General features: G+C 46.8%; 4 protein-coding genes, 1 long non-coding RNA gene and 2 other non-coding genes across 16 annotated transcripts; 5 read left to right on the top strand and 2 right to left on the bottom strand.

The window, feature by feature from the left end:
• Positions 1-551: 551 nt before the first annotated feature.
• On the top strand, positions 552-13,711 carry LOC121290229 (phosphoglycerate mutase 2-like). Its single transcript, XM_041210536.1, has 3 exons — positions 552-1,101; positions 8,494-8,674; positions 13,379-13,711. Exons 1-3 carry the CDS (start codon positions 688-690, stop codon positions 13,546-13,548), a joined length of 765 nt encoding a protein of 254 aa, XP_041066470.1. The 5' UTR covers positions 552-687; the 3' UTR covers positions 13,549-13,711.
• Positions 13,712-19,981: 6,270 nt separating this feature from the next.
• Positions 19,982-51,079, bottom strand: stard7 (StAR-related lipid transfer (START) domain containing 7). 3 transcript variants are annotated; one of them, XM_041210252.1, is made up of 9 exons: positions 51,015-51,079; positions 33,188-33,689; positions 27,092-27,270; positions 26,270-26,319; positions 25,273-25,383; positions 23,889-23,971; positions 23,406-23,505; positions 22,668-22,752; positions 19,982-20,766 (listed from the first exon to the last, which is right to left on the bottom strand). In XM_041210252.1, exons 2-9 carry the CDS (start codon positions 33,655-33,657, stop codon positions 20,591-20,593), a joined length of 1,254 nt encoding a protein of 417 aa, XP_041066186.1. In that variant the 5' UTR covers positions 33,658-33,689; positions 51,015-51,079; the 3' UTR covers positions 19,982-20,590. The 3 variants fall into 3 exon arrangements, with proteins under 3 accessions (XP_041066186.1, XP_041066187.1, XP_041066185.1); XM_041210253.1 differs by lacking the exon at positions 51,015-51,079 and adding an exon at positions 34,227-34,245; XM_041210251.1 differs by lacking the exon at positions 51,015-51,079 and adding an exon at positions 33,788-34,000.
• Positions 41,803-48,044, top strand: LOC121290090. 3 transcript variants are annotated; one of them, XR_005945699.1, is made up of 4 exons: positions 41,803-41,889; positions 42,707-42,904; positions 44,604-44,684; positions 47,892-48,044. It is a non-coding gene; the product is annotated as an uncharacterized LOC121290090 (long non-coding RNA). The 3 variants fall into 3 exon arrangements; XR_005945701.1 differs by having other exon boundaries at positions 41,841-41,894; XR_005945700.1 differs by lacking the exon at positions 41,803-41,889 and adding an exon at positions 41,935-42,149.
• LOC121290276 lies at positions 43,034-43,168 on the top strand. The gene has a single exon (XR_005945751.1). It is a non-coding gene; the product is annotated as a small nucleolar RNA SNORA77 (small nucleolar RNA).
• LOC121290277 lies at positions 45,857-45,995 on the top strand. Its single transcript, XR_005945752.1, has one exon. It is a non-coding gene; the product is annotated as a small nucleolar RNA SNORA77 (small nucleolar RNA).
• Positions 51,080-72,911: 21,832 nt separating the features above from the next.
• On the top strand, positions 72,912-173,341 carry LOC121289803 (2-oxoglutarate dehydrogenase, mitochondrial). Of its 6 annotated transcripts, none has more exons than XM_041209635.1 (24): positions 72,912-73,038; positions 88,632-88,883; positions 110,217-110,405; positions 114,541-114,643; positions 124,040-124,084; positions 128,999-129,114; positions 131,134-131,288; positions 132,042-132,188; positions 136,243-136,333; positions 136,533-136,712; positions 138,842-138,970; positions 140,571-140,750; positions 141,803-141,955; positions 144,158-144,260; positions 149,517-149,645; positions 151,667-151,817; positions 156,718-156,845; positions 158,501-158,679; positions 159,864-159,935; positions 160,062-160,187; positions 161,939-162,011; positions 168,532-168,695; positions 169,351-169,505; positions 172,771-173,341. In XM_041209635.1, the coding sequence occupies exons 2-24, from the start codon at positions 88,662-88,664 to the stop codon at positions 172,892-172,894; spliced, it is 3,114 nt and encodes a 1,037-aa protein (XP_041065569.1). In that variant the 5' UTR covers positions 72,912-73,038; positions 88,632-88,661; the 3' UTR covers positions 172,895-173,341. The 6 variants fall into 6 exon arrangements, with proteins under 6 accessions (XP_041065569.1, XP_041065570.1, XP_041065572.1 ...); XM_041209636.1 differs by lacking the exon at positions 114,541-114,643 and adding an exon at positions 114,313-114,412; XM_041209638.1 differs by lacking the exon at positions 124,040-124,084.
• A 4,351-nt stretch (positions 173,342-177,692) lies between these two features.
• LOC121290140 (poly(ADP-ribose) glycohydrolase-like) lies at positions 177,693-213,975 on the bottom strand. The gene is made up of 16 exons (XM_041210362.1): positions 213,927-213,975; positions 210,901-211,192; positions 209,350-209,478; positions 208,560-208,640; positions 203,818-203,892; positions 203,222-203,311; positions 201,696-201,856; positions 200,664-200,743; positions 198,829-198,889; positions 191,040-191,115; positions 188,394-188,541; positions 187,581-187,659; positions 184,817-184,925; positions 182,719-182,830; positions 180,853-180,981; positions 177,693-180,134 (listed from the first exon to the last, which is right to left on the bottom strand). Exons 2-16 carry the CDS (start codon positions 211,102-211,104, stop codon positions 180,019-180,021), a joined length of 1,650 nt encoding a protein of 549 aa, XP_041066296.1. The 5' UTR covers positions 211,105-211,192; positions 213,927-213,975; the 3' UTR covers positions 177,693-180,018.
• Positions 213,976-260,669: the final 46,694 nt, after the last annotated feature.

The following is a 260,669-nucleotide window of genomic DNA, read 5'->3' as shown; positions in this document are numbered from 1 at the left end:
CCCCACAGTCCCTCCCCCTCTCTCCCCAGCCGCTCCCCCTCTCTCTCCCCAGCCCCTCCCCCTCTCTCGCCCCCACAGCCCCTCCCCTCTCTCACCCCAGCCCCTCCCCCTCCCCTCCCCCTCTCTCGCCCCCACAGTCCCTCCCCCTCTCTCCCCAGCCCCTCCTCCCCCTCTCTCTCCCCAGCCCGTCCCCCACTCGTCCCCCAGCCCCTCCCCCTCTCTCGCCCCCAGCCCCTCCCCCCCCCTCCCCCTCCCCCAGCCCCTCCCCCTCTCTCGCCCCCAGCCCCTCCCCCCCTCCCCCTCCCCCCAGCCCCTCCCCCTCTCTCGCCCCTATTCCCCATTCTCGTCCCCCAGCCCCTCCCCCTCTCTCGTCCCCGGCCCCTCCCCCTCCCTCGCCCCCGGCCCCTCCTTCTCTCGCTCGCCGCCGGCCCCTCCCCCGGCCTCTCCAGCCTCCCCCAGCCCCTCCCTCCCCCTCTCTCTCTCTCTCTCTCACTCACCCCCCCGGCCCCTCCCCCCTGCGGCCCCACCCCCCAGCCCCGCCCCGCCCCCCCCTCCCTCTCCCGCTATTTAAGCCTGTCCCGCTCGCGACTTCTGTCTGATGCGGGGTAGCCGGGCCTAGTCGAGTTTCCATAGTAACCGCCTCCTCGGCCTGGAGTGAGTGAGTGAGTGAGCGCAGCGCAGCGCAGCATGGCCTGTTACAAGCTGGTGATCGTGCGGCACGGCGAGAGCTCCTGGAACCAGGAGAACCGCTTCTGCGGCTGGTTCGACGCCGACCTGAGCGAGAAGGGGGAGGGGGAGGCCAAGCGGGGGGCCCACGCTCTCCGGGAGGCCGGCTACCTCTTCGACGTCTGCTACACCTCGGTGCTGAAGAGGGCCATCCGCACCCTCTGGATCATCCTGGAGGGCATCGACCAGATGTGGCTGCCCGTCACCCGCACCTGGCGCCTCAACGAGCGCCACTACGGCGGCCTGACCGGCCTCAACAAGGCGGAGACAGCGGCCAAGCACGGGGAGGAGCAGGTTAAAATCTGGCGCAGATCCTTCGATATTCCGCCGCCGCCCATGGATGAAAAGCACCCTTATTACTGCTCCATCAGCAAGGTGAGGGGGTAATCATGCCCTTATTACTGCTCCATCCGCAAGGGGAGGGTAATAATACCCTTATTACTGCTCCATCGGCAAGGGGAGGGTAATAATACCCTTATTACTGCTCCATCCGCAAGGGGAGGGTAATAATACCCTTATTACTGCTCCATCGGCAAGGGGAGGGTAATAATACCCTTATTACTGCTCCATCGGCAAGGGGAGGGTAATAATACCCTTATTACTGCTCCATCGGCAAGGGGAGGGTAATAATACCCTTATTACTGCTCCATCGTCAAGGGGAGGGTAATAATACCCTTATTACTGCTCCATCGGCAAGGGGAGGGGGTAATAATGCCCTTATTACTGCTCCATCGGCAAGGGGAGGGTAATCATACCCTTATTACTGCTCCATCGGCAAGGGGAGGGGGTAATCATGCCCTTATTACTGCTCCATCGTCAAGGGGAGGGTAATAATACCCTTATTACTGCTCCATCGGCAAGGGGAGGGGGTAATAATGCCCTTATTACTGCTCCATCGGCAAGGGGAGGGTAATCATACCCTTATTACTGCTCCATCGGCAAGGGGAGGGGGTAATCATGCCCTTATTACTGCTCCATCGGCAAGGGGAGGGGGTAATAATACCCTTATTACTGCTCCATCCGCAAGGGGAGGGTAATAATACCCTTATTACTGCTCCATCGGCAAGGGGAGGGGTAATCATACCCTTATTACTGCTCCATCAGCAAGGTGAGGGGGTAATCATGCCCTTATTACTGCTCCATCAGCAAGGTGAGGGGGTAATCATGCCCTTATTACTGCTCCATCGGCAAGGGGAGGGGGTAATAATACCCTTATTACTGCTCCATCCGCAAGGGGAGGGGGGTAATCATGCCCTTATTACTGCTCCATCCGCAAGGGGAGGGGGTAATCATGCCCTTATTACTGCACCATCGGCAAGGGGAGGGGGTAATCATACCCTTATTACTGCTCCATCCGCAAGGGGAGGGGGTAATCATACCCTTATTACTGCTCCATCCGCAAGGGGAGGGGGTAATCATACCCTTATTACTGCTCCATCGGCAAGGGGAGGGGGTAATAATACCCTTATTACTGCTCCATCGGCAAGGGGAGGGGGTAATAATACCCTTATTACCGCTCCATCGGCAAGGGGAGGGGGTAATAATGCCCTTATTACTGCTCCATCGGCAAGGGGAGGGGGTAATAATACCCTTATTACTGCTCCATCGGCAAGGGGAGGGGGTAATAATACCTTATTACTGCTCCATCGGCAAGGGGAGGGGGTAATCATACCCTTATTACTGCTCCATCGGCAAGGGGAGGGGGTAATAATACCCTTATTACTGCTCCATCGGCAAGGGGAGGGGGTAATAATACCTTATTACTGCTCCATCGGCAAGGGGAGGGGGTAATAATACCCTTATTACTGCTCCATCGGCAAGGGGAGGGGGTAATAATACCTTATTACTGCTCCATCGGCAAGGGGAGGGGGTAATCATACCCTTATTACTGCTCCATCGGCAAGGGGAGGGGGTAATCATACCCTTATTACTGCTCCATCGGCAAGGGGAGGGGGTAATCATACCCTTATTACTGCTCCATCCGCAAGGGGAGGGGGTAATCATACCCTTATTACTGCTCCATCCGCAAGGGGAGGGGGTAATCATACCCTTATTACTGCTCCATCGGCAAGGGGAGGGGGTAATAATGCCCTTATTACTGCTCCATCGGCAAGGGGAGGGGGTAATAATACCCTTATTACTGCACCATCGGCAAGGGGAGGGTAATAATACCCTTATTACTGCTCCATCGGCAAGGGGAGGGGGTAATAATACCTTATTACTGCACCATCGGCAAGGGGAGGGGGTAATAATACCCTTATTACTGCTCCATCGGCAAGGGGAGGGGGTAATAATACCCTTATTACTGCACCATCGGCAAGGGGAGGGTAATAATACCCTTATTACTGCTCCATCGGCAAGGGGAGGGTAATAATACCCTTATTACTGCTCCATCGGCAAGGGGAGGGGGTAATAATACCCTTATTACTGCTCCATCGGCAAGGGGAGGGGGTAATAATACCCTTATTACTGCTCCATCGGCAAGGGGAGGGGGTAATAATACCCTTATTACTGCTCCATCGGCAAGGGGAGGGGGTAATCATGCCCTTATTACTGCTCCATCGGCAAGGGGAGGGGGTAATAATACCCTTATTACTGCTCCATCGGCAAGGGGAGGGGGTAATCATACCCTTATTACTGCTCCATCGGCAAGGGGAGGGGGTAATAATACCCTTATTACTGCTCCATCGGCAAGGGGAGGGGGTAATCATGCCCTTATTACTGCTCCATCGGCAAGGGGAGGGGGTAATCATACCCTTATTACTGCTCCATCCGCAAGGGGAGGGGGTAATCATACCCTTATTACTGCTCCATCCGCAAGGGGAGGGGGTAATCATACCCTTATTACTGCTCCATCCGCAAGGGGAGGGTAATAATACCCTTATTACTGCTCCATCGGCAAGGGGAGGGTAATAATACCCTTATTACTGCTCCATCCGCAAGGTGAGGGGGTAATCATGCCCTTATTACTGCTCCATCGTCAAGGGGAGGGGGTAATCATGCCCTTATTACTGCTCCATCGGCAAGGGGAGGGTAATCATACCCTTATTACTGCTCCATCGGCAAGGGGAGGGGGTAATCATACCCTTATTACTGCTCCATCCGCAAGGGGAGGGGGTAATCATGCCCTTATTACTGCTCCATCCGCAAGGGGAGGGGGTAATCATACCCTTATTACTGCTCCATCGGCAAGGGGAGGGGGTAATCATACCCTTATTACTGCTCCATCCGCAAGGGGAGGGGGTAATCATGCCCTTATTACTGCTCCATCGGCAAGGGGAGGGGGTAATCATACCCTTATTACTGCTCCATCCGCAAGGGGAGGGGGTAATCATACCCTTATTACTGCTCCATCGGCAAGGGGAGGGGGTAATCATACCCTTATTACTGCTCCATCCGCAAGGGGAGGGGGTAATCATGCCCTTATTACTGCTCCATCGGCAAGGGGAGGGGGTAATAATACCCTTATTACTGCTCCATCGGCAAGGGGAGGGGGTAATAATACCCTTATTATTGCTCCATCGGCAAGGGGAGGGGGTAATAATACCCTTATTACTGCTCCATCGGCAAGGTGAGGGGGGTAATCATACCCTTATTACTGCTCCATCGGCAAGGGGAGGGGGTAATAATACCCTTATTACTGCTCCATCGGCAAGGGGAGGGGGTAATCATGCCCTTATTACTGCTCCATCCGCAAGGGGAGGGGGTAATCATACCCTTATTACTGCTCCATCGGCAAGGTGAGGGGGTAATCATGCCCTTATTACTGCTCCATCCGCAAGGGGAGGGGGTAATCATACCCTTATTACTGCTCCATCGGCAAGGGGAGGGGGTAATCATGCCCTTATTACTGCTCCATCAGCAAGGTGAGGGGGTAATCATGCCCTTATTACTGCTCCATCAGCAAGGTGAGGGGGTAATCATGCCCTTATTACTGCTCCATCAGCAAGGTGAGGGGGTAATCATGCCCTTATTACTGCTCCATCGGCAAGGGGAGGGGGTAATCATGCCCTTATTACTGCTCCATCGGCAAGGGGAGGGGGTAATAATACCCTTATTACTGCTCCATCGGCAAGGGGAGGGGGTAATCATGCCCTTATTACTGCTCCATCCGCAAGGGGAGGGGGTAATCATGCCCTTATTACTGCTCCATCAGCAAGGGGAGGGGGTAATCATGCCCTTATTACTGCTCCATCGGCAAGGGGAGGGGGTAATAATGCCCTTATTACTGCTCCATCAGCAAGGGGAGGGGTAATCATGCCCTTATTACTGCTCCATCGGCAAGGGGAGGGGGTAATAATGCCCTTATTACTGCTCCATCGGCAAGGGGAGGGGGTAATCATGCCCTTATTACTGCTCCATCGGCAAGGGGAGGGGGTAATCATGCCCTTATTACTGCTCCATCGGCAAGGGGAGGGGGTAATCATACCCTTATTACTGCTCCATCCGCAAGGGGAGGGGGTAATCATACCCTTATTACTGCTCCATCGGCAAGGGGAGGGGGTAATCATACCCTTATTACTGCTCCATCGGCAAGGGGAGGGGGTAATAATGCCCTTATTACTGCTCCATCGGCAAGGGGAGGGGGTAATAATACCCTTATTACTGCACCATCGGCAAGGGGAGGGTAATAATACCCTTATTACTGCTCCATCGGCAAGGGGAGGGGGTAATAATACCTTATTACTGCACCATCGGCAAGGGGAGGGGGTAATAATACCTTATTACTGCACCATCGGCAAGGGGAGGGGGTAATAATACCCTTATTACTGCTCCATCGGCAAGGGGAGGGGGTAATAATACCCTTATTACTGCACCATCGGCAAGGGGAGGGGGTAATAATACCCTTATTACTGCTCCATCAGCAAGGGGAGGGTAATAATACCCTTATTACTGCTCCATCGGCAAGGGGAGGGGGTAATAATACCCTTATTACTGCTCCATCAGCAAGGTGAGGGGGTAATCATACCCTTATTACTGCTCCATCGGCAAGGGGAGGGGGTAATCATACCCTTATTACTGCTCCATCGGCAAGGGGAGGGGGTAATCATACCCTTATTACTGCTCCATCGGCAAGGGGAGGGGGTAATAATGCCCTTATTACTGCTCCATCGGCAAGGGGAGGGGGTAATAATACCCTTATTACTGCACCATCGGCAAGGGGAGGGTAATAATACCCTTATTACTGCTCCATCGGCAAGGGGAGGGGGTAATAATACCTTATTACTGCACCATCGGCAAGGGGAGGGGGTAATAATACCCTTATTACTGCTCCATCGGCAAGGGGAGGGGGTAATAATACCCTTATTACTGCACCATCGGCAAGGGGAGGGTAATAATACCCTTATTACTGCTCCATCAGCAAGGGGAGGGTAATAATACCCTTATTACTGCTCCATCGGCAAGGGGAGGGGGTAATAATACCCTTATTACTGCTCCATCGGCAAGGGGAGGGGGTAATAATACCCTTATTACTGCTCCATCGGCAAGGGGAGGGGGTAATAATACCCTTATTACTGCTCCATCGGCAAGGGGAGGGGGTAATCATGCCCTTATTACTGCTCCATCGGCAAGGGGAGGGGATAATAATACCCTTATTACTGCTCCATCGGCAAGGGGAGGGGGTAATCATACCCTTATTACTGCTCCATCGGCAAGGGGAGGGGGTAATCATACCCTTATTACTGCTCCATCGGCAAGGGGAGGGGGTAATCATGCCCTTATTACTGCTCCATCGGCAAGGGGAGGGGGTAATCATGCCCTTATTACTGCTCCATCGGCAAGGGGAGGGGGTAATAATACCCTTATTACTGCTCCATCGGCAAGGGGAGGGGGTAATCATACCCTTATTACTGCTCCATCGGCAAGGGGAGGGGGTAATAATACCCTTATTACTGCTCCATCGGCAAGGGGAGGGGGTAATCATGCCCTTATTACCGCTCCATCGGCAAGGGGAGGGGGTAATAATACCCTTATTACCGCTCCATCGGCAAGGGGAGGGGGTAATCATGCCCTTATTACCGCTCCATCGGCAAGGGGAGGGGGTAATAATACCCTTATTACTGCTCCATCGGCAAGGGGAGGGGGTAATCATACCCTTATTACTGCTCCATCGGCAAGGGGAGGGGGTAATAATACCCTTATTACTGCTCCATCGGCAAGGGGAGGGGGTAATAATACCCTTATTACTGCTCCATCATCAAGGGGAGGGGGTAATAATACCCTTATTACTGCTCCATCGGCAAGGGGAGGGGGTAATAATACCCTTATTACTGCTCCATCGGCAAGGGGAGGGGGTAATAATACCCTTATTACTGCTCCATCGGCAAGGGGAGGGGGTAATAATACCCTTATTACTGCTCCATCGGCAAGGGGAGGGGGTAATAATACCCTTATTACTGCACCATCATCAAGGGGAGGGGGTAATAATACCTTATTACTGCACCATCAGCAAGGTGAGGAGTACAGTAATGGGGTAAGGAGGCTGGGTGGGAATAAATGAGTGGAGAGTGGAACAGACGAGAGGTAAGGGTGGGAAGGCTGGAGGGTGTGAATGACAGGGTGGAGATGAGCGAAATCATGGGGATGGGGGTAGCCTGTGAGGGGCACCTGTGGGTACAATCTGCTGATTTCCATCTGGTGCGATGCTGAGGGGAAAGGGAGTATCTGAACTGGGGGCATCTGCTGAGGTAAATCCACTGAGGTGTAGAGAGGGCATCTGTTATGGTATCATTAGGACTATGGGGTACAGGCTCTCATGTTCCTGGTTGTGTTGGTTCTGCAGGCTTGTACTGGATCCTTAAGGCAAAACACAGTAGTTAAATCCTGTTCCTGATGCTGCTTCACTACAAGTGCTTCCATGTTTTGCTGTTTTCTATCTGGCCTGTTCTTTCTCTCTATCCCGCCTTTGTGGGGAGACGTGCAATTCCTCACGATGCTCTACCCATTCACACTCAGCCATTCACACTGTAGCTGTCATGGAAACTTTAGTGCACCGCATCCTCCTTTAATTAGTCATTCTTAGAACTTCACCCTCCTCCTCTTTCCTCCTCCTCTACCCTCCCCTCACCACTATTGCTAATTGCTGGATCACTAGATGTGTAACTCTCCTCACTGAAACTAGTTACAGCCCAAGTACCTCTTGTAGAATTAACCGTTTGCTTACATGAGATTCCTGCTGGAAAGTTGGCATCGTTTTCAAAATTAACAATCTTGCTCAGACTTTGTGGAAATGTCTCATTTTCATGTGAGCTGCTGCTGGAGAAACCCACTAAATTTTTCTCCCAGAAAAGCACCCATTGAACAATCTTGTGGGGGAGGGAAGAAACTGTAAGCATTTGTTGACACTACTGCCGACTACCTGAAATCCTGTTGGTTTTTTTTTTAAACCTTAAGATGTGATTTTTTTTTTTAAAAGGGGGTTCTTTAGAATGCCATGGTTTCATTTGAAGAGCATTCCTCCCTGAAAGTGTTTTTATAAAAATTCAAACTCTACCACGGAGAGCCAGTGCAGATACGATGAGCTGAATGGCCTCCTTTGGTGATTCTGTGTATTTCTGGAACATTGGTACAGAAATACGAGATGCTTCCAAAGCTGTTGTGATTAGATGCTGTATTTTTTAAATTCTTGCAGTATGAGCACCTTGTAGCTCTGAGCTGTGGTAGGATTTGATGGCAGATACTGTTGTGCATAAAGATTAAAGTAATTAGCTTTGCATTAAAGTGAATTGAGAATTTATTTATTTATTTATTTTGTTTGCATTGCAGGCACGGCGCTACGAGGCCTTAACATCTACTGAGCTGCCAACCTGCGAGAGCCTGAAGGACACCATTGCGCGAGCCTTGCCTTTCTGGAATGACGTGATTGTGCCACAGATTAAGGCTGGCAAGCGTGTGCTGATTGCGGCCCATGGCAACAGTTTGAGGGGCATCGTCAAGCACCTTGAGGGTAAGCTGCTAGCTGCTTGGCTGAGGTGTGGCTTCTTCGTGGGCATCAGCAACACCTTCCTGTATGTTATTCTGCCGAAAGTTGGCAGTAGGCTGTTTGACTAGGGTAGGCCTCGCAGGTGTTTCACTCGCTGGACATGCATTGCAGGAGCCATGGTATTTTGCACTGGGCTGCTGGTGCCGAACTCTGTTTAACTTTGTGCCGATCAGCACTGGCCTATATCTGGTGCTCTGTACCATGTCAGGCAATGCACTTCATTTGCTAAGCTATGGTCAGGGGGGCTCCGAGGGAATTAAACCTGAAAACAAGATGAGCTTTGTGTTATTTTGTACCATGCCTTGTGCCTAGACCACCTCCTGCAGGCATCTTGTTTTAAGAGTTGTCAGGCAGTTGCCTGTTATTAATATGGGTTAAGTGATAATTCCAGAATTTGTTTGGGTGGGTGGGGGGAGGCAGGGAGATGTTCGCACCAGTAGAGAATCCTGAACAAAAACAGAATTATCTGGAAAAACTCAGCAGGTCTGGCAGCATCGGCGGAGAAGAAAAGAGTTGACATTTCGAGTCCTCATGACCCTTCGACAGAACTTGAGTTAGAGTCCAAGAAAGAGCTGAAATATAAGCTGGTTTAAGGTGTGTGTGTGGGGGGCGGAGAGATAGAGAGACAGAGGTGGAGGGGGTTGGTGTGGTTGTAGGGACAAACAAGCAGTGATAGAAGCAGATCAAAAGATGTCAACGACAATAAGAATCTACAAGTTCTGTCGAAGGGTCATGAGGACTCGAAACGTCAACTCTTTTCTTCTCCGCCGATGCTGCCAGACCTGCTGAGTTTTTCCAGGTAATTCTGTTTTTGATAAGAATCCTGAACCAGTTATGACAAATCTATGGGCAGTGCCCATCAGGGAGGAAATCTGCTGTCCTCCTACCTAGTCTTCCTGCACTAGACATAGCCCTGATCTTTCAAGGCCACCTGCTGCACCCGCCCCCCCCCCCCCCCCGCCCTCCCACAACAATCTGCACTTGTGCCACATGTGTGAATGCCAGTCACACAGTGCTGTAATCCTTTAAAAGTCATTTAAGGGGTGAGGCATATTAAGTAACTGGCTTCTCTCTGGAAGGTGTGGATTACACCTGACATTTGAGTTAAGGGTGGCTTCATTCCCAGCCCAGGGTCAAAGCTGTAGCCTGCTAAAGATCAACCAGCAGTGATGCTGCAGTTTGTCTGTGTGTGTGTGGATTTCCACTTTTCTTTTAAAGTAGCAAAGTCCGTATTATATGGTGATGGGGCTGACTTCAGTCAGGCCCTCTTCCTGTGTGCTTGCACAAGCAATAGACATCAGTGTATAGTTCTGATTTTGCTTTTAAACACTGCAGTGACACAGTAAATCCTCTTTTCCCCCCTCAGCCTATCCTTATTAAAACTGGCCCTATTCAATTAAAAAAAAAGTTAGAAGCTCCGGTGTAGTGGCAGGATTTGCTCACTTGGTGGTGTAAATTATTGGTCCAAATAGCTGCCCTTTACACCCTGCACAGCCAGGCTCTGCTGTCACCACACTGGACTGGCTAGAGTGACCCGGAGACATGTGCTCCTGGTAATCCAGTGATAACACTGCCCAGTATGGTCCTGAGCTAAACAAATTTAGTTGGGAGGGTAGACTGGAGCTGTGCTAGTTGTGGATATGATCTGATCACGTGGTTGGGATGTGTTGAACCAGTAATACAGACTCCCATTTTTTTTTAATTTTCACGGTATGTGGGTGTCGCTGGCTAGGTAAGCACTTATTGCCCATTGCTAATTGCCCTTGAAGGTGGTGGTGAGCTACCACCTCCCCTAGTAATGCCATTGCCCCTGTTCCAGAGGTAACTGAGTTTAGTGGAAGGGATATTAAACTGCAGTGCAGTCACTGAAAGCTAACATGCATGTGCAATTAGGAAAGCAAATGGGCATATTGACCTTTATCACAAGAGCATTTGAGTACAGGAGTGAAGAAGTCTTGCCGCAGTTGTATATAGCCTTGGATGAGGCCGTACCTGGAGTATTGCATATAGTTTTGGTCTCCTTATCTAAGGAAGGATATACTTGCCATAGAGGGAGGACAACAAACTGATCCCTGCAATGGTGGGATTTGCCTGTGAGGAGACTGGGCCTGCTATCTGTAGAGTTTAGAATGACAGGTGACCTCATTGAATAATCAAAAATTCTTACATGGCTTGACAGGGTAGACGCAGGAAGGATGTATCCCCTGGCTGGGGAGTGGTGGGGGCTTGAGAACCAGGGAACACAGTCTCAGAATAAGAGGTCGGCCATTTAGGACAGATGAGGAGGAATTTCTTCACTCAGAGGCTGGTGAACCTTTGGAATTCTCTACCCCAGAGGGCTGTGGAGGCTCAGTCACTGAGTAGTTCAAGACAGAAATCGATGGATTTCTAGATATTAAAGACATAAAGGGATATGGGGAAAGTGCAGGAAGATGTTGAAGTAGAAGATCAGCCATAATCTAGTTGAATGGTGGAGTGGACTCGAAGGACTGAATGGCCTACTGCTGTGTTCCTACTGGGTGTTCTACAGTACAATATCAAGAATAGCCATGTTCCTAACTCATTTGCTGACTAGACACCAGGAGTTGCACTTCTGACAGCTAATCAGAACTGTCCAGTGCTGCTCGATTTTTTAAAAAGTCTTCCAACACTTCAAGAGACCTTTTGAAATCCTGTTTGGACAAAAGGTCACAGACATGAAACATTAACTCTCTTCCTTTCTATACAGGAATTGCTTGACCTGCCAAGTCTCTCCAGCATTTTCTGCTTTATATTTCAAAAGTAACTTTGGTTGGAGATCTGTTGGGTGCAGCACTGTTTGAAATGGGCCATCTCATTAGAGGTTGCAGGGACTGGGGTGAAATTTGGGAGCCTTGTGCCTGATATATGCATGTCAGTAAGACTAACAAGACAGATGTTTGTGAAAGTTTAATTTTTGTGATTTAAGCAGGCAGAAATAAAACTCAAGCTACAATAACCCCTTATGGATAGGGCATAAAGAAGGTAAGTGAGCACTCAGGGACACCTAGAGATATTAAAGACCAGGTAGAGTATGGAGGGTTTGGGGGGTGGGGAAGAGATTTAAAAAAAGTGTATTCAATTTTTCCATGAATTTCCTTTTCTGTTCCCTCTATAACCATGCTGCACTGTCAACTTTGTAAAATCAGAGTTATCCTACTTGTGATGTTGGAATCCTCAGCTGGATCCACATTGCTGATTCTGTGACCTTGGGGAGGTTGATCACTGAGCTTGCCCTCTCCTAAAAGCAGTTTAAACAGAAAACTCGCTTGTGCTATGGAAAGGTCACTCATCTGCCCCATCATGAAGTTTGTGGGTCATGTTACTATTTATGACAGTGCAGCCATTTGAATGCTCCTCTCACTGGTACAGATTCTGATGCTATAAATACTGCAGCAAACCCAGTTTGTAACGTGAGTGAGCAGAGACGCACTCCATAAAGGTCACAGGCATTCCAAGCAGCCCTTGTCACACTAACTCACAACTTGACCTGTGCAGAGTGCTCTAGCTGGTCTGGCAACTCTGCAATCTTCAGAGAATTTAATCCCTTCAGATTTCCAAATGAATGATTTTGAGAAATGATTTAGACAACATTGGACAATTCTAATATAAACTGGAGTTAGAAATTTGCATATAAAGCACTTAATTCACAGGTTCTGCACAACACTGAAGATGAGTCTTTGCTGCTTGCACCATTCACAGTACTATACAAGGTCTAATGCACTGTGCTGTATTCTGTCTGACTTTTCTACTCTAAGCCATTAGCACATATTAAAAGCTTTGCCACTTGGGTGGATGGTGTGTTTGTGTTGGGGATGCAACTGTTGGCCTTAACTCTGGGTTATAAGGCTAATATCAGCCAGTATTTCCCACTCCAAATCATTAACCACCCACATGTTGGGTAGGGACAGGGTCAGGTTTCGGTTGTGATGTCAGATAACTTAAGTAACTTCAAAAGTGAAAATGGCTACTTGGACTAGATATCCTCCCTGGGAAGGAGGTGGGCAGAATGAAGTCAGGCAGGCAGTACATTGATGCTGTCTACTAATATCCATGCTTCTGTCATCTCTAGACTTAATTATTCCTTTCCTGGTTTCCTATCCTCTTGACTCTTTAACTATCATTGTCATTTGCTCACTAATGTGCACTGGCTCCCTGTCCAAACACATTTAAATTCCCTCTTAATAAACCCTCCCTATCTGTGGAGCCTCATTCTTCCATTCTCTCCCCCCCGCCCATATCAACTAGCTCCAGTCTTTGCTGTCTTGTCCCCTCTTTTTGTATCTGACCATCGGTGGCAGAGCAAGCCTTCTATCAGCTTTGCTTTGCCCTCTGGAGTTCTTCATTAAATCCTCTTTTTCTTAATCCCCTTTTTGTTAACCTTGCATTAATCAGCCTCTAGTCTGCAGCCTTTTGTGTTAATCAAAGATGTTCTCTAAATCAAAGTTCTGTGGAATAGAAAAATGTGTTACAATTATGGCACTCAACATATAGCTTTTCCTCAGCTATGTCACTACCATTACCCCTAGAGAAGTCTAGCCAATGGAGAGTCTCTCTTATCTGATTCTGTATGAGTGAAGTGTTATCACTTAGTCAGGGATGCTCCCTTTCAAATTGTGGCAATGTCTTAAATTTTATCTCTTGTTTCAGGCATGTCTGATGCTGCGATCATGGACCTCAACCTGCCGACTGGTATTCCCATCGTTTACGAGTTGGACGCACACCTGAAGCCCACTGGCCCCATGAAGTTCCTGGGAGATGAGGCGACTGTAAAAGCAGCCATGGAGGCTGTAGCAGCACAAGGCAAAGTCAAGAAGTGAAGCAGAGACAATGTACCGCAAGCCTTTGGGTGAAGTTAGTGCCTGTAAACTACCATACATCAAGTCTACAAACACTGCTGTTCAACCATTTTTTAAAATGTTTCTGTATGCAGTTATTTATCATGAAGAAATTTTAAATTAAACATGATTGGATCTGCTTTTATCTCTTTATCACCAGTCACTTCTTCTAAACTGTTGGATTCAAAAATACCAAACTGCACCTGAATCATTCTCAGTGGTTGTATTTCTGAACAATTTTCAATCTAAAATACACCTATCTATCTTTAATACCTGTAGGAGTTTTGCCTAGTGTCCCTTCCAACTTGTTGGCCATAAGGATCAATGTATTTGGCTTCAAAATGACATTTGTACTGGAAGTCGTGATGCCTAACGAATGGAGAGCCACACTGATGCTATATGGGATCTCTCTCAAAGCTTGAGGTTCAGCTCTGTTGTTAGCTTTCTTTGGGAATCAGTGAGAGCCAGAGGGCACAGAGTTAAGGTGACTGGAGGGGGGAAATTTCTTACAGAAAAAGTGAGTAATATTTGAAATCCACTACCTGATAGGAAAAATTCAGTGATGGTTTTCAAAAGAGAAATTGGAGAAATGCAAGGTTACCGGGTGTGGGGGGGGGGGGGGGGGGGTGGTATAGCACTTCAAAGAGCTGGTACAGACTCACTGGGCTGAATGGTCTTCTGTACTGTACCTCTAAACCTGGTCCAGTGGATCTATGTTGAGTGATGCTGACGGTATTCTCCAGTTTCTGTACTACATTAAAACCTATGATATATTTCAGACTAAAACAGCACCTATAATACTTAATGTAGGAATAGATTTTGTCTTTACTGTCTGGTAATCTAGTGGATCTCCACCCAAACTGATTCCAGTTCTTTCCTCCCATCTGTCATCTAGGCAACTGCTGATAATCTCCATTTTTCCTTCCATAGAACTGTAGAAATAAATGCTACTTAAATGTTACTTGCCACTTAGCAGCCAAGCCTGAATTTTGTCTAGGTCTTGCTGCATTTGGGCATGAACTGCTTCAGTGTCCAAGCAGTTGCAAATAGTCCTGAACATTGTGAAATCATCAGCAAACATCCCCACTTCTGACCTTATGGATGGAGGGAAGGTCACAAGATGGTTGGGCTGTGTACATTGTCCTTAGGAACTCCTGTAGTGATGTCTTGGGACTGAGATGATTGGCTTCCAACAGCCACAACCATCTTCCTTTGTAAGCTTCCTTATACCTAGTAACATCCTGGTAATCCTCATCTATGATCTCTCAAAGGTCTTTGCATCTTTCCTGAAGAGGTCCACAATACTCCAGTGAGATCTAACCAGTAAATTATAAAGTTCTAGCTTGGTCACTGTGCTTTTATATTCTATTCCTCTATTTACAAGTCCAAGTAACCCATATTCATTGTTTCCAGGACAGTCACTGACATCTCCTCTGGTGATCTTCACTCCATGGCCTCCCACCTCATATCACAGAATCACACAGTGCAGAAGAGGCCCTTCGGCCCAAGGAGTCTGCACTGACACATAAACACCCGACCTACCCACCTAATCCCATTTACCAGCACTTGGCACATAGCCTTGAATGTTATGAGGTGCCAAGTGCTCATCCAGGTACTTTTTAAAGGATGTGAGGGAACCTGCCTCCACCACCCTCCCAGGCAGTGCATTCCAGACCCTCACCACCCTCTGGGTAAAACAGTTTCTCCTCACATCCCCTTAAACCTCCTGCCCCTCACCTTGAACTTATGCCCCCTTGTGACTGACCCTTCAACTAAGGGGAACAGCTGCTCCCTGTCCATGCCCCTCATAATCTTGTACACCTCGATCAGGTCGTCCCTCAGTCTTCTCTGCTCCAATGAAAACAACTCAAGTCTATCCAACCTCTCTTCATAACTTAAATGTTTCATCCCAGGCAACATCCTGGTGAATCTCCTCTACATCCCCTCCAGTACAATCACATCCTTCCTATAATGTGGCGACCAGAACTGCACACAGTACTCCAGCTGTGGCCTCACCAAGGTTCTATATAACTCCAACATGACCTCCCTACTTTTGTAACCTATGCCTCGATTGATAAAGGCAAGTGTCCCATATGCCTTTTTCACCACCCCACTGACATGCCCCTCCGCCTTCAGAGATCTATGGACACACACGCCAAGGTCCCTTTGTTCCTCAGATTGTCCTAATGCCATGCCGTTCATTGAATACTTCCTTGTCAAATTACTCCTTCCAAAGTGTATCACCTCACTTTTCAGGGTTAAATTCCATCTGCCACTTATCTGCTCATTTGATCATCCCGTCTATATCTTCCTATAGCCCAAGACACTCAAACTCACTGTTAACCACCTCACAGTCCCTCAACATATTACAGCTCGCTTCTACCTCCCTCCCAAGATTCAGAAACAGGACTGCCCTGGTCGACCTATGGTTTCAGCCTGCTCCTGTCCCAATGAACTTATTTCTTCCTACCTTGACTCTAGTTTTTCTCCTACTGTCCAGTCTGTTCCTACATGCGAGAGTCTTCTGATGTCCTCTGTTGCTTTAAAAGGTTTCTATTTCCTGGCCCTAACCGTCTCCCCTTCACTACAGGCATCCAATCTCTCTACACCTCCATCCCCCACCTGATAATTTTAGGGCTCTCCGCTTCTTCTTCGATTAGAGGCTGATCCAGTATCCAACCACCTCCTCGGGCTGGCTGAACTTGCTCTCTCATTGAGCAAGCCTTCCTTTTATTCATCTCACTTCCTCCAAATAAAAGGTTTTGTGGCTACCTGCCTGGCTCCTAGCTATGCCTGTCTTTTTGTAGGAGACCTTGAACATTTTTTTTGTTCCAGTCCTTCTCAGGGCCCCTCCCTCAACACGATTTATGATTGGTCTCACCTGGAATTGGAAGAGCAGCAACTTTGCTTCTAATACCCACCCTTCTCCTAATTTCACATGGTCCACCTCTGACTCTTCACTTCCCTGATTTCTGTTTTTGGCAATTAACGTTTATTGTAAGCTCCCCGACTCCCATAGCTACCTCGACACTTCCTCACACCCCGCTTCCTATAAGGATTCCAAGTGGTTTCCTAACAGTAATGTCACTTTGAAAGCACTTAATGGCTGTAAAGTGCTCAGGGATGCTCTGAGGCAGTGAATGATGCTAGTGCCAGCTTTCTCTTTTACATGGAAATTCTCTCCCGCACACGGCAGGAGTAAGAAATCAAACAGCATCCTGATGGCGAGTACGTCTTGGATGGAATTTGAAAATAAGTGGATTTAGCCCTTATCCTGTACTAGACTGGTACCAATGTAGATTGAGGTGGCCCGGCAGGGGGAGGGGTAGTTTGATCTGTGCCATCAACTGTTATAGTCAGCCTCATTCCACACTTCAATGTGAACCATCAGGAAACGTGCAATCACGCTGCTGCTTTAATAACCCACACTTTTGCTGCCATTTTGATAGTGAGCGGAGCGAACAGGGAAACTGTTGCACAGAGAGGCAACGGGTGGGAAAGGAACCTTCAAAGGAAAAAGCAGAAGCAGCGAACAGATAGGAACTAATCAAAACACAACTGGACATAAACCAGGCCTGAAACACAGGGGGGAAAAAAAATGAGGTTTAATAAAAATTAATGGAAAAAAAAACATGAACGAAGGTGTTACAGAGCAAATCACCATTTTGTGGAAGAAATGCATTCTCTTTTACTCAAACTGTAAAAGAGAGAGAGAGAAAGAGAGAGAGAGAGAGAATCTCACACACACACGCACAAGTTAAAACAAGTCAGGTTACAAAATGCAACACCACAAACCTACAGAAAATGCAAGTCATTTTAACCAATACAAAATAGAGTAGCTACCAGTCTTCCAGTTGACAGGTAGAGTTGCAGGTAGCACCAGGATATTCTGGGGAGGCAGATGGCCCATCAGTGCTTGCCCTAGCCGGAGTCTAACACCTCTGCTCTCACACGCATGGCAGTGATACAGAGCATGGTGGAAGGTACAAGTGATCTCAGCTGCTATTTGCCATTATTCTGTATGCCCTCTCCTGCCTAGGAAAGCACTTATTCGCTTGGCATATAATTTCAGTGTTTGACACAATTTCATAAAACAGAGAACTGGGGCTGTGCACAATAGAATTTTGTACTGTAGTCAGCCAGGTTCATTAGCCAACGTACCCTCAATCCACTTACTCAAAGAAAATAAGAACATGTGACTTGGGAGCAGTCCATTTGGCCCTTTGAGTCTGCTCCGCCATTCAATAAGACCACAGCTGATCTGGTCGTGGTCCCAACCCCACTTTTCTGTCTGCCTCCCATAACCCTTGACTCCTTTGCCTATCGAAGATCTATCTAACTCAGCCTTGAGGTTAGTTCAGGTCTGTAGTACACCAAGAGACTTTCCAAAGGGCCAGGTACCCACCAACAGGCAGAACAGAATGGATACCATCAATCGCTTGGTAGTACAGAGCTTGAACATTGCTGAAGAGAGAGACATATGCTGCTCAAGCTTATCTTTTTGCACTCATCAGGACAAACGCAAGAATGCCAAATTCCAAATAATCACAACAATTTATACCACAGGAGAAAAGGGTGCTGAAAAGGGACAGCACTTGCTACACAATCCAGAGTGCGCCAATAGCTACACTAACAACCAATTTAAATTAAATCTGTCGAGCTCACAACGTGGCTCATTTAAGCTTGCTGTAGGCAACATACATTCATATGTAGGCCCCTGCCCTCTGTAAACAAAAGGAACACGTTCAAGCCTTACGCCTTTTTAAAATTACTCGGGAGCTTGGTGAGCCTAGGATTTCCCATTGCTTTCTCCATGGCAATACCTCAGCCAAGCAGAGTTGACTTGCCAACCAGTCGGCACCCTTTTTTCCCTCCTGCAGTAGAAATTGTCGCGAGCGTTTGAAATTTGGCATCCTTGCAGTTGTCCTGGTGAGTGCAAGACGAAAAGCTTCGGCAACACGCCTCTCTTTTTGGGATGGATGCTCGTTAAGTTGAGCGAAAAGGGTGTAGAAAAGTGGAGGGGACTGATCAGGGGTCGTCAGCAGAAACAGAACAATTAAAAGACCAACATGAAGGGAGAGCATATCTTAAAAGGAAAATTACTTTTAGTTTTTACTGAAAGACCAAAGGGTGGCAGATTCACAAGCCAGGTGCAGTTCAGCATCACATATGACAACTAATTTTAATCCACTGATTGGCACGTAGTACAAATGACCCTGGGCAAAGAGCTGGCAGTGACCGTCCCAGCATCCTGAACTCTCAGACTACTGCAGGAATGACAGAGTGGACGATGGTAATTGGGTGTTAATGCTCGACAGAGGGAAGGACCGCAAGAGAATAAATGTTGCTCGTGATGCCAGCAATTCTCCCAAGCATCACTATCCACTCTGGGAAAGAAGCAACTGAAGCTGCCTGGCAAAATACATTGGTGGAGTGACGACTGCCCACAATGCTCGTGCGTTGGCAGAGAGGAGGTCGCCCCAGGGTTGAACAGCTCCCTGCTGAGCAGCGGCCCTGCACTGGCCCATTCCGTGATGCCTTCCGTGGTCGAATAGTCCAGGCGCTTATGCAAATAGCTCGCCTAGGGGGCCTACCAGAGCTCTCAGGAACTGCACGCCAAGCCATTTCCAGTCTGAGGAGAGAAAAGTAACGAACATGGAAGGACTGATTGCTGTGATAACTGGTCCTGCACAGACTCAAACGGTCAGCACAATATTACCAGCACCTTGCACAAGAGCCTTTAAGTCAAGTCAATGCGTCTGTGCCTGCCCCACAGCGGCAAGAATTGCTTCCTATGTTGCACCAGTGACCATGTTTCAAGGAATAACCCCCATGGCTGTGAGGCTAACTGGGGTCCCTGAAAGGCGCTGCAGGAATGCAGGCTCCTCCAGTTTGAACTTCCTGCATTACCCAATGCGAGACTGCCATCTCCTGGTGGGAAATCAGCATTGCTGCTGAACTTCACAGATGCACAGGACTGACCAGCTTTGAGAGTTACAATTAAAAGGACAAAAGGTGAGGGGGGGGGGGGGGGGGGGGGGGGGGGGGGGGAGGTGGAGAGAGAGATGGGAGTGCTGGTCACAGCTTGACTGAATTGTGGGGGGAGGGGTCATACATTAACCCCCCCACCTTTCACCCTAGTTTGGCTCCCTGCCATCACAGAGAAAAAACATTTTCCCATTCTCCTCTGAGGGCACTCGACAGTGATGAAGAGTAGGAACCCCGGTCGGGGGGTGGGGAGAGAGAACACAGGACTCGTGAAATACAAGGAGTTCACAGACAGCTCCAACGAGGCAGTGAGATGTGTGTGATGGACCAGAGGAGGCAAAGTTTCTCAGGAGAAAGAGAGAGCACGCACTTCAGGCTTTGCAGGTATAACCTCGGGCGACACCAAGCCTTACTGAGGGAGGAATCATTACAAAATAATATACTTTTTTTATTTGAAAATACTTCAAGCAACCACTGAACCTCCTGCAAAATAAAAAAAACAACAATTCACTTTTGGACAGACGAGTGGGGCTGCGAGTACTGTAACAAAACCAGTGTAAGTCAGGAATCGTGGAATTTTACACAAGTGAACCGACAATGATACATTGACAAGGAAATGCTTTTCTCTGCCCACCAACAGCTTCCCAAATGGCTCTAAACGGTTAAGGAAATTCAAGTTTCTGATCCAACATTGCAGATAGACAGGAGGTGAGCAAACCTCTACACTTGAACTTTTAATTTCAAATGCAGTGCTGGTTAAGCGAGTGTGTGTGTGTGTGTGTGTGTGTGTGTGTGTGTGCGCGTGTTTTTGTGTTCTTAATACTTTCAAGTTTTGCAGGTAGCGCGACTCTCTTTGTACCACATCTTGGTGAATCTCGAAGCCCTCCGCTTGTTCGGCGCCCACAAGGACCTTTTCAATGCAAAAGTTCTCTCGAAAAGCAGCTCAACATGGAGGTTGCTCCCTGCTCTCGCTTCCTGCAACTGACCCCTGGGTACACTGCACCACACGGCTGTCTCTGCAGTCAGAATTGGCAGTCTATGCGTAGTCCATCTGCTGCGAGCTGCAGCTATTCTCTTTGCGCTCAGGGTTCTGCAGTGGCTTGGTTTCGATGTTCTCGGAGACTCGGGCACTGATGTAATCTTTAACCTTGATTTCCATGTTCCTCGCTCGGACAGCTGCCGTGTGCAACTTTTCCAGAAAGTCGGGCATGCCTGCAAGAAAAATCGACAGCGGGATTAAAGCGCCAGCCACTGCTCAGTGGGTAGCGTGCTTGCCTCCGAGTCAGAAAGTTGTGGGTTCAAACCCCACTTCAGAGATTTGAGCACGTAATCCAGGCTGACAACCTGGTAACGTACTGAAGGAGGAGCACTGCACTGTCAGAGGTGCCGTTACTCGATGAGACTTTAAGTCTGCGCTCTCAAGTGGACATAGATGGTACTATTTGAAGAGGAGCAGGCGAGACCTCCCCGATATCCTGGCTAATAATTATTCCTCAGCCAACATCACACAAACAGATTATCCAGTCATTATCACACTGCTGTTTGTGGGACCTTGCTCTGTGCAAGCTGGCTGCTGCATTCTAACAGTGAAGGAATTTCAAAAGTACTTTATTGGCTGGAAAGCATTTTGCAATGTCCTGTGGTCATAGAGGTATAATGGCACCTGAGGCTATTCAGCCCATCGGGTCCATGCCTGCTGATCCAGTCAGTCCCATTCTCCAGCTTTACCCCTGTAGCCCTGTAAGAACACATCTATCAAATCTCTCCTCAACTTCCTTTGCTCCAAGGAGAATAACTCCAAACCCCAGCTTCTGCTCCGGGAAGGCACAATATAAATACAAATCTGTCTTCAGCGAGATTGGTGAAATACCAGTGGCAGAGCGCTGCAGCAGTGCCTGCCTTCTACAAGAGGCAGTGATATTTAAAAGGTGCTCTGCTCCCTTGGTTATCATTTCCCAATGGCCAGAAGGTGCTGTATTGAGGGCACAGTTTTGAGAATTCTGTGATCAAGGTGGTGTTTGTGCTACAGAATAGAAGACTTTATCATTTCACTGTCAACATCAAACACTCCCAGGTCATGTGCGGCACTGTCAGCTCTTTCACAAAGCTATAAGGAAATAAGAGTAGACCATTCGGCCCATCGAGCTGCTCTACCATTCAGTATGATCATGTCTGATCTTGGGCTTCAACTCCACTTTCCTGCCTACTCCCCCGATTCCCTGAGACACCAAAAATCTACTGATCTCGGTCTTGAATGGACTCAACGACTGAGCGTCCACAACCCTCTGGGGTAGAGAATTCCAAAGATTCACAACCCCTTGAGTGAAGAAATTTTTCCTCATCCCGGTCTAAGTTACCTGTTCCCTTATCCTGACTCTACAGCCTAGAAGACTCTCCAGCAGCTGAGGAGTGGGGTGGAACAGCTTCTCAGCATCTCCCCCTCTCACGGAACTTTTCACATTTCAATGAGGTCACCTCTCATTCTTCCAAACTGCAGGAAATATAGGACATTCTGCTCAATTTCTCCTCATAGGGCAATGCGTCTGCCCCCAGGAACCAGTGTAATGAACCTTGACGGCACCTGGCCTAAGGTGAGCATGTCCTTCCTGAGCTGTGGAGGCCTGAGCTGTGCACCGCACTCCAGGGCAAAGGCCGGCAGCAAGACCTCCTTCTCTTATACCGCAACCCTGCTGCAATAAAGGACTGTGGCAATAACTGGACGCTGCGCCTGCGCGCTAGCTTAAATCCCGCTGAACACCAACATTTAGTCGCTCCTCGCTATTTCATTTCTCATTTGCACGTTCACTTTACTTCCAGCCTTAACCCCAAAAGAGCAACCCCCTTCTAAACCAGCGCGATAATTTTCCAGTTCCCACGCCGACCACGCTGTTTCCTCACTGTGGGCTATTGGCAACATGTGGCGACCAGACCCCCCCCCCCGCCCCCCGCCCCTCCAAGCAGGACCGCAGTCGGACGACGGCGCACGCTTGCTTCTCGGGTTTGCAGGGCCACAAGCCTCAGGCTCTGCGTGGTTCCTGCGGCACTCGCCGCAGCCCCCACCGCCGGTCGCTCAGGGAATGGCTGCCTGCGCCCGGACTAACAGTCAAGCTTACCGCTAGACACCATCCAACTGACACAGTAACGAGGGAAAACGGTCTGCGGGTCATCACTGTACGTGAGAAGGTAGTCAAAGCCATTCTGAAAGTCAAAAATTGAGGACTCAGTCATACCTCTGCCAAACACAGGCACAAAGTTACAAATGGCTAAACACGCAAAACTTTGAAAACTTCTTTAATCTTTCAGTGATCAGTCCCATTGGCCTCCAGGATGGGCTCCTGCTGGGGAACCTCCCTCTTGCAGCACCAGAGGCTGTGCAGGCAGCGAGTGCCTGACTACTATTCCTGGCCTGGTGAGCGGAGAGAGGAATCCACGTTGCTGAGCCCGATCCCATCTGTGACCCACGTCCGTGCCCCTTTCTTGAAGCGTGGCCCTCAGCCACAGCAGGCTTGGCTGATTTCCTCCCACTTGGGAGGAGATCAGAAAGCACCACGGTGGGAGAGATCATGTCACCACGTGGGTCTGCTTAGTGCACCGTCATGATTCAGCCACTGGGAAAAGGCGAGGCTGCAACCTCACGGGAAGGATGTATCAGGGGGAGGAGAGGCCGTCACTCGGGGGATACATCAGGACAGACCCACACACAGTTTCCAATCGCACTTGTCCAAATTACAAACCTTGCTGAGTCACTGTCAGGTTGGAGAGTGAAGGTCACGCTGTGTCTACAATGCTGGTGGAAATTCTGGGCTATTGTACCTACACACGGACACAGGCGCCCGCGGACACAATCTTACCTCGTCAAACGATCGATGCGGCTTGATCACCATCTGGGACTGATAAGACGACACCCGCACGTAGCTAGAGCTTTCCGGGACATCCGGATGCTCCACAGCCCTGAACAGAAAGAATGAGATCTCAGGATAAGCTGCATCTGCTGTCGTAAGTTACCTCACAGCAGGAGACCGTGCCCCCGCCCCCCCTCCCCCACCAGCCCAGCTAAATTCAGCACAGGTCAGGATCGCCACAATCTCAGAGGCAAGCAGCAGGGGTCACTCACGCAGAAAGTCACCCTTCCGTTTATATAAAAAAAAACACACCGTACAATTTGCAAGGAAAATCCAATTAACCCTGCAATCCCTTTTCTGCAGACTTGAGTAAGATGGCCAAGCCGGATTCATTTTAACCATTAGATCAGCAAGCAAACACCTGAAAAACAAGGGGCAACCCTTCAAAGGGGGAAGAGAGCAAAGCAGGAGTGAAAACCCTCAAAGTCTCACCTTGACACCAACACCATCAGATTGTTCTTCTGGTCCACGTGATAACGGCGGATATACAGGTAGTCCCGCGAGTAAAAGGGATACTAGAAACGGAAAGGAATGGAGGTTAATTAAAACGCTCACCCCATCGCTGCCACTTCAGGTCATTTTTAACCCCTTTCTTTCCATTACACCCAGCTTCAGAGTTCAAAAATACCAGAGCAACATTGCCTTGCCTTTCTGCTCAATGTGAGCTGAACACCAGCAGGGACTGACTTTTTAAGGTGAGGCTTGTCACATAATCCTAGACTGAGAAACGTGACAGACACCCAGTTTCAGGGGAATACAGAGGGTTTTACACAGATTCATCTTCCCTTCCTGATAAAATCCTCTGACTTATTGTGAAGTGGCACCTATCAAGATCCTGGGGGTTACCACTGACCAGAAACTGAACTGGACTAGCCATATAAATACTGTGGTATACTGACTACAGGTCAGAGACTGGGAATCCTGCAGGAAGTAACTCACCTCCTGACTCCCCAAGGCCTGTCCACCACCTACAAGGCACAAGTCAGGAGTGTGATGGAATACTCCCCACGCTTGAATAAGTGCAGATCCCATAACACTCAAGAAGCTTGACACCATCCAGGACAAACCAGGTTACTTGACTGGCACCCCATCCAGCACCTTAATCATTCACTCCCTCCACCACTGATGCACAGTAGCAGCAGTGTGTGTACCATCTACAAGATGCACCGCAGCAACTCACCAAGGGTCCTTCGATAGCACATCCCAAACCCACGACCTCTACCATCTAGAAGGACAAGGGCAGCAGACACATGGGAACACCACCACCTGGAAGTTCCCCTCCAAGCCACTCACCATCCTGACTTGGAAATATATCGGCCGTTCCTTCACTGTTGCTGGGTCAAAATCCTGGAACTGCCTCCCTAACAGCACTGTGGGTGTACCTACACCACATGGACTGCAGCGGCTCAAGAAGGCAGCTCACCACCACCTTCTCAAGGGGCAATTAGGGATGGGCAATAAATACTGGCCTAGCCAGGGATGCTTACACCCTGTGAAAGAGTATGTATGTACATGTCATTTTGAGGGGACAACCAACCAAACTCAGAAGTTTTGGTGTGACTTTAAAAGCTGATCCATTCGATGTTACAGGTGGCTTTAGCCAGACTCCAGGTTTGAGCGAAGCTGTCTGGCCATCTTGATCAAGAGCAACTGGGCTGCAAGAAGCTATGCTTCCAGCATTGTTGGAAATCCCTGCTTGCTCTCTGGGCTGGGATGCACCGTGCCATCCAGCGTTGGATGGATCAAAAGCAGAAGGAACACGCGGGCGCACGCACACACATGCGGGCAAACGAAAACCAACCACGGTCAAGCTTACCGGGAAATGTGTGACCCAGTGGACAATCTCTGATCCTGACAATTCATCCCGCTCGATTACATCCAGCTTGATAACCAGTTCATCCCATTTCTTCCTGTACTCCGTGTCGAGCTGTGCAGAGAGACTCTGTTAGATGGCACAGCACAGGGAGGATTCTATCCCACATTTATTGTAAAGAGGGGGGGGGGGCGCGCCTCCCTTGTATTGGGGTAACAGATAAGACCTGCTCAAGACCCCACTGCAATGAGGTTTCGGAAGTGCTCACAGGCACAGCCGACGAATGAAATGTGGGCCTGAATCTCTGCTCAGGGTTGAATGGGAGCCAGAGACGGAGTACTATCGAGGCGACCTTGAGCAGCCAGGGAGATTGGGATTGGAGTCGAGGCACGGAGATTCCAATGGGAGCCAAGAGGAGGGCTTCGGTGTTAAACGGCAAGAAATCCCCATATGTGATGCCTGACAGCCGTGGCCGAGGTACAGCCAAATATCAGGAGCAGAAAGAAAGCTGGCCTGGCCCTTATGGCAAGGAGCCATGACAGCAACAATGAGCCAGCCAACAGCGGAGGGGACTGCAGCAGACAGGGAAGGGAAGCTGAACACGTGCAGACACGTAGGTAGGACGTTGCTGGAGGGAAGAGGAGGGCTAACACCAATTTCCCTGGGGCGTGGACTTATTCAAATCACGAAAAGCAGCCGAAACGGCGAGAGCAGCACCTCTGGAGTGGACTATAAAGTCCATTCCCCATCTCTGCCAGTCTGGTAGAAAAAGGATAGGGATTGGGTGGGGTGGAGTGGGTTGCGGGCGAAAGGGCGGGGTACAGAAAATGTACCTTCCCTTTCAAAGCCATTCATTGTGCATGTAGTGCTTTGAGGCATAACTGAGTGATGTGGTATGGTGCTATATAAAGATAGAGGGATGGAACCATCTCTTCACTCGTAAGCAGGGTTATCAGGTGTCTGAGCTAGGCACTGTTTCCATCTAATTTCAAAGGTGTACCTGCACGTTGAAGAACTGCCGAGGGGTAACGTCTGTGTACGTTCCAAATACTGTGGAGGCGAAAAGGAACGAGACAGGAAGACATGTCAGTGAAACACCAGGTGATGAAGCATTGCAGAGATTTTGACCCCAGTGTTCTACATCTCCCTCCACCCCTCCCTAACAGCTCACTCAACACATTCCAACCTGGGGCCTTTCAGGAAATAGGGGGAGCTGTAGGCCATTCAGCCCCTCGAGTCCTGCTCCACCATTCAACTAGATCATGACTGATTCTCTACCTCAATGTCATCCTCCCACGGTATCCCTCAACGTCTTTAATCTCTAGATGTCTGTCGACCTCTATCTTGAACATGCTCAATGACTGAGCCTCCACAGCCCTCTGGGGTAGAGAATTCCAAAGATTCGTCACCATCTGACTGAAGAAATTCCTCCTTACCTCAGTCTTAAACGGCCTGCACCTTATTCCGAGACCATGCTCCCTGGTCCTAGACCTCTCCATCCAGGCCAGGGGAAACATCCTTCCTGCATCTACCCTGTCGAGCCCTGTAAGAATTCTCTAAGTTTCAACAAGATCGCCTCTCGTTCTTCTAAACTCTAGAAGAGGATACAGGCCCAGTCTCCTCAATCTCTCCTCATAGGGCAATCCCTCAATGCCTTGGGTCAGTGTGGTGCACTCCCTCTATGGCAAGCATATCCTCCCTTAGGTAAAGAGACCAAAACTGTGCACAATACTGCACACAGCTCGGCCAATGCCATAATAAGTCACTCCCAGCTTGCCACCCAGGTCTGCTACACGGAGAAGGCTGGGGTTGCGGGTCTTACCTCGGTACTGGTAGAGATGACTCCCCGTAATGGGTCTGCGCCACAGCCGGAAGCTGGGCCTGTCAATCACCAGCTCCCACACGCTGTCCTGCTTACGGTGCCTCTCGCACTCCGCCTGCTCCCGGCTCTGGTGCTTCTCGGCCGCCAGGACCTCCAGGCTTTTGAAATCGCTCAGGCACCTGTGTCGGGCGGCAAAACGTTGGTCCGGTCAGCAAAGGGAGCAACAAATTGGCCCTGGCTTCCCCCTGCCATCTCATCTGCCACCTGCGCTCCCCGAACGCTTGCTTCCCCGAAGGAAGCCAGCGATGGGCAAGGAACGGCCACACAAACTCTCTGAACGGCCAAGCTGTCCAGGATTTTCTCCAGTGCCGCCACCCCCCCCCCCCCACCGCCCCCCCCCCAACCCCCCACCTCATTCCCCTGAAGGCGTTGGGGCACAGCTCCGCACGGGATGTTAGGCCCTGTAGAGTCACACGAACAGATTTAACCCTGTGCAGCAGCTGGCTCAGTATCACCCACTGCCACTGGCCACCCAATTTACATTGGACTTTTTCCTCCTGGTTTGGCATGAGATTTTATATTTGTAGCTCTTTTTTTTTAAGAAAGCCTTCGAGTGGTCATGACAAGTCTCAGCTTGGCTTCAACCAGGGGTTGCTAGAAAGGGGAATTCCAGGATGATTTTACTACTGTGCCCCCGCCCCCCCCCCGGCCTTCAGTGAGATGCACAAAGGTAAACTGTGGTATGAAGACTGAGGGCAACATAGGCAGGGATAGGATCCCACTTGCTTCTCACATACTTGATACACTTGCCCTTTCCTGATGGCACTGATTTGTATCAGGATATGGGGTGGAGGGGGGAGGAGTGGGGGGGGGGGTTTAGTGGTGACAGCCTTCCTCAGGCAACTCCTGGAGGCCAATGTTGCTGCAGAGCCAGCATTGGCAGCTATTGGACTGCAGCAGGCATTGCAGCAGGCCGGTCCTCCCTCTTCGTCTGAAGCCAATCGTTTACTCCATTCTGTCCTTGGGGTGTTTACAGCCTCATTAGTGGGGACTAGCTTGACTATGTCAGGACTCAGCCCTGCAACAAACAGCAAAAGCATTCATATAGCACCCTTAATGTAGCAAATCATCCCAAGGCGCATCACAGGAGCGTTAGCAAACAGGATTTGACTCCGAGTCAAGGAAGGGAATATTAGTTTGTGAAGATGCTTGGTGAAGAGGTAGGTTTTAAGGAGCATCTTAAAAGGAGGAGAGAGGGAGGGAGGGAGGGAATTCCAGAACAGGCTGAATGCAGTCCGCCAATGGTAGAGTGATTAAAACTGGGGATGCTCAAGAGGCCAGAATTGGAGGAGCTCAGATATCTCAGAGGGGCTGCAGGAGGTGTTAAAGGATGGATGAGAAATAAAAAAGAGAAAATGCTGGAAAATTCAGCTCTGAAGAGTCATACAGGACTCAAAACATTACCTCTGTTTCTCTCTCCACAGATGCTGCCAGACCTACCTGAATTGTTCCAATACTTTCTGCTTTGATTTCAGACTTCCAGCATCCGCAGTATTGTGCTTTTATATTAGGGAGGGATGGGGTCACCCTGGCTCTGTCACTCCTCTCAGAGGCGCTTTGCGTTTCTCTCAAAGGAAAATGCCCATCGCATCCAAAATGAGGAACCCTGAGCAGTGCTGACGTTAACGCTTTGTTGGCTGAATCCCCTTGCAGCTTCCAAACCAATGGTCAAAAGAAAAGGAAAGGGTTCTGACATTTCTTACCCTCTTCACCATGAACTAGCAACTCCCGCTTACCTGAGCAAAACCGAATGCAAGCTGCCCCCTGGAAGGCTGCCAAGCCCTCTTCTCACCCACTGGCCATACCTGTGACCTTTCCACGCTGGCGTCACTGAATAAGTGGCCACAAGCAGGACCCCTCCAAGCTGATTTTTCCCAACGCTGGCCATTGGAAAACAGAGACCAATTGTAGTGCCCCAGCTGCTGAGATCAACTGAGTAAGGACTAGGAAATAAAACTGCGACTTACACATGGTGCATGCAGATCAGCACCACAACACACGGTAGATGTTCCGGGCTAGCGCTGGGGGGGTGCCTCTCAGTTATTGATCAGGCTAAGATTACCTAAAGGAGTTTATTTATAAGGAGTAAATTTACACAGAAGCAAATAAAGTGATCACCTACACCATATTTCTTTGGCAACACTTGAACTATCTCCCGACATCTCTGAGCAGCTTTTTAAATTGAGCCTCAGAGAAAATGGAGGTAAAGGTCCTCAGGACTGGCATCGGACAAGAATAGGGAACTAACAATCAGGAAAAACCAGCACTGGCACAATTCAATGACGCACCACTTCAAAGGAATATTTCCCCAAACTAAGCAGGCAGTTGAAGCATTGATGAATCCTACCATTCAAGCGAATTGAGTGCAACTCTCAACTTTTCAGCTGGTTTTGTTAGTTTTTCATATTAAACACATTAGCAGTATTGTACATTTGCAAGCTTGCATACATTAACAGCTCAGAAAACGAAGGGTTTTGAAGCCACTAATTTACTGAACACAGAAAAAAACATTACTCTGGGGAAACGGAATGGTCCAAACAGTCTCCAGAGGAACACTGATATCTCGAGACAGTGTTTCTCCCCATTGAGGAGAACACAGTAAACTGATCACACCATTTTGATCCAGCTTTATAGGAAAAGGCAACAGAGATTTTTCACAGTGCAAAGTGTAATGGAGATCCGCGCTCAAATAATGAACTAGTTGCCTGTAAAGTGGACAGCTGCCCTAACATGGAACTACAAAGCAGTCTGTACTGCTGACCAGCCGCAAGAGGTCTGAGTGCAGAGCGGAGCCACGGTAGAAACAGCAGAGAAACAGGAGGGAAAATAAACTGAGCTTCCAAACCAACGGTCAAAAGAAAGGAAATGGTTCTGACATTTCTTACCCTCTTCACCACGAACTAGCGACTTCCACTTGCCTGAACGAAAGGCAAACTTCAATTACCCCCATCATCTTCAGCATTATTCCCCGCCACTCAGCCCCGCCCCCCCCCACCTCCAGTCACCCCCCTCACCTCCACTCAGCCCCCCTCATCTCCACTCGCCCCCCCTCACCTCCAGTCACTCCCCGCCACTCACCCCCCTCACCTCCACTCAGCCCCCCTCACCTCCACTCGCTCCCCGCCACTCACCCCTCCTCACCGCCACTCAGCCCCCCTCACCTCCAGTCGCTCCCCCCTCACCTCCAGTCACTCCCCGCCACTTGCCCCCCTCACCTCCACTCCCCCCCTCACTTCCACTCGCCCCCCCTCACCTCCACTCAGCCCCCCCCTCACCTCCACTCAGCCCCCCTCACCTCCACTCAGCCCCCCTCACCTCCACTCAGCCCCCCCTCACCTCCACTCAGCCCCCCCTCACCTCCACTCAGCCCCCCTCACCTCCACTCAGCCCCCCCTCACCTCCACTCAGCCCCCCTCACCTCCACTCAGCCCCCCCTCACCTCCACTCAGCCCCCCCTCATCTCCACTCAGCCCCCCTCACCTCCACTCAGCCCCTCACCTCCACTCAGCCCCCCCTCACTTCCACTCAGCCCCCCTCACCTCCACTCAGCCCCCCTCACCTCCACTCAGCCCCCCTCACCTCCACTCAGCCCCCCTCACCTCCACTCAGCCCCCCTCACCTCCACTCAGCCCCCTCACCTCCACTCAGCCCCCCCTAACCTCCACTCAGTCCCCCCTCACCTCCACTCAGCCCCCCTCACCTCCACTCAGCCCCCCTCACCTCCACTCAGCCCCCCTCACCTCCACTCGCCCCCTCCCCCTCCTCACCTCCACTCAGCCCCCCTCACCTCCACTCAGCCCCCCTCACCTCCACTCGCCCCCTCCCCCTCCTCACCTCCACTCAGCCCCCCTCACCTCCACTCGCCCCCTCCCCCTCCTCACCTCCAGTCGCTCCCTGCTGCCTTGTCCCTTTCACCTTCAATAAAATCTGAATCATTTCACTTGTTTTATCAACTATTAGCACACACCAATGCTAATATTATGTTTCTATTTTAAGACTGTTCAATAAGGTCACTTTATAACGAGTCTACAGCACAGAGGCAGGCCATTCGGCCCAGATGGTCTTCTAGTGTTTTTGCACCACAGGAGCCTCCACCAAACCCCCTTTCATCTAACTCAGAATATCCTTCCTTTCCTTTCTACCTCATGTGTTTAACCAGCTTCCCTTTAAACACATCTAGACTATTCACCTCAAGCATCCGCTGTGGGAGTGAGTTTCACATTCTCCTCGCTCTCTGGGTAACGAACTTCCTCCCGAATTCCGCTGGATTTATTAGCAACTACTTTATACTCACGGCCACAGGTTTCGACATTGGCTCCATTCTCCCCACACTGTCCCCTATCGAACTGCTTCATAATTTTACAAGTAGTTCAACGCTCAGCCTTTCCTTTTTAATGTCAAGAAATACCCAGGTTGCTCCATGCTTTCTAGAAGCAAGGGAGGCACGTGCCTACCCAGCTGGCTCCAAGCGCGGGGTGGCATCTACACTGACACAACGACAGCACTGCGCCCCCAATCAGAATATAAAACCGACGGGGAAAGTGAAACGACTGAAAAATCTGAAATTAAAAGCTGGCCTCCGTAATGGTGACCATGAAACTATCAATTGTTATGAAAACCCATCTGGTTCACCAATGTCCTTTAGGGAAGGGAAATCTGCCATCCTTTACCCAGTCTGGCCTACATGTGACTCCAGACCCACAGCAATGTGGCTGACTCTTAACTGCCCTCTGAAATGGCCAAGCAAGCCACTCAGTTCAAGGGCAATTAGGGGTGAGCAACAAATGCTGGCCTTGCCAGTGACACCCACATACTGTGAAAGCATAATTTTTAAAGAAAATTCCACTAACCTTTTTGATTATTTTCTGTACCTGCTCGTGACATTTTAATGATTTACGTACTTGGACGACGACCCCCCCCCCCCCCACAACCCCCCACCACCCCCCCACACCCCCCCCCACACACACCCCCACCCCCCACCATCTCTTTGGATCTCCACTGTTTCTGACTCTTCACCATTGAGAAAGCATCCTGTTCTATCCATTATAGATCCAAAATGGATGACCTCACATTTGCCTACATTAAAACCCATTTGTCACAGTTTTGCTCATTCGCTTAATCTACCAATATCTCTTTGTAATTTTCTGCATCTAACTACACTGCTTAGTGCTGCCTATCTTTGTGACATTAGCTAATTTGGAGGTGTGGCTTTCTACCCCATCATCTAAGTTGTTAATAGATATGATGAATAGTTGCAGCTTCTGGTGGGATACCACTAGTCACATCCTTGCCAGTTAAGAGTACCTTTCCATATCCCTACTCTCTGTCTCCGACCACTCAGCCGATTTCCTAACCAGGTCGATGATTTGCCTTCGATTCCACAGGCTTCAGCTTTAGCCAGCAGTCTCTTATGAAGGGCTTTATCAACTGCCTTCTGGAAGTCCATATAAATAACATCAACAGATTGTCCACTACTTCAGTCATCTCTTCAATCAGGTTCCTGAGGCATTTCCCGTCCTTTACAAATCTGTGCTCATTCTCTCTGGTCAACTGAAAATGTTCAAGGTTTTCAGTCACTCTACCCTTAACTAAAAACTCTGGTCGTATCCCCAGCACCAGTTAGGCAAACTGGACTATAATTCCCTGGTTTCCTGCTTTCACCTGTCTTAAACTAAGTGAACCAGTCAATCGAATGAACATGGGATGCTTGCTGACATTCCACAAAGACAAATGCCCAACTTAGGTCACAGGGACTGCTTTGTGGCTGTGAGTGTTAACCAGCTCTATCACCCAAGGATGTCTTCCTTCCACTTTCACCCACAGGCACCTACCTGAGTGCTGCAACCTCCCATGGAGGGGTGAATGGGGTATTAAGAGAGAAACATACACGCGTTGATCTGTAACCAATGATCAACAGAGCTGTTGCCACCACAGGCGCACTGATGAATTCAGCTAAGTATTTGCAGGCATTTTTCTGGCTACTTCAGAGTTTTGCAGCTTTCCTGCCATTACTACGTCAACACAGAGGACACTTACCGCTGCAGCTCCTCGTCCTGAATCCTCTCGTTGTCCCACATGAAGACAGCGGCGAAAGCTGCCACCAGCTTGCCGGAGCCTGAGTGCCGGCTCTGGAATTTCCGCCACAGGTTGGTGAAGAGGCTTCGGCGGGAGTGCTCCGAGTACAGGTTATTGTACAGCTGCCAGATCTGCTGGGCCCTCCTCAGCCTCTGTCCGGTCACGTAGCTGCACTGGCTCGCCAGGATCGACACCATCTTCCTCCTGGCCGCGCCACCACCGGCTGCGCCGAACCCTTCCCGCAGCAAGCCCAGTGCCCACCGCAGGGCACCGCCCACCTGCCTCCTCCACGCGTCCAGCTGACGGGCCTCACGCCAACTCAGAGCCTGGCTCGACGAGCAGGCGGGCTGCAGCCACTGAGAGTAACGCCCTCCAAGCGGCTTGCACCGAGCTGGACTGAGGATCATGGCTGGTCTCCTCACGGACAACATGGTGCACAGCAGGGGCAACGGTCAGGGCTCAGCTGAAACAAGAACAGAGGAAAACATCCAAAATTAAGGTGCTGGAAAGGAAATGGTGCCCTTAAGGTGCAGCTAAAGCTTCCACACGATTCGCAGTTACTTTTTTTTACAACTATTTCGCTCCTTTTGGCGTTACAAGGTGATCATTCCTCTTGTAAAGTGCTCCCAGGGGTTGTTTGTTTTTTTTTTTGTGCACGGAAGGAGCTGCTCTGTGCCCTGACCCCAGTGCCAGGTTGTCCGAGGGGCCCAGCTACAAGGCAGCAGCCTGCGGGCCTGTCAATCACCCTCCCCGGCCCCAGGCCACGTGAGGCGGCGCACCCTAACCTGCTCGCAACCGCTTCCCTGATTGGACCAACGCCCCAACTCCGCCTCTACCGGTTGGCTGACCGCGCTGTCAGTGGCCAGGGCCCGCCTCCCCTCCAAACAGGCTGCGGTGCGCCGCAAAGCAGGACCTCCACCTCCGCGCCCCCCCCCTCCCCCCCCTCTACCGGACGGAATGCTTTTACTATGCGCCTTTCACAATTCATGCAACGTAATACTTTTTGGCGGGGATGGGAGCAAAGCGATTGATGCTCTATTTGTCTATCGAATTATTCATCACACAAAAAAGCACAATAAATAAAGGCACGAGCTGGGCATCAATCAACGGCCCAGGGATCGGAATTACTTGCACCAAGAATTTGAGGAACGATGCTGTGAGCATGCGCGGACCAGGAAGCACAGGGGCACTGTGAGCATGCGCACAGCAGGAGGCACAGGGGCACTGAGCATGCGCAGACCAGAAGGCACAGGGGCACTATGAGCATGCGCACAGCAGGAGGCCCAGGAGCACTGTGAGCATGCGCATACCAGAAGGCACAGGGGCACTGGGAGCATGCGCAGACCAGGAAGCACAGGGGCATCGTGAGCATCCGCACATCCGGAAGCACAGGGGCGCTGTGAGCATGCGCAGACCAGGAAGCACAGGGGGATCGTGAGCATCCGCACATCCGGAAGCACAGGGGCGCTGGGAGCATGCGCAGACCAGGAAGCACAGGGGCATCGTGAGCATCCGCACATCCGGAAGCACAGGGGCGCTGTGAGCATGCGCAGACCAGGAAGCACAGGGGCATCGTGAGCATCCGCACATCCGGAAGCACAGGGGCGCTGTGAGCATGCGCAGACCAGGAAGCACAGTGGCATCGTGAGCATCCGCACACCAGGAAGCACAAGAGCGCTGTGAGCATGCGCGACGCATACCAGGCCAAAAAAAAAATTGGCCCCAAAGGCAGTGGGAGGGGAGGTCAGTTTGTCAGTCTAAGAACAAAAAACTGCAGCTGCTGGAAATCCAAAACAAAAACAGAAATATCTGCAAAAACTCATCAGGTCTGGCAGCATCGGCGGAGAAGAGCAAAGTTGACGTTTCAAGTCCTCATGACCCTTTAACAGAACTAAGTAGAAATAGGAAAGGGGTGAAATATGAGCTGGTTTAAGGGGGGAGGGGGGAGGTGGGGGTGAAAGTTTGTCAGTCTCCTTTACCCCCGGGCACAAGCTTTACAGCAGCACAAAATCTGCAGTACGATTATCAACTCTGATTGGATCTTTTCCTACATGAGCTCCCATCTCCATCAGTCCCACACATAAAACAGGCCTTTCCCAGAACTGGGAACATGAGTTAAAGAAAGACTGGTTTACACAGCATCTTAACTCTTTCGTCATCACCTCAAAGCACCTCACAGCCAATGGAGTACTTTTTGAAGTGTAATGTCGGAAATGCCAATTCATGCATGGCAAGCAAGCTCCCACAAATAGCAATGTCATAATGACCAGACAACATTATTTGAGTGAGACAAAAACAGAAAATGCTGGAAAAACTCAGCAGATCTGACGGCAGGTCTGTGGAGGCAGCAACAGAGTTGACATTTTGTGTCTGCCTGACTCTTCTCAAGAGCTATTTGAGTGATGTTGATTGAGCAATAAATATTGGCAACAACATTGAGGAGAATCCCCTGCTCTTCTTCAAAATAGGATCATTTATGTCCACCCAAGAGGGCAGGCGTGGTCTCGGTTTAACATCTCATTAGAAACAAGGCGCCTTTGACAGTGCAGCATTCACTCGGTACTGCTAGTGTCAGCCTTGAATTTTATTCAAGTCCTGGAGTGGAACTTAAACCTGTTTGGACTTTCTGACTGGACATCGTGAATTATATTCCACGTGGATTCCAGATTTACACGCAATACTCTAGCTGTGGCCTAACCAGCGTTTTATACAGTTCCAGCATAAACTTCCTGCTCTCATATTCTAGCCTCAGCTAATAAGAGCAAGTATCCCATATGCCTTCTTAACAACCTTATCCACCCATCCTGCTACCTTAAGGGGCCAGTGGACATGCATACCAAGGTCCCTCTGATCCAGGGACTTCCCAGGGACCTACCACTCATTGTGTATTCCCGTGCCTTGTTTGTCCTGCCCAAGTGCATCACCTCACACTCATCAAGATTAAATTCCATTTGCCACTGATCAGCCCATCTGACCAGCCTGTCTATATCCTCCTCACTATTTACCACCCCATCAATTTTCGTATCATCCACGAACTTACTGATCAACCCTCCTACATTCAAGTCTAAATCATTTATATATACTACAAACCGCAAGGGACCCAACACTGATCCCTGTGGAACCTCACTGGACACAGGCACCCAGTCACTAAAACACCCCTGGACCATCACCCTCTGCTTCCTGCCACTCAGCCAATTCTGGATCCAATTTGCCAAATTGCCTTGGATCCCATGGGCTCTTACCTTCATTATCAGTCTCCCATGTGGGACCTTATCAAAAGCCTTGCTGAAGTCCAAGTAGACTACATCAAATGCATTGCCCTCATCTACACACCTGGTCACCTCCTTGAAAAATTCAATCAAATTGATCAGTCAAGACCTCCCCCTAACAAAACCATGCTGACTGTCCTTGATTAATCCCTGTCTCTCCAAGTGTAGATTAATTCTGTCCCTCAGAATTGCTTCCAATAGTTTCCCCACCACTGAGGTTAGACTGACTGGCCTGTAGTTCCCTGGTTTATCCCTTCCTCCCTTCTTGAATAACGGTACCACATTGGCTGTCCTCCAGTCCTCTGGCACCTCTCCTGTGGCCAGAGAAGTATTGAAAATTATTGCCAGCGCCCCTGCTATCTCCGGCCTTGCCTCACAACAGCCTGGGATACAATTCATCCGGGCCTGGAGATTTATTTACTTTTAAGCCTGCCAAACCACTGAGAACCTCCTCCCTTTCTATGTTAATTTCTTTAATTATATCGCTGTCTTTCTGCCTGATTTCCATAGCCACGTCTTCCCTCTCACTTGTGAACACTGACACAAAGTATTCACTTAGAATCCTACCTAAATCTTCCGGCTCCACATACAAATTACCACTATGGTCCTTAATGGGCCCTACTCTTTCCCTAGTTATCCTCTTACTCTTAATGCACTTGTAAAAGAACTTTGGATTTTCCTTTATTTTACCTGTTTTTTCATGCCCCCTTTTTGCTCTCCTAATTTCCTTTTTAAGTTCCCCCCTACACATTCTATATTCCTCTAGGGCTTCCACTGTTTTGAGCCCTTGATATCTGCCATAAGCCTCCCTTTTTTTCTTTATCCAATCCTGTATATCCCTCGACATCCAGGGTTCCCAGGATTTGTTGGTCCCACCCTTTGTCTTTACTGGAATATGTTGGCCCTGTACTCTCTCTATTTCCTTCTTGAATGAGTCCCACTGCTCTGATGCAGATTTACCTAAAAGTAACTGCTCTCAGTTCTCTTTGGTCAAATCATATCTGTTCTTATTAAAATCCGCCTTACCCCAATTTAGAACTCTGATTTCTGGCCCATCCTTGTCATTTTCCATAACAACCTTGAATCTAACTGAGTTATGATCACTATCTGCAAAATGCTCCCCCACTGATACCTCTCCCACTTGCCCAGCTTCATTCCCTAAAATTAAATCCAGGACCACCCTCTCTCTTGTAGGACCTTCTACTTACTGGCTTAAAAAGCACTTCTGGATGCATTTTAAAAATTCCGCTCCATCTAAACTTATCACACTATGACTAACCCAGTTAGTGTTGGGGAAGTTGAAATCCCCCAATATTACTACCCTATTATTTTTACACTTCTCTGAAATTTGCCTACATATCTCCTCTTCTATTTCTTTCTAACTGTTTGGGGGCCTGTAGTACACTCCCAGCAATGTGATTGCTCCTTTTTTGTTTTTCAGTTCTACCCATATGGCTTCATATGAGGAGCCTTCTAAGATGTCATCCTTCCTTAGTGCCGTAATTGATTCCTTGATCAATATTGTGGTACCCCTTCTCTTTTACCTCCTTCCCTGTCTCGCCCGAAGACCCTATATCCTGGAATATTGAGCTGCCAATCCTGCCTCCCTCTCAACCATGTCTCTGTGACAGCAATGACATCATACTACCATGTATTAATTTGTGCCCTCAACTCATCTGCCTTATTCGTCAGACTCCTTGCCTTAAAATATATACCATCCAACCTTGCCAAACTCCCTTGTGCCTTAACTGGCCTATAATTTCTATGCCTTCCAGACTCACTTGCTCTCTCTTCTAATTTTGGCTGTGCATCTCCCCCTGCTGAACCTCCTCTCAGGATCCCATGCCCCTGCCAAGTTAGCTTAAACCCTCCTCAGTAGCACTAGCAAAACTCCCCGCAAGGATGTTGGTCCCATTCCGGTTCAGGTGCAACCCGTCTGCCTTGTGGAGGTCCCACCGCCCCCAGAAACAGTCCCAATGTCCCAGAAATCTAAAGCCCTCCCTCCTGCGTCATCTCTCCAGCCACACATTCATCTGGACTGACCTCCTATTTCTATACTCACTAGCACGTGGCACCGGAAGTAATCCAGAGGTTACTACCTTTGAGGTGCTGTTTTTTAATCTGTTTCCTAGCTTCCTGAATTCTGCTTGCAGGACCTCATCCCTTTTTCTACCTAGTCGTTGGTACCAATATGTACCACATCTCTGTATGTTTACCCTCCCCCTTTAGAATGCCCTGCAGCCGTTCAGTCACATCCTTGACCCCGGCATCAGGGAGGCAACATACCACCCTGGAGTCACATCAATGGCCGCAGAAAGGCCTGTCTGTTCCTCTTACTATCGAGTCTCTTACCACTATTCCCCTCTTTTACCTCCCCCCACCCCCAGTACAGCTGAGCCACTCACAGTGCCATGAGCGTGGCTGCACTCCCCAGAGGAATCACCACTCTCACCATTTTCTAACACAGAAAAACGGTTCTCGATGCACCCTGGGGATTTCCTGACTCCATGCTTGACACCTTTCTTCTGACTGATGGTCACCCATTCCCTCTCTGTCTGCACTTCTGTAAGCTGTGGGGTGATCACATCTAAAAACGTGCTATCCACGAAACTCTCAGCCTCACGGAGGCACCTCGGCGCCTCCAGCTGCCGCTCAAGCTCCGAAACCCGGAGCTCAAGTAGCTGCAGCTGGTGGTACCACCTGCACAAGTGGTCGGTTAGAGCGCAAGGAGCGTCAAGGACTTCCCACATGTTGCAGGCGGCACATACCACGGGACTGAGCTGCCCTGCCTCTAGTTGAAAAAAAACCCTTGAAGTTAAATACAGTAAAAAGTTAAATTATTTATGTACTTTAAATAAAAACTAAAATCCTTACCTTTCCTTAGCTTAATCTATTTTAAACTGGAGAAAAGACTGGAGAAAAATACTTACTCACTGCTCACCAATCAGTTCTCACCTTTGTGCTGATGTCACTTTTTGAAGCTTCCTCGCACTTGCGCTGGTTCTGATCTCTCTGCCGCTCTCTCGCGCTGTCTTGTGATGTCACTCTTGTTATTTTCAATAAGAACTGACTGCAGGACACAGTTCCCAGGTTATCGGCGGTAGATGGGAATGTGGAAATCGAAACACAAGATGATCAGCCATGATCTTATTGAATGGCGGAGCAGGCTCGAGGGGCTGAATGGCCTACTCCTGTTCCTTATGTTCTTATAAGTATGGAAAGATAATTGCAGTTATCTGGAACTACAATCATTTAGACAAATGAGTATTCAGTGATTCAACATTGGTATGAAAATTACAGCACTGTGCTGATGCAAATTTTCCCATTATTTTCCCAAGTGCATTGATTGAGGAATAAAATAATGAATGAAATAGCTTAAAATTCACTGTAATCCATGTGGGTTGTTAAGAGTGGCAGTGCAAGATGGGAAACAGGGTGACAGGGAGTGATACAGCCCTGCCACCCCTCAACATAAAAGCTTGACCATTCTGCAACTTCCACCAATGCACGGAGTGAAAGAAAGGCTTTAAAGGAAGGGGAAGATCATATGCTAAAGCCAAGAGGTACCGAAACTAAAATGGAGATGGATATGCAAGTAAGGCACTGGATGGAGGGGGTGCAAGGTAAGAAAAGGCAACGCAAGGAACAGGCAATGATTGAGGAGGGAATGAGGGGGATAATCCCAGAGGAAGAGAAGTGTGGGAAAGCAACAATATAGACGTACAAAGATAGTGGGATAACATGGGAGTGGAATGATCTCCATGAATTAGGGTAGCTTAGGAACACAAGGAAAATAGTTCCAGTACTGAGTGTGCTAGCTAATGCTCCAGCTCTGCAATACGCTGCAGGTATCTGCAGTATGCTCCGATTCAAACTCACAATTCAGCACATGACAGGTTCCTTATCTCAGCTACATTGTCACAGGGACAGCGATCAAGTGTTTCCTCACAGGGAGGGAGGAGCTAGTGTGCAATGCTTTTGCACTGTTTACTGGGTTACACAGGTGTTGGTATGGCAGAACCACCTCATCCACCCCATGGAGTAAACAGAAGGTCTGAAAGAAAAGGAAGAACCAAGGACAAACGCAATTATAACAGATGTTCACAGAAATGGTGACTCTCGTCTCCCTGTAGGCAATAGGGCGAGGGTGGTAAGAGACCTTACCCCCGACGGGGAGGTTTTGGGTCATGGGGGGGAGGGAAAGGGTAACGGACACTGTCCGGGGGGAGGGTGGTGAGGGATACCACTCCAACGCATTTAGGATAAGGTTGCCAACTGTAATTAAATGTGTTCCTGGAGTTTTCATCACTTGACTTGCCCCCAGGCTCCAGCCATTAGTCAGCCAATACATCCATCCTTGTGACGCACTGTCTTCCTACGCTAACACTCATCACCCCATTGGATGATGCTCAACTGTCGGCCAAACAGCCCCTTTTCTCCCACTTTCAATATTTTTATATCTGGTAAAGAGAAATGTTCAAAGAAAACGGCTAAAAAAAAAGCCTATCTTTTTTAATGTCCCTGTGATTGTACTCCAGAATTAAACATAAGTGTCCTGGAGATTGATCTTCAATTCCTGGAGACGCCAGGCCAATCCTGGAGGGTTGACAACCCTTGTTTGAGGGGGATTGGAGATGGTGGATAAGGGAAACTCAAATAGGAAGTAAAATAGAAAAGTTCTGTCGAAGGGTCACGAGGACTCGAAACGTCAACTCTTTTCTTCTCCGCCGATGCTGCCAGACCCGCTGAGTTTTTCCAGATAATTCTGTTTTTGTTTTTGAGTAAAATAGAAAAAGGCTGAGAATACTCAGCAAGTCTGGCGGCACCTGTAAAGTTAAAAACAAAAAAAACTGCGGATGCTGGAAATCCAAAACAAAAACAGAATTACGTGGAAAAACTCAGCAGGTCTGGCAGCATCGGCGGAGAAGAAAAGAGTTGACGTTTCGAGTCCTCATGACCCTTCGACAGAACTTGAGTCTTTGATTTTGTTTTTGTTTAGCACCTGTAAAGTAACAGAACTAACTAACTTTTCAGGCTGAATATGAGTCATATTGGACTGGCAACATTAACTTCTCTCTCCACAGAGGCTGCCAGACCTGCTGAGTTTTCCCAGCACTGTCTGTTCTTTATTTAAGACCCTCAGTGGATTTTGCCTTCATTTCAGCTCTCCAATAGGCCCCAACGCAGCAAACTACAATTCCCGAGCTGCATCGCGGGAGGCGGGCGATTGACACACCCGACAGCCAATGGGCCAACGCTTCCCCCCCCTGCCCCCCCCCCCACCCCACCCATCCGCCAATGGGAATCCAGGAGGCGGGGCCACCGCCTGCTGAGGGAAAATGGCGGCGCAGAGGGAGAGTGAAGGAGAGACAAAGGCTGGGGCTCACTGTGCCTGTAAGGTGGTACTTTCTACTCTTTTGACAGCATATTTGAAAAAAAAAAAAAAAATGGGAGGAGACAAGTATGATCAGAGTAAAATATCCAGCAAAAAGCGCCTCATTTTCCTTTAATCATTAGAAAAATCAAAGGAAACTAATCTAGTTAACTAAAACTGAAATGATATGATGCTATTTTCTGGGCTGGAAAGTACCTATGGGTCCAAATTCACTCTGAACATGCGGGGCAACTAGTCCAGAGTGACAGCTGGCAATAAGGTGATTGGCAGGACTTTTCTCTCTCTCTGACAATGTGCTAGGCTGATCTGGAATGCACTGTCTGAAAGATTTGGGTGGGTGGGTGGGTGGGTGGGTGGGTGGGGTGGGGGGGGGGGGTTAGGGGTGGTGGGTGGGGGAGAGATACAGAGTCAGTAGCAGCTTTGAGGAGAAAATCGGTCCAATCCACACAGGAGAAAGGATTGCGGGAGGCTTACGCTCAAAAGAGCAACCAGATCGCTTGCACCTTGGAAGAGCCTGGATGGGCTGAATGGACTCCTGCGCTGTACGATTTGATGGATAGAGCTGTCCTTGTAAAATGGGAGCTGCACTCTGCTCATCTCTGAGCCATCTTGAGGTGCCCCCCCCCCCCCATTATAATGCTGGGTAATAACCCACCCTTTCACCGCACGCTTCAATAAAGTACACTTCGGACAACAGATCAGTGATCTGAAAGTGCTCCTTTTACAAATGCTGCCTGACCTGCTGAGTGCTTTCAGATTTCCAGTTTCTGCAATATTTTGCATTTCTTTCAATTAAATTCTAACTTTTGCTTTCAGAAGGCAACAGCTTTGCATTTATGTAGCACTTTTAATGGAGGGAAGGAAGTCTGATGCAAGACACAGATGCAGTAATATAGTGGTGGAACAGGTTGGAGTCTTGAACCAGATGGAATAGGATTTGCTGCAAACCAGCTGTCCAGAGGACTGAGTGAAGACCTGAATCCCATAGTTCGGGACACCACCCAAAACAATGAGGTAAATCCAGTTGCAACAACTTGGTGATGCCCATCTTCGGTTTCAGTAGCTTCGGGGTGTCGGAACGAAGGAGAAAATGACGGCAGTAAACATATTTCTGATAATTCAGGCAGGACTGCAGATCTATTTGCAGGCTCACTCTGGGTCAGACCCTTTCCCTGGACTGGCACCTTTTAAAGTCTGCTAAAGGAAAACTCCAGAGTACCTGTGCATTCTCTGTGTCCCATCGAGAGGCGCAAGAGTCACAAGTTCTCTGGAACAGTTATGGGAATATTCTCACAATAAAGGAAGATTCTGACTTTCCGGGCTAGAAGAGGAAACAGATTATTCTGTTGAATACCAATCATTCTGGGTCCACCTGTGTTGTTCTCTCATCTCAACTAGACTCTCTAGCCTTGAGGGGAAATAGCCACTACATCCTTTCCTGATCACTAGAGAGTGTGGGGGGTTGGTTGCTGAAAAAAAGAGACATGCTGTCGAAGCTTTCTGTCTCATTCATTAGGACAAGTGCAAAAATGCCAAATTTCAGAGGGAGCAATAATTTACATTGCATGAGAAAAGGGTGCTGATTGATTGGCAAGTCATCTCTGATTAGTCAAGGCACTGCCATGGAGAATGCACCAGGGAACTATTGTCCCCCCCATGCTTTTGTAATTCAAAAAAGGTGCAATGCCTGGACATGTTCCTTTTGCCTGCAGAGGACAGGTCCCTGTGCATGAATATATGTAGCTTCTAGCAAGCGTAAGTAAGCCATGTTGCAAGCTCAACTAGTAAACTTAAACTGGTTGATAATGTAATTCTTAGCACACTTAGCAAGTACTGTCCAATCACAGAATCACATGTAACATTCGTGTCGGGGTTGTTGGAGGAGGACAGCATTGACATTGGCTTCAAGACTAGATGGTCAAACAGCCTGTTGGCATCAGTAGGTATGGACCAGTGGAGCCCATACTGGAGCTGGTCCTTGGCATTATTACTGCTCCCTCAAAGTCATGCTCATTTGGTGTGGGGGAGAGAGAAGATCCTCGTTCTTGGATACTTCATAATTTTAATGTGCGTGGTGAACAATAGTAAAATCGGAACAATATTCATTTAGTATAGAACTTGAACATCACTGAAAAGAGAGACATATTGCTGAAGATTTTCCTCTGGCACTCACCAGGACAATATCAAGAATGCCAAGTTTCAAGTGATCAAGACAATTTATACTGCAGGAGAAAAGGGTGCTGACTGTTCGGCAGCTTGACGGTAAACAAAAAGTCCACTGTGAGATGTGATTCCATGATTCGGCAGCACTTGCTGAACAATTCTGAGTGCGCTAATAGCTACACTAACAACTATTTTAAGAAAATCAGTTGGCTCATTTATGCTTGCTAGAAACAATATGCAGAAATGAAGTGACCCGTTCTCTGCAAATAAAAGAAACATCTTCAAGCCTTGTGCCATTTTTGCATTACTAGGAAGCTAGGGGAGCCTATAGTTCCCCATTACTTCCTCCATGACAATGCCTCAGCCAATCAGAGTTGACTTGTCAACCAGTCAGCCTTTTCTCCTGCAGTATAAATTGTTGAGATTGTTTGAAATTTGGAATTCTTGTGTTTGTCCTGATGAGTGCAAGATGAAAAGCTTTGGCCAAATATCTCTCTCTTCAGCAGTATTCAATATTAATTAAGTTGTCCTTGTCTCCCTTTTCCTTCAGGACAGGATTCCCGTGCCCTATCATAATCTAATGGCCTCAGCCAGCAGATGCAATCGTATTGTGCTCTATTAATCACAACAGGTTAGTATGCAGGTACAGCAGGTAATTAGGAAAGCTAATAGAATGTTATCGTTTATTGTGAGGGAACTGATTACAAAAGTAGGGAGGTTATGCTTCAGTTGCACAGAGCATTGATGAGACCACACCTGGACTATTGTGTACAACTGGGTCAGGATCCTGGACTCCCTCCCTAACAGCACTGTGGGTGTACCTACACCACATGGACTGCAGCGGTTCAAGAAGGCAGCTCACCACCACCTTCTCAAGGGGCAATTAGGGATGGGCAATAAATGCTGGACTAACCAGCGAAGCCTACATCCCGTAAATGAATTTTAAAAGGTAGTGGTCTCCTTATTTAAGGAAAGATGTAAGTGCGTTAGAAGCAGTTCAGAGAAGATTTGCTAGACTAATACCAATAATTGGCGGGTTGTCTTAAGAGGAAAGGCTGGATGGGCTAGGCTTGTATCCACTGGAGTTTAGAAGAGTAAGAGGCAACTTAATTGAAACCTTTGAGATCCTGAGGGGTCTTGACAGGGTGGATGTGGAGAGGATGTTTCCTCTTGTGGGAGAATCCAGGGATCATTGTTTAAAAATAAGGGGTCACTCATTTAAGACAGATGAGGAGAATTTGTTTCTCTGAGGGTTGAGTGTCTGGAACTCACTTCCTCAAAAGGTAGTGGATTCAGAGTCTTTGAATATTTTTAAGGTAGTGCTGGATAGATCCTTGATTAACAAGGGGATGAAAGGTTATCGGGGGGTAGGCAGGAATGTGGGGTTGAGGTTACATTCAGAGCAGCCATGACTTTATTGGATGGCAGAGGAAGCTCGAGAGGCAGAGTGGCCTGCTCCTGCTGCTAATTCGTATGCTCATTGTGATGCTCTTCATGGTCTCATGGGCTCATGTGATAACTTGTCTAGGTTCCAACAGGAGGACTCACCATAGAGGTAGGCATCCCCGCCATCAAGAGAAAATGAGATGGAAAAAAAGTGCAAATCAACCATTTATTTCACGTAGCGCAAAAAATTCTAACTTACGTCATGTCAACTGGGAACTGGAAGGAACATGTACATGGAGCGTGCGTCTTGTAACTAGACACAGATTTAATCAGAATATGAATTCCGATGCTGTGAACGACTTGGTTTTGAGTGTGGGGTTTCCTCTTGTACTTCAACTCTTTCCCCTATCGAGGTGTGCAGGCTCACTCTGTGTCAGCTTCAGCTTTTCCCAACCTGGCACCTTTTCCGCCTGTCACAGTAATTTCCCTGCCAACGAGTTCAGCAGCCTCCTTCTGCACAGGGGTCATGCCAGCCGTTGTGCTTGGGAATACAGTGATTGTTGAAAATGGACTGCTGCTCAGTGGTTACAGTGAAAACTGTTAAAGGTGAGCTCTTGTTTTGCATATTCTGCAAAAGTTTGCCTAACGTTTCTTAAACGTCCCCTGTGGCAAAGGGTGTTGACGAACATACCACGGGGGCAAAAATCAAGTTTAAATTCATGGTCTCCTTAATTTGCAGATATTTAAACAAATAGATCTTGGTGTGCCTTTTTAGGGCTTTTCAATAATGAAGTAGTAACCGAGAATCGTCCTCATCAAACCTCAGGCTGTCGATTCAAACAAGATAAACCTGGGCTTCGAGAGATGCAGAGTCAGAGCTCAGCAGAGCCCCTGGCTGCAGACACTAGACATGTAGTTAAAAGCCCCAATCGGTGCAAACACAGCCTCTCAGACTAAAAGCTCTTAGCTTCACTCTGTGCTCTGCTCTCAAATCTCAAGCCTCAGGGCAGGAATTGTGGTGCAATGATGGGCCTTGGCAGCCTGGGGCAAAGGAGGCGGGGAGAAAATCAGCTGACCTTTCTGCTCCTTAATACAGAAACGGGAGCAGCCATTGGCAGAGGGCACAATTGGATGTCCCCAAGCCTTACATGAAGCGTGGCCACTGGGAGGAGACTAGCTTTCATGGACTGTTCCCCAGCATGAGGCAAAGTCTTTGCAAGAAAGGGGGAAGGAAATTAGGAATTAAAACAGAAAGTGCTGGAAAAACTCAGCAAGTCTGGCAGCATCTGTGGAGAGAGAAACAGTTAACATTTCCAGTCTGTGTGATTCTTCTTCAGAGCTAAAGAGAAGTAGAACATAAGAACTAAGAGCAGGAGTAGGCAATTCAGCCCCTCGAGCCTGCCCCACCATTCATTACGATCATGGCTGATCTTATTTTGGCCTCAACTCCGATTTCCCACCCTCTCTCCATAACCTTTCAACTCATTACTAATTAAAAATCTGTCTATCTCCTCCTTAAATTTATTCAGCGTCCCGGCATTCACTGCACTCTGAGGTAGTGAATTCCACAGATTCACGACCCTTTTGAGAAAAGTAATTCCTCCTCATCCTTAGCCTAAAACTATGGCCTCTCGTTCTAGAATGCCCCACAAGGCATTGAACAACAGATTAAGCAAGTTTCATGCTGCTCCTATGCAGTGGCTACTCGAGTGGTATTTTCCACTGACATCTGCTGCTATCAATCCAAAAAGACTTTCTGCCTACCACGCAGCTGAGCAACATGATGTATGAATTTCAATGCCGGTGCAATGTCAGGTACATAGGCTGTATGTCCCAACAATTGGCTGATCAAATCAAACAGCATGTCCCTTCAGTTACTTCTAATAGGCGGAGTACAAACCATTCAACCAGCTGGCACTTGCAAAACCCAAAACAAATCGTCCATTGTTGGATGTGATTCCATGATTGAGCAGCACTTGCTGAATAATCCCGAGTGCGCTAATAGCTACACTAACAACCGATTTAGGATAATCAGTCGAGCTCGTAATGTGGCTCATTTACACCTGCTAGAAGCGACATACATTCAAAGGCAGGGACCCATTCCCAACAAACAAATGGAATATGCACAAGTCTGGCCCCTTTTCTGAACTACTTGGGGAGCTTGTAGTTTCTTGTTGCTTTCCGCATGGCAACACCTCGGCCAATCAAAGTTCACTTGCCAACCAATCAGCACCCTTTTTTCCTGTGGTATAAATTGTTGTGATCGTTTGAAATTTGGCATTCTTGCGTTTGTCCTGATGAGTGGAAGATGAAAAGCTTCGGCAACACGTCTCTTTTCAGCAATGTGCAAGTTCTGTACTAGCAAGCGACAGTAGCTATTAGATTGTCAGATGAAAGTCTTATCTGGCATTTGTCTGCAGAAATTCATGTTTCCACTTTCCCCTTTTGACAGGCATGTAGAATCTCAGAAGAGAAGTTGCTGCTGAGCTGTCACAGTGTTTACATTCTGAACAAAGCCAACTATGGTGGCAGTGTCAAGCTGAACAAACTGGAAAAGGTTAATTTGGTTCTCGCTGCTGTGTTCAATAAATGCCAGAGAAACTGACTCCTGGGTATCATTACTACCTTTGAAAATGGCTGGTTTAAGCAAGGTAGAGAGAGAGAGAGAGAAAATCCAATCTCAGACACTGATCAAAGCAAATCAGTGAAACATCACACTCAAAGCTCATTTTATATGTACAAAGTACGGGGGTAGTGGGGAATTACCCCCCCCCCACCATTCGGATCATTACATCTTTTAGCCTTTGCATTTGAATCTTTCTGCTAAATCTTGGTGAAAAATGCACAAAGATCTGGAACCACACTGTTGTTCTGGTTTAGCTGTCAGCTATGCTGTGAACTGTCAACAGGTGGCACCAGCAACCAGCAAGGCAGGGGTTGGCGCTGTAGTGAGTATACCACCTCAACTTTTCCATATAAAAAGGAACCTCGGCAAAGGGCAGGACAACACTGAGGCTGACAAGAGAGTAAAGACTAAGTAAATGGGCAACTATTCTCCTCTGGCCAGGGTAGGGGGGCAGCAGCTGATTGTGGACAGGTTACCTGGCTACTTGGAAGCAATGTCTTGACTTGCCATCCTCTGTGAGGAGACACCCAGGTCCTGCTTAGAGCTGAGCTCTGGAACTTGGTGGTATAAAGAAATAGAAGTCATCACTTCATTGCTGAGCATTAATGCCCACCCCCCCCCATGTCCCCAGCACCTTGGTAAACATCGAAACCTGAGTTCCTTACCCTGTAATCAATGCACCGATATGTTGTTGCTGACTTCCAACTACGAAAGATGACACACAGCAAACAATCCATTTAGGTTGGGGGGGGGGGGGGAGTCTTCATGATCATGAAGGCCAACCTCTGGGAGACAGGTTCTGCCACAAGTGCCGCACGTGAAGCTGCCAATTGATGTTGTAGGTTGGTGCTTTTGACGTTGCTGCCTCTTGCCAAGCTGCTGTGTGCGCTGGCCGTGTTGCCATTTCCCTCTTTTGCCAGATAGTGCCCCCCAGGTACAATAGTTGATGCTCAGGCTTGCTAGCACCCTTGAAGTGGAGCCTTGGGCGCCCCACGAGTCGTGGCTCTAGCTACCTCACCACACGAGTATGCGGCCATCTTCCATCCTGCAGTCCATGCCCGATTCACAAAAGCCGCCTGTGTTTGGTTAGTGCCAACACATTTGGGAGATTTGCCTGTCGGAGGACAGCTGCATGCCTGATTTTGTCCTGCCAGGATATACCCTTAATGCACCGCAGAAAACAAAGATAGACGTTGTTGAGCTTCTTTTCCTAGTAGCTGTAAACCGCCCATGTTTCAGAGTCCTACAACAAGGCGCTGAGAACATAGGCCTTATAAAGCTTCATGATACATCCTGGCATACTTAGTCTGTGTGCGCGCGCCCGCACAACCTCTTCAGGCTTGGGAGCTGCCTGATCTGTACGTGGTCTGTAAATGGGCACAGTCTGCCAAGGCGGGAGAGACAGTCGAAGCTTATACTGGGCGAGCGATGTGCAGGGATCCCTAGTTAATGTGTCCGTTATGCATTCAGCTTCTCGTGAACTATGGTTAATGGATTATTTTTTGAATTGGTTTCAGTACACAATGGTTGGAACACTGGATTTGTATGTAATCAGGACTTGTGCACCCTTCTGATTTGGAGAGATGCTGCATTACTCAACAATGTTAACATGCTGGTCAAACTTCAGCTTGCTAGCCTGCTGCTGATTAATGCAGTGGACCTTGTCTTGATAGTTGCTCAAATTCAGAATTCAGCAAAATCAAGTTTGCACAGGGGCTCAGATGATTAAACCAATTGCCTGTTTCAGACCTGTACAGATAAGGAGCTCCTTGGTCCCTAAGCTGTTTATCTCAGCTGGCCCGTGGGAGCGACATTGCAATTAACCATGCAGTCCTGACTATAGAGGAGGAAAATCAGCTGATCTGCCTACTCCTGATCTCTTGTGCAGCCACTGCTGGAAGTTACTTTTGTACTTTGGGCTGAAGAGTAAATCAGGCCTGGGTGAGGCACCTCCACGTTGCCCCCTATTTAATGACCTGGCTGTATGCTCAGATACAATAACTTACATTGTGCCTTTAACATAACGAAATGTACCAAGGTGCTTCACAGGAGCATTATAAAACAAAACATGACACCAAGCCACATTAGGAGATATTAGGTCAGACGACCAAAAGTTTGGTCCAGGAGGTAGGTTTTAAGGAGTGTTTTAAAGGTGGAAAGTGAGCTAGAGAGGGGGGGAGGTGTAGGGAGGGAATTCCAGAGCTCCCAGCCCAGGCAGCTGAAGGTATGGCCGCCAATGGTGGAGGGATTAAAATCGGGGGATGCTCAAGAGGCCAGAATTAGAGCAGTGCAGATATCACAGAGGGTTTGCGGGGGTGGGGGTGGGGGGGGGGGGGCGTTGACGGGATTACAGAGATAGGGTGGGGACGAGACCTTGGAGGGACCTGAAAATGAAGATGAAAATTTTAAAATTACAGCGTTGCTTGACCAGAAGCTAGTATAGGTCAGCGAGCACAGGGGTTGATAGGGGAACGGGACTTGGTGTGAGTTAAGACATGAGCAGCAGAGTTTTGGATGAGCTGAAGTTTATGGAGGGTAGAATTTGGGAGACCAGCCAAGAATGTGCTGGGGTAGTCAAGTCTAGAGATAACAAAGGCAGGAATGAGGGTTTCAGCAGCCGGTGAGCTGAGACAGGTGAGGTCAATGCTACGGAGGTGGAAATAGGCGGTCTTAGTTATGGTGCGAACACGAGGTTGGAAACTCAACTAGGGGTCAAACAAGACACCACAGTTGTGCACAGACTGGCTTAATCTCAAGACTGTTGCCGGAGAGAGAGGGATGGAGTCGGATGCTAGGGAAATGAGATTGGAATGGGGATCGGAAGCATTGGCTTCGGTCTTCCCGGTATTTAAGTGGGGAGAAAGATGAAAAGAAGCCATTTGGTCTGAATAATGCTGGCACCGTCAGTAAGAGGGAGGGAACACATATCGGTGGGGCATGGACACTCACCTCCATACACCCTCTCACAGCCCCAAAGGCTTCAGCGTTCCTCTGACAGAAATTTGTTATCTGTTCCACTGGAGCCAGGGGCACCTGAAAAGAAGAGGGGTTAAAAAAAAAAATGAATACTCTGCACAGAATTATACACAGCTTGTACTTTTCGGAATGATATCTCGAGGATTGGTTAGAAAACCGGCAACGTGTAGTTGTGCTGTCTTTGATCAGATCTGTCTGGAATATTGCCCCAGCTCTGGAGCGGACTAGCTCCTGTCATGGCAAGTGGAGCAGCTAGCAGGCACTGCCCGGAGTTTCGACGGAGATGGCTCTGCTCTGGAATAGTTTTACAACCACAAACATGAGCTTTGGAAAATGTGACGCGTTCATTGAGGAAGTCAGCCATAACTGCCTAAGCCGTTTGAAAAACAACTAACTGCAAAAGGCAATTTCAGCTCCTGATTTTTTTTTTAAATTCCAGGAGACAAAATCCAATGCGACACACTAAGAGCAGAGTGTTCAAAGTAAAATAAGGATTCTTTCATTTGACCCATACACCTTCATCTGATTTCTATTTTTTCCAATGCACAAAATGGGAGAGTTTACATCAAAGGAGAGTCAGAATTTTTGACATATTTCCCAGCTTCTGTCAGACTTTGAGGTTTTTTTTGTAAGATATACTTTATTCATAAAATACAGAGACTTTGACGTGGTCTTGTAGAAAAGCCAATCCCACATCTGAGACACAAACTCTCTTTCCCTCTGCTCCCCCACCCCCTCCAGTCAATTCCTACGATTGTCACATTAACCCTTCTTGACCTGTGAGGGCGGCATGATCAGTATTATAGATTCTCAGTAAATGCTAACTCAGCTCCATAATCGCTGACCAGAAGTACGTTTGTAGGGCAATGCTGGTTTCTCCCTGCTCCTCAGGCAGCCCCATGGCCAACAAAATGGCCACCCAACAGCTCAGACAAGGACGGGAGAGAGCTGATTGGATGGAAGATTTTGCTCGGATCTCAACTCCAGACTTGATCACGATGTTACCCTTCAAAGCGACAGGGAAACACGTCCTTGAAACTTCCCACCAGCAGCAAAATAAGAAAAGCACACTCAGAGGCAAGGGAAAGTTCCCATCTCTTAAAACTGCATTTCGAGAAATGAATATGACAGGGTTTTGAAAGGTCTGCATGATGAGATAGGGCAGTGAAATCATTCCTTGGTGTCTAATGAGTCCAATCTTGCAACATTCACTGGATCGACATCAATTTACATTTATGTAGTGCCTTTAATGTAATGGAATGTCCCAAGGAGCATAATAAACAGAATATGACACCAAGCCATTGAAGGGGATTTTAGTTCAGATGACCAAAAGCTAGGTCAAAGAGGTAGATTTTAAGGAGCGCCTTAAAGGAGATAAGAGAGGTAGAGAGGTTTAAGGAGGGTATTCCAGAGTTGGGGTACTAGGCAAATGAAGGTGCAGCCACCAATGGCAGAGCGATTAAAATCAGGGATGTTAAGGGGGCCAGGATTAGAGGAACGCAGATATCTGAGGGTTGTGGGGCTGGAGGAGATTACAGCGATAGGGAGGGGGTGAGGCCAAGGAAGGATATGCAAACCCAAGTCAAAGCCACAAAGCTTCTGGCTGATGCCCTATTCCATCCGACTATGGTGAACTGTGGGCTGGGAGTCCGCTTGCCAAAAAGGAAGACAGGGTTAAATCATCCAGGTTAGTTTGTTTCAGCAAGTGAAGCCAAAATAATTCCAAAGTCCTTCAGACAGCGAAGCAAGCCAAAAATACTACTTGACCTTGCACGAGGGAATAAAATGCTGAGTGTAATCTTTATGGGAAATGAGGGCAGAGGGCATAAGATAATTCAACGTGAGTCAGGTGCCTTTTTAAAGTCATATTCTGTCCTTTTGTTCATGGAATACCTTAGTGCATTATCTAGAATTAAGTAGCAAAATGCACAGCATTTTAGAAGCAGAGAAAATGTGGTATGGAGCACAAGGGTTTTGCTGCTATGATATCTGAGGCAGCTGAACATTCAAGGGCTTGAGAGGAAAGGGAGGCTGAACATTGGTTGGTAGTTTGCAAGGACGGTGGGGGTCAAGGGTTTTCCTTTGTGCAGGGCGTATCTGAAGGTGATGGGAAAGGCACCTGAGGACAGGGAACCCTTAAATACCAGCTAAGGGTACCACTGAGGGCCAGGAAGTTAGGTGGTCAGCAGTTTAGTGGGAATAGTACAGAACTTCAGTATTGCTGAACAAAGAGACATGTTGAAGCTTTTTGTCTTGCACTCATCAGGTAAGAAACCAATATAAAGGGAAAACAACAATTTATACTATACGTGAAGAGTGTGTTGACTGGTTGGCATCATGGCAGTTAACTGTCAGTCACCATGACTGGTGCATTCTCCATGACAATGCCTCTACCAACAGAGTCCATTTGCCAACCAAACAGCACTCTCTTCACATGCAGTATAAATTGTTGTTTTCTCCTTATATTGGTATTCTTGCAAAATGTCCTGATGAGTGCAAGACGAAAAGATTCGACATGTCTCTTTTTTCGGCAATGCTCAAGTTTAGCGGGAATGGGATCATGGAAGCAAGAGGAGCTTGGGAGAAGGCATAATGGGACACAGGAGAGAAACGAAAGAACAATGTGAGCTCAGTGGTGGGCTAGGGCAGGGAGGGACGAGGCAGAGGCAGCTTAGTGAATAATTTGAATCTTAGTGATAAAGAAGTCCATGAGCTCCTCGCACTTCTTGATGGAGGGTGCAGGAGACAGAGAAAAGGGATTTAGGAAGACAGTTTGCAGTAGAGAAAAGCCGGGGCTTATCACTGCATTCCAGGATAATCCTGGGATAGTGGGCAATTTTAGCAGACAGGAGAAGCACCCAATATAGTATTCTATGGATGGTTAAACTAGTTGTTCACCACACCTGGTGTTAAAGTTTTGGGCGTAAGGGAGTGGAGAGGAGAGTCAAACCAGGGAGAGTGGCCAAGGTGAGCGAGTTTAACTGCTTCATTGAGGATTGGGGTGTCAAAGGTGGAGATGAGGATGTGGTTGAGCAGGTTCGTCGCTGCAGAAATGTTGTGAAAGGAGGGCCAGGTCAGGTTTGTAAGTGAATTCGGGAAGCTTTTCCTCCAGGGATGAGCACTGAAGGAGGTCGCATTGGGAGCCGCAAGGTGGATGGGGGTGGAGAGTGACACCAGAAAGTGATGGAAGGCGACCTTCTCTGTGATTGACAAGATGGCAGTGGTGAGACCATGTGAGATGACAAGGTCAAGGGGGTGGCTGTGAATATGGGTGAGGGAGTTTACATGGACGGAGAGATTTAGGGAGGGGATAAGAGAGCAGTGAACGCAGAGGAGAGAGAAGATGATGGAGTTGAGATGGAGGTTGAAATCACCAAAGATGAGAAGTCACTCAGTGGGAAGCTATGGGAGGAAAAGCAGTGAAAATATCCCAGTGAGAACATTTTTATGGTACTTGGGTGGACTGTAGAGGACAAGGATTGTAAATGAGAGGTGAGGGGGTGGAAACAGATGAGATGCTCAGAGGAGGAGAAAGTACCAGAGGAGTAGGGTACAAGCTAAGATGTGGTTTGATGATAACAGGCAGACCAGCACTGTGACAGTCTGGGTGGGGACAAGTGGTGAGAGGTATAGTCAAACTAAGAGGCTTCATTTAGAGGAGAGATGTCATCTCCATTTAGACAGGTTTCCACTAAGGCCACAATGTTGATGCAACAACCCACAATCAGGCCATGGGTGGTCAAGGCCTTGTTTGTAAGTGAACGGACATTCTGGAGGGAGGTGTAGAGAGAGGCAGCAGAGTCCACAGGGTCAGCACTGGGAAGGAGGTTGGCAAGACCAGTCCCCAGTGGGTATGCTGGGCAGGAAGGTTGGCGAAAGAGTAGAATGGGGGCAGTTGCTTGTAAGGAGGCAGCAACGAGTGTCTTGACTGGCCCTTCAGAGGATGCCAGGAGGGGCAAGAGAGGGAAGCTGTAGGCTTATTAAGAGGGAGTCAGGCTGGAAGGGCAGCAGGATAAGTAGGAAGATCGAGGAGTAATTCTGGAGGGCTGAGTTCCCGAGAAGGGAGAAGTGAAAGGAGGAGCATCGATAACAAGCGGTCTAGGAGGGACAAAGAGAAATGAAGTCAAATAGAGGTATTAAAAAAAGTGCAAATAGAAGTGATGGGCTCAGGCATGGAGCAGCAGCCAAAATACACACACATGAGAATGGATACGTGGGCCTGGTTACAGAGCAATGAATAGGATAATATATCCTAGTTGTAAATAGACAATGGGGGGATACCAAAGTTATAGTCAGAGGTTCTGAGGTGGGATAAAGTTGATGGGGGCAGGGTGGAGTCGGCACAGAGCATCGACAAACTGCTGCCCAAGATCGGAGGCAAACGCAGCTGGTGAATGGAGTTCAGAAACCATTGGAAGAATGAAATATCACGAGCTGTACGGATGGAGGTAATTCCAAGGGAATGAAAACCCTAGGAAGTATGCAGAATAGGTTGCAGGGCAGAGGGAGAAAGAAAGAGAAAAAAAAACGGCACGCTGACGATGTAGGAGATCTCTGTAAGGTCCAGAAGCAACACAGAGAGTGAACCCCTAAGCTAGGAACCAGACTGCAGGCGAAGGTGAAAAAGCAGTGGGTTAATCACAGACTCAGCGGGGATCAGCAACTGTGGAGGAAGGACTGAAGAACATAAGAACGAGGAGCAGGAGTAGGCAATTCAGCCCCTCGAGCCTGCCCCGCCATTCAACACAATCATGGCTGATCTCATTTCGGCCTCAACTCCAATTTCTCACCCTTTCCCCATAACCTTCCAACCTGTTACTGATTAAAAATCTGTCTATCTCCTCCTTAAATTTATTCAGGGTCCCAGCATCCACTGCACTCTGAGGTAGTGAATTCCACAGATTCACGACCCTTTGAGAAAAGTAATTCCTCCTCATCTCTGATTTAAATCTACCACCCCTTAGCCTAAAACTATGGCCTCTCATTCTAGAATGTCCCACAAGGGGAAACATCCACTCTACATCTACTTTGTCTATCCCCTTTAGCATCTTATATGCCTCAATTAGATCTCCTCTCATCCTTCTAAACTCTAGCGAATATAGGCCTAAACTGCACAATCTCTCCTCATAAGACAAGCCCCGCTTCTCTGGAATCAATCTAGTGAACCTCCTCTGAACCACCTCCAATGCAACTACATCCTTCATCAAGTAAGGGGACCAAAACTGTGCACAGCACTGAAGCCGAACGAAGATTACAACGCAAGCAGCAGATCGCAGCCAGAGCAGCTAAGTCTTCAGGAATGTAGGAGCCACATTTAAGGGGCGCTGAGGTAGTCGGGGAATAGGACGTGGCAGTTTAAACTAGTGGTTAGCTTGTAGTTAGAGCTTTGGTAAAATGCACCCACAATTAGAGACAGGGGATCTTAATGGAAAAGAGGGGACTGGGAAAAAAACGACAAAAGATGGCCAAGGATAGGGCTGCACAGTAAGAAGCTCCCTCGAGAGTGTAAGATCTACATTTTACAGGTTCACTAGTTTGTGTGCATTATGGACTTTGATAAAAATGTGTATCAAAGTTCATCAGATACTCTGCGGTGTACACAAGCAGCTGAGACGGAGAAAATAACTTGTATTTTTGCATCAGGGTCTCTCACGTTTTTCAAAAGCAACATGGAAAATGGACAATTTACCTTGGCACAAGATGGAGTCCAGAGGTGTCGGGGAGGGTGGTCAGGTGACCTTCCCCTTTGTCTGCAAGTATACATAAAACTGGCCAAGGCTGGAAGTAGCCTGCCTATCTGGTCAGGGCATTAAAATGTAAACAATCTTTTCGACATTCCTTTGTGGAGACAATGGCCAAGATTCAAACCCCATTGTGTCAACGCTGATGTCGTCAGGAATCTTTTGTGTGGACAATGAGAACACCGCTACTACGGTTACGTGACAGAAACCAGCTGTGATAAGAAATACCTTACTAACTCACACCTTGAGCCTCAGCCCTGAGTCGTCTGGGAGACAGAGACCACAGAGCGAGGGTATCCTTCCAGCAAAGGAAAGGAGATAAAAACAAAAACAAAAAAACTGCGGATGCTGGAAATCCAAAACAAAAACAGAATTACCTGGAAAAACTCAGCAGGTCTGGCAGCATCGGCGGAGAAGAAAAGAGTTGACGTTTCGAGTCCTCATGACCCTTCGACAGAACTAACTTTCGACGGAAAGGACCCTACCTAACATCTCTTTACATCCCCTTTTTTCTACTGAATTACAGAACCAAGCCAGAAACCTATTGTTGCCAGGAGTAAGCCACTGGGAATTCATCACCAGAAAGCTCCAACCTCCACTGTGTAATGGAGACAACACCTCACACGATATTCTTTTTGAAAAAGAAAATCCTCATATCTACTTTGTAAAATTTTAAAACTGGACAACAACCCTTTAAAGTGACTGAAGCTATGTCTGGCTGTGATCCTCGAACAAAAAGAGCTATTTGGCAGCATCGCAGCACCTTATCTCTGACAGATGCTAATGACCCCTGTGAGCTGCAGAGACCAAATTCAAAGGGAATTATACAAAGGCCATCTACATTTCATAAGCCAGGCCTGGCCAGTGGAGTCTACCAGTCTGCTAGGACAAACAGCACTGCAACCTTCCTTTCAAATTCTTAACGGTTGATACATTAACAATCCCAAAAACCCAGACAAAAGAATATAAACCCTTTGTCAAAGCCAAAGTGGAGAGGTGGGAGCCATGTGAGATGACCGCACCCCCTCAATCCCCCACCAAGGAGGACTGGAAAATTGCTAATGTAACCCCACGTTTAAGAAGGGAATGAGGCAAAAGACGGGAACTACAGGCCGATTAGCCTGATCTCGGTCGCTGGTAAGATCTTAGAGTCCATTATTAAGGATGAGATTTCAGAATACTTGGAAGTGCATGTTAAAATAGGGCAAAGTCAACCTGGTTTTATCAAGAGGAGGTCATGCCTGACAAATCTGTTAGACTTCTTTGAGGAGGTAATGAGCAGGTTAGACAAAGGAGAGCAAATGGATGTTATCTACTTGGACTTCCAGAAGGCCTTTGACAAGGTGCCGCACAGGAGGCTGCTCAGTAAGATAAGAGCCCATGGTGTTAGAGGCAAGGTACTAGCATGGATAGAAGATTGGCTATCTGGCAGGAAGCAGAGAGTGGGGATAAGGGGGTCCTTCTTAGGATGGCGGCCAGTGACTAGTGGAGTTCCGCAGGGGTCAGTGTTGGGACCACAACTTTTCACTTTATACATTAATGATCTAGATGAAGGATTGAGGGCATTCTGGCTAAGTTTGCAGATGATACAAAGATAAGTGGAGGGACAGGTAGTATTGAGGAGGCAGGGAGGCTGCAAAAGGATTTGGACAGGTTAGGAGAATGGGCAAAGAAGTGGCAGATGGAATACAACGTGAGGTCATGCACTTTGGTAGGAAGAATAGAGGCATAGACTATTTACTAAATGGGGAGAGAATTCAGAAATCTGGAGTGCAAAGGGAATTGGGAGTCCCAGTCCAGGATTCTCTTAAGGTTAACTTGCAGGTTGAGTCGGTAGTTAGGAAGACAAATGCAATGTTGGCATTTATTTCGAGAGGACTAGAATATAAAAGCAGGGATGTGCTGCTGAGGCTTTATAAAGCTCTGGTCAGACCACATTTAGAATATTGGGAGCAATTTTGGGCCCCGTATCTCATGAAGGATGTGCTGGCCCTGGAGAGGGTCCAGAGGAGGTTCACGAGAATGATCCCAGGAATGAAAGGCTTAACATATGAGGAACGTTTGAGGACTCTGGGTCTATACTTGATGGAGTTTAGAAGGATGAGGGGGGATCTAATTGAAACTTACAGAATACTGAAAGGCCTGGATAGAGTGGACGTGGGGAAGATGTTTCCATTAGTAGGAGAGACTAGGACCCAAGGGCACAGCCTCAGAGTAAAGGGAAGACCTTTTAGAACACAGATGAGGAGAAACTTCTTTAGCCAGAGAGTGGTGAATCTATGGAATTCATTGCCACAGAAGGCTGTGGAGGTCAGGTCATTGAGTGTATTTAAGACCGAGATAGATAGGTTCTTGATTGGTAAGGGGATCAAAGGTTATAGGGAGAAGGCGGGAGAATGGGGGTTGAGAAACTTATCAGCCATGATTGAATGGTGGAGCAGGCTTGATGGGCCGAATAGCCTAATTTCTGCTCCTATGTCTTATGGTCTTATGAACCCCCCCACCCCCAACCCCGCCACCAGCTGGGAAAACCAGTTATACTATCTTGCTGTACTGTAAATCAATCTGCCATCTTGCATCTACCAAGCAGTAGAACAGAAAAGGGGCTCTGTCCAGGTTTGAATACCTAGCCCATCTACACTGTTTCTATTGGAACTTCTGAACTTCTATACCCTCGCCTACCAGACTAATTCATTTCTGCATAGCTATCCCATCGTGGAAGTCAACTCGACTTGAAAAGTGAATCATCCAGCATCAATTCAGCCTGCTGAACTCTGTGAAGGAATTCGCCATTGGACTTTTGATTCTGGACTCACATGAAACAATAATTCTTTGCTCTGTCGTCTTTGTCCTTTAAATCCTCCTTTCTTTATCCCTCATTTATTGTTCGAATGCACGGGAGGCTACGTAGCGACACCCTCTACTGACTTTTGAGTGTGTGCAACTAAAATAACCCCCTGAGTTCACACTATCTTGAGTTTGCTGTGGGGTTATTAATAGAACTTGAATCACACGAAAACTGAGAGGCTGGGAAATATATCACCGCTTATAAAGCAGGAAATCAAAATCAAAAGCCTTTTTGTTTACAGAGGGGTGATGAAAGGAGAAATCAGTGCAGTTTAAATTAACCCCCTCACCTATCCTTAACAACTACCTTCAGTGAACTAAGAGAGAATCCTGAGGCCTGCAATATTTCTAGCTACAATCTCCAAAATTAAGAGTAAAAGTGACTTTTTATACTCTTCAGAAAATCTAAGTGCATGTTACCTCAATTGTTATCACCTTTTCTTGTGTGTGTGTGTGTGTGTGTGTGTGTGTGTGTGTGTGTGTGTGTCTCTTGTGTGAATGTGAGCGGGTGCTGTTGCAATTACATTTCGGGTGTTGCGAAAATAAAGTTATTCTTTCTTTTAATTTAATCTTATTAAAAAGCCTGTCTTGTGTCTGTTCTTGTTCGGTTAGTTCAGAGGTGGGAAAACTAAGAAGGAACCATCCTACCATCTCTCCCTTGTTCATAATAAACTTGACACTCAGCCACATAAGGATATGTTGAGACAGATGACCCAAAAGCTTGGTCAAAGCTTGGTTTTAAGGAGTGTCTTAAAGGAGAGTGAGAGAGGTGGACAGATTTAAGGAGGGAAATCCAGAGCTTGGGGTCCAGGCAGCTGAAAGCATGGCCGCCGACAGAAGAGCTATTAAAAATAGGGATGTGCAAGAGGCCAGAATTGGCTGAGCACAGAGATCTCTGAGGGTCAGAGCGCTGAAGAAGATTACAGAGACAGGAACAATTTGAAAACAAGGATGAGAATTTCAAAATCAAGACACTCGCTGAACAATCCTGAGTGCGCTAATAGCTACACTAACAAACAATTAAAGATAATCAATTGTGCTCGTAACATGGCTCATTTATGCTTGCTAGAAGTGACATACATTCGGATGCAGGGGCCAGTTCTCTGCAAACAAAAGGAATATGTTCAAGCCTTGCCCCTTTTTTGAATTACCTAGAAGCTTGGGGAGCCTAGAGTTGCCCGCAGTTTTCCCCATGACAACACCACGGCCAATAAGAGCTGATTTGCCAACCAATCAGCACCCTTTTCTCCTGTAATCTGAATTGTTGTGATTGTTTGAAATTTGGCATTCTTGCATTTGTCCTGATGAGTGCAAGATGAAAAGCTTTGGTAACTTGCCTCTCTTTTCGGCAAGATTTAAGTTCTATATGACCATGTGACTTCCTATTTGATATTTGTAATGTCTCACGTAAGAACAGCTAGACATCGCAGCGTGGTTTAAAATTGGTTTACACTGTCATGCAAAACAGCTGTGACACCAGCATCGCCTCTTATACAAAGGAAGTGTACTTCACAGTAGAACATATGATGCCAAATCATTCCGAGGAAACAGAAGCAACACTTGCGATGTAAATATTAACACACTGATGCACACTGCAGTGGATCAGTTCAGGCATCCAGGTTCTTGCCTGCGCAGAATGACCGACAGAGATAATGACTCATCAGCGTATTCTCTGATGAGCCCTTTGGGTTTTTGTTCTCCGTCATTTCTGTAAACAAATCACTTCATTGAGCATTCATTTCTCAGCGCTTTTTTTAAAAAAATCTTTCGTCTTCAAGGAGTTCATTAAAATCTTTTCTAATTTGTGGTCAGATGCAAGGTGACTTTGCCAGTAAATTAATTGTTTACAGCCCAATGCAATTTGACTCCTTCCATGCTCGCTATCCCCACTGGAGTACTGACTGAGTTGCACTCAACCGCAAAGTGAAAGATTTGCCACACAATAACATTTTACGGGTTTCCACCCAGGGTTTGCTAATGGGGTCTTGCTCCTCAGCTCTAACTGTGAATGAGAAACTTGTCTTAAGCCACCATCTTGCTCACATTTTCACAGCGACAATAGTTATCACAATTGTGGTTTCTGCAGCGTCCAAGCACAGGTATAGTATTTTCCCACAAGCCAAATTCAGCCAAGTAGCTTTCGCATTCTTTTTGCTGTTTTGGCTGGGACTCAGTGGGTAGCATCTTTGCCTCTGAGTCACAAGGTTCCAGGTTCAAGTCCCACACCAGGGCTTGAGCACAAAATTCAAGGCTCACACTCCTGTGCAGTACTGAGGGAGTGTTGCACTGTCTTTCGGATGGGACACCAAACCAAGACCCCACGTTGGCAAATATTTATCCCCCAATCAACATCACAAAAATGGATTATCTTCTCATGATCACCACTCCCTCCACCACCAACACACCATGGCAGCAGTGTGTACAATTTACAAATTGCACTACAGCATATCACCAAGGCTCCTTTGACAGCACTGCCCACAACCGCTACCATCTAGAAGGACAAAGGGCAGCAGACTTATGGGAACACCACCACCTGGAAGTTCCCCTCCAAGCCACACTCCATCTTAGCTTGGAAATATATCACCGCTTCTTCACTGTTGCTGGGTCAAACTCCTGGAACTCCCTGCCTAACAGCACTGTGGATGTACCTACATCACATGAATGCAGTGATTCAAGAAGGCAGCTCACTACCACATTCTCAAGGGCAATTAGGAATGGGCAATTAATGCTGCCCTAGTCAGCAATGCCAGTGAATGAATTTTAAAAATCATATTGCTGTTTGTGAGAGCTTGCTGTGCACAAACTGGCTGCTGTAGTTCTTACATTACAACAATAACTACATAAAAAAGGTACTTCATTGGCTGTAAAATGCTTTGAGATGTTCAGTGACTGTGAAAGATACTAGATGGATGCAAGTCTTTTATTTTGTTTGTCAGTATTAAAGCGGAGAATTGGGAACACTGACTTATCTTCTCAATAAATAAATGCTACATCACCTGAAGATACCAAAAAGAATGGTAAAATAAACTGATTGATATTCAAATATTAAAGATTAACGGAGGTGAACAGGTCTGACCCTAAATCCGAAAGTCTTTCACACCATACCGCCCCCTGCACACCATCCAATCACACACAAGGTAAAAGGCAACCCCTCTCATTACTCCTTATCATTGGATGCTAAAACCAAACAAAGAGTGAGTCCAGAGGTCAGGGAGAGTATTGCTCCCAAATTCTCTGAGAAGTGGTTCACCAGAATCAGATGAGTGGGCACATAGCCCAATGTTTGGTACTGGAACTACATTTTCTTGCTGCTGGGCATTGTATGTCGATTAGTAAATGACAGAAAGAAAAAGGCAAGATGATCTATTAAGCCCGTCCCCCACAATGTCTCTTGGAACATCATGGTTAGGCACACCCTCACATCACACACCCATCACCACCCCCCCCCCCCAACCCCACACGTTCACTGTTTCTCTCTCCATAGATGCTGCTGAGCATTGCCCGCATTTTCTGATTTTATTTCACCTCTTAAGTCTACCCTGCTCCACAGGAAACGGGAGGTTCATGCGTCTGATTCCTGGGATGAAGGTGTTATCTTATGGGGAAAGGCTGGACAGGTTGCGCCTGTATCCATTGGAGTTTAGAAGATTGAGAGGTGATCTTATTGAAACATTGAAGATCCTGAGAGGACTTGACAGGGTGGATGCTGAGAGAATGTTTCCCCTTGTGAGAGAGACAAGAACACAGGGACGCAATTTCAAAATAAGGGGTCTCTCATTTAAGACAGATATGAAGAGAATTTTTTTCTCTTGGGGGTCGTTAGTCCATGGAACTCTCATCTCCAGAGAGCAATGGAGGCTGGGTCATTGAATATTTTTAAGATAGATTCTTGATTGACAAGGGAATCAAATGATATAAGGGGTACAGAGGAAAGTACAGTCGAGGCCACTATCGGATCAGCCATAGCGTCATGAAGTCATCGAGTCTGCGAAGGTCAAACAAGTACCTAACTATTCTAATCCCATTTTCCAGCACTAGGCCCATAGTCTTGTGTGCCATGGCATCGCAAGTGCACATCCAAATACTTCTTAAATGTTATGAGGGTTTCTGCTTCTACCACACTTTCAGGCAGTGAGTTCCAGATTCCCAAAACCCTCTGGGTGAAAAAATTCTTCCTCACATCCCCTCTAAACCTCCTGCCCCTTACCTTAAATCTATGCCCCCTGGTTATTGATCCCTCCACCAAGGGGAAAAGTTCCTTCCTGTCTACCCTATCTATGCCCCTCATAATTTTATACACCTCAATCATGTCCTCCTCCAATCTCCTCTGCTCCAAGGAAAATAACCTCAGTCTATCCAATCTCTCCTCATAACTAAAATTCTCCAGCCCAGGCAACATCCTGGTAAATCTCCTCAGCACTCTCTCTAGTACAATCACATCTTTCCTGTAATGTAGATTCCAGAACTGCACACAATACTCTAGCTGTGGCATAACCAGCGTTTTATACAGTTCCAGCATAACCTTCCTGCTCTTATATTCTATGCCTAGGCTAATAAAGGCAAGTATCCCACATGCCTTCTTAACCAAGTTATCTACCTGTCCCGCTACCTTAAGGGACTGGTAGACATGCATGCCAAGGTCCCTCTGATCCTCGGTACTTCTCAGGGTCCTATCATTTATCATGTATCCCGTGCCTTGTTTGGTCTGCCCAAGTGCATCACCTCCCACTTATCTGGATTAAATTCCATTTTGCCACTGATCAGCCCATTTAACCAGCCCGTTTATATCCCCCTTTAATTTAAGGCTATCCTCCTCACTGTTCACCATCCCACCAATTTTCATATCATCTGTGAACTTACTGATCAACTCTCCTACATTCAATTCTAAATCGTTTATATATACCACAAACAGCAAGGGACCCAACACTGATCCCTGTTGAACCCCACTGGACACAGGTACCCAGTCACTAAAATAACCCTCGACCATTACCCTCTGCTTCCTGCCACTCAGCCAATTCTGGATCCAATTTACCAAATTGCCTTGGATCCCATGGGCTCTTACCTTCATTATCAGTCTCCTATGCGGGACCTTATCAAAATCCTTGCTGAAGTCCAAGTAGACTACATCAAATGCATTGCCCTCATCTACACACCTGGTCACCTCCTCGAAAAATTCAATCAAATTGGTCAGACATGACCTCCCCTGAACAAAACCATGCTGACTGTCCTTGATTAATCCCTGTCTCTCCAAGTGTAGATTAATTCTGTCCCTCAGAATTGCTTCCAATAGTTTCCCCACCATTGAGGTTAGACTGACTGGCCTGTAGTATCCCTTCCTCCCTTCTTGAATAACGGTACCACATTGGCTGTCCTCCAGTCCTCTGGCACCTCTCCTGTGGCCAGAGAGGTATTGAAAATTATTGCCAGCGCCCCTGCTATCTCATCCCTCACCTCACTCAACAGCCTGGGATACATTTCATCCGGGCCTGGAGATTTATTTACTTTTAAGCCTGCCAAACCACTTAGAACCTCCTCCCTTTCTATGCTAATTTCTTTAATTATATCACAGTCCTTCTGCCTGATTTCCGTACCCACATCGTCCCTCTCACTTGTGAACACTGACACAAAGTATTCACTTAGAACCCTACCTAAATCTTCCGGCTCCACACACTAATTACCACTATGGTCCTTAATGGGACCTACTCTTACCCTAGTTATCCTCTTACTCTTAATGTACTTGTAAAATAACTTTGGATTTTCCTTTATTTTCCCTGCCAATGTTTTCTCATGCCCCCTTTTTGCTCTCCTAATTTCCTTTTTAAGTTGCTCCCCACACATTCTACATTCCTCTAGGGCTTCTGCTGTTTTGAGTCCTTGGTATCTGCCATAAGCCTCTCTTCTTCTCTTTATCCAATCCTGTATATCCCTCAACATCAAGGGTTCCCAGGATTTGTTGGTCCCACCCTTTCTCTTAACTGGAATATGTTGGCCCTGTACTCTCCCTATTTCCTTCTTGAATGAGTCCCACTGCTCTGATGCAGATTTACCTAAAAGTAACTGCTCCCAATCCACTCTGGCCAAATCATATCTGATCTTATTAAAATCGGCCTTCCCCAATTTAGAACTCTGATTTCTAGCCCATCCTTGTCCTTTTCTATAACAATCTTGAATCTAACGGAGTTATGATAACAATCTACAAAATGCTCCCCCAATGATACCTCTACCGCTTGCCCAGCTTCATTCCCTAAAATTAAGTCCAGGACCGTCCCCTCTCTTGTAGGACCTTCTAGGTACTGGCTTAAAAAGCTCTCCAGGATGCATTTTAAGAATTCTGCTTCCTCTAAACCTATCACACTATGACTAACCCAGTTAATGTTGGGGAAGTTGAAATCCCCCACTAATACTAACCTTTTTTTTACACTTTTCTGAAATTTGCCTACATATCTGCTCTTCTATTTCTCTTTGACTGTTTGGGGGCCTATAGTACACTCCCAGCAATGTGATTGCTCCTTTTTTGTTTTTCAGTTCTACCCATATGGCTTCACTTGAGTAGCCTTCTAAGATGTCATCCCTCCTTACTGCTGTAATTGATTCCTTGATCAATATTGCGATACCCCCTCCTCTTTTACCTCCTTCTCTATCTCGCCTGAAGACCCTATATCCTGGAATATTGAGCTGCCAATCCTGCCTCTCTCTCAACCATGTTTCTGTGACAGCAATGACATCATATTACCATGTTTTAATTTGTGCCCTCAACTCATCTGCCTCATTCGTCAGACTCCTTGCCTTAAAATAAATACCATCCAACCTTGCCAAACTCCCTTGTGCCCTAACTGGCCTATAATTTCTATGTCTTCCAGACTCACTTGCTCTCTCTTCTAATTTTGGCTGTGCATCTCCTCCTGCTGAACCTCTTCTCAGGATCCCATCCCCCTGCCAAGTTAGTTTGAACCCTTCCCAACAGCACTAGCAAACCTCCCCGCAAGGATGTTGGTCCCATTCCAGTTCAGGTGCAATCAGTCTGCCTTATACAGGTCCAACCGTCCCCAGAAACGGTCCCAATGTTCCAGAAATCTAAAGTCCTTCCTCCTGCACCATCTCTCCAGCCATGCATTCATCTGGACTGACCTTCTATTTCTATACTCACTAGCACGTGGCACCAGAAGTAATCCAGAGGTTACTACCTTTGAGGTGCTGTTTTTTAATCTGTTTCCTAGCTCCCTAAATTTTAATTACTGGACCACATCTCTCTTTCTACCTATGTCATTCATACCAATATGTACCAGGATCTTTGCCTGTTTACCCTCCCCCTTTAGAATGTCCTGCAGCCGTTCAGTGACATCCTTGACCCCGGCACCAGGGAGGCAACATACCATCCTGGAATCACGTCTCCGGTCGCAGAAACGCCTGTCTGTTCCCCTTTACTATCAAGTGTCCTATCACTATTGCTCTTCCCCTCTTTTTCCTCCCTCGCTGTACAGCTGAGCCACTCACAGTGACATGAGTGTGGCTGCACTCCCCAGGGAGCCATCATTCTCACCGTTTTCCAACATAGAAAAACGGTTCTCGAGCGAGATACACCCTGGTGATTTCCTGACGACCTGCCTGACACCTTTCTTCTGACAGATGGTCATCCGTTCCCTCTCTGTCTGCACTTCTGTAAGCCATGGAGTGACATTTAAAAATGTGCTATCCACAAAACTCTCAGCAGCGTGGATGCGCCTCGGTGCCTCCAGCTGCTGTTCAAGCTGCAAAACTCAAAGCTCGAGTAGCTGCGGCTGGTGACACTTCCTGCACATGTGGTCAGTCAGAGCGCAAGGAGTGTATAGGACTTCCCACGTTACAGCTGGGACATAACAAGGGACTGAGCTGCCCTGCCATGCCTCTAGTTAATGCCTCTTATCAAATGGCACACTGCTCGAGGGGTCAAATGGCCTACTCCTGCTCCTAATTTGTATGTATGTACCCAGCTTTTACGCCTTTCTAAGTGACTCAAGATTCTTTAAGCTAGCAATCATTCTTGCAGCTCACCGCTGAACCTTTTCTGAGACCAATGACATGTCAATAAGACATGAAAGAAGTCAAAAGATCTGTACATCAAACTTTATTCTTTGTTTTGCTATTCTAAAATGGACTTTTGCTGAACCAAAATATGGCTGCGCTATAGGTTACATGACTCAAGGCTGGCCATCTGTTCTGGAAATCTACAACAGCAGTTACAAGGACAGAAGAGTTCCACTCTCATCCCTGTGGAATCTCAAACCCTGTTGTACGAACACATTAAAAAGACGAAACCAGAGGGTTCACAGACCTCGAAACTCATTATTCCTGCAGAGATGCTAATAGCCCCATCTCACACCTGGGATTGTCAAGGTCCATTTCAAAGAGGAACCACTGAAGCATAATAGACCTCATTCGCATATTCACAAGCTTACCTCTAACAAGACAATAGTTATCCAGAACAGAACAGGGACATTAATATGGATAACAACTCTTTCAGAGGCCAATGGCTGGGACATTTTAAGCCATAAAACAAAAGCCAGACCCAGACACCAGATAAACACACCTTAATGAAATCATTGTGGAGGAAGTTCAAATGACTTGAATGATCATTTTGAAATCTCTTTATATAATGGAGAACCCAGAATTAGGCCAGTCTGCTGATTTGCCTCCAATGTGAAAAGAACAACAAGATAAAAGCAAAACACTGCGGATGCTAGAACAAAATCTAGAACAAAAATCTAGAACAAAAACAAAAATACCTGGAAAAACCCAGCAGGTCTGACAGCATCTGCGACAAGGGATACAGTTGACGTTTCGAGTCCGTATGACCCTTCATCAGAAGTTTCTCCAGGTATTTTTGTGATAACAACAGTTTGGCTCCTGGTTGACCAAGTTGCCGGCAACAAATCTCAGCTCCTCAAAGCCTGTTCATCTGGAAGCCACTGACCACTGCCTGCCGAGCAGAACAAGTCTCTAAATATCAATCTCATCCTGCTGCATTACCCTCCACTTTAAAGGAATTTTGTACTGCTGTCCTCAGCCAGGAAGCCACTGGAATTGGAACCTCTCCATGAAGCCACCCCATCTGGATTTTGACTTTCTGGACTCTGGAAATCACGTGAACGGATATTCATTTCTGTGGTTCTCTTACTATGGTTATCCATAGTTGTAAAACCCTCTTTTCCATCCCCCTTACTGTACATGTGCGTGTGCATGTGTGAGATTGCGAACGCCTCCCCGCTTCCGGGGTTTGAATGTGAGAACAAACTAACCTTCTGAGTTAATCATAAAGAGTTTGCTATGAGCTACTTATAAAATTGAACAACACAAACTGAGGATTTGAGAAACACGCCACTGCCCATTTTAAAAGAATTAAAAATACCTCCGCTTACAAACAGATGGTGAGACGATAAAAGAGTTCAGTTTTGTCTCTCTCTCATTCTCATAATACCACTATAAGAAGAATATGACAAACAGGAGTAGGAGGCCATTTGGCCCCTCAAGCCTTCCTGCCATTCATTACTGATGTTCAATTCTATCTTCCTACCCTACAGACAAATCAAGGATACAAAAATCTCTTGACCTCAGTCTTGAATATGCTCATCAACCAACCGTCTGCATTGACTTAGCATCTGGGGTGAAGAATTCCAAAGATTCCCAACCCTCTCTGAGCGAAGAAATTCTCATTCCAGTCCTAAATGGCCAACCTCTTATCCTAAGACTGTCTAGGGTCCCCTAGCTCTAGACTCTCCAGCCAGAGGAAACATCCTCCCTGCATTTACCCTGCAAAGACCTCTAAGAATTTTATTTGTTTCAATGAGATCAACTCTCATTATTCTAAACTCCAGGCAATGTGGGGCTATTCCCTTTTTTTATTAATTTATTCATTCAGGGGATGTGGGCGTTGCTGGCTAGGCCAGCATTTGTTGCCCATCCCCAATTGCCCTTGAGAAGGTGGCAGTGAGCTACCCTCTTGAACCGCCGCAGTCTCTGTGGTCTAGGTACACCCACAGTGCTGTTAGGGAGGAAGTTCTAGGATTTTGTCCATGTGGTGTAGGTACACCCACAGTGCTGTTAGGGAGGGAGTTCTAGAATTTTGACCCAGCGACAGTGAAGGAATGACGATATATTTCCAAGTCAGAATGGTGAGTGGTTTAGAGGGGAACTTGCAGGCTGTGTTGTTCCCATGTGTCTGCTGCCGCTGTCCTTCCAGGTGGTAGAGGACATGAGTTTGGACGGTGGTGTTGAAGGAGCCCTGCTTGTCCACTCAATGTCTCCTCATAGTACAGTGCACCCAGGAATTCAGTGAATTACAACAGCCACCAACAACCTGTCCAATGACACAATGGTTTCCTTCGCTTTGTACTGAATGGATTGAGTTAATTAAACCAATAGCTTTGACTCTGCATTGGTCCTGCACCTCAGTATTACGTGCTCAATTGTACCCAGATCCGTTTCTCTCTCAAACACTTCCAGTATTGTTCCTTTTAATGACAAGTATATTCTGAGTTGAACCTACCTATGTGCATGACACTGCATTTATCTAGTCTGAGTGCCTCTGTCTGACCCACAGCTAGGGCAAGGAGGCAAGTCCTGAATCCACCCCAGCCGAAACGAGGATCGAACCCATGCAGTTGTCACCAATTTGATCCACAGCATCGGAGCCAAACAGCGCCCAACCCTTCCCCAAAGATGTCGAAGTTGCCATTGAAACACACACTTTTCCATGCATGTTGCAGTCTGGAGCTGTGGATAGTGATGGTAGAGGCTCCAGAGTTCTTTCCATCACATGGCTGACCAGGAATCTCTCCCACTCTTACCGCCTCCCATTGGAGTGTGTTGACAGGTTGATACTCAACCTGTTTGGCTATGTTATCAATGCACCTTCCTTGGTCATCAAGTCCTGGGGTGGGTCTTGAATCCTGAGCATCGGGCTCAGAGGTAGGGACACTACCCACTGTGCCACAAGACCACCACCCCTTTTTATAGTAGGGGTGCAGACAGTATAAGGGTGGTTATCCCAGCTCTTTTGTGAGTCACCCCGGGCTCAGGTAGAGGTCCCATGCTTAGTCATAGTGGAAATAGCAAACTTCGGCGGTGACGGCTGAAGATCTTGAATCTCGAGACACAATTTACAGGTGGAGGAGGATCCTTCAGAAAGAGGGCTTGTGTTTCCTCTTAAGCACACATGAGGAAGGCAATGGGAAAACACCTCATGTTTTCTTTTCCTTTGTCAAATTTCTGAACGAAGTTGAAAATGGGAAGCTTTTAAGAGCAGCTGAAGAGAAAAGTGCAAGACCACAAGGCGGGAGCAATGAGTAGAGAATCTGCCACCGGGCAGATCACGACTACTGTACGTTCTCCTCTACAGTTTTAATCCTTGGATACATTTCAGTGTCATCCCAACTGTCCAACTTACAAGAACAGTAGGGTGAATATGAGTGAGCCCAACACTGATCCCTGGGGAACAGCACTAGTTAGCTGCCTCCAGGCCGACCCACAGCTATTGACTGCAACTTTTACCTGTGGAATGGGAGCCTAGTCCAGTGTCTGCCATTCCCAGTGATGCCACAAGATTGAAACTTGAGGTAACCTGATTTAAAGATGGTCTGAAAACCCATGCCCACTGGAGTACGCTCATCCAGTAACGTTGTGACTTACAAAAAAAGCAACAAACTGAAGTTAGCCTGGAAGATACAACCTTTCTTTTCTGGAAGCTATATTGAGTATCTACAGCTCAATGGTTTCTTTCTCAGTGCTCATAAAACTTTAGGATATGACGTTAAACCGAGGCTCCATCTGCCTGCTTAAGTGGATATTAAAGGCCCCATTACAGTATTTCAAAAAAAAAAGAGCAGGGGGTGTGCTGGCCAACATTTAGCCCTCAACCAACATCATAAAAACAGATTTTCTGCCCATTATCACATTGCTGTTTGTGGGAGCTTGCTGTGTGCAAATTGGCTGCTGTGTTTCCTACATTACAACAGTGACCACATTTCAAAAAGTACTGCATGGGCTGTAAAGCGCTTTGAGGCTTCCGGTGGTCATGAAAAGTGCTATATAAATTAAAGCTCATCTTTCAATTAAGTCTTGAAAATAGTCATAAGCTTAGTTCTGTGGAGAACAGTCTTGCCATTGAGGGAGAGCACGGTGCCCTCATATCCCAGGAGTTATGCCTACATTACTAAATTGACTTTGTATCCTTGGGATGAGAGGATTGACCTGTGAGGAGACTGAGTAAATTGTGTTTATATTCTCTGGAGTTTAGAAGAATGATACGTGATCTCACTCAAACCTACAAGATAATGAAGGGCTTGATAGTGTAGACACAGAGAGATTGTTTCCCTTGGTCGGGGAATCTAGAACACAGGGGCACAGTCTCGGGATAAGGGGCTGGTCATTTAGAACTGAGTTGAGGAGAAATTTCTGCACTCAGAGGGTTGTGAATGTTTGGAATTCTCTACCCCAGAGGGTTGTGGATGCTCCATTGTTGACTATATTTTAGGCTGAGAAGGACAGATATCTGATCAATCGGGGAATCAAGGGATATGGGGGGGGGGGGGGGCGCGGGAAAGTGGAGTTGAAGCAGATGATCAGCCGGGATTGTATTGAATGGCGGACTCGAGGAGTTGAATGGTCTACTCCTGCTCCTATTTCTTGTTTTATTCTTGAGCGGGTTATGGCCAGGGCAGCATTTAGTACCCATCCTCAACTGCCCTTGAGAGGGTGGTGGTGAACTGCTGTAAGTGCTGTGTTGTTGTGTCCTCCAGGGTAAGGCTGAGAGGGCTCTGTGTTCAGAGGCGCCACCCTACAGATGAGACGCTTGTCCGTTTTTTACTAACTGAAGGTGTCACCCTATCGGAAGAAAGGCAGAAGTCCAAACTCCAGGATGTTGCTGCGGCGAAACGCCTCCCATGTCCATTCCACCACTGCACTCATTGTGAACTCAGGGCACCCAGGAGAGAGGCTGGCTGTCCAAAAAAAATGTTTATCCTCAGGATGTGTCCATTACCGCCACTTGCAAGGGAAAGCCGACCCCTGTAGTCAGACAAACAGCAGGAATACTTACCCAGGCAGCTCTCTCCATCGTCCAGTCAGTAAAAAAACCCCATTCTCCTGGCTGCCTTCCCTTATCACCTGGCTCCACGTGGTGTCCCAGTGTGACGTCACGGCGCGGGAGGCGGGAGGCGCGGGGTGATGACGCGACGCAGGGCGGGGCGCCGGTGACGCCACGACGCAGGAGGCCGGGAGGGGCGTGGCTAGGGGCTCAAACCCCCGCCTGCGCGCTCTGGTTTCCATGTCATTGGTCGCCAGCGCCGGCTGCGGGGAGGAATCAAAAGCCGTCGGCAGGGCGGGCGACTTCACGGTGTTTTCGATCCACAGAGGCGAGGGAGACATTGGATTAGGTAAGGGTGCAGGTTACCCGCGAAAAAAATGGGCTCTCGAATTTTAAAATTCCCCTTCAGCCCGCTTCCCGTCAGGGGAGAGGAGGGAGAGAGGGTGGGCAACAGAAGCGGCGGTCAGTGGGGCCGGTGGCTAGCCGGATACGCGTCACCTGAGCGGCACGGGGGCGGGCCAATCACGAGCGGCTGTGGCCCGCCCGCGAGGCTGAGAGGCAGGGCGGCGGACCAATCGGAGCGCTGGCTGCCCGCCGTTCGCCTGGAGTGGCAAGGGCGCTGGCCAGTCGTCGGTGGCGGCGGTGGCGGCGGGGGCGGGGTTTCCGCTAGGGCGGGGAGCGCCGGGGCTCTGGCGGAGCCGAAGGCGGCTTCGGGGAAGATGCCGCAAGGTCACCCGGGGGGGGGGTTGGGGTTGGGTTGGGTTGCGTGGTGGTGGCCCCGCTCCTGACCGGACGGCTTCCCGCTCCCAGGCCACTCCGGGGAGGCCGAGCTCCTCACTGCCGCTTCCCCATCCAGGCTATCAGCCTGTGGAGCTCTCCATCCCCCTCCTGTCCTCCCTGACCCGGGTTAAAGCCTCTGTTCCCCTGACAGGGTGGGTGGGGGGAGGGGGGAAGGGGAGGGGGAGGGGGAGGGGGGCTCAGTCCCCACTCTCCCCCTCTGGCAGAGCTGAAGGAGGTGGGGCAGCTTCCCCCTCCCCCTCCCCCTCCTCCCCCTCCTCAATTCCTCCTCTGAGAACATGGCCCAAGGTCTGGGCGCCCTGTTGACCCTCAGAGCCCAGCTTCACCTTGACAAAGGAGCCGGGAGCGTGTGCAAGAGGTCAGCAATTCCCCTGGCAAGCCCTCACCACTTCATCAGACTTCCCAGTTCCCTCCAAATATATTTCTCTCTTCATAAGATGCATAAAAAGCAACACAACGCCAAGTTTGCACCAATTTCGTGTGGTGTGAAGCGCGAAAGAGTTGCTCTCGTGGGAAGTGGGCGTCGCTGGCAAGGCCAGCATTTGTTTTCATCCCTAACTGCCCTTGAACTGAGTGACTTGCTGGGGCCATTTCAGAGGGCAGTTAAGAGTCAACCACATGGCTGTGGGTATGGAGTCACATTGTAGGCCAGACCGGGTATGGTTTCCTTCTGTAAAGGACATTAGCGAACCAGGTAGATTTTTTTTTTTTACAACCAACGATGCTAGCTGTCATGGTCACCATTAACGAGACTCGATTTAGGTTCAAATTTATTAACTGAATTAAAATTCCACCAGCTGTTGTGGTGGGATTTGAACCCATGTCCCCAGAGCATTAGCTTGGACCTCTGGATTACCAGCTCAGTGACATTACCACTACAGCACCATCTCCCCCATGTGGTATTCTGAGGTGTGTCTCTATTCTTACAATTACAAGTCACGTTTGCAATATACCTTTCTTGCCAAACATAGTCTGAGAGTTTTTGCACACGTTCCAGCCCCAAGCTTCAGTGCATTCCTCAGTAGTCCTGGACCTTGGAATGTGCCGGTCTGCACACTCACTTGCGGGCAACTCTTTACACTGGAAGGCCAGCAGATTTCAGGCAGAGCAAAGAGTGTCTTTCACCGAGCTGATGGTCGTCCAGGAGCACTTAATGTTTATCTCAGTGTGCCCCCCCTGGGACCAGCCCATAGAGTCCTGTGTTACGGAGCTGCTTGGGGTGAGCCTTGACAAAAACCACTGCATCTCTTTCCAGACCTACTTTGCAAAAGCACATTCCAGGAGGAGGTGGGCGACAGTCTCTTCCCCACCACAGCTCACGAGGTCAAAGTGTAGTGGTGCTGAGGCTCCTTGTGTGCAGGAAAGGATTTGATAGGGAGGGTCCTTCTCACTTCCAGTCAAGCTATGCCTTGGCACCAGGTTGAAAGTTCTGGTGATGAGGCATTCTGCCAGATGCCTTTGGCAGTCTGCTCAGGGAGCCATCCGACATCTCTTTACCCCAAAGGGCCTCGAGGATGTTATGTGCAGACCTGAGGGACTTTTTCTGCACCTACCTTATTTTATAAGACATCAGGAGAGGGTGGGATGGAAAACATGATTTCAAGGTGTTTTAAGGTACCTTGCATGCGCAGAATCAATGATCCAATTGACATGATATGTTTAGCAAACAGCAGAATTTGATTTTTGCCCCACCTTTGAGGCCTACTCAGTGCCCCTGCCTATCCCTCTTCTGCATGTGAACTTGACAGATTCTTAAAAACCAGTGGCAGTCGTTTTTGTCCTGAGGACGAGTTATCTGTGCAGGGAGCACGGTTTCTTACACAAAGTCATAACGAGGGGGCACTTTGTTCCTTGTACCCAGTGTGAGAACAGTTCTGCTGAGCGTGTCCTTGGTTGTGGACAGGAATAAAAGTTCCCAATTTGACCTAATGTTATGAAAAGGCCTTGCTGTCACAGGCTGCATTAATGAAAGTGGAGAGGAAGTGATATACCTGCATTAACTGCAGCAGGTCTTTAATGGCCCTCCTCATGTAAAAGGAGGTGACTTTTACAAAAGGGGTGGGGGGATAGAGGGGGCAGTGGGGAGGAGGCTGAGACACAGTAGGTCAGGCATTTGTAGCCAGCAAGAGGAATTGGCATCCAAAATGTTTTTTTTTTTTTTGAAGAGAATTGCAGAAAGCACCTTTTTTTAAACCCTTGAACGGTCAACCTCTAGTGACAGATGGAAGGGACAGGTTGAACGGTCTGTAACCTGGAGCCAGCTGGATGGAGGTGTGTGCTGGGAGGCCTTGCTGGCTGTTTCTCCCATGGTGAGGGAGTTGAACATGATGTTGAAATGAATTTATTGTGGAGCAGGGAGACAGCGATGCTGGAAGTGGAGTGGGTGGTGGCAGGGGTAAGTTGCTGAATGCTGGAATAGCAGCTGAACCTTGGTGACAGAGTTCACCTTAGAAATCACTGAGAGGGATTGATTCTCAACATAACAGAATAGGAAATCAGTAGGATAGGATGGGGGAAATCTTCTGAATGCAGTCATTGAGATGCATACGATGCGGGATAGAAACCTGGCCGGTGATTGTGGTGTAAAGGGGTTGTGTCCGTAACCCGCGGATTCCAGAAAGTGCAGCCGCCCAAGGGCTGAAAATCTTTAGGCACAAGTTTACTATAAAAGGTAACTGTAGGCCACGTTGTAATGTGAGATGCAAGCCTGCCTGCAATTCTTGTGACTGTGCAGGTAGGAGCTATACACAGGTGCAGGGGTGTGCTTTCACTCTCATCTTGTTTGAAGGTAATTGGGGGTGGTATGGAGTCCAACAGCAGTTTGGGAGATCCACCTACATAAAAAGCAGGTGTACGCTGTTAGAATCACAATCAGATCTTCTACACTAGTGAATGATACCATCAATTAAGGTATTATTTATCTGCTGTTAGGTGTTGGTATCAGTGTAAAAGTATCTACTAGGCAGGGAGACAAGTTCCCAAGCTTTTGGGCATGTTGGAGAAACTTTAATCCAGACCCCATATTCGACTGAAGCTGGTCGGGTTTAAACTTGTATTTGTTAAACTACACCGATGATTAAACTTTGAAAAGTAACCATGGTTTAGAAATATTTGCTTGGTCTACTGATCCATAATTAGCTGTCAAGCCTGTACTGTGTGTGTGCGTGTCCAAATACATTGACCATTGCTCAATGCATTCACTAGTCATCTAGGCTAATCCTGTTCATCATATGTTGCTGATTGCGTATCCAGGCAGAGATCATTAATTTTGAGCCTTGCGTTACAGCCACTTTATGGCAATTTGATCTTGTGATAACCTGTCTCCATAATGGTGCCTCTGGGAGCAGCTGAAAAGCTGATCAAAGAATGGTACTGTTAGTTGGTGATTGCTATCTTTGGTTTTCAGAAGGTTGAACTAAGTATTGCACGTGAAGGGCTAAACGTTGGACTGTGGCGTTCAACACTAGACTTTACTTTGGCCCACAAATGCAAAGGTTAGTTCAAAGTGTTAATTCGATTGGATTCCTGGTAGGCTGAAACGAGGAGTAAACTTAAGACATTGAATGTCAAAGGGGGAATGGTTAGATTCAATGGCATTACCATTGCTGAAACCCCCACTATCAACATCCTGGGGGGTTGCCATTGACCAGAAACTGACTTGGACTAGCCATATAAATATTGTGGCTGCAAGAGCAGGTCAGAGTCCAGGGATCCTGCGGTGAGTAAGTCACCTGACTCCCCAAAGCTTGTCCACCATCTACAAGACATAAGTCAGGAGTGTGATGGAAAATTTTCCACTTGCTGGATGAGTGCAGCTCCCACAATACTCTAGAAACTTGACATCATTCAAAATAAAGCAGTCCGCTTGATTGGCACCCCATTCACAAACATTCACTCCCTCCACTGATGCACAGTAACAGCAGTGTGTGCCATCGACAAGATGCACTGCAGGAACTCACCAAGGCTCCTTCGATAGCACCTTTCAAACCCACGACTGCTACCACTCAGAAGGACAAGGGCAGCAGACACATGGGAACGTCACCACCTGCAAGTTGATCTCTAAGCCACTCGCCACCCTGACTTGGAAATATATTGCCCTTCGTTCACTGTCAAAAGTTACAGATTCTCAGAATTGTTACGGTGTCACTTTATGGCAAAAGAAGGGCAACTAGCCCATCGTGTCTGCACCGGCTCTCTGAGCATTTTAACTTAATGCCAATCTCCTGCCTTTTCCCTGTAATCCTGCACATTGTTTCTATTTGAATAATCAAGCAATGACCTCTTGAATGCCTCAATCGAACCTGCCTCCACCACACTTCCAGGCAGTGCATTCCAAACCCTAACTACTCATTATGTGAAAAAGTTTTTTCTCACCTCGCATTTGCTTCTTTTGCAAAACACTTTAAAACTGTGTCCCCGGTTCTCGATCTGTTTATGAGCAGGAACAGTTTCTCCCTATTTACTCTGTCCAGACCCCTCATGGTTTTGAAAACTTTTATCAAGTCTCCTCTTAGCCTTCTCATTTCCAAGGAAAACAGTCCCAACTTCTCCAATCTTTCCTCATAACTGAAGTGTCTCATCCCTGGAACTATTCTCGTAAATCTCTTCTGCACTCTTGCTAATGCATTCACATCCTTCCTATAGTGTGGTGTCCAGAACTGTACACAATACTCCAGCTGAGGTCTAACCAGTTTCTTCTATAAGTTCATCATAACCTCCCTGCTCTTGTACTCTATGCCCCTATTAATGAAGTCTAGAATACTGTATGCTTTAGAAAGAGCTCTCTCTACCTGTCCTGACACCTTTAATGACTTATGTATATATACATCCAGGTCTCTCTGCTCCTGCACACCCTTTAAAATAGTATCCTTTATTTTATACTGTCGCTGCATGTTCTTTGTACCAAAGTGCATCACCTCACACTTCTCTGCATTGAACTTCATCTGCCACCTATCTGCCCACTCCACCAGTGTATCAATGTCCATTTAGTGTGGCACTGTATCGAATGCCTTTTGGAAGTCCATATACACTACAACAACCACCTCGGTTAACTCTTCAAAAAAATCCTGGAACACTCTTCCTAACAGCACTGTAGGTGTACCTATACCACATGGACTACAGCAGTTCAAGAAGGCAGCTCACCACCACCTTCTCAAGGGCAACTAGGGATGGGCAGCAAATGCTGGTCTGGTCCACGACACCCACATTCTGTGAAAGAATAAATAAAAAGAAAATTTGACGTTATCGACCAAGGAGATCAGCCAATGTAATTGAAACAGATTATAACCCTTTTGACAAGTTTGGCCTGTTCTAAGTTGTTGTGAAGGTATTCCCTGAAAGAAGCATTTGAGAATTGATTTTTTTTTTCTCTCTCTCGCCTGCAGCCCGGCAGCTCTGCACAGCCTCCTGAATGTAAGGCAAGGCACTGAGTACTTTTTGTCCCCTGGCTGAAACAATAGGACATCCTGTTGTCTGACATTCCAGCACAACACTGGCTATTGCCTTTCACAGTGAGCCGCTGGGGAGGCCTCTGTCCATAGGTTCTTTGAGTGGTATCACTGTAACTAGTGTCCATGTCTGTGCATGAGCCAACAGGCGACATGAAGTGCATTCCTAACTCAGCTGGGACAGGGCAGTGCAGAAAATCAATGAAGATCTTTGGAGCCTGATAACGTGAGGCCTGGTGGCAGTGATGTCAAGGCAGGGGAGGTATTACTTGCTGATAATCTGCAAGCCTGTACGGGGAAGTTCGTCCTAGCCAAGAATAATGTGAGCTATGTTGACCTTAGTTTGCATTGTTGGCACAGAAAGCTGCTTAGAACAAGGGTAATCTGATACTCGTAACGAACACCATGCAGTAAAATCAGCAATGCACATCAAACAATTGGATCTGCCTCCTGGCCGTAAGTTGCAACTGCTCCTGGCAGGAGCTTAAAAGCGCCGCGCCGAAGATTTTTTTCGGAATCTGACCATGCGCATCCCAGTAATTGTGGGGCGCTTTGAGAGCGGCTGGAGTGGTTTCACGCGTGCTGCAGTCCATTGCGTGCGCAGGATGCTCCCAGTCACGCTGCTAATCAGGGGGCTCTGGTGGAAACTGGAATGAGCCAGGGTGCAGGATCTGTAGCCCATGAAGGAGTGTAGATTGGAATAAGCAGATGTCCAGTGAGCTGCCTTTTGTTAAGTTTCTGCCTGTTCCCCTGACTGAATCATTAAAGTTCAGTGATGTGTTAAATTGTGGCCAAGAAACAGAAAATACTGCAAATACATGAGCCAGAACACACCGGTGGAGCTAGGTTTCACTGAGCTCAGGTGTGAACTCTGTTTCTTGCTCCACAGCTGCTGCCGGACCTCCTGAATATTTCCCGCATGTTCTGCTTTTCTCTCAGATTTTCAGTATTTTGCTTTTGCATTTAATTATAGTCTTTTTCTTTGAGTGGATGGAGAGTAATTCATGATTTTTTTTTTTGTTGGGGTTTTCCTATTCTGAGAGTAGAGCACTTATGGTGTCTTGTATCTGTTTCAGTGAATCCCAGATCAAGTATAATATAACCATGTGTCCAGCAAAGCTCCCCCTTTAACTTCTGGCTTCAGCAAAAAATCCCTCTGTGGCACATTCCCAGTCTCCTCTTGGCCTCTGTGTGCACTCAAAATTGCAGAATTGTTACAGCACAGAAAGAGGCCGCTCAGCCCGTCGTGCCTGCGCTGGCTGTCCCGAATGAGCAATTCGCCTTGTGCTGCTCTCCCATCTTCTCCCCACAACCCTGAGCATTCTTCCCTTTCTGATGATTTGATCCCCTATTGAATGCCTCAAATTTGTGCAGATTGTTGGTATTGAGAGCTTATAGGCAGAGGAAGTATTACTTGCTGATACTTGCAGCCTGTATGGGGAGTTGGATCAGTAAACCTATTTATGTTGTGTAATTCACCCAAAGGGAGAATAATTGAAACTCTGTCTGGTCAAACTTCTCCACTCAAGTTTTCCCAGAAATCAACTGGTTTTCAGGATGTGTTCCACCACAACCTGTAACCTCATGGCCCAGCATATGTCTTACTCTACCATTGCTGTCAAACGAGGAGATTGATCCTGGTTTAATGAGGGGTGTAGGAGAGGATGCCAGGAGCAGTGCCAGGCATACCTAAAAATGAGGTGACCTCCTAAAAGAGTCATAGGTATGAATGCCACTGTTATCTTTTAATTGCCTGGGAAGTATGAAGATCTCAGACTCAGACAGTTCAAACTTAATGGTTCTGCAGCATTTGCTCTGCAATCAGACTGCAAAAGTATCATTCAAAATGTCTTGGGACCATGTGATGGTGAAGCAACATCACAGCACTACAGGCATGCTAAACAATGGAAGCAGCAGGCTATAGACAGAGCTAAGCGATTCTGCAGACAACAGATCAGGTCAAAGCTCTGCAATCCTGTCGCGTCCAGCCATGAGTGGTGGTGAACAATTAAACAACCAACTGGAGGGGACGGCTCCACAAATATGTCCCGTCTCAGTGAGGGTGGAGCACAGCATTCTTGCAAAAGTCAAGGCTGAAGAGTTTGCAACCACCTTCAGTTAGAAGTTCCTGGTGAATGATCCCCCTTAGCCTCCTGAGGTCCCCAGCATCACAGATGCCAGTTTTCAAACAATTTGATTCATTCCATGTGATATCAAGAAACAGCTGGAGGCACTGGGTACTGCAAAACCTATGGGCCCCAGTTGTAGTACTGAAGACTTGTGCTCCAGAGAAGGTGGGAGAGTGGCACTTGGTGAATTGCTTGGTCAGGAGAGCCAGTGCAGGGTTGACAGGCTGATGGCCTCCTTCTGTGCTGTAACAATTCTCTGATTTTGAGAGCCCTCAGGCATGAGCATAGTGGGAATGTGCCACTGAAGGAGAGATTGTTTACAGAGGATGCAGCCATGTCCCCTTGCTCCCAGTGGGTTAAAGGAGGAAATTTGCTGGACACAGCTGCACTCCTAGCAGAGCTGTCCTAGTACAGCTACAATACTGGCATCTACCTGGCAATATGGGAAATTGCCTGGGTATGTTCTGTCCACAAAAAGCAAGACAAATCCAAGCTGACCAATTACCGGCCATCAGGCTACTCTCAAAGGGTTATGAAACAAAGGGTGGTTGATAAGTACTAAAAACAGGCACTCACTCCACAGTAAACTGCTCAGCAGTGCTCCGTTTTGGTTCTGCCAGCACCCCTCAATTGCTGACCTCATTCCAGCCTTGGCCCAAACCTGGAAAGAAGAGCTGAATTCCAGACACGATGTGACATCAAGGCAGCATTTGACTGATTGTGGCATCAAGGAGCCCTAGCAAAACTGAAGTTACTGGGGATCTTTGGGGGAGGGGGAAAACGCTACTGGCTGGAATCGTATCTAGCACAAAAGGAAGATGGTTGTGGCTGTTGGAGGTCAATCATCTCAGCTCCAGGACATCAGTCCAGGAGTTCCTCAGGGTTGTGTCCTAGGCCCAACCATCTTCAGCTGCTTCCTCAATGACCTTCCTTCCATCATAAGGTCAGAAGTGGGGTTGGTTTGCTGGTGAATGAACAGTGTTCAGCACCATTCACGACACCTCAGACTCCTCTGTGCCCACATGCAGCAAAACCTGGATAACATTCAAGCTCAAGCTGGTAAGTATCAACTAACATTAATGCTACCTGGTGCCGGGCTATAACCATTTCCAACAAGAGAGAATCTAACCATCTCCCTTTGATATTCAATTGCATTACCAGCACTGAATCCCCCACTATCAACATCCTGGGGTTACCATTGACCAGCACTGAACTGTAACAGCCATGTCAATACTGTGGCTACAAGAGCAGGTCAGAATCCTGCAGCGAGTAACTCACCACCTGACTCCCCAAAGCCTGTCCACCATCTATAAGGCACAAGTCAGGAGTGTGATGGAATACTCTCCACTTGTGTGGATGAGTGCAACTCCCACAATACTCAAGAAGCTTGACACCATCCAGGACAAAGCCTGCTTGTTTGGCACCCTATCCATCACCTTCAACATTCAAACCCTCTACCACCTGCAAGGTCTACTGCAGAAAGTCACTAAACCTTCAACTGCATTTCTCAAACCCATGACCTCTCTCAGTAAGGGCAGCAGACGCATGGGAACACCACCATCTGCAAGTTCCCCTCCAAGCCACTCATGTCCTGACTTGGAAATGTTTCACCGTTCCTTCACTGTTGCTGGGTCAAAATTCTGGAACTCCCTCCCGAACAGCACTGTGGGTGTACCTACACCACATGGACTGCAGCGGTTCAAGGCGGTGGCTCACCACCACCTTCAAGGACCACTAAGGATGGGCAATAAATGCTGGCCTTGCCAGTGACACCCACACCCTGGGAGAATTAAAAAATATTGTGCTTTCTGTATTGCACAGTGGAACAAGCTTAACGTGCAGCAAGGAACACTTTTTATATGTGAGGAATACCTTTTAAGAGCAAGTTTTTTTTTGGATCACTGCCTTTTATAATGCAATTATCTTTATCACGCAGAGCAGTGAATTATGCATGGTGGCTCCATTGAAATTGATTCCTTCTGGACTCGATCCAGTTTAGCTTCTGAGACTTGTCTCGCTAGACATTCTGTGGAGTTAAAGCCTTGGCTGCCCGTGGGGCAGAAACAGTCTGGGTCAGTGAGTGCAGCAGCTGCACGAGCTGTTTTCTGTAAATTGAACTTTGACCTCATTTTCTCCATTTTCGATCGCATTGATCAGCGAACTGAGAGTGGGTAACTTGAACTATTGTAGCAGGGGCATCTCTTACAGTATCTGGCTACTGGCACACCCATCTATTGTTAGTCCAAGAGTATGAGGTGTTGCACCACTAAGAGGGCACATTCAAACTCATCAATTCTTCACTGGTTGCAGAATGTCATGTTTATCTGTAACCTGCCAGTAATCAGCACGATGTGTACAGTATGTACAAATCAAGTCAGCTGGTCTATCTGTTTAAGTAAATCATTATATGTAACTAGGATCAAGAAGGAGAGGGTGCAGCTTTAAAATAATTGGCAAAAGAAGCAAGAGCGATATGAGGAAAGACTCTTTCACGCAGCGAGTGGCTACGGTCTGGAATGCACTGCCTGAGAGTGTGGTAGAGGCAGGTTCGATCAAAGCATTCAAAAGGGAATTAGATTGTTATCTGAGAAGGAAGAAAGTGCAGGGTTACAGGGAGAAGGCAGGAGAATGGCACGAGACAAATTGCTCATTCGGAGAGCTGGTGCAGACACGATAGGCTGAATGGCCTCCTGCACTGTAATAATTCTGTGACAAAAACAGAATTACCTGGAAAACTCAGGTCTGGCAGCATCGGCGGAGAAGAAAAGAGTTGACGTTTCGAGTCCTCATGACCCTTCGACAGAACTTGAGTTCGAGTCCAAGAAAGAGTTGAAATATAAGCTGGTTTAAGGTGTGCGTGCGTGCGGTGGGGGGGGCAGAGAGAGAAGCGGAGGGGGTTGGTGTGGTTGTAGGGACAAACAAGCAGTGATAGAAGCAGATCATCAAAAGAACACATAGGTGTTAAAGTTGGTGATATCATCTAAACGAATGTGCTAATTAAGAATGGATGGTAGGGCACTCAAGGTATAGCTCTAGTGGGGGTTGGGAGAGCATAAAAGATTTTAAAATATTTAAAAATAATGGAAATAGGTGGGAAAAGAAAAATCTATATAATTTATTGGAAAAAAAAAAGGAAGGGGAAAACAGAAAGGGGGTGGGGATGGGGGAGGGAGCTCACGACCTAAAGTTGTTGAACTCAATATTCAGTCCAGAAGGCTGTAAAGTCCCTAGTCGGAAGATGAGGTGTTGTTCCTCCAGTTTGCGTTGGGCTTCACTGGAACAATGCAGCAAGCCAAGGACAGACATGTGGGTAAGAGAGCAGGGTGGAGTGTTAAAATGGCAAGCGACAGGGAGGTTTGGGTCATTCTTGCAGACAGACCGCAGGTGTTCTGCAAAGCAGTCGCCCAGTTTACGTTTGGCCTCTCCAGTGTAGAGGAGACCACATTGGGAGCAACGAATGCAGTAGACTAAGTTGGGGGAAATGCAAGTGAAATGCTGCTTCACTTGAAAGGAGTGTTTGGGCCCTTGGACGGTGAGGAGAGAGGAAGTGAAGGGGCAGGTGTTGCATCTTTTGCGTGGGCATGGGGTGGTGCCGTAGGAGGGGGTTGAGGAGTAGGGGGTGATGGAGGAGTGGACCAGGGTGTCCCGGAGGGAGCGATCCCTATGGAATGCCGATAGGGGGGGTGAAGGGAAGATGTGTTTGGTGGTGGCATCATGCTGGAGTTGGCGGAGGATGATCCTTTGAATGCGGAGGCTGGTGGGGTGATAAGTGAGGACAAGGGAGACCCTATCATGTTTCTGGGAGGGAGGAGAAGGCGTGAGGGCGGATGCGTGGGAGATGGGCCGGACACGGTTGAGAGCCCTTTCAACCACAGTGGGTGGAAAACCTCGGTTAAGGAAGAAGGAGGACATGTCAGAGGAACTGCTTTTGAAGGTAGCATCATCAGAACAGATGCGACGGAGGCAAAGGAACTGAAAGAATGGGATGGAGTCCTTACAGGAAGCGGGGTGTGAGGAGCTGTAGTCGAGGTAGCTGTGGGAGTCGGTAGGCTTGTAATGGATATTGGTGGACAGTCTATCACCAGAGATTGAGACAGAGAGGTCAAGGAAGGGAAGTGTCAGAGATGGACCACGTGAAAATGATAAAGGGGTGGAGATTGGAAGCAAAATTAATAAATTTTTCCAAGTCCCGACGAGAGCATGAAGCGGCACCGAAGTAATCATCGATGTACCGGAGAAAGCGTTGTGGAAGGGGGCCGGAGTAGGACTGGAACAAGGAATGTTCCACGTACCCCATAAAGAGACAGGCATAGCTGGGGCCCATGCGGGTACCCATAGCCACACCTTTTATTTGGAGGAAGTGAGAGGAGTTGAAGGAGAAATTGTTCAGCGTGAGAACAAGTTCAGCCAGACGGAGGAGAGTAGTGGTGGATGGGGATTGTTCGGGCCTCTGTTCGAGGAAGAAGCTAAGGGCCCTCAGACCATCCTGGTGGGGGATGGAGGTGTAGAGGGATTGGACGTCCATGGTGAAGAGGAAGCGGTTGGGGCCAGGGAACTGGAAATTGTTGATGTGACGTAAGGTGTCAGAGGAATCATGGATGTAGGTGGGAAGGGACTGGACAAGGGGAGAGAGAAGGGAGTCAAGATAACGAGAAATGAGTTCTGTGGGGCAGGAGCAAGCTGAGACGATCGGTCTACCGGGGCAGTTTTGTTTGTGGATTTTGGGTAGGAGATAGAAGCGGGCCGTCAGAGGTTGGGCGACTATCAGGTTGGAAGCTGTGGGAGGAAGATCCCCAGAGGAGATGATTCTGTGAACCTGTTGTGGCTGAGCTGACTGCTGTGACTTACTGAAGAGGATAATCAGTCCTTAAAAAGCATCACCATTGTAGGTCGTGCCCACGATATCTGTGATGTGATATGGACTGATGCACCCTGTGCTGTGTATCGAGGAGGATAGACCAGGAGTGCTCACTGGCATTCTTGCACACTTTCAAACATTTGACTGAGGATCATTCACACGCGCGTATTTCTGATATAAACACACAGATGTAACTTTCAGAAGTGCCTTTAAATTTCATGGCGTCGATAACTCGGTGCAATAGCTTTTTTGTCATGATGCCATCAAAATTTAAACTGTTGACGTTGGATTTGCATCTTGCTTATTTTGCTACCTTAGAAAACTGCACAAGTTCCTTTTTTTTAAAAAAAAAAAGAATGTGGGTGACAGTCCAGCAACGTGACTTCCCTCGCGTGATCTGACCACACTTTTTTCATTTTTTCTAAAGTGAGTTAACACTTACAAACTGAAAGCTTCCTGTGACCAGGAGTTCCACTGGGATAACAGCTTTTTGATTTGCAACATTCACTCAAGGTATTCACGGATTTTTTAACAGTGTTAATTTGAATCCCACGTCAACTTGTGAATTGGCTTCCGTTTCCATATATGCTCACAATGTGAATGTTGGAGCTTTGAGTTCTGAGAAACCATTAAACAAGAACATTATCACCTGTTCCACAAGATGAGCTTCACTGGCTAGGCCAGCATTTGTTGCCCCTTGAGAAGGTGGGTGGAGAGTTGCCTTCTTGAACCGCTGCAGTCGATGTGGTGTTAGGGAGGGAGTTCCAGGATTTTGACAGCATGACGTTGAAGAAACATATGTAGCATATGGCACAGTGTCTGACAGCACTGCATTAAGACCTAGTGTCTTCATAAAGTGCTGTGGCTACAAGAGCTGGTCAGAGGCTGGGAATTCTGCAGCAAGTAACTCACCTCTTGACTCCCCAAAGCCTGTCTACCATCCGCAAGTCAAGAGTGTGATGGAATATTCAGCTCCCACAACACACAAGAAGATCGACAGCATCCAGGACAAAGCAGCCCACTTGATTGGCACTCCCTCCACCAGAGATGCACAGTAGCAGCAGTGTGCACCATCTACAAGATGCACTGCAGCAACTCACCAAGGCTCCTTCAACAGCACCTTCCAAGCCCATGCCCTCTACCACCTAGAAGGACAAGGGCAGCAGATGGGAACACCACCACCTGCATATTCCCCTCCAAACTACTCATCATTCTGACTTGGAAATATATCGCCGTTCCTTCACTGTCACTGGGTCAAAATCCTGGAACTCCCTTCCTCACAGCACCGTGGGTGTACCGACACCACATGGTCTGCAGTGGTTCAAGAAGGTAGCTCACCACCACCTTCCCAAGGGCAATTAGGGATGGGCAATAAATGTTGGCCCAGCCAGCAACGCCCACATCCTGTGAAAGAATTACAAAAAAGATTGCTTTTTCAGCCGGTTCCTCCTCTTACTTTTTGGTAGCGGGTGGGTCAGTTCCTGACTCATTTGAAAGGTGGAATATCTCATCGACCTGCCTTTGATCTCTGTTGTCATGGGGTGAATCTGATTGCTCTGGAGCAACCCCAAGTACAGTTAAAGTTTTTCTCACTTGCAGGCTTCCGCCAGAATAATAAGTGCTGCCCTATGTTTCGTTCATTGGCTGTGTGACAGGCCAAGATATTAACTTGCGCAAGGCCCAACAAACTAATATAAAAAGCACCGTGACTACAATTTTGATATTGATTGCTGTGTAGTGTGGCAGTCAAACAGCCATGTGTACTTGTGTTCCCCTACAAACACTATGCTAAGGCAAGGCCCTGTGTTGGGGAGGGAGGCGTCAGTTGAACTTACCCAGTCGGCTGATTTGTAACCCAAATTGCAGTTGGTTGGCAAGTTCTGAGAGCTTCTTCCAGCATTGGCTGTCACTGAGCGATTTGGAATACCCACTTGCTGCACTCGTTTAGCAAGGTAAGGACGAACATTTGTGTGGCTGCAGTCCAGCAAGCTGTTTCTGCTGAAGGGGAAACCGCACCTATTGGCTCACTAGACTAATGGTCTCGACTGTAAATGGTTCATTGTTGTAGAGTCTGTGTCGTCATAATTGTTACTAAGCGAAACTGCGTCAACAGTTTGGGGAACGTTCTATAGGCTTTATTATTAACCAAGTTTATAGTGTTTTTGGTCCCTCCCCACCACACCTCTCCACTCTGCTGACTCATACAGCTGCCTACTGTACTTTGCCCGAGTTCTTGATGACAGGTTTGAATGTGGACACTGGCCAGCGAGCTGAACTTGATCCATCCTCGGTTAATACCCACACGCGCTCATTGCGGCGGGAGTACGGAGCAGCGATCAGGAGAATAGCCCTAACCATTTCCTGTTTCCTCCCCCGACGAATTGAAGTGCAGCATCTACTGTGCCAAACTGTGTCCTCGCTCCGCTACCTTGTGACCTTCCTGCCTTGTGTGGCACCAAACCTTTAACCGAGTCTTCATGTCCAGCCTTCTGATTTGTCCCCAACTCCTTTCCATCATGCCGTCCGCTAAAAGCTGCATCCATTATCTGTCCCCTAGCAGTTACAGTTTGAAGAGACTGACTTTCCGTGAAAAGATGGTGCGAATATTTGGTGCTAGCAGGTTACTGTTTATCTTTTAAAGTTTTTAAAGTGCTGTGGTTTTTTTTTTTTTGCTGCATGTTAATTTTCCTCTTTCGTTTTTGATTTCCAGCGACGCTGTGGTGAGCTCAGGAGGTGAAAAATGCATCGTTTAAGGACTTGTGCTGCTAAGTTGAGGCCATTGACTGCCTCGCAGACTGTTAAAAAATTATCACACAGTGGGCCAGCAGTGTCTAGGACGTTTCAACAAGGCCGTTTCTATACTGCGCCAGTAGCTGCTGAGCCCTTTCTGAGTGGGACTAGTTCGAACTATGTTGAGGAAATGTACTTTGCTTGGCTTGAAAACCCACAGAGTGTTCATAAGGTAAGCCCCGGTGGAGGAGATTTGTGTCCTGCTACCTTTGCTCATTGGCTATCTTCAAGAAAGCTTTTTCCATGGCCAGGTAAGTGTAGGAAGGTTTGCCGCAGCTCTGGAGACACGGACAACGTCAGCCAAAGGACTGCAGCACTCTGGATTGAAGACACTGCTGTGTTACAGTGACTACGGTGCTGGTGGGATGCAACTTGTTCAAGATGATTCTAAATGACTGTACAACTCTGGGTAAACGATGAAGCTGCCATTGATCTGCCATCATTGTTCTGGATGCTCACTTTTTTAACCAAGATCAGGGTGAAGCAAAGTGTGGTACCATACATATTAACTATCAGGAATACCTGCCTTATTAAAAGATGGCTCCAGAAATCAGATTTCGATTCGCATGCTCTATATTTTGCTGACTAATTGCTGACGTTTATTACACTTGCTGATCGCCCCCGCCAGAAGAAAAGATGGCTGTGGGGAGGGGAGTTAAAAATCTTTCATTTTGGTGAAAAGAGGGTCATGTTGCTGAAGCTGTTCATTTTGCACATCAGGCCAAATGCAAGAATGCCAAATTTCAAAGGGAGCAACAATTTATACTACAGGAGAAAAGGGTGTGATTGGTTGGCAAGTTGACTCTGGCCGAAACATTGCCATGTCTTTCACAACTGTCTTCTCCGTGACAATGCTATGGTGAAAGACATGGCAATGCTTCGGCCAATCAGAGTACAAATTGTTGCTCCCTTTGAAATTTGGCATTCATGCGTTTGTCCTAATGAGTGTAAATTGGAAAATCGTCAACCTCATGTCTCTTTTCAGCAATGTCCAAGTTCTGTACTACCAAGTGACTGTTTAAAGATCTTTACTAGAGTGCCTGGGTGAAAGAGGGCATGAAAAATATTGGTAAGTAAAATCAAGGAAAACCCAAAGAGGTTTTTAAAAATACGTACAGAGCAAGCGATTAATTGAGGAAAGAGGAAGAGCCGATTAGAGACCGAAAAGGTAGCCCCTCTGCGTGGAGGCAGAAGGTGTGGGCACTTTTTTTTTTTATAAGTACTTTGCGTTGTTATCAAAGAGGGGGACGATGCAGATATGCAGTTGAGGAAGAGTGTAAAATATTGGCTGGGATGAACATAATGAAAAACAGTAAATTTACAGCACAGAAGGAGGTCATTCAGCCCATCTTGACTATGCAGCCAAAAGAGAGATCCCAGCATAATTCTGTTTTCCAACTCTTGGCCTGTAGGTAATGGCACTTCAAGTGCATATCCAAGTATTTTAAAAATGCAATTAAGGTTTCTACCTCTACCAACCTAAAGATAGATAGAGCTCCAGAATGCCCTCCCCTCTCCAATCCTCTGGGTGACAAAGTTCTCCAACTCTCCTCTGATCCTCCTACTTATTACTTTCGATCTCTGACCCCTGGTTATAGACTCCTCTGCTAAGGGAAATACATCCCTCTTTATCCATTGTATATCGGCCTCTCATAAAATGCCATACAGCTCAATGAAACCCCACCTCAGCCTCCTCTATTCCAAGCAACCCCAGCCTGTCCAATCTTTCCTCCATAGCTTAAACTTTCCATACTTGGCAGTATTGGCATAAGCCTGCCTGTACCGTCACGAAAGGACGCAAGAGACAGGAGCAGGAGTAGGCCAGTCGGCCCCTCGAGCAGGCTCTGCCATTCAATAAAATCATGGCTGATCTGACCACGGTGGTTTCAACTCCTCTTTCCTGCCTGCCCAGCCGTAACCCTTCACTCCCTGAAAGTCCAAAATCTGTCTAACTCAGCCTTGAGTAGATTCAATGACCCAGCCGCCGCTGCTCTCTGGGGAAGAAAATTCCACATCATCTCCATCTTAGATGGGAACCCCCCCCACACCCCCCAATATGTTGACACTGTGCACCCTAGTTCTAGATTCCCCCACGAGCGGAAACATCCTCTCCGCATCTACCCTGTCAAGTCCCCACAGAATCTTTTATGTTTCAGTAAGATCGCCTCTCATTCTCCTAAACTCCAATGAGTACAGGCCCAGCCTGCTTAACCTTTCCCCATTAAACGACCCTTTCATCCCAGGAATCAGCTGAATGAACCTTGCCTGAATTGCCTCAAATGAAAGGACATCCCTCCTTAAGTAAGGTGACCAAAACAGTAGCTGCAGTGTAACTTGTGTTTTATACAGTTCCAGCATTATCCCTTTGCCCTTATACTCCAGGCCTCAGCTCATAAAGGGAGCTGGAAATTTGGCTGCTTAACCACTTTCTCTCCCTGTTCTGCTGCCTTCAGGGATCTGTGGACATGCACTCCAAGGCCCCTCTGTTCCTCCACACTTCTCCGCATGCTACCATTTATTTTGTGTTCCCTTGTCTTGTTTGTAAAATTTCAATGTTTAAGCTCCCCAGAAGTCGGCAGGTGATGCCTTGCCCCAGTCCTGCATGGATTTCAGCTGCTGTTCGCTAATCGGGTTCGTGAAGACTGGAATAGGAAGGGTTCCCAATGCAAAACGACACTGCAGCTGGATGAATGCACAGTCCACAGTCAAAGATTCCTCTTTCCGCAGAAAGCTGATGAGCAATCTGGCAGGTTTCCTGGTACTTTCCAGGTGCTGGGAGTGAATACTTAAAATAGTTTGTGTGGTCATGGAGTGACCGAGAGGGGCGGATAAGAGTTTAAGTATATTACAAGAGGCTGGCGGTTGGGGGAGGGGGGGCGGGGGGTGTCAGTTGCAATTGGAGATGGTAGATTGAACAGAGAATATTTAATGCTGCCAAGGAACTCCGCAAACCTTTTGCACACTTATTGTTTTTTATTTATCTTCAGTTTTATTGGAAATGGGATAGCATGATCAGATAAATTTTGCTTCCGCTGATTGCTCTTACAATATATAACAATTTGAGGGTAGGAGGAATCCACTTAGGAAGAACTGGGCCAAGTACCAGTTTGCCTCAGACTCCAGAAATGACCTGGATTGAAGCCCTGCTCTGGGACTTGAGCATATCATCTAGGCTGACACTTTAGTGTCACGCTGCTAAATGATCGATTACCTGATTACTCATGGTGGGATCCATGTCCTGTGCAAATTGGCTGCTGCACTGGCCGACATGACATAATGGAGTTCCCAGATCACAGCTCGCTGTGTAAATTTGTTCCCCTCTTACTGCCTCTATTTCTGCCAGTTAACTCAAATATGTCTTCTGGTTATCAACCAATCCGCCACTAAAAACCATTTCTCCTTATTTACTCTGTCAGAGCTGTTCATCATTTTGAATGCCACTACATCATTTCCCTGGAGTTTCTCCAGTCTTTCCAAGTAACTGAAGTCTTTCATTCCTGGCACCATTCTTATAAAACACTCTCTCTAAAAAGCTTTGACACCCCTTCCTAAAAGGATTGGCCACAATACTCCAACTGAGACCTAACTGGTGTTTGGTAAAGGTTCAGCAAAACTTCCCTGCTTTTGTACTCAATGCCTCTATTTATAAAGCCAAGGGTCCCATATGCCTTTTTTCATAGCTTGCACAGCCATCTTATTGACTTGCGTATCTATGTCCTCGGAGCTCTCTGTCCCTGCATTCCCTTCAAAGTTGTACCATTTTGCCTCTCATCTTGTCAAGGTCAAAATTTGGAACTTCGTCCCTATCAGCACTGTGGGTGTACCTACCCCGCATGGACTGCAGTGGATCAAGAAGGCAGCTCACCACCTTCTCAAGGGCAATCGGGAATAGGCAATAAATGCTGGTCTAGCCAGCAATGCCCACATCCCATGAATGAATAATAAACCAGATGAATCACTTCACACTGCCCTGCATTAAATTTCATCTTTCATGGTCTGCCTTTTTCACCAGTCTGCCCATTTCCCAGAGGAACCTTGTTGTTATGCTCTTTACTGTTATTACATTAGATTTTTGTGACGATATCTGAGGAATGGTCCCAACATTGACCCCACTGCACACTTTCCTCCTGTCTGGGGGAAAAAAACACCCTTTTACCACTGCTGCCCTTTTCTACCCCTTCACCAGATTTGTGTACACACTACCACTGCCTCTCTAATCCCAGGGGTTGCAGTCTTGCTAAGAAACTTAATACATAAATTATGAAATGCACTTTGACAGTCCTTGTACACAACATCAACCCTCAACCGCCCTGGCCAATAAACTCAATCAGATTGGCAAAGTACTGTTTTCCTTTCACAGATCCTTGCTGACTTTCATTTGTTGATGCATGTTTCCTCCGTGTGCCAAGTAACTTTGTCCCACATTAATGTCCCCATTATGGCTGTGAAACTGACTGGCCTGTAGTTGCTGTGCTTTGAGTGGGGGGAGGATGGGTGAGCAACGTTTGTGATCCTTCAGACCTCTGGCACCGCTCTGATATCTGAGGAGGATTGGAAGGTTGTGCCCAAAGGCTCCACAATTTTCACCGTTACTTCCCTCAGTGACCCAAGATTCATCCCACCCAGACCAGGTGACTTATCTACTTTCAACACTGCCAACCTTCTGAGTCTCGATTTTTATTCTATCCAATATCGTTACTGCTGCCTCCTTTATACTATGATGTTGGCAGCAGCACCTTTGGAAAAAAAAGCAGATGCAAAAATCTTATCTGGTAGCTCATGCCCCAAAAGGCCTCCTTTTTGGTCCCTAGACTTTTGGGTTCTTTTTGTCTGTTACTGCGACCATGGTGAACTCACGTCCTCCACTTGTTCAGTAGCATAACCGCTACGCTACTTTATCCATATATAACTATAAGCTCCATGCCAGTTTGTTCCCTCAGGGAGGCACTTGCTCTGCCTTGAGAATTCTAAAATTATTCATAAATCACCACTATCTGATCAGAAAAAGGGTACAGCATGAATGTTCCTATTGCTAAGCCACACCCAAATAAATCAACACCTGATAATTGCCCCTTCAAAGAGATGGGGTAGCTTGCTTGTTCATGGTTTGTATACTATGGAATGGGATTAGGACATAACACCAATATACTGGAAATTAGGGAAAAATAGAAATTCCTGGATTAGCAGAGATTCACTGATTAGTGAAATACAAGTGCAAACTTGATGCTGGGGCTGTTGGCAAAGTATTGCATAAGATGTATTGCACAGAAACAGGCCATTCGGCCCAACCAGTCCATTCGCGCCTTCTTCCACCTTTCCTCATCTAAACCTACCATTGCAGTTCTCTATTCCCTTCTCCCTCATGCTTGTCTAGCTTCCCCTTAAATACATCTGTACTGTTCATTCCCTGTGGTAGTGAGTTCCACGTTCTCACCACTCTCTGGGTGGAGAAGTTCCTCCTGAATCTCCTCCTAACTGTCTAACATTGGCGTCCAGCTGTTTTCTTTGTAACAGAAGAGATTGCGATGTGGTTTGCTCATGGCCAGGGAGGTGTAGGTGGAAATGGAATGTCTCTACTATTTGGTCTAGAAGCATGGGATGATGTTACAAGATTAAAAGCAAGAATATTTGGACAGAGTGAGGCTGTGGGATGTGCTATTGGGGCTGGTGATTAGTAACATACCAACATTTAAGAACATGTTGGTTGAGGGTTTGGAGGAAAGTCTGGTCACAACATTATAGGAAGGATGTGATTGCACTAGAGAGGGTGCAGAGGAGATTCACCAGGATGCTGCCTGGGCTGGAGGGTCTGGTCTATAAGGAAAGATTGGATAGGTTGGGGTTGTTTTCCTTTGGAGCATCGAAGTTTGAGAGGGAACTTAATGGAGGTGTATAAGATTGAGGGGCACAGATAGGGTGGATAGAAAGGCACTTTTTCCATTAGATTTAGGGGGGATGTGAGGAAAAACTTTTTTTACCCAGAAGTAACTTTAGTGTCACGCTGCTAAATGATCGATTACCTGATTACTCATGGTGGGATCCATGTCCTGTGCAAATTGGCTGCTGCACTGGCCGACATGACATAATGGAGTCCCCAGATCACAGCTCGCTGTGTAAATTTGTTCCCCTCTTACCTCCTATTTCTGCCAGTTAACTTAAATGTGTCTTCTGGTTATCAACCAATCCGCCACTAAAAACCATTTCTCCTTATTTACTCTGTCAGAGCTGTTTATCATTTTGAATGCCACTACATCATTTCCCTGGAGTTTCTCCAGTCCTTCCAAGTAACTGAAGTCTTTCATTCCTGGCACCATTCTTATAAACCACTCTCTCTAAAAAGCTTTGACACCCCTTCCTAAAAGGATTGGCCACAGTACTCCAACTGAGACCTAACTGGTGTTTGGTAAAGGTTCAGCAAAACTTCCCTGCTTTTGTACTCAATGCTGGTATTTAAAAAGGGTCGTAGAGATAAGCCAGGGAACTATAGGCCAGTGAGTCCCACGTCAGTGGTAGGGAAACTTGGAGAAATTTCTGAAGGAGAGAATCTATCTCCAATTGGAGAGGCAAGCTTTGATCAGGGATAGTCAGCATGGCTTTGTCAGAGGGAGGTCATGCCTAACAAATGTGATTGAATTTTTTGAGGAGGTGACCAGGTGTGTAGATGAGGGTAGCGTAGTTGATGTAATTTATATGGATTTCAGCAAAGCCTTTGACAAGGTCCCACATGGGAGACTTGTATCCCATGTGCCTTTTCCTTCTTTACAGGGTAATTTGATAAGGTGGATTCAAAATTGGTTTAGTTGTAGGAGGCAGAGGGTGATAACAGAAGGATGCTTTAGTGATTGGAAGCCAGTATCCAGTGGCGTACCACAGGGATCTGTGCTGGGTCTCCTATTATTTGTCATTTTTATAAACGCCATAGACATCTATGTGGGGGTAGAATTAGTAAGTTTGCGGATGACACAAAGATTGGCCAGGTGGTTCAATGTGAGGTTGAGTGTCTTGGGCTACAGGAAGATATAGACGGGATGGTCAAATGGGCAGATAAGTGGCAGATGGAATTTAACCCTGAAAAGTGTGAGGTGATACATTTTGGAAGGAGTAATTTGACAAGGAAGTATTCAATGAACGGCATGGCACTAGGAAGTTCTGAAGAACAAAAGGACCTTGGCGTGTGTGTCCATGGATCTCTGAAGGCAGAGGGGCATGTTAGTGGGGTGGTGAAAAAGGCATATGAGACAATTGCCTTTATCAATCGAGGCATAGATTACAAAAGTAGGGAGGTCATGTTGGAGTTGTATAGAACCTTGGTGAGGCCACAGCTGGAGTACTGCGTGCAGTTCTGGTCGCCACATTATAGGAAGGCTGTGATTGCACTGGAGGGGGTGCAGAGGAGATTCACCAGGATGTTGCCTGAGATGAAAGTTAAGTTAAGTTATGAAGAGAGGTTGGATAGAGGTTGCTTTCGTTGGAGTAGAGAAGACTGAGGGGCGACCTGATCGAGGTGTACAAGATTATGAGGGGCATGGACAGGGTGGATAGGGAGCAGCTGTTCCCCTTAGTTGAAGGGTCAGTCACAAGGGGGCATAAGTTCAAGGTGAGGGGCAGGACGTTTAGGGGGATGTGAGGAAAAACTTTTTTTACCCAGAGGGTGGTGACGGTCTGGAATGTGCTGCCTGGGAGGGTGGTGGAGGCGGGTTGCCTCACATCCTTTAAAAAGTACCTGGATGAGCACTTGGAACATCATAACATTCAAGGCTATGGGCCAAGTGCTGGTAAATGGGATTAGGTCAGGTGTTTCTCACGTGTTGGTGCAGACTCGATGGGTCAAAGGGCCTCTTCTGTACTGTAATTCTCTGATTAGAGGGGAAATAACCAGGGTGCGTAGCCTTCTACCTCTTAGCTTAAATCTAAGAGGGGAGTTGAGAAGCTTTTTCACCCAGAGGGTGGTGGGAGTCTGGAACTCACTGCCTGAAAGGGTGGTTGAGCCAGAAACTCTCAACATTTAAGAAATATTTAGATATTCACTTGCATTGCGATAGCCTCCGGGGCTATGGGCCAAGCGCTGGAAAATGGGATTAGTGTAGTCAGATCTTTGTTGACCTGCACGAACACGATGAGCTGAATGGCCCCCTTCTGTGCTGTAAAGGTTGGAAAGGGTAAGGGGCTGTGGGAATAGGGCAGCTATTTAGGTTTAGGACTGCTGTTCATGCAGAGGATGAACACCAGCTGGTTGGGCCAAATGGCCCGCCACTGTGTTGTGTTTTCAGTGGGAACCCATGAAAGAGGCTGCAGCAAAGGTATTTGTCTGTCATTGGGCCTACCGTTTGGACCAGTAAACTCAAAGCTATTGCCCACTTTAAACGATGCAGAGTCAGCCCCTTCAATAGTGCAACAATACCATATAGAGCTGGAAAGTCCTGGAATCCATTCTGTGTCTGTGTTAAGTTAACTGACAGATGTTTTAATTATCCTTAAAATCGGTCCTGGGAAGGACAGGTTTATCCACATTTTCTCTTCGTCCCGTCCTTAAGCTTTCATTGGGCATTCCCTAGAGAGGAAGTGAATTGATACAAAGCCTTGTTAGCATGTGGGAAGTGTGGAGCCTGGAGATTTTTTTTGCCTTTTGGATTTATATGTTGCATTTTTAAGCTGTCTTGCCTATTTTAAACTCCCTGCCTCTAGGCTCCATAACCACACGTCTACCTTACGAGTTTCCTGGGAGATTGCCCATTTGTCTTAGCCCTCCTTAACCCTTAAAAGGGTGTTCCAACTTTTTTATTTTATTGATTTATGGGCTGCATGTGTTGCTGGCTAGGCCAGCATTTATTGCCCATCCCTAATTGTCCTTGAGAAGGTGGTTGTGAGCTGCCTTCTTGAACTGCTGCAGTCCATGTGGTGTAGGTACACCCACCGTGCTGTTAGGGCGGGAGTTCCAGGATTTTGACCCAGCGACAGTGAAGGAAAGACGATATATTTCCAAGTCAGGATGGTGAATGGCTTGAGGGGGGCGGGAGTGGTGTTCCCATGTGTCTGCTGCCCTTGTCCTTCTAGATTGTGGGTTTGTAAGGTGCTGTTAAAGGAGCCTTGGTGAGTTCCTGCAGCGCTTCTTGTAGATGGTACACACTGTTGCCACTGTGCATCCGTGGTGGAAGGGGTGCCAATCAAGTGGGCTGCTTTGTTCTGGATGGTGTTGAGCTTCCTGAGTGTTGTTTGAGCTGCACTGATCCAGGCAAGTGGAGAGTATTCAATCACACTCCTGACTTGTGCCATGTAGATGGTGGACAAGCTTTGGGGAGTCAGAGGTGAGTTACTCGCTGTAGAATTCCCAGCCTCCGACCTTTTTTGTAACTACCTTATTTATATGGCTGGCCCATTAAGTTTCTGATCAGTGGTAAACCCCAGGTTACCTCTTTTTTTGGATGAACAGTAACTGTGTAAATATATCCCAGCCATAAATAAACACTCAGAGGGCTATACGGAACAAAGTAGTGGGAAAGAGAAGTGCAATCTAAATTACATTGGTGGAATGGTTAGATCCGAGTTTCAGGAAAGCTCTGTGGAGAGGTTAGTGTCAATTTGGTATATCTTGAGGTACTGGGCGGGTCTCGGATTGCTCTGTTTCTGGCTCTGCCACGCACTGCAGCCATATGGCTTCTTGGGACAATGTCAAGTGCCTGCTTGGCTCAGTTGATTCCATTCAAGTCCTGAAGTGGGACTCAGTGACAAGAATGGAATCAACTGAGCCAAGCAGGCACTTGACATTGTCCCAAGAAGCCATATCGCTGCAGTGCGTGGCAGAGCCAGAAACAGAGCAATCCGAGACCCGCACAGTACCAAAGATTCACAACCCTTTTAAATGAAGAAATCTCTCCTCATCTCAGCCCTAAATGACCGGGGCACAATCCTGAGTCTTAGTCAATAATGTTGCTCAATATCACTGAAGGGTATTTAGCTCTGAAGAAGCCATAAGGACTTGAAACGTTAACTCTGTTTCTCTCTCCACAAATGCTGCCAGACCTGCTGAGTTTTTCCAGCATTTTCTGTTTTATTTCAGATTTCCAGCACCTGCAGTATTTTGCTTTTATCACGAAGGGCTGTCTGACTGCTTGGTTTGCTGATAATATTGGGACCTTGCTGTGTGCAAGTTGGCCGTGCTCACTTACATAACGGTCACCATGCCCAATTAATCCATTGGTTGTGTCTTACTTTGTGGTGTATTGAGGGTTGGAGAGTCCACATAAAGGTGATATCCAAGTGCTGAAGGGGGCTCGTGTGGCACATGAACATTAGTGTGGGCTGAATGGCCTGTTTCTGTGATGTACTTTCTATGTCCTACTTCAATGTAAAAATTCCAGCAAGCATACACACCTTTTACATAACATCAGTTACAACATTGGCAGTCTGAATGTCACAGGGTTCTTTTGAGAGTACTATTTTTATCCATCTGAAGGTCACTGCAATGAGTGATGTTCGGAGGAGGTGATTGCACCAGTTAGTTTGCATGCGAGACCTGGCTTGGATTCTTTCCGTCACCGGTTTGCTTGGATTGTCACAAAATAGTCCGAAACTGGGGGAGTCGCTCCATAAAGGACAGGATGTGGTTTCCTATGGAGCAAGGCATTGGGCTGGGTAGCAGGATATGAATGCTGAGAAAGTTGTGCCGGAGAGGAGAGGGGTACCTATTGTGTTTACTGCCTCCTGGTTGCCATGTGCACAGGACACATTGGAGTTTTAATATAAACCTGTTTTACTCAGCCTTTTAGTTTTGACCATGCTCCTACTCATGAAACATAGCCGAGAGTGGCTGGCAGAGGGAATATTAGTACGAGACTAACTGGAACATTGAGGAACTGGGGAATCTGTTTCTTGTTTGTGGGGGATTTTGACGATGAGTGTTGGATTGGCTTCTGCTACTTTTGTGGGGAGGGTTTTAAGTGTTTCCAGAGGGCAGAGAAAGTGGGGAGTATTGGTGGCAGCTAGTCCCCAAGGCCAGTGGATCTCTGGAGGCAAAGAGTAATGGGGTCCTGGAGGAAGAGAAAAGAATGGGAAAGGCTGTGGAAGGAAACCTTTTGCGATGATTCTGAACTTAAAGTGCAGAATGTACGAAGGATCAATTTCTGGGTGATTATTACTTAACACAGTTCTGGCTCTTCGGACTGCTGGAGATAGTGTCTGAGTAAATGTTTTCAAAACCCGCATGTTATGTCTATATGGATAATTTCATGCTAAATGCAGCACTTGCATACTTGAAAGGGACTGTTGTTGGAGCTCATTAGGCATGTGAGGGAATTTGATCCACACTAGTATTGCAGTAGAAACTTGAAATAAATGAGCAGTAATTAGGAATTGTTTGGCTCCTAACAATAGGCAAGGTGCTCCAATTTCCAAGGACAATGCATAGTATGACATAGTGCTGCACAATTTGGTCCTGTCTGTGTTGAGCTCTTTAATGGGCTGGGAGGCAGGAATGTGCAGAGACCCGTGACTTTTATTTTATTTTATTCTATTCAATCACAGGACGTGAGCGTCGCTGGCTGGGCCCAGCATTTATTGCCCACCCCTAGTTGCCCTTGTGAAGGTGGTGCTGAGCTGCCGCCTTGAGCCGCTGCAGTCCCTGTGGTGTAGGTACACTCACCGTGCTGTTAGGGAGGGAGTTCCAGGATTTTGACCCAGTGACAGTGAATGAACAGTGATATATTTCCAAGTCAGGATGGTGTGTGGCTTGGAGGGGAACTTCCAGGTGGTGGTGTTCCCATGTATCTGCTGCTCTTCTTCTAGATGGCAGTAGAGGTCACAGGTTTGGAAGGTGCTGTTGAAGGAGCCTCAGTGTGTTGCTGGAGTGCATGTTGTAGATGCTACGCACTGCTGCCACTGTGCACTGGTGAAGGGAGTGAATGGTGAAGGTAGCAGACGAGGTGCCAATCAAGGAGGCTGCTTTGCCCTGGGTGGTGTCAAGTGTCTTGCCTGGATGAGTGCAGCTCCGCCACTCAAGTGGAGAGCTTTCTTTCACACTCCTGACTTGTGCTTGTAGTTGGTGGACAGGCTTTGGGGAGTCAGGAGTGAATTACTTGCCTGCTGTAAAGTCGTCGTCTGGGCTGGGATTCTTGATGCTGTCAACACCTTTTGCATGAACATTGCTGCTCGGGCTGGTGCCTGTTAATTAATCAGGATTAATCAATATATGGGATGAAGGAAAAAGCTGGGCATGGGGTGAAACATTTCCACAAATTCCTGCCTATCCATGTTGAAAAAGAATCGAAAACACTTGGGTTCAGCTGAATTCTTTTGGTGTCTCGCCACAAACTCTGAGCAGCCAATGACTCAGATCCTTGCGTACAGATTAATCAGAGCTTCCATTGGCTTTGATCACCCTTTGAACTAGGCAAATAAGTCAGCTATCTGTATGCATGTATTGACTTGCACTTTCATTGGGCTGTCGCACTAGATTCATGATGACTACAGTGTTATTAGCACGCCCATCACATGCAGGATTTTACTGTGAAGAGGGTGACACTCTGACATTCCTATAAACGCTGAATCTAGCCCTATACACTGGTGGATGGAACTGCCAGTGTTTCTGACCAATATACTGAACCCAATAAGAGATTCGAAAAAATGTCTATGTAATTCTTTGAGTACAAGTCAGGAACTGCTGCTCTACACAAGCCATTTCTGCACACTGTGCAGCTGCATGTAGAAACGTTTACTCCACTGGCTCTCTGCTGCCGATTTAAGGGTTCCCTGATTACAGCAAGTACAGATACAAGTATCTCCAATGACTTCTGTTCCCACCCACATGCCATTACCTCTGGAGGGAGACCCCATCCCTGCCGAACTTCGCCCCTTCTCGCCTCCTATTTCACTTCCTGTGTGCTGCCCCTTGGTGACACCATCTGAAGACATGACATCAAGTTCCACGTGCACGCTGACAACATCCAGCTCTGCAGTACCACTGCCCCTCTCCTCTCGTGACCCCTCCACTACCTTTGTTGGGCCTACACGTCCGGCATCTATCATGAATGAGTCGCCATTTCCCCAGCTTTAATCCTTGGCAATAACAAGACCGTTAGACTTCATTTCCCTGCCACACAAACCTAGTTCCCTCGTCATTGATTCCTTCTCCCTCCCAGTTATGGGCGGAGGCTGAATGCGGCTGCCTGCATCCAATTTTACTGAGTTGAGGTTTTGACCCCCATATCCTCTTCCACCTCCAGGAATTTGTCTGTCTCAGCCTTTACTTTAGAAAATCTTCTGAAGCACTCGCCCTGTTTTTTTTTATCCAATGCTCCTCTGGCCTGCCGCCTTATCCTCCAACCTCCACAAAGCTGAGCTCCTGAAAACCTCTACTGCCGGTATCTGAACTCTCACTCCTTCCCCCTCAACCCCCAACTCCCCCTGTGCTAGATTATCCGCATTGTTGCTTCAATGTGAGGCTCACGTTCAAATCCTTCCTTTTGGTTGTGTCCCTCAAATCTCCGCAGTCTGCTCCTCTAGACAACCTGCAAACTCAGCATCCCTCTAACTCTGGCCGATTCCATAATCCCACTTCCCCCATTAAAAACTTGCCCCTTTGCTCAAGCTTTTGAGTTGCCCCTTCCTTTTGGTTTGGTGGCGGGTACAGTCCTTTGTAAAGTAAGGTGCTTTGGGTCGCATGCCTGTGCTAAATGGTGTTTGCACGAATGCTAGGTTATTGAGTGAAGACCTGTTGTGCAATAATCGCTGGTTTTGTTTGAAGATAGCTCACGTTCCGGAGTTGGTTATTAACAAGTCTATTAAAATCCCATTTATTTTTGGAGATTTTGCTCAGCTCGGTGATCAGAGCGCACCGTTTTACTGCTTGATAAGTCGTGAAATGATTACCAGAAGAACGTGACCAGCAGGAAGAAGAAAAAATGTTTTGTTGGCAATTGTTTTCTGGACTCAGCTCGGTGATCAGAGCGCACCGTTTTACTGCTTGATAAGTCGTGAAATGATTACCAGAAGAACGTGACCAGCAGGAAGAAGAAAAAATGTTTTGTTGGCAATTGTTTTCTGGACTATTTACAGTTGGGTTAGAATTACGGTGTGCCGTTTAAATATCTTTCAAACCGGTGCAGTAATTCAACCACAATCCGCAGGCCTTTGACATCATGAAAGATCCAGATAAACGTGTAATGAAAAGCTGTTTAACTTGGGCAACAAATCTACATTGTGCTTGTGTGCACTGCCGGTCACTGTCTGCCCTGCTGTGAGTAACTTTCATAAATATCAACCCTTCGCCCCACTGCCCTCTGCTGCTAGACATGGAACAAAATTTTGGAAAGGGCTGCTGATTTGGGCTCCTTCTAATATTAGCCATCGAAGAAGAAAGGGGTTTTAGTGGCAACATTATTAAATACCACTGTTCAGTTTTTTTTTTGTTTTCCTTAGAAGAAAGTAAGTCAACTTTGTGCCCTCGAAAGTGCAGGATCAACAGGTGGTGGTGGGAGAGAGGTCCAGTGTCAGAAAAGAACAGCCATGTGTGGATTCTGGAAGAATTGGGCATGTTGAGCTGGACAGCCTTGTCTTCCCAAGTTTTCTTTAGCTGTAACCTTGACACCATCCGAACGTAGGTTGGTGCAATGAATTTTTCTTTCACTGTTAAGATTGTAAGATCAGGAGAAATAGGAGCAGGAGTAAGCCATTCAGGCAAGACCAACAAGACAACAAATGCATTTCTCTAACACTTTTTAAGCACTTCTCGTTGAACTTTCTCTTCCTCAGTTGACTGTTTCCATGCATTGTGCTGTTAAAGAGCCAAACTTCAAACGCAAGAAACTATCAGAGGAGAATGCAGTTGGTAGGTGCTCTAGTGAACAGCATGACAGAACCTCAGTAACCTGAATAATTCTCAGGCATTGCAGTGCTTACCCTCTTCTCTCTCTCGTTTTCTATCTCAGCTCCTAATTCGTTCACTTTCTTCTTTATGCTGTGTTTACTTTTTCGCCTCGAGCCAGGGCCTCAGCTGCAGCAATGAGTAAGGACTGAAAATAGCTTCTTGAACATCCGGGGACTGGACACAGATGTAGTGGAGCTGCAGGGATTGCTGTTTTCAGATGGGTCCTGTTTGTTCCTGTCAGCTTGTTAGATTTGTCCCCCTTTCCAAACAGGAAAACTGTTTGCAAGCTTGTGTTCGCCAAGGTAAGAATGGGACATCTTTCTTTTGCACTCCCAGGTCAGTGATACCAGAGTGGAGTTCTCTCTCCGCTGTCCCATCAAGCCTTTCCGAGGCATTTTGTAACATTGATAGTTATGGTTCAGTTGACCTGCCCTCACTTGGTTCCACTCCTGCACATCTGTGTAGTCAGAGCATCTCCAGCAGTGGCTTTTCTTCTTGCCCTTGCTAGTTGACCTCTGTAGTGCCCTAGGACCAATCCTTGGGCCTCCCCCCTCCATCTTCTATATAGGTTGATCTTTGTTAGTATTATGCACAGATATGGAGCCAGCTTTCATGTCTCCACCACCTTTTTACCACTGCCTCTGGCCATCATGCTGCCTGTCCTACAGCCAGCCATAGATTGGGAAGAGCATAGCCATTGTCTTTGCACCCTTTCTGCTAATTCCCATCTTCCTCCTGGGAAATTTCTTGGGCTAAAATAGACTGTTTGTTTGGAACCTCATTGTCCCATTCATACCCAGAAGCTCTGTTTCTCATCCCATATCATCGTTGGCACAAAGACCACCTACTCCCATCTCCATCTGACACTTCCACCCCTATCTCACTCCCATCTATTGTTGCTGAAGTGGTTTTCCATGCTTTTGTCACCTGCAGACTGAACGAATCCAATGTTCTCCTGGTTGACCTTTCATCCTCCACTCTCCGTGAGGCTTAGCTTATCCACAACTCTGCTATTCAGCTCAGCCATAAACCCTGGCTCCCAGCTCTGCAACACATCAAATATAAAACTCCCATCCTCATGTGTCAATCCCCTTAAGTCTTACCCCTCAACATGTCCTCCACTTTGAGAAACTCTCCTTCATTCCTACAACCCCCCTGCACTCTATGGCCTTCTACCTCCCTTCTGCCCACCATTGGAGGCTGTGTCTTCAGTGGTCTGGGCCCCATACTCTTGAATTCCTCCTGAAGTCGCCATTCCTTAACTTGCCTTAAAACCCAACTCAACGAGCCCTTGACTGACCATGCTGATATCTCCCTCTTTGGCTCCCAGCCTGTTTTTCTGCATATTTCCCTGCGGGACATGTTCTATATTTAAGAAATTTTATTGACAAAAAATGAAAGTAATTGACATCCCTGTTCTGCAGTTTCTGGTAATCTAGTTTTGGTTAATTATACTCCTTTTTGTAAAATGACATCTAATATTCACTTGGTAATGTGTGCTTACTGAAATATTCTGGTGTATGTAAATGCATTGGAGGCGGTTCACAGGAGGTTTACTTGATTGATTGATACCTGGAATGAGCAGGATGTCTTATGAGGAAAGGTTGGACAGGCTGGGCTTATTCCCACTGGAGTTTAGAAGAGTGAGGGGTGATTTGATTGAAGTATACAAGATCCTGAACGGCCTTGACAAGGTGGACCTTGAAAGGATGTTTCCTCTTGTGGGTGAGTTCAGAACTAGGGGGCACTGTTTTAAAATTAGGGGTCACCCTTAGGACAGAGATGAGGAGATTTTTTTTTTCTGAGGGTTGTGTGACTTTGGAACTCTCTGCCTCAGAAGATGGCGGAGGCGGGGTTATTGAATATTTTTAAGCCAGAGGTAGAAGGTTTCTTGTTAGGCAAGGGAATCAAAGGTTATCTGGGTGGAAGGAATGTGGAATTTGAAACACCATCGGATCAGCCACAATCTTATTGAATAGCAGAGCAGGCTTGAGAGGCCGAATAGCCCACTCCTATTTCGTATGATTGTTTGTAAATGAATCACAAAGAACAGGGTGAATGTTCATCACTTATCCATATCTAGTAATTTTTTTAATGCGATCATCAGCTTCGAAACAACAATACCCACAGAACAATGATCTAGAAATTCCTTCATCAATCCTAAAGGCTAAAGAAAACCAAAGAGGTGAAGAAAGTGTGTGTAAAAATAAATAAATAAACACTAACCCTGCCGAATTAAGGGAATACAAAAGTAGCAACCTGTACTGGAAGTGGAGATATAAGTTAGTCATATACAGTGTGTATAAGTACTGTGCAATAAACCTTTAATTCTGCCCCCTACCCCAAAAAAATTAGAGCCTTTGAATTACCAAGCACAAATATATCAGGACAAGCAAGGTGCTTTTTTTTTCACTAAAGCTCAAGGTAGAAGTTGATCTTAAAACAGAAATGGAATTCATGACTACTGCGGATAATCCAGTTTCATCCTACTGTCATGGCGTAGAAAATTGCCAAAGCAAACAAAAAAAAAGGCACCCAGTTGCTGAGTTGATAATGCTGTGTAAAATTGAAATGGTAAGGAAAATGGAGAGCAGAAGGCCAAGGAACTGGGAAAGTACCCATTGTTAACTGACCCTTGTCAAACGTGGGTTGATGAGCTGCGTGGCAATATCTGCAACTTGCTGCATTCAAAGATGTTTCTAAGATGTCCTGTCTGTCCACCTATGTTCAGCAGACCCGGGATAAGGAAATTGGGCATTTTGTTCTGCAAAGAGCTCAAGACAACAAAAAAAGGCTAGTTAGATGTTGCTCTCAATGTTGACCTTGACCTTGCTGGAATACTGAATATGCAGTTGGTTAAACTGGTTTACCCCTCAGACATATTCAGTGAAACTAGTAAGTTAAATAAAGCTAGGCATGGTGGGAGAATTTGGTTTTGCTGCCTAGACTGAAAGAATGAAAGTATTCCAAAGGAAATTTGGAAAGCTCTTTGTCTGTTGGTTGGGGGGCGCGACTGGAGAAACGTTTGATCTTTTACGTTCTCGCAAACTTTGATCTTTCTGGTCCGTGCAGCAATTTTCCAGAACTCACGACTGACCGATTGCTGCACTCTTGTGGGCCACAAAACCCTTTAGCGAAAATGTTGAAGCTAAGCTGTGGCCCTCTTCCACGAAAAACAATTAGAAGAAAACTTGTGGGAATCTCGCTGCACAACCCAGTCTGTGGAACATCACTGGAGACATTTTGGTGTGAATGTTTTGATGAGTACAGCATTTCTGCAGCACTGAAAGCTTTGAGTACAACCTACTTGTGATGGGTTGTTAGCAGCGACAGTGAGAACCAAGGACTGAGCCAGGATGAACATTGTTCTTCATATGTGTATATTCTTGTCCAATATAGCTCCACAGTTTGGTGGCATTTTGCTCAGCACTGGCAACAAGTCCCACACAAAACAAGAAGGATAAAGCTGGTTATAATTAAGCACATTTTTTATGCAGGAAAAAATACTTGTAATTCAGGGGGTATTTTTATAATACAGGATGGAGCCTCGGCAAAAAGAGGTTGAGGAGCCCCCTGCGCTATGGGATGAGGCACTCTGATGGCTTTACTGATGTTAAATGCCACAGTTTAAATTTAAACACTTAACGGTTCAACAAATCTTAAATTTATTGACGCACAAAATAATTGACAAAAATGCAGAATATTCTTAAACAGCCAGAGGCCAGTTCAGTGTCAATGGCAATATCATATGGAGCTTAGGAGTGATTGGGCTAAGAACTGCATTTTTACTTGTACCATTTTATATCAAGAAGTGAACAGCTCAATAATCTGTCAAACTTTAAAGAGCATGGACGTTAAAGTTTCAAATCAAAACTCACTAAACGTGGATGTTGGTGATTTCTGAGATGTTCTTCTGCAAACCTCACGCACGTTCCAGCTGTCCTCTTTAGACAGAACTGAAAACTGAGCAAACAGGAATCAGGAACATCCTCTTTACATTCTCCAAATCTTTAAAAGAGGCCTTTTTTATTTTAAGACAAAGCTGTCAGTCAAGCCAACATTTGTTGCCATGGAGAAGTTGATAAGTTGCTGTTCATCGGACAGGCCTCAGCTAGTGGATAGTTGAAGAAAGGCTGCCCTTCCCTGACCTGCTCAATTGCCACTTGCCCTAGTCTCCTCTTCCCCTAGACTGACAGGTTCACTCTAAGATCATAAGAAATGGGAGCTGGAGTAGGCCATTCGGTCCCTCAAGCCTGCTCCACCATTCAACAAAATTATGGCTGATCTGATTGTGGCCTTAACTCCACTTGCCTGCCTGTTCCTCATAATCCACAACTCCCTTGTAGGTCAAAATCTATATTCAATGACCCAGCCTCCACTGCTCTCTGGGGAATTCCCAAGGCGAGCAACCCCCTGAGCGAAGAAAAACCTCTTGCGTCTTAAATTGGAATCTTGTTATTTTTCAACTGTGCCCCCCCCCACCCCCGTTCTAGATTCCTCCACGAGGGAATCGAGTGGGCTCTCAGGGTTCCAGCAAGGAGAAGCAGTTTTTATCTGTATTTATATGAAAAGGTGCAAGAAGATTTTTTTTTTTTTTTTTGCCAATCAACTTCTACAAGGACCATCGCTTCTTCTATATTTGGGCCCAAAATGCTGCTCGTGAATAAAGAAAAGAAATAATGAGACACTAACCTCAAAATAGCAGCAGGTGGGGCTGTTCCCAGTTGCTATCTATCCACTTAATTTGCAGCTTCAGGTGTCTGCTACTGCCGAATTCTGCGAGTCAGAAGGTTGTGGGTTCGAATAGAACAGGTAGGAAAGCAAGTTGTGAAGAGGGACACGGCCTGCAAAGGAATATAGATAAACGAAACGAGCGGGCAAACAATTGGCACCTGAATATAATGTGGGAAAATGTGAGGTTGTCCACTTTGGCAGGAAGAATAGAAAAGCAGAACATTATTTAAATGGAGAGGCTGCAGAATGCTGTGAAACAGAGGGATCTGGGGGTTCTTGTACATGAATCACAAAAAGTTAGTATGCAGCCACAACAAGTGATTAGGAAGGCAAATGGGGTGTTGGCCATAATGGCAAAGGGGGATGGAGTATAAAAGTAGGGAAGTCTTGCTGCACTGCGCCTGGAGTCCTGTGTAGAGTCTTGGTCTCTTTTTTAAGGCGTACTTGCATTGTAGGCAGTTCAGAGAAGGTTCACTAGGCTGATTCCTGGAATGAGGGAGTTGTCCTATGAGGACAGGTTAGGCCTCTACCAATTGGAGTTTAGAAGAATGAGAGATGATCTTATTGAAACATAAGATTCTAGGGCCATGACAGAGTAGATGCAGAGAGGATGTTTCACCTCCTGGGGAATCTAGAATTGGGAAGCACAATTTGAGAATAAGGGGTCTTCCATTTAAGACAGATGAGGAGGAATTTCATCTGAGGATTGAGTGTCTTTGGAATTCTCTTCCCCAGAGAGCAGTGAAGACTGGGTCATTGAATATATTCAAGGCTGAGTTAGATTTTTTTTTAATCTAGTCTTGGTTTTAGCCTTTGGTGAGACTGTTTGATAGTAGGTGACCCGCTTGATTAAAATGTGTTAGGAGGATCCTCGGACTTCCTAGACCCTTCATAAAGTCAAGCTACATTGGGAGGAATCAGTTGTTTCTGCCAGTGCTGTTGAGATATTTCCAATATACTGGTCGTGATCACGGATTACTGCACAACTTTGAGATTCGGATCTGTGAGTATTAATCTGGCGTTTTAAAAACAAAGTGCTGGCAAAACTCAGCAGGTCTGTCACCTGTGGAGAGAGAAACAGAGTTAATGTTCCAAGTCCAATCTAACTCTTGGCTGAGAATTCAAATTGGCCCTGGTCTAGTGTGGAACTGCAATGCATTTTTTTTTTTTCAAATTGACCCTTATGAAAGTGTATTCCAACTCTTACCAGTGATGGAACAAGCAAAGAAGGCAGCCTTACTGGCCCAAAATTTGATTGCTTTGCTTGCCAATTTTCAACCATTTCCTCAACACTTGATCTATTTGACCATTCTTATTTGCTGATCTCCTCTGACATTCCTTGGCATCTGATTTGTCTCCTCAGCACTTGGGTAGGTTCTGGTGGTTTAGAGATGCTATACAAGTCCAGCAAGTTTGTGCTGAGTTCACTGAGCAGTCATCCTGACTTCAGCAATCACTTCACAAAATCGTGTAGCTTCTATCAGACATCTCCTTTATTAGTGGGCGATACCTGACACCTACACAGTACGGACTTGGTCTCGTTTCACTTTCCCCTCGAACTGTAGCACAACCTCCACACCGTTAGAGTTGAAAGAGTGAATAGGCAGCCTGTGGCCATATTTTTGCGAGTGTTGCACAAAGTGCAGAAGGGGTCCGGAAAGACTCTCTTCGTGAAGCTGCCAGTGGTACTGATTGCTTCTTTATGAAGGTTTGACTATGGAACATGTATTAGGCCTGAGCCCACACACTACCAAGCAGTAACAGCTGCAGGACTGGCTTGGCATCAAATTCGTGGTTTTAAGAAGGTACTTTTCTTTGTTAATTTGATTAAAACTGTGTTTAAACCTTAAATTTCATTCTTTTTGTTTTTAGTTTTGGAGCCAAATATTTCTACCTTTTTTGTTTCCACAGTCATGGGATGTATTTTTTCGAAATGCCAATGCAGGAGCACCACCGGGCACAGCTTACCAAAGTCCTCCACCACTGGGTGAGAGTTTGGCTGCGTTTTCTAATGCCCAGTCCATGATGGTCACCCAGCCAAATGTGGACAAGTTAGTAGAGGATCATCTGGCAGTACAGTCACTCATCAGAGCTTACCAGGTAACCAGCTGAACCGGAATGAAAGGGAGCCCCTGTGCTGTCTGATTTGAAAGATGATTGCTTTTGTGTGCTTGCTTGTCTGAGCTCCCCTCTCATTCTAAATTTCTGGGTGTTTCTCTGCTTATCTGTCAGAATGCACACATACAGGTAGCCTATGTGACTCATGAATGCTCATTTAATGGTGACTGTGTAAAAACAGAAGCTCATGTGATTGTACAAAGCGTGCTTGCATGCACTGGCTTGTTAGACTCTGGAAAGGAATTCTGAATCTTGCACCATGACCAACCAAGCTTGGGGGGCATGTTGAATGGATACATGAGCAACCAGCCTCCTCACTCAGCGTGTAAATCTCCCCAACTAACGGGCCTGTGGTGGCCGGCCTTCTGCTGCGAGGATCTCGGAGACCACTATCATCGATTGTCGTAAAAACCCATCTGGTTCACTAATGTCCTTTCGGGAAGGAAATCTGCTGCCCTTACCCGGTCTGGCCTACGTGTGACTCCAGACCCACAGCAATGTGGTTGACTCTTAACTGCCCTCTGAAATGGACAAGCAATGCACTCCATTCAAGGACAGTTAGGGTGGGCCCACATCCCATAAAAGAATAAAGAAGAAAAAAATGTGGCCTCAGCTGTGATTAACATGGCAAAAATAGGCGATTGAGACACAGAGAGTGTGTGCAGGTGTGTCAGTGTCACACAGGGTGTAGCCCTTGCTATGTTGGGTTTCTTGAGATGGGTGTGACAAAATACCCTAAATGGAGATCTGGCTGAACAGACTGTCTTATTTTAATATACAATCACCTTGCTGATAAAAACACTTCAGTTTTATTGCCTACAAGAAGGCATCCAGTGGGTGCTGAGTAATTTTATCCTGTAATTAAATGTTCTTTTTGCATGCTAATGTGATCATGGGGCCCTCGCTGTCAAGCTGATAAAATCATTTTGCAGCCATGTCAGCTCGTGGAAATTGGATAAAAATAGATCGTGAGTGCTGATTTTTCTCACTGTCAGCCTCTGAACAACAGGATTGAATTTGTGTACATTGCCCATTGGCAATGCTTGCTTGATTTGAAAAACAGAATGGCTAATTGATTTAATCTCTAGTTTCATTGAATAATCCCATTCCACTTGATCTGCACTGAGCTAACTTAGCCGTAACAGTGGTGTACACCATCTGTGGAGCTGGTTTTTCCTGGCTGTTTCTCAATCCAGCTTTCAGTGAATAGATACCATTTATTAGATATCATTGAGCGCCATGGACCTGTTCCCCTCTTGATGTTGCACACCTATGCAGTGTGTACCATATTTACGTCTGATATGGAAAGCACTTACAATCCATCTTGTTGCTAGGCCAAGTTCCATTCCATTGATTTGAATGCTGGCCTGCAATGGAATTGGTCTCACCAGCACTGTCCGCTTCTTGTTGAAGAAAGCTATGAGCCACCCTCTGTGCGTGTAGGTGGGGGAGGGGTGGAGAGGAGGATGCTGGTGAGTGGAAATAACCCATCTCCCCTCCAAAAAGGAGAGGGTGAAGAGAGCAAATATGCATGGGAGTCCTTACTGGACTGTTGTCATGATCCCTCTAGTCACTGGTGGGCAGAAAGGACTCATGTGAGGTTAGTACACACTGGTGAGGAAAGACCTAGAACCTGTTAGGAACTAAAGTTGGTTTTATGTAAGTTATATCCGTATTGGTGGGTGTTAGAAATAAGCTATAGCTTTAAGTTTAATTTATATGTTGTATGTGTGTGTGTGTTAAGAAAAGGGAAACCCGAGTTTTGGTCACTTCAGAATGTTGCCTATGAGTCCAAGAGTTGGTTTGTATACCTGCATTTTAATGAGGTTTACAGCCCTTGGAGTAGGGTAGAGATTCAAAGCAAAGTATTTTTAAAAACTGCATTGTTGCCTAGCAACAGGGGGCCCCACAGAGACAAGGTAAAACAGAAAAGCGGCTTGATTTCAGCTGGTGGGATGGATCATTGCGCAGAAACTGCCATAGCAGATAGGAAGAGAGGTGCAGGAAGCAGGTCCCAAAGGAGAAAAGCTCCAAAAGCCACGGAGTGGGGCAGAAGATAGCCAAGAGAAAAGAACAGGAATCTGAACTGCTCCTGTTCAGTGGAATTGAAGGAGCAGAGGAAAAGACTCCAAGTTGAAAGACAAAGCTGCGGGGAGCACAATAAGGCAAAATGGGCTTGCGAAAGGCCAGAGGATCGGAGGAGACAGCCAGAGGTGGGTGGCTCCTTACAATGGGCCTGTGAAGCAATGGTGTCCTGCTTGGTGCAGCACTCACGATCTATTTTTATCCAATTTCCACGAGCTGACATGGCTGCAAAATGATTTTATCAGCTTGACAGCGAGGGCCCCTATGATCACGTTAGCATGCAAAAAGAGCATTTAATTACAGGATAAAATTACTCAGCACCCACTGGATGCCTTCTTGTAGGCAATAAAACTGAAGTGTTTTTATCAGCAAGGTGATTGTATATTAAAATAAGACAGTCTGTTCAGCCAGATCTCCATTTAGGGTATTTTGGGAGTGTATGCTGGAGGGTGACGCCTGAACGCATGTACAGATCCAAGGGAGGAGAACATAGTGACGAGCATTCAAACCCTGGAGGTGAATCCTTGTTGAAGATGTCCAAGTGAAAGACTGATTTATTGAGGCCGATTGGCTCACGGTGCAAAAAGCCTCTGGGGAGACTTGATGAGAGATCCATAGCAAGTCAGCCACTTAGTTTCAGAGTGTGGGCTGTCCGACCATATGTCACCTATTGATTCACTTGGACTGTGTACTTACCGTGAACATTAGAGTACAAGATAGGTTTTGTAACTTGGTGTCCTTATGGATCTGTATTTCTCTGTAAAGGTATTGTTGTAGGTGAAGGAATAATGTTATAAAGTGTTTTTTTTCTTGTTTTGATAAATGTTTTAGAAGTTCATCAGTAGACTTTGTGACTCTGTTCAGTAGCCACTCTCCACATTTCTGAACAAAAATAAAAGTTGGGATCTATCAAGCCAAGTCCCACCCTGTGATCTGACTTGTCCAGAAATAACATCAGCTGGGATCATAAACCTCAGGCATGCTATTGAAAAATAATGCTTTTGAGGCAAAAATAGGAACTGTCCATCAGCTTGGTGCCCTGATGGTTTTGTTGGCCGTACCCCTAGGAGTGGGTTTATGTTTAAAATTCACAACTTCTGTTAACTGCCGCTTGTGTGACTGAACAGATCATTTGGAAGATCTTTGAGAAGACTAGTTGGCCATTTACTGAAGATCTGAGCTCCGTTCTGATACCCCAGAGGGTTAGGCCACAGCCCTGATAGGGCATTACAATATGTGGGCCAGACCGATTTGAGTTTCATTTCTGCATAGGTACTGATTTTAGCTGATCTTGATGCAAAGGGTGAAATCGCCTCAGCAGCCCTAAGGTCTGGGAGGTGGGGATGGGAGAGCAGCCAGGCTTACTGCTCCTATGTGCCACTGAGTGGTCTACTGCTGCAAAGTGCACGGGCTGCCCTCTGTCGTGTGAACACTGAGTGGTGCTTGTTGCTGCCATGAGCACTTGGCTGAGGTCCAGTAGAGCACGAATCCCTGAGGAACTGTAACCTAGCCTGCTTCAGCACCTTTTGGCAGTGAATTGGAGAACAAGTTGAGCTAGCCTCAGCCATCTGAAGTGAGAGCCTTGCCTTTTCTCTCTGAAAATCATTTCCATGCTTTGTCAATCAGCCAGCAAAGGTCCTTCCTTCCCCTAATAGCTCGTCCTATTTGTGATTGAAATTCCCAGAGTTTACCTGTGTAAAAATGAGATGGTGGTGAGTGATCTGATGTGTGCGAGTGCCTATCAAACAGCTCTGTGCTATGCCTATTCAACTTAAGCCTGAATGTTCTTGTTCCCTGTTCACAGGTCAGGGGTCATCACATCTCAAAACTTGATCCGCTTGGCATTAATGTAGTACATTTTGATGAGTCGCATAGTGCTTTGCCAGTTGGTCCCTCCAGCCTTGGTGAGACATATATTTTGAAAATCAGTTGTCAATGCTTAAAATGTAAAAAACTGTTCTTTTTGCTCCCTTTCTGTCCTGCTCCTCCTCTTCCACCACCCTCCTGTTTTCCATTATTTTCCTCTTTCCAGATACGAGGGCATCACGTTGCACAGCTGGACCCTCTAGGAATTCTGGATGCGGACTTGGAGTCGTCCGTACCAGCTAACCTAGTCAGCTCCTCAAGTGGACTTGGTGAGGGCTCTGGAATGGATTGGTGCCCCCTTTTTCTTGTTTGGAGCTCCTCTGTCTAGTTTCTGCAAACCTCCGAGTTTTGGCTTTGTGTTGAGCTGTGAAGGCATGCATGTACTTCCGAATGCCCTTCCTGCACCTTTCCTGTATGCTGGCCCTGATACCCAAATGCTGATCCACGCGGGTTGCACTCTGAATGATGCTAGCGCTCGGGTGGGGCTGTCCAGCACGGCGGTCTCAAGGCGTGACTTGTATCTCTGTGTGTGTGTCTCTCATCAGCTCAGTTCCCCAAAATCCACAATGTCCACCCCCCTACGTCAGTTCAAAATGAAATATCCTGCACTAGGCGTTGCTTCTGAACCCTGTCACCAAGGCCTGCAGTCACTTGACATCAGTGCAGCACAATTCCCACAAGGGGCTAAATGTATCTCAGGTGGAGTTAAAGACACGAGAGTTTATCAACCTGTTGCTTTTTTTTTTTTTTTGTCCTGGCTTTTAGGTATTCCTCATTGCCTTTATATTGAATACATTAATTAAATTTGGAAATGTGCAGTTTTGTTTTCCCCTCACCGCTCATGTATTTGAGATTTTATTTTCAGCTGTACAGAGGGCTTTTATGTTTTTAATGCCCCTCGAGCTTTCTCCGCCCTGTTCAAAGTTGGTTAATAGGTGCTAGGGTACATCTCTGCTGAAGCTCGTGGCCCTCCTTCACGGGCAAGTCTAGCTGGTGGAATGTGGGTTGAGTCTGATTCCATCCCCTAGCAGAGATTATGGATGGTAATGGATGAGCAGTTGGAGCTGTGTCTTTCTTCCCTCCACCCTCAGCTAACTTGACAACAGTTTAGAGTCAAGCCTGACACCTCCTTGGCTCTTGCATTTGACAACTGGCAGGGACTATTACCAGCTGACCCCTACATGGGGCCTATTCAGTGGTTTGGGAGTGTTTTTTTTTTTTTGTTTGGTGCTTGGATGTACTCTGTACACTTACTGCAGACAGTGCCCTGCCCAGCTGAGCTTGAAAGTGCCCTGAAGTTGATGCCAGCTGCTGTTGCTTGCTAGTGCCACCTTGTACTCTCTGCAGAAGAGATCTCAAATGCTTCAAAGCTGCGTACGGAAGTAGTTTGTGCAACTTTCTGCAAATCATGGCTGTGGTAACAGACAATGCTTTTTTTTTTGCAGTAGTACATTTAATCTTGGGATGATTTCACTTTAAATCGTGCTTTGCCTTGGAGCCTCTCACTAATCTCCTTAATTGGTCATTAACCCTCGAAGCTTGAATTTCTTTCTGCTGACTCACTTGCTTTGCCTGCTCTCAATGTCACACGATGCCTTGTTGTGTAAACACATTGCTCAATTGGTTCCTTTTTTACATGCATTACGGGGCACATTCTATGAAGTGTTTAAATCTTAAAAAGGTTTGATTTTTAAAAAGGTACATTTGTTTAAGTATGTAGATTGTCCATTTCTCCTCATATTCTTTCGATAAACTGGACCGCTGGCAGCTTGCTTTCAATAAAGAAGGCAGACATGGTTGTCAGAACTTGCCAACCAGTAGCTGCTGATTGTTGGTCAGAAGAGAGTGGTGATGAGATTTGTTCCTGCTGTGAAGTGCTGCATTTCTCAGCCTTCCTTGCTTAGTGTCTGGGCAAGTCTGGACTTTGCAGTTCAAACTTGACACTTAAGCCATGAATCGCAGTAAAAACAGCAGCTTATATGCTGGGTTGTATAACAGACAATGTGCAGCAATGGAGTGCCACCAGAAGATGTGGCGGGAGTATATTGGCCACTTTCACATTCTGTTTCTAACACTTAATTTTAAGCAGGGAAGGCACAAGAGGAAGACCTGCTGCGAGTCCACTGGAAAGGCAGCTCTCAGTCAGTTGGCTAAAGAGCAGAGCTTGGGGTGCAGACCTGCCTTGTTCTGTGGGATATGATGATGGTGGGGTACCTTTCATTTTTAAATTAAAAATAATGTACAAGTAGGGAACAGAGTGATGCGGGTCCTTGCCTGAATTTGGTTACAGTTGGAATGGCTTGGTTTCAAAAACTGGCCAGTCAGTAACCTACCGATGATGTATTTAAATCTTGGATTCAAAATAGAATCATGCTGCACGAGAGGAGGTCTTTCAGCGTATTGTGCCTGGGGCAACACTTTGAAGAAGCTACCCAGTTCCCCCCACCCCCATACACCAGCATTTGTTTCCTTTTCAAGTATTTATCCAATTCCCTTTGAATATTACTATTCTGCTTCTACCTGTCCTATCAGGTAAAGTATTCCAGACCACCCACAACAAGCTGCGTCTTTAAAAAGAAAAGGTCGGTTCTAGTTCTTTTGCCAGTCACTTTAAATCTATGTCCTTGGGCTACTGGTCGCTCTGTCACTAGAAACAGTTTCTCCTTATTTACTCTATCAGAAAGGTGCATCATTTTGAGCATCTCTATCAAATCTTCCCTTTAACCCTCGCTGCAACTTTGGTATCCTATTTGACCCTGAAATGAGCTTCCGACCACACATCTCCAACCCCAAAATCGCCTGCTTTCACCTCCATTACATACGCTGTCTTCGACTCTGTCTCAGCGTATTTGCCACTAAAAATCTCATCCATGCCTTTTTTATTTCTAGACTCAATTATTCCAATGCTGTCCAAGCCAGCCTCCTATTTTCCACCCTCTGTACACTTGAGCTCACCCACAACTCTGCTCATACCCTAACTTGCACCAAGTCCTGTTCATCCATCACCCCTGCGCTTGCTGAGCTACACTGGCTCCTGGTTTAACAATGCTTTCATTTTAAAATTCTCACCCTTGTTTTCATATTCATCTATGACTTCATGTTTCTGCACACCACCACCTCCACCGCCCCCCCTCCACCAATCTCTATAACCTACTGCCCTCCAAGGTCTCGAGGCTGCTTCAATTCTGGCCTCTTGCTCAACCCCAATTTTCATCACTCCACCATTGTCTTCAGCTGCTTGGGCCCTAAATCCTGGAATTCCCTCCCTTTTTCGCTGCGTCTCTCTGTCTCTGTCTCTGTCTCTGTCTAAAACCCACCCCTGAAGACCAAAAACTTGGTTAACACCCCAATATCTCCTTTATATGCCTCACTGTTGCATTTTATTTGTTAACACTCCTGTCAAATGCCTTGGTAAAGTTTACTATGTTAAAGATGCTATATAAATGCAAGTTGTTGTTGCTCTTAAGGCAAGCAATTCCAGTTTCTCAATTCTGCCCACATTAATGGTACTATTCTAGTAAATCCCTGCACTTATAAAACTTTTGGCTTCCCTTTTTTATGTGAGGCATTAATCTATTCTCATACACTCCTTTTGCATCTCTTGCTTTTCTCAGCCCTCCTCTGTACTTCCTGTATTCAGTTTGGTTCTGAATTATGACCCAAGCATTCATCATAAGGTTTTGATTTCATTTTAATCTCCAAGACTTTAGTCGTCCAGGGAGCTCTAGCTTTGAGTGCCCCTCCTTTAGCCCTCGTGGGAATATGTCTAGCCTGTACCCAAACTATCTCCTCCTTTGAAACCTTCCCATTGCTCATTTACTTTTCTATGTCTGTTGTGATCACTGTTGCCCAAATGCCCCCACACTGAAACATACTCCACCTATCCCACTTCATTCTCCAGGACTAGATCCAGCACTGATTCCTTCCTTGTCTGGCTGGAAACACAGAGAAACGTTCTCTTGTACACATTTCAGGAATTCCTCTCCTTTTCTGCCCTTTTCCACTGTTACTGTCATCTACAGTACAATAATTGAAGCCACCCACATTATCACTACAGAAAGATACAACAAGCACAGTAATTTGTCTGAAAATTTGTTCCTCTGTTTCATTCCTGTTTATTTATCTGCCTACAGTAAAGACCCAGCATTATAATAGCTCACCTGTTCACTCTAACCAATAGATTCTCTCTTTGAACCCTTGAAGACACCAGACCTTTCCAGTGCTATAACATTACCTTTGCTACAATATTGTCAGCCTTTTTTTCCCTTCTGTCTTTCCTGAATACATTGCCAGGGGTATTAAGTACCCATTCCTCCCTTTTGTTTGAACCAAGTCTCCGTTATTGTCACTATATCATAATCCCACGTGGCCACTTGTGGCTGCAGCTCATCAACCTTAATTATCATGCTCTGTCCACAAGCAGTCGAAACCCATCTTAGTCTGCTTTGCAGTCTGTGCATCAAACTGAGAAACCTGTTGTTCGAGTTTAATTTACTGGGTCATGTGAATTGAGAGAAAGTGACCTGTGTATTCCTCCTCTTCATGTTAAGCTTGACTGATTGGCAGTGTTTTGGAATAAGTTTTCCATTTGAAAACATCTGTTTTAAGACTGCCTGGGTCCCTAAATACTTTTGGGAGCTTCTCTTAACACTTGCCTTTTTTTTAAAATGCCATTTGGGATCAAAAGTGAAAATGCACATGTGGAAAGTTACTGAGCCATATAATGAACAAACAAACGCCCACATCTCAAACACTTCTTGCATCTTTAATAATTCAATTCCATTTGTTATAATCTTCAAAAAAAAAACTCAAACGGCAGGAGGAGATAAAAATTTGTTTTCCTTTGGCGAGATATCAAGCGAAGGCTCCTCCTCCCTGTTCATGTGAACTTTGTTTAATTCAAGACTGTCCAGGACCTCTGCACTCAAATCAAATCTCTCAAAAATAGATGAACAGCAATTCTTGTGTGTGCTGTTTTAGGGAATCTTGCTTTGCAGGAAATGCTTGCTTGTCTACATAACTGTGACTGCACTGCAAAAGCACTTCAGTGTATTCTTGAGATATTTCCAATGGACGTGATAAGGTGATGCATAAGTGCTGTCAGCTTGTTGTTTTTGTTTCAAGCTTCCATGTTGAAACTGGAATGCACTAGCTATCATCGAGTGCCCTTTGTAGTCTTTGGTACAGCAGAGTTAATATGCTGCAACAATAAGCTGCTGCCCTTTCCAAAAGTAAAGGTTAGTGTGACGTTGCCAGCGTTTGCAAGGGTAACTGCTGCTGCCGATACACCAAAGTTGCTCAGGAATAAATAACTGGGCCTAATGCCAGCTCTGCCCCTTGTGGATTTTCAGCATGTTCCGAGCCCGTCACATTTAAGAGTGGGCCATGTCCTTTGCCTACGATTAGCCTTTTTAGATACTGGGCAGAAGAATGCCTTGCATTGAAAATCACTGGTTGATGCTAATCACAGATTTCCAAACACAAGCCTCTTTTATCAAGTAATTTATACTGAAGCATATTTGGCAACTTCTGGAAGAGCTCCTTTTGAAATAAGATGGCTCAGTTTAAATGCATTAGTTTAGACCTCAAGCAACCTTGGGAATGGCCTATTTTTCAAGACACTGGTGGATTTCTTGACCACGCTCTTCTGTCACTGATATCTAGTAAACTGATGCCCCCACTGACTCAGTGACGTTGCATGATAATGGACCAATACTTAACTCCTTGTGTCTCCCATGTAGTATCTTCATGTCTACAAAAGGCTAGTATATGTTGGATGGACTTCACTCTACTCTCATGATGTATACAAATGCGCAGTATATGTTATCCCCTTGAAAACAGCTTCCAATTACCCTTTAAGCTCTTGCTTTAAGAGCAAGGTCCATCTGCTGGGAGGGAAAAAAGGTAGCTGAAGTTCAGCAAAGTTAAAGCTGCGTGCCTATGGGGATGATGCCTTTATGAGCACAGTAAATGTTCGATTCTGCAGTCAGAGCAAGATCCAGTTAGTACCATTCGAATGTTTAGCATTTTTATAATCTCCTCTTCGCCATCTACCCCATCCCAAAACATAAGCCCCCGCAGCAGAAATTCCTCAGAGCTTTGGGGTGCTGGAGCCTGGGGATTTATTTAAATAGAAATAACGTGCAGGGTTACGGGGGAAAGGCAAGAGACTGGCCCCAGTTTGAAATGCTCAGAGAGACGGTGCAGACACAATGGGCCAAATTGCCTCCTTCCACGCTGTAACAATTGTGTGATTCTGGGAAGTCCACGAGCTCTCTCTTTCCCCCCCCCCCCCCCCCCACCCAAGGCCAGGGAGATGCTGAATAGTTTGACCTAGCGGACCCAAAAAAGGGCCACTTTTATTTGGTACAATCTGTGATTAAAGGAAAGATTTTACTGCACACGGAGCTGTTAGCAAATTAATGAAGGAGTCGGCCTGTACATCTCAAGTTGTAGTGCTTATTTTTTTTCATATCTGCTTATCAAGAGATTTGGACACCTCCCTGAGGCTGAATTAAGCCAACATATTTTCCTGCTACGAATGAAAACTTCTTTTTCAAGTCTTGATGCCAAGATTTAAAGAGACAAGATGGGCTTGGAAAGTTGAACATCATTCAAAATAATGAATTCTGCTAAGTCTGGCTGCTATTTCAAGCACTATCCTCTTGGCCCTGTTCAGTTACTGTTACGCTGTTCTGCCTGTTGCCAGCTTCACCTATTTCATCCGACTTTTCTCTCTTGTTCGGTCCCACTGGCTCCAGCAGCCTTCACTACCTTCTTCCGAGTGGCCATTCTTCACACGCTAGTGCAGAATGTAGGGGTGGGGATTATTCACTCTTGGGAAGCATCGCACCGAGCTAAAACCAGCTCTCTCTAGATATAAGCACAGGAGGCTGGGTAGACATCATGAATAGAAGCTCTGACTAACCTTCTGGGCACCATACATGAGGCATCTGGAAGTTAATGACAAGACTATAATAACTAGTTACCACGTACCTGGAAAATTATAAGCTGCAATTGCTGCCTTTGGCAAAGGTCGGAAGGTTTGCAAAATCGCTTTAACGTTTTGACCTTCTCCAGAGAAATATTTAGATTTTTTTTTGGTGCAGCGGGGAAATTTGCAGAGATTTAACGTGATTATATTGCCTTGACTGCAGAACCTCAATCTGTTTTTCTCCTGTTTATTTCTCAGTAAATTACTGAAGCAATTGAGCAGCAAGACCCAAACCCAACGCATTTCTACCTCTCTTCAGCTCTGAAGAAGTCACATGGACTTGAAATGTTAACTCTGTTTCTCTCTCCACAGATGCTGCCAGACCTGCTGAGTTTTTCCAGCACTTTCTATTTTTTTCAGATTTCCAGCATCCGAAGTATTTTACTTAACCTAATGTTCTTTATCAGCACAATATTTTTTTGTACTTGTAGCATTATCTTCTCCAAAGGCTGAGGCTCTCTTCCACACACAGCTCCATTGTCGTTCCTGTACCTGTCTGTCTCTTACATCAAGGAGTCACTCCTGTTGTATTCCATCTCTTAATTGTGGGATTCAGCAATGTTCCTGCCTTTGCATTTCCTAATGGTTCCATATTGATCCTGACTCTGGACTTTGCTCACACGTTGGAAGAATTCATGGAAAGGTTGCTGCATTCTTCATTTGGGACCACTTGCCCTCACTGTAAGAAACTGCCTCCAATTTCCAGTTCCACTGAGGTCAGGAATTCACTTGGTCGCTCCATCTTGCTCCCCACTGATTGATTTTCTGCGGTTTTCACGTTTCTGATTCACTTGGACAGAGAACCCGTGACAGAAATACGAGGGCTTCTTACTTCCCCCCTCTGTCGTTCTGTCAAAGTTATCTCAACCATATCTATGCTTGGCATTAATAGGATACTGCCCCTCTGCTTTTGTATGCTGGAAGTGACTGGTTATCTAGCTGATCCCTTTGACTTACCGAGAGCTCCATCATGTGGGCTCATGGAGAGAGTTGGATTGGATTTTTTTTTTTTTTTTTTGATGGTCCTAACATAGAATGTAATTGTATGTGTTGCATTTTAACGTATCCTGGATGTTTATTACTTAAACCTTTGGGATCTAGATAAGATATTGAAGAAAATCTAACTCATTCTAGGTAATAAAAGATTACTGTGTGTCCTGGTGGCGCATGGCTGTCACTGTAACAACCACATCTAACATTGAAACCCTCAAGTTTGATAAATTAATCTGCCATCTTGCAACTATGCAAAGATAAATCAAATTGTAATCAGAGCTTCGGTTGTAAAATTCCTCTCCAAATGAGCCTCGGTCTCGAGGCTATTCTTTTGGTAGCCCGTGGAGTCGTCTGATTTGTTGTCCTTTACTCGTTAGTTGAGTAGCTAATGTGCCGTCTTCCAAAGTTGTTGTTCTACCTCCGTGGTTGCCTCTGCCAAGTGAAGAGTGGATGGCAGTAATGGTGGAGTGTTATTTTTATTCTGTGTGGTCTGGTTTGTGCAACTTTAAAATCTCTGGAGGCTGAGCATAGATGTTTCTGTATAAGGCCTGTTAGCTGGCTGTATACAGACTGCGTGTTGTTGATGTGGTTACTAATCTATGGCTGCATGACAAAAGAAGCTGGTTTTCATCCATGTCCTTTTTGCACCAACAAACCCCCCCCCCCCCCCAACCCCCAATGTAGCCTTATGTTTTTGTATGCATGGCCAATTTCTTGAGAATTGCCTTTATTTCATTTTATTTTCCTTTTTTTTTTGCACTGCATGTTTAATGCTATACGATGCAGTTGTTAAGACCCATACAGGGATCCGCAGTTGAATCTGTACTGAAAGCGTTTAATGTCCCTGTGGCGCTTGTGAGACCTTGTTTGCAAATTGGACTTTGTTTAAAAACTTCACTCTGTTCTCTTCTGCCCCAAACACGACCATAGCCATCGTCAATATAGAGAGCAAGGACCTGTGCATTTGAGTATGTGTGCTTCAGAAAATGCACAGTGTGGCGCACAGCCCAAGAGACTTTGAGGGCTCGATGTCACCATGCCTGACACAGATTAGAACCTAGCACCGCAGGGTTGACAATGCAGTGCTTGGGAGTCTCTACTTTTTTTTTTTAAAAGTGAAAGAGCAAGTGTTTCATTTCCGTGCTCAAAAGGAGGTGGATTATAGAGAGCAACAGTATTGTTTTTGATTGGTTTGGTTGTCGAACTCTAGCTTTTTATTGAGCAATCGGTATTAACAAGGTTTTGAATGTGAATGTGTTAAACACCGGCATTGGCAAAAGCTCAGAAGTGTTCTTGGCCACATTCTTTTCCCTCCTTGCCCATTATTTCACATGCATTTAAAGCGACAATGTACCTTTTCCCAAAATTCTCCGCCAACTGTATTTCTGAGTTACCAGGGCCCCAGATAGAAGCCGCAAATGGGAGTTTTAACATTTTACTTTTGAAAAAGCAACTCTTTCAGTATTATGCTATTGATCCATTGGTGTGTTTACATTGCATCAGTAGTCATGAATCCATGACTAATTTAATTTGCCTTGAATTGCAAAGGGCTTAATTACAATTATTCAAATAATCTTTGATCTTTTGCTTGTGACACTTTTTTTATATTTTTTTTTTTAAAAACTAACTGTTTTGCCCGCTGTTCTGTTTTGTCTGTTTCTTGCACTCTTACCCATAGACATCGCAGTCTGCAAGGAGCGTCTGAAAAAGTTGACGGTAGGAGGTAGGCAAGAAGCTGGTGGTGTTGATGTTCAGCCAGTTATATCTTTGTTTTTCAGCTTTCTGAATTGTTTTTTTTCTGAGTGAGACCAGTGGGTGGGAGGTGGGTATTAAATTAACGACAGCATCAGGAGTGCTTGTTACGGCCTGGATGCTGATTTAAATATACTTTAATCTGATTTCAAAATCAGTGATGTCATGTTAGGACCAATGCTTTTGGAAACAAAACCATCCAAAATGCAGAATGATGAAAGGGAGCCTACGGGAGCACTTTTTCATTTGGAGAAAATATAACTTTTTTTTCCTGCTGTCCATTCATGGTCCTGTTAGGTTTAGTTAATATTTCATGTAAAGAAACTTAATCCTTGTGTAATGATAAACGCCAACGCCACCTGCACCCTGCTACTGATCTGAATGGGGTTATCTCGAGGCACAGCCCATTAGCTGGAATAACTAAAGAAGAATTGCCACCTCGCCCACTGTGCTTCAAGCTAAGTAAGAGCACTGTCACAGTCTAGACATCTATAGCAGGGCTTCCCAAACTGTGGGTCATGCCCCCCTTTTCTTTCTTTCTCTCTTTCCCCCACCCCCACAACCCCGCCACCCACTCAGTGGTGTCAGGCGATGAGGTTTTAGGTTCACGACTGATCTCTGGCCGCAGCGAGGTCTCTTTTAAATCATCGCCTATTTTTGTTTTGTTGATGGGCGTGGCTTAATGAACTATTTTCTGAGGCCCGACTGCTACTGCAAAAAACACCTGTGAGTAGGTAGGCATTCCTTTTTGGAGTAACCCTCCCTTCACATCAACCCTGCCCGTGTGGGAGATTGAGGTGGGTGGGTTGGGGGGGGGGAGGAGTTGTGAAGGAGGGCGAGACAGGGGGGTGGGGGGGGGGGGGGGTGTGTGTATGAAGGAGAGGGAGATGGGCACACTCAACTCTCTTTCTCCCCCATCCCCAACTCAACAGCTGAAGCTCCCCACCCCCGTCCTCCACCTCACAACTCTCATAGCCCCACCCCCCCCCGCCCAAATTTCCACCCCGGGGTCACACGAAGTCTGAGGCATTAAAATAGGGTCACGCTGGGAAGCAGTTTTGGAAGCATTACTCCATAGCACATGCCCATCTTCTAAGTGTGACAGTATCTGCATTTTTCTATGCACAAGTCAGGGGTGCACAACCACACATTAACAGCAGAGCATAATGTTCCACAGTACAGGATCTAATGTTCCCTCCCTTTGAGAAAAGGGCATCTCCTGACCTCCATCCAGCAATGCCATGGACGATTGATTGGTATCATATTCCCAGTTTAAAAACGTTGTCCCACGTGAAGTACTGTTTTCCCAGCAACGAAACACCGGATAATGAAGTCTGCCGTTTGTTCCCTGCCCTGTCTCCTGCCTCAGGCCTCTTCCAGTCATCTCCTGGACTCTCAGTGCTATGAGGCTTGACATGGGAGCTCTGCAAGTATTTTAATACAAATATGAAAAAGATTTTTTTTTTTTTTTTCAGCATGCACGATCCTGACCATGAGGAAATGGATTGATACCCACCACATGCCTCTGATATCAGTGGTACAGATCCATAAGGGTTGGGGTGCACAGTAATTGTCAAGTTTCTTCACCCATCCACCCCCCCCCCCCCCCCCCACTCTCCCTCTCTGTCCCAAAACAATAATTAGTTTCTCTATTTCAATAGCATTCTCAGTAGTTTAGTTTTTTTAAAGACTTGCTTCAACATCACAGCTTTTTGAGGTCCTAAAGAGCACCCGTCAAATAGAAAAATAAATGGGGGATCGCAAGCTTAGTGGTAACATTACTGAGCTAATAATCGAGTGGCCAGGACTAACGCCTTGGACGTAGGAGTTCAAATCCCACCAGGGCAGCTGGGGGATTTAAATTCAATTAATAAACCTGGAGTAAAATGTTAGCCTCATTCATCACCAGATTGTGTCATTAAAAACCCATCAACAGTCATGAATACCCTTCATGGAGAAAATCTGCCAACCCTTAGCTGGTCTGGCCTGCAAGTGACTCCAGGCGCACAGCAGTGTGGTTGACTCTTGCCCGTGCCCTGAAATGGCCGAGTAAGCCACCCGGTTCAAGGGCAGCTAGGAATGAGCAATAAATACTCCTCTAACGAACCATGACATCTCTGATCTATAAATCGATTATATTCTCGGTTTTGGGGATTAAATTTTTTGCAACTGACATTGTTTGGTGTGTCGAAAATGCATAACAGATTTGAGTGTGTAACTGCTATCAGAAGGCATTATAACAAATACCATGACTGATTTAGATGGGGGAAGAGCGGGAAAATCAGTATATTTGATTGTCTGTAGATACATGTAGATTAGTCTTGCAAGCTTTGCTTCTTCAGTAATAATCCAACTCCTTGTCGATCATGGTTCTACTGATTCTGACAGTTGGTTGCGAACACTTTTCATAGAGGAAGTGTAATGTGATGGCTCTCTCTTTTTTGCTTCCAAGAATGTCTTCCAAACCTCAAATCCTCCTCCAGTTCCCAAAAGGGTTAAGTGTTTCTCTTGTTTACAAGCTATGGATAAATCCCTTCAAATATCTTGTCTCAGTTGTTTGCTGTATCTGTTCACCTCTGCTTTGCTGTTCACCTGTGTCTTGTTAAGTGTTAAGCTGAATGTATCCTATTCATTCACGTAGTCAGTAACACAAATGAGAAGGGAGTTGATCAGTCGTTATCTCATCCGTTTGTTACATGAGATTGTAAATGCAAATGTGTTCAAGTAGGAGTTTTTTTTAAAAAGTTAATATTTCCACTGAACCTTGGTGTGAAGCCACAATATAAGTCATCTTAACTGTAAAGAGCAAAGTTAAAGATAAAGGCAATCTATTTCTAAATATTGAGAAAATCTATAGACATTTCAAGAATTGCACCTTTAAATAATAAAATACTCAAAAGCTAGCGCAAAGAATTACAATTTTATTTCTCTTCCCCTGACCTAGGAAGCAAACTTTCATAAACGCTCAGCAGTCTCCAGACTTCCCTCACCAAGCATCATTTAAACCTTTACACCTATTTAGACCACTTCCTCGTAGGCAGAACCCCAGACGTAGCGCTAAAGGGATAGGCCAGATTAGCAGCCAAGCAACGTAACTGTCCCACAGGAGTCTTTAAGCAGAATGCTGAAATGGTGATTGTATCAAAATGAGCCTAATTACACCCCGTTGACCCTTTCAAATTATTAACCTTAGCTGATCATCAACCCTGTGAATTTCTTCACCCTGTCTTCCTCATCAAGTAGAATTTTAGTGCCAGTAATCAAGATGGTCCGGGAGTGTCCAGAAAATATTCTTCCTTGTTCTTTTGTGTTTTCTCTCTCTCTCTCTCTCTCTCTCTCTCTCTCTCTCTCTCTCTCTCCCTCTCCATATTGTTTAGTTCCTTTTTATTTTTGTCCTGCTTAGTTGCAGATTGTGTTGTTTTTATTTTGATGTTCCGTGTTGTGCAAGTTTCAACGGGTTAATAAAGAGAGCGGGTTAATAAAGAGAGCAGGTTAAGGAGCTGGCTTTAGCTTGAAAGGTTTTTAAAACCCCACTTAATGACATTAAATATATCAGGACAAGACAGTTGCTATTTCCCCTCACAAGCTTTACTGGTTAATGTAGGACTGGTCACTTTCATCAAGCTCTGGTTCAAATTCAACCCCATAGCTGGTTTAAAATTTCAAATTTTATTGAAATTCGCCTTAGACTAGGTTAGAAAGTTACATTTCTTGAGAATTTGAATTAAACAACAGGAGTTTCCCTCACTTAATCGGTTGTAACAAAATCCACATATTAAAAGTGCCCTTTTAATAGTAGTTCCCGAACTATTGTCTCCTATCTTTCTCTGGTGCTGTAGAATAGTGCACCGTGATGGACCTTGTCCAGCAGGTGGAATCTGAGGTAGGTTTTATTATGGTAATATTAGAGAACCCTGTGTTGCTTCCATCTTATACCAGGAGTTGCAGAACTAACTCCTGTTGATGGTTTGATCCTGTTGGGATAGCAAAGAGGATTTAATTTTCAGATGCTAGTCAACCTGCATTTGCAGTGTTTAGTATTTTTTTTTAAAGCCTGAAGTAATATTTGGATCATAAGTGTTGAGCACATCATTCTAATCTAGTATTGTTCTCTGGTTCTAATGAGCAATTTGTTTGAGTTGGAGGGGAAGGGGGAAATCATCATATATATCATAATATGCAGTGTGAGTTTTGCTGAGTTACTGCACTAATTGCTGGGGTGCACGTGCTTGCTTGGCTCCAGCCCATTCACCATTGAGCAAGAGCACTGATAATTGGCCTTGTGGTGTGTTCACTTGTGCATGATTGGTGTGTCATTCCGCAGTTTAGATGTGCACTTATTGTGCCCGTTTCATTGAAACGTGACTGCTGTAGATAGACTTGCATTTTGACGTTGGATACTAAAAATTAACTTTTATTCTTCTTGTTTATCCCTCCTCCACTCCTTTCCTTGTCTCCAATTGTGTACACTAATGTGTCTTTTTTTTCTATGACGCTTCCTTTTTCTGTTCAAATAAAAATTGTGAATTGGATATCCATCCTCATTGTTCAATATTGTACCATTTAACCGCTTTCTACCTATTCCACATCTCTCCCTTTGTGACTGCTTGCATGACGCACTCTTAAAACTCATGCTTCCTGGAATTGTTTGTGTATATAATATTTACACTGCACTTTCAAATCTTTTGCTTTGTTTTCTGTTTTCCCCATTACGACCTTTGCTCCTGCCAACTTTACATTGCATGATTTTTGCATTGCTCCCTCTGCCCCTCCTGTGCCTTTTTGTTTCCCATTTCACCCTGGTGGTTTTCTGTGCTTCACCTCTCCCTGCTGCCCTGCGGCTTTTTGTCTCCTTGTGTCATATTTTGCGGTCAAAATTGTGCAGCATTTTATGGCCTAGATGAATCGGACCTTGACAAAGTCTTCCACTTACCCACCACCACCTTCATTGGAGGCAATGAAACTGCCCTTCCTCTCCGGGAAATCATTCGACGAATGGAGGTAGGTGCTAGGATTTGAAGGGCGGAAGGTGCTTTTTTTTTCTCTTTCTCTTGAGATGTACGTGCAAAGCTCATTCATGTTTTTTGGAAGAAGCTGGTCCAAAAGTGATCAATATTTGACATTTTCACCTTTTCGTTTGCATGTTGTGTAAATTATATATATTTTTTAAAAAAACAACTGGATTGCACTGGAAACCAATATCTGCAGGTCGACCATGTGGTGCTTCCTCGACCTTGTTCCACACTTGGGGCATCGACGGCTTCTCTTTCTCCACCCCCCCCCCCCCCCCCCCCCCCCCCCCCCCCAGCTGGGTATAACATTGAGGCTGTCGACTTACCCGCTGCAGAGGCAGTGCCCGTTTCAGCATGGGTGATCATTACACGCCACAGCCAAAGAAAGGTGCTAACCGCAATTCCAAACTGGGAGTGGTGGCTGGCACTTCTCTTGGCTGAGGCACGTAAGTTTGTACTTGTTTTTTTCCATGGGAGTAAGGATAGAAATAGGTAATTGAGTACCTTCCAATGCACGTTAGCGATTACCTGTAAGGCTGGAGGAAGGGAAGGCGACAAAACTGGCTGCTTCGTATTTGTTTTGCTGTTTTTCTTCAAACCTCAAAAGGACATTGACGGGTTGATGGAATGGGCGGGCAAGTGGCAGATGAAGTCCAATGCAGAGAATTGTGAAGTGATTCATTTTGATAGGAAGAACGTGGAGAGACAGTATAAAATAAGGGGTACAATTCTAAAGCGGGTGCATTAGTAGAGGGACCTGGGGGTATATATGCACAAATCATTGAAGGTTCCAGGACAGGTTGAGAGCGCGGTTAATAAAGCACCCGGCTTTATTAATAGGAGCAGTACAGAAGCAAGGAAGTTATGATGATCTTGTATAGAACACTGGTTCGGCGTCAACTTAAATATTGCTTCCAGTTCTGGGCGCCACACTTTAGGAATGATGTGAAGGTATTAGAGCGCAGAGAAGATTCATAAGAATGGTTCCAGGAATGAGGAACTTCAATTATGAGGATAGATTGGAGAAGCTGGGATTGTTTTCCTTGGAGAAGAGAAGGTTGAGAGGAGATTTGATAGAGGTGCTCAAAATCATGAATAGGTCTGGACAGAATAGATAGGGAGAGACTGTTCCCATTGGTGGAAAGATCAGGAACAAAAGGGCACAGATTTAAAGTCATTGGCAAAAGAAGCAATGGAGGCATGAGGAGAGATTTTTTCATGCAGTGAGTGGTTAGGATCTGCAGTGCACTGCCTGAGAGTGTGGTGGAGGCAGGGTCAGTCGAGGCATTTGAGAGAATTGCTTAAATATCTGAAAATGAAGAATGTGCAAGGTTATGGGGAGAAGATGACTAAATGAACTGCGCTTTCAGCGAGCCAGTGCAGACATGAGACTGAGCCGCCTCCTGCACTGTAACATTTCTGTGATTCTTATGGGCTTGTATAATGACCGCTGGCCTTCTCTCCATTTTCCCCTTCCAACCTGCGCTTTCCACAGACAGTAGTGTTTCCCATGCTGACACTTGACTCCTAAGTGTAAGGTGAAGGGAAATGTATCTTCATTCCATCAAAATGAAGATCCATTGCACTCTTTCTAAATTTCTCATTTCCAGGACATCAAAGCTGTGGCACCTTACAAGTTTATAATGCCTTTAAAACTCCAACTTGAGGTCACAATTCTTTTTACTAATACGCCTCACCTTTTTCCTTTTTTGGTCCTTTTACTTGGTCCAAGAATTAAATCTCACAGGTGGGAATACTTTGACTCATGTATATAGGAAAACCAAATATCAAAGCACTTCCCAACTTTTTTATTCCTATTTTGATTGATTCAACTGCCAAGAAAAAATGAAACTTGGCTTTTTTTAAATAAATTTACCAATGGAAAGTTTTTTATTGTTAACAGTCACATTTGTTTGGTAAAAGTTAAACATGTTGGTCTGATCAAGGTGTTAGCGTGCATGCTTTCACACATCTTGCACTCAGCAGATGCTTGCTTACTTCTCACCAGATGTCTTACTGCCAGCACATTGGTGTTGAGTTCATGTTTATCAATGACCTGAAGCAGTGCCAGTGGATCAGGCAGAAGTTCGAGACTCCAAGTGCCATGCAGTTCACAAATGAAGAGAAACGCACCCTCTTGGCCAGGCTGGTCCGCTCTACCAGGTTAGTGCCCCTGCAGCGGCGACAAATAGATGGTTCAATGTGGAAGAAAGACGGGCGGACATGCATTTATATAGTGGCTTAGCATCGCCTTAGAGTATCCCAGAGCACTCGCTGACTAGATCTTTTGTAGCGTAGTCAGTGTTGTAATGTGGGAAACTCCACAGCCAATTTGTGTACAGCAAGCTCCCACAAACAGCAAGGCAATAATGACCAGATCGTCTATTTTAGGTGTTGGTTGAGGGATAACTATTGGCCAGGACATTAATAAACAGTGGATTGCAATTAAAGAACATAAATTGCAGAGCACAAGTCCTTTTTACTAAGCTGCAAATTTTGATCAGAGGCGCTGATAGGGAAACAGGATTGTGGTTACAGATTCTCCTGTGCTGGAGAAGAACCATTTGGACCTTTTGTCAAGGAAACCAGAATCATCTTCGCAACTGTAACTAACGTTTAGGTTTAATGGCTGTTGGCAGTGCTCATTTTATCATTGCACCCATCTAGATTAAGGCCTATTATAAATGCTATTATTTACTTAGCCATAATTTTGGTAATCAGCACAGACTGCAATGGTACTAGGAGGAGATAATCAGGTTTATTTGACTTATGTCTATGCAGCTACGTCTGGTTGTGTGGTTTTAAGAAACCAGTTTGCATAGCTTTAACTTGATTCACACTTTGATGTTTTGAATTTTTATAATTGGGATTGTTGTGCCTCACTCTTCTGCCTTTTGATTTTTTTTTTTCTCCCAGGTTTGAGGAGTTTCTGCAGAGGAAGTGGTCCTCTGAGAAACGCTTTGGCTTAGAAGGCTGTGAGGTGCTGATCCCAGCACTGAAAACCATCATCGACAAATCCAGTGAAAATGGTGTCGACAATGTCATCATGGGCATGCCTCACAGGTAATGCCAAAGGGTAGCAGGGAAGTACTTACTGTCTCTGGGAGTTAGTCACTCCAACAGCATATAGAAGAAGAAAACTCGAGCTTTATTTTCCAATTTTTGCTCCTTTTTTCTTTATCTATTTGGCCTGTACCTCCAGCACATTGGGCACTTAAACTTATTGTCCAGCTGTAGCTGGGGGAGAAGAACCAGTTGTATCTCTTCTCCACTTTTTGTTAATGCAGCTCACTTTGGGAATTGAGTGAAACAAGGCTTGACTTTACCTACATAAAAAGGATTACATACCTAAGATGCACAGCACAGAAACGGGCCATACAGCCCAATCAGTCCAGGCTGGCATTTATGCTGCACTCAAGCCTCCTCCCATCTTTTCTCATCTATCCTAACCCTCTATTCCCTTCTCCCTCATATGCTTGTCTAGTTTCCCCTTAAATACATCGATACTATTCACTTCAACCACTCCCTGTGGTAGTGAGTTCCAGATTCTCACCGCTCTGGGTAAAGAAGTTTCTCCTGAATTCACTATTGGATTTCTTGGTGACTAGCTTATATTGATGGCCTTTAGTTCTGCTCTTCCCCACAAGAGGAAACATTCTCTCTGTATCCACTCGATCAAAAACCTTTCAGAATTTTAAAGACCTTGATTAGGTCACCCCCTGAGCTCCCTTTTTTCGAGAGAAAAGAGACCCAGCCTGTCAATCCTTTCCTGATTTGTGACCCCACACATTTCTGGGATCATCCTTGTAAATCTTCCCTGCACCCTCTCCAGTGCCTATACATCCTTTGTATAATATGGTGACCAGAAATGCAGGCAGCGTTCATAAGGTTCGATACAGGTTTAGCATAGCTTCCCTACTTTCCAATTCTGTCCTTCTAGAAATAAAGCCTAGTTTTTTATGATGACCTTGCTAACCTGTGGCACTGCTTTTAGTAACTGATGTATTTTTAGACAGAGATCCCTTTGTTACTCTACCCCACTGAGATTTGCACCTTCCAAGTAATAAATGATCTCCCTATTCTTCCTACCAAAATGTACTACCTCACATTTACCTGTATTGGGCTTCATTTGCTAATTATTTGCCCATTTTGCAAATTTATGAATATCTATAAATTATTGCAGTCCTGTTCAGTATTGACTATTGCCCCTCATCTCTCTTTCCACCGCCCCTCCCCCCCCCCAACAATTTAGTGTCATACTTCAGCCTGCGACCCTGATTATCATCACATCAGGGCTCAGTGCCATCATGCTGCCCTTGTACCTCTGTTGAAGGCATTCACATCATTTAATAATTCGTCTTATTCTTCATAGAAATAATTTTCTATGGAGAATCACAATTTATGCTTCCTCTCCTTCTATACTTTTCAATTTTTTTTGAAAATTGATGTCTGCTAGCCACTCTCTTTTTAAAAAAAAACTTAACAAAATCTAAACCATTGATTGCTTTCCTAACTTATTTCCTACTTCCACCACATATCTGGAGCTCCCTCTGTAAAAGCACCCAAGTCGTAATATTCAGTGACACATACAATATAAATTATAATTTGTCTGGTTTCAAACTTCACCCTCTGGCTTGGGATCCATTTATCAAACACTACTTTCAACCCTTAGATGATCTCTGGTATGTTTTTTGGGTTTCTTTTTGAGACTCTGATATTTCTGGCTGCTAGAATGGCCATAGGTCCTTGGGTCATAATTTTGACTTGGGTTTTAAATGGTAAATAAATTTATAAAACTGTTAAGGGAATTTTAATAATGTATTAACCAATATATAATTTTGCAAGTTATTAAGATTGTCTAGCTCCTCATCTAGTGGAAAATAGCAGTTATAGTTATGAACATAGTATTATGGTATTCTTTTCTATGAACAATACTCCAGCGTAATGGCACTGCTTTTCTCTTGTCAGTGGAAGCGATCTGATCTAGACTTGAACACAATTGGTTGTTAAAATGCCAGCCAAAAGCAGCCAGGACCAACTGGGTTTAAGTCGTGGTCAACTTTGAAAAAGGTTGCCAATTGAAACTGTGTTTGAGTGAGATGTTTGTATTTAAGTTGATTGATTAATCGATTGATTGGCTTGCCCTTACCCGCTTCCCACTTTAGAACTGTAGTTGTTAAAATGTGTGCCTGCTCACTGCATAGCCTGTCTAACCTTGGTGTGATATTGGGCAATGTAAATCATCTTAAATAAAAAAACAGCTTCTCTAGTTTTTCCGAGATAAATGGCTGGAGTTGCAGAATATGGTTCCTGTTATGATCCCAGCTGAGGTTACGCTGTACAAGCCTGATCCCAGAGTGGAACCCAGCTTCATAGATCTAACTTTTAATTTGTTTGTTTAGATATGTGGAGAGTCACCGGAGTCAGCAAATTAACTTTTTTTGAAAACAATAAAACATTTATTTAACAAGAAAAGATGAACTATGTTACATTACTCTTTCACCTACAACCATACCTTTACAGATTATAGAGTTGTAAGGATAACAAGTTACAAAAGCTATCTTATACGCTAATGTTCACAGTAAGTACACAGTCCATGCAAACTAATAGGTGACCTGTGGTCAGACACACCACACTGATACCAAGTGACAGATGCCACCTCAATCAGATGCTATGGATCTCACCAACTCCCCCAGACGCTTGTCACACTGAGCACCAACTGGTCTCTCCGCACTTCATCTTTCACACGAGGCTTTCCAATCTCCATTCGCCAAGAACTCGCCTTGGAATCTCCTCCCAAACCGACGCTTTCTCTCAGACGCCTTCTGCAAGGGTTCACCTCCAGAGTTTTGAACTCTCCTCCTAATGTTCCTCCCCCGGGTCACCACATTCATTCAAGCTTTCCTCCATGCACTCTCTGCTGACTCAGCTGTCAACAATACACCACTGCTTCATATGCCCTTGGCAAAGAGTTATAGACCTTCAGTTGTCTCTTTGGACCTTCTGGCTTCTTGTAAGTCCTTATCTCTTTAAGCCTGGTGCCTTTCTCTGCTCCTCACTGTTAACTTCACTTAACAGGACCTTTTCCAGATTCCTGTCCTTGCTTTATCTAGAAGGTCTTCCTGGGACTTTCTCCTGCCCCACTCCCCTGGATTTGGGGACTTTCTTCTTTAGCTTGAGACTTGCTATCTGTTCCATTTGCTCCAGTCTCTCCCTGGAAGCTACTTTCAACCAACTTTAGCTTAGAATTGGCTACCTGTGCCCTCTAGGTTGCTTCTGCTTGGTAGCTGTCTTCAAACTGAACTCAAAACTGCAGTTTCTTTAATTTTTCTGTGTGTGTGTATAGTGTGTGGGCCCTGCCTCTCTGGATCCTTGTTGCTAGGCAACAGCACACTCTTGTTTGCTTAATTTCTCTTTAGGAGCTATAAAACTCATTGAAGATGCAGGCACCTTTTAAAGTGAAACTAAAACTCAACTTGACTTTTTCTTAACACAAATACAAATCAAAATCAAACTTTAAAGCTAAAACTCATTCCTAACACCCACAAATACAAATATAACTTCCTTAAACTATCTCTATTTCCTAACATTCCCTAGAAAAATCCTTCGTTAATTAAAAAGAGAACTTGATTTACTCAGTCTAGTCAAGCAGTGGCCCTTCAGAACACTGGGAAAGTGGCTGAAGGATGGTCTGAGACTAGATTATCAGCTTTCTGCATCTCCTTGGGTGACGGTGCAGCAATGAAGGAGGCGGCAGACTCTGTTAACTTTGCCATATCACTTCGTTGAAGCCTTGCCTAGTCGAAGAACACAGCATCTTAAGCAGTGACGGGTGGTCCTGAGCAGATGGTGAGATCCAAGTCATGACAATGGTACTTTGGATGGTTGTCCTCGAAACAAAAACATCTCATTCGAACACAGCGTCACTTGGCAACTTTTTTCAGAGTTGACCGTTCCTTAAACCCAATTGGTCTCGGTTACTTTTGGCTTAATGTAATTTTGTGGACCGCCTGTTTGAGAACTGCGGGCTTAGAGCATCAGCCGTCTGCAAATCTTTGCCTGGACTTTTCTGTGCGTGGTAGCCATTTGGTTTAATGCGTTTCTTCATCCCGTGTAGAGGCCGTCTAAATGTGTTGGCTAATGTCATCAGGAAGGAACTGGAGCAGATATTCTGTCAGTTTGACTCGAAATTGGAAGCTGCCGATGAGGTGAGTGTTGTGGGTGGACATGTGTTTGTCAATGTGCAGTGTTAGAGGATGACATTTCTGTGCAGTACAACTGTTGAGATTTTAGCCAGTTTTTATACTGGCTTCACTCCTTTGCTAGACGCAAATGGAGCTGTGGGTATTTACCAAAGCTTTATGTTGCCTGTGTGTCACCGCACCCCGTGCTGTTCTTTGTCAACAGGGCACTGGTGATGTGAAGTACCATTTAGGTATGTACCATCGGCGGATCAATCGTGTAACAAACAGAAATATAACACTCTCTCTGGTGGCTAACCCATCGCATCTGGAGGCTGTCGATCCTGTTGTACAAGGAAAGACCAAAGCGGAACAGTTTTACCTCAGTGACACAGAAGGAAAGAAGGTACGGTATGAACTATCAGCTCCTATATTAGTATCTTCCTGTTGTGCAAACCATTATTTCCCTGAAGACGAGCAGACATATCCCAACAGAGGAAACTGATAAGTGGGAGGGAGAAGATGTCACACTGGTACAACAGAAGTTGCTTCTTAAAGGTTGGAACTGGAGCTTGGTAGAGGAATCTTTATTGTATCTTGCCTCTGCTGTACATGTCCTGCGAGCGTTGGAGCATTTTGCATATATTTTTGATGTCCTCCTTGTCTTTTTTTTAAAGGGTGTATTTTTTTCCTCTTCTAGGTTGTTCCAAAGATGAGTTTCACGTTTTCATGTGACATTATGTCCACTGTGTCACCTGCTAGGACAAATATCTTTGAAATGTTGACGCCATTAATTATTTTTAACGCCGTAAGGACAAGAAACTCGAGTATGTGGCGTGGATTTTTAAAATTGCACCCATGGCTGCTGCTGTACCTTTCCTTTTTAACACGGATAAGGGGTTGGCCATTTAGGATTGAGATGAGAAATGTCTTCACTCAAATGATTGTGAATCTTCGGAATTCTCCACCCGAGGGGGTTGTGGATGTTCGTTGAGCATGTTCAAGACTGAGTAGAGTTTTGCAATTAAAGGTTGTGGAGGTGGTAGAATATCAGCCATGATCATATTGAATGGTGGAGCAGGCTCAACAGGCCGAACGGTCGCTGCCGCCTCCTATTTCATATGTTCTTATGGCATGAAAGCCTGAATATCATATAACCGATGCCTGTCTGCCATCAATACTTGGAGGGTAATCCTATCTCTTTTGATAGTGACTGCTTATAAAAAGTCCTCTTGGTTTAATTGTTTCCTTGGCCATTTAGTTGTGACGTTGGGTGTCCTTTTAGCGGCCCTGCTGCAGGTCAGTTTGTTCTGGAGCTGTGCAAAATATTTGAGGCGAGTACCTTTGACGGAGCCTTGGATCTTTTGAACTCTGATTTGATTAGCATATCTGTACCCAGAGGCAGCTCAGATCAGGAATGAAACAATGACTCTTTATTTCACTTCTAAGTCACTGGTGGACTCCAGGGAAGCCAAGGTGTGTACCCTGTAAAAATCACTGGTCGGTGCAAACACTCAAACTGTTGCCACTTCCAAACAGTTTTAAGAACAATGAGCAATCTTGCTGAAAAGGGAGACATGTTGCCAAAGCTTTTTGTCTTGCACTCATCAGGACAAATGCACGAATGCCAAATTTCAAACAATTGCAGCAGTTTATGCTACAGGAAGAAAGGGTGCAGATTGACGAGCCAGTCGGCTCTGATTAGCTGTGGCGTTGCCATAGAGAAAACAATGAGGGACTATAGGCTCCCTAAGCTCCTGGGTAATTCAAAAAAGGCCCAAGGCTTGAACATATTCCTTTTGTTTTCAGAGAATGGGTCACTGCGTATGAGTGATGTCACTTCTAGCAAGCATAAATGAGCCACGTTACGAGCTCAACTGATTATCTTTGATTTTATCTTTTTTAGAATTACCCGGGAGCTTGGGAGCCTATAGTTCCCTATTGCTTTCTCCATGGTAATACTTCAGCCAATCAGAGTTAACTTGCCAATTAATCAGCACCCTTTTCTCCTGTCATATAAATTGTTGTGGTAGTTTGAAATTTGGTTTTCATGTGTTCGTCCTGATCAGTGCAAGACGAAAATCTTTTCGGCAACAAGTTTCTCTCTCCATCGAGATTCAAGTTCTGTACGACCAATCGATTGTTTTGTATAAATGAGAAACAATGATATTATTTTTGTCTGCTGATTTTCAGTGTTGTCTAAATATTGTGCTCTAAATACCTGTCAATGAACAGCTTGAGCGACATCATCTGTTCATGTGTTTTTATCCCCCGTTTTTTGGAGAGATTTGTAGCATCTAGTGACATCCCATATTATTCCTGTGCATATCCCAGTGGAATAAGGATAAATCGTTGTCCAGTAAAACCCATCCCATATGCCTCACCTTTAAAAAAAAAATTAAGTTTCAGTATGCGGGAGGCTTGAACTTGTCAAAAGTAGTGGGAGGAAACCTGAATCAGTAATCAGTTCATTTGCGATAAAAATCTGATGCAGGAGATGTTCACAGATTAAATCTTGACGTGTTATTGTTCCAGGTAATGTCCATCCTTCTGCATGGTGACGCAGCCTTTGCAGGACAGGGAATTGTCTATGAAACCTTCCACTTGAGTGACCTTCCATCATATACGACTCACGGAACAATTCACGTGGTGGTGAATAACCAGGTACGGTAATTGTTTAGCTGAACGATGCTCTCTGACTGCCTCTAATAGAGTAAAGATGGAAAATAGTCCCTTGGTGAACACAAGTTGGAATTGACAAACGAGTGAAAACGTGTTCTTCTCCAGAACAAACGGGGTAAACGGTGTACTGCTTTGAAGATGTTCTCAATTGTGCTCTGTTCTAAAATGCAGCATTAAGAGCCTAAAAGGCTAAATCACTAGACTCTGAGTAACCCCCAGCCTCAGCCAATATTTACACTAAGGCTTCTCATAATGTGGCCATTTGTAGCTGCCCTTTTTTATCTGTGGCCCTGCTGCTGAATGTGTACTCGGACCTCCATTCACTGTCTGCACGTCTGTGGGATGCTGACTGAGCTGGGATCCTGTACTGTTCTCTTGTGTCCCTCTATCCAGGAAAATCAAGGTGAGGGCCTGTTGTTAGGGAGTTGGGTTAGTCCAGCTTCCATGCAGCAAATGAAAGAATTCTACTTAATTCAAACTATTTCCTTGAACTGTCACCTGTCCAGTTGTGAATTCTCCTCTGTTTACAGAATTAGTGAATTTACATTAGGGAAGAGAAGATCATTTATTTATTGTCGGTGAAGAATTGCCTGGTTTTCAAAGGACAAGTGCCCACAGTAGCATGATTTGAATCAGGGGCTTATTGAATGGGGGATTCACTGGCGCGGATTTGTATCCCATTGCTCTGATTTCTGAGAGCACATGGGTAGGAGATATGGTGCGGTGCCAAGTACATAGGCCCAACGATTGACTGATCGAATCAAACAGTACGTTCCTTCGCTTGTTCGTAATAGGCAGGATACAGCCTGTGCTTGCAAAGCCCAAAACAAAACGTCTGCCGTTAGATATGATTCAGTGATTGAAGAATACTTACTGAACAATCCTTAGTGCACTAATAGCTACACTAACAACCAATTAAAGATAATCAGTCACACTCATAGCATGGCTCATTTACACTAGCTAAAAGTGACACACCTTCATACGCAGGGACCCATTCTCTGCAAACAAAAGGAATATGTCCACGCCTTATGCCCTTGTTGAATTACCCGGGAGCTTTTAGTTCCCTGTTGCTTTCCCCATGGCAACACCTCGGCCAATCAGAGTTGACTTGCCAATTAATCATCACCCTTTTCTCCTATAGCATGAATCGTTATCATTCGAAATTTGGCATTTTTGCTTTTGTCCTGAGGAGTGCAAGACTAAAAGCTTCAGCAACATGTCTCTCTTTTCCGTGATGGAATGGAATCAGAATGGTTACATTCGGCCCATCATGTCTGTGCCAGCTGTTTTTAATGCTGCTCAGCTAGTCCCATTTCCCTGCCTTTTCCTCATAGAAAATTTTTCACTTCAGATAATGATCCAATTCTGTTTTGAAAGCCATAATGACATGGGCTATGATTGTGAACCTTGACCTGTTTAAAAACATTGGTTCAGCAGGAAACGTTCCTGAGGAAAAGGCAATCAGGAGGGTAATTGCAAATTGAAACATCAAAATCGAAGTTAATTATTACCTAAGCATGCCTTACGCGGCCGGGTGGCCCATTATTAGATTCTGCGTCTGATGGTTTTGTTGTCTTGTTAGATTGGGTTCACGACTGATCCACGAGTAGCCCGCTCTTCTCCATACCCCACTGACGTGGCCCGTGTGGTGAACGCTCCTATTTTCCATGTGAATGGAGATGACCCAGAGGCGGTGATGTATGTGTGTAATGTGGCTGCCGAGTGGAGGAACACTTTTCATAAGGATGTAGTGATTGATTTGGTAGGTAACTGATCGGTGGAGGTGCGAACTGCTTTTCTGCTCCCTAACACGTTTGTCCGCGGGACAGGAAATGGATAACTAGCCTCAATTTTTACTCGGGTTGTAATAGAACGTAGATACCCCATAAAATTGTGGGAGTAGGAGGGCAGCATGAAGGCCACCCAGGATATTTTGCGGGACCCCCACCTGCAAACCCACCAACTGGGTAAATTCTGCCATACATTCCTGTTTCCAAGTCTCCAGAACGTTGCGAAATTAATTTTCAATCTGTGTCCCATTGACCAATTTTAACAGGGTTAGAACGTCACTCAAGAAATAGGAGCAGGAGTAGACCATACGGTTCCTCCAGCCTGCTCCGCCATTCTGTACGATCGACTCCACTTTCCTGCCCACTTCCCATGTCCCTGGGAACATCGATTCCCTGAGTTACCAAAAATCTGTCCATCTCCTCTTTTTAAATGTATTCAACGATAGTGCCCACAACCCGCTGGGGTAGAGAATTCCAAAGATTCACAACCCGCTGAGTGAAGAAATTTCTCCTCATCCCAGCCCTAAATGGTTGGCCCCTTATTCTGAGACTTTGGCCCCCATGTCTTTCTTTCCCCTGGTCGAGGAATCTATCTCGTGTCTACCCTGTCAAGTTCCTTCAGAATCTCTTGTATGCTTCAATGAGATCTCTCAGAAACTCCAGAGAGTATAAATCCAATTTACTTGGCCACTCATCATAGGACACACGCACACACCCACCCACCAACACCACTCTCTCTCTCTCCCTCTCCCACTCTCTCTCTCCCTCTCTCTCTCTCTCTCTCTCTCTCTCTCTTTTTTCCCCCACCCAAACACCCAATCCCAGGGTCCAACTTAGTGAACCTTTGCTGTGTTGCCTCCTTCCTTGACTGTGGAGACCAAAACTAGTGTTCCAGATGTGGCATATTGTTGTGTGGTTATAGCCCTGGGGGAGCTATTCAGTAAGGAGAGATTAACCGTGGGAGGGAGGATGACAGTGTCATTTTCTGATGGGAAACCTGAGCCCACTTGCTGTGTATTTAAAGGTCTGTTTTCGGCGCAATGGCCACAACGAGATGGATGAACCAATGTTTACTCAGCCACTGATGTACAAGCAAATCAAGAAGCAGAAAGCCGTGCTGAAGAAGTATGCAGAGAAGCTGATGTCCGAGGGCGTTGTGACTCAGCAAGAGTTTGAGGTTTGGAGTTCTTTTTATTTTGTCAGCTTTGAATGTTGAACCCTGCAGGGTTACTTACGGTAATGTTGTGCTGATGCACTGGACTAATAATCCAGAGAACGCGAGTCCCATTCCTCTCCCGCTCTGCCCTGTAGCCCTACAAGTTTACTTCCCTCAAGTGCCCATCCAATTTCCTTTTTAAATCATTCATCGTCTCCACTTCCACCACCCCCATAAGTAAGTTCCAGGTTGTTATCACTCACTGTGTGTATAAAAAAAAAAGTTCTCCCTTACATCACCTACCACTCTGTACCTCAGCCAAAATCTTAAATGTGTGTCCCCCTAGTCCTTGTACAGTCAGGTAGTGGGAATAGCTTTTCTTTGTCTACCTTATCCAAACCTGTCAGAATCTTGTCCACCTCTATCAAATCCCCACTCAATCTCCTTTGCTCCAAGGAGAACGACCCCAGCTTCTCTGACCTAGCCTTGTAGCTTAAAACCCCTCATCCCTGGAACCATTCTGGTAAATCTCCTCCGCACCCTCTCAGGGAACCTCATGTCCGTTCTAAAGTGTGGTGACCAGAACTGGATGTCATACTCTAGTGAGAGTTCAAATCCCATCATGACAGTTTAAAAACTAGCATTCAGTTTTAAAAATATCTGGAAATAAAAAGCTCATATCAGTAAAAAGGTGACCATAACGCTCAAGGCAATTGTGTAAAAACGCAACTGGTTTATTATTACCCGTTGGGGAAGGAAACATGTGCTCAATCCATCTGGCTTAAATATGACTCCAGTCTCACACTAATATGGTTGACTCTTAACTTGCCCAGCAAGCGGTCTGTAGATGACATTGCCAGCAATGCCCAAGAGCAAATAATACAATTTCTTTCCAAAGATCTTGAACGACTGGTTTCCCTCAATGTAAAGTACCTTGGCAAATCTGAGAAGTTCATCTTTGGTGTCATCACGAGATCCGTCTGTTGGGAGCTGAGCTCATTGACGAACACAACACCTGAGAATAGATCATTGCCAATGTACATCAAAATGGCATGTCCTTTATTTGGCATCTGGGGGAGTTATCTAGATCTGTGGTTCTTGAACCTTTTTTGTTCGTGGATACACACAGGGATTTTTGTCCCACCTATCTACCGGTCCTACTCTTTCCCCTCTCCCCCCTGCCCCCCCCCACTTTCACTTAATACTGCAAAAAAAATCAGAATTAATGGGAACTTTCGGAAATGATAAACATTTTGCTGCTTTTTCTTGGCTAAATGTAATAAACAAATGTGCATTATTTTTTTCTATTAAATATCATAAGCAAATAATTCATTAATGCCAGAAACAAAAATATAGACCTTGCAGATTATAAGCAGTAATAGTACAAGTGAATGTTATTTAAAGCATTGGAGCACTAATTCACCAACAACCAAATTAAGATAATTAGTCAAACTCATAACATGACTCATTTACATTTGTTCAAAGCAACATCCATTCACGTGCAGGAACCCATCCTCTGCAAACAAAAGGAAGGTGTTCAAGCCTTGTGCCTTTTTTTTGAATTACCGGGAGCTTGGGAAACCTATTGTTTTCCCCATGGCAAGTCTTCAGCCAATCAGAATCGACTTGCCAAGCAATCAGCACCCTTTTCTCCTGGAGTATAAATTGTTGTGATTGTTTGAAATTTGGCATTCTTGTGTTTTTCCTGTTGAATGCAAGGCAAAAAGCTTCAGCAATGTTCTAATATGTTATCAGACCATCGCACTAACCTTCTGAGAAACTAATACCTACCTTACAGACAAATTACCTTATTAGACAAATTAACAGTGACGTAAATCTTGCTTGTAAAACTACATTGGGTTGTTGCTCATGCTGCACACGTGGGAGCTGGTCTGATGTCATGCGAGTGGTGGAAAGGAGAGTTTATGCCTGCTTTATTATGGCCTCACCCGTGATGTTGCGTACATGACTTGCATTTTAGACCAGACCACCTGGCAGGACCCTCACAGACCACCAGTGGTTTGGGGACCCCACTTTCAGAGCCACTGATCTAGGTTAAGGTTGAGCTGTAATCCTTTAAAAAGAACTCCCAGCTCCTGCCTGTGTCACCACAGCTATCTGTTTAAGATGTTGACGGCCCTAGTGTGTGTGCACAGTTGGCGCTTTAGTCATAATTCCTACTTCTGAAGATGTCTTTTTCTTTTCTGTTTTTGGTTTGTGTAGGCAGAAATGGCGAAATATGATAAAATATGTGAGGAGGCATATGCCCGATCGAAAGATGAGAAAATCATGCACATCAAACACTGGCTCGACTCACCATGGCCTGGTATGTATTTTGGCGCGCGATGCAAGGACTCCAGAGAAGGCCTAAACCCAGAGGGGACAAGGTTTCTGGGGCCACATTCAGTATAATTCAAACTGAAGTATGAAGCGGTGCTGCTGCTTTGCTGCCCAGTTATAGGTCGGAGAAGATGATGCGAGTGTGTGCGTCTTCCTTGCCTGGCTAAGCTGAGCTGCTGAGTTAGGAGGTTTGTTTGGTTGTAGAAGGCAGAGTCACACTAGCAATTAAATAATCACTGGATTGGGTAGCTGTTTTACAGGTTGCACATCTTTCAAGTTGCACCTATTAATTGTGCTTAAAATGTGTCACAAGGAAAGAAGTCACCTTTGAAGCCGTGGATAAGCTGGGAACGTCTGTGTGCCGTTCAATGTAGCATTTGTGACGAGAAGAACTCCAATTCAATTTTGTGATTTTTAGTGGAATAGCCGGGCTGCAGGAGAGTGTTTCTATTTCAGTTTGGCTTCGTTAGACTGAGCTCTGTAAAGACCAGCTTCTGAAACAAAGTACCCTGATCCCTTTCTGCTGCAACTGGGAGCTCTTCAGCAGATCATCTCTTGCATCTGCATGCTTTGGTGTAACCAGATCTCTGGTGCTGTGCAATGAATGCGAATAACACTGCCGTTGGCTGCACAGAGCTTGTGTACGAGGACAGTGATTCTTTTTTGGTTGAAGGACCCCTTTTCCAAATGGTTTAATAATCACAAAACTGCTTCCATCTGAATTATGATACTATAAACGTTTCTGAATGTAACGGCCCTCTGCGGCGTTAAAAGTACTTGCGTGAAGTTTCCCCAGGGCTGTACCATATAATGAACATTGATTGTGAAGATTCCTATATTCCATTCTGCCTTTCAGGATGCCTGTTGAATGCTTCACCACATGGCACCTCCCTTTCTGGAGTGGGGTCTGGTTCGATGGCTGCCGATAAGGGACACTGGCACTGTGTCTGCCTTCGCCACCTGCCTGACTCGCACAGTTGCTGAGTGTCTCAGGGTGCTTTCCTCCCACCACTTGCTGTTTAACTAGCTTGCCTGCACTATCACCGACACACTGCCTGGAATGCAGCATTTTTTGCTGTCGGGCCATCTTCGGTAACTGGATGACCGGCAGCATGCGCCAGACCCACACCATTGCACCGAGTCCTGTTCCCCTTATTTCCAAGTCTCCAATTTGGAAAGCACTGTGTTAGGGGACAACAACGCTACTCAGAAATCAAAGCATCGGTGGCTGCATTGCCGGTGTGAGGATTAATCAGCCGGACCACCTTGCACACCTCAAAGCAGTGGCTGGGAGCACACCTGCCTGTCCTGTCTATAAGTGAAAAGAAATGAAGTACTGTATATACCCATTGTAAAAGTCAGATTTTTGCGACCTATTTTTTAGGCATAAAGTTAATGGTTGATGTTTGCATGGGTTCTATTTTTGAGGGGTTTACATGCATGCTTGATTTGGGGCCTCACAGAACCCTGTACATGGTTCGGCTGTCTAGGTGAGTTCACTGATTTGTCAGCTGCCCCTGCCCATTGCTACGACATTTTTTTAAAAAAAATTCATTCACGGGATGTGGGCTTTGCTGGCTGGGCCAGCATTTATTGCTCATCCTTAGTTGCCCTTGAGAAGGTGGTGGTGGTGAGCTGCCTTCTTGAACTGCTGCAGTCCATGTGGTGTAGGTATACCCACAGTGCTGTTAGGAAGGGAGCTCCAGGATTTTGACCCAGCGACAGTGAAGGAACGAGCCTTGGTGAATTCCTGCAGTGCATCCTGTAGATGTTACACACTACTGCTACTGTGTGTCAGTGGCGGAGGGAGTGAATGTTTGTGGATGTGGTGCCAATCAGGTGGGCTGCTTTGTCCTGGACAATGTCCAGCTCCTTCAGTGTTGTGGGAGCTGCACTCATATAGGCAAGTAGGGGGTAGTCCATCATATTCCTGACTTGTGCCTTGTAGATGGTGGACAGGCTTTGGGGAGTCAGGAGGTGAGTTACTCATCACACGGTTCCTAGCCTTTGACCTGCTCTTGTGTACAGTATTTATATGGCTAGTCCAGATGAGTTTCTGGCCAATGGTAACCCCCCCACTCCCCCAGCCACCAGGATGTTGATAGTGGGGGATTCAGTGATGGGAATGCCATTGAAAATCAAAATCAAGGGACGATGGTTGGATTCTGTCTTGTTGGAGATGGTCATTGCCTGACATTTGTGTGGTGTGAATGTTACTTGCCACTTGTCAGCCCAAGCCTGGATATTGTCCAGGTCTTGCTGCATTTGGACATGGACTGCTTCGGTATCTGAGGAGTTGCGAATGGTGCTGAACATTGTGCAATCATCAGCGAACATCCCCATTTCTGACCTTATGATGGAAGGAAGGTCGTTGATGAACCAGCTGAAGATGGTTTGGCTGAGGACACAACCCTGAGGAACTCCTGCAGTGGTGTTCTGGAGCTGAGATGACTGACCTCCAACAACCACAACCATCTTCCTTTGTGCTGGGTATGACTCCAACCAGTGGAGAGATTTCCCCCTGATTCCCATTGACTCCAGTTTTGCTGGGGCTCCTTGATGCCACACTCGGTCAAATGCTGCCTTGATGTCAAGGGCAGCCACTCTCACCTCACCTTGGGAGTTCAGCACTTTTGTCCTTGTTTGATCCAAGGCTGTAATGAGGTCAGGAGCTGAGTGGCCCTGGCAGAACCCAAACTGGGCTTCACTGAGCAGGTTATTGCTAAACAAGTGCTGTATGATAGCACTGTTGATGACCCCTTCCATCACTTTACTGATAATCTTTTAAATGAAAACCAAATCAACAAAATTGGGATAAATCAGGCACAGCCCCTAATTCAGGTCAGCTGTATCACTTTACTGATGATGGAGAGTAGACTGATGGGGCAGTAATTGGCTGGGTTGGATTTGTCCTGCTATTTATGTACAGGACATACCTGGGCAATTTTCCACATAGCCGGGTAGATGCCAGTGTTGTAGCTGTACTGGAACAGCTTGGCTAGGGGCGCAGCAAGTTCTGGAGCGCAAGTCTTTAGTGCTATTGCCGGAATCTTGTCAGGGCCCATAGCCTTTGTAGTATTCAATGCCTTCAGCTGTTTCTTGATATCATGTAGAGTGAATCGAATTGGCCACAGACTAGCATCAGTGATGCTGGGGACCTCTGGAGGAGGCTGAGATGGATCATCCACTTGGCACTTCTGACTGAAGATTGTTGTGAATGCTTCAGCCTTATCTTTGATACTGATTGTGCTGGGCTCCCCCATCATTGAGGATGGGAATATTTGTGGAGCCTCCTCCTCCAGTGAGATGTTTAGTTGTCCATCACTATTCGTGACAGGATGTGGCAGGACTGCAGAGCTTAGATCTGATCTGTCGGTTGTGGAATCACTTGGTTCTTGCACTTGCTGCTTATGCTGCTTGGCACGCAAGTAGCCCTCTGTTATAGCTTCACCAGGTTGACACCTCATTTTTAGGTGTGCCTGGTGCTGCTCCTGGCATGTCCTCCTGCACTCTTCATTGAACCATGGTTGATCCCCTGGCTTGATGGTAATGGTAGAGTGGGGGATATGCTGGGCCATGAGGTTACAGATTGTGTTTGAGTACAATTCTACTGTGGCTGATGGCCCACAGCACCTCAGCTGCCCTAGTCTTGAGTTGCTAGATCTGTTTGAAATCTATCCCATTTAGCATGGTGGTAATGCCACACAACACAATGGAGAGTATCCCACAATGGAGAGTATCCTGAATGTGAAGACAGGACTTCGTCTCCACAAGGACTGTGCAGTGGTCACTCCTACCGATACTGTCATGGACAGATGCATCTACAGCAGGCAGGTTGGTGAGGACGAGGTCAAATATGTTTTTTCCTCTTGTTGGTTCACTCACCACCTGCTGCAGACCCAGTCTAGCAGCTATGTCCTTTAGGACTCGGCCAGCTCGGTCAGTAGTGGTGCTACCAAGCCACTCTTGGTGATGGACGTTGAAGCCTCTCACCCAGAGTACATTCTGCACCCTCGCCACCTTCGGTGCTTCCTCCAAGTGGTGTTCAACATGGAGGAGCCCTGATTCATCAGCTGAGGGAAGGCGGTACGTGCTAATCAGCAGGAGGTTTCCTTGCTCATGTTTGACCTGATGCTATGAGACTTCATGGGGTCCAGAGTCAATGTTGAGAACTCCCAGGGCAACTCCCTCTTGACTGCATACTACTGTGCTGCCACCTCTGCTGGGTGTGTCCTATCCCACCGGCTGGACCCACTGCTGGGTCTGTCCTGCCGGTGGGATAGGACATAACCAGGGACGGTGATGGTGGTGTCTGGGACATTAGATGGAAGATATGATTCCGTGAGAATGACTATGTCAGGCTGTTGCTCTCCCAATTTTGGCACTGGCCCCCAGATGTTAATAGAGTCGACAGGGCTGTTTCCGGTGCCTAGGTCGATGCTGTGTGGCCCGTCCGGTTTCGCTGCTTTTTTTGTAGCGGTTTGTTACAACTGAGTGGCTTGCTCGGCCATTTCAGAGGGCATTTAAGAGTCAACCACATCGCTGTGGTTCTGGAGTCACATGTAGCTCAGACCGGGTAAGGACAACAGATTTCCTCCCCTAAAGGGCATTAGTGAACCAGGCAGGTTTTTACAACAATCAACAATGGTTTCATGGTCATCATTAGACTTTTAATTCCAGGTTTTTATTAAACTCAAATTCCACCTTCTGCCATGATGGGATTCGACCCTGGGTCCCCAAAGCATTACCCTGGGTCTCTGGATTACTAGTCCAGTGACAATATCACTCCGCCATCACCTCCCCCTAATGCCAGGTGATGTCCGCTCTGCCACAGTTGGGGCAGGTTGCGCTGTTTACACCCAAGCCCTGGTGCAGCAGGCAGACTGATTGTTTTGCAGCTTTGGCTCCTTGATGAGGGGTGGGGAGGGGGATGTGGGTAGTGCTGCGATTCGGGCTGTCCATAATGGTGATATTAGCAGAGCATCGGTTCAAGCAGATGGACTGCCAGGGTTTCCCTTGACAGCGTCTCCTGCCTGCCCCTGAGTGTGTGGAGGGGCTGGGGAGGGGAGTGGGACAGCCTACTGTCCTTGGAAATACTAAAGTTGACTTTTACATGAGGTACGTGCAAAAGTTATGAAATCTTGAGCTAAAGATCAGGTTTTACTTATGCATTTGTGTATGTGTTATGTCTCTGGTCTCCTTTTAGATATGTGCTTCATTCTTGCCTCCCTTCTGCCTTTAGGTTTTTTCACTCTCGATGGCCAGCCTAAAAGCATGAAGTGTCCCTCCACTGGTCTGAGTGAGGAGACGCTGGCTCACATCGGAGGTGTAGCCAGCTCTGTGCCGGTGGAAGATTTCACTATTCATGGAGGTAGATCGGAGTTAATTTGATGCGGACCAGTACAGCCCCACAGTTCACACCCAGCAGCATTAGCCATTGCTTGGCCCACGTGGGTATTTTTGAACATAATAAGAGGGATAAGAAATGACTTCTTGGCCCATCAATGCTCACCCCATCTATTAGACAACTCAACCTTGTGGCCCTGTCCTCCCTGAGTCACTAACAATGCTAACTCCTGGGGAAAGATGACAAACAGTGAGTAGAAGGAAACGTGACCAATTTCAGAAAAAGAGGCCTCGAGACAAAACTCCCCAAATCTTAAAATAACTGAGCAAACTCGCAACGTCACTCGACAGACTTGTCTAACATCAGTCTCAACATTTGAAGATATTTGATTAGGAGAAATGTCCATCGCTGCCTGTCCGGTCCCTGTCTCAGAACATGTCCACTTTTACTTTCAAGGACTTCCCTACATGGCTTGCAGTAATACATTCTAAGATCCAATTTTCCCTTGTCAGTCCTAATGGTTTAACGGTATTGCTGGCCCAGCCAGTGTTGCCCACGTCCCATGAATGAATAAAAAAAAAATTTACATTTTAAACCCCTTTCAATCGTCCTGTGTAATTTCTTGCAGACTGTTCCCATTTAAATTGGACCCCACGGTATCTTCCTTATGCCTTTCTCTACATTTAAATGGCATCTCCCACTACTATTTGGCTTAATCCATGAAGCTATCCAGATTCCTCCTGTTCCCCATTATCTGCCAGCCATCCAAATTTCGTACCATTCACAAACTTGGATGTTTTCCTCCAAATCATTATTGTGCATCACAATTGACAATGACCTTCAACAACCCCCTGACGTACCCTACAACTCGCCTGCTTCCATTTCCGTGCTGCTGCCTTATTTGCTTCTTACATAGTTTCTCTGCAGGAAGCTCTGAAAAATCCAGGCGACAAACTACAAAGCATATTGGCACCCAAAGGATGCGAAGCAGAAGAAAAAATCAGAAGGCAGTGACTTGTTATTTTAACATGGGAACATACAGGCTGGTTGCAGCAAAATTGGACTAGTCCATGTTGGCATCCCACTCGCCCTTTCAGCCTTGCATACAGTCTTGAAATGTCGATTTGTGTTTGCATGGGGGCTATGCTCTCAGTTTATCCTATGTTCAGTAATGTTATAAGGAGTGACTGCCTATTCCATAGGAGCTGGTACAGGATTCCATTCAGCCCCTTACACTTGTACTGGTGCTCACAATCTCACAGTGCAGAAGAGGCCCTTCGGCCCATCGAGTCTGCACCGACATGTGAGAAACACCTGATCTTCCTACCTAATCCCATTTACCAGCACATGGCCCTTAACCTTGAGTGTTATGATGTGCCAAGTGCTCATCCAGGTACTTTTTAAAAGATGTGAGGCAACACACCTCCACCACCCTCCCAGGCAGCGCATTCCAGACCCTCACCACCCTCTGGGTAAAAAAAAAAAGTTTTTCCTCACATCTCCACTAAACCTCCTGCCCCTCACCTTGAACTTCTGTCCCCTTGTGACTGACCCTTCAACTAAGGGGAACAGTTTTTTATTTTAAAATGGGAACATATAGGCTGGTTACAGCAAAATTGGACTATCCACCCTGTCCATACCCCTCATAATCTTGTACACCTCGATCAGGTCGCCTCTCAGTCTTCTCTGCTCCAACAAAAACAACCCAAGTCTATCCAACACTGGCACTACTGTAAATCTATTTTCTTGCCCTTTACTTTTATCCTTTTTCATTTTCAAATGGCACTACAGTCTTTGCCTCAATGTCCACTTTTGGTAAGACATCCCACATTTCAAAAAAGCTTTATGAAATTATTTGCTTTATCTTTCCCCATTGCTTTCCTGGTGATAACCTGGAGTGTGTGCCCCCTTGTTGCCAATTTACCAACCAGGGAAAATAATCCAGTGCCACCTAACCTCTCCGTTTATCATTGCCCGGTGGTTGCATTTGCCCTGCGAACTGTTCAAGCTGTGAGTGCTAAATGATTTACATTCTGTTTCCTCAGGTTTAACTCGTATCCTAAAAAGCCGGGGTGAGATGGTAAAGAATCGCACAGTAGACTGGGCTTTAGCAGAGTATATGGCCTTTGGATCCTTGCTAAACGAAGGTATTCATATCCGCTTGAGTGGGCAGGACGTGGAGAGAGGAACTTTCAGGTACTGCTCAGAATGAGCTGTTTCTGCCTTATTGAAAGTCTCTATCTGCTTTTTTTGTTGACTGGATCCACACCAGTTGAAGCTAAAACTAAGACACACCAGCTTTCTTTGTTGGAGAGAGTTAACTGATTTAGTTCACAGTCAACACCACTCCAACCACCAACCCCCCCCAACCAGTGTCCCAGCTATCCTCAGTTATAGTTGTACCCATCACCTGTTTAACAGCGTAATTACCTTGAGTATTGCTGAAAGCCGACGTTTTGTTGAAGCCTTGCACTCATCAGGACAATCGCAAGAATACCAATGTCAGGGGAAGCAATACCTTTTTATACTGTATGAGAAGTTAGTGCTGATTGATTGGCAAGTAGACTCTGATTGGTTGGGGCTTTGCCATGGAGAATCTATCAGTTAATGCTGACTGACAATTAACTGCCAAGCATTGTTTGAAATTTAAACCAAGCAGCAATACTCAAGTTCTGTACTACCAAATGACTAAGTGTAATTAGCATTAAACCTTAACAATGTAATTAATAAGATATTGACTCACTCTTATCTGTCTGTGACTGAGAAAGGAATCTTCTAATAAATGTCAGGGGCAAGAGTGAGTGAAGAATCAGGATTATGGAAAGTACAGGAGAGAATTCAAGTTTAAAAATGAGGAAAGATTAGTTATGCAGCATTAAATTAAATTAAACCTTGAAACATTGTACTAAGTATATGATGAAGATTGGGCCTTTTTTAAGGACTGATGGGGAAATCTTCAAACAGACAGAGGATAGGGGTGAATGCTTTGTATCTGGCTTCACAGAGGAAGCGGATGGATGTGCAGGTTACACGATAAGAGGAGAGGATGTTTACGGACAGGATAATAACATATAGAGAAGAGGTACGAAAAAGATTAGTGTTGCTGAGAGTTGGTAAGTTGCCGGGGGTCCAGATAGAATGCATCCCAAATTGCTGGAGGAAGCAAAGGTAGAGGCATTGCTCACAATCTTTCAATCCTCATTGGATCCATCAGACGGTTGCTAATGTGATACCATTATTCAAGAAAGTGAAGAAGGATAAACCAGGAAACTGCAGGTCAGCCAGCCTGTCAGCCTAATGTCGGTGGTTGGTGGGAAGTTATCAGAAACCATTATGAGGGATAAAAGGAACTTTCATTGGAAAGATGTGGGTTAATCGAAGAGAACCAGCATGGATTTGTTAAAGGCAATTTGTATCTGACTAACTTGATTGAACTCTTTGATGAGGTAACTGAGAACGTGATCAAGGTGCAGTGTATTATATGAATTGAAGGCATTGTATTTGGGAAAGAATTATATTTAGGAACGCATTCGACAAAATTCCACAAGGAAGGCTTGTTGAGAAGATGGAAACTCATGGAATTAAGGGAGAAGTGACAGTATGAATACAACTTTTTTATTCTTTCATGGGATGTGGACATCAGTGGCAAGGCCAGCATTTATTGGCCATTCCCTATTGCCCACCTCCCTGACAACTGGCTCACTAGGCCATTACAGAGGGTCTGGAGTCACATGTAGGCCAGACCGGGTAAGGATGGCAGATTTTCTTCCCGAAAGGACATTAGTGAACCAGATGGGCTTTTAGGACAATCGATGATAGTTTCATGGTCAGCATTACTGAGACTAGCTTTTTATTAGAGATTTATTTAAATAACTGAAATTAAATTCCCCAACTGCCATGGTGGGATTTGAACCTATGTTCTTGGATCATTTATTTGCCCAGGTCTCTAGATTATCAGGCCAGTAATGTAAAGAACATCATTCCAATTGGCTTAGCGGCAGAAAGCAGAGGGTGGCAGTGGAGCAGTTTTTTTTTGTTTGGAGGTTTTGAGTGGTGGTCCCCTGGTTTTGAGTCCATTGCTCATTTCAGTTTTTACAAACGACCTGGATTTAGGTGTAGGGAGGAGTCGATCGTGATGAGGATAGTTGCAAACTTCAGGTGGACATGGACAGGGATGTCAGTAAGGGATAAATGCTGGCCATGCCAGCTATGTTTACAGGCTACAAATTTATAACTGAAAACATGGTAAAATCTGGGTTTGAGTGCAACCATTCCTTGGCTCATTTTAATGCTGAAGTTGGCCTTTGGATCAGCTTTGCAAATGGGCTCTTGAGCAAAAACGTATTTGCATAGTTGACCTTTTGTTAATAATTTTGTGATGTCGTAATTTACCTCCAGAACATTAGGCTTCGATAGCAAGAGCCAGTATAAAGGGGTTGAAGTGGTGGATCAAAATTGCTCGTGTCTAAATTTGTAGGGAGCGGTAGGATGCATACAGATCTTAACTACGTGAATATTGGCAGTTATTTAGTCTGATACTAAAGAGAAATTTCACCCTCCCTCTCCCTTTTCCCCCCCGTCCCCCCCATCTCCCTCTCACTCCCTCCCTCCCTCTCTCTTTCTCTCTCTTTCTCTCTCTCTTTCTCTCTCTCTTCTCTCTCGCTTTCTCTCTCTCTTTCTCTCTCTCTTTCTCTCTCTCTTTCTCTCTCTCTTTCTCTCTCTCTTTCTCTCTCTCTTTCTCTCTCTCTCTTTCTCTCTCTCTTTCTCTCTCTCTTTCTCTCTCTCTTTCTCTCTCTCTTTCTCTCTCTCTTTCTCTCTCTCTTTCTCTCTCTCTTTCTCTCTCTCTTTCTCTCTCTCTTTCTCTCTCTCTTCTCTCTCGCTTTCTCTCTCTCTCGCTTTCTCTCTCTCTCGCTTTCTCTCTCTCGCTTTCTCTCTCTCTCGCTTTCTCTCTCTCTCGCTTTCTCTCTCTCTCGCTTTCTCTCTCTCTCGCTTTCTCTCTCTCTCGCTTTCTCTCTCTCTCGCTTTCTCTCTCTCTCGCTTTCTCTCTCTCTCTCGCTTTCTCTCTCTCTCTCGCTTTTTCTCTCTCTCTCGCTTTTTCTCTCTCTCTCGCTTTTTCTCTCTCTCTCGCTTTTTCTCTCTCTCTCGCTTTTTCTCTCTCTCTCGCTTTTTCTCTCTCTCTCGCTTTTTCTCTCTCTCTCGCTTTTTCTCTCTCTCTCGCTTTTTCTCTCTCTCTCGCTTTTTCTCTCTCTCTCGCTTTTTCTCTCTCTCTCTCGCTTTTTCTCTCTCTCTCTCGCTTTTTCTCTCTCTCTCTCGCTTTTTCTCTCTCTCTCTCGCTTTTTCTCTCTCTCTCTCGCTTTTTCTCTCTCTCTCTCGCTTTTTCTCTCTCTCTCTCGCTTTTTCTCTCTCTCTCTCGCTTTTTCTCTCTCTCTCTCGCTTTTTCTCTCTCTCTCTCGCTTTTTCTCTCTCTCTCTCGCTTTTTCTCTCTCTCTCTCGCTTTTTCTCTCTCTCTCTCGCTTTTTCTCTCTCTCTCTCGCTTTTTCTCTCTCTCTCTCGCTTTTTCTCTCTCTCTCTCGCTTTTTCTCTCTCTCTCTCGCTTTTTCTCTCTCTCTCTCGCTTTTTCTCTCTCTCTCTCGCTTTTTCTCTCTCTCTCTCGCTTTTTCTCTCTCTCTCTCGCTTTTTCTCTCTCTCTCTCGCTTTTTCTCTCTCTCTCTCGCTTTTTCTCTCTCTCTCTCGCTTTTTCTCTCTCTCTCTCGCTTTTTCTCTCTCTCTCTCGCTTTTTCTCTCTCTCTCTCGCTTTTTCTCTCTCTCTCTCGCTTTTTCTCTCTCTCTCTCGCTTTTTCTCTCTCTCTCTCGCTTTTTCTCTCTCTCTCTCGCTTTTTCTCTCTCTCTCTCTCGCTTTTTCTCTCTCTCTCTCTCGCTTTTTCTCTCTCTCTCGCTTTTTCTCTCTCTCTCTCTCGCTTTTTCTCTCTCTCTCTCTCGCTTTTTCTCTCTCTCTCTCTCGCTTTTTCTCTCTCTCTCTCTCGCTTTTTCTCTCTCTCTCTCTCGCTTTTTCTCTCTCTCTCTCTCGCTTTTTCTCTCTCTCTCTCTCGCTTTTTCTCTCTCTCTCTCTCGCTTTTTCTCTCTCTCTCTCTCTCGCTTTTTCTCTCTCTCTCTCTCGCTTTTTCTCTCTCTCTCTCTCTCGCTTTTTCTCTCTCTCTCTCTCGCTTTTTCTCTCTCTCTCTCTCGCTTTTTCTCTCTCTCTCTCTCGCTTTTTCTCTCTCTCTCTCTCGCTTTTTCTCTCTCTCTCTCTCGCTTTTTCTCTCTCTCTCTCTCGCTTTTTCTCTCTCTCTCTCTCGCTTTTTCTCTCTCTCTCTCTCGCTTTTTCTCTCTCTCTCTCTCGCTTTTTCTCTCTCTCTCTCTCGCTTTTTCTCTCTCTCTCTCTCGCTTTTTCTCTCTCTCTCTCTCTCGCTTTTTCTCTCTCTCTCTCTCTCGCTTTTTCTCTCTCTCTCTCTCTCGCTTTTTCTCTCTCTCTCTCTCTCGCTTTTTCTCTCTCTCTCTCTCTCGCTTTTTCTCTCTCTCTCTCTCTCGCTTTTTCTCTCTCTCTCTCTCTCTCGCTTTTTCTCTCTCTCTCTCTCTCTCGCTTTTTCTCTCTCTCTCTCTCTCGCTTTTTCTCTCTCTCTCTCTCTCGCTTTTTCTCTCTCTCTCTCTCTCGCTTTTTCTCTCTCTCTCTCTCTCGCTTTTTCTCTCTCTCTCTCTCTCGCTTTTTCTCTCTCTCTCTCTCTCGCTTTTTCTCTCTCTCTCTCTCTCGCTTTTTCTCTCTCTCTCTCTCTCGCTTTTTCTCTCTCTCTCTCTCTCGCTTTTTCTCTCTCTCTCTCTCTCGCTTTTTCTCTCTCTCTCTCTCTCGCTTTTTCTCTCTCTCTCTCGCTTTTTCTCTCTCTCGCTTTTTCTCTCCCTCTCTCGCTTTTTCTCTCCCTCTCTCGCTTTTTCTCTCCCTCTCTCGCTTTTTCTCTCCCTCTCTCGCTTTTTCTCTCCCTCTCTCGCTTTTTCTCTCCCTCTCTCGCTTTTTCTCTCCCTCTCTCGCTTTTTCTCTCCCTCTCTCGCTTTTTCTCTCCCCCAGCCATCGGCATCATGTGCTGCATGACCAGAATGTGGATAAGAAGACCTGTATCCCCATGAACCACCTGTGGCCAAACCAAGCTCCCTACACTGTGTGCAACAGCTCGCTCTCCGAGTACGGGGTGCTGGGTAGGACATTTATTTATTTACTTCGGATGAATCTGCTCGCTAAATAGTCAGTGGTGGGCAGGGTGTGTGTCTGTGGGGAATAACTTCATGTGGCATTGAGATGGATTGTGAATAAAGGGCTTACTGGGATTGATGATGGTAGGAAAAGGCAATTTGCATAAGTTTCCTGTGATTGTTGGGTCAGTAACTGAGCCCACATGTCAACTGTTCTCAAAGAACAACAGTCTCCGAGAGCATTCACTTTTGCCCAGAATTAGAGTTGAATTCAAGAGTGACTGCTCTGTTCCTCCTCCCCGAGCCTTGTGTAATCTTTGGTACGAGCCATCATCATCACTACTAACAGTTCTCACATTTTGTCTTTTATTACTCATCTACATCAGTGTGGAATCATTTTTATTTATTCATGGGATGTGGCTAGGCCAGCATTTACTGCCCACCCCTAATTGCCCTTGAGAAGGTGGTGGTAAGCTGCCTTCTTGAACCGCTGCAGTCCCTGTGGTGTAGGCACACCCACAGTGCTGTTAGGAAAGGAGTTCCAGGATTTTGACCCAGCGACAGTGAAGGAACGGCGATATATTTCCGAATCAGTATGGTGAGTGGCTTGGAGGGGAACTTCCAGGTGATGGTGCTCCCATCTATCTGCTGCTCTCGTCCTTCCAGATGGTAGAGGTTGTGGGCTTGGAAGGTGCTGTCAGAGGAGCCTAGGTGGGTTGCTCCAATGCATCTTGTATATAGTACACATTGCTGTTACCGTGTACACCAGTGATGGAGCGAATGAATGTTTAAGGTGGTGGATGAGGTGCCAATCAAGTGGGCTGCTTTGTTCTGGATGGTGTCAACCTCCTTGAGTGTTGTTGGAGCTGCACTCGTCCAAGCAAGTGGAGAGTATTCCATCACATTCCTGACTTGTACCTTGTAGATAGTAGACAGACTTTGGGGAGTCAGGAGGTGAGTTACTGCAAAATGCCTGCCTCTGACCTCCTCTTGTAGCCACAGTATTTATATGGCTGGTCTGGTTTCTGGTGATAACAAAAGGTCAGAATAGATGAAAGAAAGGGACTTAGGTATGTACTTGAAGGGGAAAGATTTGCAAGGCTATGGGGAAATTGCAAGAGAGAGATTCTTAACTAGAGAATTTTTTCAAAAAGTTGTCACTGGCACAAAGGGCTGAATGGCCTTCTGCACTGTATCATTTTAGGATACTGTATAATTTGTGGCATTTGAAAGGCAAAAATTAAGATGTGGAATACTGAGCACACTTCTTCAAGTTCGTTTTCAGTAAAGCTCCTTATCTCCTCCTGGGTAATAATTTGATGTGTGCACCACTGAGCTATAGAGATATAGAGATGTCAAAGGACTTAGGTTAGGGAATGGGTAAAACTGGCTTTGTGTCCCTTGCGAGAAAGAGGGAGGCAAATTGGTCACTCCTGAAACCTATCCACTGATCCCCATCTCTGAGTAGGCCAAAAGAGGGTCAAGCTAAACTGTGATGCCATCTGGAGTTGAGTAGCCTGCTAATAGCTCTCCATCTAAGTGCACAGATGAAGAGCAGCCAATTGTGAAAGGTACTGAAGGGTGCCCACGAAGCCATAGAGAGCAAAGTTTCCAGCAATCTTTTGTATTGTTTGGTGCACTGCCTGAATCTCTCTTTACAGGTTTCGAGCTGGGGTTTGCAATGGCTAGTCCCAATGCACTGGTTCTGTGGGAGGCTCAGTTTGGCGATTTCCACAACACTGCCCAGTGCATCATTGATCAGTTCATCAGTCCGGGCCAGGCCAAGTGGGTGCGACAGAATGGAATCGTCCTGCTGCTTCCTCACGGCATGGAAGGAATGGTAAGACTTGACCCTTTTAGGGGTGGGATGTTTCAGGAAAGCGGTGTGAACTGACTGAGCCGGTCTTTGGCCAGTTGCTGTGATGATGTGGTGTCTGTAATAAGTTTGGTATTAGCTGCTGCAAGGCATTAAGCTTCAGGGAGCACGAAATCAACAGAAGTGGCCATAGCAATGAAATCATTACATCTTCCAGCTCTTTGGGAGCAGCGAATGGTCCAGGCCAGCATGGAGGCAGCCTTGGCAGTTGCCTTTTTGTAAGTGATGTTTTATCCGGACTTGCGTTAAAGGAAAGTTGAGCGCAGAGGATTTGCTAATGTGTGAAGAATTTGAAGGACAACTTTCTAAAGTACGCAGTAAGTCCAGAAAGTGTTGGGAATACTGAGCAGGATTTTCAATATCTGGTTGCAGAAAATCAGGTTAGCATTCCATGGAGAGACCTGCTCCTCACCCCTGGGTATATTTTCTTCAGTATTTTCTGTTTTTATTTCTGCTGTTTGGTACTTGAGGTTTGGTGGCTTCTTTTACAAGCGCAGTAGTACGCGCAGCAAAGTTAAAGTTGATTTAAAACTAGAAGGAAAATGAGGATTAAAAAATATTTTTGTCACTTAAAAATACAACAGATCCAAAATTGAAACATTGGTCAGTAATGCTGAGCTTTCGAAACAGATCTTGAAAATTGGAAGTGATGGTGAAAGTCTCTGTTCACTTTTAAGCCTTAGTTTGTTATGACTCAGCACTTCTGGCAAGGGAATCAAAGGTTATTGGGGGTAGGTGGGAATATGGAATTCGAACTGCAAACAGATCAGCCGTGATCTTAATGAATGATGGAGCAGGCTCAAGGGGCCGAATGGCCTACTTCCCCTATTTCGTACGTTTGTATTTTGAAGAGGAGCAGGAGAGTTCTCCCCAGTGTCCTAGCCAATATTTATCCCTCAATCAGCGTCACAAATAACATCATCTGGTCACATTGCTGTCTGTGGGAGCTCGCTGTGCGCAAATTGGCTGCTGCATTTCCTACATTACAATAGCAACTATAGTTCAAAAAGTACTTAATTGGCTGCAAAGCGCTTTGGGACATCTAGTGGCCCTGAAAGGCACTATATAAGTGCACGTCTTTCTTTTAACCCTTGCGTGGCAGTTTATGTCGAGCTATAAATGACTCATGGTTATTGTGATGGTTACAGGGGCCTGAACATTCCTCTGCCAGACCGGAACGATTCCTACAGATGTGCAACGATGATCCTGATGTTGTTCCGGTGAGTGCTGAGGAATATTATGGGCAGCCCCAGCGGAGTGGTGGAAGTGTGTGTGCGCTCTTGTGGGATTGATCTAACTTGCGCAATGGTTTTTTTTTTTCTCCCTCCCTCCCCCATCTCCTCCAGAAACTGACGGAAGACTTTGCAGTGCAGCAGCTGTATGACACTAACTGGATCGTTGTGAATTGCTCCACACCTGCAAATTACTTCCATGTGCTGAGGAGACAGATACTGCTGCCTTTCAGGAAACCGGTCAGTACAGCCTTGGGCCTGTGCATGTGTCTCTGTTATTCCAATTGGTAAAGTTCCCCCTTATCCTTGGTGCATCATTTCCCAGCAGTGGGGTGTCGGTGAGGATCCGGCCTGCTTCCAGTAGTTGTTGGTACTGCGCACTGTTATTGTATTGGCCTAATACCAGCTGTCCACAGAGCTTGGAGTTTTACTCAATACTGTTGGCCCTCAGTCTGTGCAGATGAAAAGAACAAAACTGCAGTCGCGCTGCTTCCTTGCAAATCCACCACAAGACATAGATTTTTTTTTTTGGAAGACCAACTTTAAGTATTCTTTTATGGCATGTGGGTGTCTCCTGCAAAGTCAGCATTTGTTGCCCATCCCTAAATGCCCTTGAACTGAGTGCCTTGCTCAGCCATTTCAGAGGGCAGTTAAGAGTCAACCATGCTGTTGTGGGTCTGGAGTCACATGTAGGCCAGACCAGGTAAGGATGGCAGATTTCCTTTTCCCAGAGGATATTAGTGAACCAAATGGGTTTTCACAACAATCTGTTAGTTACCATGGTCACCATTACTGAGGCCAGATTTATTAGCTGAATTTACATTCCACCAGCTGCTGTGGTGGGGTTTGAACTTGTGCCCCCAGAGCATTCACACAGGCCTCTGGATATTTACAACAAGAGTAATGATGTGATGACCTGACCCACGTACAAACATCTGCCGAGATCTGGAGTCCAGAGTGCCTTGAGAAGAAGGAAACTGGGTATGATCAGCATCTGGCCCAGTTGTTGCTTTAATTATTTCTTCCCAAGTTGAAGGAGCTGACACATGGGAACACCACCACAAGTTCCCCTCCAAGTGACTCACCATCCTGACTGGGAAATATATCGCCGTTCCTTCACTGTCGCTAGGTCAAAATCCTGGAACTCCCTCCCTAACAGCACCGTGGGTGTACCTGCACCACATGGGCTGTAGCAGTTCAAGAAGGCAGTTCACCACCACCTCAAGGACAACTAGGGATAAGCAATAAATGCTGGCCCAGCCAGCGAAGCCCACGACCTGTGAAAGAATTGGCAAAAAAAAAAAATCCGAAGGGAAACCACTTCTAAAATTATCCTGCTTTCCATTTCCTTTCACTGCTTGTTTTTGTCCAACTGTTGCACTCTGAGGTGGGGAAGCATTTAGACAGGAAACACAGGACTGAGGGCAGAGAGGATCTGGGCTTTTACACAAAGGTTAACTTAATAACCGGATCCGAGAGCCAGGAAAGGAGATTGTAGTCAGGGTCCTGAGCTGCTTTAGAGCCGACAAAAGAGCAGGAGTTTTGTAGGACAGGATATAAGTTTCTGTTCGGTGTTCCCACTGACTTGCAGCTAGATGTTTGTTGCTGCCACTAATAGACTTTGGTTCTGCTGGTGAGGCAACAGCTCTGAGAGCTGCCCTTTCCGATCCTCCAGGTTCTCGCAGTTCAAACTGGACAAAGCAAGTGCAAGTTAGAAGCCCAAGTGCGACTAAGCTGCCTGTTTTGAGGGCTGAGTGATGCTTTAGAAATGGTCCTAGTTTGGGTTGGCCTGCGATAATGCCAAGGTGTCAGAAGGTGGCTGGAAGGGTGAATCTCCTTCCGCAAAACCGGGTCTTTTGAAATTTGCTGTTTGAGAGGTTCTGTGCTGTCTTGTATCTTAAAACTATTGTACACCCAGTGAAGTTCCTAACTGTTCCATTACTGCTATTCATGAGGAACTAATGCATTAACTTCTGTCATTTCAATTTCAGCTGATCGTCTTCAGCCCCAAATCACTGCTGCGTCATCCTGATGCGAAATCCAGCTTTGACATGATGCTGCCAGGTAGGTTGGTGTGGCATCAGCAGGAATCCCTCACTGCCTCCTGTACCCTACTGCCTCCTGTAGAGCGAATCTCATCACTGTTGGCAGCAATGATCCCTTCGCTTACCATTTTGTTTGTATTAGCACCTGTTTAAACATGGTTGGTCATGTCAACAATACTCGTATAAAACCACCACCCTAGTCGTGTGGCCTTGGGCAGCACTGTCAGATGGATGCACCGTGTTTCCTTTCCCTGGAACCAGGCTCCATCTTCCCCTTGTTCTGTTGGAAGCCTAGTTGTGTATTTGCGCTCCTTTTTGAAAAGGAATTAGTGGATTCGGGGAAAGGGAGCAGCCGTCTCCTGGCTACCTGCAAGACTTCTGTGGCTTCCAATGATTTTGCCCCCGCCCTGGGTTTTTCCTATGATCTTTGGTCTATCTTCACCCCCCTCTGCCTGGCAGTGATAGAGTTCATTTCATACCCTCTCCAGAGCCCAAGCTCAGTGTTTGCATCTCTGCCCTTGAGCAGCACTCCTTCATGGCGAGAGGAAACCCAAGAGCTGTGCCTGTTTGCAGCTTTCTTCCACTACAGCGCCAGTCAGGCAAACAGGAGCAGGCTGCTGCTATTCCTGCTGCCTGGGACTACAACGGTGTTTTTCAACTGGGTGTAAGTTTTAGGCACTACTTGAACTTAAATGAACAAATAGTTATTGGAATTTGAGACTTCAACCATACAGGCAACAGGAGACAGTCTGGTGAAGTTACTCAGGAAGCTTCATTAAGTTATAAAGTAATATTTAAAGCAGGGCAGCAACTTCTATGGGCGTACTGTGGTACTTGCTCCCCGGCTCAGTTTAGGGTGCGAGGTGACATCAGGTTTCTGTTCTCTCCCCGTCACTTCTGTGGTCTTCTGCTTCCCTGTGGACAGCAAGCTCTTCAAACTTCTGTTTCTAACCTGGTGCGCACCTTGGTCACGGAAAGCTGCTGCTTATTAACCCTTTCCAAGCCGCAGCCCACACCGTGATCAATGATATTGCATTCTGATTGGCCGACATGAGGCTAGACTATTTTCTAAAACAAAATATAAAAAATACCTGGAAAAACTCAGCAGGTCTGGCAGCATCGGCAGAGAAGAGTACAGTTGACGTTTCGAGTCCTCATGACCCTTCAACAGAACTAGTTTAGACTATTTTCTAATTGGCTGAAGGGGTCCGTGATCAAAAACAAAAACAGAATTACCTGGAAAAACTCAGCAGGTCTGGCAGCATCGGCGGAGAAGAAAAGAGTTGACGTTTCGAGTCCTCATGACCCTTCGACAGAACTTGAGTTCGAGTCCAAGAAAGAGTTGAAATATAAGCTGGTTTAAGGTGTGTGGGGGGTGGAGAGATAGAGAGAGAGAGAGGTGGGGGGGGGGGTATGGTTGTAGGGACAAACAAACAGTGGTAGAAGCAGATCATCAAAAGATGTCAACGACAATAGTACAATAGAACACATAGGTGTTAAAGTTAAATTTGGTGATATTATCTAAACGAATGTGCTAATTAAGAATGGATGGTAGGGCACTCAAGGTATAGCTCTAGTGGGGGTATTTTTTTTATATAATGGAAATAGGTGGGAAAAGGAAAATCTATATAATTTATTGGAAAAAAAAAAGGAAGGGGGAAACAGAAAGGGGGTGGGGATGGGGGAGGGAGCTCATGACCTAAAGTTGTTGAATTCAATATTCAGTCCGGAAGGCTGTAAAGTGCCTAGTCGGAAGATGAGGTGTTGTTCCTCCAGTTCGGGTTGGGCTTCACTGGAACAATGCAGCAAGCCAAGGACAGACATGTGGGCAAGAGAGCAGGGTGGAGTGTTAAAATGGCAAGCGACAGGGAGGTTTGGGTCATTCTTGCGGACAGACCGCAGGTGTTCTGCAAAGCGGTCACCCAGTTTACGTTTGGTCTCTCCAATGTAGAGGAGACCACATTGGGAGCAACGAATGCAGTAGACTAAGTTGGGGGAAATGCAAGTGAAATGCTGCTTCACTTGAAAGGAGTGTTTGGGCCCTTGGACGGTGAGGAGAGAGGAAGTGAAGGGGCAGGTGTTGCATCTTTTGCGTGGGCATGGGGTGGTGCCATAGGAGGGGGTTGAGGAGTAGGGGGTGATGGAGGAGTGGACCAGGGTGTCCCGGAGGGAGCAATCCCTACGGAATGCCGATAAGGGGGGTGAAGGGAAGATGTGTTTGGTGGTGGCATCATGCTGGAGTTGGCGGAAATGGCAGAGGATGATCCTTTGAATGCGGAGGCTGGTGGGGTGATAAGTGAGGACAAGGGGGACCCTATCATGTTTCTGGGAGGGAGGAGAAGGCGTGAGGGCGGATGCGTGGGAGATGGGCTGGACACGGTTGAGGGCCCTGTCAACAACCGTGGGTGGAAAAGCTCGGTTAAGGAAGAAGGAGGACATGTCAGAGGAACTGTTTTTGAAGGTGGCATCATCGGAACAGATGCGACGGAGGCGAAGGAACTGAGAGAATGGGATGGAGTCCTTACAGGAAGCGGGGTGTGAGGAGCTGTAGTCGAGATAGCTGTGGGAGTCGGTGGGTTTGTAATGGATATTGGTGGACAGTCTATCACCAGAGATTGAGACAGAGAGGTCAAGGAAGGGAAGGGAAGTGTCAGAGATGGACCACGTGAAAATGATGGAGGGGTGGAGATTGGAAGCAAAATTAATAAATTTTTCCAAGTCCCGACGAGAGCATGAATCAATCAGTGTTTGGCCCTCAAGGGTGATGGTCATCGATTGATGTCATTCTCACTATCCCCTGACAGGTTCCTTAAAATGCCAATTACTTACAGGGCCATCATCTTTACTATGGCTTGTTTCTGTTACTTTTATGGCTTCTTGCCAAGATAAAAGGATGTTTTATGATATCTTCCTTGCCTGGTCGTTTAGGATAGGGGGAATATGGCTGCCATACCCTCCTGAATAATACCTTGAGCTCATTGTCTCAGAGTTTGCTTAATTGGTGCAAGTTCCTGATTAAATCAAACCCCTACCAGTGACTTAAATAAAAGCAAAAGACTGCGGATGCTGGAAATCCAAAACAAAAACAAAAATACCTGGAAAAACTCAGCAGGTCCGGCAGCATCGGCGGAGAGGAATACAGTTAACGTTTCGAGTCTGAATGACCCTTCAACGGAACTAAGTAAAAATCGAAGAGAGGTGAAATATAAGCTGGTTTAAGGGGGCTGGTGGGGGTGGGACAGGTAGAGCTGGTTAGAGGGCCAGTGGTAGGTGGAGATAACCAAAAGATGTCACAGACAAAAGGACAAAGGTGTTGAAGGTGGTGATATTATCTAAAGGAATGTGCTAATTAAGAGAAAGCAGGACAAGCAAGGTACAGATAGACCTAGTGGGGGTGGGGTGGGGAGAAGGAATCAAAAAAGGCTAAAAGGTAGAGATAAAACAATGGATGGAAATACATTTAAAAATAATGGAAATAGGTGGGAAAAGAAAAATCTATATAAATCTATATCTATATACCCTACCAGTGACTGTTTAAAGGCCATTTGCTAGGTGATGGTTTTCTCTCTGTGGTTATTGGCACTTGGAATGAATTACTTTACTTTTAAAACAAAGGACAGAGTGGAAAAGTTGCTTATAACCTTAAAACTATGTAGACCTAATACAGAAGATTACAAAGTAGGTAGTACTTAAAAGTGATAGTGTGTGTATAAAATATAAGTGCGTAGCCGTAATCAGTGTTTAAAATGTGAGGTAATAAAGTCACCTTATACATTCAGTTAATACAAATTGTTGAGTGGTAAAAAGTCTAAAGGGATTATACAGTTACAAAAATAATCTCTCACTGTTACAAAAGTTAACTAACATAAAGAATAGATTGAGCCAAATGTGGTTGCTTTTCCTCTAAAACACTGAATTAAAATGAACTGAATGTAGAACACAGCTGTTGTTATTCTATCCTCCTCTCCACACAATAAATCCCTTCCGACTTTCCTGCATTGGTGACACCAGGTTTCGATAAGGTTTTAACAATGTGAGAGGATGTAAGCTCACCGATCAACCTTGAAGGCTGCAAGCTCTCACAATGAGGCTCTGTGAAATGCAAATTAGTACAACAGAGACCTCTCCTGCAGTTGTTCTGCAATTAGCTCATTAGTGTGTTACCTTTATTCTGTCCCGTGGTGCACTTCTCTATCAAGTGAAATCAAGCACAGCCACGTGATACTAAGATACTAAAGTCCTCCATTGGTTACAGTTTAAACAGAATAATATAACATTGGGTTGGTCGATTAATATACTTTGTGTGTAAAATAAACTAAAGCTATTTGTTAAACATCAATTTCCCTGCACAGGGTCTCCTGGAACCCAGGAGTTTTACCAGCATTTCTATAGGGTTCCATGCAATTCTCAAGTCATTTGAAAATTGTACCAAATACAGACGAATTTTTTTAAACTTTGTGCAGAAAACAAATGAAATAATTGTTATGGTAGCAATGTACAATCCATAATATATCACAGATATTACAAATGTGATATTTAAGTTTTATTTAATATTGCATGGGTTTCACACTGGATCTTAATTTTTCAACTTTTCAAGGTGTATTGTTCTCATTTCTTAATGCAAAAATGTTAACTATTTTTCATTTTCATTCATTCGTTCAGTAGAATTTTCTGTTTTCATTTTAGCTTTATACAGTGGGAGGGGAGGAGAGACCGGGTTCCTTAAGCAAAAAGAAGATTGAAAACCACTGGACTAGGGTTTATGACCTGACGAGACCAAAAGAGAGAGAGAATGAGGATGGGGTTCAAAGTGAGATAGAGAAGTGCTTCTAGGAATGAGAACAGCAGAGAGTCCTGACGAGTCTATAAGTAAAAAGAGATACAAGGGAATGGCTGGGCAACAGCTATACACTACAGCCTTGTCTAATCACTATGGCCATTTTCAGGGAAAATTCTCAGATTCTAGAAAGCAACAATAACTCCAGAAAACCGTGGCTACCTTGACAAACTGAGCTGGTTTATCCCAGTGTATTGGAATGTCTCGGAAAAGGTCCAATAAGATTTGGGCTGTTCTCTGCTGGTTTGGGGGTTAGTTCATTGCCCATTTTGTCTTGGCCCCAGTTCCAACTGAAACAACACTTTTTGGTTGAAGCCTTGGGAGATTCAGGTTCACAAGAGGTGAAACAAATTGAAATGGAAGTTTGGCCGCAGGGTCAACCTTTCCTCCTCCCTCCATCCCTCCCTCTTTCCCCCCCGCCCCCCCCCCAAAACCCCAAAAAGCACTCACAGTGCAGAAATCACAGCTACAGATCCATTCCAGCCCATTGCCCTGTCATCGGTCTCCACTTGTCACAGAACCGTCAGCGATCGTCTGTCTGCACTGCTAGGACAAGCCAGTAAATCTGAACTGCCTTCAAACTTTTGAAGTATTGTTGGACCAACCCAAACTAGAACGGAAAACCGGGCGTCATAAGCTCCATGCCTGTCTATGGGTACAGACAACTCCAGAGTATATAGAGCTGCAGTTAGGTCTTAAGGAACATTAGGCATGAGGTATGTGTAAAGTTACACCTATATTCAAGTCAGTCTTACAAGCTTGGTTTGTGCAGAGTGCCTTGAAGAGCTGTATTTGTTGTGTGTCTGTGCTTGAATCCCCTGTTTATTCCGCAGGGTAAGGATTAATGACTCCGGCTATGTTTTACTGTTGAGGGACCGATTTTCTATTCTTATCCCATTCAACTACGGTACAGAGTTTAGAAGAATGTGAAGTGATCCTATTGAAACATATAAGATCCCTAGGGGACTTGACGGGGTGAGAACATCTCTCCTGTATGAGAGACTAGAACCAGGGGACACAATTTAAAAGTAAGAAGTCTTTCATTTAAGACGGAGATGAGGAGAATTTTTTTCTGAGAGCTATTAGTCTTCCCCATTGGAGGCTGGGTCATTGAATATATTCAAGGCTGAGTTAGGTAGATTTTTTGATTGACAAGGGATTTGAGGGTTGTGGGGGATAGACAGCAAAGTGGAGTTAAGGACGTAATCAAATCAGCCATGGTCTTATTGAATGGTAGAGCAGACTCGAGGTGCTTGTATTTCTTGTGTTGTGGACCATCCCCAAAGAGACCAGAGATCTTGGGTCCAAACTCTGGTCAGCAATGAGTTGGTGGTTGGAAGGCTTCGGTACCAGTGAGCCAGGGAAAGGGCACATCAACATAGAGTCTCGCCACTTGTCCACTGACCGCTGCTGGGAAGTGGCCATCTGTTAACACGGGGTTAGGGTGAGCTGTGATGGCCCTCACAGTTAACCATGTTCCTCACAGTCTTGGATATGAAGACTGATCAATGGCTGCGATATGGTCAGGGTGAGCAATGCCCTTGGGAATTGCAAAGACGAAGAGATTCCAGGGTTGGGGGGAGGTGGGGAAGTGAAGAATGGATGGAATGTGTATCTGTTTATGAAAATATATACACTGATAGTGCAGCCTTTTTCATTTCCTCTCCTTTTCTCCACCCCCCCCCCCCCCCGATCACCACAGGTACAGAATTCCTGCGTGGAATTGAGGAGGATGGACCTGCAGCTCAAAAACCAGAGAACGTTAAGAGGCTGCTGTTTTGTACTGGTAAAGTGTACTATGAGCTGGCAAAAGAGCGCAAGAACAGAGACCTGGAAGCTGAGGTTGCAATCACCAGGCTGGAGCAGGTGAGCATCATGAACTCCCTTCTGAGCTGCTGCTTTTGCTGTAGTGACAGAGCGCCCAGCACCAATTAATAGTTTCTATTGCCAGCCTGTGCTGTTGGCTGGTCTCAGTGAGGTGTGGCAAACCGCTCAGGAAGAGACAACCACTGGCGGACTAAGTGATGTCACATGGAAAGGCCCTCGGTGTGAAGTCAAAGATTATGCTAGCTCAGAATAACTCTGTGTTGAATAGCCTCCTGGCACTCACTGTCTGGACACAAACAAAGTAGTTTTGATGAGTTGCCAGAGGGCTACTCTTGTTTGTAACAAGGGTCGGCGCCCTCAGGTGTGAAGGCAAATTGGGAGGCCTCAGGTCAGCCTGGAATATACTCGCTGTCTAGTGTAGCAATGTGAAAAGTATATGGAAATGGGTTGGCTGTCATTATTCAGCCTTGAATGCTGTTCCTTCACTTTTTTTTTTAAGGAACCTGGCACATCCTGTTCGATCAGTGTAGTAGGCGATCAGCGCATCTCCCTGATCAAAGCTTCCCTTTCACCTTTTCCCTTAGATTTAGTGGGGGTGGGTAAGAATATCACTCTAATGTTGGTTTGTAATGACTTGGGATGAACGCTCCCTTTTAAAGAGCTTCACTAAGTCGGGCCCTGTTTCCCTGTCCAGCTCTCTCCCTTCCCGTTCGATGTGGTGGAACAAGAGGCAAAGAAGTACCCCAACGCTGAGCTGATCTGGTGTCAGGAGGAGCACAAAAACCAGGGTTACTACGAGTACGTGAAGCCACGCATCCGTGCCACCACTCGACGCGAGCGGCCTGTCTGGTGAGTATGGCCATCGCGTACTGCTTAACACTGTAACCCTGCGCTGCTGGAACTGTACCCCTGCCATCCCAGAGACGAAGGGGAGTAAATTGAGGCGTAGGATAAACAGTAACATCGCGGACACCAAGGCAAAAAAAAAAGAAAAGGCTTCACTAAAAGTAGAGGCGGGACCCTAACTAGACGCAACGGACTCGAGTGTAAAGCAGAACAACGGTCAAAGAAATCAGCCAGCTTCAACCCAGATTAGGCTCATCCCACAGGGGAGAGCTGATTAACTGGAATATCCGCAGCAAAAACCAAGGCAGTGGTTCTCTCACTTGTCAGCCAACCTTTATCAAATGACCACCCTGCCCATCTAGATCATACTCCTAATACCTGGATGTTTGTAATTCAGCACCCTTTTCAAGGCCGAAATACTTAAAAACTCCCCTCGTTTGAATTTGACCCCACCACCAGCCTTGGTAACAGTGAGCCTTCCTATTCACTCCCTTCACACCTCCCTCTCCAAAGTGGGACCTTCTCTGTTGCATATGATGACCGCACTCCATTTCCAACTTGCATCACAGGAAGAGGAGACGGCCATTCAGCCCTTCAAGCCCATGACTGGGGTCTGTGACCTAACACCATATCCCCATAGCCCTTCAATCTCCGATTTAAAACTAACAATTACAACACAAGACCGGAAGGAACTGGAGCAGGAGGTAGACCGTTCGGCCTCTTGAGCCTGCTCGGCCATTCAACATGATCAATGGCTAATCTCCTGCCTCAACTCCACTTTCCACCCGCTCCCCTTGATTCCCCCGAGACCCCAAAAATCTGCCGATCTCAACCTTTTAAATATATTCAACAGTGAAGAAACTTCTCCTCACCTCGGAACTAAATGATCTCCCCCATTATGCCGTTCCACATTCCGCAGACGGGGGAACGCAATCTCTGTGTCTAACCTGTCAAGCCCCTTCAGAGTCTTGTATGTCTGAATGGGATCACCTGTCGTTAACTTCAGAGAATATAGGCCCAATTTACTCAGCATCCTGGGGACCAATGTAGTGAACCTTGGCTGTACTGCCCCCAATTGCAAGTATATCCTTTCTTAAACATGGAGACCAAAACTGCACACGGTAAAATTGAGCTATTCGTGAGAGAGTTCCAAATCTCTATCACCCTTTCTGTGGATGTTGCCCTTAACTTCACTCCTCCTGAAAGGTCTGGCTCTAATTTTTTAAGACTCTGTCCCCCTTAAAACCATGTCCAGTTCTGATAACTCATTTGCATACCACACAAATATTTCGTGAACCACTTGGAAAGTCCCTTTCGAGCGCTGGGGTTCTGTGCCAACCGGTTTAAGAAACACTTGGGTTAAATCTTTGTGAGGGAAAGATCTGATTCACAGGAAGTGAAATTAAAAACCTAGCATTGGAGGTAACGAGTGGAAGATGCACGATTCCTCCTCACCAGCAGACACAAAGCAAGATCCACAGCCTGTGTTTCTTCCTCTTGTATGCCTCAAGCTGAGGCATGTCAGTTGGGGGTGTTTTTTTTTATTAATTTCAGTCATCCAGACTGAATATTAACCAGACTGGGCATATATTTTTCTTTTCCCACCTGTTTCCATTATTTTTAAATGTATTTCCATCCATTGTTTTATCTCTACCTTTTAGCCTATTTCGATCCCTTCTCCCCACCTCACCCCCACTAGGGCTATCTGTACCTTGCTCATCCTGCTTTCTACCCTCAATGTCGTCATTAGCACATTCCTCAGCTAATATCACCACCGTCAACACCCCTTTGTCCTTTTGTCTATGACATCTTTGGCAATCTCTTCTTTGCCTGCACTAATCACTGGCCCTCTATCCAGCTCTACCTGTCCCACCCCCCCTCTACCAGCTTATATTTCACCTCATTTTTATATTTCCTCAGTTCTGATGAAGAGTCATACGGACTCAAAACGTTAACTGTGTTCCTCACCGCAGATGCTGTCAGACCTGCTGAGTTTTTCCAGCTATTTTTGTTTTTGTTTCAGATTCCCAGCATCTGCAGTATTTTTGCTTTTATTTGATTATATGGGCATAGCAGGTGTAAGAAGTAGAGTCAAACTCCCTCTACTCTGTCCTAATAGTGTCCCTCAAGTCGAAGGAGCTTTACAAACCTGTTGTGATAGTTTTCCATTGCTGTGTCCATCATTCTGTGAACTCGGGGTGGGGGGGGTGGCTAGTGAATTTAAGGTCAGCTGGGGGTCAACCTGTGCTATCAACCCATAGCCAGGAAGAAGGATGGTGTGGAAAGAGCCTTTAAGGAAGATTTGTTCAATTCCAATTATTACAGAGCACCAATCAGCAGTTTAAATAGAGCTGAGCTATATCACCAAGCTTTCAAATTAGAGCAGGTTCTTCTCAAACTATAGCCTTCAACACTATCGTCGGTTTTAGTCACCAGGCAGTTCATAGGGCAGAGTCACAGCTAATCTGTGGTATCAAAGGGTAGCGCGATGTAGAATGACTGGAGAAACAAACTGTTCTCTGTTGATAGGAAGTGACTGAGAACTGGTCTTGTAGGATAGCTAGAACAGAAAAATAGCTTCATGTTCACCTTGGGGAAGTTTGGATTCAAAAATCCAAAAAAACAACAAACTCCCACAAACAACAACGTGATAATGACTTGATGATCCGTTTTAGTGATGCTGATTGAGGGTTAAATATTGGCCAGGGCACCGGGGATAACTCCCCTACTGCTCTTCAAAATAGCGCCATGGGATCTTTTGCATTCATACGAGGAGGCAGATGGGCACCCTTTTTTTAAGCAATAAAGAAGGCACCTCCAACAGTACAACACTCTTTCAGTACTGCACTGGAGTGTCAGCCTTCACTTTTGCACTCGAGCCCTGGAGTCTAGAGGGGGACTTGAACCCGGAACCTTGTGATTTAAGACCGCTACCCGCTGAGCCACACCGATAGTCAAATGCACAAAAGGTAAACTTAGGACTGATGTTTGAGTTCTTCACAGAACAGTGGCCAACCCTAGATATCGTAGTTCAATCAAAGGCCCAGAATTGCTGAAGAAACAATTGATTGCAGTACTGGGGGCGACCGCAAGGTCTTTCTGGGTGGGTGAGCCAAGAGGGCCGAGTCACCTTCCTTGTCCTGGTTAATCTTCGGAACTGGGTCGCGGCTGCCGAGCTCTATCTGCCAGCCAGAGCTGAACGGTGGCCCACCTGTTGGGCTAGGTGGTGGGTGCTTGTTAAACTGATGGTCTTTTCTTTCCTCCGCAGGTATGCTGGCCGTGAGCCAGCCTCTGCCCCGGCCACAGGTAACAAGAACACTCACTTGCAGGAGTTGAAGAGGTTTCTGGAGACCAGTTTTAACCTGGACTCCTTCAAGAACCTGGACAATTAGGACCTGGCCTTGGATTCACTCGCCGTCTGAACCTTCATCTTCCGTCCTTACTCTAGGGACTAGGCTGTGCATGCTACTGAGATCTAACTTGTACAACTGGTGAGAGGCTTGTATCTGCAGCATTTATTTCAGATAGAGCAAAAAAAAAAAAAAAAAAATACCTCGATTCAACACAGGAATTATGAAGCAGAAAAGAGCGGTGTATAAACAGGCCACTGACTTACTATAGCTTCACCCGCTCCACTTTTTAATGTATTGTTTAGTTTAATCGAGCAGTTGAAGTAATGAGGTGTGGTTTGTAAATTTTGTGAATAAGGAATTTTTCTATTTCTGAACTAGCTGTGGGCTAACTCCCGGTCGATGGCTGGATCACGTTCCGATTTTAGCTTCCCTGACCCACCCCACTGCACCGCTACCACCCCACCCCACCCCCCCTCCCCCACGCCCACCCCCACCAACCCACACCCCCCCCCCCCCCCCCGCCTTCCACTGCTACATGAGTTGTGCCCAAGACTTTAAGCAGTTAATGTTGGGAGAAGGCATTGCACTTTCAGCCTGTGCCAAAATCAAGACGACGATGTTTCACTCGCCTATCTGTGGAAGAGTTTTTCTCTCGATGACCACTTCTTGAGACTGCGCAGTAGGAAAAACTGATTTATTTATTTTGGTACAAATAAAGTTTTCAACTGAATATAGCTTCATCAATAAAAGACGTTCTCCTCATGCAACACTTTGGTTTTGCTTTGAAACTCACCGTGGGTTGGTCTAGAAGCATCTTTTTCCACTTGTGCAGTGCCTTCAAGGTTGGATGGCCCAAGGTTCTAGAGCAGGAGAGAAGTGGGATGGGCCGTTGTACTGGAGTTTTTTGGGGGGGGTGGGGGTGGGGGGGGCCATGTTTAAATGGGTCATTATTGTAGAGCAGGGTAGTGTGGGGTTGGCAAATTTCAAGTGTGGCGCACCATTCTTCTAGCGGTATGGGCAAGTTAATGGGCCACTGTTCTAGAGTGGGGGGGAGAATAGGTGCGGTGAGGAGAGAGAAGAGTGTTGGGCCAGTGTTCTCTGTGGGGGGGGGGGGATACGAGGCAGGAGTATTGGGCCATTGTTATAGAGCAGGGGTGGGGAGAAGGCAAGCCTAATGGATCATTGTTCTAGGGTGGGGGTGGGAGAGTGCAAATGTAATGAGGGGGCAAAGGTTGTCAGGCATGAGCAGTGGAACGGGCTGAGGTTCTTGAATGAGTGGCGGGGAAGAGTGGGGGGGTGCAGGTGCAATGGTTTGAGTGTGGGGAGGGGGCGGGAATGGCCTGTGGTTCGAGAGCAGGGAAGTGGCATGTGTTGGTGTTCTAGGAGTGAGGGAGGGGCAAGTGGAATGGGCCATGGTTCGAGGGAGAGCGAATGGAATGTGCCAGGAATCTAGAACATGGGAGGTGGGGCAAGTGGAATAAGCTGAGGTCATAAAGCATGGGGGGTGGGCTGAGGCCCTTTAACAGGGGAAGAGGGAAAATGGAATTGGCCAGGGTCTACAGGGTGATGGGGAGTGTGCCAGGGCTTCAAAGCAAGGGGGTGGAGTGCAATGGGCCAGTGTTCTAGAGGGAGGTGGGGGGGGGCAGGGCAATGGGCTGAGGTTCCTGAGCAGGGAGTGTGGTGTGGGCCTCAGTTCTGACAGTGCGGGGGGGGGGTCAGTTGGAATGTGGCATGGTTCTAGAGCAGGGGTTGTTACACATGCTTTGGTTCTAGAGCAGGTGAGGGGGTGGAGTGTGACATGGTTCTAGAAGGGGTGGTTGTGGTGTGGGCTTTGGTTCTAGAGCAGGTGAGGGGGTGGAGTGTGACATGGTTCTAGAACAGGGGTTGTGACATGGGCTTTGGTTCTAGAGCAGGTGAGGGGGGGTGGGGTCAGGTGCCATGGTTCTAGACCAGGAGTGGAGGGGCAAGTGCAATGTACCAGGGTTTGAGAGAGGTGGAAAGAATGAAAAGCAACTTCACTGAAGGACCTGTAGGGGAAAGAGAGCTTGGAGATCGGGGTGGTATATGGGGAAGACTATGGCATTGAGTGGTGGTTTTTTTTTTTTTAGAAAGGCAGAGGTTTTGAAAGGGAGGGGGTCAGTGCCAGTGAAAAGTGAGCTGTGCTTGACCATCGGGGTGGTGTGGTGGTGACAGCGTATGTGATCTTTTTACCTCATGAGTAAGGCAGGGATAGAAGCCACTTACTTTTCATCTGGACACAGTCACACTGCCTCTGGTGTTGCACAAACTGACATATTGGTAAGGTGGAGATAACAATCCAAAATAATCTAATGTTGTTCTACTATGCACACAAAAAGGAACTATAAAATCCCAGCCATCTTATCACACATCCATTGACAGCTTTGACAGAAAGGATCAGCTCCCATCCACCGATGAACACATGCAGGTTAGGGTTATGGTACCCTTCAGGCAATTCAACTGATTTTGGGGGGTGCAGGGTGAAAACGGCCTTACCGCCACCCCCCAATCCTGATATGTAACCCTTTTTTTTTGGATGCTCGCACACTGGCACATATCTTTAAGCAGGGCTCCCTGGCTCTCAAAGTGAATAATCACTGAGTCATCTGGTGGAATTATTATATTATTATTATATTAGTGGGGTTATTATATTTGGATTTTTTTTTTTACTCATTCGTGGGATGTGGGCTTCACTGGCTGGGCCCAGCATTTATTGCCCATCCCTAGTTGCCCCTTGAGAAGGTGATGGTGAGCTGCCTTCTTGAACCGCTGCAGTCCCATGTGGTGTAGGTACACCCACAGTGCTGTTAGGGAGGGAGTTCCAGGATTTTGACCCAGCGACAGTGAAGGAACGGCCGATATATTTCCAAGTCAGGATGTTGAGTGGCTTGGAGGGGAACTTCCAGGTGGTGGTGTTCCCATGTGTCTGCTGTCCTTGTCGTTCTAGATGGTAGTGGTCGTGGGCTTGAAAGATGCTGTTGAAGAACCCTTGGTGAGTTGCAGTGCATCTTGTAGATGGTGTACACTGCTCCTACTGTGCGTTGGTGGTGGATGCGGTGCCAATCAAGTGGGCTGCTTTGTCCTGGATGGTGTCGAGCTTCTTGAGTGTTGTGGGAGCTGCACTCATCCAGGCAAGTGGGGAGTATTCCAACACACTCCTGACTTGTGCCTTGTAGATGGTGGACAGGCTTTGGGGAGTCAGGAGGTGGGTTACTCACTGCAGGATTCCCAGCCTCTGAACTACCCTCATAGCCACAGTATTTATATGGCTGGTCCAGTTCAGTTTCTGGTCAATGTTAACCCCAAAGATATTGATGGTGGGGGATTCAGTGATGGTAATGCCATTGACCATCAAAGGGAGATAGTTTAGATTTTTCTCTTATTGGAGATGGGCATTGCCTGGCACAAATTTGTGTGGCACAAATGTTACTTGCCATTGTCAGCCTGAGCCTGAATACTTGCACTATCCCTGGTTCAGGATGGTAAAAAAGAGCAAGTGTTCTTTCTCATTCTGTGACCACTGCCGGAGAACAGGATCCTAATCACTGATGTAGGCACATACCGTCCACCATCTCTATCATCTCACATGGGGCAATATGATCGGCGCAGGCTTGGAGGGCCGAAGGGCCTGTTCCTGTGCTGTACTTTTCATTGTTCTTTGAAGTCCGGCTGGGGGTGTGGTTAGAAACACTTTCGGATCGAATGGGGGGGGGGTGTAAAAAGGGAAAATCGTTGGATGTTCTATGAAGCAGATCTCTGTATCTGCTAAAGGTGTTTGAAAAGTCATTTGGGATTTTAATGCGTTAATCCCTGCTTGTGATTTAGTTGTCGAGTGATTTGTAAGGATCTTTTTAATCTGTGAGGACAGCTGCTTGCGGTTTGTGAGACTTTAATGCCAGCTCACATATCACGAACGCAGGTCGTGTGCACAGGGTGACCATTGATTCCTGTCGAGACCCTGCAGTTGCACTGAGTTTGAACCTCCTGAGTAGCGTTTGGCATCTCCACAGATGAACAGGCTTCTGTTTGTTGTGAAACTCCTGATGAACCTTAAAACCCTCTCTCGCTGAATTTTACAATTCTACTCAAATCCGTGCAAACCCTTCAACACTGGAGCCCAAAGCAAAGTGCTGTGGGGAGGCTGGGGGGGAGTGTTGGGGGGTGCTGGAAATCTGAAATAGAAGCAGAATAGGCTGCAAATATTCAGCAGGTCACTGCAGCATCCACGGAGAGGGGTGGAAGGGGGGGAACGTTTAACGTTTCAGGTCAACGACCTCTCTCGCATTTTCTGCTTTTATTCTCGTTCACTGGTTCTCGGATCTCTACGTGACTCGAGCTGTTGTGGGCCGTGCACTGACCTGCTGTGTTAATGAATGAGGCTGGCAGGTGACCATTGCCCTTCAGCACCTGTGACTCAGTGGGTAGCACTGGCACCTCTTGAGTCACCAGGTTCTGGATTCTGGTCCCGCTTCAGGACCTGAGCACAAAAATCAAGACTGACGCTCCTGTGCAGTGCTGAGGGAGTGCCGCACCGTCAAAGGTGCAGCCACTTGGATGAGATGTTAAACACGCATCTTCTCTGCACCCCTCCTCGATAGGTGTGAAAGATCCCTCGGCACTATTTGAAGGAGGAGCAGGGGGGTTACCTCTGGTGTCCCGATTATCTGGTCATTATCACATTGCTGTCTGTGGGATCTTGCTGTGTGCGAATTGGCTGCTGCGTTTCCTACATTGTAACAGTAACTACACTTCAAAGAAGTACTTCATTGGCTGTAAAGTGCTTTGAGATGTTGTGAAAAGCGCTATATAAATACAAGTCTTTTAAAAATATTTTTTAATGCTTTGAGGTTTTTAAGAGTCACGGTGATCCACAAGCAATTGCAGATTTTATTTCTGCCAGTTCTAATTGCACACAGTTTGTTTTGAAACTTTATAAGCATTATGCACTATTATAGCTGGTGCTTTGGTTGGTGTTGATTCGTAAACCCCTAAGCAAAGTCCTGTTTGTGGAAATTTGGGATTACTGGAGTATCTGAGAGTTAATAAATGAGTCTTGCTGAAATATGTTTGCGTTCTCGTCCTCCTACCAGTGTAGCAGCAAAACTCTATGTAAAACCTAGACCAGTTCAATAGGAAGACTGCTATTGGAACCTTTAAGTGTTGTTGGAGGTGAGAGGAAACTCAAGTGCTCTTCACAATCAAGACTGAGGTAACTTGGAGAGGAATATTAAACGAGTGACTGCTGTGGCAGTTACTGCACAGAAGGGAGCGATCAAAGCCGAGAGCGATTATTTTACTGTACCCTTTCACACAAGTTGAAAACCTGTTTACGTTGACCTTGCTGGTTTTGGTGAATGGTTCTCCGGTCAAATACTAATTCTGCTCATCCCTCTGGGGCATGTCAAACATTCTCCGTCAAACTCCCTCTTCTCTGGCCCACGCTCTCCAGCCTGTGAGGAACACCAGCCTTTTCAGTCACCTTTCTGAGCAAGTGAACTTGCTTCCCCTGCAAGCTAGGGAGGGGTTAAATGGGCCGTAACTCTTAAGTACTACTTTCTTCCCCCCGATCTACTCCCCATTTCAAGGCAATCTCTCGTTGTGAAGTCAATCACACTGGCCGTCCCTCCCTCCTCCAAGGGGGTTCTCTATGGGAGTCCAGAGGGGAGGTACTGAATTGGGGGAATACCCAATCCTGCTTGAACCTAGTCTCGGCACGCACACGCTTCACAATGCTGGATGGTGATCGGCAGTCAGGAGGCGTTCTTCCCTACACCCCCACCCCACCAGCCTAGGTGCAAGGACGAGGGGGACACAGATTTAAGGTTTTGGGTGAGAGAAATGGGGTGGGGGAAGAACTCTTTTACACAGCGAGTGGGAACGAGCTGGAACTCGCTGCCCACGAGGGTGGTGGAAGCAGAGACGGTGAATGATTTCAAAAGGAACTTGGATGGGCCCTTGAGGGAATTAAGCTTGCAGGGTTACGGGGCAATGGGACTGATTGGATAGCTGTACAGAGCACTCGATGGGCTGAATGGCCTCCTGTGCCGTGGTGACTATGGCTCAAGTCAGATCTTGGGACCTTTATGGTCTGGTCCTGCAACATGGGAGCACTGACCCATCAAGGCATTGGGAAAGCCAATGAACACAAGGTCTATAGTTAGTTGAATTCAGCAAGGGTGGGAGAGAGGGGGTACTGCAGCTACTAAGTGCTAGGAAGAGAAACAAAATCAGTTAAGATTTCCTTTCCGAGTTCAACCCAAGTGTGTGTGTGTGTGTGAGAGAGAGAAGGACTGTACTCAACTGTGACCTGGTTTGACCCCCCAGGCATGTGTGGAGAATGGCTATTTTTTAGCAAGGTGGCAGGGGTGACTTTGCACCTATCGGAACCCAGGCACGAGTTGTCGTTCTCCACGGTGACCTTGCTCGCTTTTATCCCATCCGGACTTGAGGAAATAGCTCCGGCCAAGTCTCAAGTCACCAGGGAAAGCCGCTCTGGTGCACAAAGACAGGTCATCAAAGGGTGTTCAAGGGAAGACTGCTATTGTTTTTGTCACAGTCATTTAAGTGCTCGACTACACCACTGTTAAATAATTGGACAAGCTGTAAGTATTTGCATCCAGGGATTAGGTGCACTGGATGGCTGTAACACTCCCATCTCATTTTCTAGCTCTTCAACATCGTGTTGGCAGTGCACTGCACATGGAAAATCACAGTTAATCCCGCCAATCTCACGGGGCGCAATTCTCTCTAACGCAACAGAAAAGTTAATAATTTGTAGATAAGGGGCAATCTCATTAACATTCAGCTTGTACACAGTTTTAACTTTTACATCATCGGAATGCAGAATCGGATGGATTTGAGAGGGTTAGGCAGAAAGGTATTTGTAGAGGATCTGAGCTGTGACATGGTTTAGTCCCTACCTAAACCAGTAAAGCTGTTGTAAATGCTGTCCCTGGTAAAGGTATATTTAAGGACTATTACTGTTTTCTTAATATATCCACAGCCCCTGATTTTCAGCGTTCAGAGATCCTATTGAGTTGAGGAGGGAATTCTCAGTTTGATCCTCTCTCCAAACAGTGCATGAGGTCTCTGTCTGGTCATTTGCTTTCACCTTTTAAACAGAACCTCTTGGCCCTAGCCAGTGATCAGATCCTTCCCTTTGGACAAGCCACGTTGCTCCGAATGAACTCGTAGAGATCGCTGCCCATGCTCACTCCCAAAGCTGTCCTCGAGTACTTCGCCAAAACGTTGTAAAGTTGCCCTGTGGGGGTGGGGATGGGAGTGGAAGTTACAGATTGAGTACTGGCAGATATCGAGTTCGCTTAAGTTACACTGCAACCAGCTTGAGAATTTCTCCCCATCTCTCCTGCAATCTTGCTGGGCTAATACCAGTGGATTTTAAAAGCCTTCTTCCCGCCATCAGACAGAAAATGCTGGCAGGCTGTTCAACTGTGTGGGGCTTCATGCTGATTCTACCTTTAACATATCTATCTGTCTGTACATGCACATACCTGTTACTGTATAGTATGGAAGACCAGAAGCTCAGGCTGATTTTTGGCCCTCAAAGAGCCCACTAACCCCCTGATTTAACTGGGCCAACAGAAGACAAAGCAGGAATAAAGCCTGGGGTCCTGTCCTCCTCTGTCTCCTTCACACCAGGGTTACAAGGTCTGGCGCTGTAAGTGTTTTCACTGACGGCCTCAATATTCCTGCTGGTTCACCTCCCCCCCGCCTGCTCAAACCGCCAGGGTCAGGCACCGCTGCGATGCCTCGCGCGGTCAAATAGCCGGCTGGCTGATTCTCGCTCTCTGGATGGAGAGCTGCCAAAAAGGGCGCGGTTCTCCAGCACAAGTCTGCACCTTCAGGCAAGGGTATATACTGTCGCCTCTGGCCTCACACCCTGTGCCCCCTCCTCCTCCTCCTCCCTCTCTTCCCCCCACCCCCCCCCCCCCCAATGTTCTAGTTTAGTTCTCACTTACCCACTGTGACATTACTCCTCTGCAAAACCTGGTGCATTTCACTTATGCTTCTCATCAGGGCAGTGTCCCCGAAAGTAAAGTAGACCACATCCCTCTGTGCCTGAGCTGCAGCCATGAGCTGAATGAGAGCTGTGAAAACACAAGTGGTGGAGAAGCCAGTCCTCAACACTTCAGCACAGATCAAGGCACCATCACATCTGTGCTGATGCCCATGCCTTCAAAGCCACTTTTCGTGTAAAGTGTGAGATAAATGCAAGTTGTTGTTGACCTCATGCGTTTTGCTTAGTGCTGATGAACTCACACACACACACACACACACACACACACACACACACACATACAAAAAAATAATATGGGTGTTTCTAGCATTGTTCCCAGGGCTGGAATACACCTAGATCTCTGTAGCTGCTCAGATTTGGGTTTTAGTTGGGGGGTGGGGGTAATCGTCCAAGGCTCCAGTGCCACCAGGTGGCAGCGCCGAGCTCGGGAAGGTCCATTGGGCTTGACAGCTCCGCCAGCAGCCGCTAGCTGGTATTGCAACTGTAGCCGTCACCAAATGTGGACTGGCCAAAAGACAGTGGAGTTGAAATGGTAGGTAGTGTGTTCCATTTGAGGTGAAAGACTGGCATTTCTATAGCGCCCTTCATGACCTCAAGACGCCCCCAAAGCGCTTTACAGCCAGTGAGGTGCAATCACCGTCATGTAGAAAGCGCAGCAGCCAATTAGCTTACAGCAAGCTCCCAGAAATAAAAATGATGAACATTTTTTTTTCAGTGATATTGAGTGAGGTTTAAATATTGGCCAGGACTCTAGGGAGAACTACCTTGCTCCCTTGCAAAATAGTGCCGCAGGATCTTTCACGTCCCCATGAGAGAGCAGACTGGACTTCAGTTTAACATCTCGTCTGGAAGATGGCACCTCTGACAGTGCAGCATTCCCTCAGTACCGCACTGGGAGTGTCAGCCTGGATTTTTGTGCTCAAGTCCTGGAGTGGGACGTGAACACACCACCTTTTGACTCTGAGGTAAGAGTTTTTAAAAATTATTTCACAGGATGTGGGGGTCGCTGGCTAGGCCAGCATATATTGCCCTTGAGAAGCTGGTGGTGAGCCGCCTTCTTGAACCGCTGCAGTCCCTGTGGTGTAGGTAAACCCACAGTGCCGTTAGGAAAAGAGTTCCAGGATTTTGACCCAGTGACAGTGAAGGAACATTGATATAGTTCCAATTCAGGATGGCTTGTGTCTTGGAGGGGAACTTGCAGGTGGTGGTGTTCCCATCTGTCTGCTGCCCTTGTCCATCTAGATGGTAGAGGTCATGGGTTTGGAAGGTGCTGTTAAAGGAGCATTAAGTTGCTGCAGTTCATCTTGTAGATGGTACACACTGCTGCCACTGTGTATTGGTGGTGGAAGGAGTGAATGTTTGTGGATGTGGTGCCAGTCAAGTGGGCTGCTTTGTCCTAGATGGTGTCAAGCTTCTTAGGTGTTGTGGGAGCTGCACTCATCCAGGCAAGTGGGGAGCGTACCATCACACTCCTGACTTGTGCCTTGTAGATGGTGGACAGGCTTTGAGGAGTCAGGAGGTGAGTTATTCACCACAGGCTTCCTAGCCTCTGACCTGCTCTTGTAGCCACAGTATTTATATGGCTGGTCCAGTTCAGTTTCTGGTCAATGGTAACCCCCCCCAGGATGTTGATAGTGGGGGGATTCAGTGATGGTGATGCCGTTGAACGTCAAGGGGCGATGGTTAGACTCTCTCTTGTTGGAGATGGTCATTGCCGGGCGCTTGTGCGGTGTGAATGTTGCGCTGTGAGCCATGGTTGGTTTGAGCTGGTCATTTTTACTAGCCGCAGCTTAACAAATCTACCAACCTTTAAGCTTTGCATCCCCCTTGAAAGCTCCACAGCCCCAGTTGCCCGTGGCAATGGCTGGTCTGTGCCTGGCTAGTACCACACGATCCACGGTAGAAAATCCACAGTAGGCCTTTTAGAGGAGAGCAGAGTGTTACAGGGGAGTCGGGCACAGAACCAGATTCAAAACTGATAACTCTGACCTAGAAAAACCCCCAGTCAGGAAACTCCTTTCTAGAACTCTCCTTTCATTGCTGATACCATTAAACATTTTAAATCATAGGTTATTCTCTCCCTTATCGCAAATGGATGTTCTTGATTCATCCGAGGGGCAACATATCACGAGGTATGGGTCGTGGGATAAGCAACTTCAGTTATGAGGAGAGATTGGAAAAGCTGGGACTGGCCTCCTTGGAGAAGAGGGTGTTGAGAGGAGATTCGATCGAGGTGTTCAAAATCATCAGGGGTCTGGACAGAGTAGATAGGGGGGCAACTGTTCCCGTTGGTGGGAGGATCGAGAACCAGAAGGACACTGACTTAAGGTGATGGGTAAAAGAAACAACGGGAGACATGAGGAGAAACTTTTTCATGCGGCGAACGGTCAGGGTCTGGAATGCGCTGCCTGAGAGTGGAGGAGGAGGCAGATTCAATCAGGGCTTCCAAAAGGGAATTGGATTATTACCTTAAAGGGAGACGGCCAGGGAGTGGTGAGAGGTAAATTGCTCCTTTGGAGAGCCGGCACAGACACAACGGGCCGAAGGGCCTTCTGTAACCATTCTGTGAAGTATCCTGCTTTTGCTCATTTCAACAAGTTGAAAGGTGCCTGGATCTGCATCTGAAGTGCTGTAACCTACAAGGCTGTGGACCCAGGTGCTGGAAAGTGGAACTAAAATGAGCCACCAGCCCTCTTGTTTTTGGCCAGTGCAGACATGATGGGCTGAATGGCTTCTTTCTGTGGTTCTAACAGCTACAGAAGGACCTTTGCCCTCCAGAAAGTGGGGAACCATGAATGAGAGGCATCCTTAGCTTGTCTGAATTAAACCATTTCCATTCAGAACCTAATGAAATCATCCCTCTGTCAATCAACCTCAGACCTTAATGATTCGTGAAACAAGACAAGAGGTGAATTAACGCTCTTTTCCTCATAAAATTCATTCACGGGATGTGGGCGTCGCTGGCTGGGCCAGCATTTATTGCCCATCCCTAACTGCCCTTGAGAAGGTGGTGGTGAGCCGCCTTCTTGAACCGCTGCAGTCCGTGTGGTTTTGGTGCAGAGTAACAGTCCCTCCTGTATTCTGCTTGATCCCCTGAATCCCTCTGAAGATCAGAAGGCTAATGTCAACCAAATTGATAAAAGCAAAATACTGCGGATGCTGGAAATCTGAAACAAAAACAAAAATAGCTGGAAAAACTCAGCAGGTCTGACAGCATCTGCGGAGAGGAACACAGTTAACGTTTCAAGTCCGCATGACTCTTCATCAGAACTAAAGAAGTATAGAAATGTGGTGAAATATAAGCTGGGGGGGCGGTGGTGGGACAGGTAGAGCTGGATAGAGGGCCAGTGATAGGTGGAGGCAAAGAAGAGATTGCCAAAGATGTCAGAGACAAAAGGACAAAGGGGCATTGACAGTGATGATATTATCTAAGGAATGTGCTCATGGGGACATTAAGGGTAGAAAGCAGGACAAGCTAGTGGCAGATGGCCCTAGTGGGTGGTTAGGGGTGTAGGGGGAAGGGATCAAAATGGGCTAAAAGGTGGAGATTAAACAATAGATTTTAAAATAGGTGGGAAAAGAAAAATATATTTTAAAAATATAACTTATTGGAAAAAGGTGGATTGGAAAGGGGGTGGGGATGGAGGAGAGAGTTCATGATCTGAAGTTGTTGAACTCAATATTCAGTCCAGAAGGCCTAGTCAGAAGATGAGGTGCTGTTCCTCCAGTTTGCGTTGAGCTTCACTGGAACATTGAGTTGCCCTCACTTTATGGTACGCAGTGTGTGGAGGGCCCACTGGGATCTGCTCTCCTGTGAGCTAACCGGTACGCACTTTGTCCACACAGCTTGATGCGGATTCAGATTTCCTGGATCCTGCAGTTGGTCCTTGCTGCCAGGGGCTTACCTTGTTCAGCTCTCTATCCAGGTAACAGATTTTGTACTGGTCCATGGGGTTCCGAAAGTTAAGAGCATCAATGGCCACTATCTCCGTGCAAAGTCTCAGCCACGAATCCCTGCAAAAGAAAAATGGGAATGAGATGAATTTTTCGGTTTGCAAGGGAGCCAGTCATTACCTCACGAGCCTCTTTCCAGAAAACAATAATGTAACAAGCTCACCAATTTATCTAGGCGGTGAAAATGCACTAAAATTATCTGTCCCTTGTGCTCTGCTGAAGATGGTGACAGCCTCACTGAGATGCGGAGACAGAGAGGAGTCACCTCAGCAGCATTTCCTAACAGGCAAGACAGAGCTTTCCCACTGATGCCTGCCCTTTTCTTGACCATAATGCCAGGATATTAGCCTAACGGCAACCAACATTATTCAAATGTGTCCAACAAATGTCTCGTCCACTCGGAGACATCATTTCCCAAGTTTCGAACTTTAACCTTACGTAGCGAAACACCCCACCCTTTATATTCTATTCTTCCAGTGTTACAGGTGAACACTCCATTAACGTTTATAATTATTTCTCTGTCCCTGAGCATAATAGTGCCTTCTGGTGGTCATTCACGTATGTATTTAAGTCAAACAGGATTAAACTAGTTTCAGTTTGTACCAGACTCCCCGCTGTATGCACACAAGTGCTTTTTGCTCTGAGGTTGGTTCTTCTGACTTGGACTCTAGGTGTGGGACTTGGTTCTTAGACTGTAGACATACTCTCACTCATTATCTGCACTCATTACCTCTAAACAGGTTACAGAGTAGGCACCTAACTCTGCCAGACCTGCTGAGTTTTTCCAGGTAATTCTGTTTTTGTTTTGGATTTCCAGCATCCGCAGTTTTTTTGTTTTTACCTAACTCTTAGACATGGTTCCAACCTCCCTCTCTCTCTCTCTCTCTCTCTCTCTCGAGTCAGTGGTACATCGTCATCTACATTGTACATTAGCATATCCCATCTGCTAACTCTTTATGCTACACTTTTGTCCTGCAGAGATATCACACTGACCACTATGTTTTAGTGATCGATGTACAAGTACCTGTAAATCTCCTTGGACCCACGCTGTTCCTAGCTTTTCACCATTGAGAGAGCACTGCTTTTTTTTTTAAACTCTGGTCCAAAATGGGTGACTTCTTGCTTTGCTGCATTGAAATTCATTTGCCACAGTTCGTCCACTTTCTATCAAAGTTTTTTGTAATTTAATGCACCAGTATACACAACCTATTGTTCCACCAATCAGAAAAAGCACAGTGAAAAGTTCAGGCCCCAGCACAGATCCTTGTGGGACGTTGCTTCCAATTCAAGTACACCCCATCACACCTGTCTTCTAACTCCTAGCCAGATCAATACTGTGCCTTCGATTCCACGAGCTTTAATTTTCGTTCTTGTGGCTTCTGTCACTAACCTGCACACTTCCCGTTATAAAAATCTCTCTCGATCAGCCTTCCCCCACCAATGGAAATAACTCAGTTCTAAAAATCTCAATAACTGAAAGTTATGTAAGACGAGAGCTCCTAAGACCCACAACCCTGCACTCTCCCTTACTTACTCTCACCCAACCCAAATCAAATGCAGAGGAACGCAATTTCCATTCAGAGTCAACAGAATGGTTATAGCACAGAAGGAGGCCATTCAGCCCCAGTGTCCATGCCAGCTCTCTGCAAGAGCAACTCACCAAGTCCCACAGCCCTTGCCTTTTCCCCCAAAGACCCACAAATCTTTTCTCTTCAGATAATTATCCAATTCCCTCTTGAAGGCCTCGATTGAACCCTGCTTCCTCCACATCTCAGGCAACGCATTCCAGATCCTAACCGCTCGCTGCGTAACAAAGTTTCTCCTCATGTCGCCAATGCTTCTCTTGTCACCTTAAACCTGTGCCCTCTGGTTCTCAATCCTTCCGCCAATGGGAACAGTCTCTCCCCCTCTAGACCCCTCATGATTTTGAACACATCTATCAAATCTCCTTCCAACCTTCTCTTCTCCAAGGAGAACAGTCCCAACTTCTCCAATCTATCCTCGTAACTGAAGTTCCTCATCCCTGGAACCATTCTTGTGAATCTTTTCTGCATTCTCTCTAATGCCTTCACATCCTTCCTAAAGTGCGGCACCCAGAACTGGACACAACGCCTCCAACTGAGGTCAAACCGGTGTTTTACACAGGTTTATCACAACTTCCTTGCTTTTGTACTCTATGCCCCTCATTATAAAGCCCAGAATACTGTGTGCTTTATTAACCACTTTCTCAACCTGTCCTGCCACCTTCAATGATTTGTGCTTGTAGACACCCGGGTCCCTCTGCTCGTGTACCCTTTTTAAAATTGTAGCCCATTGCCTCTCCCATAGTCTTCCTACTAAAATGAACTGCTTCACATTTCTCATTAAATTTCATCTGCCACCAACCTATGTCCTTTTGAAGTTTATCACTATCCTCTTCACAGAAGGAATCCAACTCCACACTTTGCCATCAATTAGGGACAAAGCGCTTTTGGAGACCGAGATGGTCAGGTTCAGTCACTTTGACTGACTTCACTGGGACAATATGAGGTGATGCATCAATGAAATACTTTGCTATTCTGCGCAGTACAAAGCAAGATCCCACAAAGCCAGTGACTGTTTCACCCGCTTTTGGGAGGTGGAGATTGAGAGAGCTTCGTGGCCTAGGACACTGGAAGAGCTCCCTGCAGTCCTACCCTACATCAGTGTTCCTTACCTGAGTGAAATCTCACTCACCTTGGGGTCTCATCATTGTGATATCTCAGCCATCTGTACGAGTCACTGTATCCGCCATATTCACTGTAGCGCTGCGCTCCTGAAAGTCAGACAAACGGTTTCAGTGTCTCGTTAAACTGTGCCTCTTTGGGTGATGTCGGGGATTAACCGGCCAGTTTAGGCTTCCCCTGTGAGTGACGGCTCTCTCCCCATCCCTCCTGAAGATGCAGGCTGTGGGCACGCTCTGCCCTCCCAATTCTTGGTCCCAACTGCCCATTCTTTTAGCATGAGTGAGCCATCGCTCGGTATTGGCAAGACTGTGGAGGCAACCAAGCTGGCTCCAACCCAATGCCCACATGTTCACACATTTCCAGCTGATTTCCACCCACTCCCCCCTCCCCACGCCGGCTGACACAGCGGTTACGTGTCTGGACTAGTAACATAAGGAAGGAAATCTGCCGTCCCTACCCGGTCTGGCCTACATGTGGCTCCAGACCCACAGCAATGTGGTGGCCTCTTAAGCGCCCTCTGAGATGGCCACTCAGTCATACAGCGTAACTATAAGCAATGGACAAAAAGTGATGCTCGCGTCCTGAGAAGCAACATAAAAATGGTACATGTATAGAGCGCCTACGACAGAGCACTCGATCCCACAGCACTACAGAGGCAGAGAGGGTGGTAATCCGAACTTCAACCCTGTCGTCCAGATGTTTTTTTAGTTCAGGGCCTGAGCTCTCCCAATTGCGAGCTATCTGACAGTGGGGTCAGGCGGGGTTGTGGGGTGGTCAGTGCTCGCTGCACAAAGTAACCGCACTGAGACAGCCGAGCCCTCACCAGTGATAACCAGACACTCGTTGTCAGCCAGTTTCTCGGTGAAGAGCCGAGCCACGATCAGCTCCGGGTTGATCAGAAATCGGATCTCTTCCTGGACAAGGCCGGATCCCAGAACACCACCACCCACCATCGGAGAAGCAAAATCCACCTAGGGCCAAGAGGCACACAGGTTACAGCCTGCATTACTTCAGGGTTCAGTATTTAAACTGGAGACTCCTGTAAAAAAGATACATGAAAGACTTGCATTTATATAGCACCTTTCTCAACCAACCGGCATCTCAAAGTGCCTTACAACCAGTGAAGGACTTTATGAAATGCAGTCACTGTTGGAAACGTGGCACCTAACTTGTATACAGCAAACTCCCACAAACAGCAATGTGATAATGAGCAGATACGACTGTTTCTGTGATGTTGATTGAGGGATAAATATTGGACGGGGGACACCAGGGTAAAACTCCCCTGCTCTTCTAGTCGTTTGGCAGTACAGAACTTGAGTGTTGCTGAAAGAAGAGACGTTCTGTCTAAGCTTATCGTCTTGCACTCATCAGGACAAGATCGCAAGAATACCAGCAATAAAGGGAACAACAATTTATACTTCATGAGAAGAGAGTGCTGATTGGTTAGCAAGTGGACTCTGATTGGTAGAGGCATTGCCATGGAGGATGCATCAGGGTACAGTTAACTACCAAGCTTTTATTCAAATTCAAACCAGGCAGGTCGAATCTGATTGGGGTCAAGGCTTTGCCATGGGGAATGAACCAGGGAATGGCTTCCCCCAAGCTTTTGTTTAGTTGGGAAAGGCATACTGCGTGGACATGTTCCTCCCATCGGCAAAGGACAGGTCCTATATGTAGCTTCTAGCATGTATAATTGAGCCACACTGCCAGCCCGACTGATAATCTTAAATTGGTTTTTAGCACAGTCAGGATTGTTTAGCAAGTGTTGTCCAATCACTGGATCACACCTAATGTTGGACACCAAGTTTGCAAGCATGGGCTGGTTGGGTACTTTGGGCAATGCGTCTAACGATCAGAGTCCACTTGCCAACCAATCAGCATTCTCTTCTCATAAACCAGCTTATATTTCACCTCTCTTCTATTTTTCCTTAGCTATGTTGAAGAGTCATACGGACTCAAAACGTTAACTGCGTTCCTCTCCGCAGATGCTGTCAGACCTGCTGAGTTTTTCCAGATATTTTTGTTTTGGATTTCCAGCATCCGCAGTTTTTTGCTTCTCTCTTCTCATAAACTGTTGTTCCCTTTATTGTTGGTATACTTGCAATCTGTCCTGATGAGTGCAAGATGAAAAGCTTAGACAGCATGTCTCTTTTTTCAGCGAACCCCTGCTCTTCTTTGAAATAGTGCCACGGGATCTTTTACGTGAGAATCTTTCACCTGAAGGGACAGGCGCGGTTTCAGTTTGACAATTCATCCAAAAGACGGCACCTCTGACAGTGCAGCACTCCCTCCATCCAGCACTGCACCGAAGTGTCAGCCTTCATACTTGCGCTCAAGTCTCTGGAGTGGGTCTCGAACCCACGACCTCTTGCGTCAGAGGTGAGAGTGCCACCAAATGAACCGCTGCTAAGACAACAATTTGCATTTATATAGCACCTTTAACGCAGTAAGCCGTCTTGAGGTGCTTCGCAGGCTGCATAAGTCAGACAAACATTGACACCGAGGCACCAAAGGTGACCAAAAGCTTGGTCAGATCGGTGCCTATTGAAGGAATGTCTTAAAAGGAGGGGAGATGGAGAGGTTTAGGGAGGGAATGCCAGAGCTTAAGGCCTCGGCAGCTGGAGATACGGCCGGCAGTGTTGGAGCGATTAAAATCAGGGACGTGCAAGAGTGCAGAATATACAGTCTGCTTGAAAAAGCGTGTGTATGTAATGCCTTTTCTGTCTTAGATATCCCAGAGAGTGTTGCAGTCAACAAATTCCTCATGCAGTTAGACGGAGAAATCTTTTTTTTTAAAAATATGTGCTGGTGGGGGTGTTGACCAGCCGAAGTGTGTTGGCAGAAAGAGACAAGGGCACTGAACTTAATTTTTTTTTTTAAAAAAAAGAACCGCTGGGTACAATAAGGGGGTTGGGGGTGGTGGGGTGGGGGGAGGAGGGGGGAGCTGTGGGGCTGACATTCTCAGAAGTTGAGGGTCAAATGCCCCGCAGCTTCTCAAAGTGGGGGTGCAAACAGCATTAAAACCTCGGCGCAGGGTCCCAACCCCTCTGAGGAACTTAACGGTTGGCGTGGTGCTCGGACTGATTTCTGAGAGGAACCTTTAAATCTCTACGGGGTGGTGGGGGTGTTGGGGGGGGTGGGGGGGGTGGGTTTGGTTTGTTTTTGGCTTGGGCAGACTGCGCTCAGGGGCCCGGTGCCTGTCACACAAAACAAAGCGGCCGGTGAATAGCCAGGCGTTTGTTTATCGCTGTGAAGAAACCCTGCCTAACTTCATCAACTGCCCTGACACTCAACTCCTGTCCCCACCCACCCCTTGACCCACTCCCCCAAATTTTCACTCTGTTGGGGAGGGTGGGTGGGGGCGGAGGTGACACCGAATCTGAGGTATTAAAGTGGGGTCACACCGGGAAACCGTTTGCAGGGGTGGGGGGGTGGGGTAGTGAGCAAGGGCTTAGTGAGTGCCGGTTACCTGCAGTTCACCTTGTTCCTCCTCCTCGATCCGTCCTTCACTGCTGACCCTAAGTTGCGTCAGTTTACATGGAGATCTGAAGCAAGCGGAAACAATCGTTGGTACAGGCGGCGGTTAGGCGCCTTTGGTTACACAGGTTCCCGGCGAGAAACCAGATGGCACACGATTTAATATGAATACAGGCCGCAACCGCACCCCACCCCCATCACAACGGCTAAGATTTTCCAGCCCCCACCAGCGCCCCCCCCCCCCCCCCCCCCCCCCCCCCCCCGCCCTCCACCGTGCCGCTGCAATGGATGCGGCGGGCCAGCCAAATGTCCATTGACTTTCGGCGGGACCGGACAATCCCAGTGGCCGGCAGGGCTGGAAAATCCCGCTCATTCTCTCTCTCTCTCTCTCTCTCCGTCTCTGAAAGTTGCGGAATTCTCACCTGGTCTGCACAAGCAGTGTTCCCCCTCTGTTAAACCAGCCTCCAATGATCATTGTCCAGGCTTTGGCACTGCGTTGCCAGATTCTCTTTGGAGGACATATCACCCAACAACAACTTATATTTATATAGTGCCTTTAACATAATAAACCACCCCAAGGTGCATCACAGGAACATTGTAAAACAACACTTGACACCGAGCCGCATAAGGAGATATTAGGTCAGACGACCAAAAGCTTGGTCAAAGATGTAAATTTTAAGGAGTGTCTTAAAGGAGGAAGATGAGGTAGAGAGGGGTGGAGAGGTGTAGGGAGGGAATTCCAGAGCTTGGGGTCCAGGCAGCTGAAGGCACGTCCCCCGATGGTGGGGAGATTCAAATCAGGGGATGCTCAAGAGGCCAGAATTAGAGGAGCCGCAGATATCTTGGAGGGTTGTGGGGCTGGAGGAGATTACAGAGATAGGGAGGGGAGAGGTCATGGAGGGATTTGAAAACAACGATGAGAATTTTAAAATTAAGATGTTGCTTGACCAGGAGCTGGTGTAGGTCAGTGAGCACAGAGGGTGACAGGGGAACAGGACTTGGTGTGAGTTAAGACATGGGCAGCAGAGTTTTGGATGACCTCAAGTTGATGGAGGGTAGAATGTGGAAGACGAGCCAGGAGTGAGTTGGAATAGTCGAGCCTAGAGGTAACAAGGGCAGGGATGAGGGTTTCAGCAGTAAATGAGCCAAGACAGGGTTGGAGTCAGAAGATGATACAGAGGTGGAAATAAGTGGTCTTAAGCGATGGTGCAGATGTGAGGTCAGAAGCTCATCACTAGGTCAAATGTGACATCAAGGTTGCAAACAGACTGGCTTAATCTCAGACTGTTGCCAGGGAGAGGAATGGAGTCGGTAGCTAGGGAACAGGGTCTGGAGCAGGGACAGAAACCAATGGCTCCAGAATTCCCAATATTTAATTGGAGGAAATTTATGCTTATCCAGTACCGGATGTTGGATAAGCAGTCTGGTAATTCAGCAAGTGGAGGAGTTGAGAGATGTGGAGGAGAGGGAGAGCTGGGTGTGGTCAGGGTACGTGACCAATGCTCAGTTGCATCCACAGCTGATATTTACAAGGGTATTTCCAGTAGGAGAATGCTGGTTTATGCCCAGGTTTCACAGGGATGGGAGGAGGCCATTCAGCCCCTTGAGCTTGTGTTGCACCATTCTGTCAGATCATGGCTATTCTGGACCTCAACTCCACTTCCTCCACAGCCCTCAATCCCCTTACCCAACAAAAATCCACTGATCTGCTTCAAGAACCGCACAGCCTTTTTATTGGAGGGAGGGAAGAGAATTCCAGGTCCACTTCCATCTTTTCCTTGAAAAGATTGCTTCCCAATTTCCAGTTCCCAAACGAGATGCTGTGAAATGTAGACCCCGGCGACCTCCACTCCCACCTCTACAGGGGTTTTCAGCAACAGGTTTTGGATAAATGGATCAACAAATGGTAAGAAGGTCTCTCCCTGCCATTTGCCCTGGTTTGGCAAGGCTCTGCTCTGGATCCCTACCCTAACCACATCAATATTTGGCCATAAAAAATAGGCACCAGATCCATCACTTAAACATTCACTCCAGCTCCTCCAATCACAGATTCTGTCTCTTCCGTGCTCCAGCTCCTCCAATCACAGATTCTGTCTCTTCCGTGCTCCAGCTCCTCCAATCACAGATCCTGTCTCTTCCGTGCTCCAGCTCCTCCAATCACAGGTCCTGTCTCTCCCATGCTCCAGCTCCTCCAATCACAGATTCTGTCCCTCCCATGTTGGCTGCTCCAGCTCCTCCAATCACAGATTCTGTCTCCCCCCTGTGATCCAGCTCCTCCAATCACAGATCCTGTCTCCCTCATGGATCTAACTCCTCCAATCACAGATTCTGTCTCCCCCATGCACCAGCTCCTCCAATCACAGATTCTGTCTCTTCCATGCTCCAGCTCCTCCAATCCCAGATTGTCTCTCTCCAGCTCTAGTGGTTCCTCCAGAGACAGAATCTATGATTGGAGGAGCCGCAAGGGCGTGAGGTATGGAGCCTGTGATTGAAGGAGCTGGAGCAGCCGCATGGGAGAGACTGGAGAATTGAAAACAATTTAAAAAAACGTTTCCCTCTGTTGAGGAGAAAGAAACAGAAACGATTCTTCAGAACAGAACCTCACAAGTTGAGAGTCAATGGACAGTTGACATTTCTCCTTCCTTAGAATTTTTAAATTCACAATCCTTTGAGTTGTGTGATTTTGATTGAGGGGACGGTGTCTGGCAGGAACCAGGGAGGATGCATTGAGCTGAGTCTTTTAAAAATTATTTATAAATAAACAATCCCCTCCTTAACCACCAGCAACCCCCCCCTCCCCCACCCCACCAACTCCCAGGTACAACAAGCCTCCTATTTCAATATAATAGATGAGAAGAGAAGAGAATAATAATAGAGGAGCTGAATATTATTTAAATGGAGAAAGACTGCAGAAAGCTGGGGGTCCTCGTGCATGAATCACAAAAAGCTAACATCGTTCAGCAGGTAATAGGGAAGGTAAATGGAATGTTGGCCTTTATTCCAAAGGGAATGGAGTACAAAAATAGGGAAGTCCTGCTGAAACTATACAAGGCACTAGTTAGACCACAGCTAAAATACTGTGACCAGTTTTGGTCCCCTTATCTAAAGAAAGATATACTGGCATTGGAGGCAGTCCAGAGAAGGTTCACCAGGTTGATCCTGGGTACTGAGGGATTTTCTTATGAGGAGATGTTGAGTAGGTTGGGCTTGCACTCACTGGAGTTTAGAAGAATGAGAGGCGACCTTATTGAAAAAATATAAGATTCTTAGGGGGCTTGACAGGGTAGATGGTGAGAGGTTGTTTCCCCTTGTGGGAGAGTCTAGGACCAGAGGGCATAATCTCAGAGTAAGGGGGTCACCCATTTAAGACAAAGATGAGGAGGAATTTCTTCTCTCAGAGGGTAGTGAATCCGTGGAATTCTTTACCGCAGAGAGCTGTAGAGGCTGGGTCGTTTTGTATATTCAAGGCTGAGATAGACAGATTTTTAATCAGTAAGGGAATCAATGGGTATGGGGAAAAGGCAGGAAAGTGGAGTTGAGGATTATCAGATCAGCCATGATCTCATTGAGTGGCGGATGTCCATGATAGAGTAGGAACGGTTGGGGGGGCGGTAGGGGGGTGGCAGGAAGTGAGAGTGGGGGGATTGAGAGGAGGAGGAGCCAGCCTTTAGGAGCAAGAGAGAGAGAGAGAGCGAGGGAGAGGGTGCAGGAACGTTGTTCACTTTCACACTTAGGGCTTATTTTATTTATTTAAGTCCGTGATTTCCCAACTCCGTTTTTTAAAGCAACAATCCTTATTGTTTTCCTTTGAAAACCCTCCTCCTGAGACTGGCTTTCAAGTTTACAAATTACTGCTGGGACAACGATCACCAAATTAAAGTTGGGGGGGGGGAAATGTTAAATCCACTCTAATGGCTTTTTTTCCCTCTTTTATATTTGTCCCATAAATCATGTTGTGAGGGAAATTTAAAGTAGAAAGATTTGGGGTGGAGGGAGAAAAAAAATATTGTGAGGGAAATCCAGTTATTTTTTCTCTTCTCTTTTCTTAGGCTTTTCTTCAAATGTTTCTGCTATGGAAGTGTCTGTCTGTACACAAGCTTTTTTTGGCTGTCTTTGTGCTTATGTTTTCTCCTGTTTTTTTTAAAAAAATTGTTCTGATGTGTAGAAAAAGTTGGGAGTCCAGTCGATCCCAAACAGCCCAACCTTCAAGGCCTTGAGATTGCTTTAGTAACATTAGGCTGGGGTGGGCAGGGGGTGGTGAATGAGGGGAAACTGTTTAATTGCTGTTGAATTCTTGGTTGCCTGCCCAGCGTTAAGTCTGTCATTTCTTTAGTATCCTTTACTGGAGGCCTTACCTTCAAGGAACCCCTGAAAACCAAAAAAGAAGCCCTGGAGAAAATCTCAAAAAGACCCCTGGAGAAAAACTTCTTTTGACCCCTGGTACCATCCATAAGATGCACTCCAGCAGCTCACCAAGGTTCCTTCCATGGCCCCCTTCCAACTCGCGAGCTCTACCACCTGGAAGGAACAGGGCAGCAGACGCATGGGAACACCACCACCACCTGCAAGTTCCCCTCCAAGCCATCCACCATCCTGACTTGGAAATATATCAGCCGTTCCTTCTCTGTCAAAATCCTGGAACTCCCTCCCTAACAGCACTATGGGTGTACCTACACCACAGGGACTGCAGCAGCTCAAGGTGGCTTACCACCACCTTCTCAAGGGCAATTAGGAATGGGCAACAAATGCTCACATCCCATGAATGAATACAAAAAGGAGGTCACTTGGCCTATTAAGTCCATGCCGGCTCTCTGAAGATCAACCCAGCCAATCCCACTCCTTTTATTTGTTGTTAAATAACAAAATGTAACAGAAGAGTTATTGGCAGCACATTTCCAGCATGAACTCAATGGGCTGAATGGACTCCTGTGCCATAATGACTCTATGACACAGGACTTGAGACGCTAAAGCAGGTGAGGCAGGTAGAGTTCCAACTTGGCAAATTTAAAATGCAGCTTACGTTATGAAAATGAGGCAATTTTACAGGGACAAATTGGGACCAGGACTTATGTCCTTGTGGACTGGAACTGCACACAGACACAGAGATTGGAAGATCCACCTAGTTGCTCAGCTTCTTCAGCGTAACTTGGCACAAAGGATTTTCAGCACACACCGTGTTTCTGCAATCTTTTATACCACTTTAAAAAAATATTGCATCCCACAGAACTAGCCACAGTCCAAAGGACAAATTAATCGTCGTGGTAAGTTTCCATTAAATTGTCCCCCTCTGCTGCCTTCCAGCTCTTCAAGTTAAAATTAAAATTAAAATCTTAAAATTAAGGTGAAGATTGAAAGTAAAATTTTATGATTAAGGCTAATATTAAGTCTGTGGAATTCTCTTCCCCAGAAAGCAATGGAGACAGGGTGATTGAATATTTTTAAACATGGGTTAGACAGATTTTTGATCGACGAGGGAGTCCAAGGTTATAGGCAGCAGGTGGGAGAGTGGAGCTGAGGCCACAATTTTTTTAAAAAATTCATTTTAAGCGAGGTGGGCATCGCTGGCTGGGACAGTTGTGGGAGCTGCACTCATCCAGGCAAGTGGGGAGTATTCCATCGCACTCCCGACTTGTACCTTGCAGATTTTGGACAGGGTTTAGAGAGCCAGGAGGTGAGTTACTCATCGCAGGATTCCCAGTCTCTGACCTGCTCTTGTAGCCACAGTATTTATATGGTTCGTCCAGTTCAGTTTCTGGTCAAAGGTGACCCCCAGGATGTTGATAGTGGGGGATTCAGTGATGGTAATGCCATTGAATGTCAAGGGGCAATGGTTGGATTCTCTTTTGTGGGAGATGGTCATTGCCGGGCACTTGTGTGGCACGAATGTTACTTGCCACTTGTCAGCCCAAGTCTGGACATTGTCCAGGTCTTGCTGCATTTGGACACGGACTGCTTCAGTGACTGAGGAGTCACGAATGGTGCTGAAAATTGTGTAGTCATCAGCGAACATCCCCACTTCTGACCTTATGATGGAAGGAAGGTCATTGATGAAGCAGCTGAAGATGGTTGGGCCTAGGACCCTACCCTGAGGAACTCCTGCAGTGATGTCCTGGAGCTGAGATGACTGACCTCCAACAACCACAACCATCTTTCTTTGTGCTAGATATGACTCCAACCAGTGGAGAGTTTTCCCCAATTCCCACTCACTCCAGTTTTGCTAGGGCTCTTTGATTCCACACTTGGTCAAATGCTGCCTCGATGTCAAGGGCAGTCACTCTCACCTCACCTTGGGAGTTCAGCTCTTTTGTCCATGTTTGAACCAAGGCTGTAACGAGGTCAGGAGCTGAGTGGCCCTGGCGGAACCCAAACTGGGCATCAGTGAGCAGGTTGTTGCTAAGCAAGTGCCGCTTGATAGCACTGTTGATGACCCCTTCCATCACTTTTCTGATGATGGAGAGTAGACTGATGGGGCGGTAATTGGCCGGGTTGGATTTGTCTTGCTTTTTGTGTACAGGACATTTCTGGGTAATTTTCCACCTAGCTGAGTAGATGCCAGTGTTGTCGCTGTACTGGAACAGCTTGGCTAGGGGTACAGCAAGTTCTGGAGCACAAATCTTCAGTACTATTGCCAGAATGTTGTCAGGGCCCATAGCCTTTGCAGTATCTGGTGCCTTCAGCCATTTCTTGATATCACGTGGAGTGAATCGAATTGGCTGAAGACTGGCATCTGTGATGCTGGGGTTCCTCTGGAGAATCAGATCAGCTATGATCTTAACAAATGGCAGAGCAGGCTTGACGGGCCGAATGGCCTATTCCTCCAAACTCGTTAGTACATATGCATGTTCATATTGAAAGTAAAATTTTAAGATTAAAATTAAAACCTTGAAATTAAGTACATTTTAGGTACAAGGACACTAATCGACAATTTTAAAAGCTTTTGAATTTTTAAAAATTTAGTAAGAATCTGATCATTATAATTAGGGAATGGTTCATTTTTTTTTAAAAACCATCTTCCATTATTTAAAATTTTGTTACTCAAAAATGGCAGACTATCCACTGATTAAACAACTTACTTTTTAATGATAAAACTATTTTCAGCTGTATTCATCACCTGGTTACCACTCTTAAACCTATTAAGGGACTTTTCTTTCAAGAGGAATGTTTTCCCTTGACACAGTGACATTGTAAAACACTGCCTGTGTCACAGCAGAGTCTGCATTCGGTAATATGCAAGTGAGCCGAGCAGAAACTTGGGGGTAAAAAATTCTTCTTAAAACTAGCACAATTTTGCGTGCAGTCTGCCCCTAGATCAGCAATCGCATCCAAAGCGGAAACTCTCGTCCAAGATTTTTTTGCCTGTATAATGTAACTAGATTTAATTTAATTGACTTAAGATCGGATGATCATTAACCAGAGAATGCAGATTTAGGGTAAATGGCTAAAGCTGGGGAGCTGAGGAGAATTTTTAAAAAAGCGCACCCGGTTGCTATGATCCGGAATGCCAGAAAGGAAGCAGATTCAACAGTAACTTTCAAAAGGGAATTGGATAAATACTTGAAAAAGAAAAATTTGCAGGAATGCAGGGAAAATCGGGGGTGAGTTGGACTAACTGGGTAGCTCTTTTAAGACCCAGCACCGGCACGATGGGCTGATTGGTCTTCCATGTTGTAAGATTCTGCAATTCTATAAAATAAGTTGGTTTTGGAATGACAAAGAAATAGAGATTGACAAAACTGAAGTGTTACAGTCTACAGTTTTCAAAGTATATTGAATTCACTAACCTCCTCCAAACAACGGAATCATTTAAGCAGCATCTTTGAAATGTAACCAGTCCCTTGGGCACTAGCAGGAGGAAGGTGCAGATTAATATTAAATACTGTGATGATTGAGAAGATTTTCGTTCATTTATTAATGGTCAGATATAAACTCAGTCCCACAATCGACCGAGAATGACCGACAGACACAATTATTCTCGGTTCATCTTTGTGAACTTCGGTGTTTAATTAGCCTGCAGCTAAATGGGTTTGTTTCAGAGAGTGTGACTCGGGAACCAAGGGAAGAAAATTTAAGAACAATGGGGGCAGAAAGGGAAGTCAATAAATATTTCAAAGAGAAAATTTTATTAAGAGCTTTATTAAGTCACAGGGGCAATTTAGTTGCCTGGAGGTGAGCACCTGGTGGTAGGCCACTTTGTAGATGGGCCCCCTTGCCAACCCCCAACCCTGACTGCTGAATCTATTTCTTAAAGATTTAAATAGTCGGAGAAAGAATGCTTCCATTTTGAAGCACCCACTCTCTGACTTACCTTCCTCTCAAGCTGGAGGACCTCTGATTAGCTCTCCAGCTTTGAGAGACAGCCCATCATCCTCAATTGGATAGTGAACCTGTCTCCATGACAGTTAAGGGGGCACCCTCGTAAAAGTCACGAAGGGTGACTGCTCCCACCACAACCCCCACCCCTCCCTCCCCCACCACCACTGCCACCCGAGGGTTGTCCGTCCCAAGGGGAAATTCAGCCCTACCCATGTGCGGAACAGGAGTCTGCATCTGGAATTAAGTGAATAGTTCCTTCAGAGTGATGTTACTTTGTAGAGAGAAAGGGGAGACTTGGGATGAGAAGGTAGGTTTCAAGGACAGGGGTACAATTTTCTGAGGGGCTGGGTGTGACGAGAATCAGATTCGAACAAGACTGGAGGAGTGAGAGGTGATCCAATCGATTCTGAAAGGGTTTGACAGGGTAGGTGCCAAGAGGTTGTGTCCCCTGGTTGGGGTATCGAGAACACAGCAGGGGGAACAGCCTCAGGATAAAGAGCCGATCATTTCAGACTGAGATGAGGAGAAGTTTCTTCACTGAAAGGGGTGTGAATTTTGGAATTCTCTACCCCGGCGGTCTGTGGAGGCTTCGTCCTCGAGTATATTTAAGGCTGAGACCGAGAGATTTTTGGATATTAAGGGAATTGAGGGATATGGGGATAGTAGTGCAGGGAGGCGGAATTGAGGTAGAAAGCACCCACCATCGGATTGCATGTTGGAGCAGGCTCGAGGGGCCGAATAGCTTACTCCACCTCTCATTTCTTATGTCCTGAGTGCAGTTTTGGCAAGGGAGCTGGTCAGCACCTGAGGACCAGGGGCCACTTTTAATGTCACCTATCATTGGGAGGGGGGCGGGGGGGAGGAAGGGAGTGTCGGACAGGGGTGGAAATAAGTGGCACGGGGATGGGGTGGCTCTTGTGAACAAGATGAGCTCAGAGAGGGTACGAGGGGAGGCACAACAGAGACACGTAGTTTAGAAGCAGGGCAGGAGAAATTCGAGGTGGGGGGAGGAGGCAAAAGGAAGAGGTGGGGGAAGCAGCAGAGGCAGACAGTGAGTGCTTTTAATCCAGGTAAGCAGAATAGAACACTGACCTATCTCATCTAAAGTCTTCCGGGCAAAGCAACTCCCACATTAACTCCCATTGAGGAAATATCAGGTCAAGACTGTCTGGGCCAAGTCAAGTCAAGTCAATATTCCTTTCTCTTGTGTGTGGAAGGCACAGCTTCAAGCTGCAACCCACACAAACGATCGAGCGTCAGGACTGAGCACCCAGGAGCTCCCCCAAAATGCAGCGCCACTTACTGTTTTCTGTAACCTTGCTGAAGTAACAGAAAATGGTCTTCAGTTTCTCCGACATCCTCTGTGAGAAGTTCGCGAATAACCTGCAGACAAGGAAGAAAGTTGTGTGGTCAAACGGTAGGAATGGCGATAATTCCGGCTTCCGCCTCGAATCCATCCCACTTCAAAGCCTGTTGAAAGTATGAAAGTTTTTTTGGGGGGGTGGCTGGGGGGGTGGGGGGAGGTTTGCGGGGATCGGGATAAATCGGGCAGGATTCAGGACGTTCTCTGTGGGCCTCAGGACCCCGTTGCCATGGTTAATTGAGGGTCAGAATGCCATGCTGGGTGAGGAAGACTCGCCCTGCTGCAATAGTCCCCGAATTGGCCAATTAGTGCTTCACTGTCCTCAGGGAGGGATGGGCGGAGGCCTTCAAGCATGGAAGACGCATCGGGTAAGTAAGAGAGAGGGCGCTTCAAGATGGGGGCACCCTCTCTCCAACATTTTTAACTTTATAATGAAAACCGACTGGAAAACTCCAGTCAGCCTCCGAAAATCAGCCTTAATAAAGAGTGAAAGAAAGTCTTGCATTTCTATGGTATCTTTCATGACCACCAGACATCTCAAAGCACCTCACAGCCAATGAAGGTGCTTTTTGAAGTGTGGTCACTGTTGTGACGTAGGAACCACAGCAGCCAAATTGCCCACAGCAAGCTCCCACAAACAGCAGCCTGATAATGACCAGATCACCTGCTATGGTGATGTTGAGGGATTATTATTGGCCAGGTTGCCGGGGATAATTTCCCGGTCTGCAAAGAAATTGTGGCCATGAGATCGTCCGCCCACCTGAGGCGCCACACAGGCCTCAGTTTAACATCCCACCCAGGAGACAGCGCCTCTGCCAGTGTGGCACCCCCTCAGGGCTGCCCTGGGAGTGTCAGCCTGGGTTTTATGTTTGAGTCTCTGGAGTAGGGGCTTGAACCCACGACGCTCGGACCGCGAGTCCACCGCGTGCTACTAGATGCTGCGCGTCTGTTTTGCTCGGGCAGTTTGCTGACCTGCTGAAGTTGATGTCCGGGAAGCTGCGGTACTCGGAATTCGGTTGTGTGCTGTTGCGATGCGGAAAGGTGCAGAAGAACGCATTGGCCAATAGGCAGGCGATTTGCTCCTGGGACATGGTGATGGCGTGGGCCTTACTTTGTTTCAGGAGCGGAATGGGCTGCAACAAGAAAATAAAGAGGGGAAGTGCCCCACTGAAACAAGCTCACTCCAGGAAGGACAAGAAGCCGGCCTTTTGGCTCCTCAAGCCTGCTCTGCCATCCCATACAATCTTACTGATCGTCTACCACTGCCCCACCTTCCGCACTACCCCCATACCCCTCGATGTCCAAAAATCTATCACTCTGTGCCTTGAATTCCCTCAGCAGCTCTCTTCAAAGGTTCACAACCCTCTGAGTGAAGACATTTCTTATCTCAGTCCAAAATGGCCGAACCCCTGGCCGCAGGAGGATCTAAATACACCCTCAAGCTGATCCTCCATCTTGAAGTCATTTTTGTTGGCACTGTTTCCAGCTACTTTTGTTTATCAACTTGCCCTAAATCTTACTCCTTCCTCCCCTGAAGATATCGTAGAACCTTACAGCAAAGAAGGAAGGCTTTCGGCCCACGATGTCCTTGTTGCCGTCCTGTCACTGTTGACTTGTCCAAGTGCTCATTCTTCATCTCTACAGTGAGCACTGGGAGTCTGCTGAACCGCTGAGGGGGTCTTAGTCACCCACCTTGATCCCATTTGTTGAGGCCAGTCTCGTTCTCTCCCATTCCCCATGTACAGGTGCTTTCCAGGACCCAGACCGTTGGTGGGATTCAACTTATGAACAGAATATCCATGTTTATGTTTCCTCATCATTATGAAAATATAAGGCATGCAACGTTGAACTCTCCACAGATTTGCAAGAATGCCAGGTGTACAGTTGTTTACATAGGGTATCTGGCACAGAAACAGGCCATTCTGCCCATCCTGTCTATAATGGTGTTTCTGCCCTACTCGAGCCTCCTCCCATCTTTTCTCATCTAAATCTACCATCCTAACCCTCTGTTCCTTTCTCCGTCATACGCTTTGTTAGTTTCCCCTTAAATACATCGATACTATTCACTTCAACCACTCCCTGTGGTAGCGAGTTCCACATTCTCACCACTCTCTGGGTGAAGAAGGTTCTCCTGAATTCCCTATTGGATTTCTTGGTGACGATCTTATATTGACGGCCTCTAGTTCTGCTCTTCTCTCTGTATCCACTCGATCAAAACCTTTCAGAGTTTTAAACACCTCGATTGGGTCACCCCCTCAGCTACCGTTTTCCAAGAGGAAAGAGACCCAGCCTGTCAATCCTTTCCTGATATGTAACCCCACACATTTCTGGGATCATCCTTGTGAATCTGCTCTGCACCCTCTCCAGTGCCTTTATATCCTTTTTATAATATGGTGACCAGAATTGCACGCAGCGCTCTCAAAGTGGTCTAACCAAGATTCAGTACAGGTTTAGCATTGCTTCCCGACTTTTCAATTCCATAGATGATTAGTGCTAACCTTGGAACATAGTTTTGGTAACTGTAGAGCCAGTTTCGCCATGCCTGGGAGGAGAGTTCCCAGCAGATACTGACGTTCACCATCAGACAACTATGAAGAAACAAAAAAGAAAGGTCAGAAATCACATTAATGCTAGAATGATGCAGGTGGGGAAAATGCCAAGTAAGCTTAGGTACCAACCCCCACCCCGCCTAGCTCCATCACATGACCCTTAAGTTGGGCCCCCAAGGATTGACCTATGACCCCTAGAATTGACCTATGACTCCTAGGATTGACCCATGCCCCTTAGGATTGACCCATGACTCCTAGGATTGACCCATGACCCCTAGGATTGACCCATGACACCCCCCAGGACTGGCCCCAGGTGCTTTGCCATGAAAATAAATAGTCACCAATGTCTCCAGAAGTCCTGAGCCCAATTCAAGAACTCCAGTTGAGATCAGTAGAGGGAGAAGGGATTGAATCTGGAATCGTCCCCAGCCGACAAGTTCGCACATCTGGAGTTACTGAGGCATTACCAGAACTTCCAGAACCGGTTCCAGTTTATTTTGACCCTCTTCCTAAAATGATGTTGAGAGAACAAGGTTTAACCTTACCTGGTCAAAGTGTTTGTGGAGTCCAGAAAATCTCCAAAGATGGGCATACTTTTGATTGTATTCTTTAATAGCATTCTGTGAAATCAATAGAAAGGATTGTTAACACATCAAACACAAATAAACATGCTGGTGCTTCACCTTCTCCCCTCCCGAAGATATTTCTTTTTTATTCTTTCACAGGTTGTGGGTGTCGCTGGCTGGGCCCAGCATTTATTGCCCATCCCTAATTGCCCTTGAGAAGGTGGTGGTGAGCTGCCTTCTTGAGCCGCTGCAGTCCATGTGGTGTAGGTATACCCACAGTGCTGTTAGGGAGGGAGTTCCAGGATTTTGACCCAGCGACAGTGAAGGAACGGTGATATATTTCCAAGTCAGGATGATGAGTGACTTGGAGGGGAACTTGCAGGTGGTGGTGTTCCCATGTGTCTGCTGCCCTTGTCCTTCTAGGTGGTAGAGGTCATGAGTTTTGAAGGTGCTGTCTAAGGAGCCTTGGTGAGTTGCTGCAGTGCATCTTGTAGATGGTACACACACTGCTGCCACTGTGCGTTGGTGGTGGAGGGAGTGAATGTTTGTGGATGGGGTGCCGATCAAGTGGGCTGTTTTGTCCTGGATGGTATCAAGCTTCTTGAGTGTTGTGGGAGCTGCACTCATCCAGGCAAGTGGGGAATATTCCATAACACTCCTGACTTGTGCCTTGTAGATGGTGGACAGGCTTTGGGCAGTCAGGAGGTGAGTTACTCACCCCAGGATTCCCAGCCTCTAACCTGCTCTTGTAGCCACAGTATTTTTATAGCTATTTCAGTTCAGTTTCTGGTCAATGGTAACCCCCAGGATGTTGATAGTGGGGGATTCAGCAATGGTAATAAAAAGGCAAAACTAAAAGATACCATACTAAAGGTACAACGATACTAAACTAAAATCTATAGATTCCTCCAATTCTGGCCTCCCCGATTTCCATCTCTCCACTATTGGCGGCCGTGCCTTCAGTTGCCTGGGCCCTAAGCTCTGGAATTCCCTCCCTACACCTCTCCACCTCATTAAAGAAGTTCATTAAGATCAGCCTCTTCCCTTTCTCAGTATCGTTTCATGTGGCTCAGGGTGAAATTGTGTCCGATTGCGCCCCTGCAAAGCTGCATGATGTCTACATTAATGGCAGGATACGATATGAGTGAAAGTTGTTGTTGCATTCCACCCTCTGCTTCAGGCAACGCGACTAAAACCAATTCCATCCGGAGCCAGCGTTTTCTTCAGCTATCTTGCTGCCACCCACACACAATCTCACACTCTTCCAACTGCAGCAATTTTACCACACGCAGCTATACATACATACGCTCTGGTGTTTCAAAGTGCTCATCTAAATGTTGTGAGGGTTCCTGCCTCCACCACCCACCCCTTCATGCAGCGAGTTCCAGATTCCAACCACCCTCTGGGTGAAAAGTCTTTCCTCAAATCCCCTCTAAACCAACCCCTGCCCCTTATCTTAGATCTATTCCCCCTGGTTATTGACACCTCTGGTAAGGGGAAAAGTTTCTTCCTATCCATGCCCCTCATAATTTTGTATACCTCTATCAGGTGCCCCCTCAGTCTTCTCTGCTCTAAGGAAAACAGCCCCAGCCTATCCAGTCTCTCTTCATAGCCAAATATTCCAGCCCAGGCAACATCCTGGTGAATCTCCCCTGCACCCTCTCCAGTGTAATCACATCCTTCCTATAGTGTGGTGATCAGAACTGCACACAGTACTCCAGCTGTGGCCTAACTAGCATTTTATACAGCTCCAACATAACTTCCCTGCTCTAATATTCTATGCCTCGGCTAATAAAGACAAGTATCCCATATGCCTTCTTAACCACCTTATCTACCTGTGCTGCTGCCTTCAGGGATCTATGGACATGTACACCAAGGTCCCTCTGATTCTCTGTACTTCCTAGGGTCCTACCATTCATTGTGTATTCCCTTGCTGTGTTAGTCCTCCCTAAGTCCATGCTGCTTTTATCCTGCCTAAGTCCATGCTGCTTTTATCCTGCCTAAGTCCATGCTGGTTTTATCTCCCCTAAGTCCATGCTGCTTTTATCCTGCCTAAGTCAATGTTCGTTTTATCTTCCCTAAGTTCATGCTGGTTTTATCTCCCCTAAGTCCATGCTGCTTTTATCCTGCCTAAGTCCATGCTGGTTTTGTCCTGCCTAAGTCCATGCTGGTTTTGTCCTGCCTAAGTCCATGCTGGTTTTATCTCCCCTAAGTCCATGCTGGTTTTATCTTCCCTAAGTCCATGCTAGTTTTATCTCCCCTAAGTCCATGTTAGTTTTATCCTGCTTTTGTCCATGCTGGTTTTATCCTCCCTAAGTTCATGCTGGTTTTATCCTCCCTAAGTCCATGCTGGTTTCATCTTCCCTAAGTCCATGCTGATTTTATTCTGCCTCAAAGCTGTGATCCAATCCCTTACCCTTTTATCCTTATAACCCGACTCATTCTAGGAGTGAATTCCACAGGCTCACAGTCGTCACTTTAAAAAGTTTCCCTCTTACTCTTTGTCCTAAATTACATTTAATCATCTGTCTATGTCCCATCATTCCACGCCCTTTGAACATTGGCAACAGTCTGTTTCTAACTTGCTTGTGCCATCCCTTTGCAATTTCAAACACCTCTATCAACACTGTACACAGACCTCTAACTATCATTTTTCTGAGATTTGAGAAAAAAGTGACGCATCACGCTTTCACTTTTACATTCCGTCTCTATTTCCATAATGCTGAGCAGCACTTTTGTGGTCTTAACTGCTTGAGGTGCTTATCGTATCAGCTTGTGAACCAGAACCCCCGAAATACTCTGCTCATTCATATCACCCAGTTTGGTCCAGAAGAATAATTATTCTTCAAATTATTATTTCAAAGTATACTTTCAAGATTTTCTTATTGGTGTGCATTGTAGAAGGAGCTTTACTCTGTATCTAACCCTGTGCTGTACCTGACCTGGGAGTGTTTGATGGGGACAGTGTAGAGAGAGCTTTACTCTGTATCTAACCCCGTGCTGTACCTGTCCTGTGAGTGTTTGATGGGGACAGTGTAGAGGGAGCTTTACTCTGTATCTAACCCCATGCTGTACCTGTCCTGGGAGTGTTTGACGGGGACAGTGTAGTTGGAGTTTTACTCTGTATCTAGCCTCGCGCTGTACCTGTCCTGGGGATGTTTGATGGGGACAGTGTAGTGGGAGCATTAGTCTGTATCTAACCCTGTGCTGTACCTGTCCTGGGAGTGTTTGATGGGGACAGTGTAGAGGGAGATTTACTCTGTATCTAACCCCGTGCTGTACCTGCCCTGGGAGTGTTTGATGGGGACAGTGTAGAGGGAGCTTTACTCTGTATCTAACCCCGTGCTGTACCTGTCCTGGGAGTGTTTGATGGGGACAGTGTAGAAGGAGCTTTACTCTGTATCTAACCCCGTGCTGTACCTGTCCTGGGAGTGTTTGATGGGGACAGTGTAGTGAGAACTTTACTCTGTATCTAACCCCGTGCTGTACCTGTCCTGGGAGTGTTTGATGGGGACGGTGGAGAGGGAGATTTACTCTGTATCTAACCCCGTGCTGTACCTGTCCTGGGAGTGTTTGATGGGGACGCTGTAGAGGGAGCTAAATTCTTTATCTTACCCCGTGCTGTACCTGTCCTGGGAGTGTTTGATGGGGACAGTGTAGAGGGAGCTTTACTCTGTATCTAACCCCGTGCTGTACCTGTCCTGGGAGTGTTGATGGAGACAGTGTAGAGGGAGATTTACTCTGTATCTAACCCCGTGCTGCACCTGTCCTGGGAGTGTTTGATGGGGACAGTGTAGAGGGAGCATTAGTCTGTATCTAACCCTGTGCTGTACCTGTCCTGGGAGTGTTTGATGGGGACAGTGTAGAGGGAGATTTACTCTGTATCTAACCCCGTGCTGTACCTGTCCTGGGAGTGTTTGATGGGGACAGTGTAGAGGGAGATTTACTCTGTATCTAACCCCGTGCTGTACCTGTCCTCGGAGTGTTTGATGGGGACAGTGTAGAGGGAGCATTACTCTGTATCTAACCCCGTGCTGTACCTGTCCTGGGAGTGTTTGATGGGGACAGTGTAGAGGGAGATTTACTCTGTATCTAACCCCGTGCTGTACCTGTCCTGGGAGTGTTTGATGGGGACGGTGTAGAGGGAGATTTACTCTGTATCTAACCCCGTGCTGTACCTGTCCTGGGAGTGTTTGATGGGGACAGTGTAGAGGGAGCTTTACTCTGTATCTAACCCCATGCTGTACCTGTCCTGGGAGTGTTTGATGGGACAGTGTAGAGGGAGCTTTACTTTGTATCTAACCCCATGCTGTACCTGTCCTGGGAGTGTTTGATGGGACAGTGTAGAGGGAGCTTTACTTTGTATCTAACCCCATGCTGTACCTGCTCTGGGAATCTTTACCACCAGAGCAAAATACTGTGGATGCTTGAAGTCTGAAATAAAAACAGAAAATGCTAGAAAGACAGGCAGCATCTATGGGGAGAGAAACAGAGTTAATGTTTTGATGACATTTCATCAGAACACAGATTGAAACATTAGCTCTGTTTCTCTCATCTTTAATATAGATGCTGGGTGCCTAAAATGGACTTACATCTTTCAGCAGATCATTCATCAATCAGAAATAGAGAACAAAGAAGTAGATGTTAAAATGGGCAATTGATTGATGTAACTGTTAAACTGGAGTTCAGTGAAGAGGCAGGAAACCAGTCAGTCCTGTTACCTCTAAATCCTTTGACGTTTCGAACCTGTCCTTGTTAAGAGCCGCTTTAATAATCATCCACCGACTGACTTCAACACGGTGCTGAAAGATAAGGAATTGGCTGTCATTTGTCCACCTGCATGTTGCTACTTTCTAACTCAATACACCGAGTTACGACATTCAGTACACATCAACTAACTCTAACTTACTGTCTCTGCACCTTCCCCACCGCTCCTGAAGGTGTGTTCCACACGCACTAAGAGCCACGCCACGGCTACATGTGGAGGGCATCCTGCCCAGAGCTAGTCTCATCCTCAGTTGTTCGTGATCAGGAGCAGGAACCCTGGCCAGCTCTCCCAGGGTGGAGCGGGGGAGGGGGGGGGTGGGGTGCGGAAGTGAATTACTGCCCCACCCCTCACCCACCATGAGCTTCCGCCCGGCTGGGATTGGTCGACCAATGCCGAGTGTGAATCGAGCTGGTGTAAATGATTGAGGAGGACATCAGCTCCCTCTTGACCATCGGAGCAGCATGATCTGTCCCACACTGGTGACACAGGAGGCTGATGTTAACCAACTGTGCCACAGATCTGCCCCAAATTCCGCATCAGTCCAAGACAGGACAGTGACATCCTTATGGAAAAGAAGGAATGGGTTCCCCCCACCTCGGTTGGGCAGAGGAAAGGGAGCCAAGGCAGGTAGATGCGGTTGAGATACTGATCAGCCACACTCTGATCTGAATGGCAGATGGGCTTGAGCAACTGATGCTCAGTGATTATCAGACAATATAGTTATCATGGTTATAGTTCTTTACCATAAAGTATGTCGGCCTGGTTTGCCTACTGTGGTTTGAAAACGGCATTTTCACATAGTCAGACTTCCAGAACTCCGCTGCATTTGCAGTTTGAACAGGTACCACTTTTCCAAGTCTAACAGCCGATTCCTGCAAGGAGAGTGATACATGGGGGTTACCTACAGCCTAGAACATGGTTGTTTCCACCATACTTCCTGTTAAAGTGCAATAGGCCTAGTACAGCAGCGACAGTCATCGCCTGTACATCCAACCTCCAGCACCAATATACTATGTTCGCTGCTCACAATGTGATCTCCTCTATATTGGGAGGACCAAGTACAAACTGGCTGAGCGCTTTGCAGGTCAGTCCACAAGCTCGACCCTGAGCTTGCCCATTGTTTACACCCTCCGGCCCCAATCCCACCCTGATCTCTATGTCCTCAGTCTGCCATATGGAGCGCTGCTGAGTTTTTTTTCCAGCTTGTGGTGCTGGTATGGATTCTGTTATTTGCCATTCACACCCCCTCCAGACCCATCTTTTGTTTCTTTCGCCGGCCCATTATCATCTCCTCTTGCCCCTGCGCCCTCATCTCTTTGTCATTCAACCACTCCCCACTTCCACCCTCACGCAGCTCTTGTTCTTCCTGTTGCCCACCACCGCCCCCCCACCACCTTTCCCCGCCTGCCTCAAATCCTGTGTCGAATCTTTCCCATGGCGTCGACCTGAACTCTGCTCCTCCCTCCCCAGACGCTGCTAGACCTGCTGAGCTTTTCCAGCATTTCCTGTTTTTAATCGCAACACAGGCACCTAGGCAAGGTGCAGTCTGCGCTTCTCCTCAGCGACCAGCCCTCCTGCCTCTCCTTGGGGCCAAATCCAAAACCCAGGCTGTGTTTCTACACAGGGATATGTATCACTAAGCTGAAGCACTCAGCATACGTCCGCAGCAAGTTTTGGAGAGGCGGTGGCCCAGTGGGTGATGTCAGTGGGCTAATAATCCAGGGGGCCCAGACGAAAGCTCTGGGACCTGAGTTCAAATCCCATCATGGCAGCGGTGGGATTTAAATTCGACTAATAAATCTGGAATTATAAAGCTAGCCTCAGTAATGGTGACCACCCTGAACCATTTAACTATCATCGATTGTGGTTAAAAACCCATCGGGTTCACTAATCCCCTTTAAGGAAGGAAATCTGCTGTCCTTACCTGGTCTGGCCTACGTGTGACTCCAGACCTGGACTCTTAGCTGCCCTCTGAAATGGCTGAGCAAGCCACCTAGTTCAAGGGCAATTAGGGATGGGCAACAAAAGCTGGCCTTGCCAGCGATGCCCACCTCCCGAGAAATACTGAAAAAAAGGTTGTCACACAGAAGGAGATATTGGCCTGTTATTTGACAAGGGCTAAAGTATCAGTGATGGTCAAACCGGCCTTTGAAAAGAAACCAGACCGTATGGTGCTTCTCTCCTTACTGCAGTTTGTGAGGCTGCGTGTAACTGATTGGCCTTCGCGTGGACTCCACTGCTTTATCTTTATAGCCCCCCTCCAGTAGTTTCTGGCGCACTTGTATCTCACGTACCTCGACACAGACGGTGTGATTAGCTGACGGTTTGAGAGGTGGCAACTGTGGGGGGCGTGGTGCAGGCTTTCCAAACTCCTCCTGTCGTGCTGCACCCAGAGAAGTTTCACCGGAAGAGTGAGGATTTTCACTTGGCAGCACCCACCCTGGCTGTGTGGCGCTGACGCTCTCCTCAGCCCAGCCTTTTGACCTGTCGGTGCTCATTCTTCTGTCTGTCGTCTCCTGGAACCCTCCAGCAGGGCAGGGCAGGGGGGAGTGGGGTGGGGTCGGGGGCTGAAGGTGGCAGAGCAGGCTGAAAAGAAAGCAGACAGGATCTTCAGCTTGATCGACAGAGGAGTACAGGACATTGACACTCAACCTTTACACTGTTGGTAAGGCCATAACTGGCAGTGTTGCCTTCAGCTCTGGGCACACGTCAGGAAGGACGTCAAGGCTTTGGAGAGGGTGGGGAGGAGATTTATTAAAATGGAAGCAGGGATGGGCTTCGGTTCTCCATGCGGAGAGAGCGGAGAGGCTGGGGTTGTCCCCTGAGAGCAGAGAAGGTCAAGGGGAGATAGGGTTGAAAATGCTGACCGGTCTCGATAAAGGAAATAAGGAGAAACTGTTTTCCAGTGGCAGAGGGATCGGTAACCAGGGCGGGGTGGGGGGGGTGTTGGTGGGGGGGCACAGGTTTACGGTGACTGGCAAAGGGACCAGAGACGAGGTGAGGAGACTTTATTTTTCTGAAACGAAACCCAGCGAGTGGCCAAGTATAGAAATGTACTGTCGGGTCAGCTGGGCAGAAGCAGAGTTAGTAACACTTGTAAGAGAAACAGTGTGTAGAGATATGAGGGAAAGAGCAGGGTGGGGTGGTGTAGTGGTATTGTCACTGGATAGTGATCCAGAGACCCAGGGTAACGTTCTGGGAACCTGGGTTCGAATCCTACCACGGCAGATGGTGGAATTTGAGAATCTGATGATGACCATGAAACCATTGTTGACTGTTGCAAAACCCATCTGGTTCAATAATGTCCTTTAGGGAGAAGGAAATCTGCTACCCTTACCCAGTCTGGCCTACATGTGACTCCAGACCCACAGCAATGTGGTTGACTTTTGAATGCACTCTGAACGATGAGTGATGGCCTAACCAGCAATGACCACATCCAATGAATAAAAAAATATACATACATCCTCTGCCTACAATAGCAGGCCAGAGACTGGGAATCCTGCAGTGAGTAACTCACCTCCTGACTCCCCAAAGCCTGTCCACCATCTACAAGGCACAAGTCAGGAGTGGGATGGAATATTCCCCACTTGCCTGGATGAGTGCAGCTCCCACAACACTCAAGAAGCTCAACACCATCCAGGACAAAGCAGCCCACTTGATCAGCACCCCATCCACCACCTTAAACAATCACTCCCTCCACCACCGACGCACAGTAACAGCAGTGTGTGTACCATCTACAAGATGCACTGCAGCAACTCACCAAGGCTCCTTTGACAGCACCTTCCAAACCCACGACCTCTACCATCTAGAAGGACAAGGGCAGCAGATAGATGGGGATACCACCACCTGGAAGTTCCCCTCCAAGCCACTCACCATCCTGACTTGGAAATATACCGGCCGTTCCTTCACTGTCACTGGGTCAAAATCCTGGAACTCCCTCCCTAACAGCACGGTGGGTGTACCTACAGCACATGGACTACAGCGGTTCAAGAAGGCAGCTCACCACCACCTTCTCAATGATGGGGATGGTGCAAGAGATGCTGCAGCAACGCTCACACCCCATGAATGAATATGGCACCTGAAGGACCAAGTGATCTGCTTCTGAGTTGTAACCTTTCAGCAATTCTGATACTCTCAGCTGACATCTTCCCTCTGTTCTCTCCTGACATTGATCCCTTGAGGAGCTGTAAGTTTTTGGCTGGCAGAGATCGGTGCCGCTCCCTGTTTCCAGCAAATCCGAAACTGGGGAAGCGCAGTGTCTCCGAATCCTTGCAGCTGGAGGCAGCTGAGTTAAAACGGAGCAGAGCGCACGAATCTTGGAAACTAACTGAAAAACAAGAGCCAGTTACCAATAAACTGCCACAGTTATTCTCTCCTTTGCCAAATCAAGGAGAGAGGCGGAGAGAAATTTGGGAGTGGTTCTCCTGAGGGAGCTTTTAACCGAAAGCGCGTTGGAGAGAAGGCTCGTCGTCTGTATTTTCCTTAAAGGTTGGAAACAAAGCCAAAGTGCTGGTGGTAATTGTTGGTTAGCACTGTAATCAATGGTTAAACACTCACCATCTATGATGCGGGATCAGCGACTTCAATACCGTGGGCAGATTGGAGAAGTTGGGACGGCTCCCCTTGGAGAGGGTTGGGAGGAGATTCGATAAGAGATGTTCAAAACCGTGAGGGACAGAACAGACGGGGAGAGACTGTTCCCAATCGGTGGGAAGGCCGAGAACCAGAGGACCACGATGTCAGGAGCAATGGCAGCACGAGGAGAAGCTTTTTCACGCAGCGAGTGGTTAGGATCTGGAATGCGCTGCCTGAGAGCATTGTTTCATAGTTTACCATTGTGAGATTTGAACTCTTGATCTTGGGGTTACAAACCCAGTACCATAACCACTTGGCTATTTAGGCCAAGCCCTGCCTAAGAGCATGGCAGGGGCTGGGTCAATCACTGGTAATTGTCTTAAGTGAAAATAAATTGCAAAAATCACAGCCAGGGAAAGGGGTGCAAGGAGTGGGGTTCGCTACACTGCCCTTGCAGTGAGCCAACATGGGGCTGAGGGGCCGAGTGGCCTCCTTCTGTGCTGTAGCCATTCTACGGGCCCTACAGAGTACACATTTCAATTAACCTGCTACGTGTGCAGCACATTGGCAGCTCCCTTGCTGGTCAAACAAGGAAGAAAGCTTCTCAGTGGTAAAGCATTTAAATGTTCAGGTTTTAAGATTTTCTACTTCTTTGTTGAGCTTTGGGAGGTTTGTAAACAAGGCAGTGAATTGAAAGCAAAGCGCTTCCTCCTACAGAGTAACACACACACACACACACACTCACCTCCTTGTCTCTTTCTCCAGTGCGATTAAGTAGTTGAACTGACAAAAGACTTCAGTGTCATATGACCCACTTGGCCCTCCAATCAGGCACTGGCATTGCCTCCACAGCTGAAATTGTGAAAATGAAAGTTCGGATCTCCAGCAGTTTCCTGTAAACTGAATAAAGCTCCAGAGGCTAACACACTGGAGGAGGAGCCTGAGACTCGTTGGCTCACATTACAGTGGTGGGGACTGAGTGAGCCCCTGAGGTCGTGATAAAAGCAGGGGAGGGAGGGAGGTGGGGGAATGGGAGGAGGTTTATCATCAGCTACAAGGTCTCGGTGAGGCAACCCCACAGGGAGACGAAAATGTGGCCCTGGGTTCACGGTCACCCTCTCAGAGACACAGCCGCCTGGTCCTTGCGGTGAGGGAGCGACGCGTTCAGGAGAGAATTGGGACAAGACGATGATAAGCTAAAAATAAAATGACCCGAATTGGGACGCGTTTAAGCATTGCTTAAAAGTTCTCTCCGAATCTCCCGTTCAAATTTATTCCCAGCTCTTTAGTGGCAGTAAAAATGACTGGGGGGGTGGGGGCTCCACGATTTGACGTGCCTCATGTTGGATGGGGCTCTCTGCATTGGGGAGGGGGGGCAGAGTGTGTTGGGGGGGGTGGGGGGGTGTGGGGGAGGGGGCGTGGGAGCACGAGGGCCGGGGCTTCGTTTCCTATTCGCCTGGCAGTGCTCACTAGGATAGAGCGGGAAAAATCCGGGGATCCTGTGAGGAGCCCTGGAAGGGTGGGGAGACACTGATGGGGGCAGGCGAGTGGGCGGTGGGGGGAGGTAGAGTTTTGTGGTGGAGGTGGTGGAGGTGCTGGTGGTGTGTGGGGTGGGAGAGCTCCTTTAAGGACTGTGACTCAGACTGCCCAGTCTCCCGGGCCGTCGGGCACACTTGACTTACTGATATTGAGAACCGGGATTGTGGATTCAGTGGGCTGGGTATTTGATTTTTGGGCCCCACATTATAGCGAGAGAGATTCAGGCAGATTGGGTTCACGTTGCAGTAGCTCCCTCGCACCTTTAGATGACAGTGTCTCCCAGACTATGTTCACAACAAAACAAAAACAGAATTACCTGGAAAAACTGTTTTTCTGTTTTTGTTTTGCATTTCCAGCATCCGCAGTTTTTTTGTTTTTATCTATGTTCACAACAATCCCCATCCAATCCATCGGAGCAGAGATATTAAGGATACAGTGCTTCCCTCAGCTTCGTGACCCTGCCCATCGCAATGTTTTTAAGTCTCTGCTGCTGGGCCCTTGATACATCCATCTAGTTTCTGCTCCATGCTCCACACAGTGAAATCCAATCAACTCATTTTCTCATTAAATCTGCAGCACTTTTACCATTTCCAGATACCCAGCGTTGAGGTCCAACTGTTCAGTACAGCAGAGTTACATCCTCCACACCGTCAAACACTCCCAGGACAGGTACAGCACGGGGTTAGATACAGAGTAAATCTCCCTCTACGCTGTCCCTATCAAACACTCCCAGGACAGGTACAGCACAGGGTTAGATACAGAGTAAAGCTCCCTCTACACTGTCCCCATCAAACACTCCCAGGACAGGTACAGCACAGGGTTAGATACAGAGTAAATCTCCCTCTACACTGTCCCCATCAAACTCTCCCAGGACAGGTACAGCACGGGGTTAGATACAGAGTAAAGCTCCCTCTACACTGTCCCCATCAAACATTCCCAGGACAGGTACAGCACGGGGTTAGATACAGAGTAAAGCTCCCTCTACACTGTCCCCATCAAACACTCCCAGGACAGGTACAGCACGGGGTTAGATACAGAGTAAATCTCCCTCTACACTGTCCCCATCAAACACTCCCAGGACAGGTACAGCACGGGGTTAGATACAGAGTAAATCTCCCTCTACACTGTCCCCATCAAACATTCCCAGGACAGGTACAGCACGGGGTTAGATACAGAGTAAAGCTTCCTCTACACTGTCCCCATCAAACACTCCCAGGACTGGTACAGCATGGGGTTAGATATTCGACCATGGGCGGCATCATAGCTGAGGCCTGTACTGTCCTCATTCCATGCAGGTGATGTAAGAGGTAATATAATGGACAAAGGTTCAGAATATCTGGCCTTACCTACAACGTGTTGTTGACTGGAGGTCCTGGTGCCTCACAGCAACATGTCTGTACCAAAGTCGAATGTCTTTAGAAGTGAAAAGCTTGCATTTCGATAGTGTCTTTCACAATCTCAGCACATCCCAAAGCACATTACAGCCAGTCAAGCACTTTTGAGGTGCAGTCACTGTTGTAAAGCGGGAAAAGCCAATATGTGCACAGCAAGATCCCACCATTTGCAACAATGACCAGACAATCCGTCTCTGTTCAGAGTTGCTGGAAAGTTACATTTTGCTCAGTTCAAAATTTCTCCTCTGTCCTTTGAAATAGTGGCTGTGGGATCTTTAGCATCAGCTTGAGAGGACAGATCGGTCCTCAATCAAACGTCTCATCGAAAGGGTGCACTTGTGACAGTGCAGCACTTCCTCAGTACTGCACCGGGCCTTTGTGTTCAATCCTCTAGAGTGGGACTCGAGCGGAGGCTTGGAGAGGCAAATCAGCCAGGGTCTCCGCCATGGACAGGCTTTGTATTGCAGCCTTCTGTGAATACAAGCTGTCGTGAGGCACTCACGGAGTGCCACACCTCTCCCTCTTCTCACTTTAACATTGACCTGTACCCAGAACCACTTTACACGGAGTGGGGGTGGAGGGGTAGTAAAGTCTGTACATCATGTTCGAGAACCCTCCCTTGAAGCGCCTTGGGACATTTTGCAGTGTGCGGAGGTGCTTTATAAATGTAAGCTGTTGTTGAACACTGGAAAGCCCTGCTGGAAAAGCCTGGCCTGTGTCGCTAATCAGGTGCGAAGCCTCCTGTGGCCAAATAGCCTTTTCAGCACTGACTGCTGAGAAAACACACCGGGAGAAGGGCAGCTGTGGGGAGAGGTAATTGGAGAGCACACAGGGAGCACTGAACCACCAGAAGCCAATATCTTTAATTTGGTCTCAAGGTTATTCTGGCATTGGGTTGAATTAATTAACATCATTGAGATTGTCTGTTTGCAATTAGGGGTAAAAGTGGAACAAGTCAGAATTTAAAATTGCAATGGCGAAGGGAGCAAGCATTTCCCTATTTCTTCAACAAAAATAGCTGGAAAAACTCAGCAGGTCTGACAGTATCTGTGGTGAGGAACACAGTTAACGTTTCGAGTCCGAATGACTCTTCATCAGAACTAAAGAGAAATAGAAATGAGGTAAAATATAAGCTGTTGAGGGGCGTGGGACAGGTAGAGCTGGATAGAGGGCCAGTGATAGGTGGAGGTAAAGAAGAGATTGCCAAAAGATGTCTTAGACAACAGGGTGATATTAGCTAAATGATGTTCTAATGGTGACATTAAGGGTAGAAAGCAGGACGTGCAAGGTACAGATAGCCCTAGCTTGGCCTAAATAGCCAAGTGGTTATGGTACTGGGTTTGTAACCCCACGATCAAGAGTTCAAATCTCACAATGGGAAACAATGTGACTTCATCTGAAACAGATGGGAGCAGGTTTGTACTCGAAAGAGAGGTACAGATAGCCCTAGTGGGGAAGGAATTGAAATAGGCTAAAAGTTGGAGATAAAATAATGGATGGAAATAAATTTTAAAATAATAATAGAAATAGGTGGGAAAAGAAAAATATATTTTAAAAAATAATAATTTTTAGAAAAAAGGGGATTGCAAAGGGAGTGAGGATGGAAGAGAAAGTTCATGATCTGAAGTTGTTGAACTCAATATTAAGTGCAGAAGGATGTAAAGTGCCTAGTTGGAAGATGAGGTGCTGTTCCTCCAGTTTGCGTTGAGCTTCACTGGAACAATGCAGCAGGCCAAGGACGGACATGTGGGCATGAGAGCAGGGTGGAGTGTTGAAATGGCAAGCGACAGGGAGGTCTGGGTCATGCTTGCAGACGAACCGAAGGTGTTCCAGTCTGCGTTAGGGCTCTCCAATGTAGAGGAAACCACATTGGGAGCAGCGAATGGTATAGACTAAATTGACGGAAGTGCAAGTGAAATGCTGCCTCACTTGAAAGGAGTGTTTGGGCCCTTGGACAGTGAGGAGGCCCCTTTTTTCTAATAATTATTACATTTTTAAAATATATTTTTCTTTTTCCACCTATTTATATTATTATTTTAAAATTTATTTCTATCCATTGTTTTATCTCCACCTTTTAGCCTATTTCAATCCCCACCCCCACTAGGTCTCATCCTGCTTTCTACACTTAATGTCACCATTAGCTCCTCCTTTAGCTAATATCACTACCATCAACAACCCTTTGAATTTTTGATAATGTTATCTTTGGCAATCTCTTCTTTGCTTCTACCTATCACTGGCCCCCTATTCAGCTCTACCTGTCCCACCCCCCTCAACCAGCTTGTGTTTCACCTCATTTCTATTTCTCTTTAGTTCTGTTGAAGAGTCATACGGACTCGAAACGTTAACTGTGTCCCTCACCGCAGATGCTGTCGGACCTGCTGAGTTTTGCCAGGTATTTTTGTTTTGGTTCCAGATTTCCAGCATCTGCAGTATTTTGCTTTTATCCCTATTTCTTCGTTTGCTTTTGCCCCCTGACCCTCCCTCTGTCCATCTTTCCTCTCCTGGGTTCTCTCACATCCTTTTCCTATCTCCTGCTCGAAGGCTCTCTCTCTCTCTCTCTCTCTCTTTCTTTCTCTCTCTCTCTCTTCTGGCAGTGAGTGTCCTTCTGCAGTGAAGTCAGCCACCCTGCTCCTGTTCTCAAACATAGTCTGTCTCACTCAGCCGCTTCCGAGCTGGATTGCAGGTAGACTGCAAGACCTGGAGTCTGGACTACGTCTGATCCCCTCACGAGCAGAACTTCGCTGCCCAGGAACACCTCATCGTTAGACGACAAACTCCGAATTTGAGCTGCTGACATCCAGAAAGGTGAGAATGGGGGAGCCCTTGTCTTAATATCGCTGTACTGTGCACTTGTCAGTCGAGAAACATTAAGACTTTTAGGCTCTTGGTGTGGTATTTTCTCTCGTACCCTGATCTTGGATTTTTAATCATTAAGTTGCCACGGCTGAGACAAAACATCACCTTTCCCTGCTTGGTGTCCCCACTGCTTGTGCTAAGTAAGCCCTGTGCTCTGATCATGTTATTGATACTCCATCTTGGTATCTTAAGTGTTTCGGAGGCAAGGCCAGCATTCAGTTTCTTCTTATCCATTTACAGTATGTGTGCGTCACTGGCTAGGCCAGTATTTGTTGCCCATCCCTAATTGCCCCCTTGAGAAGGTGGTGGTGAGCTGCCTTCTTGAGCCGCTGCAGTCCATGTGTGTAGGTACACCCACAGTGCTGTTAGGGAGGGAGTTCCATGATTTTGACCCAGTGACAGTGAAGGAATGGTGATATATTTCCAAGTCAGGATGGTGTGTGGCTTGGAGGGGAACTTGCAGGTGGTGGTGTTCCCATGTGGCTGCTGCCCTTGTCCTTCTTGATGGTAGTTGTCATAAGTTTGGAAGGTGCTGTCAAAGAAGCCTTGGTGAGTTCCTGCAGTGCATCTTGTAGATGGTACACACACTGCTGCTACTGTGCGTCGGTGGTGGAGAGAGTCAATGTTTGAGAATGGGGTGTCGATCAAGCTTTGTCCTGGATGGTGTTGAGCTTCTTGAGTGTTGTGGGAGCTGCACTCATCCAGGCAAGTGGGGAGTATTCCATCACACTGCTGACTTGTACCTTGTAGATGGTGGACAGGCTTTGGGGAGATAGGAGGTGAGTTACTCGCTGCAGGATTCCCAGCCTCTGACCTGCTCTTGTGGCCACAGTATTTATATGGCTGGTCCAGTTCAGTTTCTAGTCAATGGTAACCACCAGGATGTTGATAGTGGAGGATTCAGTGATGGTAATGCCATTGAATGTCAAGGGGCAATGGTTGGATTCTCTCTTGTTGGAGATGGTCATTGCCTGACATTTGTGTGGTGTGAATGTTACTTGTCACTTGTCAGCCCAAGCCTGGATATTGTCCAGGTCTTGCTGCATTTGGCCATGGACTGCTTCAGTATCTGAGGAGTCGCGAATGGTGCTGAACGTTGTGCAATCATCAGCGAACATCCCCACTTCTGATCTTATGGATTGGGAGGCAGGTCAAAGATGACAATGGTGGCCCATAAGGGGAGGCAGTAACAGCTCACCAGTCGGGGGGGGGCAGGTACACCAGCATGTCCTCACCCCCATCGAAGAGGCAGTCCTCACCGTCACTGGAGTGGCTGTGATTGAGAGTGTGGACAGCAACAGGGCTGGAAATGTTGAAAATGATGATATGCTCCTTCCTAATTCTTCTCCTCACATCCCACTTCCTGCTCATCTCATAACCGCGTCTCACTTAGAATGGTAGAAACACGCACCTTATACTTCCTCCTCTCCACTCAGCCCAATCCTACTCTTGTGCCTTCCTCTTTACAGATACCCAGGGCCTGCAACCTGGCCAAGAATTGGTGTGGGAGCTCAAAGTCCAAGAGGAACAAGAGATGATGGCGATACACCATCACTCGATCTCACTGTCGCAGCCACCAACTGGCACTCCGCGTGTGTGTGTCCGGGTGTGTGTGTCCGCACTCCAGAGAGTAGCCTAAGGGTAGGACCTGCATGTGGTGAGACACTGGAGACACGAGTGCCAGCTCCCCAGAGGGCGAGGTCACACACGGGTCCTGTTGCTGAAGACTCAGATGGCGACTGCGATAGGGCAGCCTCCTGACTAAGGCTGCTGGCCATGCAAACTGAACAGCTCGGGGCATTGGCAAGCCGCTTCTTCCCCTCCTCCCCGTCCTCTGTGCTGCTGCCCAAAGAGGAAACAACTACAGCACCCGTGACTGGGAGCAAACGGTCTGCCCAGAGACCTCGCAGTCACAGCCAAGGTCTCCTCCAGGTGAAGCACCACTCCCTGCTGACTTCACCAACTGGAACAGCCTCCTCAGAACATCCAGCGCGCAGACTCACACAGAGCCAGTCGCGATGAATCAGCAACTAACCCTGCAAGTTCTTGCTGATCACTTTAAATAGTGGGGCAGGGGTTCTACCTGGCGCTGAACACATGTTCGGCTGCGCGAGGTTACGAGAGGGAGTGACGAGGCTGGAAATGGAGGTGCTGGTGTCAAACCCATGTTACACATTGACTGATGTCACAATCTGCCTACTCTGTATAGTACCAGTGCTCACTCCCAATGGCCTTGTCACGGCAAGAATCAGTGTGAGCCAGTCACCAGCGAGCGAGTGAGCCAGCCAACCGGAGGCGAAAGCCTGGGCGCGGGCGCCATTTTTGGTATCAAAATGGCAACCCCAATCGCCAAAGCAACGGGCAATCTCGAGCCCAGTTGCTGTCCCACCTTTAAGTTGAATGATCCACAAATGGCTACTGTTCACATTATCCCAAAGCTGGTGTCAGTAAAGTCCTGAATGAAACTTAGCGAAACCCACTCACCTGGAAACCAGGGTCATCAGGGGTCACCTTGGGCCTTCATCTTGGTTTCCTGGTCATACAGCACATGATTTCGTATTTAATAACAGAGATAATTCTGTCATTATATGCAGTGAAAATGCTGTGGAATCTGTCATTGTCATGAGAGGCAGACAGAATGACATGGATGAACCCACCAACACAGATAGAATGATTAAAACATGATTTAAAAAGACAGATTCGCGCTTATGCAGCACTGTTCATGGCCACTGGACATCTCAAAGTGCTTTACAGCCAATTAAGTACCTTTTTTTTGAAGTGTAGTTGCTGTTGTAACGTAGGAAACGCAGCAGCCAATTTGCACACAGCAAGCTCCCACAAACAGCAAAGTGATAATGACCTGATAATCTGTCTTTTAGTTGAGGGATAAATATTGATGAGGACAATGGGGGGGGGGGTAATTCTCCTGTTCCTCTTCAAGAATCCTGGGATCAGATCTTTTACATCCACCTGAGAGGGTAGACAAGCCCTCAGTTTAACCTCTTATATGACAGACAGCACCTCCAACCACATAGCACTCCCTCAGTATCAGCCTGGATTTTTGTACCCCACTCTCTGGAGCGTCTCGCAAACCTGCAACCTTCAGGCTGCAAGGGGAGTGTACTACCCACTGAGACACAGCTGACAATGGTCAGCGGCATAGCTGTAGAATTAGAGTCACAGAGTCGTCACAGCACAGAGAGAGGCCATTCGGTCCATCATGTCCATGCTGGCTCCTCAGGAGCAATTTGCTTACTGCATCCACCCACCCCCACCCCCACCCTGCCCTCTCCCCCATATCCCTGCCCATTCCTCCTCTTCCAATATTTAGAAATTGTAGAAAAATTTATGGCACAGAAGGAGGCCACTCTGCCCATCGTGTCTGTGCCAGCTGAAAGACAAGCCCCCACCCCTATGGTAAAGTGGAGTACCATGTACCTTCAAGAGAATGCAAGTGGACTAACAACGTTACAGTACTGACCAATCAATGTACAGCGCAGGCTACTGGTTAATTGTAAGTCTAGAGCTGGAGGTGGTTGTGGGGGCACACAAGGATTTAGTGCTCCACCTTCTACTGCAATAGACAATCACAGTTTGTTCTTATGTCCGGTCTCTCTCCATTATTGATAGCGATCATCGACTAACAAGTATATATGAAGGTGCGCAATTCAAGTTTACTTGACGAGTGGGCTCATAGACTCAAGACACAAAACTGGCGACGAAGATGGGATTGGCAAAATTGTAAGGCACCTGAATGAATATCCACAAGACTGGTGAGCAAAACATTAGAAAGAGAATCTGTACTTAAGTTGTGAAATAGGCAGCAATTAGAGCAGAAAGCAGTGCCGCAGTTTTAAATTTAACAAAAAAAGAGAAAAAAACCCTGTAGATCGCAGGGATCCCACCAAAACACGAAAAGAACGCACAACCCAGCATTGAGAAGCTGACAGCTGCAGAGGTGGAGTCCATAGAGAAAACGGTGACTGCTCTTAAAGCGGTAATACTTTTACAGTGGTACATACAAGAAAAGTGGCTTTGGACAGAAAATTATAAGGGACCCCAGAGAGAGGGCAACTCTTTGGCTCAGGTGCCTTCCTCGGCAGGGGTGTGAGAGAGGTCTTAAGCTGCCTTGTTTTTTTTTTTTAATACCCCCCCCCAGTCTTGGTTTAGCCTGTAACAGCACCTTATGTGTCAGCAGAACTGCTAAATCTCCTTCCATTAACAAGATTATGTGAAATATGAGTGGGAGGAGACCCTTCGGCCCCTTGAGTCTGCACCGTCATTCATGGCAGATCTGATTGTGACCTTACCTTCACTTTCCTGTCTTCCCCACCTTGAACCCTCGCCAATCAAAAATCTGTCTAACTTGGCCTTGAATATGTTCAATGACCCGGCCTCCGGTGCTCTCTGGGGAAGAGAATTCCACAGACTAACGACCCTCAGAGAAGAAATTCCCCCTCATCTCTGTCTTAAATGGGAGGCCTCTTACTTTGAAACTGTGCCCCCTAGTTCTAGATTCCCCCACGAGGGGAAACATCCTCTCTGCATCCACCCCTCAGAATCTGATATGTTTCAATAAGATCACCCCTCAATCTTCTAAACAGGCCCAACCTGCCCAACCTTTCCTCATAAAACAAACCTCTTTGTCCCAGGAATCAGACCGAGTGAATCTTCTCTGAACTGCGTCCAATCCAAATATATCTCTCCCTAAGTAAGGAGACCAAATCTGTATGCAGTACTCCAGGTGTGGTCTCACCAATGCCCTGTGTAGATGTGGCAATACTGCCCTACTTTTATACTCCAACCCCCTTGCAATACAAGCCTTCATTTGCCTTCCTTAATTACTCACTGTACCTGGACGCTCACTTTTTGTGGCTCATGCCTGAGGACACCCAGATCGGCCCTGCAGCATCCTGCAGTCTCTCTCCATTTAAGTAATATCCTGCTTTCCTGTTCTTCCTAGCAAGGCGGACAGCCTCCCATTTTCCTGTGTGAGACAGGGACAGGCTTGTGCACTCCTGCTGCAGATTTAATAGCGTAAACACCAGGAGCTGGCTCACGAGCTCCAGTCTTCCTGAATCCAATCTGGAGCAGGGGCAGTGTAAAAGCAGCGTTACAGAGGTGGAACTCGACATGTGATGAACCTGGGAGCTGGATCCACGCTGTGTTGCTGTGTGTGTCTCGAGAGTTGCTTCGGGTGGGAAAGCCGCTTGACGGTAATTGCGATGGAAAATATTCCGGCGCGTTTATATTTTTTATCCCGGAGCAACGGGGAACCGCCAGCTCCAGTAATTTCGCTGGTGACGTCAATGTTGGCGGGAGCGTTGGAGTGGAATGTGGAAGTGGGGAGTAAGGTCTGGAGGGAATGGGAGGCTTGTCAGTGTAGCAGACATGTTAAAGAAAGGCGTCTATACAGATCGCACATTTCACAGCTACAATTCCAAAGCACTTTACAGCCAAGGAAGCACTTTTGAAGCGTAGCCACTGTTGTAATGTAGGGAATGGGACAGCCAACTTGCGTACAGCAAGCTCCCACAGACAGCAATATGACAGTGACCACTGGCTGGGGAGGTGGTGGTATTGTCACTGGACCAGAGACCCAGGGTAATGCCCTGGGGACCCAGGTTTGAATCCCACCACGGCAGATGGTGGAATTTGAATTCAATAAGAGTCTGGAATTAAAAGTCTAATGAGGACCATGAAAAGGGTCGTGAGGACTCGAAACGTCAACTCTTTTCTTCTCCGCCGATGCTGCCAGACCTGCTGAGTTTTTCCGGGTAATTCTGTTTTTGTTATGAAACCATTGTCGATTGTTGTAAAAACCCATCTGGGTCACTAATGCCCTTTAGGGGAGGAAATCTGCTGTCCATACCTGGTCTGGCCTACGTGTGACTCCAGACCCACAGCAATGCGGTTGACTCTTAAAATGGCGTCTGAACAAGTGCAATTAGGGATGGACAATAAGTGCTGCCCTAGTCAGTGATGCCCACATCCCATGAATAAATTTTTTAAAAAAATCTGTTTCTTTGTGATGTTGATTGAGGGATAACTATTGGCCAGGACACCGGGGAGAACTCCCCTGCTCTTCTGCAAAATAGTGCCATTGGATCTTTGATATCCACCTCAGGTGACAGTCGGGTTTAAAACCTCACCCAAAAGATGACCCCTCCAACAGTGCAGCATTCCTTCAATACTGCCCTGAGCATCAATCTGATTTTAGTTATATTGGGATTTCAATCCACGATCTTCTGACTCCGAGTTAAGAGCGCTACCCGTTGAGCCCCAGCTGGTGGAGGAGTAAGCTCTGACCAGCATGAGACAATTGCTCGTCGTAATTCAGGGACTACATTTAGGGAGAACTCATTTATCATGAGGGGAATGTTTACCTCATAATTGCCTTATTAGTCCTAAAGAAAGACGTCTACCAGCGGGAGGAAGCTGTGTTCTTTATCTGCTTGTGACCAGGAGCCCCAATAGACATATCCTGAGGTCAGTCAGAGGGCAATTGCTGCATATCAGGGAAGTTTGTCTCTAGACTGGCAACTGCTTAGAAACCCTTGACTCTTCCATTGGAAAAAGGTCAAGTTTTTAAGGAAATGACTGGATTTCTTTTTTTTTTAAAAATAACAGCTAAGAAATTGGCCTATTTGTCAGGCACGACTTGGACTACTAACGTGCCAAGATGGCGGGCAGGAAGTGTGTGCACCACCCACCTTATTAGGGGAGGGAAAATGAGAGGCGTCCTTTAAACCTGCTTGAAGCAGGAGTTAGGATAAGCAGCCTAGCCCATTTGAGATCAAAGATTGGCATGCCCTGAAGCGGCCAATGGCATCATGAGCTATACTCGAAGAAACAAGCCCCAGGCTTTGGAACACCTGTAACTTACCTAAATATAAGCACTGCCCAGCAGCAGACGCAACAGTTTATACTGAGCAAGGCAGACTGGAGAGTCTTGGAGCCTCGAATATTACTGCTGTTCCTCTTTAAAGCGTTACCGCTGATAGTTGGTGTGTTGGTGCCCACAAGTTCTGGATCCCCTGCTACTTTAAGTCGCAGCTTTTATGCGGTGCCATTGCCTTCGGATGTCTTTAGGACTCCTGCTTTTCTCTGGCAGTGTGGGGAAGTGTCCAATCTGTGAAAGCGTTGCAATTAATGCTCAATTAAATCCTGTATCTCTCAGTCATTTTTGTCAAATCAGTCATGATACTTGCTGGTGGAGAGACCAAGGACCTCTTTGCGGTTGTTTGGTCTGGTGGGTACTAGGGTCCACCAGACAGTACAGTCACCCTGGGGCCTGGAGGGTGAGAGGTTGGTAGTGAAGTGTTAACTGAGAAAGGAGGTCTTGGTGGGATCTTTGAGGCATTTGATGTTAATTTCCTTGGGGCATTGCCTCGCTTGCCTCCATTGTTTGGGGGAGCTGGGCTGATGGAGATGATAGATCAGATAAGGCGGTGATCAGTGCCATGATCTTAGGAAAATGTGGAGCATTTTCCATATCTCAGGAGCTTCCTCTTGACGAAGACAGACGTGGGCGATGAAATTCATCATCACCTCCAATGTGCCGCCAGCTGAGCTTTCAACAGACTGAGGAAAAGAGGATTTGGAGGAGTAGGATCTTAAAACTGAGATTAAGGTCATGGTTTACTGGGCTGCAGTGACTCCCCATGCTCTTATATCTTCAGAGGCTTGGAGACCATCAAAGAACTGGGGAAATAGCCCCAGCAGTGCCCTAGTAAGATCTTCCAAATCTGGTGGTAAGAGAAGCAGTCCAACAGCAGCATCCTGTCTCAAACCACCCTGTCCAGCATCGAGCGCTAATCACTCAAAACCAGCTCCGCTGGGCGGGACATGTCGTTCGTGTGTCTGACACCAAACTCCTGAAGCAACTGCTCTACTCGGGACTCAGTCACTGCAGGAGAGTCCCAGGAGGAAACGCTTTAGGGATGTCCTTAAAGCATCCCCGAAGAGATCAAACATCAACTCACAGAAGACCCTGGCTTGTGACTCGCACAGGATTCCCAGCCTCTGACCTAATCTTGTAGCCACAGTATTTATATGGCTAGTCCAGTTCAGTATCTGGTCAATGGTAACCCCCTAGGATGTTGATAGTGTGGGATTCAGTGATGGTAATGCCATTGAACATTAAGGGGCAATGGTTGGATCACATCCCCACTTCTGACCTTATGATGGAAGGAAGGTCATTGATGAAGCAGCTGAAGATGGTTGGGCCTAGGACACTACCCTGAGGAATGCCTGCAGTAATGTCCTGGAGCTGAGATGACTGACCTCCAACAACCACAACCATCTTCCTTTGTGCTAGGTATGACTCCAACCAGTGGAAAGTTTTCCCCCTGATTCCCATTGACTCCAGTTTTACCAGTGTACCTTGATGTCACACTCAGTCAAATGTAGCTTTGGTGTTAAAGGCAGTCACTCTCACCTCACCTTGGGAATTCAGCTCTTTTGTCCATGTTTGAACCAAGGCTGTGATGATATCAGGAGCTGAGTGACCCTGGCAGAACCCAAACTGGGCATCAGTGAACAGGTTATTGCTAAGCAAATGCCACTTGATAGCACTGTTAATGACCCCTTCCATTAATGTACTGATGATGGCGAGGAGATTGATGGGGCAGTAATTGGCTGGGTTGGATTTGTCCTGCTTTTTGTGTACAGGACATACCTGGGCAATTTTCCACATAGCCGGGTAGATGCCAGTGTTGTAGCTGCACTGGAACAGCTTGGCTAGGGGCAAGTTCTGGAGCACAAGTCTTCAGTACTATTTCCAGAATATTATCAGGGCCCATAGCCTTTGCAGTATCCAGTGCCTTCAGCTGTTTCTTGATATCATGTGGAGTGAATCGAATTGGCTGAAGACTGGCATCCGTGATGCTGGGGATCTCCAGTGGGGGCTAAGATGTATCATCCACTTGGCACTTCTGACTGAAGATTGTTGCAAATGCTTCAGCCTTATCTTTTGCACTGATGTGCTGGGCTCCTCCATCATTGAGGATGGGGATATTTCTGGAGCCTCCTCCTCCAGTGAGTTGTTTAATTATCCACCACCATTCATGACTGGATGTGGCAGGACTGCAGAGCTTGGATCTGATCTGTTGGTTGTGGGATCGCTTAGCTCTGTCTATCACTTGCTGCTTATGCTGTTTGGCATGCAGGTAGTGCTGTGTTATAGCTTCACCAATTGACAGCTCATTTTTAGGTATGCCTGGTGCTGCTCCTGACATGCCCTCCTGCTCTCTTCATTGAACCAGGGTTGATCCCCTGGCTTGATGGTAATGGTAGAGTGGGAGATCTACTGGGCAATGAGGTACAGATTGTGTTCCGAATACAATTCTGCTGCTGCTGATGGCTCACAGCACCTCATGAGAGTTGCTAGATCTGTTCGAAATCTATCCCATTTAGCATGGTGGTAGTGCCACACAATACAATGGAGGGTATCCCCAATGTGAAGGTGGGACTTTGTCTCCACAAGAACTGTGTGGTGGTCACTCCTACCGATACTGTCATGGACAGATGCATCTGCAGCAGGCAGGTTGGTGAGGACGAGGTCGTGTGTTTTTCCCTCTTGGTTCCCTCACCACCTGTCACAGACCCAGCCTAACAGCTATGTCCTTTAGGACTCAGCCAGCTCAGTTCCATTGGTGCTATCAAGCCACTCTTGGTGATGGGCATTGAAGTCCCCCACCCAGAGTACATTCTGCACCCTTGCCACTCTCAGTGCTTCCTCCAAGTAATGTTCAATATGGAGGAGCACTGATTCATCAGCTGAGGGAGGGCTGTATGTGGTAATCAGCAGGAGGTTTCCTTGCCCATGTTTGACCTGATGCAGTGAGACTTCATGGGGTCCGGAGTCAATGTTGAGGACTCCCAGGGCAACTCCCTCCCAACTGTATACCACTGTGCCTCCACCTCTACAGGGTCTGTCCTGCTGGTGGGACAGGACATACCCAGGGATGGTGATGATGGTGTCTGGGACATTATCTGTAAGGTATGATTCCATGAGGATAACTATGTCAGGCTGTTGCTTGACTAGCCTGTGGGACAGTTCCCCCCAATTTTGGCACTGGCCCCCAGATGTTAGTAAGGAGGACTTTGCAGGGTTGATAGGGCTGAGTTTGCTGTTGTCACTTCCGATGCCTAGGTCAATACTCGGTGGTCCATCCGGTTTCATTCCTTTTTTGAGACTTTGTAGCAGTTTGATACAACTGAGTAGCTCACAAGGCCATTTCAGGGTCAACCACATTGCTGTGGGTCTGGAGTCAGACCGGGTAAGGATGTGGGCCAGACTGGGTGAGGGCAGCAGATTTCCTCCCCTGAAGGACTTTAGGTGAACCAGATGGGTCTTTACAACAATCGACAATGGTTTCATGGTCATCATTAGACTTGTAATTCTAGATTTTTATTGCACAGACACTGGGAGGCACTGGTGTTTAAAGTACAGGCAGTTCTCCTGAACTTTCAATCTCTTCTCCCAGTACATAGCTGACTAACCAATTGTCTTACCCATGTGTGCAAATTTGGAATAACATCAGAGAAGCAGTTTGAGGTCTTGTCTTTCAACATAAGAGTCACAGAATGGCTTACGGCACTGAAGGGGGCCATCCAGCCCATCATATCTGTGCTGGCTCTCTGCAAGACCAGCTTACCTAGCTCCACTCCTCTCTCCTTCTCCCCATAGGCCTTCACGTGGCTTCTCTTCAGATCATGATCCAATGTCCTTTTGAGAGGAGGATCTGTGACCTGGATTTTCAGATGTTGTGGTTCGATTAGCTGAGCTGCCATGATATTGGGACCTATCTGTTGTTATGCAAATTTCCGCCTGCAAATTGAATTTGATCACTCATTTTAGCCACTTATTTATTCAGGGTTTTGCCCTGAGGTCAGTTTCCATCCACTTATTAGAACAAAGTGCTTCTGCTTCTTCTGTGAAAGTTGGTGATCAGCATTCCAATGTGAACATTCACACTGAGGAGCCTTCATTGCTTTAAAAGACAGACAGACTTACATTTCTATAGCACCTTTCACGTCCTCTGGATGTCCCAAAGCACTTTACAGCAAATGTAATACTTTTGAAGTGTAGCATAGGAAACGCGGCAGCCAATTTGCGCACAGCAAGCTCCCACAACCAGCAATGTCATAACGACCAGATAATCTGTACTTTAGTGATGTTGGTCAAGGGGTAAATATTGGGCAGGACACCCAGGGAGAACTCCCCAGCTCTTCTTCGATAGTGTGTCGAGGGATGTTTTATATCGTGGAAAAACGAACACAGTCTCAGTCTAACATCTCATCCAAAAGATGGCGCCACTGATAGTGCAGCATTCCCTCGGTACTGTACTGGGAGTTCAGCCTTGATTTCAGTGCTCAAGCCCTGGGCAGATTGGTCAAAGATGTAGGTTTTGAGGAGCATCTTTAAGGAGAAGGGGAGAGGGTTAACGAGGGCATTCCAGAGCTTGGGGCCCAGGCAGCTGAAGGCACGGCCGCCAATGGTGGAGAGATTAAAACTGGGGATGCTCAAGAGGCTGGAATTAGAGGATCACAGATATCTCGGAGGGTTATGTGGGTTGGAGGGGGTTACAGAGATAGAGAGGGGAGAGACCATGGAGGGATTCGAAAACAAGGGTGAGAATTTTAAAATTAAGACATTGCTTGACCGGGAGCCAGTGTGGGTCAGCGAGCACAGGGGGTGAGAAGGGAATGGGACCTACTGTGACTTAAGACATGGGCAGTGGAGTTTTGGATGAGCTCAAGTTTACAGAGGGTAGAGTGTGGGAGACCAGCTAGGAGTGTGTTGGGATAAAAACAAAAAACTGCGGATGCTGGAAATCCAAAACAAAAACAGAATTACCTGGAAAAACTCAGCAGGTCTGGCAGCATCGGCGGAGAAGAAAAGAGTTGATGTTTCGAGTCCTCATGACCCTTCAACAGAACAGTTGAGTCGAGAGGTAACGAAGGCACCTATGAGGGTTTCAGCAGCAGATGAGCCGAGACAGGGGAGGAGTTCAGTGATGTTATGGAATTGAGCAAAGATGGTCTTAGAGCTGCCACGGATGTACAGTTGGAAGCTCGTCTCGGTATCAATATGGCACCAAGATTACAAACATTTTAGGATGCTGGTAGGCAGTACTGGAGGGAGAGGGTGCTGCACTGTCAGTGGGTGAGTACTGAGGGAGTGCTGCACCGTCAGAGGATCAGTACTGAGGGAGTGCTGCACCGTCAGAAGATCAGTACTGAGGGAGTGCTGCACCGTCAGAGGATCAGTACTGAGGGAGTGCCGCACCGTCAGAGGATCAGTACTGAGGGAGTGCCGCACCGTCAGAGGATCAGTACTGAGGGAGTGCTGCACCGTCAGAGGATCAGTACTGAGGGAGTGCTGCACCGTCAGAGGATCAGTACTGAGGGAGTGCTGCACCGTCAGAGGGTCAGTACTGAGGGAGTGCTGCACCGTCAGAGGATCAGTACTGAGGGAGTGCTGCACCGTCAGAGGATCAGTACTGAGGGAGTGCTGCACCGTCAGAGGATCAGTACTGAGGGAGTGCTGCACCGTCAGAGGATCAGTACTGAGGGAGTGCTGCACTGTCAGAGGATCAGTACTGAGGGAGTGCCGCACTGTCAGAGGATCAGTACTGAGGGAGTGCTGCACCGTCAGAGGATCAGTACTGAGGGAGTGCTGCACCGTCAGAGGATCAGTACTGAGGGAGTGCTGCACCGTCAGAGGATCAGTACTGAGGGAGTGCTGCACCGTCAGAGGATCAGTACTGAGGGAGTGCTGCACTGTCAGAGGGTCAGTACTGAGGGAGTGCTGCACCGTCAGAGGATCAGTACTGAGGGAGTGCTGCACCGTCAGAGGATCAGTACTGAGGGAGTGCTGCACCGTCAGAGGATCAGTACTGAGGGAGTGCTGCACCGTCAGAGGATCAGTACTGAGGGAGTGCTGCACCGTCAGAGGATCAGTACTGAGGGAGTGCTGCACCGTCAGAGGATCAGTACTGAGGGAGTGCTGCACCGTCAGAGGATCAGTACTGAGGGAGTGCTGCACTGTCAGAGGGTCAGTACTGAGGGAGTGCTGCATTATCAGTAGTGCCATTTTTCAGACAAGATGTTAAACCAAGGCCCAGACTGCCATCTGGGGATGTAAGAGACCCAGTGGCACTGTATGAGGAAAACAAGGTGGTTTCACCCTAAGTGTTCTGGCCATTATTTATCCCTTAACCAACATTTAGAAAAAAACAGATGATCTTATGCTGTTTATGGGAGCTTGCTGTGCACAAATTGGCTGCCGCGTTTCCTACGCCTCTTCAAAAGTGTCTCACTGCCAGAGGTAGTGGAAGGCGATAAAAATTAAAGGCCCACCTTTTTGTAAACCTGAGCAGGGTCCCGCTGTTCTTTGTACAGAGGTTGTTTTATCGCCTGCGCACGATCTGGGCAGAGACCAGGCAGTGAGCGAGGGAGCTTCTCAGCTGTTTGACACCTCCCAATAACTTCACCCCGCTGACGCATTTAATAAGCTGGAGGAATGGGGGTCGGAATCTCAGCTGCCTGATGTACCCATGTGGACGTTCAGGTGGGTGGGTGCAACCCCTGGGCAGGGTGGGGGTGGGGCTGGAGGAGATGCGGTCGGGTCAGGTGCTCTCAGGAAGTGTTAATTTTCTGACTGCTTATCCGACATCCAGTCCTGGATGAGCGGGAATTTCCTCCAATTAAACACTGGGTGGGGGGGGAAGACAATGGTTATGGTCCCCCCACCACCCACCCAAGCTCCACTCGCTAGCTGCTGGCTCCACCTCTCTCCCTGGCAACGGCCTGAGATTAAGCCAGTCTGTTCACAACTTTGGGGTCACATTCGACCCCGAGACGAGCTTCCGACCTTGTATTCGTACCATCACCGAGACTGCCCAAGTCCGGCCCTGTAACATCGCCAGGCACAGCGCTGTCGTCTGCTGGTGAAACCCTCTTATTAGAAATAAAATCGTATATAGTGGAAATGGCGATGAATTGTAACTGCAGAGGTGTGTTGTACGGGATTGTTACATACAGCGACCTGCAGCCTTGTGATTGGGGCACTTCACCCAGCAGAAGACATTTTTCGCGATTGAGTGAAATCTTGGCATTTAGACAGTGCACAATCTCAGGACCCTGCAGTTAGGGAACAGGAGCAAGTATCTACTCAATTTACCACAGAGGTCAGGCAACAGTAACTTGCAGTATATAGGTATGGGCATAGCATTTAAAACAAAACCAGTGCCGACTGCATGAATTAAAAACAGGGATGAATAAATTACTTTCCGATGTCCCAAGAACATAAGCAGTTGGAGCAGGAGTAGACCATTTGGCCCATAGAGCCAGCTCTGCCATTCAACACAATCTTTCTTATTCCTTTCATGGGACGTGGGTGTCACTGGCAAGGCCAGCATTTGTTGCCCGTCCCTAATTGCCCCTTGAACTCAGTGACTTGCTGGGGCCATTTCTGAGGGCAGTTAGGAGTCAACCACATTGCTGTGGGTCTGGAGTCACGTGTAAGCCAGACTGGGTAAGGATGGAAGGTTTCCTTCCCTAAAGGTGAACCAGATGGGTTTTTACCACAATCGATGATGGTTGTGATGGTCACCATTACTGAGGCTGGCTTTATATTCCAGGTTCTCTAACTGAATTTAAATTCTACCAGTTGCAGTGATGTCCCCACAGCATTAACCTGGGCTGCTGGATTACTAGTCCAGTGACATTACCACCATCTCCCATGGCTGATTGCCTACCTCAACTCCACTTTCCTGCCCGCTCCCCATACCCCTTGATTCCCGAAGGGACCAAAACTTCATCGATCTCAGTCTTAAGTATGCTTAGCAATGGTGCAGGCGAGCTGTGGGGTGGGTTAGAGTTGAGGCTTGGGGTATTTTGAACAGCCGGGCCTCAATTAAATCCCACAGCCCAATGCCTCAACAGCTCTGTCAGGAATTGGTGGCATATCTCACAGCCTTGAGTCCTACTGCTGGTAGCAGTTAGCATAGGGCCGTAGGAACAGGAGGGGACCATTCAGCCCCTCGAGCTTTTCCGCTTTTCAATGAGGTCATGACTTTTCTATATCCTAGCTTCAACTACTTGCCTTGGCTCCATAGCCCTTAATAACCTCATCTTGCAAAATTCTATCACTTCAGACTTCAAGTTAATAATTGAGCTAACATCCACTTTTTCTGTGTGGGTGAGAGTGCCACACTTCTCCCACCCTTTTGCCTGATGATGTTTAATGTCAGCCATTGTTCTTTGGGTAACACTTTCACCTCTGGGTTCTGGGTTCAGCACAAAAACCAAGACTGATACTCCCAGTCTGGCACTGAGGGGGTGCTGCACTATCGGAGATGCCGTCTTTCAGATGAGACGTTAAACCGAAGCCCCATCTGCCTGCTCAGGTGGGTGTAAATGATCCCATTGAGCTATTTTGAAGAATCACAGGAGAATTATTCTCAGCCTTCTGGCCAATCTTCACCCCTCAATCAACATCACACAAAGAAAAAAACCATGACCTGGTCATTATCACGTTGCTGTTTGTGGGAGCTTGCTGTGTGTAAATTGGTTGCTGCATTTCCTAATTACAACAGTGACTACACTTCAAAAGCATTTCATTGGCTGTAAAGTGCATTGACTTGCGAAAATTGCTGCATTAATGTAAGTTCTTCCTTTTCGAATGCCTCTTCTGAATTGCTTGGCTCTGATTCTAAGCTGCTAGACTCCCACCAGTAGGAAAGGTATTACTTTCCAAACGCTTGATCAATTCCTTTCAAAATCTTAGAAAACGAAACCAAATTATCTTTACCCTTCTATACTCCAGAGAAGACAAGCCTAGTTTATTTAATCTCCCTTCATAATCTAAGCCTTGGAGCCCTGGACACATTCTGGTTAATCCCCACAATACTCCTTCCCAAGATGTGGTGTCCAGAACTGCCTGCAGTGTTCCAGGGGTAATGGGGGCAATGAGGGTTGACTACCAGGGTCCCTCCTGTGATTGTGGTGGAAAGCTAAGAGCGAGAAAGGTCTGTCCACTTCACACTGCTTATTTTAGCAGAAGCTAGGTTACTTCAGAAGGTCTTGTGGTGCAAGGGGGTAGATTCCCTACTTCTGAGCCAGAAGTTCTGGGTTCAAATCCCACCCCAGGACTTGATGTCCAAGGAAGGTGTGTGCATAATGTGACCAAGCAGGTTGAGTATTGAACTGCAAATCCTTCTGACACGTGCCAATGGGAGGTGGTAAGAGTGGGAGAGATTCCTGGTCAGCCATGTGATGGAATGAATCTTGCCATCACTATCCATGACTGCAGAATGCAGATAAAAGTGTGTGCTGCTACAGCGACTCAGACTCTGAGTGAACTTGCACAGGCCAGAAGGAGGTGTATAGTGCCTGTACTGGCTCTTTGCAACAGTCATCCAGTTTGTCCCTATATCACTGCAATAGTTTCTGCTTGAAATATTTATCCAATTCCCTTTTGAAAGAAATAAAATGGCAAGGGAGGGGTGGGGGCGCGGGTAAGGGAGCAAGTCGTTATTAAAGAATGTGGCCTGTCTTTAAGTTTAACCAGCACCCCAGGCAAAAACTTTGAAGTCAGCGTTTATCTCGATAACCAGAGAAAACAGTGAAAAGAGGAGGTGTAAGTTACCCTCAGTGGGAGCTCCCTGGACACCCATCAGTCTGATTCAGAAAACCCCACTGGCGGAATGAATTAGTGAATGATCCAAAGGTTCCTGTTTATACTGAAGGTTCTGGGTCAGCTGTATTGCTGCTACTCTACATTGCAGGCACCACAAGTTACATCGGTTAATGCAGGTTAAATTACACCACTGCAACAACAATTTATAATGTAATGAAACATCCCAAGGTGCTTCACAGGCACATTATAAAACAAAGTATGACCCCCCTCCCCCCACCCCCCCCAGCCACATAAGGAGATATTAGGTCAGGTGGACCAAAAGCTTGGTCAAAGATGTTGGTGTTAAAGGTGAAATAGAGAGGGGGGGGACGGAGAGGTGTAGGGAGGGAATTCCAGAGCTTGGGGCCCAAGCAGCTGAAGGCACGGCCGCTGATGGTGGAGAGATTCAAACTGAGGGATGCTCAAGAGGCCAGAATTAGAGGAGAGCAGAGATCTCGGAGGGTTGTGGGGGCTGGAGGAGATTACAGAGATAGGGAGGGGGCGAGGCCATGGAGGGATTTGAAAACAAGGGTGAGAATTTTAAAATCAAGATGTTGCTTGACCGGGAGCCAGTGTGGGTCAGCGAGCACAGGGGGTGATAGGGGAACAGGACCTCGTGTGAGTTAAGACACAGGCAGCAGAGTTTTGGATGACCTTACCTTTACAGAGGGTAGAATGTAGGAGACCAGCCAGGAGTGTGTTGGCCTAGTCGAGTCTAGAGTTAACGAAGGCAGGGATGAGGGTTTCAACAGCAGATGAGCCGAGACATCTTTCACCTCTCTAACTATTAAAATAACTCAAACAGCAAAAAGAGAGGGACATCGTCACTAAAAACCAAAAAGCTGAAAAATACTTTCCCGATACTAATAGCTGCACCAAAAGTGTTAGGATGGTTGTTCCTCATTCTCCACTTTATAATCCAGGGAATATTCTGTAATATCTGTGGATTAGCTCTATATATATATATATATATATATATTACTGCAGGGAATAGAGGATAGCTGCGCTTGATTTTATAGGCACTGACACCTCACTTTGTCTTGCTCCATCTCCATGTCTCAGCAACCTCCTCCAGCCCCAGAGGTTAAATAACAATGATGTTGTGGAACAAAAGGCAAATGGTTCTAATACAGAAACAAAGCATTGGTCCAGAGTGAGTGTTAATGGCAGAATAATGATCAGCTCAGACAGAGCTTCCAGACAGACCTTATTCTGCCATTAACACTCATTCTGGACCAATGCTTTGTTTCTTTACTACAGCCATTACCACTCCCTTTGACTTTTGTTCCATGATGTCTTTGTTATTTAGCTTCTCTTGCCCTCTACCCTATCCCAGACCTTCCCTTTGTCCTACCTCCCTCCCCTGCTCCTCTTTCAACACACTGTAAAACCCATCACATTTCTAACTCCCTTCAGTTCTGCAGAAGAGTCATATGGACTTGAAACTTTAACTCAGTTTCTCTCTCCATGGAACAAAAACAGAATTACCTGGAAAACTCAGCAGGTCTGGCAGCATCGGCGGAGAAGAAAAGAGTTAACGTTTCGAGTCAACAGAACGTCGAAGGGTCATGAGGACTCGAAACGTCAACTCTTTTCTTCTCCGCCGATGCTGCCAGACCTGCTGAGTTTTCCAGGTAATTCTGTTTTTGTTTTGGATTTCCAGCATCCGCAGTTTTTTGTTTTTATCCAGAGAATATAGACCCAATTTACTCAGCCTCTCAGCCTAGGGACCAATCTAGTGAACCTTCACTGCCCTGCCTCCAGTGCTTGCTCATCGTCACACAGGCTGCCATTCAACATACTGCCTAAATGCGAAATATTCTGAAGAAGTGTCCTACAGACTCAAAGCGCTAACTCTCTCTCTCTCCCTCTCTCTCTCTCCGTCCACAGATGCTGTCAGGCCTGCTGAGCTTTTCCAGCCTTTCCTGTTTTATTTCAATGTATTGCAGTTGGATATGGTACTGGGCAATCCTTAATATTATCCCTTTTGAGCCTTGGTCATCTCCTTTTCGGATCTTTTCCTGGTGTGTGGGTGTGAAGCCCACATCTTTACAGGCAGTGGGGTCGGCAGGCTGTGAGGAGGGTTTCAATCCATTCCAGTCTGCTTTGGGCTCCTGTTACGGTTTTACCAGTGGCCGGCTGGCCAGCCAGCCTTGGCCCTCTGCTAACAGAATAGCCACTGTAACCTGACACTACGAGTGGGCTGTGTTTCTGTGTGATGCTCGGTTGATTCACTCACTCGAGCAGCATCAGCCCAGGGTGCCTGTGTTCCCTAACTGTGAGCTAGAGGAGGGCCAAGCGACAGAAGAGCTTGTGGGGAGGGAAGGGTAGGGTGGGCAGTGAGAGAGAGATGGGGGGGGTGGTGGGGTGGGGGTCAAAGGCAGCAGAAGAGGGGGTAGCCTCAGTACATGCTCTGCTGCCTAATGCGGTACCCTCCCCGTTTTAACTCCCCCCACCCCTTCCTTTGAATGTGTAAGTACGTTGAAATTTATTGGTTGCGCTCTGTGTTTGTTTGTTTGTTTGTTTGTTTTTTGGGGGTGGATGTGTGGGGCTGGGGGTGGGGGGTGGTGGCTAGCGGGTAGATGTGTCTTGTTTCTGGTCCTTTGTGAATGGAAATTGATCTGGAAAGCAACGTGTGAGTTTCAGCATTCTCAACCACAGCTCCCACCTCTGTCTGCGAACAATGCAGGAATGGGCTCAGAGCTGATTATTTGGTGTGGTTTCTCACTTGTCTTGTCATTCCTGAAGGTTTTGGTTGGGTGGGTGGGTAGTGAAGGAGTGACAGGCAGGTATTGGAACGATGCTGGTCCATGCGGCTCCCCACCTCCTCTCATAGAGAGAGAGAGGGAGAGGGAGGGAGCTGGGGAGTCGAGTAAACCCAAGTGTTGGATTAAATGTGGGACTGTTCAGGTGGGAGCCCTTGTTGAGAATGAGTTAGGAGTTGGATTGTATAAAGGTGTGTGGTGGTTTGGCGAGGCATTACAAGAGCTGGGCATTCTTGTGTGTGTGTGTGTGTGTGTGTGTGTGTGTGTGTGTGTCATGTTATTTAGATTCTTGCCTCTCGCAAGCAGGTCTTATTCCGAATCTGATCAGAAATGCGGGACCATTCCAGGGAACCTTGGCTGGCAGGATTGGGGACCTCGGCATCAACTCTCCTGTCAGGAGTCGAGCCTCAGTCCAAACGTATAGCACTGGCCGTTTAAGTCACTTCATCTTCCCAGGCTGGCCATGCAAAAGTTTGGAATGTCCGTAACCCTGCCCAAAATCACTTAACTTGCCACACACACTGAGGGTCCACAGTGTGGATTGGCCTCCTCCCAATTCACTTACAGGGTGGGCCTGGGTAAACTTGAAATCATCCATTTTCGCCCCCTCCCACCAAAAGATATACTTCACTCATAAACTTTGTAAAGCATTGCACAACAGTTCAAATTTGATATTGGAGAAAGTGCAATGGAGTTCAGCTGCAGTATGTGACATTCTGTATGTGTGGTGAGGCACCACAATGATGGGTTATATCTGCAATGTACATTCCATATCAAACATACAGCCCGAGGGGATTCCAGCCCCCTCAGGATGCTGTGACAGATGGAACTCAGAGAGCGGCCTTTCCCCACTGAGCCCCTGTGCTGGTCACCCCCAAGTTTCAGTCCGTCCCCTCAGCACGTGGTCCTTGGACCTTGCAATGTGCCGGTCTGCATCACTCGATAGCGGACAGCTCTTTGCACTGGGGGACCCAGCAAGTTTCGCCAGTCCAGAGAGCGTCTTTTGCCCGAGTTGCTGGTACTGCAGCTACAGTTGATGTTTTATCTTGGTGTGTGTCCCTGATATCTCCAGCCAACATTCACCCAAGGTTTAGTGCACTTTGGTGGGGGTAGGTGTGATGAATTATTAGCAGGAAGATTTTTAACCTGCATAATAAGCAATAATCTATTCATGATAAAAAGACTTGCATTTATGTATCACCTTTCCTGACCACAAGGTGTCCCAAAGTGCTTTCCAGCCAATGAACGGTAACCACTGTTGTAATGTCAGAAATGTGGCAGCCAATTTGTGCACAGCAGGCTCCCACATACAGCGTATTGAGAATGACCAGATAATCTGTGTTGGTTGTGGGATAAGCGTTGCCTCAGCCAATGGGAGAACTCTGATGTTTTTTGAAACCTGCTATGGCATCATTTATGTCCACATAAGAGGGCAGACGAGTCATCGGTTTAACCTGGCATTGAAAAATGGCACTTCCAACAGTACAGCACTCCCTCAGTACTGACCCTCTGACAGTGCGGCACTCCCTCAGTACTGACCCTCTGACAGTGCGGCACTCCCTCAGTACTGACCCTCTGACAGTGCGGCACTCCCTCAGTACTGACCCTCCAACAGTGCAGCGCTCCCTCAGTACTGACCCTCTGACAGTGCGGCACTCCCTCAGTACTGACCCTCAGACACTGCGGCACTCCCTCAGTACTGACCCTCGGACACTGCGGCACTCCCTCAGTGCTGACCCTTGGACAGTGCGGCACTCCGTCAGTGCTGACCCTCGGACAGTGCGGCACTCCCTCAGTACTGACCCTCTGAGAGTGCGGCACTCCCTCAGTGCTGACCCTCGGACAACGCGGCAGTCCCCAGTCCTGACCCTCGGACAGTGCGGCACTCCCTCAGTGCTGACCCTCTGACAGCGCGGCACTCCCTCAGTGCTGACCCTCGGACAACGCGGCAGTCCCCAGTCCTGACCCTCGGACAGTGCGGCACTCCCTCAGTGCTGACCCTCTGACAGCGCGGCACTCCCTCAGTGCTGACCCTCGGACAGCGCGGCGCTCCGTCAGTGCTGACCCTCGGACAGTGCGGCGTTCCGTCAGTGCTGACCCTCGGACAGTGCGGCGCTCCGTCAGTGCTGACCCTCGGACAGTGCAGCGCTCCCTCAGTACTGACCCTCTGACAGTGCGGCACTCCCTCAGTACTGACCCTCAGACACTGCGGCACTCCCTCAGTACTGACCCTCGGACACTGCGGCACTCCCTCAGTGCTGACCCTTGGACAGTGCGGCACTCCGTCAGTGCTGACCCTCGGACAGTGCGGCACTCCCTCAGTACTGACCCTCTGAGAGTGCGGCACTCCCTCAGTGCTGACCCTCGGACAACGCGGCAGTCCCCAGTCCTGACCCTCGGACAGTGCGGCACTCCCTCAGTGCTGACCCTCTGACAGCGCGGCACTCCCTCAGTGCTGACCCTCGGACAACGCGGCAGTCCCCAGTCCTGACCCTCGGACAGTGCGGCACTCCCTCAGTGCTGACCCTCTGACAGCGCGGCACTCCCTCAGTGCTGACCCTCGGACAGCGCGGCGCTCCGTCAGTGCTGACCCTCGGACAGTGCGGCGTTCCGTCAGTGCTGACCCTCGGACAGTGCGGCGCTCCGTCAGTGCTGACCCTCGGACAGTGCGGCGCTCCCTCAGTGCTGACCCTCGGACAGTGCGGCGCTCCGTCAGTGCTGACCCTCGGACAGTGCGGCGCTCCGTCAGTGCTGACCCTCGGACAGTGCGGCGCTCCGTCAGTGCTGACCCTCGGACAGTGCGGCGCTCCGTCAGTGCTGACCCTCGGACAGTGCGGCGCTCCGTCAGTGCTGACCCTCGGACAGTGCGGCGCTCCGTCAGTGCTGACCCTCGGACAGTGCGGCGCTCCGTCAGTGCTGACCCTCGGACAGTGCGGCGCTCCGTCAGTGCTGACCCTCGGACAGTGCGGCGCTCCGTCAGTGCTGACCCTCGGACAGTGCGGCGCTCCGTCAGTGCTGACCCTCGGACAGTGCGGCGCTCCGTCAGTGCTGACCCTCGGACAGTGCGGCGCTCCGTCAGTGCTGACCCTCGGACAGTGCGGCGCTCCGTCAGTGCTGACCCTCGGACAGTGCGGCGCTCCGTCAGTGCTGACCCTCGGACAGTGCGGCGCTCCGTCAGTGCTGACCCTCGGACAGTGCGGCGCTCCGTCAGTGCTGACCCTCGGACAGTGCGGCGCTCCGTCAGTGCTGACCCTCGGACAGTGCGGCGCTCCGTCAGTGCTGACCCTCGGACAGTGCGGCGCTCCGTCAGTGCTGACCCTCGGACAGTGCGGCGCTCCGTCAGTGCTGACCCTCGGACAGTGCGGCGCTCCGTCAGTGCTGACCCTCGGACAGTGCGGCACTCCGTCAGTGCTGACCCTCGGACAGTGCGGCACTCCGTCAGTGCTGACCCTCGGACAGTGCGGCACTCCGTCAGTGCTGACCCTCGGACAGTGCGGCACTCCGTCAGTGCTGACCCTCGGACAGTGCGGCACTCCGTCAGTGCTGACCCTCGGACAGTGCGGCACTCCGTCAGTGCTGACCCTCGGACAGTGCGGCACTCCCTCAGTGCTGACCCTCTGACAGTGCAGCACCCCCAAGTACTGACCCTCAGACAATGCAGCACCCCCAAGTACTGACACTCGGACAACGCAGCAGTCCCCAGTCCTGACCCTCAGACAGTACGGCACTCCCTCAGTGCTGACCCTCGGACAGTGCGGCGCTCCCTCAGTGCTGACCCTCGGACAGTGCGGCGCTCCGTCAGTGCTGACCCTCGGACAGTGCGGCGCTCCGTCAGTGCTGACCCTCGGACAGTGCGGCGCTCCGTCAGTGCTGACCCTCGGACAGTGCGGCGCTCCGTCAGCGCTGACCCTCGGACAGTGCGGCACTCCGTCAGCGCTGACCCTCGGACAGTGCGGCACTCCGTCAGTGCTGACCCTCGGACAGTGCGGCACTCCGTCAGTGCTGACCCTCGGACAGTGCGGCACTCCGTCAGTGCTGACCCTCGGACAGTGCGGCACTCCGTCAGTGCTGACCCTCGGACAGTGCGGCACTCCCTCAGTGCTGACCCTCTGACAGTGCGGCACTCCCTCAGTGCTGACCCTCTGACAGTGCGGCACTCCCTCAGTACTGACCCTCTGACAGTGCGGCACTCCATCAGTGCTGACCTTCTCAATGTGTGGCACTCCCTCAGTGCTGACTCTCGGACAGTGCGGCACTCCCTCAGTGCTGACCCTCGGACAGTGCGGCACTCCCTCAGTGCTGACTCTCGGACAGTGCAGCACTCCCTCAGTACTGACCTTCTAACTGTGTGGCACTCTGTCAGTACTGACCCTCGGACAGTGCGGCACTCCCTCAGTGCTGACCTTCTAACTGTGTGGCACTCTGTCAGTACTACACCGAGGGAGTGTGGCACTGGATTTTGTGCTTAAGCTCCTGGAGTGGGGACTTGAACCCTGACTCAGAGGTGAGAGTGCATCACTGAGTCATAGTTGATGCTTTTGGCACTGACACAAACGCACACTCACACACATGCACATTCACACACACACACACACACATATGGGTGCTGCTACATACTAAGTTCTGGTGCTTGAATAAAGCTGAACCTTGGGACTGAGCACTACATTATGGGGGTTAAGCTGTGTCCTGGCTGCCTCTTAGGTGCCAGGACATTATTTTGAAGAAGAGCTGGGGAGCTCTCTATTATGCCCTGGCTGATAACCTATCCCTCGGTAACCATAATCGACCATTATGACATTGCTGTTTGTTGAAGTTTGTTGTGGGCTAACAGATAAGAAAATTGATTTGTTTTCTAAGTGAGTCCAGCTTTTGTTGCTTCATCAGTGCCTTCAGCTACCTGGACCCTTAGCTCTGAAATTCCCTCCCGACATCTCTGCAACTTTCTACCCACTTGTCCATTTAATCTCCTTAAAACCCAGAACTTTGACCAGGCTTTTGGTCACCTGCCTTAATGTCCCCTTTATGTGGCTCTGTGCCACGTTTTAACTGATAACGTTCCTGTGATGCACCTTGGGATGTTTTGCCACATTAAAGTTGCTATATGAATGCAGCTATTTGTAGCTCGAATAAGTGAGGGCCACGTTAACTGGTGCAAAAAAAAAAACTGGCAAGATCAGATTTCACAGTGCGCAGAAAGATCAAGAGAGGTGTATGATGGGCAGCCCATCCCAAATGAAAGGAGCAGTGAGAATGGCAGCCGGTGTTCCCATGTAGTTTTTAACCGGGCACTAAGTTAAAAGCAAACTATTATGGATGCTGGAAATCTGGAACAAAAACAAAAATACCTGGAAAAACTCAGCAGGTCTGACAGCATCTGCAGTGAGGGACACAGTTAACATTTCGAGTCGGTATATTAAACTGGCAAAAACAAAAACAGAATTACCTGGAAAAACTCAGCAGGTCTGGCAGCATCGGCGGAGAAGAAAAGAGTTGACGTTTCGACAGAACTTGAGTTCGAGTCCAAGAAAGAGCTGAAATATAAGCTGGTTTAAGGTGTGTGTGTGGGGGGCGGAGAGATAGAGAGAGAGAGAGAGAGAGGTGGTGGGGGGGGGGGGTGCGTGTGGTTGTAGGGACAAACAAGCAGTGATAGAAGCAGATCATCAAAAGATGTCAACGACAATAGTACAATAGAACACATAGGTGTTAAAGTTAAAGTTGTGATATTTAAACGAATGTGCTAATTAAGAATGGATGGTAGGGCACTCAAGGTATAGCTCTAGTGGGGTTTTTTTTTTATAATGGAAATAGGTGGGAAAAGCTGCCAGACCTGCTGAGTTTTTCCAGGTAATTCTGTTTTGTTTTTGATTTCCAGCATCTGCAGTTTTTTTGTTTTTGTATTAAACTAGCACTTTGCTTTGTGCTTTACTCTGTTCTCTGCTCTCCCTTTCACCATTTGAACTATCCCAATGTCCATTTAATGAGGCACTGCTAGCTATAAACTTAATATAGGATTGCATTCAATTCAGTGACGCTCTGCTTCATTATAAATGAATGCTCGATGGTAGAGGTTAGCTACCATGTGACACACTACAAATAAACAAGCACTTCTGCCTTGAACCTAGGCTCATTAAATAGTAATTCATTCCTAATGCGTTCCTTTGTCTGCTGCGCTAATGGCGGGGGGTGGGGGGGTGCTAACATGTTGCGCTAGCAGGCACGGAAATCCCAAGCAAACATGTTAAATGATTACTCAAAGAACCTAATTCTGACGCATCATGGGTTACTGAGCTCTGAAGCGACACCACGGCAAGTGAGTTCTTTTGACAAGTGGGTTATTGGCCATGTTCTCTGTCACCTCTGCAGACAAGAAAAAGTAGTTATTATTCAGGACAATCTGAACTTGATTTTTGGCTGAGATGCGAGTTGAACACAGAGGACACCAATTAAAAGCTAAGGAACTTTGAGTGAGAGTAAAGAATTTCTCCCCCATTACACTGTTGAACCTGCAATGATTAATTCCTCTAAGAGGGAGCTGGCTAGATAACTGGTTGGAAGTAGGTTTGGGGTTAAAGATCTTTTAGTCGAGAGGGATTTGAGCCACTTGGACATTTCTCTATGTGTGTGTGTGTGTGTGTGTGCGTGTTGTGTCTGTGTGTGTGTGTGTGTGTGTTCGTGCACTTGATAACACTGGGAGTGACATAAAAGTGTCAATGCTGAATCCAATTAGACGGTAGTTGTAATGAAGATGTGATCATTTAATAAAGCAGACAGTATTCTAGGCTTTATTAATAGGGGCATAAAGTATAAAAGCAAGGAAGTTATGATAAACTTGTATAAAACACTGGTTTGGCCTCAGCTGGAGTACTGTGTCCAGTTCTGGGTGCTGCACTTTAGGAAGGATGTGAAGGCATTGGAGAGAGTGTGGAAAAGATTTGCGAGAATGGTTCCAGGGATGAGGAACTTCAGTTATGAAGATAGATTGGAGAAGCTGTGACTGTTCACCTTAGAGAAGAGAAGGTGAGAGGGGATTTGATAGAGGTGTTCAAAATTGTGAGGGGTCTGGACAGAGTGGATAGGGAGAGACTGTTCCCATTGGCAGAAGGATCGCGAACCAGAGGACACAGATTTAAGGTGATTGGTAAAAGAAGCAATGGGGGAGAAACCCAATGGCGCACTGAGGGAGAGCCGCCCTGTTGCCCTTTGAATGAGGTGTCAAGTTGAGGCTCTAGCTGCCAACTTGGGTGGATGGGAAAGATCCTGTGATACTGTTTCGCAGAAGAACAGGGGAGTTATCCAATATTTATCCATGGACCAACCCCATGAAACACATTATCTGCTTGGTTACCTCGTTACTTTTTGTTCCTCCACAGGATGTGGGTGTCGCTGGCTAGGCCAGCATTTGTTGCCCATCCCTAATTGCCCCTTGAGAAGGTGGTGGTGAGCTGCCTTCTTGAACTGCAGCAGTACATGTGGTGTAGGTACACCCACAGTGCTGTTAGGGAGGGAGTTCCAGGATTGTGACCCAGCGACAGTGAAGGAACGGTGAAATATTTCCAAGTCAGGATGGTGAGTGACTTGGAGGGGAACTTCCAGGTGGTGGTGTTCCCATGTATCTGCTGTCCTTGTCCTTCTAGATGGTAGTGGTTATGGGTTTGGAAGGTGCTGACAGAGGAGCCTTGGTGAGTTTCCACAGTGCATCTTGTAGATGGTACACACACTGCTGCTACAGCGTGTCGGTGGTGGAGGGAGTGATTGTTGAAGGTGGTGGATGGGGTGCTGATCAAGTGGGCTTCTTTGTCCTGGATGGTGTCGAGCTTCTTGAGCGTTGTGGGAGCTGCATTCATCCAGGCGAGTGGAGAGTATTCCATCCCACTCCTGACTTGTGCCTTGTAGATGGTGGACAGGCTTTGGGGAGTTAGGAGGTGAGTTACTCATCACAGGATTCTTAACCCCTGATCTGTTCTTGTAGCCACAGTATTTATATGGCTGGTCCAGTTCAGTTTCTGGTCAATTGTAACCCCTGGATTAAAAGCAAAATTCTGCGGATGCTGGAAATCTGAAACAAAAACAGAAAATGCTGGAAAAGCTCAGCAGGTTTAATAGCATCTGTGGAGAGAGAAACAGAGTTAATGTTTCGCATCCGTATGACTCTTCTTCAGAGCTTTTATTGTTTCTTTTTGAAGGTGATTTCTGAAGAGTTTAAGTTTCAGTTTATTTGCCGAGTTTGAGATGATACACTGAAAAATGTTCCTGACTAATACTGCACGCCAGGTTGCAGAATGACTTTGATAGTTTACCTCTCCTCGGCCAGTATGTAGCTGGAACTGTGGATGCTGCTGCAGACTATGGATCTTCCCCTGTAACACCACCACCCCACCAACTCCACCCCCCGGGTAGTGAAAGGACGGTACTGTCAGCTCAAGTCTGTTGGAGACATGCAAAATATCAGGGGCTCCTTAGGAGGGAGAGCAGACCTTCACTTGCTCAAACCCAAGAGGAGGAGGAGACGAAGGTGTCGGTTGGAGAGTGGGTTGAAATTTCTTCACTGTGCCCTTGCCTGGAGCCTATGCCAGAATCCTTTGCCGTGGATGTTGAGTTAGTTTGTGTTTGCGAAGATGGCTGCGAGACCAGCAAAACGGAATGAATTTAGTGCGAAGGGTGGGTGGGGGGAAGAGAAGGGGCTTTGAAGGGATGGGAATAAATTGACAGGACATCACAGTGCCAGCAATAAATATACACCGACCCCTCACCAACCCCGAGGTATGCCAGTCTGTTTAAAATCAGCACCCATTCAGCATCCGTGGCCTGTCTGTCTGTGAACTGGAAGTTAATCAGATTTTGGGTCTGAGTGGTCCTCTATTGGAAAGGGTTGAGGATGACACTGAGGAGGAGGCACTTTCCTGTTCCCTTCCACCTCTCCATTTGCGAAAGGTGCTGAGACTAAATGTCAGGGTTCGGCAGCGACTGAAGGCATCTGCACAACTTTGGGGGGCCAATTTACAGCCCCTTTTGCTCGCTCCCTTGTTCTCCACCAAAACCCACTCTGCCGCACCCCCCCCCACCACCCCCTCCACCCCACTCCCCACCAAACCCCACCCACCCTCCCCCTTGCCCAAGAGTTGAGTCAAGGATACGGGGCCGCCAAACCAACATGTAATAGGAGCCCTGTTCAGCTCTTTGTGTGTTCACTCATGCTTGAAGAGCTGTGTGGTTTGAAGCCCCGGCCTCCTCACAGGGTTGTTTATTTACCATCTGCTTCCAGCCGGCTGCTGATAGAGCTAGTCACACATCGGGGACAGGGAAGGGAGCCAAATCTGTTGTCTAGTGGATGATTTTTTAAAAAAAAGATCTCAGCAGCGCTTATGGGGACTCGCACAGAATTCCAAGCCGGCAAAAGCAACGTGACATTGGGTTTGTCAGTGGTCTTGTCCTAGGGCCGTTGTTTTGACAGGCAGCCAGCAACATGAGAAGCAGCCCTTAAGCTCTCCAGCAGTGACCTGCTCTTCAAAGCTTTTGCAACACCCCGGCTTGCCACTGCAGGACGAAATCTGCAGAAACCCGTTCCGGAGGTAGCGTGGGGGTGCCACAGGAAGAAGGGGTGGGATGAGGGTTGACATGGAGATGGCATTAGAGGGATGAAAGGGACACGATGGGCATGGCTTGAGAGAGGTGGCACAGGATGGGGGTTTAAAGAGGTACTGTTGCAGTGAAGGTGCTAATTGCACTGCAAAGTGTTTTGCCAGATGTTCGTGAATTCACAAGCCACCTAAAAAGCCATTGCATTTTCATTCTACCGTTTTGAGTCAGCTGCAGCTCAGCGGGTAGTGCTCTTGCCTCCGGGGCGCAAGGTTCCAGGTTCAAGTCCCACTCCAGGGCTTGACCTCCAAAATCAAGGCTGACGCTCCAGTGTAGTGCTGAGGGAGTGCTGCACTGTCAGAGGTTTCCTCTTCTGGACGTGACCTTAAACCAAAGCTCCAACTGCCTGCACAGGGGGGTGGCGGTGCGGTGTAAAAGATCCCAGGGCGCTATTTTGAAGAAGAGCAGGGGGGTTGTCCCCGGTCTCCTGGCCAATATTCATCCCTCGCTCAAAACCTCAAAAAACAGATGATCTGCTCGTTATCAGGTCGCTGTCTGTGGGAGCTTGCTGTGTGCAAATTGGCTGCTGCGTTTCCGACATTACAACAGTGACTGCGCTTCAAAAAGTACTTCACTGCATGTAAAGCACTTGGAGACATCTGTGGTTGTGAAAGGCACTATATGAATGCAAGTAGTTTTTAGCTGTAGGACCACTGCAGCCACCCTCAGTCTTAAAGGATGGCAGTGCAGGCTTGAGGGGCTGAATGGCCCACTCCTCTTAATTCGTATATCAAGTGGAGTCTTGGCTCCCAGTCTGGGAAGGGCTGTATTAAAGCTGCCTTCTGGGTCTCTAAGGCTGAAAAATGCGGCTCTCGTAAGGGCTGTACAATAAAATACTGCAACGTGGTGGCAAGGTTTGTAAAATGGTGTGAGAACAATGCTCTTAAACTGAATGAAAATAAGACAATCGAACAAATTATGGATTTTTAGGAAGAAGCCAGTTAATGATATTGTTCCTGTGAAGACTCAGGATGTGAACGTTGAAATAGTTACTAACCAGAAGTATCTAGGTGTTAAAGTAGAATCGGGGTGAGCAACGTACAGATGTGTGGATGATAAGTTGAATCGGAAGGAGCAGTGTACAGATGTGTGGGTGATAAGTTGATTTGGAGGGAGCAGTGTACAGATGTGGGTGATCAGTTCATTTGGAGGGAGCAGTGTACAGATGTGTGGGTGATAAGTTGAATCCTAGTGAACAATGTACAGATCTGTGGGTGACAGGTTGAATTAGAAGGAGCAGTGTACAGATGTGTGGACGATAAGTTGATTTGGAGGGAGCAGTGTACAGATGTTTGGATGATAAGTTGATTTGGAGGGAGCAGTGTACAGATGTTTGGATGATAAGTTGAATTGGAAGGAGCAGTGTACAGTTGTGTGGGAGATAAGTTGATTTGGAGGGGGCAGTGTACAGATGTGTGGGCAATAGGTTGAAATGTAGGGAGCAGTTTACAGATGTGTGGGTGAGAGGTTGCATTGGAGGGAGCAGTGTGCAGATGTGTGGACGATAAGTTGATTTGGAGGGAGCAGTGTACAGATGTTTGGATGATAAGTTGAAAAGAAGGGAGCAGCGTACAGATATGTGGATGATAAGTTGAATTGGAAGGAGCAGTGTACAGTTGTGTGGGAGATAAGTTGATTTGGAGGGGGCAGTGTACAGATGTGTGGGTGATACATTGTATTGAAGGAAGCAGTTTACAGATGTGTGGATGATGAATTGGAAGGTGCATTGTGCAAATATATGGAAGATAAGTTGATTTGGAGAGATCAGTGTACAGATGTGTGGGCAATGAGTTGAATTGGAGTGAGCAGTGTACAGATGTGTGAATGACAGCTTAAATTGGAGAGAGCAGTGTACAGATGTGTGGATGATACATTGTATTGAAGGAAGCAGTTTACAGATGTGTGAATGATAAGTTGAATTGGAATTAGCAATGTGCAGAGATGTGGAAGAATACTTGATTTGGAGGGAGAAATGTACAGATGGGTGGATGATGTATTGAATTGGAGGGAGCAGTGTACAGATGTGTGGCTGATACGTTATGTTGGACGGAGCAGTGAACATATGTGTGGATGATAAATTGAATTGGAGGGAGCAGTGTACAGATGTGTGGATGATAATTTGAATTGGAGGGAGCAGTGTACAGATGTGTGGATGATAAATTGAATTCGAAGGTGCATTGTGCAGATATATGGAAGATAAGTTGATTTGGAGAGATCAGTGTACAGATGTGTGGGCGATGAGTTGAATTGGAGTGAGCAGTGTACAGATATGTGGATGACAGCTTAAACTGAAGGGAACAGTGTTCAGATGTGGATAATCAGTTGAATTGGGGGGACCAGTGTATGGATGTGTGGATGATGAGTTGAGTTGGTGGGAGCAATGTACAGATGTGGATGATGAATTGAATTGGAGGGAGCAGTGTACCGATGTGTGGATAATCAGTTGAATCGGATGGAGCAGTGTACAGGTGTACAGATAATAGGTTGAATTGCAGGCAGCAGTATACAGATATGTCGATGATAAGTTGAATCGTAGTGAACATTTGTGGGTGACAGGTTGAATTGGAGGGAGTAGTGTACAGTTGTGTGGGTGATAAGAAGAATTGGAGGGAGCAGTGTACAGATGTGTAGTTGATAAGTCGTATTGGAGGGAGTAGTGTATAGATGTGTCGTTGATACGTTGCATTGGAGGGATCAGTGTACAGATGTGTGCTTGATATGTTGTATCGGAGAGAGCAGTGTAAAGATGTGTGGATGATGTGTTGAATTGGAGGGAGCAGTGTACAGATGTGTGGGTGATGTGCTGAATTTCAGGCAGCATTGTACAGATGTGTAGATGTGGAGTTGGAGGGAGCAGTATACAGATGTGAGTGACAAGTTGATTTGAAGGGAGCAGTGTACAGATGTGTGGCTGATACGTTATATTGGACGGAGCAGTGAACATATCTGTGGATGATAATTTGAATTGGAGGGAGCAGTGTACAGATGTGTAGATGATGAGTTGATTGGAGGGAGCAGTGTACAGATGTGTGAATGATAATTTAAATCGTAGTGAACTTTGTATAGATGTGTAAGTGGAAGTTTGAACTGGAGGGAGTAGTGTACAGTTGTGTGGGTGATAAGAAGAATTGGAGGGAGCAGTGTACAGATGTGTAGTTGATAAGTCGTATTGGAGGGAGTAGTGTATAGATGTGTCGTTGATACGTTGCATTGGAGGGAGCAGTGAGCATATGTGTGGATGATTAATTGATTTGGAGGGAGCAGTGTACAGATGTGTGGATGATAATTTGATTTGGAGGGAGCAGTGTACAGATGTGTGGATGATACATTGTATTGAAGGAAGCAGTTTACAGATGTGTGGATGATGAATTGAATTGGAAGGTGCATTGTGCAGATATATGGAAGATAAGTTGAATTGGAGTGAGCAGTGTACAGATATGTGGATGACAGCTTAAACTGGAGGGAGCAGCGTACAGTTGTGTGGGTGATAAGAATTAGAGGGAGCAGTGTACAAATGTGTGGTTGATAAGTTGTATTGGAGGGAGTAGTGTATAGATGTGTCGTTGATACGTTGCATTGGAGGGAGCAGTGTACAGATGTGTGGATGATGTGCTGAATTGCAGGCAGCAGTGTACAGTTGTGTAGATAATAATTTGAGCTGGAGGGTGCAGTGTATCATTGTGTCGGTGATATGTTGCTTTGGAGGGAGCTGTTTACAGATGTGTGGTTGGTACATTGTATTGGAGGGAGCAGTGTACCGATGTGTGGATAATGAGTTGAGTTGGAGGGAGCGGTGTACGGATGTGTGGGTAATAAGTTGAATCGTAGTGAATATGTGTGGGCGACAGGTTGAATTGCAGGGAGTAGTGTACAGTTGTGTGGGTGTTAGGTTGAATCAGAAGCAGCAGCTTACAGATGTGTGGGTGATAAGTTATTTTGGAGGGAGCAGTGTACAGATGTTTGGGTGATGTGCTGAATTGCTGGCAGCAGTGGACAGATGTGTGGATGATAACTTGTATTGGAGGGAGTAGTGTATAGATGGTTGGGTGACAGTTTGAATTGGAAGGAGCAGTGTACAGATGTGTGAGTGATAAGATGAATTGGATGGAGCAGTATACAGATGTGTGGGTGATAAGATGAATTTGAGGGAGCAGTGAACATATGTGTGGTTGATAAGTTGTATTGGAGTGAGTAGTGTATAGATGTGTCGTTAATCCTTGGACTCGAACTCAAGTTCTGTCGAAGGGTCATGAGGACTTGAAACGTCAACTCTTTTCTTCTCTGCCGATGCTGCCAGACCTGAGTTTTTCCAGGTAATTCTGTTTTTGTTTTTGTGTCATTAATACGTTGCATTGGTGGGAGCAGTGAACATATGTGTGGAAGATAAGTTGATTTGGAGGGTGCAGTGTAAAGATGTGTGGATGATGTGTTGACTTGGGGGGAGCAGTGTGCAGAGTGTGAATGATGAGTTCAATCATAGTGAACAGTGTACAGATGTGTGGGTATCAGGTTGAATTGGAGGGAGCAGTGTATAGATGTGTGGGTGAAAAGATGAATTGGAAGGAGCAGTATACAGATGTATGGATGATGAGTTGAATTGGAAGGAGCAGAGTACAGATGTGTGAATGATAAATTGAATTGGAATTAGCATTGTGCAGAGATGTGGAAGAATACTTGATTTGGAGGGAGAAATGTACAGATGGATGGATGATGAGTTGAATTGGAGGGATCAGTGTACAGATGTGTGGGTGATGTGCTGAATTGCAGGCAGCATTGTACAGATGTGTGGATGATAATTTGAGTTGGAGGGAGCAGTGTCCAGATGTGTGGATGATGAATTGAGTTGGAGGGAGCAGTGTACAGATGTGTGGATGATAAGTTGAATTGAAGGGAGCAGTGTACAGATGTGTGAATGATAAGTTGAATTGAAGGGACAGTGTACAGATGTGTGAATAAGTTGAATCAGAAGCAGCAGCTTACAGATGTGTGTGTGTTAACTTGTTTTGGAAGGAGCAGTGTACATACGTGTGGATGATAAGTTGAATTGGAAGGTGCATTGTGCAGATATGTGGAAGGTAAGTTGATATGGAGGGAGCTGTGTACAGATGTGTGGGTGATGTGCTGAATTGCAGGCAGCATTGTACAGATGTGTGGATGATGTGTTGAATTGCAGGCAGCAGCGTACAGTTGTGTAGATAATCAGTTGAGTTGGAGGGAGCAGTGTACCGACGTGTGGGTGATATGTTGCTTTGGAGGGAGCAGTTTACAGATGTGTGGTTGATACATTGTATTGGAGGGAGCAGTCTACAGATGTGTGGATGATGTGTTGAATTGGAGGGAGCAGTGTACAGATATGTGGATAATCAATTGAGTTGGAGGGAGCAGTGTATGGATGTGTGGGTGATAAGTTGAATCGGAGGGAGCAGTGTACAGGTGTATGGATAATAGGTTGAATTGCAGGCAGCAGTGTAGAGATATGTCGATGATAAGTTGAATCGTAGTGAACATTTGTGGGTGACAGGTTGAATTGGAGGGAGTAGTGTACAGTTGTGTGGGTGTTAGGTTGAATCAGAAGCAGCAGCTTACAGATGTGTGGATGATAAGTTGAGTTGGAAGGTGCAGTGTACAGATGTGTGGATGATGAGTTGAGTTGGAGGGAGCAATGTACAGACATGTGGACGATAAGTTGAGTTGGAGGGAGCAGTGTACAGATGTGTGGGCCATGAGTTGTATCTGAGGGAGCAATGTACAGATGTGTGGATGATCAGTTGAGTTGGAGGGAGCAGTGTACCGATGTGTGGGTGATATGTTGTTTTGGAGGGAGCTGTTTACAGATGCGTGGTTGATAAGTTGAATTGGAAGATGTATTGTGCAGATATGTGGAAGATTAGTTGATTTGTAGGGAGAAATGAACAGATGTAGGATGATGAGTTGAATTGGAGGGAGCAGAGAACAGATGTGTGGATAATCAGTTGAGTTGGAGGGAGCAGTGTATGGATTTGTGGGTGATAAGTTGTTTTGGAGGTAGCAGTGTACAGATGTGTGGATGAGGAGTTGTATTGGAGGAAGCAGTGTGCAGATGTGTGGATTACAGGTTAAATTGGAGGGAACAGCGTACAGATCTGTGGGTGATAAGATGAATTGGAGGGACCATTGTACATATGTGTGGATGATAAGTTGAATTGGGAGGAGCATTGTGCAGTTATGTGGAAGATTAGTTGATTTGTAGGGAGAAATGTACAGAAGTGTGGATGATGTGTTGAATTGGAGAGAGCAGTGTACAGATGTGTGAGCGACAAGTTGAAATGGAGGGAGCATTTTACAGATGTGTGGGTGATTAGTTGAATTGGAGGAAGGCAGTGTACAGATGTGTGGATAATAATTTCTTTTATAGGGAGCCGTGTACAGATGTGTGGATGATACATTGTATTGAAGGAAGCAGTTTACAGCTGTTTGGGTAAGTTGAATTGGAAGGATCATTGTGCAGATATGTGGAAGATTAGTTAATTTGAAGGGAGAAATGTACAGATATGTGGATGATGAGTTGAGTTGGAGGTAGCAATGTACACATGTGTGGGTGATAAGTTGAATTGGAGGGAGCAGTGTACAGATATGTGGGTGATGTGCTAAACTGCACGCAGCAGTGTACAGATGTGTGCATGATATTTTGAGTTGGTGGGAGCAGTGTACAGATGTGTGGATGATGAGTGAATTGGAGGGAGCAATGTACAGATGTGTGGGTGATAAGTTGAATTGGAGGGAGCAGTGTACAGATGTGTGCATGTGCTGAACTGCATGCAGCAGTGTACAGATGTGTGGATGATATTTTGAGTTGGGAGCAGTGTACAAATGTATGGATGATATTTTGAGTTGGTGGGAGCGGTGTACAGATGTGTGGGTGATGAGCTGAACCGCATGCAGCAGTGTACGGATTTGTTGATGATATTTTGAGTTGGGTGAGAGCATTGTACAGATGTGTGGATGATGAGTTGAATTGGAGGGAGCAGTGTACAGATGTTTGGTTGATAAGTTGAGCTGGAAGGAGCAGTGTACAGATGTGTGGGCGATGTGTTGTATCTGAGGGAGCAGTGTACAGATGTGTCGATGATAAGTTGAGTTGGAGGGAGCAGTGTACCGATGTGTGGGTGGTATGTTGCTTTGGAGGGAGCAGTTTACAGATGTGTGGTTGATGATTTCAATTGGGGGAGAAGCGTATAGGTGTGTGGATGATGACTTGAATTGGTGGGAGCAGTGTACAGGTATGTGGATGTTAAGTTGATTCGGAGACAGCAGTGTACCGATGTGTGGATGATAAGATGCATTGGAGGTAGCAGTGTACAGATGTGTGGGTGATAATTTGAACAGGAGGAGCAGTGTACAGATGTGTGGGTGGTAAGTTGAATTGGATTGAACAGTGTACAGATGTGTGGATGATAAGATGTATTGGAGGTAGCTGTGTGCAGACGTGTGGCAGATACGTTATATTGAACGGAGCAGTGAACATATGTGTGGATGACAGGTTAAATTGGAGGGAGCAGTGTACAGATGTGTGGGTGATAAGATGAATTGGAGGGAGCTGTGTACAGATGTTTGGATCATAAGTTAAATTGGAAGGAGTATTGTGCAGATATGTGGAAGATTAGTTGATTTGTCGGGAGAAATGTACAGACGTGTGGATGATGAGTTGAATTGGAGGGAACAGTGTTCAATGTGTGGATGATGTGTTGAATTGGCGGGAGCAGTGTACAGATATGTGAGTGACAAGTTGAACTGGAGGGAGCATTTTACAGATGTGTGGGTGATTAGATGAATTGGAGGGAGGCAGTGTACAGATATGTGGATGATACATTATATTGAACGGAGCAGTGAACATATGTGTGGATGACAATTTGAATTGGAGGGAGCAGTGTACAGATGTATGGATGATACGTTGTATTGGAGGAAACAGTTTACAGATGTGTGGATGATAAGTTGAATTGGAAGGTGCATTGTGCAGATATGTGGAAGGTAAGTTGATATGGAGGGAGCTGTGTACAGATGTGTGGATGATGAGTTGAACTGGAGGGAGCAGTGTACAGATGTGTGGGGGATAAGTTGAATCGGAAGGAGCATTGTGCAGATATGTGCAAGATTTGTTAATTTGTAGGGAGAAATGTACAGATATGTGGATGATGTGTTGAATTGGAGGGAGCAGTGTTCAGGTGTGTGGATGATGTGTTTAATTGGACGGAGCAGTGTACAGATGTGAGGATGATACGTAGAGTTGGAGGGAGCAGTGTACAGATGTGTGGATAATGGGTTGAATTGGAGGGAGCAGTGTACAGATGTGTGGATGATATTTTGAGTTGGTGGTAGCAGTGTACAGATGTCTGGATGATGAGTTAAATTGGAGGGAGCAATGTACAGATGTGTGGCTGATGTGCTGAACTGCATGCAGCAGTGTACAGATGTGTGGATGATGAGTTGAATTGGAGGGAGCAGTGTACAGATGTTTGGATGATAAGTTGAGCTGGAAGGAGCAGTGTACAGATGTGTGGGTGATGTGTTGCTTTGGAGGGAGCAGTTTACAGATGTGTGGTTGATGATTTCATTTGGTGGGAGAAGCGTATAGGTGTGTGGATGATGACTTGAATTGGTGGGAGCAGTGTACCGGTATGTTGTGATAAATTTATTCGGAGACAGCAGTGTACCGTTGTGTGGATGATAAGATGTATTGGAGGTAGCAGTGTACAGATGTGTGGGTGATAATTTGAATAGGAGGGAGCAATGTACAGATGTGTGGATGATAAATTGAATTGGAAGGTGCATTGTGCAGATATATGGAAGATAAGTTGATTTGGAGAGATCAGTGTACAGATGTGTGGGCGATGAGTTGAATTGGAGTGAGCAGTGTACAGATGTGTGAATGACAGCTTAAATTGGAGGGAGCAGTATACAGATGTGTGGATGATAAGAATTGGAGGGAGCAGTGCACAGATGTGTGGTTGATAGATTATTTTGCAGGCAGCAGTGTACAGACGTGTGCATGATTTGAATTGAACAGTTGTGTGGGTGATAAGATGAATTGGAGGGAGCAGTGTACAGCTGTGTGGGTGACAAGTTTAAGATTAGTGAACAGTGTGCAGATGTATTGGTGACAGGTTGAATTGGAGGGAGCAGTATACAGATGTGTAGATGTTGAGTTTGAGGGAGCATTGTACAGATGTGTAGGCCATGAGTTGTATCTGAGGGAGCAGTTTACAGATGTGTGGTTGATGATTTGAATTGGAGGGAGCAGTGTACAGGTCTGTGGATGATAAGTTGAATCAGAGACAGCAGTGTACGGATGTGTGGATGATAAGTTGAACAGGAGGGAGCAATGTACAGATGTGTGGATGGTAAGTTGAATTGGAGGGAGCAGTGTATAGGTGTGTAGATGTTGAGTTGGAGGGAGCATTGTACAGATGTGTAGGCCATGAGTTGTACCTGAGGGAGCAGTTTACAGATGTGTGGTTGATGATTTGAATTGGAGGGAGCTGTGTACAGATGTGTGGATGATAAGATGTATTGGAGGTAGCAGTGTACAGATCTATGGGTGATAAGTTGAATTGGTGAGAGCTGTGTACAGATCTGTCGATGATAAGTTGATTCGGAGGGAGCAGTATACAGATGTGTGGGTGATAAGTTGAATCGTACTGAACATTGTACAGATGTGTGGATGATAAGTTGAATTGGAGGGAGCAGTGTACAGATGTGTGGATGATGAGTTGAATTGAAGGGAGCAGAGTATAAGTGTGTGGATGAAGAATTGAATTGGAGGGAGCAGTGTGCAGCAGTGTGGATGGTAAGTTGTTTTGGAGGTAGGAGTTTACAGATGTGTGAGTGATAAGTTGAACAGGAGGGAGCAGTGTTCAGATGTGTGGCTGGTAAGTTGACTTGGATGGAACAAAGTACAGATGTGTGCATGATAATTTGAATTGGAGCGAGCTGTGTACAGATGTGTCAATGATAAGTTGATTTGGAGGAATCAGTGTACAGATGTGTGGGTAACAGTTTGAATTGGAGGAGGCAGTGTACAGATGTGTGGATGATAAGATGTATTGGAGGTAGCAGTGTACAGATCTATGGGTGATTAGTTGAATTGGTGTGAGCTGTGTACAGATCTGTCGATGATAAGTTGATTCGGAGGGAGCAGTATACAGATATGTGGGTGACAAGTTGAATCGTACTGAACATTGTACAGATGTATGGATGATAAGTTGAATTGGAGGGAGCAGTGTACAGATGTGTCGGTGACAGGTTGAATTGTAGTTAACAGTGTACAGATGTGTGGGTGACAGGTTGAATTGGAGGGTGCAATGTATAGATGTGTGGGTGATAAGATGAATCGGAGGGAACAGTGTTCAAATGTGTGGATGATAAATTGAATTGGAGGGAGTAGGGTACAGATGTGTGGATGATAAGTTGTATTGGAGGGAGCTGTGTACAGATGTGTAGTTGATATGGTGTATTGGAGGGAGCAGTGAACAGATGTGTGGATGATAATTTGAATTGGAGGGACCAGTGAACAGATGTGTGGATGATAAGTTGGATTGGAAGGAGTAGTGTACAGATATGAGGGCGATAAGTTGCATCATAGTCAACAGTGTACAGATGTTTGGGTGACAGGTTGAATTGGAGGCAGCTGTGTACAGATTTGTGAGTGATAAAATCAATTGGAGGGAACAGTGTACAGATGTCTGAATGATAAGTTATATTGGAGGGAGCAGTGTACAGATGTGTGGATGTTAAGTTGTATTGGACGAAGCAGTGCATGGATGTGTGGGTGACAGGTTGAATTGAAGGGAGCAGTGTACAGATGTGTAGATGATGAGTTGTTTGGAGGGAGCAGTGTACAGATGTGTGAATGATAAGTTAAATCGTGAACTTTGTACAGATGTGTGGGTGACAGGTTGAAATGGAGGGAGCACTGTACAGATGTGTGGGTGATAAGATGAATCGGAGGGAACAGTGTACAGATGTGTTGATACGTTGAATCGGAGGCAGCAGTGTACAGATGTGTGGATGATAATTTGAATCGTAGGAAGCAGTGTACAGATGTGTGGGCGATAAGTTGAATCGAAGGGAGCAGTGTACAGATGTGTGGATGATAAGTTGAATCGAAGGGAGCAGTGTACAGATGTGTGGATGATAAGTTGAATCGGAGGGAGCAGTGCACCGATGTGGATAAGTTGAATCGGGGGGAGCAGTGTACAGATGTGTGGTTGATAAGTTGAATCGGAGGAAGCAGTATTGCGATGTGTGGGTGATAAGTTGAATCATAGTGAACAGTGTACAAATGTGTGGATGACAAGTGACAAGTTGAAATGGACCGAGCTGTGTACAGATGTGTGGATTACAGGTTGAATTGGAAGGAGCAGTGTGCAGATTTGTGGATGATGAGTTTATTGGAGGAAGCAGTGTACAGATATGTGGGTGATAAATTGAATTGAGGGTGCAATGTACAGATTTGTGGATGATAAGTTGAATTGCAGGGAGCAGTGTACAGATGTGTAGATGATAAGTTGAATTATTGTGAACAGTGTACAGATGTATGGCCACGGAACATACAGGATTATACTGAGAAAATTAAAATATTTTCGAGTAGACCTCACAATTGTGAAACTTTGCTATATGGCTGTGGTTGAGTTATCCAAAAGAATAACACTGTCGCCTGGTACTGTTGTCTTTGGAACACAGTCTCTCTCAAGGCACAGGGATTATTGACCCAGGCTGCAGTGGTATTTAATGAGGCGATCTCTCTGGACGAAACATGCTCTCGAAGAATTTTGACAAATTTTCTCATGAGAATTACCGCTTGTCTCTGTGGCCCTGTTGGATGTGTTTGGATAAAAGTCTGCAATCGCTCACATACAGGACAAATCAGTTTCTGATCTCCTTTGTACCATTCTCTGTGAGCCTTTAACAGAAGTCTGGCGTAAGGCCGAGGATATACAGTCAGGGAGCGATTCGTTGGCTGATTATTTTAATGCATTGGAATAGTTTTTTTAATGCATATTTTAATTTAAGCTAAACCCCTCTGATCCTTTTATTTATTTTTATTGGTATTCATTTTGATGTTGTTATTTCAAATGAAACAGCAATGTGCTCGAATTGAATTTGCGTATGGACAATAAATGAAATTGATTGTTTGAAATCAACGATTCAGACAAACAACACTTGACGCCAGCGAGGACAGAGCAGTTTGCTCGACCAGCTTTCTTTCTAAAGATTAAGGTTTTTTTGAACGGAGCTGGTTTGTTGTGATCTGGAACGCGCTGCCTGGAAGGGTAGTTGTAGCAGACTCAAGCGTAACTATCAAAAGAGAATTTAGATTGGAGGAATGGAAGGGGGAGGGAAGGGGGACTAACTCAATAGCCCGTTCAAAGAGACAGCAGAGACATGATGGGCTGAATAGCCTGCCCCGGTGCATGATTCGATACCACTAGCTGCAATATTCGCCTCATTCATCACTCAATGAAGACATAGAGAAGGACACAGACCCAATTATGGACATTGGCTCTGATGGAGACAGGAGTGCAGTAGTAATGGCCTGGGGGACAAGGGTTCAAAACCCACCCTTGCTGCTG

This window comes from Carcharodon carcharias, chromosome 17 (genome assembly GCF_017639515.1).
Source record: "Carcharodon carcharias isolate sCarCar2 chromosome 17, sCarCar2.pri, whole genome shotgun sequence".
Lineage (NCBI taxonomy): Eukaryota > Metazoa > Chordata > Chondrichthyes > Lamniformes > Lamnidae > Carcharodon > Carcharodon carcharias.
This window is presented reverse-complemented; position numbering and strand designations above follow the sequence as displayed.

Excerpts from the sequence above, each read along its gene's own strand:
- stard7 (XM_041210252.1), bottom strand. The coding sequence starts at position 33,657 with ATGTTGTCCGTGAGGAGACCAGCCATGATCCTCAGTCCAGCTCGGTGC. Across the intron at positions 25,384-26,269 it reads GGCAGTTCTTCAACGTGCAG|CTCGACACGGAGTACAGGAA; the intron begins GTACACCTTTGA and ends CTCTCTGCACAG. Across the intron at positions 20,767-22,667 it reads CAGTTGGATGGTGTCTAGCG|GCATGCCCGACTTTCTGGAA; the intron begins GTAAGCTTGACT and ends TTTTTCTTGCAG.
- LOC121290140 (XM_041210362.1), bottom strand. The coding sequence starts at position 211,104 with ATGAGCACCGACAGGTCAAAAGGCTGGGCTGAGGAGAGCGTCAGCGCC. Across the intron at positions 188,542-191,039 it reads AGGAACAAGGTGAACTGCAG|GTGGATTTTGCTTCTCCGAT; the intron begins GTAACCGGCACT and ends TCTTGGCCCTAG. Across the intron at positions 187,660-188,393 it reads CGAGTGTCTGGTTATCACTG|GAGCGCAGCGCTACAGTGAA; the intron begins GTGAGGGCTCGG and ends TCTGACTTTCAG.
- LOC121290229 (XM_041210536.1), top strand. The coding sequence starts at position 688 with ATGGCCTGTTACAAGCTGGTGATCGTGCGGCACGGCGAGAGCTCCTGG. Across the intron at positions 1,102-8,493 it reads ATTACTGCTCCATCAGCAAG|GCACGGCGCTACGAGGCCTT; the intron begins GTGAGGGGGTAA and ends TTTGCATTGCAG. Across the intron at positions 8,675-13,378 it reads CATCGTCAAGCACCTTGAGG|GCATGTCTGATGCTGCGATC; the intron begins GTAAGCTGCTAG and ends CTCTTGTTTCAG.
- LOC121289803 (XM_041209635.1), top strand. The coding sequence starts at position 88,662 with ATGCATCGTTTAAGGACTTGTGCTGCTAAGTTGAGGCCATTGACTGCC. Across the intron at positions 136,334-136,532 it reads AATTGGAAGCTGCCGATGAG|GGCACTGGTGATGTGAAGTA; the intron begins GTGAGTGTTGTG and ends CTTTGTCAACAG. Across the intron at positions 159,936-160,061 it reads ATGATCCTGATGTTGTTCCG|AAACTGACGGAAGACTTTGC; the intron begins GTGAGTGCTGAG and ends CATCTCCTCCAG.